Source organism: Pan troglodytes, chromosome 8, assembly GCF_028858775.2.
Source record: "Pan troglodytes isolate AG18354 chromosome 8, NHGRI_mPanTro3-v2.0_pri, whole genome shotgun sequence".
NCBI lineage: Eukaryota > Metazoa > Chordata > Mammalia > Primates > Hominidae > Pan > Pan troglodytes.
In genome coordinates this window covers 18,463,957-18,689,585 of record NC_072406.2, presented here as the reverse complement: position 1 = coordinate 18,689,585, position 225,629 = coordinate 18,463,957, and the positions used below count along the sequence as shown (strand labels likewise).

Genomic DNA, 225,629 nt, shown 5'->3' with positions numbered 1-225,629 from the left:
CAGTAACTCAGACATTTGAATCCTGCCCCACCACTAATCAGCTTTTTGCCTTGGCCAATCCCAACCTGAGTCAGTACCCTTATTCGTACAATGGATTTAGTAATACCTGCTTTATGCAGTAATTACAAAGGTTAAAATAATCCATACATGTTAAATAACTGGCCAGTGCTTGGCCAAAATAGAATCCCCAAATAGTTTGAATCTGTGTCACGAGACTCCGACAGCACAGGGCACTGATGCACAGAAAGGGTGTCATTGTGTCAGTGAAGAGGTGTGATTGATGGGCGGGGTCTGGTGTTTATTTGCAGCACCAGAGAGGGGGCCTCTCACCGGGGAAGGAAATGCCAGAAATAAAGGGGCAATGAGGGGGCGTGAGGGTGAGGACATGACCCGCGTCACCAGGGCAGTCGTGGGCTGAAGCCTTTCTGTATGTCCTCCTGCCCCCCGGTCACCTGCAGCGAGTGAGACCTTCCAGGGCCACATGACATGAACCGTGGGAACAGCACCTCCACTAGGCTGTGCCTGACTTTCGAAGGGGTTTTCAGGAGAGCTTTGGACAAAGCGTGGAGGCACGAATTCTCAAAAAATCTAAATGAGGGCCCCAGAGCCACTGGCCTCCCCACTTTCTGCAGCAGGACCTGGGTGGACCCTGGTGCCCACAGACCCCCCCAGACAGGACACGAGGTGCCCCGCGAGGTGGAAATACATCTTCTTCCTGCCTCACAGTGCAGCAGAGAAGCACTGACTTTCTAGCTGCTTTAGCCACACACAATGGCACCTCTGTTCCTGTCCAGTGAGCTTGCTGCCTCCAGGGACACTGCCCGGGCCCATCGTGGCCATGCCGGGAACATGCAGTCCTTTGATAATCGCCCTTTATCCCGGCCTCTAAATCAAAGCGGCAGACATGCTGACAACAACTCCAGCAAACGCAACCGATGCTTTCAGGTCTGACCCTGAAATGGAGACCCACCTCCGTGGGGAGAAGCACACGCTTCTCTGGGCTGTAGGCTCGACGGAAACAGGAACTGCGGGCCCTGCACACAGCTGCGCTCGCCGGGGCAGCTCAGACTCACATTCCCCAGGGGGATCCGAGTTATCCAGAACGGCGTTCCTGACCCCCAGAGGGGTGAGTCACCCCGGCCCGCCTTTCCACGTGCTGTGTGCAGCCTGTGGACAACTTCAGATGCCTTGTTGTTTTTTTATCGAGGTGAAATTCAAGTACCGTAAAATGAACCATTTAAAGTGAAAAATTCGGGCCGGGTGCAGTGGCTCACACCTGTAATCCCAGCACTTTGGGAGACCGAGGTGGGAGGATCGTTTGAGCCCAGGAGTTCGAGACCAGCCTGGACAACATAGTGAGACCCTGTCCCCGAAAACAGAAAAACAAAATTAGCCGGGCATGGTAGTGTGCACCTGTGTTCCCAGCTACTCCGGAGGCTGAGGTGGGAGGATGGCTTAAGCCTGGGGGGGGTTGAGGCTGCAATGAGCTATGATTGTCCCACTGCACTCCCAGCCTGGGTGACAGAGAGAGACCCTGTCTCAAAAAAAAAACTAAAATAAATAAATAAATAAAAGGAATAATTCAGTGGCATTTAAAACATTCACTGCTCTGCAGGCACCACCGCTATCTAGCTCCAAAGTGTTCTCCTCACTCCAAATACAACCCTGCATCCATGTGCAGTCACTCTTCATTCTCCCCTCCCAGCCTGTGACGGCAACGTGCCAGGGACTGTGCTCAGGGCAGAAGCAGAGTGGTCAACGCAGCAGTTGCAGTCCCTGCCAACATGGGGTCCAGTCTAACGTGACATCCAGATACAAAACAACTGGAAATGGCACGTGTTACAGGAGCCTATGACAGAAGTGCTAAGCAGGGGCCGGGCGCCATGGCTCATGCCTGTAATCCCAACACTTTAGGAGGCCGAGGAGGGTCAGGGGTTCAAGACCAGCCTGGCCAACATGGTGAAACTCAGTCTGTACTAAAAATACAAAAATTAGCCAGGCGTGGTGGTGCACGCCTTTAATCCCAGCTACTCAGGAGGCTGAGGCAGGAGAATCACTTGAACCCAGGAGGCGGAGGTTGCAGTGAGCCGAGATTGTGCCACTGCACTCCAGCTTGGGTGACAAAGCGAGACTCCGTCTAAAACAAAAAACAAAAAACAAAAAACAGTGCTGAGCGGGTCCAAGCTCAGAGTTCCCATACGATGCCCTGCTGAGGTGGGCTTGACAGTCATCCCCATTCTCCAGACGAACAAACTGGAATCTTGAGAGGTTAAATGCCCTGCTCAAGGTTAGACCACCAATAAATGGCAAAGTTGGGATTCAAACAAAGGTCCCTGTGACATCCACCAAGTTGCTTTCTGTCTGTATGGATTTAATTATCCTGTACATTTCATATGAATGGAATCACACAATATGTGACCTTTTGTGTCTGGCTTCCGTTACTTATTTTAATATTGCAAAGGTTCATCCATGATGTAGCATACTTCAGTGCTCGATTCCCTTTTTTTCTTTTTTTATCAGAGTCTCGCTCTGTCACCCAGGCTAGAGTGCAGTGGCGCGATCTTGGCTCACTGCAAGTTCCGCCTCCCGGGTTCACGCCATTCTTCTGCCTCAGCCTCCCGAGTAGCTGGGACTACAGGCGCCCGCCACCATGCCCGGCTAATTTTTTGTATTTTTAACAGAGACGGGGTTTCACTGTGTTAGCCAGGATGGCCTCGATCTCTGACCCCGTGATCCGGCCGCCTCGGCCTCCCAAAGTGCTGGGATTACAGGTGTGAGCCACCGTGCCCGGCCTCGATTCCCTTTTATAACTGAATCCTATTTCATTGTATGGATGGACACACTTTGTTTCTTCGCTCATCTGCGGATGCACATTTGGCTTGTTTTCCTTTTGGTTTCTGTTGACAGTGTTGCTATGAACACTGGTGCACAGTATCTGTTTGAGTCCCTGCTTTTAATTCTTTAGGAGTGGGATGCTGGATCATAGGATGAGTTTGTTTGTTTGTTTGTTTGTTTGTTTTGAGACAGGGTCTTGCTCTGTCCCCCAAGCTGGAGTGCAGCGGTGTGATCACGGTTCACTGCAGCCTTGACCTCCCGAGCTCTGGGGATCCTCTCACCTCAGCCCCACAAGTAGTTGGGACTGCAGGCATATGCCACCATGCCTGGCTAATTTTTTGTATTTTTTGTAGAGACAGGGTTTCATCATGTTGCCCAGGCTGGTCTCAAACTCCTGGGCTCTAGCCATCTGCCACTCCATCCTCTCAGTGCTGGGACTACAGGTGTGAGCCACTGCAGCCAGCCTGAGCATCTTTTCATGTGCTTGTTGGCCATTGGTATATCTTTTTTGAGAAATGTCCACTCAAGTTCTTTGCGCAGTTTTTAGTTGGATTGTTCGTTTTTTTGTTGTTGAGTTGTAAGAGCTTTTTTTTTTTTGAGACGGAGTCACTCTGTGGACCAGGCTGGAGTGTAGTGGCGCGATCTCAGCTCACTGCAACCTCCACCTCCTGGGGTCAAGTGATTCTCCTGCCTCAGCCTCCCGAGTAGCTGGGACTACAGGTGCCTACCACCACATCTGGCTAATTTTTTTGTATTTTTTTTTTTTCACCATGTCAGCCAGGTTGGTCTTGAACTCCTGACCTCAAGCGATCTGCCCGCCTTGGTCTCCCAAAGTGCTGGGATTACAGTGTGAGCCACTGCGCCTGGCCTGTAGGAGCTCTTTATACATGAATGAGCTCATAGGCTTCAGCTGTTTTTACCACATTCTGATTTTTCAAATGCTTCCCTCCTCCACTAGACAGGGAGTTCCTTAAGAGCAGGGCCTGGGCCTTTGTTAAACAAACAAACAAACAAACAACAACAACAACAACAAAAAACAGACCAGGCTCAGTGGCTCACGCCTGTAATCCCAGCATTTTGGGAAGCCAAGGTGGATCACCTGAGGTCAGGAGTTGGAGACCAGCCTGGCCAACATGGTGAAACCCTGTCTCTACTAAAAATACAAAAATTTAGCTGGGCATGGTGGTGCATGCCTGTAAATCCAGCTACTTGGGAGGCTGAGGCAGGAGAATCACTTGAACCTGGGAGGCAGAGGTTGCAGTGAGCCGAGATCGCGCTACTGCACTCCAGGCTGGGTGACAGAGTGAGACTCTGTCTCAAAAAAAAAAAAAAAAAAAAAATTAAGTGGAAGAAGCCAGATGCCAAAAGCGACATATTATAAAAAGATAAGGAATTCTCTGGGGTGGTAGAAATGCTCTGTATCTTGTTTAGGCTGCAGGATACAAGGGTGTATACAATAATGATCAAAACTCTCACTCCTGTAATCCCAGCACGTTGGGAGGCTGAGGCGGGCAGATTGCCTGAGGACAGGAGTTCGAGACCAGCCTGGCTAACACGTTGAAACCCCATCTCTACTAAAAATACAAAAAATAGCCAGATGTAGTGGCGCATGCCTGTAATCCCAGCTACTCAGGAGGCTGAGGCAAGAGAATCGCTTGAACCTGGGAGGCAGAGGTTGCAGTAGGCCAAGATCACACTACTGCACTCCAGCCTGGGTGACAGAGCAAGACTCTGTCTCAAAAAAAAAAAAAAAAAAAAAAAAAAAAATATCAAAACTCATCAAAATGAATATTCGAGATTTATGCATTTTATTGAATATAAATAATCCCTAAATAAATAAAGTCTTGTTATTCAAAAAAAAAACCAAACAAAACAAAAAAACAAGCCAGGCACGGTGGCTCACGCCTGTAATCCCAGCACTTTTGGAGGCCGAGCTGGGTGGATCACGAGATCAGGAGTTCAAGACCAGTCTGGCCAAGATGGCGAAACCCCATCTCTACTAAAAATACAAAAAGAAAAAAAAATTAGCCGGGCATGGTGGTGGGTGCCTGTAATCCCAGCTACTTGGGAGGCTAAGGCAGAGAATTACTTGAACCTGGGAGGTGGAGGTTGCAGTGAGCCAAGACTGCACCACTGCACTCCAGCCTGGGTGACAGAGCAAGACTCCATCTCAAAAACAAACAAACAACAATAACGAAAACCTCTAGAGGCTGGGTGTGGTGGCTCATGCCTGTAATCCCAGCACTTTGAGAGGCTGAGGCATGAGGATTGCTTGAGCCCAGGAGTTCCAGACCAGACTAGACCAGACCAACCCTGTCTCTGCAAAATATTTTAAAAATTACCTGGGCATAGGGGTGTGTGCCTGTAATCCCAGCTACTCCAGAGGCTGAGGTGGGAGGATTGGGTAAGCCCAGGAGTTTGAGACCACCTTGGGCAACATGGTGAGACTCCGTTTCCACACAAAATTTAAAAATTAGCCGGGCATGGTGGTGCACACTTGTGGTGCCAGATACTCAGGGGGCTGAGGCAGGAGGATAATTTGAGCCCAGGAGGTCGAGTGAGCCTGGGAGGCTGCAGTGAGCCATGTTCCTGCTACTGTGCTCCAGCCTGGGCAACAGAGCGAGACTCTGTCTTAAAAAAAAAAGAAAAAGCAAAAAGACCGCTAGTCCCAGGGCCTTGCCCAGGGAGTAGCTTAAGTAATGTGTGCAAAGTAATTCATGTCATGAATAAATACTAGTTGTTAGGTGATCTTGTGACGCAAAATGGGATTCGCCCGCAGCGTTCATTGCATTCTCTCCTACCTGCACCAACTCTTAGCACTCTGGGCCCTGGGGCTCGGCGCAGGGAATAGGCAGACTGGACAGGCAATGGCATGGAGAGCAGGGTGGCTTAAGCTGACTGTGTGGTTCGGGTGGGGCTGCCCAAGGGTGATCATTGGCCAGGCTTGGGTCATCAAATGCTCCCTGATGGGTTTAATGATATGACCCAAACAAGGTCAGCCAAAGCCCTCTCCAGGCCACACAGCAGAAGCTCTTTCTAGGCCGGATGTGGTGGCTAATGCCTGTAATCCCAGGACTTTGGGAGGCCAAGGTGGGCGGAGTTGGAGACCAGCCTGGCCAACATGGCGAAACCTCATCTCTACTAAAAATGGAAAAATCAGCCGGGTGTGGTGGCGTGCCTCTGTAATCCCAGCTATAGGAGTCTGAGGCAGGAGAATCGCTTGGACTCAGGAGGCAGAGGCTGCAGTGAGTCGAGATCATGCCACTGCATTCCAGCCTGGGAATCAGAGTGAGACTCCTCAAAACAAACAAGCAAACAAACAAACAAAACTCTTTCTAGTGGGGTGGCTGGCGTAGTCCTGAGCTGGGGTGACCGTGAAGCCTGCATCTTAAGAGAGCAGAGGGACATCTGCAGATGACAGAGCCCCAGCGGCGTCATCTCAGCCTTTGCATTTACGTAGCCATGTTTGAAGCGTACATGTAGACTTTGCAGTTCTGGGATCCCCAACATTCTCCTCCTTGTTTAAGATGCATTGAGTTGATTGGTTGATTGAGTTAGATTTACTTTTTTACTTTTTTTGGAGACAGGGTCTTGCTCTGTTGCCCAGGATGGAGTGCAGTGGCATGATCCTGGCTCGCTGCAGCCTCGACCTCCTGGGCTTAAGCAATCCTCCTGCCTCAGCCTCCCTAGTACCTGGGACCACAGGCACATGCCACCACGCCCAGCTAATTTTTGTATTTTCTGTAGAAACGGGGTTTCACCATCCAGCCTAGGCTGGTCTCAAACTCCTGAGCTCAAGCAATCCTCCAGCCTCGGCCTCCCAAAGTGCTGGGATTACAGGCATGAGTCACCGTGTGCGGCAGGTTTGAGTTAGATTTCCGTTATTTTCAACAAAAAGATTAAAGAGCCCATATTTGGATGTCACACACAGCTCTGTTTGAATCCCAGCCCTGCCATGTATTGGTGGTGTTACCTTGGGCAAGGCACTTCACCTGTCAAGGATCCAGTTTGTTCATTGGAAGAACAAGGATGATCGCGAAGCCCATCCTATCAGAGCACCGTGTAAGAGTGCATGAGTGTATGGGAACCCTGAGTGTGGACCCACCCAGCACTTCCATCATAGGCTCCTGTCACACATGTGCCATTTCCAGTTGCTTATGCCATGTCTGGCTGTCATGTTAGACTGTGGACCCTTGAAGGCAGGGCCTGCAACCGCCGTGTTCACCACTCTGCTTGTGTCCTGAGCACAGTCCCTGGCACATTGTAGTCACACAGTGTTAGTTGAATGACTTTTCCATTCACTGACTGAATGACCGTAGCAAATTGCTTACTCCCACTGAAGTCAAAGTCTCTGATGTCCCCACCTGCCCATAAGGAAGGTCACACTGAGCAGCTGGTGGAATCCCAGTGCATGGAAATGCAGTTGGTTTGTTTCCTCCTTTCCTTTTGTCCCATGAAAACTTACCAGCTACCTGTCCTGGAATATCCATCTTTCTCCCAAATCCCTACTGAAAAAAGTGGTCAGTCTCCTGTTAATTTTGCATTGATTCCTAAATTCTTTCCCTTTCCTGGGAATCTCCTGGGGTCACCCTCGCTGGCCACCTGAACGTGGTCCCTGCTTTCATGAGAGTCCTTCAAGTGTTGCTGGCCTAATTCCCCACACAAGCTTGCTAAGTGCTGGGACCTGGCTTGGCTATAAATATCCTCAGATGTAAGTGACCTCAGAGCTCGGACCCCAGCCCCTCCCTCTGCAGATAACAAAACGTATTTCTCAGAGCCTCCCTTGGAGGCTGCTCCTGGGGAAAAAGCAGGTCCCCTCTGCCCTCCCGATTACATGGAAAATGCAGTCCCAGCTGACGCCTGAAATTCTTTCCTTAGGGTTTAATCTCTTTGATTTAACAAAGTGATCCCTATCAAAATGTCAATGCCCAAGGAAAGGTTTCCGCTCTCTAGCCTGTCCCTCACATTCTAAAGTGAAAGGAGGATCCAGACAGACACACATTAGCGGCTAGGGGTGGCTCCTTTTCAGATTCCTTTCCTCTTTCTTTCTTTTTTTTTTTTTTTTTGAGACGGAGTCTTGCTCTGTCGCCCAGGCTGGAGTGCAGTGGCGTGATCTCGGCTCACTGCAACCTCCGCCTGCCGGGTTCACGCCATTCTCCTGCCTTAGCCTCCCGAGCAGCTGGGACTACAGGCGCCCGCCACCACGCCCAGCTACTTTTTTGTATTTTTAGTAGAGACGGGTTTCACCATGTTAGCCAGGATGGTCTCAATCTCCTGACCTCGTGATCCACCCGCCTCGGCCACCCAAAGTGCTGGGATTACAGGCGTGAGCGACTGCGCCCGGCCCCTTTTCTCTTTCATCTGATGCCATCAGCACAAAAACGTGGCAACAAAGTACTGGGGAAATTGCTCTGTCTCCGTGCACCCCCGCAAGTCTTGTGTGCATCCCAGGAGCTCGCAGTCCCTGCCCTGCCTGCCTGCCCCTGCTCCCTGCAGCCTCCATCCTGGCTCCCTCCGCCTCTGCGCACCCTCCTCCGAGCACCTCCCTGCCAGCACCTCATGGACTCACAGCACCTTTGGCCAGGACTCCAGTTTGCCGGGTGTGGTCAGGGGCCTGTCCTGGTCCGACTGGTTCTCTGGGAACTGGCTTGGGTGGCAGCGCCTTGTTCTACAGGGTGGCAGGGGTGGGGGAGCGGGAATCTTAAATCCCCACCTGGCGCAGCGTGGGGCTTTGTGACCTGACACTGGTGGGATGGGGCAGGGGGTGCCATGAGAAGGAGCTGGCATCAGGAACTATTCTCTGAGGCTGTGGGTTTTTAATTTGCTTTTGATGTCTGTAATGTTACCTTTTACTGACCTCAAGGCCTGCTTGTACTGGCAGGTCAGCACGGTTTTGAACTGCTGAAATGGGTCAAAAAATGCATCTGGGGGATCATCAAGCTCTTTCTGAGTGGTTCCACTCTCGCTCCTTTCAACTTAAACAGCCATGACCTAGTATGGGCTCAGCTCATCCACCAATACTTAGGACACCCAGTCTGGGCCCATGAGGAATACAGTTTAGAAAGTGTGATGCCAGCCAGGTGCGGTGGCTCATGCCTGTAATCCCAGCACTTTGGGAGGCCAAGGTGGGCGGATCACCTGAGGTTGGGAGTTCGAGACCAGCCTAACCAATATGGAGAAACCCCGTCTCTACTAAAAATAAAAAATTAACCGGGCATGGTGGCACATGCCTGTAATCCCAGCTACTAGGGAGGCTGAGGCAGGAGAATAGCCTGAACCTAGGAGGCGGAGGTTTTGGTGAGCCGAGATCGTGCCATTGCACTCTAGCCTGAAACAAGAGTGAAACTCTGTCTCAAAAAAAAAAAGAAAAGAAAGAAAGAAAGTGTGATGCTGACTGGGGTAGTGGCTCACGCCTGTAATCCCAGCACTTTGGGAGGCTGAGGCAGGCCGATCACTTGAGTCCAGGAGTTCATGACCAGCCTGGCCAACATGGTGAAACCCTGTCTCTACTAAAAAATACAAAGATTACAAGGCCAGATTTGGTGGCTCACGCCTGTAATCCTAGCACTTTGGGAGGCCAAGGCGGGTGGATCACGAGGTCAGGAGATCAAGACCAACCTGGCCAATATAGTGAAACCCCCGTCTCTACTAAAAATACAAAAAATTAGCCAGGCGTGGTGGCAGGCACCTGTAATCCCAGCTACTTGGGAGGCTGAGGCAGGAGAATCACTTGAACTTGGGAGGTGGAGGTTGCAGAGAGCCAAGATCACGCCATTGCACTCCAGCCCAGGTGAGTGTGAGACTCCGTCTCAAAAAAAAAAAAATTACAAGCAAATACAAAAATTTGCTGGGCGTGGTGGCATGTGCCTGTTATTCCCAGCTACTCCAGAGGCTGAGGCACAAGAATTGCTTGAATCTGGGAGGTGGAGGCTGCAGTGAGCCAAAATTGCACCACTGTACTCCATCTTGGGAAACAGAGTGAGACTCTGTCTCAAAAAAAAAAAAAAAAAAAAAAAAATCTTGGCTTCACAGAGCTCCGAACCCATCGGAGAAACAAGATGTCCACACTGCCGTGCAACAGGTGGACCACTAGCATCATCAAAGTCACCGTCCCCCACGGACGGGTGCAGGACTGGGCTGGGGTCAAAAGGGCTTCCTAGGTACACAGGAAGCAGCGATGAGAGGGGGTGCTGTCTGGCAGCCCACAGCATCTGGCAGCCCATTGATTTGTCTGCTCTGGAATCCTCTCCTGCTCTTGTTAGGTCTGGCCATGGTCTCTCCTGCTTCCAAACAGATGGCTGACAGGGGTGGCATGGTGTAGGCCGGAGCCGGGCCCATCAGAGGCCTTCCCAAATCCAGTGTCCAGCCCAGGGACAGAGGCAGGAGTGAAGCCTAGTTTCTCTGGTGGTGGGGCCCTGAGGCCGCTGCGCGCTGCTTCACCAGTGGTTTAGCTACAGAAGCCAGCAGCTTCCCCGCCCCAGCATGGGATGGTCGTGGGCTTAGCAGGCAGGAGGTTATTAGGGAGTGTCTTGGGGTCCACAACCGTGGAAGGGAAGGTGAGGAGGCAGGAGTGGGTCGGGGAGAAGCTGTGCTGCCAAGGAGGCCAAGGCCAGCCCAAGGACGCTTTGCAGAGCTAGAGGAGTCCTTCAGCACAGTAGCGGGAGAGCCCTGGGGCTTATACTCCTGGGATGTACTTAGTACTCCACAGTGATGGCTGTGGCCCGGGAAGAGCTCGGCCTTGCACCAGCGCCTCTCTGCAGCTGAGGGCCTGCCAGCTGCACTTCCAGCATCGGGGTGAGAGGTTGCTTCTGAGTGGCATATACTAACACCCAGCACTTTTTCAACTGAATTTTATTCCCAAGAGTCCTGACCTTTTGAAGGCAAAATTGCTCTTTCTGGTTCAAAGCAGTCATGGTGCTTCATGCTGACTGTCACAGAAAAGCACCAGGTGACCACAAGAAAAGAAGTGAGCTGACTTTGGGCACACTACGTATAAGAAGCAGAGTGCAGTGGCATGATCTTGGCTCACTGCAACCTGTCCCTTCCGTGCTCACGCAATCCTCCAGCCTCGGCCTCCCAAGTAGCTAAGGCTGCAGGCTCGGGCCACCACACCCAGCTAATTTTTGTATTTTTGTTTGTAGAGGCGGGGTTTCACCACGTTGCCCAGGCTGGACTTGAACTCGAGCTTGAATGATCCACCTGCCTTTGCCTCCCAAAGTGCTAAGATTACCACACCTGGCCTGGAAATTCTTAATTATGCCACATTTCCAAACAACATGCCTTCTCATGCCAGCAGTCTGGAAACTGTGAAAGGTGGTAGGGATGGTGGGGCTGTGGGGGTAAATGTCCCAAAGAAAGGGGCAGAAAGAAGGCAAGTAAAGTAGGGAAGGGAGACGGGCACAGTGGCTCATGCCTGTAATCCCAGCACTTTGGGAGGACAAGGCTGGTGGATTACCTGAGGTCAGGAGTTCCAGATCAGCCTGGCCAACACTGTGAAACCCTGTCTCTACTAAAAATACAAAAATTAGCTGTGTGTGGTGGCGTGCACCTGTAGTCCCAGCTACTTGGGAGGCTGAGGCAGGAGAATCGCTTGAACCTGGGAGGCAGAGGTTGCAGTGAGCCAAGATTGTGCCATTGCACTCCAGCCTGGGCAACAGAGCAAGATTCTGTCTTAAAAAATAAATACATAAAAAATGAAATAGGAAAGGGGGAGAACAAGAGAAAGTGTGGGAAAGAGATGAGGAGAGGAAACAGGATTTGTCTTAATAATTCCAGGACAAACTGACTGGCCCACTGACCTATCTTTTAATCTCCCAGCCATCTGCTCCTATCAGTTACTGCTGCCTAAATGCTTATGTGAAAAACAAAGTTTTGCTTAAAATAATAAAAGAATGCTATCCAGAAAAGCTATAGGCATCAAGCATACAGAGTCAGTGCATATATTTAACTTGTATTTTGGCTGTTTTCTTTTTTTGTCGCCCAGGCTGGAGTGCAGTGGCGCGATCTCGGCTCACTGCAACTTCTACCTCCTGCATCCAAGTGATTCTCCTACCTCAGTCTCCTGAGTGACTGGGACTACAGGCGCGCACCACTACGCCTGGCTGATTTTTGTATTTTTAGTAGAGACAGGGTTTCACCATGCTGGACAGGTTGGTCTTGAACTCCTGACTTCAGGTGATCCACCCGCCTTGGCTTCCCAAAGTGCTGGACTTACAGGCATGAACCACCACGCCTGGCCATTGGCTGTTTTCTTGCTGTGCCAACAAATAAGATAACAAGTAAAGCACACAAGCTAGTCGGGCCAACCTATCAGTTTGGTCTCCTGCAAAACAAAGATAAAGCCCACTGACAGCTTTTCTGTGTGAATAGTGGCTCGGAAGTCATAGGACTGAATGTTGAAGAAATTCTCTGGGTTTAACTTTCAACCTTCAAAACATAAAGCAAGGCTTCACGAAAACACAATGTTGACAGGATCCCACTGGAAGAGAAATTTAATTTAATTAACCAAGAGATGACAGTTTAGGAGACAAGTTATGTAAACTTCTTTAGCTATAGGTTTCCTAGTGGAGAGATTAAATGGGATCTCAAAAGTGCTTTCTGGTCTCTTTCTAGAGTCTAGTGGTTCTAAATTGTTTGACGATTTGGAGTTGCAGAGGTGAACTAGGAACAGCAACTCAACAAGCCAGCACTGCAACTGTGACGGGAAGACTGTCCGTCTCATGACAGCACAGAAACACGAGGGTGGGCTCATCTGCGTTGGAAGAACGGCGAGTAGAAGGGCCACAGCGTAGGTCCACAGGTTAACGCAACACGCTTTGAAGCACGTCTTTGAAACTAACACAGGCCCGAGTCAGTCCCTGTCTGGAAGGTGCTTTCATTTTCATGGAAGAGAGGAGGTCTCTTGCTTTTAGATACGCTTGCTTGAGAAGCCAGGTGTGCCCCTCTGACCATAGCAAGACAGAGCAGCCAGGGAGGCCTTTTCACTCCCAGGATCGCAGACGTGCTCAGAGCTCCTGCAGCCAGGGAGGTCCGCACAGTGCCTTTCACCGTCCTTCATCTCAGTTTCTATGGGCCAGGTTCGTTCTCTGTGCTGGAGTCCTTGGATCCAGCGACTTTCTTATTTAATTGTTTTTTTTAACTTTTTTTTTTGTTTGAGACAAAGTTTCACTCTTGTTGCCCAGACTAGAGTGTAGTGGCACGATCTTGGCTCACTGCAACCTCCACCTCCCGGGTTCAAGTGATTCTCCTGCCTCCCAAGTAGTTGAGACTAAAGGCATGCACCACCATGCCTGGCTAATTTTTGTATTTTTAGTAGAGACAGGGTTTCACCATGTTGGCCAGGCTGGTCTCGAACTCCTGGCCTCAGGTGATGTGCCCGCCTCAGCCTCCCAAAGTGCTGGGATTTTAGGCATGAGCCACCATGCCCAGCCTTTTTAAAACTTATTATTTTTTACTTTTTTAAATCTTCCTGTCTGCTACTGAAGGATCCAGGGACTTTCTTATTTAATAATTTTTTTAAAAATATTCCTGTCTGCTATTGAAGGATCCAGGGACTTTCTAACTCTACCTCCCCACTGGCAATGCCTGCCCTTGGGGGTGGGGAGTGAGGGTTGCAGGAGAGCTCCTGGACCCCAGCTGCTCTTTGTACACACCTTCAGCTAGCACCCCGTGTCTACCCTAGCTCAAGCCTGTCCAGCAGAGACAGCCGCTCCCTCAGGCCCCCTGTTTTTTCTGGGGTCCTGCAGCTCCAACGAGTTTGCTTCTTACGCCTCTCCTCTATGCTGGCCTTCAGATGCTAACGTTCTCTGGTCTGTCATAGTTGACCGTCTACCTTCTGTCTTTCAGGATTCTATCAGCTTCTTTCAACTGCAGAATCTCCTTGTCTCTTTGAATTCATTGGTTAATTAAAAAAAAATTCCTTTAATGCCATTTTAGCAGACTTTTGGGAGAGAATCAAGATAAAGCCACGTGTTCAATCTGCAAAATGTCATCTCAAGATCAGTTTTGTATGTTGTTACTGTTTTCTCACTGCTTCCTCACCCCCACTACACATTCAATGTCTTCACAATTAAACTTGACTCATGTACTTAAACATAAGTGTATTTTGAAAATGTATGTAACTGCCGGGCGCAGTGGCTCATGCCTGTAATCCCAGCACTTTGTGAGGCTGAGGCGGGCATACCACTTGAGGTCAGGAGTTCGAGACCAGCCTGACCAACATGGATAAACCCCGTCTCTACTAAAAATACAATTAGCCGGGCGTGGTGGCAGACACCTGTAATCCCAGCTACTTGGGAGGCTGAGGCAGGAGAATCGCTTGAACCCAGGAGGTGGAGGTTGCCGTGACCCAAGATTGCACCATTGCACTCCAGCCTGGGCAACAAGAGCAAAACTCTGTATCAAAACAAAAACAAAAACAAAACAAAACATAAAATGTATGCATCTTAAAATTTTACAATAACATTATTGTAAATACATCTCATTCAGCTTCTTACTTGTCTCATTCAGTAACTATTTTCCAGCTTTCTCCTACACTTCTGCTATGTCGTGCTTTAGTCCTGATTGCTACAGGATTGTACATCGTATTTCACTTATCCATCCTTTTAGGAGGGACAAGTAGCTTACCTTTAACTCTGCTACGATATATTACAATAGAGTAAACATTTTAGCGTGTCTTCTTATGTGTCAGAAAATTTATTATTATTATTATTATTTTTGAGATGGAGGCTGGCTCTGTCGCTCAGGCTGGAGTACAGCGGCACAACCTGGGTTCACTGCAACCTCCGCCTTCCAGGTTCAAGCCATTTTTCCACCTTAGCCTCCCAAGTAGCTGGGATTAGAGGCACTCGTCACCATGCCCAGCTAATTTTTGTATTTTTGGTAGAGACAGGGTTTTGACATGTTGGCCAGGCTGGTCTCAAACCCCTGACCTCAGGTGATCCGCAAGCCTCGGCTCCCAAAGTGCTAGGATTACAGGTTTAAGCCGCCCCGCCCAGCCTATTTCTTTTTTATTTTTGAGACAAGTTCTTGCTGTGTCGCTCAGGTTGGAGTGCAGTGGTACAATCACAGCTCACTAAAGCTTTGACCTCCGGGGCTCCAGTGATCTTCCTACTTCAGCCTCCTCGATAGCTGGGACTACAGGCATGTGCCACCATGCCTGGCTAAGTTTTGTATTTTTTGTAGAGATGGGGTTTTGCCATGTTGCTCAGGCTGGTCTCGAACCATCTACCTGCCTCAGCCTCCCAAAGTGCTGGGATTATAGGCATGAACCACCACACCCAGCTAGAAAATTTATATTAGATATATACCCAAGAATAGGTTGTGGGGGCATAGGATTTACACATATTAAATTTAAACTACCAGATTTATTTCCAAAACGGCCATGGCAATGAACATTTCTGAACCCTTAACATGTTAATTGGCGCTGGGACTCTCCCAGAGGAGAACGGAATATGCAAATTTATATGACCGTGGAACTCTTTCCTTGGAAAGCATCCTGAGGCTCTACTTCCTCACAGAATGCTGGGAGATACTGCTGTTGATTAAGCAGGAATGGAGCACTGTTTGGGAGATGGGGAAAGATTAGTTTCTATTGAGCCATCTTTTTTTTTTTTTGGAGACGGCATCTCACTGGCTAGAGTGCAGTGGCGCCATCTCGGCTCACTGCAACCTCCGCCTCCCAGGTTCAGTTCAAGCGATTCTCCTGCCTCAACCTCCTGAGTAGCTGGGATTATAGGCATGCACCATCACACCTGGCTAATTTTTGTATTTTTAGTAGAGATGGAGTTTCACCATGTTGGCCAGGCTGGTCTCGAACTCCTGACCTTGTGATCCACCCGCCTTGGCCTCCCAAAGTGCTGGGCTTACAGGCATGAGCCACTGCGCCTGGCCTGGAAAGATTAGTTTCTATTGAGCCATCTTTTCTTTTTTTTTTCATTCATTCTTTTTTTTTTTTTTTTTTTTTTTTTGAGATGGCGTCTTGCTCTGTCACCCAGCCTGGGGTGCAGTGGCACGATCTTGGCTCACTGCAACCTCTACCTCCTGGGTTCAAGCGATTCTCCTGCCTCGGCCTCCCGAGTAGCTGGGACTGCAGGCACACGCCACCACGCCCAACTAATTTTTGTAGTTTTAGTAGAGGTGGGGTTTCACCATGTTGGCCAGGATGGTCTCGATCTCTTGACCTTGTGATCCACCCAGCTCGGCCTCCCAAAGTGCTGGAGTTACAGGCGTGAGCCACCGTGCCTGCTCGGAGCCATCTTGTTTTCAACCTAACAGGGTCGTGCTATATAACCCTCACTGCAGAGCGAGTCCTTATTTGCTGCCTAATGCAAAAACTTGCTTTTCTGTTATCTGGGAAAAGACAAAATGTCCTTTCTAATACTTTGTTGTTAATTTCTAATATGAGTCGAGACTCACCCTGGGATTTTTTTTCCACAGCTATAAGCAGGTAAGATTCAGTGATCAAAACTGTGACTATTCCAGTAAAACAGGTGCATTTGTTCACCAACTACTGATAAGAACAACAAGACTAGCATTCAGTTTAGACAAGCAGATAACACTATATTGTTACAAAGAAGAGGACTGATTTTAACTTTTTTTTTTTTTTTAAGCCAGGGCCTTACTCTGTCACCCAGGCTGGGGTGCAGTGATCTTGGCTCACTGCAACCTCCACCTCCAAGGCTCATGCCATCCTCAAGTGATCTTCCCAACTCAGCCACCACACCCGGCTAATTTTTGTATTTTTTGTAGAGACGAGGTTTCATCATGTTGCCCAGGCTGGTCTTGAACTCCTGGGCTCGGTGATCCACCCACCTTGGCCTCCCAGAGTGCCAGGATTATAGGCATGCGCTACTGCACTTGACCCGATTTTAAGATTTTTTTTTTTTGAGACTGAGTCTCACTCTGTTGCCCAGGCTGGAGTGCAGTGGTGCAATCTTGGCTCACTGCAACCTCCGCCTCCCGGGTTCAAGTGATTCTCCTGCCTCAGCCTCCCGAGTAGCTGCGATTATAGGCATGCGCCACCATGCCCGGCTAATTTTTTGTCTCGAACTCCTGACCTCAAGTGATCCGCCCACCTTGGCCTCCCAAAGTGCTGGAATTACAGGCGTGAGCCACTGCACCTGGCCTGATTTTAATATTTTTACATAGAAAATAATAATTAGCTATCGAAGGTAAAATGGCTTTGAAAATTTATCAATCCAAAGTAGGATATGTGGAAGATAACCTGTCCTAACCATGAAACAGAACCTCTGTGAAGACAGGGCCCAATTCTCCTAGTTCAGAAAGGCCTAGCCCAGCACCTGGCACAGAGGAGACACGGTAACAAAGTGTTGAACAAATACATTTAAAAATTGCATATTTTCAGTTTAAAGCCCTTATAGTGGAAGATTTTCAATTAAAAATTGTCTTCTCATATTCTGCTTATGTAAGATTAAATTTTTTTTTTTTTTTTTTTTTGAGACAGAGTTTCACTCTTTTGCCCAGGCTGGAGTGCAGGGGCACTATCTCGGCTCACTGCAACCTCCACCTTCTGGTTTCAAGCGATTCTCCTGGCTCAGCCTCCCGAGTAGCTGGGATTACAGGTGCCTGCCACCCCGCCCAGCTAATTTTTTTTGTATTTTTGGTAGAGACGGGGTTTCACCATGTTGGCCAGGCTGGTACTGAACTCCTGACCTCATGATCCGCCTGCCTTGGCCTCCCAAAGTGCTGGGATTACAGGCATGAGCCAACGCGCCCAGCTGGATTAAAATTTTTTTTTTTTTTTTTTTTTGAGACAGAGTCTCGTCCTGTTGCCCAGGCTGGAGTGCAGTGGCAGGATCTGTACTCACTGCAACCTCCACCTCCTGGACTCAAGCAATTCTCAATTCTCCTGCCTCAGCGTCCCGAGTAACTGGGATTACAGGCACTCACCACAAAGCCCGGCTAATGTTTGTATTTTTGGTAGAGACGGGGTTTCACCATGTTGGCCAGGCTGATTTCGAACTCCTGACCTCAAGTGACCCACCCACCTCGGCCTTCTAAAGTGCTGGGATTGCAGGCGTGAGCCACCATGTCTGGCCTGGATTTAATTTTTTTAAAGGTATGTAGATATCCTAAATACATCTCTGGGAAAATGTCCCCTAAACCACCCAAGAGTCAGGGTACATAGAGTCAGGATAGAAAGCTTCATGTCTAGGATTAAGGACATGGAACTGACACCTGTATTAGGGTATCTGTCCATCCTTTCCACAGGCATGGATTTCTGGCAGCCATATTTCTGTCACATAATACTATTAATACCGGACTGATTAATTGAATCAAGTTGGATGCAGGCCCCAAGTTGGGCCAATCAGATTATCTCCTCTGGAAATTTGATACTGAATGATGAAAACCAAGCTAGTCTAGCTCAGTGGTTCTCCACCAAAGGCAATTTTTGCCCACTGGGGACACTGGCAATGTCTGGAGACATGATGATTTTCACAACTTGGAGGTGAAGTAGAGTGGGTGCTACTGGCATCCAGTGGGTAGAGGCCAGGGATGCTGCTACACATCCTACAATGCACACGACAGCCCCATGACAAAGAATGACCTGGCCTAAAATGTCAATTGTGTGAGGCTGAGAGACTTGGCTCTAGGTTTGAGCTCTAGGTTTGAGCAAGGGAAGCCAACAAAGTCAACCATAGAGAGAGAAAAAAATCAAGAAGTTGCACAGAGGGGCTGAGCTTAGACACAGCGAGTTTTCTAGTGCCTGATTCCAGTTCCTTCCAGAGACCGGATTACATTTTTGCCCCTTTATTCTTCTAATAAATTGTCCTTTATACCTAAGATAGCTGGATGTGGTTTTAGTTAACTTGTAATCAAAATCACTTTATTTATCTATTTATTTGTTTGTTTGTTTATTTAGAGACGGAGTCTTGTTCTGTCGCCCAGGCTGGAGTGCAGTGGCATGATCTCAGCTCACTGCAACCTCCACCTCCTGGGTTCAAGTGATTCTCCTGCCTCAGCCTTCCGAGTAGCTAGGACTACAGGCTCCCGCCACCATGCAGGCCTAATTTTTGTATTTTTAGTAGAGACGGGGTTTCACCATGTTAGCCAGGTTGGTCTTGAATTCCTGACCTCAGGTGATCCGCCCACCTTGGCCTCCCAGAATGCTGGGATTACAGGCGTGAACCACGGCGCCTGGCCCAAAATCACTTTAATTAACACAAGAAGTATTCAAGTGAATGACCAAAGTGACCTAAGAAACACTAAGGCCTGGGCAGCTTAGAGATCACTCTAGTCTTTAAGATGATAGAAAGAAATTAAATGAAATAGTCAGTGGTCATTGCTTATCCATGATAGTCGTGCTAGAATGAGTTGAAGCTTTTTGAAGAGCAAATGCATGTAAGACATGCCTGCACCATGCTTACCAGCCTTTTGGGAATCAGGACACCTGGCTGACTTGCTCTGCCACTATGCACAAGCCCCACTCAATGCCACCAACTCCGAGTCCTTCTATACAAAGCGCCTCACAGAGCTGCTACTAATTACACACTTCCAAGTGATTTCTATTGGAATTGTATTTTCTATTTCCATGTGTATATCAGGTTAGGTGCTGATTTCATTCCCCTACGTACAGAAATTCAATAAACGTTGTGTTCTATGGCAAATAATATAGTTTGGGTATTTGTCCCCTCCAAATCTCATGTGGAAATTTGGTCCCCAGTGTTGGAAGTGGGGCCTGGTGGGAGGTGTTTTTGGATTGTGGGAACAGATCCATCATGCATGTCTCAGGGCCGTCCTCACGATCGTGAATGAGTTCTTGTTACTAGTTCCTGCAAGAACTGGTTGTTGAAAAGAGACTGGCACCTTTGTCTTTCCCTTCCTTCCTCTCTCACTATGTGATCTCTGTTATTAGTTCCTGCAAGAACTGGTTGTTGAAAAGAGACTGGCACCTTTGTCTTTCCCTTCCTTCCTCTCTCACTATGTGATCTCTGCACATGGCACCCCTTTGCCTTCTCCCAGGAGTGGAAGCTTCCTGAGGCTTCACCAGAAGCAAATGCTGGTGCCATGTTTCTTGTACAGCCTGTAGAACCATGAGCCAAATAAACCTCTTTTCTTTATAAATTACCCAGCTTCAGGTGTTCCTTCGTAACAACATAAGTGGACTAGAACTGCAAGCCACTGGAAATGGTCTTTAAAAAAAAAAAATTCAAGTGTAAAAAAATGTATCAGGCAGCCTCCTGAACCAGAATAGGTTCAGAGCAACTCCTGGAAATGGTCTTTGATACTCAATTTTTTCCCACAAGTTATTTTTTCCTTTATCTAAATTGAAGAAATATTGTGAATGAATTCATTTGTCTACATGTATGTTTTCTTAATCATTTCGGAGTCATTGACCCTTTTGGGACAATGGAGCCTGTCTCTGAAAATAATGCCCATCCAGTACAATTATACTCGTTAGGAACCCCTGCATTAAATACTTTTTTTTTTCTTTTTCTTTTTCTTTTCTTTTTTTTTTTTTTTTTGAGACAGAGTCTTGCTCTGTCACCCAGGCTGGAGTGCAGTGGCACGATCTTGGTTCACTGCAACCTCCGCCTCCTGGGTTCAAGCGATTCTCGTGCCTCAGCCTCTCAAGTAGCTGAGACTACAGGGGTACACCACTGCACCTGGGTAATTTTTTGTATTTTTAGTAGAGATGGGGTTTCACCCTATTGGCCAGGCCGGTCTCAAATTCCTGACCTCAGGTGATCTGCCTGCCTTGGCCTCTGAAAGTGCTGGGATTGCAGGTGTGAGCCACTGTTTCCGGCCCACTAAATACTTATTAACTGCCTACTCTGAGCTAGATGGTGATGAAAAAAAAAAAAGATGAATAATGTAGAGTTCTACCCCAGAGCAGCAAACACCCAGTTACAAGCCAGGGTGATACATGGTAAGAGAATACTATGGGAACCCGGCATAAAGGAATTTCATCCAGATTAGGGGATCCGGGAAAGATCCCTGGGGGCTGTGACATGTATACTGAGACTTCAAGCAAGTAGGAGAAAGCAAGGCCCACCCGAAGGATGGGGGCAGGGGTGGGTACATTCCAGACAGAGGGGAAAAACATGCAGAAGGGAAAGAGCATGGCAGGTGCATGGAACACAGAAATGTTTGGTGTAGCCCAGCCAGTCATTTGTCTGTTAGTTCCCAGCTCCATTCTTGGTTTCGTCTGTATATCTGGGACTGAGAGCCTGCAAAACACATTTCCCAGATCCCCTTTGCTAACTGGCTTCTGGCTAGGTGCTGCCAATGGAAGGTACTGGTGGAAGACTGGAGCCAGGAGGAAGAGAGACACTAAGTCCCCTGCTTTGGTGGCACTGCCACCAGTGGTAGTAGCCACCCCAATGAGTGGGGACCCCGGGGCCCAGCAATAGCTGTGGCAGGAGTCACTTCAGTAGCTTCAGAGACAGAAGGACTCTGGCAGTGGCAGTAATGGTGGTGGATGACTTCAGGTTCCATTGGCCTCAGCAGCACAAATCATTGGGAAACACAAGCACAGGGCAACAGCAGTTTCCCTCTTGCTTCAGCCTAGAGTTTCAGGTAGTTCTACATCTGTGGGCAATGTTATTTTTTGCCACTCCAGCTCTTTCAACAGTTTTGAAATCAATTCCCTACATTATCTCTGTGTAAAATACTTAAAGTAGTTCATGTCTTTCTGACTGGATGCTGACTAATACAGCAACTGAATCAGAAACTATGATGAGTAGTTCCAGCTACTTGGGAGGCTGAGGTGGGAGGATCACTTAAGCCCAGGAGTTCAAGGCCAGCCTGGAAAACATAGTGAAACCCCATCTCAAAAAAAAGAAAAAGAAAAAAATGAACATGGTGAGGGGTGGAAGAAGGTTGCAGTGAGAGATTTGGTGGAATAGGTAATTCACTCAAGTTCATGTTAGGAAACGACCAGGTGTATGGACTTTATCCTAACAGCAGTGGAGACCTGTGAAAGATCTTAAAGACATGGTCAACTTGGTCACTTTTGATTTTTATAAAGATCACTTGGGCTATAATACAGAGAACAGGTTTGAGCCACCTGAACTGAACACCAAATGTCCCAATAGGAAGCTGGGGCCAGGATCTAGGAGAGAACTTGGTGGTCTGCACTCGGGTTGTGGCAGTGAGGTTGAAGAGAAGGGACTGGAAGGATTTTTATGAGGTGGAATGGCCAAAATTTAATGGGGTACTGTGGCAGATTAAAGATGGCTACCACTGGACATGGTGGCTCACGCCTGTAATCTCACCACTTTGGGAGGCTGCGCCTGGCAGATCACTTGAGGTTAGGAGTTTGAGACCAGCCTGGCCAACATGGTGAAACCCCGTCTCTACTAAAAATACAAACATTAGCTGGGTGTGGTGGTGTGTGCCTGTAATCCCAGCTACTCAGGAGGCTGAGGCACGAGAATTGCTTGAACTTGGGAGAAGGAGGTTGTAGTGAGCCGAGATTGTGCCACTGTACTCCAGCCTGGGCAACAGAGCAAGACTCCATCTCAAAAAAAAAAAAGATGGCTACCAATTTATTAATACTCTTCCAACGGAGAGACAGGCTCTACAGTTCTTCCATTTGAATTTTGGTGTGCTCTGTGATTGCACTGACAAACAGAACAAGACAGAAGTGACTCTGGGCCAGTTTCTGGGCCCAGGCCTTAAGAGACAAGCAACTTCCACTTCTTGTTTCTTTCAACACAACCACTCTGAGAAGTGCAAGCCAAACAGAGAGGCCACGCATAGCTGCTCTGGTTGACAGCCCCAGCTGAGCTCCCAGCCGATGGCCAGCCTCAGCTGTCAGCCACGTGGTTGTGCCATCTTGGATGTCCAGTCCAGTAAAACCTTCAGATGACTGCAGCCCAGCCACTAACTGAGGCCGTCTGAAAGCCCAGGCAATTACCACCTGGGTGACCCATTCGATCCGTATGAGATAATAATATGTTTTTTTTTTTAAGCTGCTATTTTTTTTTTTTTAACTTAAGCCACTAAATTTTGGGGGTGGTTTGTATACCAGAATAGAAAACCAGAATAGATGTGAAAGGAGAGAGAGACAGCAGAACCAAGGATGATATCTAGAATTCTGGTTTGAGCAGAAATAAAGACTGGAAGTAGGGCCGGGTGCTGTGCTCCCACCTGTAATCCCAGCACTCTGGGAGGCTGAGGTGGGCGGATCACTTGAGGCCAGGAGTTCAAGACCAGCCTGGACAACATGGTGAAATCCTGTCTCTACTAAAAATATAAAAATTAGCTGGCCATTGTAGCTGGCGCCTGCAATCCCAGCTACTCGGGAGGCTGAGGCAGGAGAATCACTTGAACCCGGGAAGCGGAGGTTGCAGTGAGCCAAGATCCTGCCATTGCACTCCATCCTGGGCGACAAGAGAAAAACTCTGTCTCAAAAATAAATAAATAAATAAAATAAAGACTGGGAGCAGACAAACAGTTTTTAGGGGATGGTTCTGGGTGAATGATCATAAGCTGGGAAATATATATTTTTGGAACTATATTAAAATTCCTTTCTAGAGATCCCACTATGTTCCCTCTGCAGCATTAGCTATCCAGGTTTTACACAGGTTTATGTTTTATAGATACCTATCTCTAAGACTCTTTAAAATATTAGTTTTAATATCTCTTCCTAGAAGAAAAGTTGTATTTCTCCAAAGTATCAAGAGGAACTGGGGCCTGGCGTGGTGGCTCACACCAGTAACCACAGCACTTACGGAGGTTGTGGTGGGCAGATTGCTTGAGCCCAGGAGTTCGAGACTAGTCTGGGCAACAAGGTGACACTCCATCTCTACCAAAAATACAAAAATTAGCTGAGCATGGTGGGCACATGCCTGTACTCCTAGCTACTCAGGAGGCTGCAGAGGGAGGATCACTTCAGCCCGGGAGGCTGAGGCTGCACACAGCTATGGTTGTGCCACTGCACTCTGGCCTGGGCAACAGAGTGAGACCCTGTCTTAAAAAAGAAAAAAGGAAACTAGTACCAATATCATCATATTCAGTCCTTGTTGATCTAGGGCTCAACTTCCAAGTCCCCTATTCATTTGTCAAATATTTACTCATCCTCTACTAGTTGCTCAGCCCTTTACTGGGTGTCCAGGCTTCATATCCCTGCCCCTATGGAGTTTACATCCAATTTGAAAAGCAAAGAACAAGTGAAGAAAATAATTACCCCCTCTAATAAGAGCAGTGAGAAACAAGCAGGGTACTGATAGAGAATGATGGTTGAGGGGAAAGCTGAGACCTAAGGAAGTGGAAAAAGTTAGCTGTATGAAGAAGTGCAGGGGGAAGTGAGGGGTGGTAGCCATGGAACCAAGAGTACAAAGGCCCTCGGGTGGTTGAAAGCTTGATGAGATTCTAGGAACCGAAACACATGCATGTTTGGGGTTTAATGATCAAGGAGCCAAGGAGCACTACAAAATAGAGTTGGAGACACATACAGAGGCTAGATTAAGGTATTAGGTCATATTTAAGGATTTACAATGTATCCCTTTTTTTTTTTTTTTTGAGATGGAGTCTTGCTCTGTCTCCCGGGCTGGAGTGCAGTGGCGCCATCTTGGCTCACTGCAACCTCCGCCTCCCAGGTTCCAGCAATTCTCCTGCCTCAGCCTCCTGAATAGCTGGAATTACAGATGTGCACCACCACACCAGGCTAATTTTTGTATTTTTAGTAGAGACGGGGTTTCACCGTGTTGGTCAGGCTGGTCTCGAACTCCTGACCTCAGGTGATCTGCCTCAGCCTCCCAAAGCGCTGGGATTACAGGCGTTAGCCACCATGCCTGGCTAGGATCTACAATGTATTCTAAGTACAAAAGATATACAGAAGCCTGAACATGATCTGATGCGTGTTTTTAGAAGATAATGGACAGAACAGATAGGAGAAGAGGAAAAAGAGAGGGAAAAAAGCCTGTTGAGAAACTGCCACAGTGATGCAGGAGAGAAAAAGATGGTCTGGGCTGAGGTTCGCTCTCATTTTCTTTCCTTAGATTAAATCTCTCCTTTTCAAAGGGCAGATGGATGCTTAGTAAAAACAGATCAGCAAACAATTATTCCCATGTACCCAAGTATAAATAAGACTCCATGGATTCCTGCTTTGCATAAAGATTTGAAATATTTTATTTATTTATTTTTTGAGATGGAGTCTGGCTCTGTCACTCAGGCTGGAGTGTAGTGGCGCGATCTTGGCTGACTGCAACCTCAGCCTCTCGGGTTCCACTGATTCTCCTGCCTGTCTCCCGAGTAGCTGGGACTACAGGCATGTGCCACCACACCTGGCTGATTTTAAGATTTGAAATATTTTAAAGATTGATGGTGTCCTGGTTTGATCTTGGGTTTTGGCACCAAAAAATAAAATTAAAAATAAAGATTGATGTTTACCACTCATCTTCACCAACCAACCTACTTCCCCTAAATCTAAGGTTTCACTGTAGCAGGAACTACCATCTGTGGCATGAGATCAACTCAACCAATTAGTGGCTTTCAAGCCTCTTCACCTTAAGCAGTATTTGTCATCTACAAGTTCCCTTGCAACTGGAATGGGTGGGGTGGAAGATCCAAGAAAAAGCACAGAATTTTCTTTTTTTGAGACAGGGTTTTTCTCTGTTGCCCAGGCTAGAGTGCAGTGGCATCATCATGGCTGACTGTAGCCTTGACCTTCCTGGGCTCAAGTGATCCTCCCAGCTCAGCCTCCTGAGTAGCCAGGACTGCAGGCTAATGCCACCATGCCCAGCTAATTTTTTTTTTTGAGACTGAGTCTCGCTTTGTCACCCAAGCTGGAGTGCAGTGGCACGATCTTGGCTCACTGCAACCTCTGCCTCCTGGGTTGAAGCAATTCTCTGCCTCAGACTCCTGAGTAGCTGGGATTACAGACGCCTGACACCACGCCCAACTAATTTTTGTAGTTTTAGTAGTGACGGGGTTTCACCATCTTGGGACGGGTTGGTCTTGAACTCCTGACCTCGTGATGCACCCGCCTCGGCCTCCCAAAGTGCTGGGATTACAAGCGTGAGCCACTGCACCCAGTCTGCCCAGTTTTTTTTTTTTTTTTTTTTTTTTGAGACGGAGTCTCACTCTGTTGCCCAGGCGGGAGTGGAGTGGCGCGATCTCGGCTCACTTCAGCCTCCGTCTCCCGGGTTCAAGCAATTCCTCTGCCTCAGCTTCCCGGGTAGCTGGGACTACAGGCACGTGCCACCATGCCCGGCTAATTTTTGTATTTTTAGTAGAGATGGGGTTTCACCATATTGGCCAGGCTGGTCTCAAACTCCAAACTCCTGACCTTGTGATCCGCCTACCTCAGCCTCCCAAAGTGCTGGGATTACAGGCGTGAATCACCGTGCCCGGCCTCCAGCTAATTTTTTTTATAGGGACAGTGTCTCTGTTACCTAGGCTCTACAGCACAGGCTGGTCCCAAGTGATCCTCCCATCTCCCACTCCTGGCCCCAAGTGATCCTCCCATCTCAGCCTCCCAAAGTGTTAGGATTACAGGCGTGAAGCATTGTGCCTGGCTCAGGTACAACATTTTAGATGCACTCAGTCCGTTAAGGCTTAGTCCAGGTTTGATTGTTATTCTCCTTCTGTTGGGCCATAGGGCCTGTACTGTGAACTAAAATGAACTTCAGTGTTAAGTAAGGAAGGGATCCTTATTAGCCTTAAATTCAATTCCCTTATCTCAGTGTCTTCAAGTTTCTCACAACTCTGAGTATTGATAAAATAGTCTTCACCTAAAACATGGTTAACATAATTCAGTTGACATGCTTAAATTTCTCTTCGAGAGTCAGAGGCTGATGGCAATTGTGAAAAAAGCTCTTTATTGTTATTGCTAATAAAAAAAAAAGGGTCAGTAGTCAGGTGTAGTGGCCTGTACCTCTTGTCCCTGCTACTCGGGAGACTGAGGTGGGAGGATGGCTTGAGCCCAGGAGATCAAGGCTGCAGTGAGGCATGACTACACCGCTGCACTCCAGCCTGGACGACAGGGTGAGATTGTCTCAGAAAAATAAAGAAAAAGGGGTATTTCATATTGGTTCAAAAATATAGGTAGTATGACCCCCTGATGACTTGAAGACAGAGCAACAGAAGGACCTTCTTTAGTCATCATTAGCTTAGCCAAAAGAAAAGTCAGTTACACTCACTGTTGCATAATCAGTTGTATGGTCAACTGTGCACTAATTCATTTGGTCACAAATATATACAATCAAATTAAGGTTGAATGTAAATTTAAACTTTACTTTTGCTTTCTTCTCCCCTCCCCCCCAGAAAGATCCATGGTCCAATATAACATATCTTCTTCAAATATTTATGGGGTAAGAAACATTTAAAAAAGTTGTTACATTCTTTCCTCTATCTTAATGATTTAAATATGAGCAAGTTCGGTCTATCAAGGCAGGCTCTGAATAGCTACTATCGAGAAGTATTTGAGGAGTTCTTGAATGCCAAATCTTCGTTGTCTGCTGACTCTGCAGATTTATCACGTGCTGAAAGCACAGGTTTTCCAACTGTCAACGTCTTTACGAAATTCACCTGCTTAGGCTTTCGTGGGGTCGGCCTCTTGGAGCTGAGAACACAGCTTCTGCTTACACCTGTGTCCTCAATGAAGCTAGAGATTCCTAAGAGAATTCTAGAAAAAGAGGAGGGGGGTAGAAGGCAAGCAAGGAACAGTTTCTAAGCTTAGGGCCTAAACCTTTGCATACAAGGATCAGCTACCACGTTTACAGCGGCTTTAAGTTACAGCCCTCGGTAGGTGCAGATCGGCTTCCCAATGAAACCTGGCTTTCACTTTCATCTCTGTTAAGGGTTACCTTTTCAAAAGAAGCCGCTTTTCCTCCTACCAATTTCCTAAAGCGCCCACCGGCAACGCACCAAACAAGGAGGGCACAGAGCGGGAAAAAGGACACGTGTGATTTCCGAACTCTTCCCGGCGGGCTCCGGGCCCCGGCAAGCCCAGCCCCGCGGGAGGAACCAAGGCCGCCACCCCCGAGAGGCAGCCCGGCCCGCGCTCCTCGCCCACGTGGCCGCCGCACGCGCCCGCTCAAAGTCCAAGGGCGGCGATCCGGCTCTGGGACCTTGGACCGAGCGAGCTCCCGCCCCGACGGCGGGAGTCAGAACTGTGGTGGCCAGCAGTCCCCGCCCGCGGCTCCGTGCACCTCCACCCCGGCCCGCGCGCCGCCTCCCGAACCACCGTGGCAGAGGCCGCAAGGGGAACCGGAAGCCAAAATGGCGACGCCCCGCCCTTTTCCTCTCGCGAGAGGCGGGGAAGAAAAAAAGTTGTGCGAGCGACGGGAACGTAACCAATTAGAGTGCCGGGAGCGCCTGATTGGCGGCCCTCCCGGCGCCTGCAGGCCCCGCCCCGGCTGCGGAGGCTCCGTCACAGCCCTCCCCTCCTCGCCCCCTCCCCTCCTCTCCCCGCCCAGTTCTTCTCTTCCCGTCTGAGGTGGCGGCCGGTCTCGCCTTGTCGCCAGCTCCATTTTCCTCTCTTTCTCTTCCCCTTTCCTTCGCGCCCAAGAGCGCCTCCCAGCCTCGTAGGGTGGTCACGGAGCCCCTGCGCCTTTTCCTTGCTCGGGTCCTGCGTCCGCGCCTGCCCCGCCATGAATGAGGAGTACGACGTGATCGTGCTGGGCACCGGCCTGACGGTGGGCGCCAGGGCTGAGGGGCCGGGGCTGAGCAGCCGGGGCGGGCGCACCCCCGGCTCCTGCACGGCCCGCGGGTCGCAGCTCCTCGGGGGTCTCGTTCTGCCGTCAGCCGTAGTTTTCGGGACGGGAGTCGTGGCTAGGGGCGCGGGCGGGTTCAGGGGCGCCCCGCGTCCCGGGGCGAGCGGGCGGCTCCCAGCGTGAGGGGCAGGCGGGGAAATGGAGATGCGGGCCGTGAGGCTCGGGGCGGGGTAACGGCCGAGCCCGGCCTCTGCGCTTGCCCCCAGCGGAAGCGGAGGGGAGGGAGAAGGCCGTCCGGGCCGAGGCTCCCGCTCCCCGGTTTGGGCCGGTGACCTCTCCCGGTTGCAAACCAGCACCCGAGGCGGAGGGGACGGTTCAGGCCTCGCGGTTGCATTTCCTATTCCGCCTCGGCCGCTGCCCCGGGTCAGTCTGGCTGCCAAAGCCGAGTACGGGGTTTCCTGACAAGTCTTGATAATCACTGCTTCGGAACTGCTAGGGCTTGATTAACTTATATTTTTGGCGAAAACGCGGAAATTAGTCTTTTAATCCTTTCTCCCCCCCTGCTAGTAAGAAGTATTATTGAATCCTTTTAGCCACCCTCCCTTCTCACTTACTGAGCATCTGTAGAATTGGAATTGAGTTTTCTCAAAACTTGTCAGTCAAATGCTTTCGCACCTGACCTTCGCCGCCTTTTCCTTTTGTTTGGTGGGTTCTCTGCCTCCTTTGTCTCTTCTGGACTGTTTTCCCATAAGAATTGGGTTGGTGATGGATTGCTAAAAGACAAGTTCTCTGTACTCCGAAGCTTTCTTCAGGGAGTTGGAAGATAATAACAACATGAAGAATGCATTGTAATATATGAATGCAAGGTGTACTTAATATCATGGTATATTAATTTTCCTGGTTATCTGTTTCTAAGGGAACTTTAGGTAATCTGTAGATAATGCAGGCAGGTTCTGTAGTTTGTACTTTTTCTGTTCTTTTTTTTTTTTTTTTAAAGAAATGACTGTTCATCTTGCAAAAGAATTCATTTTGGAGAAAACCATTTTAACTATCAATTTTTGGGGAAATTTGAAATTCTAACTTTGGGCTGCTTGATCATAATTAAGATGAATACTGATGTAAATCTTGTGTATCCTATGTACTCTGACTTCAAATTCCTGAGTCATTTAATGTAGACTTCCACTTCAAATTTTTTGAAATTTATTATAATCTCTCAGGATCAAACCAATTTTTTTTTTTTTTTTTTTTTTTTTACCAGGTAACATCCCAAAATAACACTTTTAGATGTCTCTAGGCAAGAGAAAACCTTCGAACTTTTATTTGGCTAATTTTTTAGGAAAGGTTTGTGAAGAATTAGAATGATGTTTTTCTGGTCTGTCATTTTTCTGTTTATAGTTATATGCAATTATTAGAGAATATTCATTCTGAATACTTCGTTATGTTTGACCAATCCAGGAATAATCCTGTGTCTGTCTTTGAAAAGCTGGAAGACTGTTGGATGCCTAAATGAATAGGTCCTACCCACTGCAGGTTTTGTGCTTTTTTTTTTTTAAGTGCCTAATTGGGATTCCAAGCTGAGCTTAGTAGTTTGTGGTGGATTTTGCCTGTTGGAATGGGTAGTGTTGCTGCCAGCGTGTTTTAAGAGCCGGTTAGTTCCACCCTTTTTCTGTGGTTGTTGCTGGTCTTTCAGATTTGCTCACAATTGAGGTCAGTTAAGCATGCACGAGTGAGTGCAAATCCACCATCATGCAGGCTTCCACAAGCCTCGTTCATATCACTTTGTATCAAAGATGGTGAAAGTGTTTTTATATAACAAGTTAAGATAATGAGCTTTGTTTACATTTTCATTCGGATTGTGAACTCTTTGATGAATGGTAGATGCATACTTAACTAGAAATCAGACCTGTTTCTGCTGTCATTTTGTAGCTGTGATAACTTTAATCTCTGTGAGCCTTCCTAAGTTTTCTGAGATGTTCTTTGATAATTATATCAATTCAGGACAATCACATTATTACCATCATTGATAGGAGTAGTGATGACAGGATGATTTTGATAATGAGAAATCATATATCCTTATTTTTAGTGTTACCAGGAATTAGATGATTAAAAATTAGAAGAAGAGAAAACCAAAGTTAGCACTCAGAATTAACTTTTGAATGTCTGGAGTTAATTAATTTTCTTAAAATTTACTGTATATTTAGTGCCTGAGACTTAAGAACCTAAAAAAAGGCAAGTACTTTCAGTGTTAGGAACTTGTTACTTTTAAAGAAGTGTAAGGAAGTGCTGGAGTTGCTGTGTTGCTTAGTGCTGCCATTGTTTGTATGAGTTGTTAAGTCTAAGCTCATAATCACAAATATTGATAGTTATATTAATCAAGAAGATACAAGACGATTTGGTATAAAGGAGTAAAATCTTCATTCTGTGTGTAAAAGAAATGGAATATTCCACACAATTGAATTTTCTGAGGAACTAAAGGTTATCTCTAAAGAGCACAGCTTTTGGATAATGCCTTTCTAAATGCTGTCACAACTTCTTTAACATACTAAGAAACATAATTTACTTGATAACCAAGTTTTCACATAGTGAAGATTAATTATTGTGTTATGCTGTAACATGGTGAAGCCATGAAGACCCCGCCAGCTTTGTAGGAACTTTTGCCCCCTTTACACTCAGGCTGCTATGCTTTTTGAGCTCTTCAGTTTACTCTTCATATTTTTTCCCTCTATCTTACTTTACTGTTAGGCTGGCAGCATTTACTTTTCTCTGCTTTCAGCATGTGTAGGCAGCCTCTCACCACATAATTTGCACATAGTTCACTATGGACTTGGAAATAAATTCACGAGTCTTGTTAGACATAGTAGATTAAAAAAATAAGAGTAACTAGTTCCACAGCTGTTTGTGCTTCCCAGAGGTTTTTTTCTTCCCATTTTTTGTTCTACACAGTAAGGATTTATGAATAGAAATATATACTTTAGTGATGTATACCAGATGATTCGCAGCATCATATGTTTAAAAACTTGCTTTACGTCCCAGATACTTTTCCTCATTTCTCTTTGTTAGAATTTTGTTATTTCAGATTCAGAGAAGGTTTTATACTTGATTTTAAAATTCTGAACTAAAATTCAGATTGCCTCTTGGATTTGCTTAATCTTTGATTTGCTCTTTGAGAGTTCTTGCTTATAGCTGTGTTAGAGGTCTGTAGACAAAGGACTTTCTATTCACTACAGTAGTGAGCATAGGATCAATATTTGCAAATGCTGTTACACTTGGGAGCTGTGTTGTAGGCAGTTTAAACCAGCTTTAAGCATCCTGGCCAAAAGAAAATACAAGTGAAATTAGACATATTTTAGCATGTAGAGATGACAATAGTGTGACATTGGGTTTTAAAGACCACTGGTAGATGTTCACATGCATGATACACTGCAATTACCTCTGTCTTCCCTCCCATGGTACCTGATTGGAGACTCTTACTGGAGTAATAGTTTCAGTTTCAGTTATTTAAACCCAGTGACTATTGTGATCAGTTATGGGCAGTAAAAAGGTAAACACAGAACCTGTCTATAAGTAGCTTGTTCTTGTGTTGGAGAGTAACTAATAAGAATTAGTATGAGAAAGCATTAAGTCCCCTAAGAGGTGCACTTATATGAGTTCAGTCAGGGAATCAGGAAAACCTTCGTAAAGAAGGAGATATTTAGCTGGCTTTAAAAAAATATTGGCAAGGTTTGAATGGAGGAATGATTTTTTAGGCAGAGAGCAGTCAGTGTAAGTCAAAGCTAAGTCAAGGATGTATGTAGGGAATGGGGAGTGGTTTGTTTTGCTTGAAACATAAGCTTTGGAGAGAGATTCTAGGCTGAGAAATGTGAAAATTATCTTCAAGGCAGTGAGAGAGGACTTTGAGCAGGAGAGTGATATAATTAGCCACATTTCAAGAGAAGGTATCTTTTGACAGGTTTTTTTTTTTTTTTTTTTTTTTTGAGATGGAGTCTCGCTCTGTTGCCCAGGCTGGAGTGCAGTGATGTGATCTAGGCTCACCGCAACCTCTGCTTCCCAGGTTCAAGCAGTTCTCCTGTCTCAGCCTCCCGGGTAGCTGGGATTACAGGTGCCTGCCACCATGCCCAGCTAATATTTGTATTTTTAGTAGAGATGGGGTTTCACCATATTGATCAGGCTGGTCTCGAACTCCTAACCTCAGGTGATCCACCCGCCTAGGCCTCCCAAAGTGCTGGGATTATAGGCATGAGCCACCGCGCCTGGCTGACAGTTTTTAATGAGATGCATTAGAGGGGCAGAGTCATTTAAAGAAACATTCTTCATAAAACAGCCATTTTTATTATGTTGCTGTAAGATACTTGCCATTGAAATGAACTGATTTAAAATTTTTCTGGTTAATTTCTCATGTTTCTAGGTAAGTAGTTTTGAAAAGGCACTTTAATATTAGTTATTAGATACTTTGTACTCCTGATCACATTTGTGTGTGTGTGTGTGTGTGTGTGTGTATTTGTAGTTTTTTTTTTTTTTTTAAATAACAACAATACTTTTTATTTCTGAGACAGAGCTCTCTGTTACCCAGGCTGGAGTGCGGTGGTTCAATCTCAGCTCACTACAACCTCTGCCTCCCCGGTTCAAGTAATTCTCCTGCCTCAGGCTCCCAAGTGGTTGGAATTACAGGTGCTCACCACCACGCCCAGCTAATTTTTTTGTATGTTTAGTAGCGATGGGGTTTCACCATGTTGGCCAGGCTGGTTTTGAACTCCTGACCTCAGGTGATCTGCCTGCTTCAGCCTCCCAAAGTGCTGGGATTACAGGCGAGAGCCACCGCACCCAGCCCATAACAGAACTTTAAAATGCAGTAGGATTTGATAGGGTGTAGAGGATTTTTTGTTTGTTTGTTTTTGAGACAGGGTCTCAGTCTCTCACCCAGGCTGGAGTGCAGTTGTGTGATCACAGCTCACTGTAGCCTCAACCTTCCAGGCTCAAATGATCCTCCCACTTCAGCTTCCCAAGTTAGCTGGAACTACAGGAGGCATGTAGTTTGGGTATTTTTTGTAGAAATGGGGTTTTGCCATGTTGTCCAGGCTGGTCTCAAACTCCTGGGCTCAAGCAGTTCTTCTGCCTCGTCCTCCCAAAGTGTTAGGATTACAGGCGTGAGCCACCTTGCCCAGCCAGGGTATAGAGTTTAGTTTGTCACTAGGAAGGTATATCAAAATATTAATAAATTTTGGCTCTATTCCCTTCCAAATCTAAATTGCTCTGTAATTGGGGTTGGGGAGTGGGCATTAATTTTTCAGCATACTATTGTTACTGGCCGTGGAAACACCATGTAGGTGTAACAATTCATATATAGAAATTTCATTCAGCCTCTTCAGGTGCTTTGTCTAATATATTTGGGTGTTGTCCAAATGAGTTATTCTGTTTTTGATGATTGCAACTCTGGTGGTATGTGTAGGGTGCTGAAGGAAGAGAACGTCAGTATCGCTGATGGTTCTGTCCCCCAGCCCCACATCCACATATCTACACATACTAGCACTTTGGTGCAATTAAATATTAAAAACCATTTTGGTTGGTTACCTGTTTTTATGTAGGAGAACGTCAAGTGCCAGGTGGGTTGCAGATGCTAGTGTCATACAGAACTTGGATTCTGAAGATGGTTTTATAGTCTTAGTGATTTTGGATGTGAATATGTATTCTTATCCTGCTTAGGTCATTTGTAGGTGAGTTTGAAGTTACAGTGGGTACTCTTACCTGTTACATTTACAACTCATGTTGGTGAATATTCATTCACATACAAGTTTCCTGGTTAAAGTTACTTATTTACATGATAGATGGACCAGCTTTTCTAGTGTGAAAAAGAGAAGCTTAGTTTTTATGGCTTTACTGTGCTTTGCTTGTGAATATTGTGTATTCATCAGATAGGTTGTAGTAGAATTTAATTTTGAGCTGGTAATTTTGGAAAAATATTAAAATTTTAGGATCATTAATATATACTGTGCCCAGATATGACTGATAAATTGTATCAATGAATTAATGACTTCACCCATGTTTTAAAACAAAGTTTATTATGTTTGTCCTATTATATATTCTTTTAGCAGTGTGGAAGCAGTCTTTTATAATAGTTGGGTATAGAGGAACGAGTGGGCCTGCAGATTTTTTATTAACTTTAGTTAGCTCTTGTCATATTTGCTCCAAGTGGTGCCTTTGAAGGTAGTTGCTGTCAGCTCTTTGGACTCGGCCACATCTTTAAATTACTGGGCCCTTTATTTTAGGCCTCAGTGCTTGCTTTATGGCCATAGTCCAGTGGGTCATGCTTAGTGTGAAAGGTTATATATAGAAGCTGTGCAACACTCCAATTTGCTTGCTGAGATTTTGCTTTCAAAAGTTGAACCCTGCAGTCTACTTTTGTCAGCTGGGAATGTAACTGTTCTTCCTCTGCTGTGTCATAACTTATTTTTAAGATAGTAAATATTTGATTTTCATATGTGGAACTATATGTTGGTGCTGCTTTAGGTTGTTTTCTTCCCCCACCCCCCAAAAGTAAATTTAGTCAGTATTAGGGTTGATTTTTGTAGTTGTTAAAATACCTTCATTTCCTTTTATGAAGACATAATGAAGAAAGTGAAAAGGCAGGCCACAGAATGGAAGAAGATAATTGCAGTACATGTAACTAATAAAGGATTTATATATAGTATATAAAGTACTTTTATAAAGCAGCGAGAAAAAGCCCATTTTAAAAATGGGGAAAAATTTTGAATAGGCACTTATCATAAGTGCCTTATCACTTAGCTTGATCATCAGTAAACGGTTTTTTTTTTTTTTTTTTTTTTAATTTTCTTTTGTAGAGATGGGGGTCTCACTGTGTTACCTGGGCTGGTGTTGAACTCTTGGGTTTAAGCGATTCTCCCACCTTGGCCTCCCAAAGGGCTGAGATTATAGGCATGAGCCACCATGCCCGGTCCCTAATCATTAATCAACTATTTAAAAAGTGTTCAACCTTATTTGTCCTCAGGAAATGCAAATTAAATCACTTCTTAACTAGAATGGCTAAAATTAAAAAGGCAACAGTGTAAGTGGTCAAGGATTTGAAACAGTGGGGACTCACTGCGGACAAAAGTGTAAATTGGTACAACCGTTTTTGGAAAGCTGTTTGGTAATATCTGTTGAAGTTGAATGTATTTATACTCTTCTTGATATATAACAGAAATGCACACTTAGAAGACACATGTGAGAATGTTGATAGAGCATTATTTGTAATAGTGAAAAACTGGAAACTATCCAAATATCCACCAGGAGTAAAATGGAGAAGTAAATTGTGGTATGGTCTTTCAGTGGAATCATCTACAGCTGTGTTACCCAAAGTGTGCTGCATAGATCAGCTGCATCTGCAACACCTGAGAATTTACCAGAAATGTGGAAGTTTAGGCCCCAACTCGGATATTACACAGAATCAGAATCTACAGTTTAACGGGATCTCCAGGTTATTCTTATATATAATAAAATTTGCAAACACAGCTTTAGTAATTCTTGAAATTGGTCCTGGACCAGCATCATCAGTATCACCTCATCAGCATCAGTGGTGGCTGACACCTGTAATCTCAGCACTTTGGGAGGACAAGGCAGGAGGATTGCTTGAGCAAACCTTGCTTTGCAAGGCCAAGGCTGGGCAACATAGTGATATCCTGTTGCTACAAAAAATTAAAAAGTTTGGCAGGCGTGGTGGCACATGTCTGTAGTTCCAGCTTCTCAGGAGGCTGAGGTTAGAGGATCTCTTGAACCTGGAGGTTGAGGCTGCAGTGAGCCATGATCACACCACTGCACTCCAGGCTGGGCAACGGAGTGAGACCCTGTCTGCTCCCTGCCAACCTTTTTTTTTTTTTTTTAAAGAGCAAATTCTCAGATCCAACCTCAGACCTACTAACTCAGAAGCTCTGTAGATGGGGCCTAGCAGTCTGTGTTTTCAAGCCCTCCAGGTGATGTGGATACAACCTGAAGTTTGGAAATCTGGGTAGAATTTACATTTCTAACAAGTTGGCAGGTGATGCCAAGTCAGGAACCACACTGAGATGCCCTGCTTGCAGGGTTAGCCATACACTCTGAAAAGCTCCCGATAGTAGCCGGGCGCCATGGCTCACCCCTGTAATCACAGCACTTTGGGAGGCTGATGCGGGTGGATCATGAGGTCAGGAGTTTGAGACCAGCCTGTCCAAGATGGTGAAACCCCATCTGTACTAAAAATACAAAAATTAGCTGGGCGTGGTGGCGCACACCTGCAGTCCCAGCTACTTGGGAGGCCGAGGCAGGAGAATCGCTTGAACCCAGGAGGCAGAGGTTGTGGTGAGCTGAGATCGTGCCATTGCACTCCAGCCTGGGCAACAAGAGAGAAACTCTGTCTTTAAAAAAAAAAAAAAAAAGCTCCAGATAGTAAATATTTTAGGTTATGTAGATGCAGATAGTAAATATTTTAGGTTATGTAGACGTTCTGGTCTCTGTCACAGCTGCCCAACTCTGCTGTGGTACTAGGAAAACAGCCATAAACAGTATGTACATGAACAGATATGGGTATTTACCAATAAAACTTCACAGAAATAGCCTTCAGGCTGGATTTATCTCATCTCTGGGGACCTTTGCTCTATAGCAATGAGAATAAATAGACCATGCACAAAACATGAAAGAATCTTAAAACATGTTGCATAATGTCAGACGCAGAAAGTTAATACACATGATTAGATTTTTAGAGTTCAGAAGCGGGCAGAACAAATCTTTGCTATTAGAAATTATGAGAGTGCTGGGGGATGGTGGTGGTTATGATTGGAATACGGCATGAGGGCCTTCTGGAGTGCTCAGAATGTTTTGTTTCTTGAGCTTAAGAAAGAATGATTCAGGCTGGGCGTAGTGGTTCATGCCTGTAATCCCAGCACTTTGGGAGGTCAAGGTGGGCAGATCACTTGAGGCCAGGAGTTCAAGACCAACCTGGCCAACATGGTGAAACCCCATCTCTACTAAAAATACAAAAATTAGCCAGGCGTGATGGTGCATGCCTGTAATCCCAGCTACTTAGGAGGCTGAGGCAGGAGAATAGCTTGAACCTGGGAGGTGAAGGTTGCATTGAGCCAAGATCGCGCCACTGCACTCCAGTCTGGGCAACAGGGTGAGACTCCTATCTCAATAAAAAAAAAAAAAAAAAAAGAAGAAAGAATGATTCACACTCCTATAGTGAAATTTGAACCTCATGGTAAGTAATTTAAGACATTTAAAAAATACTAGATGAATAGATACATTATGGAAGAAAACTTGAAATTTGTGTGAATTTTAAAAATACGGGTTTCAAAGTCAAATAGACTTGTAGAGAATAAGATTGTTCTTTGACATCTAGGGTCCTTTGGATAAATTTGAGAAATATTAAAGATTTATAAAGATACATGGAATTTCCTTTGTCTCTTTAAGAAATAAAGCACTGATCACTCAAACCCTTTTTGAGTGATTATATGCCCCATCTCTGTGTTTCTTCACATTAATTGTATTAATTTTTTCCCTCTTCTTAATTTGGTTTGTCTTAGTGTATTCATGCTTGCTTTATCTTTTTCCTGAGAGTGGTCATTTATACTTTTCGGTTGATGGTGAATTTATTGGTGGTTGTCCTATATGCTTTGCTTAGGGCTCTAGTTTTCAAACTTTTTAGTCTCAGGATCTGTTCACGTGCTAAAAAATTCAGGACCTTGAGCTTTTGTTTATAAAGGTTGTAGCTATTGATATTTATCATATTAGAAATGGAGGAATAAATAAATCACTGACAAAGAATAAACCGATTACATGTTAACATGTATAACAATTTTAACTGTATATGTACTTTTTTTTTGTTATTGAGATAGGATCTCACTTTGTCACCCAGGCTGAAGTGCAGTGGCCTTATCACGGCTCACTGCACCTTTGCCCTCATGGGTTCAAGTAATTCTCCCACTTCTCAGCCTCTTGAGTAGCAGGGACTACAGGTGCTCACCACCACACCCAGCTAATTTTTGTATTTTTTGCAGAGATAGGGTTTTGCCCTGTTGCCCAGACTGGTCTCCATCCAACTCCTGGGCTTAAGCCATCTGCCTGAGTATATTTTCTAAAACAAAATTGTGAGAAGACTATCAATATTTCACGTTTTCTGCAAATCCTTTAATGTCTGGCTTAATAAAACTGAATTCACATACATGCTTCTGTGTTCAGTTCTGTTGCGATATATTGTCTAGGCTGAAGTATATGAAAACAGGTCTCACACAGACATGTAATTGGAAAAGGGAGGAGTAATTTAAATATAGCCTTTCAGGTTATTGTAGATATTCTTTGGTTTACACAAAAGCACAAGTGGTAGTTTTTAAGAGATTGCAGTATGAAATCTGAAGCCACATTAATGAATGTTTTATATTCTGATATATTAACATCCACTGATCTAGCTTGCACTTTGAATTCCTCTTTTTTCCTCCTGTGTGATTTTGTAATTTCATTCGCCCGTTATTTGGAAAACAAGGTTTACTCTGAGTAAAGCGGGTCTTAATGTTGACACGTTTCATTTTACATTATCAAAACATCATATTTGTTAGTATTGTCACTGATAATGTTAGAAAAGTTCTTCATGTATTGGGGAACCTGACGTGTGCCCATGGTGGTAGTTGTAAGTTTTCCATAATTCTTTTTTTTTTTTTTTGAGATGGAGTCTTGCTCTGACACCAGGCTGGAGTGCAGTGGCGCGATCTCGGCTCACTGCAGCCTCCAACTCCCTGGTTCAAGCGATTCTCCTGCCTCAGCCTCCCGAGTAGCTGGGATTACAGGCATGCGCCACCATGCCCAGCTAAGTTTTGTATTTTTAGTAGAGATGGGGTTTCACCATGTTGGCCAGGATGGTCTCAATCTCCTGACCTTGTGATCCACCTGCCTCGGCCTCTCAAAGTGCTTGGATTACAGGTGTGAGCAGCTGTGCCTGGCCAAGTTTTCGGTAATTCTAATTTTCATTTAAAATTTGACTTATTGGCAGCACGTGTCAGTTATTTTCCTTTAGGTTTTCTTTGGGAAAATGTCAAATACCTAAATCTGAATAATCATAGTTTGTTGGTCAGTTCTTTCAAATAAAAATGATTATTCATAAAAAAAAGCGGCTAGTTCAGCTTACAGATCAGTGGCACAGGTTTTCCCTGAGCTGAAGTGCTGTCTGTATTCTTCCCATTTTTTCACACACAATGTTTAAAAGATGACTATTGAAGGGTATATGTTTATTAAATAACTTTATTAAAGTTAATTTTTTTTGCTACTCAGTCTTGCTCTGTCACCCAGGCTGGAGTGCAGTGGCGTGGTCTCAGCTCACAGCAGCCTCTGCCTCCTGGGTTCAAGCAGTTCTGCCTCAGCCTCCTGAGTTGCTGGAATTACAGGCATGCACCACCATGCCCTGCTAATTTTTGTGTATTTAGTAGAGACAGGGTTTCACCGTATTGCCCAGGCTGGTCTGAAATTCCTGGGTTCAAGCATTACACCCACCTCGGCCTCCCGAAGTGCTGGGATTGCAGGTGTGAGCCACCATGCCTGGCCAATAAAGTTACTTTTTAATGCTTTTATCAAGGACATCCTTTTTTTTGTTCTTGAGATGGAGTTTAGCTCTTGTTGCCCAGGCTGGAGTGCAGTGGTGTGATCTTGGTTCACCACAACCTCTGCCTCCCAGGTTCAAGCAATTCACCTGCCTTGGCCTCTTGAATAGCTAGGATTACAGGCATGTGCCACCATGCCCGGCTAATTTTGTATTTTTACTAGAGATGTGGTTTCTCCATGTTGGTGAGGCTGGTCTTGCTCTCCTGACCTCAGGTGATCCACCTCCCCTGGCTTCCCAAAGTGCTGGGATTACAGGCGTGAGCCACTGTGCCCACCCTATCAAGGACATCCTTAAATGAATGCCTGGCGATGAAGACTGTAATGATGACTAGTATAGTTTAGAGCCCTGTCTTAATTTGTTTTATCCACCATTGATTTTACATCATCAGTGGAAGTGTCAACACTGAAAAGGTGACTAGGCTGGGCACGATGGCTTATGCCTGTAATCCCAGCACTTTGGGAGGCTGAGGCGGGAGGATCACCTGAGGTCAGGAGTTCAAGACCAGCCTGGCCAACATGGTGAAACCCTGTCTCTGCTAAAAATACAAAAAATTAGCCGGGTGTGGTGGCGGGCACCTGTAATCCCACTTACTCAAGAGGCTGAGGCAGGAGAACTGCTTGAATCCTTGGAGGTGGAGGTTGCAGTGAGCTGAGATTGCGCCATTGCACTCCTGCCTGGGCAAGAAGAGTGAAACTCTATCTCAAAAAATAAATAAAAAAAAAAAATTAAAAGGTGACTAATGTCTTAGTGTTATTATGAAACAGTTTTAATCTTGGGATGCACAGGAGCCCACAGACCACACCTGGACCCCTGGTTTCTTAAGGGCTTTCTTCATAAATTATGTCATATTGCATGAATATAAGTGTAATTACTAAGAGAATGTGTAATGGCAGGCTTGAAAAAAATGATCTGTTTTAAATATGCTGTAGAACTTTCTTTTCAAGGTACTATGCTTTTTCTATAGGAATGTATCCTGTCAGGTATAATGTCAGTGAATGGCAAGAAAGTTCTTCATATGGATCGAAACCCTTACTATGGAGGAGAGAGTGCATCTATAACACCATTGGAAGATGTAAGTGTTAGTCAAATTTCATACGCCTTTCACACTTTGTGAGTATTTCACTTGTGAATCTCTACCTTATTCCTTAGAGATGGTCTTAATTTTGTTTTGTTAAATGGAATATCTGGAGCACTGTTTTTCAGGAGCTTCTGGTTTGAAGCTCATAGAAATTTACATTTTGACTTTTGTTGCTATGTGGAGCAGTTATCTCTTAGCATTAACAGAGTATAGTCTAGGAAGGGAGGGTAGAGAATCGTCTGATGTGCCAGCGCAAGTCCAGTGCTTTCCTCATGGCTTTATTTATTTTCTCAGTCCCTCAAAGATTTTTTTTTTAATCTCCATTTAACATAGTCTCTGTGGGGTTAAAATCTGAGATGGGTTGTAAACCCAAGTTACATGACTACAAAGCTTAGTTCCTTTTGCTATACTGCCTTGTTTCCTACTTTTTTTGAACGTGGACACATAGCATTTCCACAGTGTGTTTTAATATATTGATTGTTTTTCTGCATGAGGTTTGTTGAACACCTACGTATATGGATATGACGTGTACTGTGTTTTATGGGAGATAGATATCATCAATGACTTTAATCAGTGACTTATTAGACAATACTTACCAAAAAGGATTTTTTTCTATATTCAGTAATACTGAAAAGTTTAAAGAACAATACGATGTATAAAAAAATCTTCCATCAGAGTTCAGCAGTTAAAGTTTGCTGTATTTTTTTCATGTCTCTTTTTTTGTTACTGGTTTTGATCCATTGAAAGTGATAAGACATCATGAGGCTTGAGCAAAATATTTCAGCATTCATCTGCTAAGAATAACATTCTCCTGCGTAAGCATAATACCATTATATCATATCCAGAACCATATTCAAATTTCCTAGTGGTCCCAGTAATCTCTTATGTAGCTGTTTGTATTTGGTATAATTTTCTCTTTATTCTCTTATTTATTTATTTTTCTGGAGACAGAATCTTGCTCTGCCGCCCAGGCTGGAGTGCAGTGGCACAGTCTCGGCTCCCTATGGCTTCCACCTTCTGGGTTCAGGTGATTCTTCTGCCTCAGCCTCCCAAGTAGCTGGGATTAAAAGCGTGCACCACCATGCCTGGCTAATTTTTGTATTTTTAGTAGAGACGGGGTTCCACCATGATGGCCAGGCTGGTCTGGAACCCCTGACCTCATGTGATCTGTCTGCCTTGGCCTCCCAAACTGCTGGGATTACAAGGATGAGCCACCACGCCCGAGCGCTTTGTTCTTTGTTGTTGTTGTTTGTTTTTAAGAGACAGGGTCTTGCCCTGTTGCCCAGGCTGAAGTGCAGCAGTGCGATCGTAGCTTGCTGTAGCCTTGAACTCCTGGGCTCAAACGATCCTCCTGTATCAGCCTCCTAAGTAGCGGGGCTAAAGATGCATACCACCTGCCTGGCTTATTTTATTTTTTGTAGAGATGGGGTCTCTCTGTGTTGCCCAGGCTGGTCTCAAACTCCTGGCCTCAAGTGATCCTCCTACCTTGGTTTCCCAAAGTGTTGGGATTATAGGTGAGAGCCACCATGCCTGGGCACCTCTTTATTTTCTTAATCTACAAATCTCCTCACAATTTTTTTCTTCTCTTAATTTTGTTTTATTTTATTTTTATTTTTATTTTTTTGAGACAGTCTTGCTCTGTTGTCCAAGCTGGAGTGTAGTGGTGCAGTCTCGGCTCACTGCAACCTCCATCTCTTGGGTTCAAGTGATTTTCATGCCTCAGCCTTCTGAGTAGCTGGGATTACAGGTGTGGACCACCATGCCTGGCTAATTTTTTGTATTTTTAGTAGAGATGGGGATTTCTTCTTGTTGGCCATGCTGGTCTCGAACTCCTCAAATGATCTGCCTGCCTTGGCCTTCCAAAGTGCTGCGGTTACAGGTGTGAGCCTCTGTGCCTGGCCTAGTATATTTCTTAGCTGATCTTCAATACAATGAGTAAGATTTCTTTTCTTTTTTTTCTCCCCAGATGTATTGAGGGAGTCATGAATTTTTTCTTTTTTTTTTTTTGAGATGGAGTCTTTCTCTGTCACCCAGGCTGCAGTGCAGTGGCACGATCTTAGCTCAGTGCAACCTCCACCTCCTAGGCTCAAACGATTCTCGTGCCTCAGCCTCCCGAGTAGCTGGAATTACAGGCGTACATCATCACGTCTGGCTAATTTTTTGTATTTCTGGTAGAGGTGGGGTTTCACCATGTTGATCAGGCTGGTCTCGATCTCCTGGTCTCAGGTGATCTGCCTGCCTTGGTTGGCCTCACAAAGTGCTGGAATTACAGGCATGAGCCACCGCACCCAGCCAGAATTTTTATTGAATAAATACTTACTAATTTTGCTTATTCTTTTCCACCTTAGCAGCAGGATTCATGAGCTCAAGTGACTGTTCTCTAACTTTATAAGCTTTTTGAAATCTGAGCTTCATTTCAGTTCATGTGAATTATAAATTAATTTGAGTATTCTTACCACAAAACATCATAAAAGAACAAAAGGACAATTTTGGAGGTGATGGATATGATTGGTACCTTATGGTGATGTTATGGGTGTACCTTGTGTCTAGACTCACCAAAATGTATGCAGGAAGTAGGCAGTTCTTTATCAGTTATACCTCAGTAAAGCTCAAAAATTGTAAATGAACTAGAACTAATTTTAATTATCTTTTCTGATTAGGAAGAATCTAAGGTTTATTTTGAATTCCTTGCATAATACAAAAGCAAAATTAAGCCTTTGATAGCTTTTTATTTGGGAGAGAATGAATTTAGATGATTGCTATTTGTCAGTGACACCCTAGTTCTGCATATACAGTCCGTATAGAGAACTATACAGTGTCATTGACAAATAATCTTGTTTTATTTATTTATTTCTTGAGATGGAGTCTTGCTTTGTCACTCAGGCTGGAGTACAGTGGTGCCATCCCAGCTCACTGCAACCTCCACCTCCCAGATTCATGTGATTCTCCTGCCTCAGCCTCTCGAGTAGCTGGACTTACAGGCACACACCACACCCCGCTAATTTTTTTTTTTTTTTGAGATGGAGTCTCACTCTGTCACTAGGCTGGAGTGCAGTCACGCTATCTTGGCTCACTGCAACCTCTGCCTCGCATGTTGAAACGATTCTCCTGCCTCAGCCTCCCGAGTAGCTGGGATTACAGGCGTCTGCCACCATACCTGGCTAATTTTTGTATTTTCAGTAGAGATGGGGTTTCACCATCTTGGCCTGGCTTTTCTTGTACTCCTGACCTCCTGATCCACCTGCCTCGGCCTCCCAAAGTGTTTGGGATTACAGGCATGAGCCACCATGCTTGGCCAATTTTTGTATTTTTAGTAGAGACGGGGTTTCACTATGTTGGTCAGGCTGGTCTCAAACTCCTGACCTCAAGGGATCCACCCGCCTCATGGATTACAAAGTGCTGGGATTACAGGCATGAGCCATTGCGTCTGGCCTTGTTTTATATTCTTTCTTTTCTGCTAGTGAAAAACCTTACTTCTGCCATATTTGTTAATTTTAACATTTATGAGTTTAGTAATTAATTTACATATATATTGGACCTTGCTAAAAATTTTATCTGATAAAAGATGAAATGCCCTTATACTTTACTAGCATGGTGGTGTTTAGTTATACTAAAAGCACTTAATAAAAAATATGTACATATTGTAATAAAAAATTAAATTTTGTTAACATTATGGCTATGTTTTTCCTTGCTTTTAGTTATACAAAAGATTTAAAATACCAGGATCACCACCCGAGTCAATGGGGAGAGGAAGAGACTGGAATGTTGACTTGATTCCCAAGTTCCTTATGGCTAATGGTAAAGAATTTCTAACTTAAATTTATGACAGTATTTGATTGCAATTTTAATATCAAAACTAACTTTTGACAGAGTACTATTCTGGGTATGAGGAACTGGATTTTGTTGAATGAAACAGCATGGTGAGTAACATGGTCCATTAGATGTCTGGAGTCAATAAGTTAGGAAAGGAAGGAAGGGGTTGTGACTTACTAGTAATTGGTTCTGGAGAAACAAATGATGCTGTGGCATAATACATAACAAGATTGTAAGCCTTTGGCACAGACTTACCTGTTGATGCTATGACAGTCTTAAATAACTGGGCCTTTTGAAACAGCATTATTTTAATGTTTTTCTAGTTTGTGGGGTTTTAAAATTTTCACATTTTTTTAATTTTAGAGGATCTAAGTTTTCTTTTTCTTTTTTTTTTTGAGACGGAGTCTCGCTCTGTCACCCAGGCTGGAGTGCAGTGGCATGATCTTGGCTCACTACAACCTCCGCCTTCTGGTTCAAGCAATTCTCCTGCCTCAGCCTCCCAAGTAGCTGGGATTACAGGTGCGTGCCACCACGCCCAGCTAATTTTTGTATTTTTAGTAGAGACGGGGTTTTACCATGTTGGCCAGGCTGGTCTTGAACTCCTGACATCAAGTGATCTGCTCGCCTCAGCCTCCCAAGTACTGTGATTACAGGCTAAGTATTTTTTTAAATTGCTGTAATATTAGTACTTTTTTCTGAGATGACATTGAAGAACTAAATTTTTGGTTATAGGTCTGTTTGTGCACATGAAATAAAGCATCTGCTATCCTTTTTCCTTGTTTGAGTTTATATTCTATTGTTTGTTTTTATTAATTTTTTTTAGAGACAGGGGTTTCACTCTGTCACCCAGGCTGGAGTGTAGTAATGCAATCATAGCTTACTGCAGCCTTGACTTCTAGGTTCAAGTGATCCTCTCACTTCAGTGTCCCACCACACCTGGGTGTTCCACCACACCTGGCTAATTTTTTTGTGTTATGGTAGAGATGAGGTCTCACTGTGTTGTGTGGGTTGGTCTTGGACTCTTGGGCTCAAACAATCCTCCCTCCTTGGCCTCCCAAAGTGCTGGGATTACAGGTGTGAGCCACCTGTGCCTGGCCAATAATACTATAATTCCAAACCTCATATCTCTAATAAATTTTTCATTGCTTTTGCAAAAGCAAGTTGATAGAATTATTAACCTTTAAGTTGTAACATTAAAAAAACCTATGTATTCAACCTTGAGTAGGAAAAAAAGATAAAAAATAACAAAAACGTGTAATATGCAGTGCAATAAGTTTGCATTCTGGTTGTCCTATTTAAAATACAGCTTTGGAGGTTATTTTGGGCCAGGCGCGGTGCCTCGTGCCTATAATCCCAGCACTTGGGAGGCCAAGGTGGGTGGATTGTTTGAGCTTAGGAGTTTGAGACCAGCCTGGGCAACACGGCAAAACCCTGTCTCTACAAAACAATACAAAAAAAAATTAGCCAGGCACAGTGGTGCCAGGTACTCAGGAGCGTCAGGCTGGAAGCTTGCATGAGCCCAGGAGGCTGAGGTTGCAGTGAGCTCGTGATTGTGCCACTGCACTGTAGCCTGGGCAACAGAGGGAGACTGTGTCTCAAAAAAAAATTATTTTGTTGGAGTTATTGAACATCGTTAGAAAAAATTTTAGAAGCTGTTAGTATTAGTAAATGTTCTTTATAATTTATAGACTTAAGTTATAGTTTGAATTATGTGACTTTTCTAGGTCAGCTGGTTAAGATGCTGCTTTATACAGAGGTAACTCGCTATCTGGATTTTAAAGTGACTGAAGGGAGCTTTGTCTATAAGGGTGGAAAAATCTACAAGGTTCCTTCCACTGAAGCAGAAGCCCTGGCATCTAGTAAGTAGTTTTATTTTCTCTAGTAACTAGTTTTATTTTCTCAGAATAATGAGATTTTATACTGGAAAAGAGTCTTAGAGAGGACCCAGTCAACAAATATTTATTGAATGTCTATCATGTGCCAGACACTGTTCTAGGCAGTTGGGAACACATCAGTGAACAAAATGTTCAAAAATTCCTACCCGTTTGAAGCTTAGAGTTTAAATGATCATCTATAGATCATGTACCTTGTGGCTGGTGGATCTGAGCTTATCTAGGGTTAATAGTGTTCTTTTCACAGTAATTCATAATAGCTATGCTTTCTGTTGAGTATTTCCTGTGTCTAAAGGCTCTGTACTGAACACTCCATATTGTTTTCTTATTTGACTTCTGAAACATCTCTATGACATAGGGTCTCCATTTTATAGGTGATGAAACTCAGGCCTAAAATTGCATACGTAATAAGTAGCTGGGATAAGTAGCTGGGTTGGAGGTGAAATGCTGGTGGTGTGGCTCCAGAGCCCCGGTGCTTAATCATGTTACTAAGCTTACCCTACGCTGTATTACCCAACGTGCCAACAGGAGAAGTACTCATTCTGATGATGCTCATCTTCTAATTGGTCTTGTTAGTAATTCCCAATATCTTTGATTTTAGGAACTCCTGGTGAGTTTTATATATATATATACACATATGTGTATATATATATATACATATATATACACATGTGTATATATATACATATGTATATATATATATACACATGTGTATATATATATACACATGTGTATATATATATACATATATATACACATGTGTATATATATGTACATATATATACACATGTGTATATATATGTATATATATACACATGTGTATATATGTACATATATACACATGTGTATATATGTATATATATATACACATGTGTATATATATATACACATGTGTATATATATATATACATATGTATATATATACACATGTGTATATATATATACATATGTATATATATATACACATGTGTATATATATATACATATATATACACATATGTATATATATATACATATATACACACATATGTATATATACATATATACACACATATGTATATATACATATATACACACATATGTATATATATACATATATACACACATATGTATATATATATACATATATACACACATATGTATATATATATACATATATACACACATATGTATATATATATACATATATACACATATGTATATATATATACATATATATACACATATGTATATATATATACATATATATACACATATGTATATATATATATACATATATATACACATATGTATATATATATATACATATATATACACATATGTATATATATATACATATATATACACATATGTATATATATATACATATATATACACATATGTATATATATATACATATATATACACATATGTATATATATATACATATATATACACATATGTATATATATATACATATATATACACATATGTATATATATATACATATATATACACATATGTATATATATATACATATATTTTTTTTCTTTTAAAGACAGAGTCTCGCTCTGTCACCCAGGCTGGAGTGTGATGGCGCGATCTCAGAGGCTAACTGCAACCTCTACCTCCCAGGTTCAAGCGATTCTCCTGCCTCAGCCTCCTGAGTAGCTGGGACTATAGGCGTGTACCAACACGCCCGGCTAATTTTTGTATTTTTAGTAGAGATGGTGTTTCACCATGTTGGCCAGGCTGGTCTTGAACTCCTGACCTCAGGTGTTTCACCTGCCTTGGCCTCCCAAAGTGCTGAGATTGCAGGCATGAGCCACCGCGCCCAGCCTTGGAGTGATCTTATTCTCTGCCCAACATTATTTCCTCTGTTGCCTCACCAAAGAGTTTTGGTTAACATTTCCTATTTCAGCGTCTCTCTTAAATAGCAAACACTCCAGAAAAGACCTTTTTGTTCTTCAAGATGTTTTAGTCCTTGTATGGAGCAGTTTGGAGAAGGATAAATTTGTATAACTAAGGGTAGGTGAGGGCTCTAGGAGCTTAGAAGAGGGAAAGTGCTCATAAGTTCTCTCATAATTATTTTGGCATCAGCGCTGAAAAGTTTTCTCATCTATAAACCTAATTTGAATTATTTTGGCAGTTTCCTCTATTACTTCTGATTAGGGGAGAAAATATTGGGTATAAAATATTAAAGACATAGCCAGAAAGTAAAAAATACTGCAAAGAATCAGGGCTAGGTTAGGATTGATAATTGGGGAAGGGAAGGAACAGTTTCTCATTCAGTTGGGGGTAGTTAGTAGTGTAATCATGGGTTCGAAATGATTTTAAATCTTATAAATGACTATGAAAATTTAATCCAAATAAAGTATCTTCATAGAAGTAGGAGTTTGAGTTTGAATAGAATCCTTTTTAACAGTGGTGTGGTGTGGTGGCTCACGCTTGTGATCCCATTGCTTTGGGAGGCCGTGGTAGGAGGATTGATTTAGGCCAGGAGTTGAAGACCAGCCTGGGCAACATAGCAGGACCCTGTCTCTTCAAAAAATAAGAAAATTAGCCAGATGTGGTGGTACATTACTGTAGTCCCAGGTATTGTGGAGGCTGAGGCAGGAGGATCGCTTGAGTCCAGGAAATCAAAGCTGCAGTGAGCTGTGATTATGTCACTGCGCTCCAACCTGGGTGACAGAGGGGGACCCTGTCTCAAAATTTTTTTTAAATAAAAATAAGAAATAGAATTTTTTTTTTTTTTTTTTTTTTTGGACAAAGGTCGTGGGTTCTTTCTTTTACATTTTCTTTCTTGGAGCTCTTACTTATATTAAAGCTTCAGTTACCTCCTTCATCTAATAGAAATTATCGTTTGGCAGTTTTATTTTCTCTGATTTTTTCAGATATATAAAACATTTACAGAGCTTGAAAGTTAAAAGGTATATTTCGAGTCTTGGTCGCATTCTTACTTTTCTACTTCCATTCTTTCTGACCTGTTAGGTAATCATTTTCTGGCTTATCCTTCTTCTGTTTTTTTTTTTTTGAATAAGCGCATATGCTTCTGTATATATTTTTAAGGCTAGGTTTATTGAGGTATAATTTATGTACAGTAGAAATCACTTGTTTTAGTAAACACTTTTATGCATTTTGACCAAATCACTACCTTATCAGCATCTCCTTATATTAATGGAAAGGATTTTGAAATCTTGAGTTGCAGGCAAGAAAATTCTAGGCAGAATGAAGGAATGGGGTAAGGAAAGGTGGAGAGGTGGCAAAGTTCAAGAGATGGGTGGATAAGAACAAGTTGTTTTATAATTTTAATAAGAACTCAGTTTTTTGAGCACTTACATGCTAGGCATATATGTATTAAGTACTTCATGTGTATTATCTAACTTTACGTAGTTCTTCACTGCAATCGTGTGAGATGCAGGTGCTATTACTATTTTTTATTTTACAGATGGGAAAGCTGAGGTATAAAAGGAAAGCACAAAGTAGTATAGCTAGTAACTGGTTTGGAGCCAGGTCTGTCTGACTTTAGAATCCCACACTCTTAACCACAAGAAATACTATATTCTTATGGTATATAAAGCTATTAATATATTGCTTTTTAGATATTTTAACAATGATTACATACCTTCTAATTCTTTTTTTTCCAAAGTACATACTTGAGTCTCCTTAGTTGTTTCTCATATAATATGCTATCTAGATCTCTTGGCCACTCCTTGGAAATTCTCTAATTAGTCAAGATCCTATATATAATATGGCAGCCAGACCAGAGACAGTATCCCAGATGTTTTCTGCTCATTCAGTGTAAACAGGACTGTTTTTTTCTTTGTCCCCCAGGCTAGAGTGCGGTGGCACAATTTTGGCTCACTGCAACCTCTGTCTCCTGAGTTGAAGCAATTCTCCTGCCTCAGCCTCCTGAATAGCTGGGATTACAGGCGCACGCCACCACACCCGGCTTATTTTTTTTTTTTCTTTTTTTTTGAGACGGAGTTTCGCTCTTGTTGCCCAGGCTGGAGTGCAATGGTGCGCTCACTGCAACCTCCGCCTCCTGGGTTCAAGCAATTCTTCTGTCTCAGCCTCCCGAGTAGTTGGGATTACAGGCATGCACCACCACGCCTGGCTAATTTTGTATTTTTAGTAGAGACGGGGTTTCTCCATGTTGGTCAGGCTGGTCTCAAACTCCCGACGTCAGATGATCCGTCCGCCTTGGCCTCCCAAAGACCTGGGATTACAGGCGTGAACCACTGTGCCTGGCCATAATTTTTGTATGTTTTAGTAGAGACCGGGTTTCGCCATGTTGGCCAGGCTGGTCTTAAACTCCTAGCCTCAAGTGATCTGCCCACCTTGGCCTCCCAAAGTGCTGGGGTTACAGGTGTGAGCCACTGTGCCCGGCCCCAGAACATTTATTATTTTATGTATTTGTTTTTTTGAAACAGGGTCTCACTCTTGCTCTGGCTGGAGTGCAGTGGCATGATCACGGCTCAATGTAGCCTTGACCTCCTGGGCTCAAGCAATCCTCCTGCCTTAGCCTCCTGAGTAGCTGGGACTATAGGGATACACATGCCTATAATGGTGCAATTTAAAAAATTTTTTGTAGAAGTGAGGTCTTGCTATGCTGCCCAGATTGGTCTTGAACTCCCGGACTCAAGCAGTTACCTCTCCTCAGCCTCCCAAAAGAGGCATATCCCACCATGCATGCCTGTAGTGGTATAATTTTTTAAATTTTTTGTATAAATGGGGTCTTGCTATAATTGTCTAGGCTGGTCTTGAATTCCTGGGCTCAAGCAGTCATCTCTCCTCAGTGTGCCAAAGTCTTAGCACTACAGGCGTGAGCCACTGCACCCAGCCAAGAACATTTATAATTCATGGGAGGAGGTCAAAATACCAACATTAAAAAGAGTTTGGAAGAAGTGAGTTTTAACCCTCTTAGATCACTTTCAGAGATTAAGACTTCAAGACTTTTGACACTTCTGAAACTACTAATAGCCTGTTGTTGAATGGAGGCCATAGGGATAACATAAATAGCTAAGTAGTTGATTAACATTTATTTTGTATGTGATTTTTTTTTTTTTTTTTTGAGACTGAGCTTTGCTCTTGTTGCCCAGGCTGGAGTTCAGTGGTGTAATCTTGGCTCACTGCAACTTCCACCTCCCAAGTTCAAGCGATTCTCCTGCCTCAGCCTCCCCAAGTATCTGGGATTACAGGCATGCACCACCACACCTGGCTAATTTTTTGTATTTTTAATAGAGATAGGGTTTTACCGTGTTGGTCAGGCTGGTCTTGAACTTCTGATTTCAGGTGATCCACCTGCCTTGTCCTCCCCAATGTGCTGGGATTACAGGTGTGAGCCACTGCACCTGGCCTTGTGATAATGTATTATATACTGTGTTCTTACAATCAAGTAAGCTATAGAAAAGACAGTGCCCTTAAGAAAATGATAAGGAAGAGAAAGTACATTTACAGTACCATACTGGACTTATTGATACCAAAAGTTTAGGTTGTATGTGTATGAGATGAATTGTCTGTCTGAAATGGCGGGCAACTGCAGCCGCAGACCTGAAGTCAGTTGGTACGTTTCAAGGAATTCAGCTTTTTCTTGTAATGTCATGACTTTGCTTCTTGGGAGCACTTCCAGCATCAGTGGCATTCCCTGTGGGTCCTACATTTTACTCAGTGTTTATGGTGTTGCACTAAACACGATGAAAAATATGTGAGAACAAGGAGAGATCACTTTTTACTGTGACAGATAATTTACTGGACAGGTGAACTGCTCATACAGAGATGATTATTGTCACATAGAGTTTTAAGATATTCAAACACTTGAGCTCACCACATTAGCAACAAAAGGTGGCTCCAGAGTTATTACAGTAGTACAGTATGTACTGCAGTTAACCTTACGCAGTTAAGACTTAATACTACATCTTTCTTTGTTTACAGTGGCACCGTGTATGGTCTGTGTTTGTGTGCCTAAGTTTTGTGATTAAATTTTAACTTTGAAATAGAATTGCATGTATTTATGATAGTAAATAATATCTACATATATTTTAGCATTCATGACATACATAACTTTCTTCTAATTTTTTTGGTATTTCTAGGCTATGCAGTTCATCTGCAAGTTTTTTCAAATTGTCACAAATCTGCCGGGCATGTTGCTGTGCACCTGTAATCCTAGCCACTTGGTAGGCCAAGGCAGGAGGATTGCTTGAACCCAGGCATTTGAGGCTGTACTGTGCTATGTTCACACCTGGGAATAGTCACTGCACCTCTAGCCTGGACGATATATACTTATATAGCAAGACCCTGTCTCTTAAAAAAAAAATCATTTGGCCGGGTACTGTGGCTCATGGCTGTAATCCTAGCACTTTGGGAGGTTGAGGTGGGTGGATCACTTGAGCCCGAGAGTTCGAGATCAGCCTGGGCAACATAGTAAGACCCCTGTATCTGCAAGAAATAGAAGAAAAATTAGCTGAATACCCTGCAGTCCCAGCTACTCAGGAGGCTGATGCAGGAAGATTGCTTGAGCCCAGGAAGTTGGTGGCCGCAGTGAGCCGTGGCTGCGCCACTGCACTCTAGTCTGGGTGACAGAGATCTCATCTCAAAAAGGAAAAGAAAAATCAAGTAAAATAAAACGTAGAACTGAAAGAAAAAACAAACCTGGCTGGGCATAGTGGCTCATGCCTGTCATCCCAGCACTTTGGGAGGCTGAGGCAGGCGGATCACTTGAGGTCAGGAGTTTGACACCAGCCTGTCCAACATGGTGAAACCCCATCTCTACTAAAAATACAAAAAAAAATTAGCCAGGTCTGATGGTGCATGCCTTTAATCCTAGCTACTCGGGATGCTTAGGTGGGAGTATTGCTTGAACCTCAGGGGCAGAGGTTGCAGTGAGCCGAAATCGCGCCACTGCACACTCTAGCCTGGGCGACAGAGTGAGACTCCTTTTAAAAAAAAAACAACATGCAAACCTCCAAAAATTTTTTCAGTACATTTATTGACAAGAAAAAATCTACATCAAGCTTGTCCAGTCTGTGGTCTTTGGGCTGCATGTGGTCCAGGGTAGCTTTGAATGCAGCCCAACAGAAATTTGTTAACTTTCTTAAAACATGAGATTTTTTTTCACAATTTTTTTAAAGCTCATTAGCTATCGTTAGTGTATTTTATGTGTGGCCCAAGGCAATTCTTTTTCTTCCAACATGGCCCAGGGAAGCCAAAAAATTGGACACCTCTGATCTACATAAAAAGTGGCAGTTCAGATGTGTTATTCAAGGGACAACTGTAAATACAGAAAGGCATATCCCATGGTGATCCATTGCTGTGGGGGAAAGAGGAAGGAGGGAGTGTGAGAAGGACGCTTTAAATAAGGTGATCTGGGAAGGCATCAGCATAGATAAATAGTAGTTGTAAAAAATTACCCAGTAGGGACTAGGTGCAGTGGCTCACACCTGTGATTCCACACTTTAGGAGCCTGGGAGTTTGAGACCAGCCTGGGCAGCATGGCGAGACCTTGTTTCTATGGGGAAAAAAAAAAAACACAGTAGGAAACACATTATTGATTTGAACTTTTTCAATTAGGAGTTTTTCAGAATGAGCACTGGGTGTTTGAAGTATTTGTAATACAATTATATCTGGTTCTCATGCCGTTAACAGCTAGTCATTGAGATCACTATTTGGCGCCATGCATAGCAACATGGAATTAAGGGATGGAAAAACAGCCAGGACGTCTCTACTGTGCTGTGTAAAACAGGAGTGGCACTGATTTCTATCCCTCTCTGGGTAAGGATCAGGTAATGGAGGAAAATAAAGGAGAGGAAAGAGAAGGAAACATGATAGATTTTTATTTTGATTAAAACAAAAGTTGGTAACAGCAACTCAGGTTTCTATTAAATAAACAAAAGTTGGGAGATACTCCAAAATAACTGTTAGTAATAGCTTTAGGTTCTGACAGGCTGTGCCGACCGGAATATGATACCTAAGTTTTAAGTGCATTGAAATAGTGATTCATGTTTCCTTTTGCCTGTCTTAACAACTACACTTGTGTCTTAAGTATAGTGCTGATGTGGTAATAGGATATTTCTATTCAGCCTTATGCCTTTACTGTGTGTACATTCTGTCCATTTAAAAGGCTGAATTGTAAATCTTAATTTTAAAAAATTAAATGTAGTCAGTTGTCATTAATAGCCTCATGTTTCTTTTTTTTTTTGAGACGGAGTCTCACTCTTGTTGCCCAGGCTGGAGTACAATGGTGCAATCTCGGCTCAGTGCAATCTCTGACTCCTGGGTTTATCAAGCGATTCTCCTGCTCCAGCCTTCCAAGTAGTTGGGATTACAGGCGTGCGCCACCACACCCAGCTAATTTTGTATTTTTAATAGAGATGGGGTTTCACCATGTTGGTCAGGCTGGTCTTGAACTCCTGACCTCAAGCGATCCACCCTCCTCAGCCTTCCAAAGTGCTGGGATTATAGGCGTGAGCCACTACGACCTGACCAGCCTCATGGTTTTAATTTTCAGTTTTGTTGGCTGGAAAATGATCTTGGATGTAATATTAAATCTATCAAAACATTAAGCTGTCAATAGAAACATGTGAGAGTTTGTTTTTAAAACTGTAGTTGTATTTTAAAAATAGCTGTACAGCTTAGGAATGGGGGGAGAAGGGAGATAAAATCAGAAAATTTTCTTTTTTATTGGCTATTTGTCTATCATCTATGATTAGTTGAAATACAGCCTAGTAATAAAAGCTGAGGATTTATAAAGTGGTAATTTGTAGCTTCTTCATCTGTTTTTTAGTGTAAAATGCAGCGAATTGGTGGCTTATGTAGGATTTCAGTAAAGTAAGTGACTAGCAGCAGTAGCAGCAGCATCTAAATTTTATCGAGGTCAATTTGTTCTTGTTATCTTAAGCTGTTATCATTAAGTGCCCGGTTGTATCTTAGCATACAGAGGCGGAAAAGGAAGAGCATTCAGAATTTAGGCAATTGGCTGAGTGTAGATCAGAGTTGTCAAAGGAAGACTCTTCAGATGGATGGCTTCATGGATACTTGTTCAGAGTCACATTTACCTTGTACCTAGTAAGAAACATAATTTGACATTTTTCATTCAGTTAAGTAGTAGTTTTAATTACTTGTAATTGTATGGTAAAATTGAAGACTTTATAAGTAACCTGTTATAATCGTGTCAGTTTAAAGTGTTGTGAAACTGGAAGCCATGCTGTCCAAACTCCCATATCTTAAATTGCATCCTGCATTTTAGGCGCGGTGGCTCATGCCTGTAATCTCAGCACTTTGGGAGGCCGTGGTGGGCGGATCACCTGAGGTCAGGAGTTTGAGACCAGCCTAACATGGTGAAACCTTGTTTCTACCAAAAGTAGAAAAATTAGCTGGGCGTAATGGCGGTTGCCTATAATCCCAGCTACTCGGGAGGCTGAGACAGGAGAATCGCTTGAACACGGGAGGCAGAGGTTGCAGTGAGCTGAGATTGCGTCATTGCACTCCAGTCTAGGCGACAGAGCAAGACTCTGTCTCAAAAAAAAAAAAAAAAAAATTGCATCCTGCATTCTGCAGTTGATAACAAGGCATGTTTAAACTTTGCTCTCATACTTCGTTCTCCTCAATGTCTGATTGTGAGTGTGCTTTTTGAAAAATTCTTTTTTATTTAGGCCTAATGGGATTGTTTGAAAAACGTCGCTTCAGGAAATTCCTAGTGTATGTTGCCAACTTCGATGAAAAAGATCCGAGAACTTTTGAAGGCATTGATCCTAAGAAGACCACAATGCGAGATGTGTATAAGAAATTTGATTTGGGTCAAGACGTTATAGATTTTACTGGTCATGCTCTTGCACTTTACAGAACTGATGAGTAAGTATTTCGGTTTTTAGATTTGTATTTTTCTTGAAATTCTCACTAAATTTCCCAAGTCTTCCAAGTGGAAATTCTAACAAAACAAATACTTAGCCATATTGCACTATGAATGAAGAGGTTCTAGTTGAAATTAGTGTTGGGACCTTTTAAGTGATTTAAATATAAAGGTAGTGGGCCAGGCGTGGTGGCTCACGCCTGTGATCCCAGCACTTTGGGAGGCCAAGTTGGGTGGATCATTTGAGGTCAGGAGTTCAAGACCAGCCTGGCCAACATGGTGAAACCCACTCTCTACTAAAAATGCAAAAATTAGTTGGGCGGTAGTGGTGCGCCCCTGTAATTCCAGCCACTTGGGAGGCTGAGGCAGAAGAATCACTTGAGCCTGGGAGGTGGAAGTTGTGGGGAGCCGAGATTGCACCACTGCACTCCAGTCTGGGCGACAGAGTGAGACCCTGTCTCAAAAAACAAAAAAACAAAAAAGAAGATAGCGGATTGAAATCGCTTCAAAAAAAATTATAAATTGAACACCATGAATGAAAACTAAAGTCCTTTCCTAATACTCATTTCCTTTCTTCCAGCTACTTAGATCAACCGTGTTATGAAACCATTAATAGAATTAAACTTTACAGTGAATCTTTGGCAAGATATGGCAAAAGCCCATACCTTTATCCACTCTATGGCCTTGGAGAACTGCCCCAAGGATTTGCAAGGTAAGAGCCTGTGTTTAAAACCTCAGTGATCCAAAACCTCATCTTCAACATAATGTGTATATGAGATATAGTTTAAATAATGAGATGAGATCAGTCTATGAGTAATAAGATGCTTTTTGTTTTTATTGAAATAAAATTAACATATAATGATATGCACGGATATCTTCAGTTAAAAAAAAAAATCCAGTTTTGTACAACTGTAGCTGATGTGCTCTTGTAAGTGCCAACTCCTGGCTGGAGGCCAGCCAATACAAAACCAGCGCACTTAACAAAAATACAACCAAGGACCTTCACAGAATCTACTTCACACCCCTGTTACCTCCACCAGAGTAAGTGCTGGTATCCACGCCTGAGAGACCTGGAGACAGATCACATCACAGGACTCTTTGCAGACACTCTCCAGTACCAGTTTAGAGCCTGATTATCTCCACTGGGCGGCTAGATCGAGAAGAGAAATAACAATCACTGCAGTTTGGCTCTCAGGAAGCCCCATCCCTAGGGGAAAGGGGAGAGCACCACATCAAGGGAGCATCCCTGTGGGACAAAAGAATCTGAACAGCAGCCCTTGAGTTCCAGATCTTCCCTCTGACATAGTCTATCCAGATGAGAAGGAACTGGAAAAACAACTGGGGTAATATGACAAAACAGGGTTCTTTGACACTCTGAAAAGGTCACACTAGCTTACCAGCAATGGATCTAAACCAAGACAAAAATCTCTGAATTGCCAGAAAAAGAATTCACAAGGTCATTATTAAGCCAATCAAGGAGGCACGAGAGAAAGGTGAAGTCCAACTTAGCAAAATAAAAAAAGTGATACAGGATATGAATGGAAAAATTTCCAGGAAAATAGCGTAAATAAATAATCACAACTTCTGAAAATCAAGGGACACACTTAGAGACATGCAAAATGCACTGGAAAGTCTCAGCAATAGAATTGAATAAGTAGAAGAAAGAAATTTCAGAGTTCGAAGACAAGGCTTTTGAATTAGCCCAATCTGACAAAGACAAAAAAGAATAAAAAAAAATGAACGCAGCCTCCAATAAGTTCGTTAAACAACCAAGCCTAAGAATAATTGGTGTTCCCAAGGAAGAAGAGGAATCTAAAGGTTTGGAAAACAAATTTGAGGGATTAATTGAGGAAAACTTCCCCGGCCTTGCTAGAGATCTAGACATCCAAATACAAGAAGCTTAAAGAACACCTGGGAAATTCGTCACCAAAAGATCATCACCTAGGCACATAGTCATCAGGTTAACTAAAGTCAAGATGAAGGAAAGAATCTTAAGAGCTGTGAGTCAAAAGCCTCAGGTAACCTGTAAAGGAAAACCTATCAGATTAACAGATTTCTCAGCAGAAACTCTAAAAGCTAGAAGGGATTGGGATCCTGTCTTTAGCCTCCTTAAGTTATCAGCCAGTAATTTTGTATCCAGTGAAACAAAGCTTCATAAATGAAGGAAAGTAGTCTTTTTCACACAAACAAGTGCTGAGAGAATTTGCCACTACCAAGCCAGCACTATAAGAACTGCTAAAAGGAGCTCCAAATCTTGAAACAAATTCTCAAAATACCAAAATTGTATCTCCTTAAAGCATAAATCACACAGGACCTATAAAACAATAACACAATGAAGAAAAAAAACAAGGTGTTCAGGCAAACAAATGGCACGATGAATAGAATAGTACCTCAAATCTCAATACTAATGTTGAATGTAAATGGCCTACATGCTCCACTTTAAAGATACAGAATAGCAGAATGGATAAGAACTCATCAACCAAGTATCTGCTGTCTTCAAGAGATTCACCAGACACAAAAGGACTCAAACTTAAGGTAAAGGGGTGGAAAAATATATTTCATGTAAATGGACACCAGAAGCGAGCAGAAGTAGCTATTCTTGTATTTTTTATTTTATAACTATATATATTTAAAAAAAATCAGTTTGATAAATTTATAGACCTATCCCTGTCCTGGGTTTAACTAAAACCTGAGTGAAGGTATAGAACATTTTCCTCACCCCATAAAGTTCCCTTGTGTCACCTCATAATGAATACTGCCCCCCATCCCCAGCAACCACCTCTGTGATTTCTGTCACTATAGATTACTTTTGCTTGTTCTCAAAGTTCATGTAAAAGGAATAATACAATATGTTCTCATTTGTGTCTTTTTCATTTTTTGAGATTCATCCATATTGATGCATGTGTCAGTAATTCTTTTTTTTTGGAGATGGAGTTCCACTCTTGTTGCCCAGGCTGGAGTGCTGTGGTGCAGTCTCAGCTCACTGCAACCTCCACCCCCTGGGTTCCAGTGATTCTCCTGCCTCAGCCTCCCAAGGAGCTGGGATTACATGAATGCACCACCACATCCGGCTAATTTTTTATAGTTAGTAGTGATGGGGTTTCACCATGTTGGTCAGTCTGGTCTTGAACTCCTGACCTCAAGTGATCCACCCACCTTGGCCTCCCAATGTGCTGGGATTACAGGTGTGAGCCATTGTGCCTGGCCAATTCTTTTTTTTTAATTGTTGAGTAGAATTCCTTTGTATGAATTATATGAGCATATAATTCTCCTTTTGGTGGACATCTAGTTAGTTTTCAGTTTTTGGCTATTATGAATGAAGGCACTGAAATTTTTATGTAAAACACTTTCTGTGGGGATATAGGTTTCATTTCCTTTTGGGTAAATACTGGGAGTGAAATTGCTGACTGATGTGGCAGATAGAAGTCTGAATTCATAAGAAACTGTAAAACAGTGTTCTGGAGTGGTTGTGTCATTGTGTATACACTCAGCAGTGTGTGAGAGTTCTAGTTGCTCCACATCCTTGTCAACATTTAGTATTGTAAGTTTTTAATTTTAATTGCCCAAGTGGGTGTGAAACGCTATCTCATTATGGTTTTAATTTGTATTTCTTGACTCATGTTGCTCACCTTTTCATGAGCTTATTGACCATTTGTATAATTTTGTGCTGTGATTGTTCAAGTCTTTTGCACATTTCTAAAGATTGGATTGTCTTTCTGTTTTTGACTTGTAGGAGATCTTGGTGTATGATGGTGGCAAGTCTTTTGTCATATATGTATTAAGAATATTTTCTCCCAGTTTATGGCTGGTCTTTTGATAAGCATAAGTGTTAACTTTTTTCTTGAGATAGAGTCTTGCTCTGTTGCCCAGGCTAGAGTGCACTGGCGTGATCTTGGCTCACTGCAACCTCTGCCTCCCAGGTTCAAGCAATTCTCATGCCTCAGCCTCCTGAGTAGCTGGGACTACATGCATGTGCCACCACGCCTGGCTAATTTTTGTATTTTGGGTAGACGGGGTTTTGCTGTTATTGAACAGTCTGGTCTCTAACTCCTGACCTCAAGTGATCCACCTGCCTTGGCTTCCCAAAGTGCTGGGATTACAGGCATGAGCCACAGTGCCTGACCTAGAAGTGTTACATTTTGATGAAGTCCAGTATATCAAAGAAAAAATTTTTTTAATGTTTATAGCCTTTTGGGTCCTATTTTAGAAGTCTTTTTTTTTTTTTTGGAGACAGAGTCTGGGTGTTTTGCCCAGGCCGGATTGCAGTGGCACTGTCTCGGCTCACTGCAAGCTCCGCCTCCTGGGTTCACGCCATTCTCCTGCCTCAGCCTCCTGAGTAGCTGGGACTACAGGCGCCTGCCACCGCGCCCGGCTAATTTTTTGTATTTTTAGTAGAGACGGGGTTTCACTGTGTTAGCCAGGATGGTGTCGATCTGCTGACTTCGTGATCTGCCTGCCTTGGCCTCCCAAAGTGCTGGGATTACAAGCGTGAGCCACCGCGCCTGGCCCTATTTTAGAAGTCTTTTACTTGCCCCCAAGGGCACAGAAATACTCTCCTATTGTCTTTTTTTTTTTTTTTTTAGAAGTTTTATAATTTTATCTGTGCATTTAAATCTGATTCATCTTGAGACAGTGTTGGTGTGTGGGATGAGGTAAGACTTGAGGTTCTTTTTTTTTTTACATACGAATATTTAGTTGTTTTAGCTGCATTTGTTGGAAAGACTTCCTTTTCTAGGTAGTCGTGGTGCCTTTGTGGGAAATCAGTTGGCTACATATGAGTTTGTTTTGGGACTCAGTTTTGTTTCAGTGATTTGTATTTCCTATGCCAGTAGTACACTGTCTGGATAATTATAGTTTTATATTAAGTCTTGAAGTAGGTGATAACACTTTCGCCAACTTTTTCTTCAGAATTTGTTTTGGGTGTTCGCATTTCCATATACGTTTTTAAAATCAGATTGTCAATTTCTAGAAAACATGCTTGTTGGGATTTTGATATTGAGTTAAATTTGTAGATGAGTTTGGAGAAAATGATCATCTTAATTATGCTGAGTCTGCCAGTCCATAAATATGATTGTTCTCCATGTGGTTTTCTTCTCAGCAGTGTTTTACAGCTTTCATTGTAGAGATCTATCACATTTTTGTTCAATCTCTTTGTACTGATGCCGCTGTTAATGTATTTTGTATTGATGCTGCTGTTAATGAAATTGTCTTAATTTTATGTTGAAATTGTTTGCTGCTGGTATACAGAAATATAATTGTATGTTGACGTTGTATCCTATGATCTTGTACTTAAGTTTTACTAGTTCACTTACTAGTTTTTCTAGTTTTATATATTTCTTAGAATTATCCTTCTACACAGTCATGTCATCTGTGAATAAAGAGATCCTTCTTTTATAACTTTTATGTGTTTTTCCCCCACTTACCTTTATTGCACTTGTTAGGACTTCCTGATAATGTCGCAGGGATGAGAATGGACGTCCTTGCTTTGTTCCCAGTTTTACGGGGAATCTAGTAAATATTTTACTATTAAATATGTTTTCTATAGTTCTTTTTTTTTTTGTAGATGGTTTTGTCACATTAAGTTCACTTATATTTATAGTTTGGTCTTTGTTTGTTTGTTTGTTTGTTTTTTGGAGACACGATCTTACTCTGTCACCCATGCTAGAGTGCAGTGGCATGATCTTGGCTCATTGCAACCTCTGCCTCCTGGGCTAAAGGGATCTTCCCATCTCAGCCTCTTGAGTAGTAGGGACTACAGGCATGCACCACCCCACCTGGCTAACTTTTGTATTTTTGTAGAGATGGAGTCTCACCATGTTGCCCAGGCTGGTGTTGAACTTCTGGGCTTAGGTGAGCATGGTGGCTCATGCCTGTAATTGCAGCACTTTGGGAGGGTGAGGTGGGTGGATCGCTTGAAGCCCAGGAGTTGGAGACCAGACTAGGCAACCTGGCGAAACCCTGTCTCTAGAAAAACACAAAAAATTAGCTGGGTGTGGTGATGCATGCCTGTAGTCCCAGCTATTCGGGAGGCTGAGTGGGAGGATCCCTTGAGCCTGGGCGGTTGAGACTGCAGTGAGCCGTGATCATACCACTGCATTTCAGTGTGGGTGACAGAGCAGGACCCTGTCTCTTACAAAAAAAAAAAAAGCATCAAACTTTTTTTTTTCCCCTCTCTGTGCTTCATATCAGAGAATGCCTGTTCATGTGGCTTCAAGTTTACTGACCTTTTCTGCTATTTTCAATAGGCTGTTAATCTCATTCAGTGAATTTTAATTTTTTTATACTGTCTAGATCTAGAGTTCCCATTTTCTATAGTTTTCTTTTTTCTCATTTTTTTTTTCGAGACGGAGTCACCCAGGCTGAAGTGCAGTGGCGCGATCTCAGCTCACTGCAACCTCCGCCTCCCGGGTTCAAGCGATTCTCCTGCCTCAGCCTCCCAAGTAGCTGGGATTACAGGCACATGCCACCACACCCGGGTAATTTTTGTATTTTTAGTAGAGATGGGGTTTCACCATGTTGGCCAGGATGGTCTCATCTCCTGACCTTGTGACCCGCCCGCCTCAGCCTCCCAAACTGCTGCTTTACAGGCATGAGTCACCGTTCCCGGCCTATAGTTTTCATTTTTGTGATATTCTCTATTTACTTGACTGTTTTGAGTACATTTATAACAACATATTTATCCTTGAATATGTATCTTTGAACAAGGATATTTGTTCTGGAACATATTCTTGAACATATAATATCCTTGAACATATTTATAATAGCTGCTTTTAAACTGCGTATTTTAACATTTGGGCATCTGTTTCTATTGTTTGTTTTTCTGTTTTCTTTAGATCACAGTTTTCTGTTTCTTCCCATGTCTAGTAATGTCGGATTGTATACTGGACACATGAATTGATAGTTTGTTGAGATGCCGGATTCTTCCTCTGAAAAGTTGGTTTTGGTTTGAGTAGGCAGTTACATTTTTTATTGACTGTTCATCTTGCATTTGTGGAGACTGGATTTTACACCTTGTTAAAGTGGGTCCTTTTAGTTTTTCCTTTTGTTGTTTGCTGATTTTTTTTAAATCACAATTTATTGATTTCTTACAATCAAATACTGCCAACTAGCATTACTTCCACTCATGCATCATTAAAAGCAAAGGATATTTCCTCCTTGGTATTTTTAAATGGTACATTATACAATAAACAAAGTTAGAATTTAAAATGCACCCTTATTAATTATGTAAACTGGTAATTTGTTTAAAAAAGCATAACTAATAATTTGGTTCCTTTCTTCATAAAAATATTTCTCCTGATAGTCTTGAGGTGATCATTAGTAGTGCAAAGTGTGGCATACACGTATAGTTTCATCTAGAAAGGTGTGTGTCTTACACAACTTATTTAAACAAAATGCGCATTAACAAAATGCATATAGTCAATGCATGAAAGAAAGCATGTTTCAATTACAAGGCAGCCCCTCAGGCCACCATATTATTTAAGTTTTGCATGATCATTTATGGCATTATAGATTAATTATGCATAACGTACTTTTATACTTTTTTTAAAATTATACTTTAAGTTCTGGGGTACATGTGCAGAACGTGCAGGTTTGTTACATAGGTATACATGTGCCATGGTGTTTTGCTGTGCTCATCAACCCATCATCTACATTAGGTACTTCTAGTGCTATCCCTCCCTAGCCCCCATCCCCTGACAGGCCCCAGTGTGTGATGCTCCCCTCCCTGTGTCCATGTGTTGTCATTGTTCAGCTCCCACTTATGAGTGAGAACATGCAGTATTTGGTTTTCTGTTCCTGTGTTAGTTAACTGAGAATGATGGTTTCCAGCTTCATCCATGTCCCTGCAAAGGACATGAACTCATCCTTTTTTATGGCTGCATAGTATTCCATGGTGTATATGTGCCACATTTTCTTTATCCTGTCTATCATTGATGGATATTTGGGTTGGTTCCAAGTCTTTGCTATTGTGAACAGTGCTGCAGTAAACATATGTGTGCATGTGTCCTTATAGTAGCATGATTTATAATCCTTTGGGTATATACCCAGTAATGGGATTGCTGGGTCAAATGGTATTTCTGGTTCTAGATCCTTGAGGAATCGCCACACTGTCTTCCACAGTGGTTGAACTAATTTACACTCCCACCAACAGCGTAAAAGTATTCCTATTTCTCCACATCCTCTCCAGCATCTGCTGTTTCCTGGCTTTTTAACGATCACCATTCCAGCTGGCGTGAGACGGTTTCTCACGTGGTTTTGTGGTTTTGATTTGTATTTCTCTAATGACCAGTGATGATGAGCTTTTTTTCATGTTTCTTGGCTGCATAAATGTTTTCTTTTGAGAAATGACTGTGTTGAGATGGAGTCTCACTCTGTCACCCAGGCTGGAGTTGCTATGGCATGATCTTGGCTCACTGCAACCTCCGCCTCCTGGGTTCAAGCGATTCTCTCACTTCAGCCTCCTGAGTAGCTGGGATTTCAGGCACCTGCCATCATGCCCGGCTAATTTTTGTATTTTTTGTAGAGATAGTGTTTCACCATGTTGGCCAGGCTGGTCTTGAACTCCTGACCTCAGGTGATCCACCCGCCTCGGCCTTTCAAAGTGCTGGGATTACAGGCATGAGCCACCCTGCCTGGCATAACTTTTATGCATTTTAACCCTGAAGACAAGAAAAGTAATTGTTGCTTGAAAAAATTATTCTATGTAGCCATTTGGTTTGTATCTGGAGAAACTGAACCTCCATGAATTTAGTGTGTACTAAGTTGGAATCATTAGCTCGAGTCAGTGAATCAGATACATTTCACAGTGACTGTTTGCCAAGTCCTGGCAATGCCTCTTCTCCCACAGTCCGCCAGATGAAGCATTTCCGGGATTACCCTTCTATGTGGTTTTCCCTTTTAATTTTTTTGCTGGATTAACTGTTTTCGCATTATTTCCTCTTCTCCCCTCTTCTATGGCCTTCCATTTTAATTATTCATAAATCCTTTCAGAATATCCTCAGCTCCATAAGGGGAAGTTCTGGAGATGGAAAATCCAAGGGAGGAAGATTGGGGATTGGAATGTCCTTGGCTTTCCTGGTATTTGCTGCAAACTTCTGCCAGGTTAAAGAGGCTGTAGCAGTTTCTGAATGTGGCGGCAAGCTCCATAACTCTGACTTTTCTACAAAATCAGCATCTACATCCAGCTCCTTTTCTATTGGACCATTTAGAAGTCTGCCCTTTTCAGCCTTGAGTTGTTTATTTTCTTTCCTTAATCTTTCATTCTCAGCCACAAGGAATTCTACATGCCTCTTCAAATCTGCTTCTCTATAATTGTTTTATCTTTCGGGCCTTTGCTTCTAATACATGGCTCTGCTGGCTCACTCTTGCTAAAGTAAAAATAGTAGCGTGTCTGGATCCCTGTCAAAGATCCCTTGAATCTCAGGCAGGCATTTCTCTGTGAAAGGGCTGTACTTCTGAGAAAGGGGGCTCTGGCTCTCTGCATCCTCAGCAGAGGGTTTGTGAGATGGGCAGCTACATCCTATGTTCTGCTGGGCTTTCAGTCTTTCTTCACGCTGGGCCCTTTTCCACCTGTCTTGGATGAGGAGGCGCTGTTTCCTATTCCTTTGCAATTCCAGTGAAAAATGAGCCTGCTCAGACTGTCAGCTTCACGGCTTCTGAAGGATATGCCGCAGCCTTTTTGTGACAAGAAATAGCTTCTTTGTAGTTGCTGATAAATGGTCTGTTCATCTGCTCTGTTGATGAGCCAGGTTGAGGGATCCATTATTTTCATAGACCCCAGGGTAAGTGGCAGCCTTAGGAAGGGGAGCAGTGGTGCAGGGAAACATGGAGGGGACTGCAGGGAAGCGCGATGCAGCCGCAGAGACTGTGGCCCCTCTCTGCGTTCAAGAGCCAGCAGTGGGGCGCAGAGGGAGCAACAACCTCACCACTTCCTCCTCCAGCACTGCTCCAAGGGCCTGCCACCTGCGCTGCTGCTGCTGCCACGCACGGTGCCATGACGTCACACGCGCAAGTGGCCTTTGCTTATTCTTAAACGTTACTCCTCTGGAGTAAGCAAGCTCCTTTGAACATGGCAATTTTAAACTTCAAACACATTTTTTCTTCTGCCCTTCCTCTATAATCTCTGCTAACCTCTTTGAAGCTTTCAGCTGTTTATTTCTGGTGGATTCCTTGGCTTCTCCCTCCTGTGTGAGCACTTCTGGAGGTAGTTAAGGATTTGAAGATATTTTATCATAGATTTGTTGGCTCCTTCTTTTGAGGCTCCCTCTTTTGTGAAATTTCCCCCTACAATTTTCATCTCCTCTGGCCGCCCCAAATTCTGTCACATCTCAAATCAATAGGACTGCAGGCATTGTGCTTCTGTTGTAGCTGTACCATGTTGCAAGGACTAGGGAAGTTGCTGCCCGAGGGGAAAACCATATAAACTACATAAAGCTCTCACCCACTTGGTTCCTTTCAAGAGTTTCTTCAGTCTCTGGTTTTTGCTGCTTTAAGTCATTCTCCAGTGCTGCCTTTTTCCCCCCACTTTATTACTATCTTTTTTTTTTTTTTTTTTTTTTTGAGTCTCGCTCTGTCGCCCAGGCTGGAGTGCAGTGGCGCGATCTCGGCTCACTGCAGCCTCGACCTCTCAGGCTCAAGTGATGCTGCCACTTCAGCATTCCGGGTAGCTGGGACTACAGATGAGTGCCACCGTGCCTGGTTAATTTTTCTATTTGTTGTAGAAACAGGGTTTCAGCATGTTGCCAAGGCTGGTCTTAAACTCCTGCGTTCAAGCCATCTGTTGGCCTCGGCTTCCCAAAGTGGTGGCATTAGGCGTGAACCACTGCCTTCAGTTCCTTCTGATAGTGTTTTAAGTCCATAGTTTTATTTATATGCCAGAGGATTAGACTAATATAGCTATTACTGGTCAGCCCTTCCCTTGGCCTTGCCCTTGCCCTTCCCCTTCCCCTGGGTGTGAATCCAGAGAAATGGCAGATTTGCCTCTGATGTGGATAGTCCCGCGACTGCACAAGGCCATTTTAGAACACACACACAAGGAAAAACAGGAGAATAGACAGTGTGGGGTTTTGGGAAAGAGCCAATTTTAGTTGAAGAAGCAGAGTAAAACCCAGACATCGCATGGCTTTAGGCTTTAGCCTCACCACACTCGCGAGCCTCCTGTCCAGGAGGGCCATTATTGTCTCAGGTCTGCTCAGTGTGGACCCCGAAGAGCCATCCATCAGGGTGAGCGGAGGGATAAGCTATGGATGCAGAGCCGCTGCGGCCGAGAGGAACTGTTCCGGTGATTGGTTAGCAAGCGGGAGAGTGGAAAGGGGAGAAGAAAACCGCGTATGGGGGTTGAACGCCTCCAGCCAAAGAAAATGAGGTGTAGAGGTCTCTTACTACTAGGGAATGTATCCGAGTCACACAGCACCAAATGTGTTGCTGGTGGAAGGTAGCCGAGTCACAGGCACCAAAATATGTTACCGTGCTGAGATGAATCCGTACGGGTCTGCAGCAACCTCAGTTCTTTACTCCTCAGAAGAAAGAATGACCAAAGGGCATAAGGTAGAAGGAGAGACTGAGGCAAGTTTTAGAGCAGGAGTGGACGTTTATTGAAAAGCTTTAGGGCAGGAATGAAAGGAAGGAAAGAAAGTACACTTGGAGGAGGGCCGAGTGGGCAGCTCGAAAGACAAGTGCCTGGTTAGTGATTTTTTTTGACTTCGTATTTATAACTGATTATGTTTGTGTTTTTGACTCTGTTTTCATGCTTTAATCACTTCTAAGCTGACATCTTTCTAGAAGGAAATTGAACAATGTATATTGTCTATAACTCATTAAGATCTAAGAAAGGGGACTTTAGGAGTTGAAACGACTATATATTATTAATTGGGATTTTAAAAATTTTCCAGGCTAAGTGCTATTTATGGAGGTACCTATATGCTGAATAAACCCATTGAAGAAATCATTGTACAGAATGGAAAAGTAATTGGTGTAAAATCTGAAGGAGAAGTAAGTAGCTTTTAAAATGAAAAAAATTACTATGTTCTTGTGAAGAAAGTTGTGTATTCTAAATATTGATTTTGGTGTGGACACTGATGCATATGATTTCTGTATGGGAAGTTAGTGTTTATTGTGACTAAGGACTAATTACAGTTGCTGTGCTTTGTTTTAAAAGCATCTTTTTTGTTGTCAGTTGATTATTTTAATATTGAAATATGCATTATGGGTGAGCTCTAAATAGTAAGTATTCTGTATTTATAGAGTTTGGGTTGTGCCTGTCTCCCAAATTTTCATTGAAATTGAACTGTACTTGCAGGCCACCTACACGGGTGGGGTTTTGAGCAGCATTTCTCAAATGTGAATTATATATAAAGCATCATTAATCTGGTTCTAGTGCATGTTCTAATCAGTAGGTCTGAGAAGGCTCTGCATTTTCTTGAAACCTCTTAGGTGATGTGGATGCTACTGAAAAAAAAATCACAAGGAAAAAAAGATCGTTTCCCTTTATCACCATATGAATTAATTCTTCTGCCATTTGACACTGTTACTGTCTGCAACGGTTCTTGCAGTAGAGGATGCACTTCAAAGTGCACTGCTTTACTGTCTCACTGGCATTCTAAAAGTCTAAGCTTTATCTTTTTAACATTAAGCTGTGTGGGAATGTAGCAACCTCCTGGGTGGTGGGGTGGGGGGCATCTTCAGTTATTTAGGTCTCACTGGAAATGAAAGTTTGAGATCAGAGTTTGGTAGCTGGTGTAAGGGGACAATGAGTAAGGGAGAGAAAATACAGGACTGACTTGGGGCAAAAAAAGCCTGATAATAATTTGTGAAGCACATTTTCAAACTCATTTATTCCTTACAAGGATCCTAAGAGGCGGGTATTATGTCCAGGTTATACCTGGAGGCTTAAATGAAGAAACATCTACAAGGGCACACAATTTAATGAATGGCTGAGGTAGAATTGGAATCACGGTGTTCCGCACCCACAGCCCTCAGTCATTATACACCTGAGGATGTAAATTCCTGTGCTGGGTGATGTTAGATTTGTATGTTTTATCTACTAAAATGTTATTTAATTATTTATTTGAGACATCAAATCGTTTTGCTCTGTCGCCGAGGCTGGAGTGCAGTGGCGTGATCTCAGCTCACTTCACCCTCCACCTTCCAGGTTCAAGTGATTCTCCTACCTCAGCCTCCCGAGTAGCTGGAATTACAGATGCATGCCACCATGCCTGGCTAATTTATGTATTTTTAGTAGAGATGGGGTTTCACCATGTTGGCCAGGCTGGTCTCGAACTCCCGGCCCCAAGTGATCCGCCCGCCTCAGCCTCCCAAAGTGTTGGGATTACAGGCATGAGCCACTGTGCCTGGCCTTCTAGACTGTTACTTAATTGGGTCTTTTGAACATATATTTTAGGCAACTTCTTTATAACCCCGTTTCATCTTGACTGTCGTAGTGTGATTGGCTTATCTGCTTTAAATGAAGTTACAAAGCACAAAAGAAGTCATATTTTGTTTGACATGTACATTACTAGGTTTTGTTAATGCTAACTTAATTCTCAGGTATATCAGCACAAATAGCACTGTTTACCATCCAGGTCCAACAAACTTCACTCAGTCACCTTTGTGGGGTTGGGGTCATCAGTATCACTGTCTTCCATCTCCACATCGTGTTCCACTGGAAGATCTTCATCAGGGACAGTAACACTGCTTGTACTTTCAGCATAATAGTTGTTTAGGAGATAGAGATAAATGGTGTTTTTTTTTTTTTTCTTCTCAGTCGCCAGGCTGGAGTGCAGTGGCGCGATCTTGGTTACTGCAACTTCTGCCTTCCGGGTTCAAGCGATTCTCCTGCCTCAGCCCCCCAAGTAGCTGGGACTACAGGCACGTGCCACCATGCCCAGCTAATTTTTGTATTTTTAGTAGAGACGGGGTTTCACCATGTTGGCCAGGCTGGTCTCGGTTTCTTGACCTCGTGATCTGCCTGCCTCGGCCTCCCAAAGTGCTGGGATTACAGGTGTGAGCCACTGCGCTCGGCCAGGGATAAATGTTTTAATCTGTCTTCTGAAAGTTATTTTTATTCTGTATTTTTCTTTTGTTTCATTCTTTGTGTTTCTGAAACTTCAGGGCTTTGATATGAAAGGGAAGGAGGCTATAATACATTTATCTTGCAATTCAAGTTTTTCTTAGGAAGCATAGCCTTAAGATGATAAGGATTTTAGTCTATGTAGAGTACATTTACTGAGCATTTATTTTTTGTCAGGACATCCACCTATAATGACAGACTTTTTTACACCATTTCATTTAGTTCACTAATGTCCAACCTTTTGGCTTCCCTGCGCCACATTGGAAGAGGAAGAATTGTCTTGGGTCACACATAAAATATGCTAACAGTAATGATAGCTGGAAAAAGGGTCTGTGCATAATTTCGTGATGTCTGCCACCACAAATAAGCAAAAATGTCCTTGCATTCAAGGGGCTGGACATGGCTGAATTTTAGTCCTAACAACAATCCTTTGAGGTTAGGTAGAGCCAGGATTTGAACCCTGATCTGCCCAATTCTAAAACTTCTGAATACTGTGCAACACAGTTTTCCTAGTATTTGAACAGGATTTACAGTTCATATATCTGTTCAAGGAGAAAATAGTAGGGATAATTGGCAAAGCTAGTTTCAGTAGTTACCGACAGTTCAATAATTACGTTGACTTTTATATTCATTAGATTATGAAGATAACAGATTATATTCAAGGGAAAATTACATTAATATACTGTTTAAAACATTATAGACACTGAATATTAGTCTTTTTCCCTCCAATTTTTTTTTTTTGTGATAAAGTACCCATAAAATTTACCATCTTTTTTTTTTTTTTGAGACAGTCTCACTTTGTTGCCCAGGCTGGAGTGCAGTGGCGTGATCTTGGCTCACTGCAACCTCTGCCTCCTAGGTTCAAGCAATTCTCCTGCCTCAGCCTCCCGAGTAGCTGGGATTACAGGTGCCCACCACCACACCCAGCTAATTTTTGTATTTTTAGTAGAGATGGGGTTTCACCAGGTTGGCCAGGCTGGTCTCAAACTCCTGACCTCAGGTGATCCGCCTGCCTCGGCCTCCCAAAGTGCTGGGATTACAGGCGTCAGCCACTGCGCCCGGCCAGAATTTACCATCTTAACCATTGTTAAGTGTACAGTTCAGTGGTATTAAATATATTCACATCGTTATACAACCACCACAACCACCATTCATCTCCATAACACTTTTCCTCTTCTTTTTTTTTGAGATGGAGTCTCACTCTGTCGCCCAAGCTGGAGTGCAGTGGCATGATCTTGGCTCACTGCAATCTCTGCCTCCCGTATTCAAGTGATTGTCCTGCCTCAGCCTCCCCAAGTAGCTGGGATTATAGATGCATACCACCACGCCCGGCTAGTTTTTGTATTTTTAGTAGAGACGGGGTTTCCCCATGTTGGCCAGGCTGGTCTTGAACTCCTAACCTCAAATGATCCACCCACCTTGGCCTCCCAAAGTGCTGGGATTTTATAGGTGTGAGCCACTGTGCCCGCGCTCACTTTTCCTCTTCTAAAGGAAACTACCAATTAAGTAATAACTCCTCGTTCTCTGCTTCTAGCCACTGGCAAGCACCATTCTACTTTCTTTCTCTATGATTTTAACTACTATATTTTATATAAACGGAATAATATCGTATTTGCCTTCTTGTGACTAGTTTATTTCACTTAGCATGATGTCTCCATGGTTCATCTGTGTTGTAGCATGTGTCAGAATTTCCTTTTTAAGGCTGAATAATATTCCAATGTATGGATAGATAGACCATAGTTTGCTTATCCATTCATCAATACCTGGATTGCTTCCATGTTTTTGTGAATGTATTGTGAATAATGCTACTCTGAAAATGGGTGTACAAATGTCTCATCAAGACCATGCATTTAGTTCTTTTGGGTGTGTACCCAGAAGTGGAATTGCTAGATCATATGGTAATTCTGTTTTTAATATTTGAGAAACTGCCATACCATTTTCCATAGTGGCTGGACCATTTTACATTCCTGTCAGTAGTGCACAAGAAGTTCCAGTTTCTCCATATCCTTGACACTTAATTTTGTTTTGATAGTAGCAATCTTAATGGTTGTGAGGTAGTAGCTCACTGAAGTTATGATTAGTGATGTTGAACATCTTTGCATGTGCTTATTGGCCACTTACATATCTTCTTTGGAAAAATGTCTATTCAAGTCCTTTGATTTTTTTTTTTTTTTCTTTTGAGACGGAGTTTTGCTCATTGCCCAGGCTGGAGTGCAATGGCGTGATCTCGGCTTACCATAACCTCCATCTCCCAGATTCAAGCGATTCTCCTGCCTCAGCCTCCCGAGTAGCTGGGACTACAGGCATGTGCCACCGTGCCCAGCTAATTTTGTATTTTTAGTAGAGACGGGGTTTCTCCATGTTGGTCAGGCTGGTCTCCAACTCCTGACCTCTGGTGATCTGCCTGTCTCGGCCTCCCAAAGTGCTGGGATTACAGATGTGAGCCACCGCGCCCAGCCCTTTGATCATTTTTGAATCAGGGTTTTTTGTTGTTGTTGTTTTAGGAGTTCTTGATGTATTGTGGCTATTAATCCCTTATTTGCAGATATTTTCTCTCATTCTGTGAGTTGCCTCAACTCTTGATTAGTGTCTTCTGATGCAAAAATTTCTTTATTGTTTTTTTAAAAGAGACAGTGTCTTGCTGTGTGTTGCCCAAGCTGGACTCAAAGTCTTGGGCTCAAGCAATTCTCCTGACTCAGCCTCCCAAGTAGCTGGGGTTACAGGCACATGCCACCATGCCTGGCTATGCACAGGATTTTTAAAATTTTCGTGAAATCCTGTTTTCATGAATTCTTTCCTTTGTTGCCTGTCTTTGGTTTTAGATACAAGGAATTACTGCCAACTCCAATGTCATGAAGCTTTTGCACTGTTTTCTCCTAAGAGTTTTATAGTTTTAGATACTACATTTAGGTCTTTGTTCCATTTTTAGTTTTTGTGGATGGTGTCAGGTAGGGTCCAACTTCATTCTTTTGCATGTGGATAGTTTTCCCAGGACGGTTTGTTGAAATGACTTTTTTTCCCCTCATTGAATGGTCTTTGCAACTTTGTCAAAAATCACTGTACTGTGGATGCGAGGGTTTATTTCTGGCTCTCTCCTCGTTTCATTGGTCCATACGTTTGTCATTATGCCAGTACCACACTGAATTGATCACTGTAGCTTTTTAGTGAGTGAGTCCTCCAGCTTTGCTGTTCTTCTTTAAGATTGTTTTGGTTGTTCCAGAATTCAATCCCTTGGGAACCAATATGAACTTTAGGATGGTTTTTGATATCTTAACAATACTAAGTCTTCCAAACTATGAACATGGGATGTGTTTCCCTATATCCTTGTCCGCTTCAGTGTCTTCTTAAATGCTTTGTTATAGATTGCTCGCTGTAAGCAGCTCATCTGTGACCCCAGCTACATAAAAGATCGGGTAGAAAAAGTGGGCCAGGTGATCAGAGTTATTTGCATCCTCAGCCACCCCATCAAGAACACCAATGATGCCAACTCCTGCCAGATCATTATTCCACAGAACCAAGTCAATCGAAAGTCAGGTGAGGTTTGAAGACCAGCAGATGTTGGTAGAATTTTGTAAGATATAATTTGCTTCGTGTTTTATCCCAAATTCCTAATTTTGTATGCTGTATTAGTGAACAGACCTTGGTTTACATATGGGGGAAAAAAATCTTTGTACCTCCTCCTGCTCCGTCAGCATTGTGTTGACGCGGACAGATTCGACTCAGAGCCAGCCTTGGACTTGTGTCCATCACCTGTAGAATGAACAGACTGGGCTTGGTGAACCCTGCGTCTCCCAGCTCTAACTAACAGTAGGTTCCTGTGGAGGTTTATGCTTAATAGTTAACTGACCCGAGTATATTCTTGAGCTAATGACATAGCTGCTTCTGTGTCCTTATTTGTAATCCTAGTACCTACATTTGATTCTAGCAGTGTCCACCTTTCATTTCTGTGATCAGGACATGGCTCTAAAATTGCAAGTCCTAACTTATTTGTCTTAGCCAGTTGTTTGTAACCCTTCGATATTCCCATTTTCCTTTCAACTAGAATCCCCAAATCTTTTTATTTATCTAAAATTCGCTTAAAAAGGGTAATCAGGCTTTATGGGACAGGTAAGAGCTATCTGTATAATGATTTTTTTTCCCCCATATAAGAAATGAAATTATGGGAGGCCAAGGCAGGAGGCTTGCTTGAGGCCAGGGGTTCAAGACCAGCCTGGGTAACATAGTGAGAGCTCGTCTCTACAAAAACAAAAACCAAACAAACAAAAAATGGCTAGGCGTGGTGGCACACACCTGTAGTCCTAGCTACTTGGGAGGCTGCGGTGGGAGAGGATCACTTGAGCTCAGGAGTTTGAGGTTACTGTAAGCTGTGATTGCATCCCTGCCTCCAACCTGGGTGACAGAGCCAGACTGTTAAAACACACAAAAAAACCAATCACAAAAGACGATCTGTAGAACAAAGGGACTGGACTTAATCTTCCACAAGGTTCCCAAGCAGGTCCTGAGTCCTTGCAAGTCTGAAAAGAATAAAGGAGGTCCCAGAGTTTTTTTTTTTTTTTTTGGCCTTTAAATGCTCTCCTATCCAAATGATTTTCTATCCTGGAAATGACACAGTTAACTGGATGAGCGGTATACAGACCAAGTCTAATCGAGAATTCTATCGTTATGCCAACTCAAAAGTGGTTTATGTGGATCCTGCAGTTTTACATTACTTTAATAAGTAAATGAGGACGTCAGTACTAAGTACATCCTTTCTTAGCCACTAAGAACCTTTCTAAATGCAAGGTCCAGAATGGAAGAATCTCCCAGAATAGTTAATATGGTTTGGCAGGTTTTTTAGTTAGGTATGACAGAGCTGTTAAGAGATCTCATTCCGAAGTTCAGCAGTTCGCTACCACTTCAATTCTTAATCTCTAGTAGGTTAAAAGAAATTCCTGTTGTTAAATATCTGTGTACTTTACATCCAACTCTGTCACCATTTAGAACTTAAGTGTAGAAGAACTTGCCTATTGAGAGTAATTTTAACTCACACCTCATGACATATGGGTGATACCTGAGTATGTTGGGTCCCAGATGGAGACACTTGAGGCAGTGAGCTGGTATCATTTGTTTCTAGATATCTACGTCTGCATGATCTCCTTTGCGCACAATGTAGCAGCACAAGGGAAGTACATTGCCATAGTTAGTACAACTGTGGAAACCAAGGAGCCCGAGAAGGAAATCAGACCAGCTTTGGAGCTCTTGGAACCAATTGAACAGAAGTGAGTTGTGTTCTTTTATATCTGCCGAGATGCAAACTGAGGCCTTTGATTGTGGCTCCATGGTGGGACGAATGTGAGGGCAAGGCAGGTAGCTGCTGGCTGCTCTGTGGGATTCATCTGTACCTCTCAGTTGACCTCAGGCAGAGCCATGGTCAGGTGTGGGACGAGCTCACCTGACTGAATTCTCTCTCCCTCCAGATTTGTTAGCATCAGTGACCTCCTGGTACCGAAAGACTTGGGAACAGAAAGCCAGGTGAGTATGGAAGTGTGAAAGGATATGGGCAGGTTTCACTGGAAGACATCCCTCCATGGTCTTAAGTCTTCGTAATTTTTGTTTTCAGATCTTTATTTCCCGCACATATGATGCCACCACTCATTTTGAGACAACGTGTGATGACATTAAAAACATCTATAAGAGGATGACAGGATCAGAGTTTGACTTTGAGGAAATGAAGCGCAAGAAGAATGACATCTACGGGGAAGACTAACAGCAGTACATGTTATTACCTGATTAGGACACATTTAAAATTTGGCAAATAATGCATATAATGAAATCAATATTGTAAGGCCTGCTTTTGTAATGAAAATGGAGAGAATGAAGAGCGCTGTGCCAGTAAATACTCCCCTTCACCTTTCTAATTATTAACTTGTTTTCATGGAGTGGCTATTCAGCATTGGCAGTTACCACATTCTGTTCAATTTAACCAAACTGGCTTTTTTTTTTTTCTAGTGAGGTTAAACAAACATTGGGATACCGACACAGACAACTTGAGACCGTTTTTTTAATCTTTTAATCAGTGTAGCTATGTGCTTCTGCTGCTCAAGAGCTGGATCCATACAGGTTGTGTGCCATCTGTCCTCTTGAGGTTCAGGAGATTCTAAATTGCATATTCCACGGTTTGGGACAGCATCCGGAAGTTTTCCCTATGACTTTATATTTTGTATTATGTCAAATGTTATGGCAGGGCCCAAATAGCATAGCCACAAGTTTGGTTTATGTGGGCATAAAATTCTAACCAAACCCCAGACATAGGGAGTCATTTGGAGAAAGCCTGTATGTGGTGTTTTAACCTAATAAAGTTGATGAGAGAGAAGGGGAGAGGAAGCGAACATAAAGCGGGTCAAGTGTAGTGCATCTTTTGTATCTCAGGTGTGGCTTCTTCAGTGGACCAAGCTGCAATGCAGTATTGACTTGACAGAGCCTCTACTTCTGTCTCAAAATGGCTCCAAATGATTTCTGTACTGCAAAATAAAGCCAAATTCTGGAAACTACTGCCCAGTGTTGGTTTGTGTGTCCTGATTGCAAGGGTCACAGCTGCCGTGCTTCCTTTGGTAGCACTGGAGTCAATGCCAGTCAGAATGCTCAGCAGCGGAAAGCGTGGGTGTCTTCTGATCTGGAAGGATCACAGCAGGTCCTGCCGTCTGGCTTCCCTGTGAGTAGACCTCGAGTTTTATTCTTGACACAGTACCATTACTAGACCTATCATCTTTGTGCAGAAAAAATAGTGTGTAATGATTTTGCTTGTAGCAGCAATTGTAAGGGAGTAAGTGAACTGTCAGGTAGAATAGATGCTTTAGTAAATAGTTTTTGTGTAGTTGAAATGATAAAGTGTTTACATATAAGGCCCTTTCCCCTGACAGTGATGAGCCTCACGGCAGATGCTGTTGTTTACCACAGATAAACACTGACTCTTCAGAGTGTGAAGGAGACAGACTAAGGTAGATGATGTGTTAAAGGAACTAGGGTGGTGATTTAGATTGTCATTCATATTGCCAAAATGATGGAGATTCTCGACTTCAGTTGATGTTTTGGGCTGGATCATTCTCTGTTGAAGGAAGGGGCCTGCCTGTGCATTGTAGGGTTGATTGTAGCAGCATCCCTGGCCTCCACACTCTAGATGGCAACAGCACCATCTTGGAATGACAACCAAAAATGTCTCCAGATGTTGAGAGCCACTGCTTTACCTGTATGATACAATTATCTGAAGTCCCAGCAAGCCTTTTTCTCTTCCCATGCAGGCCCAAGCTGGGTTAGTAATAAGTGAAAAAAGAAAAACCACGCATCTTCACATTCTTCATTCAACGTATTTACTGAATACCTTGTGTGCCAGGCCAGTGGAGACAAAGATGATAATGGTAGTTACTGGGATAACTCAGTTTGGTGAACACATGATATGGTTTGGTTATTAGTAGAGTTACAGAAAAGGTAGCATGGAAACTGAGATGGCCTCGTGGGTGTTGGAAGGCTTTTCAGCAAGGGGAGGTGAATGTTATTAGGTCCAACCTGAAAGGTGCATATTTCAGGCAGATAGGTGTTTGGCAGCTTATAACTGCTCACTTTCCTTTTCCTTAGTAATTTGAAAGTAATTCACTGTACTGAATAGTTAATGGTTCCCTTAATAGACTCTTGTCCTTGGAAAAATAAAATGAAATGATTGGGGTTCTATTAGTAACTGAAAAATTGTCAACAATTAAAACTCTAAAACCTACTCATGAGAAAATAAAGCTCTTTTGTTTAGGAATAATAAAAGCCAACTTAATGACTTCTGAAAGAAGTGTCCCTGTAAAGGCCAGGTGAAACTGCCATTCTTTAACCTGTTACTCGGTGTACTTGACTGCGGAAAGAACCCAGAAACAGAACAGGCCAGGCCCAAAGGATAGAAGTGTAGGTTTCCTCTGGAAGCTTACTGTTCTGCTAAATGACCTAAAAATTGCTAGAACACTCCAGATAAGTCAATTTCTGCTATAAAAATCATTGCAGAGATGATTTTTAGTTGTCTTTATTTAAAAAATGAAACACATTAGTTACAAAAACCGTTGCTCCAAATAGATACCATGTATCTTACAAATGTTTTTTGCTTGGTTTTGAGTGTTTACTGTAGAAATTTTCAATATCATAAATAAATGATTATTTCTTTCTCAGAAAGCTGATTTTTGTAGTGTAGTATTTACAAATACCGTAAGTGAAAAATGATAGTTTATAAATTTGTACCATTTAGGAAAAAATGTTTTATGTAGTGTTGTTTGTGTAACAGCAAATAAAACCATTTAAGATTATAGTTTTTACAAGGGTGGTAAAACCTTTAAAACAGCATAATGTGCACTGTATGCCTTTCTGACATTAGCATGCAAAAACAAAGCTATTTGTTAAAATAGACTTATTTTTGCTCCAACATGTAAAATTATTTTTAATAAGCTCAATAGCTTAGAAGGCATCTTATTTAAAATGAAAATAATTTAAAACAATATGTAGCACTGCAACCCAAAGCTAACAGACAACTACAATGCCACTGTGACATATTTCAGCAAAATATAAAAAATGAAAACTTTCCAAGTTGTAGAACATTGATTTTTCAGACTGTTCACATGTGTATTCACATGTTCACAAGTTTTCCAAAGGGAAAATACTAATTTTTTATTGGCATCATCCATATCCAGGCAGGCTGTAGTTGAGTCACCTGAAGAAACACAAAATTGATAAAGAACTTCTTAAAATAATATGAACAAGAAATATTTTATAAGCGGGATGCTCTAATGGGGAAAACGCCTATGCATTCTAAGGTTACATTATGTTCTGTACTGACAATCCAAGTTAACAGCAAGTGAAAATGCACATTAGATAAAATAGGTAATTTTAGTAGATGGTTACTTCATTTAGTGATAATTTAGGAATTCCTATTTATGCCAAATAGCAATTCCACCCCTAAACAAACACTTTAAATTTATAGCATGAAGTATGTAAACAACAGTTTCCCAACTGTTTCCTTAGACACAAATGTCAATATTTGCCATCAACAACTCCAACTCACATGGGAAAGTTACATAAAAAGTGTTCTTACCAATAGCTACTCCTAAATGGAGCTGCTATTTTTTCTATGTTTTCTATAAAGTTATTTACATCTGTAACAAGGATTCCACTATTTTCAAAGACTTCTCTGGGGATAGTAGGCTTGTCTGTTAAAAAAAAAAAAAAAAAAAAACTTTTGGTTAATATAATTAATGTACTTTTATATAACAGGACCTGGTTTTTTATTTTAAAAAATCTGTGGAACTTCCTCGTGTGGGGGGTAGGGGGAGAAAAGGTGTTGGGTTCCAAGTTAAGAAAAGATTTGAAGCTTTGGAAATAGATGCCTCCATTGGGGGTGGTGGGGAAAGTACTGAAAAAAAATCCCTGAAAAATGGTAACTATGGTTCTTTACGTAAATTTTTCTTAACACTTTTTTTTTTTAAAAAGATAGATAGATAGGGTCTTGTTCTGCCACCCAGACTACAGTGCAGTGGTGTGATGACAGCTCACTGCAGCCTCGAGCAATCCTTCTGCCTTAACCCCCTAAGTAGCTAGGACTATAGGCACACATCACCACACCTGCCAACTTTTGTAGAGATGAGGTCTCGCTAAGTTGCCCAGGCTGGCCTCAAATTCCTGGGCTCAGTGATCCACCTGCTTCAGCCTCCCAAAGTGCTGGCATTACAGGCGTGAGCCACTGTCCCTGGCTGCCCCACAAATTTTTTAAAAGCAACCTCTGCCTCTGGGGTTCAAGCCATTCTCCTGCCTCAGCCTCCCAAGTAGCTGGGACTACTGGCATGAACCACCACACCTGGCTAATTTTTGTATTTTTAGTAGCAATGGGGTTTCACCATGTTGGCTAGGCTGGTCCCTAACTCCTGACCTCAAGTGATCCGCCCGCCTCGGCCTCCCTAAGTGCTGGGATTATAGGTGTGAGCCACTGCACCCAGCCCCAGTATTGATTTAAAAAATAATACGGTATAACTACTTATACTGTATTGAGTATTATAAGTAATCTAGAACTGACTTACATACATAGGAGGATTGTGTAGTTACCTGCAAATACATTTTATATAAGGGCTTCAGCTTCAGCAGATTTGGGTGATTCTGGTATCCATGGGATGCCAAGCCATTCAGATACCTGATACTCTTCATCAGGTATCTAACTTTGACATTCCTAGAGCTGACCAATTTTGGCATTAACTGAGTAAAATGCGCCTGTGAATTACCTGTTAGGAGGACAGCAAACCTGGCATCAATATGCTGAATTTGCAGGTTTAGCAAACATTTCAGAATTTCTGCTTTTGTTGATGATCGAGAGTCACACTGGTGATAATGAAGCAATTCAATGATATTTGCACTCTGAAATGACTTCAACATTATGTTCTTCTTATGTGCAGTTGAATCCACTCTGTGAAAGATACACAGGCATATTAAAATATTTTTCAGTTTTATTCTTAGGACTTTTTCTTGCCTTCAGTTTAACCATTCAAACTCATGAGTTCCTCTGCCTTTCTTCTTGACGTTCTTTTTCATGACACACTTTGGTTATCTCAAAACATCACAATTGTACCTAATCCTTTTGTAAATGTGGATTTTAAACATGGGCCTCATTCTAAGAGGGACATCATGCATCTACCTACGACCAATCAAGCCATGTGGCTTGGCAAGCCTTTCATGAATTTCGAGTGGGCCTTATTGCATTGTATATTTGTAGAGCAATGCACATCTATACTTCTCATACCTTGTGGGCAGATAATCGCCAACTTCATTAAAATTAGGTAGCAGCCAGAATTTTCTTGGTTTCTTGCTTCCCTGAAAATTCTATCACTACTAGGAAAATGTGTTAACTCAGTATGTTTAAATTTTTAGCATTTCTGTCTCTGCTCGACTCCACCTCTCTAGTTTTCATCACTTACTTTCTCATGCTTGTTGGAGAAAACCCAAATCACACCCATTCCCATAACCCTAGTGATAATCACTCTTAACATCATGAATTAATTTCCTTTCACTTTTTCCTGTATAAATTTTTTATGACATCATACTGAACAGTTACATGATACCAACTTTTATGCCATCCCTCTATGAATAGAAACTTTTTACATGCTTCTATTGTGTAAGTTTTGGGTGGGCATTATTTTGTATAAACTTTAAAATATTTAACTGTAGTCTGCATATCTCCCTCCTAGAGATGGAACTGAGGTTGGTTTCGCAATGACTGATAACCACCTAGAATTTTGGGTAAATTCCACAAAAGGTCAAAGGATATGAAGAGTTTTCTAATGAGTTCTCAATAATACATAACGCCTGTTATATAATGCCAGAGTGGTATAATTTGAAGAGCATACTGCAGCGCCAACAGCAGTGAGTACGGGCATGTACCACATAATGATGTTTCAGTCAATGACGGACCACACATACAATGGTGGTCCCATAAAGTTATAATACTGTAATTTACTGAACCTTTTTTGTGTTTAGACACACAGATACCACCATTGCATTAAATCTGCCTACAGTATTCAGTACAGTCACATGTACAGGTTTGCAATCTAGGAATAGGCTCTACCATGTCATTTTGTGTAAGTACACTCTATGTCTGCACATAGACAAAATCGTCTTATGACGTTTTTCAGGCTGTATCCCCATCAAGTGACATGACTTTCTCTACCCAAAGCCCTAGAAGTGCTAGATTGATTTATGCTTATTTTGTAGGTGTGCTGTGGTACGTCAGAACCTTAAATGTGCTTCTCTACTTACCGAACTTGACGTTTTTCCCCTAAAGTGCTGGTTACTGAAGTCCACTGTGAATGGTCATACCCTTGACCTGCTGAAGCCTTTGCACCCTCCTTTCCTGCCAAGGAAACCTCTGTGCTCCTTCTCTCCTTTGCTAGCTCCACTTCAAGAGAAAAGCTTTCTGAGATTCTGTTCCTCAAAGGTCACATACAGCTAACAGTCGTTTCGTCTTTCTGGGATTGAAACCCAGCTTCAAAACTTACTACTTGTTTGACCTTGGTCATGTTTGTTATCTACTCTGCTTCAGTTCTGCATTATAAAAGTGAGGATTTGCTATCTAGCTCCTGGGGATGAAGTCTGAATGAAATAATGGATGCACCTAACGGTGCCGGGAAATCCTTATTTCACAAGGGCTTGTCAGGTCTGCTTTTCCAACTGGTCCTGCTTGTGAGAATGTGGAGGAATCTCTCACCCCCAGCTCTCTTCAGCCAAGGAATCAAACATGTATTTTTTTCTTTTATAAATTACAGCTTTAGATTTAGTGAAGTTTGCATATTTATAAGCCTCTTCTTTTAGGGTACAATTGAATTAAGGATAGATTATGGTCTTAATTTTTCCATTCTCCTTAAAGTGGTGGCAACTTATAAGTATCCAAAAAAGCATTAATGGTACAAGTTCCATATATTTTTTACAGTTTGTAGTAGTGGGGCTTAAATAGAATATGGACATTTCATGACTGCTAAGTCTGACTCCCTTACTTCTGTTAGTCTAGATAAGTACATGCCTCGTACTGTTGGCTACGGTCACAGCACAGAGCTTCCTTCATTGAATACAGAGCCAGCAGCCCTCACGCTCTTTACTGATGAAGGCCACTCCACTGCAGCACTACGCTAGAGCCCATGGAACATGAGGCGTTTCTCTGCTTCCCCAGCGGGGCAGGAGGAACCATACACACAGCAAGTCCTTACCTTTCATCTTCTTTTAGCTTTTTATTTTCCCTGTAGTGAAGCAACCACTTCCATCTTCCATTTCCATTTAGTTTTTCCAGGATTTTGATAATTTCCTTCAGTTGAGCTACAAAACAATAAATGTAGCAAGAGAAGATGACAAGTTTAAGGTACTTTTGGCTCATGCCAAGCCCAGTGATAATTATTTGTAAAACAAGAAAAAAACAGACTAAGACCCATGGTTGAGTACACACCATCACTGTCACTTATGTGGTTGGGCAGCATCCTGCTCTCACAAGCCCCTCAGCCTGGTCCCACCTGCTCACACTATGGTGGGAGATAACTCTGTAGACACGAACACAGTGGAGTGGTCACCAGCAACTAGAGTTCTGTGTACAAATTGTGTGCCAGAAGAGAAGCAGGAGGCCCCGTTGCAGTAGAGAAATGGGAGGCAAAAGTTTCTAAATACAGAATCCTTTTTTTTTTGAGACAGGGTTTCGGCTGTCACCCAGGCTGGAGTGTGGTGGCATGATCTCAGCTCACTATAGCCTCAACCTCCTGGGCTCAAGTAATCCTCCATCCTTAGTCTCCTTAGCTGGGACTACAGGCACACACTACCACAGCTGGCTAGTATTTTTATTTTTTGTAGAGAGGGGATCTCACTATGTTGCCCAGGCTGGTCTTGAACTCCTGATCTCAAGGGATCCTCCTGCCTTGGCCTCCCAAAGTGTTGGGATTACAGACGTGTGCCTACAAATATTTAAAATCCCAGGTTCTGTGTAGAAGTCACACTGGTTAAGGTACATGCTGCTTTTGATCTAGAAGTGGTATCACTTCCAATGTGATCAGAGCCGAGGCAGGTTTTATACATAAAAGTGCCCTGAGAGAAGTAAAGTATGAGTTTTCAAGTAGATGATTAAATAAGCTGACTTAGTAGCCATTTTTTAGATTTTTGTGACATTAAGATGGTAGGGGTGATGACATCAGAAATGGAGAAGGTTGACTTTAAGCAAAAAATTTAATATGGAGCTGCTCTGACTTGGCAAGTGAAGAGACTAAATATAATAAAATCCTGAATTTGTGTTACTAGGAGCTTAGCTGCACTACTGAGAGGGAGGGAACTCAGAAGCAAGTGTGGTGGTAACAATCAGTTAAAAGAGGTGAAAAGCACTGCTATAAGAATTACTGTATGAAAAGAGCACAGCAGACAGCAGAAATTATGCCTCAGTAGGGGGCAATTGATATTCTTTAGAGTTGATCATTTCTTTTGGATGAAACAGTATTTAGGTCACTGGGTGAGAAGTTGATCTGACTTCAAAGAAACAGGAAAAGAAAATAAAGACCAACCTAATGTTACAGCTTCTAGTATCTTGTCATCTGATATCACAAAGCCTCCTGCACGAAACAGTTCTTGGTAGGTGTGATCAAGAACATCTCCAGGGCTGTCTACTCCAGCAAAGATGACACTGGGGAAATGCTTCAGCTTCAGCAAACAAGGAATCTGCATGACACAAAAAGGACCCCGGTGAAGAGAGGCTCACTGGGCACATTTTCTTAGACACTCCCTTGCTTTTCTATCCAGGAGAGTCAAGGTTCAGGAACAGCTGAAAATATTTCAACCTGGATTACCGACTGGTCATTCTGCTCTGCATGAGGCGTATTCACTGAGCTCATCATCACCAGGGGCTGCAAACTAATCAAAATTAGTTCATTAAAAAAAGGTCTCAAACTCCCAAAGGTTGGAAATAATACGTCATGAGGGAAGAGTACACATCTGAGGTTGTGGGCACTGAAAAGTGAGGTCACCTCACTTCACCGTCATTCGTCTCCAGCTCCCCTCGGTGCCAGCACCGATGACTGCCTGCTGATAACGGCAGGTTTATGCACCCAGCCTTTGTCCGTAGTTGGGTCTTCTTGAGACAAGCAATTACTTTGATTCAACTAGCTGGTAAATATAATGGTTCAGAAAATTTCCAAAAGGTCTTTTAAGGCAAGATTTCTTATTGTTAGACATCAAGTGATGCAGATTTATATCTCAGATGAAAAAATTTAGCAATCTCTCACCTAAGTCTCCCTTAGTTAATATGATTTTTTTAACTATCTGCCCTGCAAATAACTTGGTAGTATTGCAGTATTCTATAATACACCATCTTCCCACTTAAAGGCCCAACAGTAATGTCTGTTAGCTTCTCTTCTACATAAAAAAAGAGGGACGAGTCTGATCATTACAGAACAACTTATGTGCCTGGAATACGTTTCTTTGTAAGGTATTTCCAACCGACCTGATGCAAATGTGATGATATATCTTCATTTCTGATGATGATGATTAGTGTATCATTCTCTCTGTGGAAAGCCTGACAGAAGTGCTGAGGTTCAATTTCTGTATGGCCTCCTTTCCTCAGAAGGTTCTGAAAGATTTACAAATAGCCATTATTAAAAAAAGGGTACTTCCACAGAACTACCTGTATAGTTTATTAAAATAATGAAAAGCAGTGTAGTCTAATAAGGCAACCATAAATGACAATTTGTCATAAGCACCTTTTATATATAAAATAAATGACTCCAGGTATTGTTAACAACTGGACTTAGAAGTTGATTTCAAAGGTAAATAAAGTATCAAAGGCTGATTTTCTTTTAGAACATCAGAATAATCTACATAAATGAGTTTCATCTGCTTCAAGGCATGAGCTACCTTGAGAATACCAGATATATACTTTAAAAATGCTACCTCTAGTTAAAGCATTTCTAGAGCTTTAAAAAACAATACCCATGTATTTCTTTACCACTAAAGGGGACTGATTTTGGAGTCAACAGTCCCTTGGGTCTACGACTCAGAATAAGACAGGTGATGCAGTTGAAACAGCATGCGATTGTACGGTGCCACTGCAGTGCAGCCCAGTACAATCAACACACAGAATGGCTCCCTAATCATCCTGACTGGGAGGGTAAGTTTGTGTAATTGAATAAATTCTATAATCCTACCCTCCCTATGACTTTGATATTTCTTTGCTTTTTTTTTTGAGACATGGTCTCACTCTGTCACCCAGGCTGCAGTAAAGTGAAACGAACATAGCTCACTGCAGCTTTGACCTCCTGGGCTCAAGCAATCCTCCTACCTCAGCCTCCCAGGTAGCTAGGGCTGCAGGTGCACATAACTGGGCCTAGCTTTTTTTTTCTTTTTGGTAGAAATGGAGGTCTATGTTGCTCAGGCTGGCCTCAAGCAGTGTTGCCCAAGCTAGTCTCAAGCAGTTCTCTTACCTCAGCCTCCCAAAGTACTAGGATTCCAGGCATGAACCGCAGCACCTGGCCTTGACATTGACTATCTGGCTGAAGGATTCTGGGTTTCTGTTATGCCCAGAAGACTGCCTGACCATCACTTATTTCCTTCATAAAAGTGAAGTGTTACTTTGATCTGTTTCCCTTGGATCTTTCTTTTCGAGATGCTGTCTTACTCTGTCACCCAGGCTGGAGTGCAGTGGTGAAATCTCGGCTCACTGCAACCCCTGCCTCCTGGGTTCAAGTGATTCACCTCCCTGAGCCTCCCTAGTAGCTGGGATTACAGGTGCCCGCCACCACGCCTGGCTTATTTTTGTCATTTTTAGTAGAGATGGGGTTTCACCATGTTGGCCAGGCTGGTCTCAAACTCCTGACTTCAAGCAATCCGCCTGCCTTGGCCTCCCAAAGTGCTGGGATTACAGGCCAGAGCCACTGTGCGGCTCCCTTGGATCTTTAAACAACTCAAATTCTGACTATTTCAATTCATTCAAAGTATATGGTATGATTTTCAAAAAAATTCTTATGAGATTTAATGAAGAGCTTACTGAAATATCTAAGCATAAATCTCTAGTCTTCATTTATTTGACTAACAAATTATTTGAATGAATACATTTTCATCAAATCCTGTGGTGGTCTGACCTATTCTGTCACACCCTCAGATTTCTCTTTTTTTTTTTTTTTTGATACAAGAGTCTTGCTCTGTTGCCCAGGCTGGAGTGCAGTGGCATGATCTCGGCTCACTGTAAGCTCCACCTCCTGGGTTCACGCCATTCTCCTGCCTCAGCCTCCTGAGTAGCTGGGACTACAGGTACCTGCCACCACACCTGGCTAATTTTTTTGTATTTTTAGTAGAGATGGGGTTTCACGGTGTTAGCCAGGAAGGTCTCAATCTCCTGACCTTGTGATCCGCCCACCTCGGCCTCCCAAAGTGCTGGGATTACAGGCGTGAGCCACCGCGCCCGGCCGTGTCCACTTTCTCAGTTGACAAGTAGTTTTACCTTTGCACATCTGTTATTTTCTGTTGTAAACAGTGACACCACGTGATAAAATATTATGAAACAATACATTCACTATAGAAACAAGCAAGATATCTAGAAGTACTCCTGCTATGGAGTTCGAGACCAGCCTGGCCAACATGGTGAAACCCCGTCTCTACTAAAAATACAAAAATTAGCTGGGCATGGTGACATGCACCTGTAATCCCAGCTATTCAAGAAGCTGAGGCAGGAGAATCACTTGAAACCAGAAGACGGAGGCTGCAGTGAGCTGAGATGGCGCCACTGCACTCCAGCCTGGGCGACGAGCAAAACTTCATCTCAATAAAAAAAAAAGTACTTCTGCTATGAATAAAACTTAGCACTGCCATGCTCTCTTCTTCATGAAAATCATCATCACTTCATCTGGAAAGGAAGTGAGAACTAAGATTACTGCTCTGTTGTGGAGTCTCGCTCTGTCGGGCAGGCTGGGAGCACAGTGGCTTACTACAACCTCCACATCCTGGGTTCAAGTGATTCTCCTGCCTTAGCCTCCCGAGTACCACAAGCGTGCACCGCCACACCCGGCTAATTTTTTTATTTTTAGTAGAGACGGGGTTTCACTATATTGGCTAGGCTGGTCTCCAACTCCTGACCTCAGGTGATCCACCTGCCTTGGCCTCCCAAAGTGCTGGGATTACAGGCATGAGCACTGCACCCGCTGTTGCTTTTTGAGAAGATGGAAGCTGAAAGAAACCAAGTATTTTGCTCACTGTGCCAAAACGTGTGCATGACCATGATGCTGACTTGGTTGATTCTAGAGTCACTCTATCTCATGTCAGGGTAGAGGATGTATAATCAATCAAATAAAATTAACCTGAATTCAAGGTAAAAGAAAAAAACTAAACTGATTTCCAGATTGCTTTTGGAGGCTGAGGGCCTTCACAAAGACTGAAGAGAGTGAAGACCATTCAATAACTTTTCAACTACAGTGCTGCTTACCGAAATGGCAAGGAACTTGGAGCAAAGACAATAGAGGGAATATAAAACCAAATCCGGCAACCATTCATTAAGAATCTCGGCAAACAGGCTGGGCGGCTCATGCCTGTAATCCCAGCACTTTGGGAGGCCGAGGTGGGCGGATCACAAGGTCAGGAGATTGAGACCATCCTAACACGGTGAAACTCCATCTCTACTAAAAAACACAAAAAAATTAGCTGGGCATGGTGGCGGGCGCCTGTAGTGTAGTCCCAGCTACTCTGGAGGCAGAGGCAGGAGAATGGTGTGAATGCGGGAGGCGGAGCTTGCAGTGAGCCGAGATTGCGCCACTGCACTCCAGTCTGGGTGACACAGTGAGACTCTGTCTCAAAAAAAAAACAAACAAAAAAAAACAAACAAAAAAAACAAACCTTGGCAAACCAAAGGATCCTCAGCCAGGGAAAAAGAATACAATTAGGCTAAAGAGCAGCTTCTACAAGTTTGAAGAAAACATTTACAGTCATAGTTGACTCAAAATAGGAGCCACCTTGCAAAACAGAGCTGTGACTCTAGCAACAATGGAGTTTCACGTTAAGGCAGTGACTGTCATTTTTCCAATCTCTCCTCCATCTGCTAAGATATCGCTCTAAAATGCAAATATGATGCTACTTGCTTCTTAAAAGATCTTTTACAACAAATCATAACCAGTTTTTAAAGAATTTAAAAAATCCTTCCCTACTCCACCTGCTTCACTTGAAAAAAAAATCTTTAAAAACATCTTTTAGAAAACTTTATCTCTGGCGGTCTAGTGGTTAGGGGGAAAAAACCTAACAGAACCTTTCCAGTGGCTCCCAGCGACCTCAGGATGAAGTCTAAATAGCTCAGTGTGACTTAAGGCCCTGCCACTGCCATATGAGGCGTGAGGCTGTTCTCTCCCACAGCCCAGCCTGAGCCTCTGGCTGACATGGCTCAGTCACTCTGACCAGCCCTCTGGCACAAGGAGGCTGTTCCCTGTGGTGTGTTTGCCAGCTACACACCTCCATATGAGAAGAGCAGGGCAGACCAAGAAATCTTTATGCAGCTCTGTGGTTTCTGCAGTGGCCTCTTTACTCCAGATCAGAAGTGGTCTTGTGACCCTGCACCCAGGGGACACTGTGACAATAAGGGACACGTGTCCTTCATTACTAAGTAACTCGTTACTCAGTAATCCAGCCCCCATGGACTCGCCACGTGGCATTCTGGAGTTTGCGCAGGAATCAGCAGAAGTGATGTAAGTGAAGTCTGAGACAGACCCAGCGGGCATGTGGAGCCGACACACGGCACGTCCAGTTCTGCACGCGGCCTGCAGGCCCCTTGTGTGTGGAGCCGATACACGGCGCGCATCCAGTTCTGCACGTGGCCTACAGGCCCCTATGCTCTGCTTTCTGTGCTGCAGCACTTCCTGAGCAAAGACCTCCCCGGCCAGGCCAATCACCCTCAATGCGTCCTCGTGGCACCTGCGTCACATTTACCATCACTTTCATTTCACATTTATTTGTGTGACTCTTTTGATCAGTGTTTTCCTTGTCCCATTAGACTATAAGAATCATGACAAAAAAGCAACATCCCCCCCACCTGCACATGTTGGGGCTCTGAGGTAGATACTAAACAGGACTGCTGACATCTGAATGGAGCTTTCTGCTGCAAGGGGAGGGGGAGGGCAGTTGGCCCGCTCAGGTCAGGGAGTTTCGGGAGGTCAGGGTTAGTGCCTCAGTGAGGGGTCTCATTATACCTGGGGTTGGGAGGAGGATGGGGGAGGGGGACTTGGGAGGGACAATAAGTCAAAACACTGAGGATAAACAGAGTCAACCTCAGAGAAGGGAGCTCCACACATGGAGAAGAAGGCTAGCACAAACCTGGCAGTACTGGACTAGAATTGGGGATGAGTGTGAACTCCTCTGTTTTTGCTTTTTATACATAAATAGAGATGTAGATATACGTATGTACATATGTATATTTCTTGGCTTTATGTGCTGAGAGGACCTAGAAGCAAAGACACCAAGTGACACTGAGTTCATTCACCCAGTGCCTAGATGGTGATTCTAAATGCCATTCTTCACTAAAGTCACAGCTCCTTGGAGAAATGCTTGACTTCAAGACTAGGGCAAGGAAAATACAAGATAAGCCTGGAACATTATGTTACACCCCAAAGTAAAGAAGTGCCCAAAGAATTATGGCGAATTGTCAAAAGGACACAGAAGACAACTTAAAGGGACTCCCACTGGCTGGGTCTGGGACAATCTAAGTATTAAAATAATGAAGAAACAGATGATAACCCTTTAAGTAAAACAAAATGTGCCATGGTCCATAGTGATACAGATAAGCAAATGAATAGATGAATGGAAAATAAGGGAAAGCTCTATTCTACAGCAGAATGCCAACTAATAAATGCAGAAGGAATCTGATGGAATTTCAGTATCACTATTTGGCAATCATCATAGTAATAACTGATTCAGATAAGAATCACCAATCAATGTTAAATCTAGTGGATAAAAGTCTGATAAGGAATAGGATTTTACACAATCTCAAGTTATCTCCCAACTTATTACTAAGTTCAACATAACTTTACACTGGAGAAACCTGGCAGAAATCATCTTAACCAAGTGAAAAGGTTAATATACCAGTAAGGGGATAAATCAACATCGGGTGCCTCCTGATACAATGAATGCACTCAGAAGAGCACTACATGATATCTGAGTATTCTCACCATTTTAAAACGCCTAAGTCATGGAGAAACAACACATGAACACAAACGGAAGGAAATTCCACCAAATAACTGGCCTACAGTCTTCAAAACTGTTAAGGTCATAAAAGACAAGGAATAACAGAGGAACTATTGCAGACTGAAGACATGACAATTCTAGATACCTATGATCCTAGACCTAGATGAGGTTAGTGGAGATGGTCACATTAATTAATATTATATGAACTTCCTGATGCACAGGGTTGTTGTGTGGTTAAAAAGATGAGTATCCTTGAACTCAGGTAATATACATTTAAGTATCAAGAGGTAATGGGACACTGTGTGTGCAACACATTTGCAAATGGTTCAGAAATGTTAATATTGGGGTATCTGGGTAAAGGGTACTATTTCTGCAACCTTTATGTAAATTTAAAATTAAAAACAATTAAATTTTTAAAAATGCTGTCTATGCCCGAAATAGAAGAGAAATAAATTCTGGGAGGATAAAACAATGAAGTTAATGGTGAATCAAGACAGGTTCAATCAAGACAGGCTCCGCCCATGCCAGAATTTCACCATGGTTCCATTACTTAAATTTAAGGACTATATACTCCATGTACTCACCGTAACATCAGTTATCCTAACATTCAAATTCAAATTAAAAATATATCCAAAACCAAAAGAGGTCCTACTTGACCACCCACACTAACGGACAATCTACAACCACTTTTCAAAAAATCTGTATTTTAACATCGGAATGTGTTTGTATTTACACTTGAAGTATGGGCATGTCTACACTGGTAACTTTTTGTGAAAAAAAATTAGTCACTGCCCTAATTCTGGAACATAATACTAATTTTCAAATACAGTACAAATGGCAGATCCTGCAGGAAAACATTTAGTATGCAGATAAAGACTAAGCTGTGAAATTTAAATACTATGTCATACCATGATTTCTTTTTGATGGCTAATATGCTAAATTTATTATTTCTAAAACTAAAATCAGCAATTAAAATAATACGTAAGACGTGGCTGGCACTTTACCTTTGTTCTTAGAAAGAATGATTTGTCTTCTGTTTCGACAAGGTAGAACAGGAAGGTACTTTTACAAGCCTCTTTCACAACACTTCCTAGTTTGACGTGCAAATTGGTGCACACGTCTATGATTATGTCTTCATAGGAGGCTGACCGTCCTGGGAAAGGCAGATACATCTCTTGAGCAGTGGCTTCTCCAGAAACATCATTTAGCTCTTTGTCTTGGAAAATGAATTGGTTGCTATTCTTCATCACCTTGTTGAATTCAGCATACTCATTGAGAATAAGTGAAATATCATTCCGAGATTCCTTCACAGTACTGTTGTATTTCAGTTTGTTGAGGTGGAATGAAACAGTGTGATTTCTTTGAGAATTTCTAAGATCTCTATTATGACTACACCTCTCTCTCCAAGAGGAAGAGCTGTCCAGACTGCTGGCTGTGTAGCCTCTCCTGGGCTGCCCCTGTGGTCTGGGATCTGACTCCACAACTGTTACCAGAAGGGGGCTTCTGCTCCTAGGTGCAGGATGCAGAAATGGGGCTTCAGAGATTTTTGTCGAAGGGAAAGCACCAATGGAGATCTGGGTTGGTGACTCCTTTGGAAAGACATTGGCAGAGGAGGCAGAATGCTGAGAATCCCCATTCTTTATGGTCTGTTTTAGTTTATGTGCAAAACGCAGATACTCCAGGTCTAAAGTGTTCTGGGTGAGGTCGTCTGCCACCTGCCAAGTGCTTGTCCAGGAGCTGGGCAGGCCACAGTTTGCAGTGACACTCGGGTGCCTCCTCAGGCTGTGTGAAGTTCTCATGGTGTCTTTGAGTTCTTTTGTTATAGAGAAGTTGGCGTAAGTCCTGAGGATCCCGTGGAGATCTCGGATTTGGACGTAAGGCGGCACACACTTCTCTTCTTTCTTTACCGCAGCAGTCCAGTGCCCGGGAGGGAGGCTCGTCTCCATGCCTGGAACCCAGCTAGAGCAGCCCCAGTCCTCTTGGTTGTTGTTGTGGAAGTTCGACGACGACTCATAGCCATCTGTGGGAACATCTTTTTTCCTGGTGTAACTACCTCTTAAAGTATAAGAATCCTCCAAATCGAATTTGGGATTTCTACAATCACCAAGCAGGTCTAGATCAGAATCTCCAGAGAGTTCATAGTGCATGTCGGAATTCACACTGACCTCTCCATCTCTGCCTAGGGTTTCAGAACCAGCCTCAGCCCTGAGCCCCTCCCCACTGTTCTCAATTTCTACGTGCTCTGTGGCTATTCCACAAACAGAAGTATCAAAGGATTCTGAAACAAAGGAGGCCAAAGGCTCTTTACTGAGGTTTTCCTTGGTGTCTGCTGTATTTTGGTAGGGACCAGCACAAAGGGAGGAAACCCCGACATTCAACAGCTCCTTTGTTTCACATGTTGACACATCTTGCAGCGTGTGGATGGCTTTACGTTCACCTTTTAGAGAAGATGTGGTGTTGGACTGAGGGCCAGCAGTGCCTGGACCTGTGGTTTCTTTATGTAACTCAGCTTCAGGCTCACCATTCTTAAGCAAACTGGCCCTTCTGCCTGCTGGTATTTCCTGTGCTTGAAACGCTGGCTCTGCACTTATTCGTCTTACATAATGGGTTAATGTAGCATTGTCTGAGGAAGAACAAAGCGTGGGGACCACTGAGCACATGCATCCCTGTGTAGAATAAGCTCCATCAACCGAGGCAGCTGTCAAGGACTTCACCTGCAGATAAATGCCTTCATCTGTTTTCAAATCACCGGGAAAGAGATGGTTCTGACTGCTTTTAGGGCTAGTCTGCTGTTTTACTGACACATTCACTATACCACTTGGTGCAGTTGTGGAAACCAATGTGTCAGACAAAGACTTATTTTCAATAACATTTCTAGGACCAAATGGAGGTTCACTGGACTCCAAGACAAGATGTTTTAAGTCCAAATTTCTGTTCTCTATACTAACTGGCTGCAATGGATTTCCTGATTTTACCAGTTTTTCAGGAGAAGGACTGAAGTCACCTGTGCATTTGGCAGCTGAGCCAGGCTGGTTTAACTCCCTACCATAGCACTGCACCTTTCCTGAGAAAGATAAACCCTCATCATGCTCACTTGAGACAATTTCCTCAGTTACTTTACCAGGAAGGGTTGGTCTACCTGTTCTTCCTGGATGATGAGTTAATATTAGAGGCATTTCGGCAGAGACCTGCATTTGTTGTACCTGGGTAAAGTTATCTTGCCCCACTGGATGGGTAGGACCAACAAAAACATTTTCTTTTTCTGTTATGCCTAAGTCTTCTGACTCACATTGGGAGATTTGGTTGCTCTTCTCACACTGTGTACCATGAAGTTTTAAAATGCATGGAGTCACAGCCTGATATGGTCGTGTCTCTTTAACTGGTACTGGAGGTTCAGGACTAGAAGCTGGTGATACTTCCTCAATTACAGAATCAAAGGGAAAATCAGAGGTCACATTAATTTCCTCTGCAATCTCAAGGGTGCAATTTTCTTTAGAAAGTATTAAAGTAACTGGTTGTAAATTATCCCCCTTTCTCTCCTTATTTTCTACTGGTTCTTCTGACACTGAGGGATATACTGACACATTGTCAGCAGAATTCACTTCTCTGCTTTCTGTGAGAGCCACCTCTTCCGGTTCACCTATTTCCTCAGCTACATCCTGAAGTTCTAAATTTGAGAATGGGGCCTCCTCAAATTGCTCTATTTCACCAGCTGGCATTTCTTCTCTGGGACTTGTAGGTGGTGATATTGTTAGAGCTAAGTCAATGTCAGAATCTTCCTCTGATAACTCTAGGCTGACCTCTCTACTCACAGACAGGCTTGTTTGTTTGATAAATACTGAATCAAACGCTTCCAAATTCATATTTTCAGTGTTTGGACCATTCTTGTGATTCTTCCTTAGTTCTAAAGAGTCACCTGATGTGTGGCATCCTGATGAAATGCAGTTAAGTGAACACTGCTTTCCCAAGGTGGTAGAGGCTGATGATGAGTCCACTTCAACCTGTGTCAGTTCTAGAAGTCCTTCTGAAGATAGGCTGAGGAGACTCTGAGTCTGTGAAAGGAAATCCTGAGTGCATCTCACTTCTTCACTGGGTAATAGATAACTAGAACTTTTAACTAATGATAATGCCTCCATTACCATTGTTTTATCAGATGGTAGAGAGACTGGAAGAGGCATCTCTTTCTGTAATGAACACATTTCTTTATCAAGTGTCTCTCTACCTACTGAGGAGGCACAAAGGTACTTAGTGCCTTTCTGTCCTGCAACTACTAGAGAGGGAATGTCCCTCAGGCCTTGTGTTTGTGCATTTTCCGAGGTGGATACAGGATGTCTAAGGCTTGCAGCAGGTGATACTTGCTTAATCAACTCCTTATTAAAGGTTGTAGGTTCATCAGCTGTATTTACACCTTCTGTCTGTATTGGTACATGTGCATTTTTTTCAAAGGTGAGAGTAACTGGTTCCGGGTTAATCACTGCACACCCCATATTATCATCCTTTCTTTCCAAGGAAGGGTGACATTCATTGTTTATGCGGCTGCCATGTTGGATAAGGTCCTGTAAAGTACCTGTTTTTGTTTGCATTGCTGCATCAAGAACATCCACTTTGTTTTCAAGGGTACCGTACACAGAGCTCTGACATATCACTGGCTGACTGCCAGGCCCATCGTAAGTCCTGGTGAATGTGGCTTGAGTAACAGTGCCACTGTAAGAAGCCACTCTTGTGCTATCCAGTGGCTGAACAATTTCTTCTTCACTAGGAACAGAAGGTCCATTAGTTTGTGTACTTCCAATACCCGAAAGCACAAGATTAGAAGTCTCCAATGATTCTTGTTTAGCTTCTTCCCCAATTACCTGAAATGGCCAAAGTAAAAAAAAAAAAATCAGTCATATAAAATGTTTTTTATACGATTATATGTACATGTGAAGAACAGAAAAGATAAAAATTAATTTTAGTTTGTGAATGTTCTTTTGAATTTTCTAGCTAAAAGAATATCACAGGGTACAAATCAAGCAAATCCCTCTTTTAAAGGCAGACTTAAAATACCCCCCAGTGGGATTTGTTTTCTTTAAAACCACACACACACAAGAGAGCTCCAAGCTTTTTGGAAGAAAAATAACTAGACCACTGACAATTTAAAAGACTTTAAATGCAGCCTGTTTGCTACTTAGCACCGCTTAATCCAGAAGTGTAGCACTAGAGAAAAAGCATTCAATTTTGTTTTTAATAAATGAGATTAATTTTTTTTTTTTTTCAAGACAGGGTCTTGCTTTCTCGAACAGGCTGCAGTGCAGTGGAGTGATCTTGGCTCACTGCAACCTCTGCCTCCCGGGTTTAAGTGACTGTCTGCCTCAGCCTCCCTAGTAGCTGGGATTACAGGTACATGCCACCATGCCCGGCTAATTTTTGTATTTTTAGTAGAGATAAGGTTTAGCCACGTTGGCCAGGCTGGTCTCGAACTCCTGACCTCAAGCGATCCACCCACCTCAGCCTCCCAAAGTGCTGGGATTACAGGTGTGAGCCACTGTGCCCAGCCTAAAAGATAATTTTTAAAAAGCAAATAACATTTTTAACATCCGTTTTCAATTAGACCATAAGTACACCATCATCTGAAACTTTCCCATGAGGCAACAGAGTAAATTAATTACTACCCCCTGTACTCAGAATACATTGATTCTAGTCAACAAAGGCCCCTCATCCCTTAGCTATCTTCTTTGCATGAAACTGGAGATTCTTTCTCATTTGAATACCTCCTATTGTACATGGCAATTGAAAACTTTATCAATGCAGTTTGCAATCATAAACTGAACTAAAGGCACTGATTTAAACAGTAGCAAGCAGGATTTAGGTTAAACATTAGCAGAGCTATCATCTCAGGACAGTTCTCATAACCTCATAAACAGGGTGGTATTTGTTTTTTGTTTTATTTAAAGCCTCAAGCATGGCCTTGTCGAGCATATAATAAAATGAACTGATTATACAACTGATCACACCTCTGCAATGCTGGGAACACCATGCTCACAAACTGCGTGCCATGTCTTGAAGCATACATGTTGGAAATCAGGAACTGTGTTCCAAATCTCTTGTTAAAAACATTTCTGTCTTAGGTAGGGCACAGCTTCTCACGCCTGTAATCTCAGAACTTTGGGAGGCTGTGGTGGGCGGATCACTATAGGCCAGAAGTTCGAGACCAGCCTGGCCAACATGGCAAAACCTAGTCTCTACTAAAAATACAAAAATTACCCAGGAGTGGTGGCATGCACCTGTAATCCCAGCTACTCGGGAGGCTGAGGCAGAGTCAATTGAACCTGGGAGGCGGAGGCTGCAGTCTCAAAAAAACCAAACCAAACAAACTCATTTCTGGCTGGAGCAGTGGCTCACGAGACTCTGTCTCAAACAAAACAAAACAAACAAACAAACAAACAAACCATTTCTGGCTGGGGGCAGTGGCTCACGCCTGTAATCCCCAGCACTTTGGGAGGCTGAGGCAGGTGGATTGCCTAAGGTTAGGAGTTATAGACCAGCCTGGCCAACATGGTGAAACCCTGTCTCTACTAAAAATAAAAAAATCAGCCAGGTATGGTGGCAGGCGCCTATAATCCCAGCTACTAGGGAGGCTGAGGCAGGAGAATCAGTTGAACCAGGGAGGTGAAGCTTGCAGTGAGCCGAGATCGTGCCATTGTACTCCAGCCTGGGGGACAAGAGTGAGACTTCTCAAAACAAAACAAAACAAAAAAACAGAGTCAACAGTGTGGGGCTGAGACAACAGAGTTTTAAGAGAACAAAGTATTAGAAAAGTCTTGAGAGTCAGTGTCCTTCTGAGAAGTTTAATGGCCCTCCCAATCATGTGGCTGGTAACGTTTAGCCTCAGTCCTAAATCTCACCATGACTGTAGTCTTAGTGAAATGCAAATAGTGACAATCTTGATATATTTCTATTTCGATATATTTTTACTACAGGTAAAGTGTAATGCTTCTAAAATAAAGTCTGACAATTCAGAAAGAGTGCTCAACTCAACACATGACTAGCAGCAACATGCTTTTGGTTTCTAGTGCCTATCATGCTAGAATCCTCTTCTTCACATTCCAGTGTGCCAACTGGTGGAGGGAGTGCGATAGCACACATGTGTGCCTTTCAAGTACAGGCACAGCATTCAACAAGATGACAAAAAAACAAAAGCCTACGTAAGTACATACTAAGGAGACTGTTAGGAATCACTGATTTGAACAGTCAGGCTTGCCAAAATCATTGCTAAAATTAGTACTGATGATAGTTAATTACATATTACCATGACAAATGGTATTTTATAAGAAACTAGCATGTATATATGTATGAATCTAAATCTCCCTGACTAGACTATATTTTCTTATTCTAAGGTGGTGATTCTTAACTGGATTTTATGTAATTCTTTGAGAATAGGATGGAACTGCTGAACCCCATCTTTAGGGAAAAAAAAAAGTACATACATAGTTAACATTTAGGTTTTCTAGACTGGAATCTTGGCTTGACAATTTTCTATGTGACTTTAGGCAATTTCTTTACTTCTCTATGCTTTAGTCTTGTCATCTATGTAATGGGGAGATTAATAGTCTTTAACTTATTTGAGAATGAACTGAGTTAATATGAGTGAAGGACTTAGAACTCTTACTTTCTGGCACACAGTGACCCAGAAATCTTTAATTCTCATGATGACGACAATCACTTGAAGATATTCACGGGTTCTATGAGGCTCACCCAAGGACCTCCAAGTCCCCGGTGACCCCGGGTATAGGAACACTGTCTACTCTTTCTTAAGACAGGAGTCATAGATGCTGCCCAAACCCAAGCAATATTATTCTAGAATAAATTTGGGCGTAAAACTTTAAAAGGTAGGTAATTTTGTCAATTCATTTGCTTAGAATTTTGTTAACAACTTTTAGATTTGCTCCAGGTAAAATTTGGATTATCTGGCCTGGTTGAATGTCAGTTGAGAACAATGAACAAAACAAAGTATATTTTCCATATTTACAAATAGTTATTTGCAATGGGTCTTCTTTCACACGTCTGGCATTTTACTATTCCAGCATCTGTCTTCAAAAATAATTTTAATACAATTAATTTTAGTTTAAGGTTTATCAAAGTATGTCTAAGATTTATTATTGCTATATTTGATCCTTAAACAATATTCTACATAAGACTTGATAGGTATTAAGTCACCTCTTTTAAAAATTAAGCAAAGAAGCAATTTGCCCCAAATTATGCTGGGCTCCCAGATCATGTGGACCCTGTGACATTTTTCTACTCCGGTTTTTTTCAATCGGGATGGCAGGTAAGCTCTACCTGCAGACAATTCAAGGACACTTCATGAAAACTAGGTTTTTGGTGTAATAGTTCTTTACATACCTTGAGAATTCACTGTCCTACAATTTAAAAATGCCTTGTTTTGAATGTGATTTTACATATAAACATTTTTTTCTTCAAAAATAATGCCAACATTTAACAGTATTCAGCTTTACATACCTCATTATTGTAAGAACAGATGAAATTCTGGTCTTCTTGGGTGTCTGGATCACACTCTCTTGCAAAAGCTTTTTTCTGTTCATTTTGTACACAGAGTTCCAAGCCTTGGGTAAGTGGTGTTTTAATGAAAGGAAGCAAGCAGTTAGGATCACGGAAGGATACTTCAGCAGCATGACCCCTGGAAATTTCGTTAGTCTCCAACAGAGGGTCTGCAGAACATTTTTCCAAACCAAGGGACTCCTCAATTTCACGGAGCTCACAAGATTCTAACGTGCTATTTATAGACACATATTTTGCTGGGTTGCTGTGTTCTACAACCTTTCGGGAAGATCGTATGACTTTGTTCTGATTGCTGTAAAACAGAGCTACCCACATATGAAGTAAAAGCTTCACTTCTTCCACATTATCAGGCAAATCAGTATTCCAGGGCCTAAGAGTTTACAGAAAGAACACATGAAAATAATTGAAAATGGTTATTTTAGTTGATTACCTTATCATAAGCAAGTGCCTCCAATATTAACCATAGTTTTTGTTTTTATTTTTAAAATTTACAGATATGAAACATGAATGAGTAAATATGTAGTTGACTTAACAAATAATTATCCATCTAACCCACTCATTTTACAGAGATGGGAACTGAGAATCAGAACATGTAATTGCCTTCTTTCAAATCACAAAACCTGTATGGCAGAACTGTGATCTGAACATGGGTAGCACGTGTCTTTTACACCATACAAATTCACTCTGGACACAGAATACTTATTACAGAAATGGTTTCACCAATACCCAAATCCTCATCACCATGCTTTTGCTAAGTCTGGCTGATTCATTTATTTTCCATTTTTGTGTCTCTCTTCTAATAACTGAGAAAGTCTGAAGATAAAATATCTCTCTGGGCAATTCAACAGTACTATACTATTTTCAGACTACAGTTCTGCAAAATATCCTGAAACAGTAAGGGGAAATAGAAAACATTTCTGGCCACCTGGCAGGCAAAAGGATGGCAGATCGCTGGAGTACGATAAGTCAGGGGGGCTGCAGAGTTGGGCAACAGCTAAACAGGAAGTTCTAAGGAAATGACCCTTATGAGTATATATGAACAGGTGTATGGAAGAAAGCCTGACAGCTGTAGAGTCCATATAGTCAGATGTGAAACAGTTCATTAATAGGGAGCTGAATGTCAATTCATGTAGATAATGAATGCTTGCTAACAGTGATGGTTACCATTTATTACTACTACTGGCCAGTCACTGTGCATCTCAATATATGTAACCTCAGGACACAGCTACATAATTAAATGTTGGCCACAGACTGTCATCCACCATTGATATCACCTGAAAATTTGTTAGAAATGCAGAATGTCAGGCCTCTCCCAAGGAGAATGCATCAAAATCTGCAGTTCAGTGAAATCTCTACATGAGCAGCACACACAATTAAGAAGCACTGTCCAGAAGCAAGAAACTTGCCCAGGATCACAGGAAGTAAGAAAGGGAAAGAACCCGGGTTCAAATCTAGATTAGTCTACACTCCAAAGCCTGTGCTGTTCACCACTCTGTTATTACTGACTTGATTCCTTCTTAAGGGAGATCTATAGAACAATCTTATGTGAAACTGCTTACTCCTATCAATCTGACCAATTTACCAAGCTACAGTGATTTTTAAAATGTTTCTTCTGGAATTCAGTCTGTAAAGCATTATTTCTAAATCTCACACTATTTTACATTAAGATCTCATCTAAAAATTGAAATTCAAAAGCCACAAGGGCTTACGAGGGAGCACTGCAAAATGGAAAGCTATTCATTAGGCTAAAATTATCTTTAAAAACTTCTCCACATGAGCACAGGGGGAAAACCAGCCTGTTACTCTTAATTGCCAGGAAACATGTTTGCTTGATGTTATTATCAAGTTACTGGTTTTAAACACAACACTTCTTTCTCCTTCTCCAGAGTTTGGCATAAGTTTCCCCATCTCACTACATTCATCTCAACAGAAAAGTTTCATCCATTTTCACTAAGTTTCACTCATACTCACCCATGTAATGCTCTTACTACAGTTTTCTCCAGTGGGTTGTTGGTATATTTGCTGTCTAAACTGAATGCATATTCTGTTTCACATTTGAAAGTGATCTTAACGGAGTCATCACAGCTAAACACTATACGAGAGCAGGAAGATTTTTTCACACGGGCAGACGTTGGTCGATCCTTGGGCTTTACCACGGGGTCGTCAGGAGGCTTTTGCTGAAGCAAAAGGCCGGGCTGATGCCAAAATGGCATGACTTTCCCCACTGGGGTTGCTGCTTCAGGGCTTTTTGTCCCATTCCTGGGAAACAGAGGGCTTAGTATCTCTCTCTCCTGTAGATGTTTCTTTGAATGTTCTCTAAGGAGCAGGGCATATGAATGTTCCACAGAAACAGAAGAGCTTTGGCTTGCATCTGAAGATTCTAGCATTTCCTCAGTAAGTGCTGACTGGGCTTTAGCAGGGGCCTGACTACAAGGAACCAAGCTTTCTTCATCTTGGCTAACAGTTAAGTCTGATCCAGAATTACTCTTCCTATCAGAAGATGGGTTAGGTAGTAATTCACCTTTTTGACTTTTAACTCCTCTATGATATTCATGGTCAGATGTACCTCGCAAAGAATTTTCTTTAGAGAGCAAAACATCATTTTGTGGCAATTCAGAGGAACAGTGAAGATTTCTAGCCTCAGATACTGGTGTGGAAGAAGTAGCAGAGCTTAATGCTAGATCGGCTAACATATTTAGGGCCTGGGAGTCATAGTTGACGATGGAGTTTTCAGGAAGATCATTGTGAGCCGCTGTGGTATTTTCTGGTTGAACACTATTTATGCTAATCCCATCTTCTTGACCATCTCTTGAAATTTCTGATTGAAGCTTTGAAGCAGTTTCTCCTTTGACTTCAGTATAAAAGAAAAAAAGAGAGATGTTTGCTTGTCATAGAATTAACTCTCTGCCATATTACTATGATGGTTAATTCAACATGTCTGAGAAAAACTTATGTAACATATATTGCATATTAAAATTTTCTATTAGATTAAGGTCTCTTCCAACCCTCAGATAAAACTTATGTTACTCATATTGCATATTAAAATTTTCTATTGGATTAAGGTCTCTTTCAACCCTCAGATTATAATGTGTTAAACCAGAGGGACAAGTCTTAAGGAATGTGTACATTAATTTAGAAAGAAATTATCCTTCAAAAACGTATGAACTGATCTACACAGAAGACATACAGCTCAGCTCAAAAAATGTACAAACAAAAAAAACCAAAAAAGATGAGAGTCCTGCCCTTGGGAGCTTATAATCTAATAAGGACAGGAATGTAGAAGTTTCAAGTGTGTATGAGTTTGCTAACATACTTTCTCAGGAACCATTTCCCTGAACAAGCGATTTATTAGAGAAACTACCTAAGTTCAAATGATTTTAACTATATTGATCTTTAATTACATGATGTGATAGAAATAAAAAATTAGAAAAGTCCTAAGAGTATTCAGAATCATCAATTAATTCCATTACCTTTTAAAATTTTACTTTCATTACCAAAAACATTGACCTTTTACATTATCCAAGAAAGAGCAAATCTACTGACAATGTTCCCTTTTACAGATAATCAAATCTATCCATATGCCCTTAATCAGAACATTTACATTTGCCAGTGGTTTCCCTTGGTATTTTCAACGTATTCATTATTCCTTCCTAAATGCTGTTATTATGAAGGATAAACGTCACAACTCTGCTAGGCAATGATTCCCTGCTGCAGGTAGACAGATGACCAGAAAAGTCAACTATGTTCCTCTTTATCATAGTAGCAGGTCCAAAATGAATTAACAACCTGCCAGCCAAGGCCAATGAGTAACATATTTAAAGAGAAGACAGCTCCAGCCTATGATGTCATCAATTAGAACGACAAGGGCATGCACATACATGGGGAAAGGGTTATACTGATCAACGACTGCCCAGTTTTTATTTAAAACAGCAAACTCAAAGGGGACAGGTGGATGAAAAGGACCCAAAGCAGGTAATTGTCTTGTTAGTCCCACAGGTATACTGGAAACATAAAATTAATTTTGTGATCTGATGCTAATTTCATTCTATCTTTGTTAATATTATGGCCTCCATCTACTTATCCCTTACACAAAATATTACTTACCAGTAAGGCCTAATATAAAAGATACTGTATTAAAATAAAGAAAAATGGTAGTTTAATATATTATAGTCTCACATAAATCACCCAGTTATTAACATGTTACAGGTTCCCAATTAAAAAACCACCACCCATAATTTCTATTTAAGACATACATAAGACAATGCCAAAGGAACTACATTAAAAAAAAGTTCAGTGAATAAAAAGGACAGAAAATCATGTTTCATTAACAAAAGGACTGTTTGACTTCAAAATTATCATTTGATTCTAATTTAAATCAGTAATTTGCAAACTGAGGTCAATGTGGCTATGTTTCATCTGCCTTCTTAAACGTTGATATTTTAAGTATAAGAAGTAAAATGATTAACATAGGTGCTTAAGAAAAAAATTCAGAGATTTAAATGTAGTCATTTAAAAATGTTAACTTGGAATGTGGCTGCACAATACATACAGACATTTGCAATACAAATCAGCCTGTATTTGAACACACATTTTGAAACTTTAAATTTTCTGGGCTCACTTTTCTGCCAGTATGCAATTATATACCTCCTCGCATTAATCAATTTGTCAATAAACATCTGAAGCCAATTCAGTACAATGAATGCAAATGACACTGCTAGGAACACAAGATGTTATCTATTCTCATGTTTACAAATTGGAAAGATTGGACCAAGACATGTCAGATGAATTGAAAACAGTATGAATTAAATTACAGAATGTTCTCAAATATCCCAAAGAAGTGAGAGATTAGTTACAGTCACAACATGAGAAAATGCCTCCCTGTGGGGATAAATCTAGCTGCAAGCCCCTGACGGGCAGAGGTTGCATGGGGGAGGCACAGATGGCCCACAGGGGAAGGAGCACGGTGGCAACAGCAGAGGCGCAATGCAGAGAGGTGAGGTGCAGCCACACCATAAACTCCCAAGAGAGACAAGCAGAAGAGCTCAAATTTGGTATGGAAGCCAAAACTGCAGCATATGGGTTTTTGAATGACATGATGAGCTTTTAAAAAATCTTCAGTCATAAAACAATCTGAAAAAACTTAAAGAATCTCAGGGTATGCTTAAGTTGAAAAAAAACACAAAAAAACAAACAAAAAAAACAAACCTGGCTGGGCCTGGTGGCTCACACCTGTAATCCCAGCACTTTGGGAGGCCGAGGCAGGCAGAGCATGAGGTCAAGAGATCAAGAAGTTGAGACTATCCTGGCCAAAATGGTTAAACCCCATCTCTAACAGTAACACTAAAAATACAAAAATTAGCCAGGCGTGGTGGCATGCACCTGTAGTCCCAGCTACTCAGGAGACTGAGGCAGGAAAACTGCTTGAACCTGAGGGGCAGAGGTTGCAGTGAGCTGAGATCGTGCTACTGCACTCCAGCCTGGTGACAGAGCGAGATTCTATCTCAAAACATAACAAAACAAAACAACAATCCAATTTCTTTCTCTGAATTCTCACTCTCTGTGAGATACTAACATCTAGTAATAGATGAGGGAGAAAGTAGAATCAGGAAAACCAGACAGAAAACTCATAGAAAGATAGGAGGGAATGAAGTCTCTCTGTTAAACAAAACAAAAAAAATACACACACACCACAAAAAAATCAATACCAAAGGGAAAAAAAATTAAGGAAAGTAGATCCAGGAGGAAAGCTGGTATTTGTCTCACTAAGGTGACAACAAAACTTTCTAGTACAGAGGTTATATCTAGCAGTTGAAAATACAAAACTGGAGCAGTTCATGTGACTAAACTTGATTCTTTACTTAAGCAAAGTTAAATCAGTAAAACTACTTTTAAAATTAATGCCTTTTAAAACCAAATACAGGATTCTCAGCCAGGCATGGTAGCTCATGCCTGTAATCCTAACACTTTGGGAGGCTGAGGCAGGCAGGATCACTTGAGCTCAGGAGTTCAAGACCAGCCTAGGCAACATGGTGAAACCCCGTCTCTCTCTCTTTTTTTTTTCTGAGACGGAGTCTCGCTCTGTCGCCCAGACTGGAGTGCAGTGGCGCGATCTCGGCTCACCACAACCTCTGCCCCCCAGGTTCAAGCGATTCTCCTGCCTCAGCCTCCCGAGTAGCTGGGATTACAGGCATGTGCCACCACGCCTGGCTAATTTTGTATTTTTAGTAGAGACAGGGTTTCTCCATGTTGGTCAGGCTGGTCTGGAACTCCTGACCTCAAGATCCACCCACCTCGGCCTCACAAAGTGCTGGGATTACAGGCGTGAGACACCGCGCCTGGCCAAAACCTGGTCTCTGTAAAAAAATACAAAAAAATTAGCTGAGCATGGTGGTACGTGCTTGTAGTCCCAGCTATTTGAGGGGGCTGAGGTGGGAGGATCCCTTGAGCCCAGGAGGTCAAGGTTGCAGTGATTGTAAAGTGAGACCCTGTCTCTAAATAAATAAAACTAAATACAGGATTCTGGATTACTGACAGTTTTGGACAGTCTGTTTATAATTCCCTTTAGATAAACTTATAATCTTCTATTTTTATAATTGATAATGGTCTAGAAAAATAATGCCAGATACTACTTGCTTCTGCATTTAGTCATAAATAAGGCCATTTATACTTTAATGCTCGTAGACAATTCATGTTCAGGCTTTTTGCAAAGTAAAAAGTAGGCTCTATGTTTTTGAAGGTTTGAGCTTTTGTACCTTCCTAATTTATTTACATTAGGAAACCAGTTTACTTAGTTTTTTTAATGTCTGAACTGAAAAACACAGAAAAAATTATTGGGACATTGCAACTGCTCTTACACTATTTCAATAAATTATCTTGCACTCTCTGTTAGATCTGTATTGGGGTGTTTAAATTTATAGGAAGAGTATTTCTTACCAGGTTGTAGCTGCTTTCTGTTTCTGGGGTTCTCATTGCCTTTTACTATATTTACTCTCTGTTTTTGTGGACATTTCTTCACAGGTGGCTTAGCCCTTGGAACAGTTTTCACTGGAGATTTCTCTTGTTTCCTTGCCCTTTTAGCATTTGTTGGCACTGGAACATCTTTAGAAATAGGAGCTTCTTGGTTTTTCCTATCCAATTTGGTTTTCTGTACAAACTGTGCAGTCAGCACTTCCGCACCTTATGTAGAAAAGACATCATTTTTGTAAGGGGTAGGGGCCCAGATACTTAGCATAGCTTTTCCATTTTTTGTTTTGTTTTGTTTTTATTTTGGGGACAGTAACTTTAGTAATGGGGAATAAACTATGAAGTTTCAGGTATTCAATTAAAAGATTTTAACAAATCAAAAGTTAAACATTCTCACATAAATATAATATGAACTTGCTAAGTGTCTGCCTATATCCCTATCAGATGAAGAAGAAAAAGATCAGAGTAATAACTTTGTAACAACTTAAAAAAAAAGAAAAACAAACAAACAAACAAAACTTTGGGCTGGGAGTGGTGGCTCACACTTGTAATCCCAGTATGTTGGGGGGCCATGACGGACGGACTGCTTGAGCCCAGGAGTAGGAGACCAACCTGGGCAACATGGCAAGACACTGTACAAAAAAATAAACAAATTAGCAAGGAGTGGTGGCATGTGCCCATAGTCCCAGCTATTCGAGAGACTGGGGTGGGAGGATAACTGGAGCCCACACCACTGTACTCCAGGCTGGGCAAGAGTGAGACCCTGTCTCAAAAAAAAAAAAAAATCTTCATAACCTTTCCTGACTAATGTGACAGGTAAGACTGAATATGCTAGATCACAGCCCCAGGATATAGATATTTCTGTTTAAACAAACAGCAGCACAGCTTCCATAAGGTGAAGTGGTTAAAACTATAACCACACTGCAGAGAAGAGTTGTATAGAGAGCAATGTATTTGGAGAGCCATATTATATATTTTACGTTACTACTTGTAAACATCTAAATTTTAATACCATCTGAAAAACAATCTTTTAAAAGATGGGAAGCCTGAGGAAAGTGTGCACCTGGTTTTATTTCTAACAAATCTGCTATCTTACACAATGGTGTCTCTTAGAAGCGCTCTGCTTTGCTTCTCACATGGCATAAAAATAGCTAAAGGTGGAGCTAAAGGATGGGAAGAAAAAGGAAATACTAAACACCTGCTTATAATGCACAACAGAAAGTGTTTCAATCTTTTAAGAGTTAAAATTAAGCCTCAAAGATATCATATGAAATAATCACACATTTAATGTTGGCAAATATTTTTAAATTACATTATACAGAAGATGTTACTTCTCACTAAGGACACTAAAAATGATATTAAACAGTTTAAGAAACTGATCAATGTTAGTGAAATGTAGGAGAAAAAAGGAGACCCATTTCATTTCATTCTTTTGGGGGTTAGGGAAAGGAATAGTTTTAAAAATGTTCAAGTCTGATTATTTTCCTCCCTACCAAATTATTATATTAATAAGTACTAAAGCAGCGTATTTTTTTTTAACAATAAGACTTCTTATTACACTCTAATTACATTTTCTAAAATCTTCAGCATAGGGAAGAGCAAAATAAAAATAAATCAGGAAAACAGTTAAGACTAAATTAAAAAGAAAAAGATTAGACAACCAAGACCCAGGGGGAAACTTTCTAATATTTGTACAAACAGAAAGGGAAGATATTCCCAAGTACTCCCAGGTGTTGGGAGAAAAAAGAAAAATGAAACAAAGTGATCCTGCATAGATTGCTTTGTTTACATGTAACATTCAATACCATGCTTCTCAAACTGAATGCAATTAATCCACTGGTGGGTTGTAAAATAAATTCAATGTGTCACAACTAGAATTCTTTCTTTTTTTTTGAGATGCAGTCTTGCTCTGTCACCCAGACTGGAGTGCAGTGCAGCTCACTGCAACCTCTCCCTCCCAGGTTCAAGAGATTCTCGTGTCTCAGCCTCCCACGTTGCTGGGATTACAGGCAAGTGCTCCCATACCTGGCTATTTTTTGTGTTTTTAGTAGAGACGGGGTTTCACCATGTTGGCCAGACAGGTCTCGAACTCCTGGCCTCAAGTGATCCATCCACCCGCCTCAGCCTCCCAAAGTGTTAGGATTATAGGCATGAGCCACCACACCCAGCCCAGAACTCTTAAATGAAACAGAATAGAAGGTATCAGACTGTATTACACATAATTTTTTTTTGAAATTTTTGTTCCAGTCATGTATGAATTTGTAGGTACCGGAATATAATATCAAACATATTTCTTACAGTGGATATAATTAAAAACATCTGAGAAACAGTGACAATTTATGTTGAGTTATAGATAACTGATTCAATACCTTAAATTGATTCATGCAGAACAGTATGGTTGGCCTGGAATCTGTTTTACAGATAGTTGTATAGTCTGGTGCACTGCTTTATACTACCATACTTTCCACTTACCCTCCTAAATACGCACATCTCCACCCCGTTCCTCAAGCCACAATAAGCCAGAAACCACTATTTGTGAAGCCACAGGATAAAACCAAGGTTGGGTACAGTGGCTGACGCCTGTAATCCCAACACTTTGGGAGGCTGAGGCAGGAGCATCAGTTCAAAGTCTAGCCTGGGAAACATAGCAAGACCTCATCTCTACAAAAAAATTTTAAAAATTAGTGGGGCACCCCTGTAGTTCCAGCTACTCCAGAGGCTGAGGCAGGAAGATCACTTGAGCCCAGGAGTTTGAGACTGCAGTGAGCTATGATCATGTCACTCAACTCCAGCCTGGCTGACAGAGAGATCCTGTTTCTAAACAAAAACAGAAAACTCCAAACAAAAAAAACTCCATAGGGTAAACTCTGAATTATTTAGAATCCTGGGATTACCATACCCTAGACGTTTCTTCTTTAGGCACCAACATTTCCAAATTCAAAATATTACAGATTGGCTTGGCAAACTTTTCTGTGAGGGGCCACAGAGTACATACTTTCAGCTTTGAAGGTCATGTGGCTTCTGTCACAGCTGCTCAGCTCTGCCAACACGGCATGAGAGCAGCCAGAGACGACACAGGCACAACCGAGTGGCCCCTTGGCCATAATGTGCTGCCTTCTTCTCCAAAGGAGTCACCCATATACTTCCCTACTCTTTTAGAGAAAATAGAGTAAAACACAATTTGAGATGACTCTAAACCAAAGTCATATGATTTGCTGTCCTATGTTCACTGAAATACATTTGCCAATACATTAAGTGGCTAGGCCAAAGTCATATGGTTTGCTGTGCTATGTTCACTGAAATACATCTGCCAATACACTAAGTAGCTCAAGACTCTAATTCTCACTCAATTTTTCAGGGAGCATCAAAACCACATGAAGAATCCAGGTGCTCACGTAAAAACTCTGTGATACACATAAAGGATTAGAAACTCTGCCCCAGACTATTTTACTTTTGGAGGTCCCAGGCATTTCCCTCCTCTCTATAGGTGTTGAGGCTGTCAGCTATCACGGTTTGCTGGTACTGATGTGCCTGATTTTAGAAGAACCTTTTCTACCTCCATTTGTGAAGAGGATGGCACAGAAACTAGATGGTTGTCTTTCTTAGAATGGAACATACACGTGTGGGTGGTTTTACATGTGGAACATAACATGTTGGTGGTGGGTAGGCTTTTGAGGTATCTTGGTCTTTCCTATTTCTTGGTTTTCAGTTGCTATCTCAATCAGAGCTTGTCAGGCATTAGGAGGCACACAAATTGCCTGGAGAGAAATGATGGTGATTCTAACAATCTTCTAACTGATGCTGCAAAGCTGCAGTCCACAGGGACCAAGACAGCAGAGGGATCGAATACAACAACTATTATTATTATTGAGATGGAGATTTGCTCGTCACCCAGGCGGGAGCGCAATGGCGTGATCTCGGCTCACTGCAACCTCAGTCTCTTGGGTTCAAATGATTCTTGTGCCTCAGCCTCCCGAGTAGCTAGGACTACAGGCACGCACCGCCACACCCAACTAATTTTGTATTTTTAGTAGAGACAGGGTGTCACCGTATTGGTCAGACTGGTCTCAAACTCCTGACCTTAGGTGATCCACCCACTTGGCTTCCCAAAGTGCTGGGATTACAGGCATGAGCCACCAACGCCTGGCCACAACTATTATTATAATAACCCACATAAATAAATCGTGCTTACCTCTTTTTCTTTTCTGAGGAAACTGTCCTTTAACTAACTTTAGAGTTGTTGGAGAGTCCGAGCTGTTGTCTGCTCTGGAAGCAGTTCTTTTGGGAAAGGGGCGGCACAAGTTCACCTTTTTACTCTGCACCGTGTGGGGCATGCTGGCCTTCCTCTTAGGCTGCACTCTCAGATTTGACGCTGGACTCAATGGAAAAACTCTCTTCTTTGCTTTCAACATTTCTTCAGAATCCTTTTTCGTTTCAGTTTCTTTTCTCACTTCTGCCTCTGAGACAAGAAATTCAGGATCTGGAGTCATAACTAAGGAAAATCCAGCATCACAAATTCCATCTGAAACACAAGGAGACTGAGGATGCTCTGCTAGCAAGTCCAAAGCACTAGACACTTCCAAAATGTAAGCACTAGGGTCTGAAAAATAAGAGTTCAACTGAGTTAAAGACTCTGAAGGGCACTTTTCAGCTGGAGGAATCAAGTCAAAACCACTGGGCAGTTTCCCCAAGAATGTAGGGTCTTTCATTCTATCCTGCGGAGCAACACTCAATGAAGGGCTTCTGTCCGCCTTGTACAATTCTTGGAAATGACGCTTTACTAATGTGTTTGGATGGATTCTTTCTTCAGGAAGTGATTTCTTTGTTTCTAGCAGGGCACAATTAAGGGTAGGTAAAATAGGTATCACCTTCATTGAGATGTCATCTTCAACTTTCAAATCTTTCACCCCTAGAATATATACACACGTATTAAACATCTGAAGTTTATTTTTTAAAAACAAAACATTCTGGAAAAAAAAGCTTTAGATTTCAAAATTACGTGATGGTTAAATATGTTATAGTATTTCAAATGACAACCTAAATGGCAATTAATAGAAGACTTAGAGGTACATTTAACAAATGTATCTCCATATATTTGAAATTACACACACACACACACACACACACACACACTGAACTGAAAAAGAATCATCTGACATGCAATCACTAGGTTAGAACAAGTAAACTAAACCCTGCCTCCAGCTCCATCTCACCTAACAAGGAGCTCATGAGCTCAATGGTTCATCATAGCAGTACCACTGGTCTTTAGAGCTGGCAGATTTGCTTTCGTACTTTTTCTTATTTTGTTTTAAAATTTATCTTACTGTAGCTGTACCTTACTGAACTCACTTCAAATTCTTTTCAGAAGTTAGTGCAAGTCAACTGAACTGAAAAAAGTAGAAGCCCTAAATAATGCTGGAATCTCACTGGAATGATTATTGCTAACTTTATCACCTTTTCTAGCAAATGAAATAAAAACTTCTAAAACTGACTAGTCTATGTTTCACCTCCTCTCCTGGGCCCATGCTTTGACTGAAGTGCTAATTTTTCCTTTTTTTTGAAAATGAATAAAGGAAACAGTAAAAGGGGAAAAAAAAAAGAGAAAAGGTCTGGTCCCTATGAACTGGGTAATAAAATCCTATAAAATTTCAGAGTTGTCAGTAATATAAAGCCACAAGAAACAACAGCCTTCAGGGCCTAGTAAGTGAAAACAAAAATTGTACCATTCTTTTTAAAGAAAAGTAACTTCAGAATGAAACACAAAGTTAGTTCTAGTTAAATACATTAGCACTAAAGCAGTTATTAGAAAAAGGAAATGAAGGACAAATAACAGTAAAAAGGAAAATGTGGCCAGATATCAAAATAAAAATTTTTGTATTTTTTGTAGACATGGGATTTGTCATGTTGCTCAGGCTGGTCTTGAACGAGTGGGCTCAAGTGATCTACCTGCCTCAGCCTCCTGGAGTGCTGGGATTACAGGCGTGAGCCACCACTCCGGGCACAACGTTTTTATAAACCAAATTGTTTTAAAGTTATTGCTCTGGTCTTTTTGTTGTTTTGTTTTGTTTTGTTTTAACTCAGAGTCTTGCTCTGTCACCCAGGCTGGAGTGCAGTGGTGTGATCTCATCTCACTGCAACCTCCGCCTCCTGGGTTCAAGCAATTCTGTGTCTCAGTCTCCCGAGTAGCTGGAATTATATGCATGTGCCACCACACCTAACTAATTTTTGTATTTTTAGTAGAGATGGGGTTTCACCATGTTGGCCAGGCTAGTCTCCAATTCCTGGCCTCAAGTGATCCGCCCGCCTTGGCCTCCCAAAGTGCTGGGATTACAGGCGTGAGCCAGTATGCCCGGCCACTCTTTTTCTTCTTCACCTGATACAAATATAGGCAAAAAGTTAGCAAGTTCATATCATATTTATGTGAGAATTTTAAACTTGCGCTTTGTTAAAATCTTTTAATGAAATACCTGAAACTTTATAGTTTACAACTAAAAAAAAAAAAAAAAAAAATGAAATTAGAAATCTTACAGGAGCCAGATCTGGAGTTAGCTGTTAGACCATGAACAAGTTCAACTCTGAGTTTCTTCATCTTTGAAATCGTTATAAGAGTACTTATTTTATGGATTGCTAAGTCTATTACTTCCACCACAAAACCTGACATGATAAATGCTTGAAAAATGCAAACGGTCGCTGCCAATTATGTTATTATCATGGGTAATGTTTTGCTTGTTCCAAAGATGTGATGCCTAGGAAAGCACAGCGTTCTGCTTTAAGTAACTGAATTGTTTTTTGTTTTTTTTTTTTAATTTTTTTGAGACAGAATCTCCCTCTGTCACCAGGCTCACTGCAATCTCTGCCTCCCGGGTTCCAATGATTCCCCTGCCTCAGCCTCCTGAGTAGCTGGAACTAGAGGCACATACCACCAAGCCCAGCTAATTTTTTGTATTTTAGTAGAGACGGGGTTTCACCATGTTGGCCAGGATGGTCTTGATCTCCTGACCTCGTGATCCACCCGCCTCAGCCTCCCAAAGTGCTGGGATTACAGGCATGAGCCACCATGCCTAGCCAGTAACTGAATTTTTTAAAAAAACTTTAAAAACATGTTTATATTGGTTATAGCTTTATAAATACTATATAGAGTTTTATGTTTAAACACACACATTGTGATTATAAAACAAAGTGACTTTTTTTTTTTTTTTTTTGAGACAGGGTCTCACTCTGTTGCCCAGGCTGGAGGGCAGTGACACAATCTTGGCTCGCTGCAACCTCCACGTCTTGGGCTCAAGCGATCCTCCCACCTGAGCCTCCCAAGGAGAGTACAAGCCACCACGCCTAATTTTTCTCTATTTTTTGTACAAACAGGGTCTCAACATGTTGCCTAGGCTGGTCTCAGAACTCCTGAACTCAAGAAATCTACCTGCCTCGGCCTCCCAGAGTGCTGGGATTACAGGTGTGAGCTGCCGTGACTGGTCAACTCTCATTTATTTATTTGTTTAGCAAATATTTATTATTTTATAGGTGCCTGGCATTGCTAGGCACTAGGGATACAGTAGAATACAAGAAGGGTAGGCATTAAATAATTATACAAATAAATATTTAAACTATATGAATGATAAATAAGCATAGGAGTCTAAGGTGAGCAAAGAGTGGTGACGGGAACAAAGAAAGTAATAGTGAAGCCGAGTTTGACAGATAGGAGGAAGAATAAGCTAGATTAGTGTTTCTCAATCTTTTTAGTCACCCTCCTTCCCAGCCCTTTTAGAGCCATTTTTCCCCCATATTGACCTCCAAAATTTTAATACCACATATACACTGCATATCTGTTTATGCACTGTATGAGTCATTTTTTTTGCCCCCAGGAGCCAAATTTTGGTCCTCTGGGTGGATCAACATCACAATAAAAATGTATGGGCTTGATATGAAAAGGACTAACAGATAAGGTCCAGATAAGGAGAACAGCACCTATGAAGACTCTGAGACATATTTACAGGAGAGACGATGGCAAAATTTAATAATAAATGAATTCAGTTTTAGACATGCTGAATTTAAGGCACCTTTGAGATATCTCAGTGGCAATGTCAGTAGACAAGTGGAGATATGGGACTGAGGCTCAGAGGGAAGCATAAACCTACAAGGGAGGTCAAGAAGGGTGAACCAGTGATGTTAAGAAAAGAGGTATTTAAGAGGAAAAAACAGTCAACAGTGTCACGTGCTGCTGAGAGGTCAAGTCAGATGAGGACTTAATATATCCAACAGACAGAGTGAGCTGGAAACCATTGTATCCTCACCTGTTGACAGGGGTGAATGAAATAAATGTAACCCATGCAGACCCATCTGCTTGCTTCCAAAATCTATGCAGAATGAGAATCAGAATAAGAAAAGTTAGGTTGTTGATCTTATAAAGCAAAAGTAAACATAATGAAAAATATTTTTTCCCAAAACAGTTCTCCATACCTGGTTCTGATAGTAAGGCTGATGATGTAAGTAAAATGAAAAACCCTCGATCTTCTAAGCATTTGATGATTGCCTTAAATAAAAAGGAAAAATTCAACTGAAGGAATATTCTGCAATCCCTCTCTTCTCCCTCTACCCATACTCATTAGTGAATATTGACCTCAAGAAAAGAAAAAATTCTGCAAATGTTATGGGAATCAGGGTAATTCTGTCCCCAGTATCAGAAACTTCAAGTTCCTTAGCTGAAATAATCTTGGCCCTGTCGGGTCTATATAAAATAACCAGAACATGAAAGGTTAGTTTTAGAACAGTGCTCAAGAACATGGCAGATCAATCAGAAAAGACTTATTTTTTTCACTGAGACAGCTGACATTTCATACCACTGCCTAAACAGCCAATATGTTACCATGTAGTCATTATAAACTCAAGATGAATCAAACCTATAAGTAGCATCTTAAGCTCATATTTACATGAAAATTATCCCAAAACGCTGAATCTAAAAAGACTGCAAGATACCATCCAATAGAATACTTCTTTCTATGCATCTTAAGAAATGGAAAATAACAGAAAATAATCAAGTTCCAGGGCAACAAGAAATACAGATGAAAATAAATTCTTCCTCTCTTTTGTTCCCCTCTATTAGAGTCTTCAGTGGACTCTTGAGCTCAAGAAAAAAGTCTTGAAATTTTAATGCTTTCAGTAACTGGGGCAGTTTTGTCCCCAGGCAGCAGAAGTTGTCTAAAAGCTGTCGTTCTAAATCATGAATTTAATAGTTTTTCTTTTCCACTGCTTACCATTTCAAAAATCTATATACACATAAAAGATAAAATCCAATATTAGTACAATAATTTTTCAGTTAAACCACCTAAATAAAATATACCATTTTACAGAACATTTTATTTCAAAACTGAGAGGTTATAAGGCTCTCAAATATAAATCAATGTATTATTTAATCACAATGAATATACAAAATAAGACTTTTCTAATTATTACATTACAATTAAGGTATGACACTAATGTCTCACTCTCAAAAAGAATCACTACTTTGAGTTTCAACAAGATTCTATGAGAGCCCCTATGTGTTGTATGTCACATGATGACTTACATATTTGTCTCCTCCATAGTCTCCTAAGCTCCTTGACTTACAGGAGCTATGATTTAAGAGCCTATTTCTTTAAGAGACAGGGTATCACTCTGTTACCCAGCCTGCAGTGCAGTGGCACAGTAACAGCTCACTGCATCCTTGAACTCCCAGGCTCAAGCTATCCTCCCACCTCAGCCTTCGGAGTAGCCAGGACTACAGGTGCAGGCCGTTATGCCTGGCTAGTTTAAAAAAAAAGTTTTTTAATTTTGGTAGAGATAAGATCTTGCTATGTTGCCCAGGCTGGTCTCAAACTCCTGGCCTCAAGCGATCCTCCCACCTTGGCCTCCCAAAGTAATGGGATTACAGATGTGTTCCACCATGCCAGACTTTAGGGACTACACTACTTTGTATCCTTGCTTCTTGCCCCTCCTGCCCAGTATGTGAATCAACCTTTTTTTTTTTTTTTTTTTTTTTTTTGAGATGGAGTCTTGCTCTATCGCCCAGGCTGGAGTGCAGCTGCGCGATCTAGGCTCACTGCAAGCTCCACCTCCTGGGTTCATGCCATTCTCCTGCCTCAGCCTCCCAAGTAGCTGGGACTACAGGTGCCCATCACCACACCCAGATAATTTTTTTGTATTTTTTAGTAGAGACAGGGTTTCACCATGTTAGTCAGGATGGTCTTGGATCTCCTGACCTCGTGATCCGCCCGCCTTGGTCTCCCAAAGTGCTGGGATTACAGGCGTGAACCACCACGCCTGGCCGTGAATCATCCCTTTGTCCAGTGTATCTATGCTGTAGATGCTACCCACCCTCTGGGGCAATAGTAGTACTTCATAATGCCTGCACCACCTACCTCATTCATCACAAGGAGTACTCAAGTATAGCATAATAAATAAAATATTTTGACATGGACAGTCCACACTCACATAACTTTTCTTACAGTATATTGTTGTAACTATTCCATTTTATTATTGTTGTTAATCTCTTACTGTGCCTAATTTATAAATTAAACTTTATCATAAGTATGCATGTATAGAAAAAAACACAGTATACATAGGGTTCAGTACTATCCACAGTTTCAGGCATCCACTGGGGGTCTTGGAACATATACCCCACAGATACTGTATTACATTAATAATATATAAATAAATATTAAACATGAAACTCCTTTCAGCAAATTAAAATGATTCCATCTAGGCACAACTAATACATATCAATTTAAGAAAAACATAATAATTATATTTTAAATTAGTGATGCTTACCAATTGCTTGTTTTTAATACATTCTGTTAATTTATCTATATTTTCCCCTTGTCTGTTTGACAGTTCTACCTCATACAAATTGAAGCACAAATCTTGAAAACAGACTGTAGAGAAAACCAGAAAAACATTTCTTATTTTTAATATGCTATTATGTACTTATAGTCAATTTGTTCATTTTATATGTTGCAAAAATGAAAGAATAGAAATACTACTCAAAAACCTTTATCATTTACTGTTCTTCGTTATAAAACTCCCTCATAAAACATCACCAAAATAGTTATTTTAAAACAATGCTCTTATTTATACTGACACTGCTATAGGATTAACAAGACAAATACAAATACATACTACATGAATAAACATCAGTGCTCCATGAATCAATCTAAATGACCAAGAAATTTCCTTCTCATGGTTTTTCTTTGAGTTTAAAAGTACATCTATAAATAAAACCAACAAAAACTCTGTCCTCGAGAGGAATAGTTACAAGTTTCCAAATGCTTTTAATATCTGTTTGCTTAATTGCATCAGTATTTCTATATTAAAGCTAGCCTTCGTCATCTTAGATGAAACTACCTTTCAGTTTCTAGTTGGCCTCCAAGGAACTGAAAATAGTAACTCTACAGCTTTCTTACAAAAGACTCTTTTAAGAGTCACTTATGATGAAACAGAAGTGTGCATGTGTGAGTGTTTGGAAGAGAGCAGAAAATAACCAGAACAAAGCCCAGGACAAGTAGCGTGTTATTACATTTCAACAGACCTTTCTCCTCCAAGTAATTCTGTTTTCTGAAGGCAGCCTCTGGTAGTCTTTTTTTCAAGGAAGACACTTGCATCACATATTTAAAATCTAGTTCCTGCGGTCTGAAAAACAACACAACAGTATCAAGCAGAATAATAAACAGTGGATCTAAATTTTCTTAAGTTTCGGTTTTCTAATATAAATGTCAACAAAAATATAACCACAAAAAAGACCTTAAGTTGATAAGCTCCAGGTTAAATAAAATGTGTATTTTTAAGTAGTACAGATTTTCAAATATATGACCCATAAACCATGGTCTGCAAATATGTTCACATCTTCTGAATACGTGTATTTTCAGTACAGACAAAATATCTAGATGTGTCAAAAAATTATGTATACAGGAATAAGGAATTTTAAAAAATTATGCTATTTATGAGTTATTTGCCAGGCACGGTGGCTCACGCCTGTAATCCCAGCAACTTTGGGAGGCTGAGGCGGGCGGATCACGAGGTGAGGAGATGGAGACCATCCTGGCTAACTCGGTGAAACCCCGTCTCTACTAAAAATACAAAAAATTAGCCGGATGTGGTGGCGGGCGCCTGTAGTCCCACCCAGCTACTCGGGAGGCTGAGGCAGGAGAATGGCGTGAACCCAGGAGGTGGAGCTTGCAGTGAGCTGAGATTGTGCCACTGCACTCCAGCCTGGGCGACAAAGCGAGACTCCGTCTCAAAAAAAAAAAAAAAAAAAAGTTATTTCCTGACTACTTTTTCCTTTTTTTGTGTGTGAGATGGAGTCTGGCTCTGTCACCCAGGCTGGAGTGCAGTGGTGCGATCTCGGCTCACTGAAACCTCTGACTCCCGGGTTCAAGTGATTACCCTGCCTCAGCCTCCTGAATAGCTGGGATTACAAGCATGCCACACCACGCCCAGCTAATTTTTGTATTTTCAGTGGAGACAGCGTTTCACCGCATTGGCCAGGCTGGTTTCCAACTCCTGACCTCAGGCAATCTGCTCACCTCAGCCTCCCAAAGTGCTGGGACTACAGGTGTAAGCCACTGTGCCCGGCACTCTGTTTCCTTTTTAAAAACTCATTTTAAAATGCTTTTACACTTATACAAAAGTTGCAAACATAGGACAAACAATTCTTTAATACCCTTCATCCAGATTTCCCAAATATTAACAGTATACCATGTTTGCTTTGTCATTCTCTCTCTCTATACACACGCATTATTTTTTTCTGAACCTTTTGGGAGTAAGATGCAAACCTGATGCCCTTTTATGTCACATACCTCTCTGTGTGATTCCTTTAAACAGGAAATTTTTTCTTTTCTTTTTTTGAGATAAGGTTTCACTCTGTCGCCCAGGCTGGAGTGTAGTGGCGCGATCTCAGCTCAATGCAACCTCCACCTCCCAGGTTCAAGTGATTCTCCTGCCTCAGCCTCCCCAGTAGCTAGGATCACAGGCACGTGCCACCACGCCCAGCTAATTTTTTGTATTTTTATTAGGGAGAGGGTTTCGCCATGTTGCCCAGGTTGGTCTCAAACTCCTGGACTCAAGCAATCCTCCTGCCTTGGCCTCCCAAAGTGCTAGGATTACAGACAGGAGCCACTGTGCCTGGCCCCTAGCAAATTTTCTTATACAACCCCAAAGCAATAAGCAAAATCAACACATTCACAATGATAACGATACTATGACTTAACCTACATCTTATTCAAATGCTGCCAACCGTCTCACTAAGTTCCTTCACAGAAAAAGAAAACAATTTCCAATCCAAGATGCCACAATGCATTCAGTAATCACGTCTCTTTAGTCTCCTTTAATCTGGAACAGTTTTTCAGTCTTTCTTTACTTCAGTGACTAGGGTATTTTGAAAAATATAGACGATTTTGCAGAATGCTCCTGAATCAGGATAGGTCTATCATTAACTTAACTGCTGAGTTAAGATGGTATCTGCCAGTTTACTCCACTGGTAAGTCTGCATTGTTTCCTTTGTGATTAATAAGCAAGTAGTGGGGAAATATTGTAAGATATGCAAATATTATTAAACTTTCACCTGTTTTTAGCACACACTGGTTGATTATTATGGTGTTGTCAAATGCTGATCTTCTAATTTATCAATCTTTCCACATTTATTAGTTGCACTCTATAATGAGGAAGAACTTTCCCTTCTCTCCTATTTGCTTATTCACATAATTTTTATGTTGTGGGTTATTAACTCCTACCTCTTCTTAAAAAAGGCCGATAGGAAAAAAAAAATGAATCCTTACAACACATCAGTTTTCACCTTATATTTCAATTAAACTATGACTATTTCTTAATGGTTTTGGGTACAAACTAAGAACAGGATGAACAAAAAAGATTTCCTAAGATGTTCTTCACAGTTCCCCAGGAGAAAATATTAATCATGATAATTGCTTTTAATGTAAATACATGTAACAGCTATTCTAATATTTTTCTAAGAAAATCATGTTAAAATTTGAAAATCAGATACTGCAAATGTTAATAAAAATAATACGATTAAGTGGCCATAATCTGCTATATTTGCTATCAGGCAAATCTGATTTATTTCTTGGGGAAGGTCAAATTTCTAGTATCTAATAGTTTAATTTATCCCAAGAGGTCATTTTCCCATTAATAAATTAGAATTTAGGTTTCCTATGTCATACCCTGTGTGCTATACATTTACCCAAATATACCCTCATCTAAAATCAAGAACAGTTGCTGTATTTTACACCGATGCCACCCTTGAAATGAGGTGAGGAAAAAAACCCCAAAACTTGTAATATAAGCATTAGTAAAGGACATAACATTTAATACTTACAGCTGTGTTGGAATCATTGCACCGTAAGTGGACCAAAGAGCTATATCACATAGCATACGGTCTTGAACAATTAATTTCCCTTTCCATGGAGACATGAGAACTGAAGAAATGAAGGTAAAAAAGAAACTGATTATTTATGATGAAACATTTACTCAAGAAAAAAAAAAACCTAAAAGAATCAATGAACTATTTCTTACCATTTTCACTGCGTTCAAGTCTAGCAGAAAAAGAAAGAAAAAGAACATGTTTACAAGAGTAAAAGGAACAAATTCAGTAAAACAAAGCATGCACATAATTACTTACATGCTTTTATGAGCTGGTGGTGCCATAGTTTTAGGTTCCCTGTATCGAAAAGCTACAATTACATAAGGACAGATCTGTCTGGGTCGTTCAATAACGGTGTTGCCTGAAAGTTCGTAAAAGTAATACTGAAAGAAGAAAAATAAGTATTATCAGGGTAGCACTATGGAACTGCATATGTACCAAGTTTTTCTCAACCCCACCGAGCCCTGAAATTTAACACATTAGACTCAGAAATATATCTTGGGTGTTACTCATTCACAGGTGACTATACCTGACTCAGTTCAAAGGCACGAAAATGACTCGTCTTGTTAGAAACCTTGTTAGTATTTTCAGACACGTGGCAATCATAGCCAGAAGATGGCTTAGTATAGTTAGTTGTATAATTCTCAGACACAAACTTGACTTTTCCCTAGAATGAAAATATTAAAACTAATCAGATGCCTTTGATTAGCAATAACCTTTACTCTAGGATTCATTTAGAAGTAGTCTAACAAGGATGCAGATATGTGTCCCCTAACAGTAACTGTATTAAGAACTATACTTCTTAGAAAAACAATTATCTTAAGGCCAAAAATAGTTTTGATTATCCATGAACCCTTAAAAATGGACTCAAAAATTTTGGACATTTGGGCGTCTGAGACAAATATCCATAGTTTTTATCACAATATCAAAGAAATATACGAATCACCCTAAATTTAAGAGAGCCATTTCCTTAAAAGAAAAACTACAGCCCACCATCTTTTATGTTATGGTCACTGAATGGCTCTTTGGTGACTGTAATGTAAAAGAGGACAAAATCTAAAATTTCAAAAGATGAGTTTCCAATCTGAACTATGATCAGTTGTAAATTATAAACTGAGATACTTCTATTATGACAGGGGCCAGCAAGTTAACAAGGAGCAAATATGTAGCAAAGTTCTTAGCAGGCAGCTGGTCCTGGTTGCTGAACAGTCAGCAGTATTTTCCATTACAGAGTTCTCTCCATCACGGGTTACATGTCTCTCCAAAAAAAAAAGAAAAAAGCAAGCAGCTGGGCACAGTGGCTCACAACTGTAACCCAGCACTTTGGGAGGCCGAGGCGGGCAGATCATGAGGTCAAGAGATCAAGACCATCCTGGCCAACATGGTGAAACCCTGCCTTTACTAAAAATACAAAAAAATTAGCTGGGTGTGGTAGCGCGCGCCTGTAGTCCCAGCCACTTGGGAGGCTGAGGTAGGAAAATTGCTTGAACCCAGGAGGTGGAGGTTGCAGTGAGCTGAGATTGTGTCACTACACTCCAGCCTGGCAACAGAGCAAGACTCTGTCTCAAAAAACAAACAAACAAAAAAATAAAAAGCAAGTAAGTTTACCATTATGATGAAATATGCAATGATTTTAAAAGCTGTTTTGAATAATACAATGACATAAGACAATGTTCACAAGATGTTATTAACTTAAAAAAGAATTAGTATATAAGTATATACAAACTCTTTTCATGGGTTAAGAACTCAATATATAGGAAAAAAATAAAAATATACAATATATACCCCCAACAAATATATCAAAATGGGATATGGGACTATAGGCAATTTTAATTTTTATAAGAAGAATATAGTTACTTTTTAAAAAAGAAGATGTTTTGTTGTTGTTTAAGTCCTGCGTCTTCATTTACAGACCCACCAAAGGCCAAACCACCATGCCAAAAAATGTAAATAGTACTTATCGGTAACCAATCATCTCTACCATCTCCCCATCAAACATTTTATGGTTCTGGGTGTGGCTCGATTTTGTGAAATAAAATGAAGATTGAGAGCACAGAGGCCAAAACAGCAATCTCCAGCTAGTGGCAAGAAACCAAGGCTGAGGCATAATCTAAGTAAAAAATGAAATGCTTATTATCTGCATTAGTAGGCATACTTTCTGCAGCACTCATCGCAGAGCGAGAAAAGAAAGATTAAGGGAGGAAAACTAGTGATTGTACCTCAAAGCAATGTTACTCCCCCACCACTTTTTTTTTTTTTTTTTTTTTTTGAGACAGAGTTTTTTGTTCTTGTTACCCAGGCTGGAGTGCAGTGGCGCAATCTTGGCTCACTGCAACCTCCGCCTTCCAGGTTCAAGTGATTCTCCTGCCTCAGCCTCCCAAGTAGCTGGGATTACAGGCACGCGCCACCACGTCAGGCTAATTTTTTTATACTTTTAGTATAAAAAGTGGAGACGGGGTTTCGCCATGTTGGCTAGGCTGGTCTCAAACTCCTGACCTCAGGTGATCCACCCGCCTCGGCCTCCCAAAGTGCTGGGACTACAGGCATGAGCCACAGAGCCTGGCCTCTCCCTCCGCTTTTTTGAGAACAAACTTTACAATATTAAGAATTCACACGCTCTTGTTTTTTTTTTTTTAATTAAAGGTCATTTAGTGCTAGGCTGATAACCAAAGAATTTAAGATAGTAACAAAGCTAAAACAAAAACAATAAAACGAGACTACAGAAATGTCCTCAAGAAGCCCAATCACATCTAAAATCAGTTTCCCTTCTGTATGGGTGAAAATTCTAATTGCATGATTCACTTAACAGTACCATTTAGGACATTTAAGGATTTGTGGCATCATCAGTTCTAGGTAGCACATGAAGCTGTGAAGCTGGATGTCTTATGGAGAAAGAAAATAAAGATTCTATTGACCATTTAAATTAGACAATGAATGTTGTTTTCTAAATTCATCTTTTATAAGTGTAATCACATCACCTTATAAGCAGCTACTTGTTTTCTGTTATTTCATATTTAAAAAGTAGCTCTGACGGGTGAGAGGAAGATTTTTCCCTGCATACCCTTTTATTATTTTTGAAGTTAAAAAAAAAGTTTACAATCTAGTAAATGAATCAAAGTTTTCTTTTTAAAGAAAAGGAAAAATAGTTTTGCTTTTCCTGAATTTGGATAGCTAACTTTGGTGAGAACTATGTTCAACTAAGATCTACAGAGAATATCAAAGGCAGATAACCTTAAACTTTAAAAGGAAATCACATAACAGCACATTTAAGCTTTACCTTAATTATATTAAAAATTACAACATAACCAGATTTCCCATGATACCATGGTCTTGGATGAAGATAGTCGGAGTATTTGGAAATGTATACACCTGTAAAAGTATAAAATATAGATTAAGCAGCAGATTGCCCATCAGACAGGAGAAAGTAGAAGCAAGAAGACCAATTAGAAAGAAAGCTACTGTGATAGTTGAGACAGGAGAGGAGGATTCCAACAAGGCAGCAGCAGTGAAAAACGAGGAAGAAAGGACAGGCTTCAGGGCTATTCCTCAACTGAGGCACCTCTTTCGAAACATAAGAGACAATGGGTGAGAAAACTGATACAGTGGAAGAGAGCGCTAATTCTGTGGTCAGAAGCTTGGGTTCCAGGTAAGAATAAGTCACTCAGGTAGGGAGGGTGGGCCTGGGTCACAGACACAAAGACCACAGGGTGCTCATGAAGATATAAAAGATCAATAAGCTTTAAAAACTATTATTAATTGAAAGTATTATTATACACAAAATTATCCAGTTCTAGTCAAGCCAAAAATTACAAAAGACAACAAGTAGTAGTGTTAATTTTATTATCAACCCCAGTGTATGTGTTTTTGAAGAATGTGTATTTGTCAGGAAAAATCCAGTTTCTACTTCCACCACTCTACTGAAGCCAGCCTCTCAAACATCAGCAATGAAATCATAAGATTGTAGGAAAACGTCTTTTTTTTTTTTTGAGATGTAAGCTGCAGTGGTTATTTGTAATTTACTTTCAGATTCTCCAGGAAAAAAATTAAACAAATGAAGCAAATAATGCAATGTGTATGTTTATATTTATATATTTATATTTATATACATTTATATTTAGAGACAGAGTCTCACTCTGTTGATCTTGGCTCACTCCAACCTCTGCCTCCCAAGTTCAAGCAACTCTCGAGTCTTGGCCACCTGAGTAGCTGGGATTACAGGTGCATGCCACCATGCCTGGCTAATTTTTGTATTTTTAGTAGAGACGGGGTTTGGCCATGTTGGTCAGGCTGGTCTGGAACTCCTGGCCTCAAGGGATCCACCTGTCGTGGCCTCCAAAAGAGCTACGATTACAGGCATGAGCCACCATACCCAGCCAATAATGTATAATATTATCTGCTAAACTTTGGTGGTAAGTATATTATGGTATGCTCTTTACTTTTTCTATGTTTGAATTTTTCATAATGAAATGAGTGTGGGGTGAAAAAATAGGAGAGAAGAAAAAAAGCTGTATGCAGTGTTATCAGCGTTATGAATTTATCACTTTTAATGTCCCTTAGAAGATGAGTTGAATGTAAACTTTAAATTTTTTTGTTTTATAGTTATCATATGACCCAGTGGTTCCACTCATTATATATCGAAGATATATATAATTATGTCCACCCAAAAACTTGTACATGCATGTTCATAGGACCATTATTCACAATAGCCCAAAAGTAGAAATAACCCGTATGTCCATGAATTGATGAATGGATAAAGAAAATATGGTATGGCCACATAACAGAATACACCATTGTATAATATAACATTTTGGTCAACAACACACTGCATAAAGTTTGGACAGTGATCCCATAAGTTTGTAATACCATATTTTTACTGTACTTTTTCTGTTTTGATACACAAACACACACCACTATTTTATAACTGCCTGAAGTATTCCGTACTGTAACATGCTGTACAGGTTTGTAGCCTAGGGGCAATAGGCTACACCATACAGCCTAGGTGTGTGGTAGGCTATGCCCTCTAGGTGTCTCTAAGTACACTCTGTGATGTTCACATGAGTAAAAAATTGCGGCCAGGCAGGGTAGCTCACACCTGTAATCCCAGCACTTTGGGAGGCCAAGGAGGGCTGACCACGAGGTCAGGAGATCGAGACCATCCTGGCCAACCAACATGGTGAAACCCAGTCGCTACTAAAAATACAAAAATTAGTTATGCATGGTGATGTGTGCCTGTAATCTCAGCTACTCAGGAGGCTGAGGCAGGAGAATCACTTGAACCAGGGAGTCGAAGGTTGCAGAGAGCTGAGATTGCGCCATTGCACTCCAGCCTGGTGACAGAGCGAAACTCCGTACCCCCCTACCAAAAAAAAAAAAAAAAAAAAACTGCCTACCAATGCAATTCTCGGAATGTATCCCCATTGTTAAGTGCTGCAGGACTGTATTATTCAATCATAAAAAGGAATGAAGTACTACTGGTTCATGCTACAATATGCCTTAAAAACACGCTAAAAGAAGTTACTCAAAAAATACCATATATGATATGATTCCACTTATATGAAATGTCCAGAATAGGCAAATCTACAAAGGCAGAAAATAGACTGGTGGTTGCCTAGAGCGGAGATGGTAGAGAATGGGGAGTCACTGCTAATGGCCATGGGATTTCTTTTTTGGGTGATAAAAATGGTCTAAAATTGACTGTTATGATGGTTACCCAACTATGGGACTACACTAAACAATGGGTGAATTCTATAATTGTGAATTATATCTCAATAAAGCAGTTTTTTTTTTTAAAAAAAGGTCAGCAGGAATCTAGCCATGAAGCCCGATAATCTTTCTCAGTTCTGATCTCCACATTCTACACAGCACCTGGCACTGCTAAATACCCCTCTTCGTGAGATCTTTCTGCTTTCCGTGAAACTCTATTTCCTAAGTCTCCAGGCAACAGACTGCTCTTGACAATTCCTCGTTCTATCCTCGCTGTACCTCCCCACACCCTGGTCCCATTAATGACCCAAAAGTTCTGTTTTTGCCATCTTCTCTTTCCATGCCATCCCACTAACAATGTCTTAGCTTCAATTCACACTCCACTCCCACAACCCCAGCCCCAAATCTAGTTCTGATCCCTTTCCCAACTATTTTTATGACCTATAGGCTATCTTTCAGAAACACTTATGAAAATCTCACTTTTTCTCAAATTCAACTCATAAAAGTAGTACTGTCCATTTACTGAGAACTTACTAGGTGCAAACTCCTGGGCTAAACACTTTCCAGTCTCACTGAATCCTCTCAACAACTCTATAAAGTAGTTTAATCTGTTTTACACATGAAGAAACTGAATCTTCAAAAAAGTTAGTGCTAATTCATGTTCTTGACAATCAGATAACATTTTTATTTTTAACTCATCAGCTTCTCTACCAATCTGCTTCTCTTCTTATGTACCTCTTTTCTATTAATAATTATCACTGTAGTGTAAGTTTAAAAGCTTATATTTGATTATTTCCTCTCTTACCCCTCACATTCCATAGTTGCCAAGTTTGGTCAGCTCTATTTTCTATTCTTATTGCCCCTGTGACAATTTAGAAGAGATTCTCAAGACAATACCAATCTCTTGACACTGAAAAATACTGTAAAGTTTTAGACTCAAATCTCATTCATATGTTTAAAGTTAGAAATCTAAACATTATGAACTGTTTGACATTTAGTGAAACTGGCTTTTAATATATATATCTTATAAAACTAATGAAACCTCACTTCATCTTGTAAAAGAAGATTTTTTTTTTAAGATTCTTTTTGCTTTACAGACTTACCTTTGGCTGGATCACCCAGAGTGGTAACAGCACTGCTGCCAACACGGAGTCCACGCTGACATACCAATTTTGCCTTTAAACAAAAGATTACTTTGCTTCAGTCTTTGAAGCAATGAAATAATGCTATAATCTGTAAGGTTTTTTTTTTAATTTTATTTTTTATTATACAATAGAGACAGGGTCTCACTATATTGCCCAGGCTGATCTCAAATTCCTGGGCTCAAGCAATCCTCCCACCTCAGCCTCCCAAAATGCTGAGATTACAGGCATGAGGCACAACTGCATCTGGCCTAATCCATAAGCTTTAAAATAAATAGTCTGCTCACTGTAGGTATTCGGGGCACAAAGAAAACTTATGCAAAGCAATCTGTATTTTGATTAATGGCCCAAACTTTTCATAGAATTTTACCATTTCAATCAACAAAAATGTCAGGAAAACCAAACTAAGCAGGGTCACAGATAAGTCCACTAGAAGATTTATTTTCCAACTACAGCTTTAGAAGCATGAAATTTCAAAATGTCTTGTTGCCAAATGTCATTTTTAGTAAGAACCCAGAGCATGTTATTTGAATTCACACGATTAAGTTAAAAAGGGATAAACTCTTCTGGTATTACTATATAGTCCTTATTATATGTTAGTGCTAATTATCTGCTAAACAAATCTGCCCCCCTTCTTTATAAACCATTAACCTAATCGAAGCACTAACTTTGAATTATTTTAGATCTCTGGTATTGTTTAAAATGTATCTCGGAAGCCATACATATCTTTGGAGACCTACCCTGTACACGGTCCTTTCCTTCTCCCATAATTTAGGTACAGGCAACAATGCAGATTTCAGTCTTCAAATATTGAATGAAGCAATTTCAGTTAACCAGGATGCCAAAGTTTATTAAGTTACATGATTTATCTCCCAAATCAAATAATTTAAACCAGAAAAATTTCCACAGGAAACAAAGTTTCTATTAAACGATAATCCAGAATGGAAAAATATCCATTCACTCTAGTAAAGGCCATTATTGACACTAAAGAAAACTGTTTTAATCCAAATTGCACCCTAAGCTTACAAATGTATTTAAGATAAAACTAAAGAGAAACCATGAAAAGTTGTAGAAATCAAATCAAATCTCCTTCATGACTGGCTTTTGTTGCTGTCATTTACATGCCACCAAACTAAGTAACAAAAAACAATGATGAATTGGTAATCTTACAACTCTTACAGAACTGAAGTACCACAATACTTAAGACTAATGATACCATTAATTTTCTACAACCTAATTCCCTTACCTGCTTTTCAGTATCAAACAGAAGAAACCCGTAAGTGTCTTGAAGTTCTTCCTGAGTATAGCTACTTGCTTTTTTTTGTTGGTAAAAAGTTTTGTACTGTATAAAGAGAGAACAGAATAACCAAACGCTATAAACATACTATTTTGTCTTGCAAATTTTTAAAAATGCATCATTTAAATTCTTCCTGCCATTAAGACTAAACATAAATGCATTATTTTTCTATTCCCTAGAATAATTACCTTCCAAGTGACTATTTCCAAGGATCTGCTGCGTCTGAAAAATTATAGCTAAGAAGTGCTAGGCTTATATACCAAAAATGATGGGTTTACCTCTTTTAAAACTAAAACAAAACCATCATAGTGTGTACCAAGCACCTCACCTCATTTAAGAAAATGTCATTTTTCACCAAAGTCACTTGACTGTACTGAAAACCATGCTCAGATGAAGAGTCCAAGTAAGAAGTATGGAGGAGTGAAACTGCCCTCTGGAAGAGAGAGTCTGAACTCAAGGACACTGTCTCAAAAACTGTAAAACACAAACAAAAATAACGCAGCTATTTAAGACACCAAAGGATGGGGTTAAGGGAGACACACTGAATATCACTCAAAACATCACCTATTCCTTTCCTATATAACTAAGAAATATTTGTACTGTCTTAACAAAATTTAAAAGACCTCTGATGTAAAGAAAATAACCTAAATAAATTACAACTGAAGCTGAATTACTTTTAGTACAGGAGCTAAAATATGTCCTGCCAGACCCGGTATGCCTTTTGGTTGAAAGCTGTGTACTATAACTGTAGTTGGTCAAAAGTGGATACAACTGTAGTGTCAAGGTGGTGGTCAGGAGCTGCTTAGACTTTTAGAGCAATTTCTCATTCTTTAGTTTTTTTCATCCTTTGTTTCTATTCTTTTTTTTTTTAAATATATACGCCACACTTGATAAACTTACTCTTTACATATTTTCATTAAATCCCTAAGTCAGCTAGGTTCCTTTTAAGGGACCTACTATTGCCCACTCACCAGACACAATAGAAATCACTGTATCTCTGGGATTTCCTCACTCGTCAAGAAGAGTCTATTGAGTTTTACTTCCTGTGAGTTGTATTATAAAATCACTTTCTTTCATTTTATACAACAGAGCTGTACTTACAATTTTTTGAAGGTGCTTTTTTCAAACCATACCCATGTGAGATAGCTTTGAGAGACTGTGATATGCCCTTCCCATGAGAGGCATGTTTCCTAACTGAGAATTACCGACTGGATCCAGTAATTATGTTGACTGACTCTTTGTGCCTTTTGATTTTACAAGTCTCTACTTTAGCAAGAACTGAGCCTAATGACCTACGGACACTCTTGCATCTAACCATTTTAACTGTTCACTCTCCTATTTGTACTCTTTCTGTTCTCTTTATTAAGGTTGGGGGGTTTTACAAACCTAGTATTTATAAACAATAAGGAGAAGAGAATGATTTATATAGCACTGGAAGTACTGGTCATATAGTATAAATGTTATGAAGTACAGTAATATGGCTTCCTACTTTTACCAAAACTGCCAAATGTATTAAAGTTCAAAAATTAAGGAGAAAAAAGAATCTCAATTAAAACTAACTTGTAAGTAACCAATATACAAGAACTAGACTATCTCAGAAATGAAAGCAAACATTTTAGTAAGCTAAATTTAGACTAAATTGTCCTAATACTTTAATTATCAAAGCATTTAAAAAATCTTCTAATAAACTTCCAAGTATCAAAATGAAAGACTGTAAATAGAAAAGAATGAAATGTTTACGAATATTCTGAAGTTGATATACATGATTTATATATTCATTCTAAGTTTTACTTTTACTTTTGCTCAGTTTCACTTTCTCCTTCAATATACCAGTGCTTTAAAAAATAGGGATATTCTGAATAGATGCAAATAGCAAAACACCAGTTATAAGAGTTAAAATTAAAGCTTTATTAGCTGCATTACTCAAAACAAACTGGCAAACCTGAGCATTTTCAAATTCATTTTACAAATAATCTGTACTGCTAGCCTAAACACAAATCAAGATTTCTTTAGAAACAATAATTTTGGAAACTTTATATTTGATATTTATAAAAAAGCAAGAAAGTTTCAAAATTGAATTATCTATAGACCAATATTTGAGAAACACATTGTTTACACTGAAAGAAATGTTTTAAAAAGTAACTCTGGAAATGAAGACGGTGATTATCAACTTCTCTAAATTCTGTAAGTCATTAATAGGTAGGCACAGATTTAAGTTACATACGTCCTCATTTTTGAGCATCATAATGCACAATAACGAACTGAAAACTGGAGAGATGGTGCAATTAAAAACATTAATACAGGGTTTCCCAAATACATGGTCAGAGAACACTTCATTAACACCAGTGTGGGGAATACTGTTCCCTATATAGCTATAAATAAAGCCAATGATTTAAAACGGAGGAGGAGGAACAAGTACCAAATTATTTTTTGCTTATATATTTTTATTTCCAGAACTATTTATTTATGGTTAAAAATGCTTCCACTTTAGGCGAGTATTCTTCAATATATAGCAGTATATGCATAAAAGCAGTGATTTTATGGTTAGCAGAGGTATGTTAAAAACAAAGTTGTTGGAAAATCATAGCTAATCTTAAATCTTTCATGGGTTCATAATGACATCAATTACACTCTCAAGAAAGTACAAGTTTCCTGTTCAGTAAATGAGGAGACAGATGAAAATTTCATCTAGAAATTTATTTGACGCTCTCCCTTCTTTACAAAATACACTTTCATTTGAGAGTCCAATCAGTGCACCAAACAATACAAACACTTTATGAATGAATGGTCTCATAATTGCGGAGCAATGCTCAAGCTTTATTTAAACATTCAAGATTACCAGACTATGAAAATGAAGAGGGGGCTATACCACAAAGAAACCTAAAAATCTAAGAAGGTAACTTGAAAAGTGCTTGCCTATAAAGCATTAAGTATATCCCTTAGGGCTTAAGTGACGACTAAAGAGCATGTGAGAAAGGTTAAATTCAATCACAACAGAGGAACAAACGTGTTTTATGTTGCAATTTGAAAAGTTAATCACCTATTACTTTTGGACTAATGATTATTTTAAAAAATATAGGTACTGGAAATCATAATTTTTTAAAGTCTTTTTGTTTTACATGATCTAAATTAAAACTAAAAACATTTTAATCATTCTATTCTGGATTCATTAGTTATGACTTATAGCACTTAGTTTAATACCCACTCTTTTCTGATAGGGACCCTGTCTCGATCTTCTCTAAGAGAGAATGTAGCTGGGAGGGTGGTCTTAATTCATTTTCACCAAGTATACCCTCAGAATTCTTGACATAGTCCTGTTCTCTGTTAATGTCATAAATGCTAAAATGAAGAAAGAAAAAAAATCATAAAGTGAACAATTCTATTTATAGCATATTTACTATAGAAACAAATGTTCACTGAGTAATTTGTATTAGGAATAATTATGTAATATTTATTTACCTCCTTTGACAAGTATTCTCAGCTAAGGACTTAATTTATTCTATAAGCTATAACACATAATCTGAAATGTTTTTCCTCCAAAAGCCTTTAACTTCTAAAGAAAATTTTGTACACAGAAATATATTATGCTTAATCGCTTTTGCCTTACTGAAAAAAAATCTTTCAAAATGAAGAGATCACAGAACCACATCTTTATTCCACTAGTTGAAAATAACGGAATCAAGCAGAACACAATTTACAAAAATCTCTCTCCTCCCCCATATTAGTAGTATATATATTCATTAAACAAAACTATTAGTGGTGACCATTATGCATCCAATATCATGCTATATCTTGGATTTATCAAGACAAATGGCAAACAGTCTCTATTACAGAGAAACAGGCTCTACATTAAAAGAGTTCAGATTAGGCTGGGCGAGGTGGCTCATGCCTGTAATCCCAGCACTCCGGGAAGCTAAGGCAGGCAGATTGTTTGAACTCAGGAGCTTGAGACCAGCCAGGGCAACAAAGTGAGACCCCACCTCTATAAAAAATACAAAAATTAGCCAGGCATGGTGGAGTGCACCTGTAGTCCCAGCTACTTTGGAGGCTGAGGTGGGACGATGGCTTGAGTCTGGGGGGAAGAAGTTGCAGTGAGCTGAGATTGCACCCCTACACTCCAGCCTGGGTAACAGAGCCAGACCATGTCAGAAAGAGAGAAAGAGAGGAAAGGAAAGAAAGGAAGGAAAGGAAGGAAGGAAGGAAGGAAGGGAGGGAGGGAGGGAGGGATGGAGGGAGAGAGGAAGGAAGAGATAGAGAAAGAGAGAGAGAAAAAGGAGAGAAAGAAAGAAAGAGAAAGAAAGGAAAGAAAGAAAGAGAAAGCAAGCAAGTTAGCTCAGAATAGACAAGGAAGAAAAATCTGCAAAGAAATTAGTACTATAAATGTGTAGGAGTATCTAAAACATGATATAGTGGATGTACAGTGATATAACCAATTTTATGGAGATGGAGCTATGTCAAGAAAGATTTCATGGAGGCACAGATACTTGAAATCTGGAAGATATTCCAATGAGGAAGCCAAAAAAGGAAACTAGTGTACATTTTCTAGATAGCAGAAATAGTATGAGCAAATGAACAGCGGTTTAAACATGATACATTAAAGGAACTGCAAATAGTTTAATATGACTGATTAAGGGAAGAAGGGAGAGAAGAATAAGAACAAAGAAAAAGATTACAAAGGTGGTCAAGTTTTCAGTTTTTATCATGACTCTGTGGAATAAGGATTGTAATATGCTTCACAAAAACAGCATGTATACTTTTACAGCACATTTTCCCCCCAAAAAGAATTGGAGGTAGAATTGTGTGGATACAATCAAGATTTTTTAGGAAAAGTAGCTATGCTGATAATAATTCATGAAGGAGGTTGTTTATGTAGGGGAAAATTAGGAATAGGGAGACCAGGATTCTGGTCTACCTATTGAACGCACTAGGTTCTACCACTAATGTGTTTTGAGACAGTGGTTAAAGACACAGTGGATTGACTTCCCAACAATCACTTCCCTTTTACTTCCCTTCCATAAAACCACAATTTTGTTCAGGTATCAGGTTATCCCATGGTTCAGAAGAAGTGTGTGTGTGTGTGTGTGTGTGTGTGTGTGTGTTTGTGCGCGCGCGCGTGTGTGTGAAAATGAGTGAGAGTGAGTATGTGTGTGTGTGGGGTTGCGGGGGGAGACAGAAAGAGAGAGAGAGAAACAGAATGAGAATCTTAATTACTCTGAGATCATTATGGTAATTCCACTCCCTTTGAATAGTGTTTGTTTTAGGAATAAACATGTGACTCAGTTCTGGCCAGTGAGATATAAATGGAAGTCTACAGAGAGAGTTCTGGGAAACCTTTCTTAGAAAAGGACTCCATCTTCTAGCCTAGGATCTTGTCTGAAGATGTGTTGCCTGGATCTCCTTGCAACCAAGATGGCAGCCAACATAGAACGGAACAGAACAGGAAGGAACTAGATCCCTGAACTGATGAAATAAACTAACCTGGGGGCTGCCTCATCTTTGGGCTTTATACATGAAATAATAAATGTTCCTTATTGTTTAAACTTTTATTGGGAGCTGAAGACACACTAACCGATGGATTTTGTTAAATTTATACTCTCTAAGGCCTCCTTTAGTTATAATCGCCTTTCTAAAGCTCCTTTCAGTTGTGACTCTACAAGGAACTTTACTGAAGGCTTGCTGTGCATGAGGCATGGTGCACTGGCATCAGATAACTTAGCAAATTCCTTTTTTCTTTGCTGCCATGGATAGAGACGTTATCCTAGTATTTGTTAGCAAGGAAGCTATTGTTATTAATGATAACAATGGCTAACATTAGTTGGGTGCTTACTTTTTTTTTTTGAGACGGAGTCTTGCTCCGTGGCCCAGGCTGGAGTGTAAGTGGCTTGATTCTGGTTCACTGCAACCTCCACCTCCCGGGTTCAAGCAACTCTCTTGCCTCGGCCTCCTGTGTAGCTGGGATTACAAGTGCCCAGCAACATGCCCGGCTAATTTTTGTATTTTTAGTAGAGATGGGATTTCACCATGTTAGCCAGGTTGGTCTCAAACTCCTGGCCTCAAGTGATCTGCATATCTCGGCCTCCCAAAGTGCTGGAATTACAGGCATGAGCCACCGTGCTAGGCCTAGGTTTCACTACTTAACTGTATGTATTAATCATTGCTGAGCCATACTGTGTAGTCAAGTTCTTTTCTTACACCGTGTTTTGCTTTTCTGAATTTAAAATAGCTTAATTTTCAGTTACCAATCATTATTTCAGCTTGAAATTCTAGAGAACTAACAATATCCTCTGGATAAAGATAGATCTAAGATTTTGTCTGTTTTGAGCAGCTTCTTTTCTTTTTTTTGGAAGGACCTTTCTGGAGCACTATGTCTTCCAGCTTCAATCTGGGCTTGTGCCCTCTGATATTACTGCCTGGCTTTCTGACTTTGCTGGGGGATGTTAAGACACAAAATTGATCTACAGATTCAACACAATCTCAGTTTGCAGAAACTGATGATCTGATTCTAAAATTTATATAAGAAAGATATAAGCCAAAACAATTTTGAAAAAGAACAAAGCTGAAGGACCCACTACCTGATTTTAAGAATTACTACAAAGCTAAAGTAGTCAAGACAAGGTGGTAATGATACAAAGAAAATGCATATAGATCAATGGAACAGAATAGAGTCCAGATAACAGATTTTCAATATTGCCAGTTTAATTCCATTGAGAAAGAATATCTTTGCAATAAATGCTGCTACAGAACAACTAAAATGGAGGAAAAAAACATGAACCTCAAACCTCTACCTTAAACCATAAAATTTAACTCAAAATGAATCACAGACCTAAACATAAAAACTATAACTATTTGGCTAAAATTATAAAATTTAAAAAATCATAAGAAAAAATGTACTTGACTATGGGGTACATAAAGTTTTCATAGGGCACAAAATTAGTGACCTAGAAAAATGTATACATCAGACTTCCTAAAAATCAAAACCATCTGATCTTCCAGGGTATCATTATTAAGAAATGGGAAATATTTGCAAAGCACCTGTACCTAAAATATATAAAAAACTCATAGACACATTTCACAAAATAAAGCATATAATAAAAAGAAACATGGGAAATGGGTCAATATTATTAGTTATCAGGGAAGTGCTAATTAAAACCACAATAAAATACTACTGCTCCAGTAGAATGGCTAAAAAGACTGAAAATACCAAGCATTGGCAAGGATGAGGAGCCGCTGGAACACTCCTAGTAGAAATATAAAGCCAACTGAAAAATTATATAGCCAATTTAAAAAATAACATCAGTTTCTTATAAACACATACTTACCATATGACCCAAAATTCTATTCCTAGATATTTACCCAAGAGAATAAAACATATCCACAAAAACACTTGCACATGAATGTTCAGAGCAGCTTTTTCACAGTAGCCTAAAACTGGAAGCAACTCCAATATTCATCAATAGGTGAATGGATAAACTTGTATATTCACACATAATAATAATCAGCAATTAAAAAAAGTAAAACTGATATATGCATGCATCTCAAAACATTAAACTGGGCAAAAGTCATCAGACACAAGAGTACATACTGTAAAATTCTATACATATACAGTTCAAGAAGCAGCAAAATTAATCTATAGTGATAAAAAGCATTTCATTAGTTGCCTACAGCAGGGGGCAGGAATAGGAAAATTGACTACAAGTGGGGTATGCACAAGGGAACTTTCTGGGGTGATGGACACACACTGTATTTTTATTGGTGTAGTCATCACATGGTATATACATTTACCAAAATTCACTGAACTATATACTTAAATTATGTTCATTTTATTGTATGAAAATTAGACCTCAATGAAGTTGAGCTGAAAGCCCCAAAACAAAACCTAATGGTTATGAATTTGGCCACAAAGGAAATTCCAAGAGTACTAAAAAACAACTGATCTCTGACCAAAATCAAGTAAAATGACAATGTAACCATAAAAAGTTAATCTCAAAAGCCTCATGTTTGGAAATTTAAATTTTAAAAATCCTACATATAAATGGTTCATAAGTTAAAGAGTAACATGATCTAAGCTTAAGATATTATCTAAAATAGCTATAAGAAACTGTTCATTTCAAATGTATACATTACAAAAGAAAAACATTTAAAAAATCAATAAGCTACGGTCAATTCAAGAACTCAGAAAATGGAACAACACAGTAAACCCAAAGCAAATAAGAGGAGGAAATAAAAAGAGAAGATCAGATATTAATTAAACCGAAGAAAAAATAGCTGAAAAAAGATTAGCTTTTTGACAAAAAATATTGATGTATCTTTAGTCAAATTAATCAAGGACAGAACAAGGCAGTGAAAACCAACATTACAAATAAAAAGGAGTGTGATTTATAGGTACTATAAATTATAAGGGTAATAGAAACAATTTTTATAGAAAAAATTGAAATCATAGAGAAAATAGGGGAATTTTCTAGAAATAATTTATCAAAACCTACTTAAGAAAACAGAATATACCTACAACTATTAAATAAGTGGTAGAGTTAGTTGTTATAAGTATATAAGTCTCAAGCCCAGAAGTTTTCCCACATAAACATTATTCTCAAAAATAAAAACTTTCTCTTTTTTTTTTTTGAGATGGAGTCTCACTCTGTCACCCAGGCTGGAGTGCAGTGGTGTGATCTCGGCTCACGGCAACTTTCGCCTCCCAGGTTCAAGTGATTCTCCTGCCTCAGCCTCCCGAGTAACTGGGATTACAGGCGCCCACTACCAGGCCCAGCTAATTTTTGTATTTTTAGTAGAGATGGGGTTTCACCATCTTGGCCAGGCTGGTCTCAAACTCCTGACCTCAGGTAGATCCACCCACCTGGGACCCCCAAAGTGCTGGGATTACAGGTGTGAGCCACCACGCCTGGCCAAGAATGAAAACTTTCTCAAATTATAAGTCTAGCACAACCTTGAATGAAAACCCAGAAAGGAACAACTATAAAAGAAAATTTTAAGGTAATATCACCAATGACAACACATGCAAAAAAATCTTAAATAAAAACATCAGAGGCCGGGCGCGGTGGCTCACGCCTGTAATCCCGCACTTTGGGAGGCAGAGGCGGGCGGATCACGAGGTCAGGAGATCGGGACCATCGTGGCTAACACAGTGAAACCCCGTCTCTACTAAAAATACAAAAAATTAGCCGGGCGTGGTGGCGGGCGCCTGTAGTCCCAGATACTCGGGAGGCTGAGGCAGGAGAATGGCATGAACCCAGGAGGCGGAGCTTGCAGTGAGCCGAGATTGTGCCACTGCACTCCAGCCTGGGCGACAGAGTGAGACTCTGTCTCAAAAAAAAAAAAAAAAAAAAAAATCAGAAAAACCTAAACTAGCAATATATATAAAATATAAAACAACATGATTGAGGTAAAGCTTATGCCAGGAATTCAAGGAAGGAAGGTGTAACATTAGACAATTTATTCATAAAATTAATCATACTGAGAGATTTAAAAAAACCTATGCCTTATTAGATATAAAATTCAACAGCCGCTTGTGATTAAAAAGAGAATTCACAGTAAATAGATTACCTGATAAACAGATATCTAGAAAGCAGCCTATATATATAATGGTGAGACATTAAAGTACTCCCTTTAAAATCAGGAAGACAATGATCCCTAATATTATCTTCCAGTTAATTATTGAGAATTTAGCAGTTCATTCCTTTGCTGAAGTTTCCTTTTTCATTTACTGATTAGCTGGTATCTGTCTTCTAGATGTTTCCTCAAGAAAGGCTCATATAAAAAGATGTAAAACCCTGAATGTTTAAAACTACCAGCCAGTACATAGTCTTTATACCCAAAGGACACCTTGGCAGCACAAAAAAATATTTGGCTCACATGTTCTTTGAGTAGCTGACATGTAGTTCCTCTACTATTTTCTGGTATTGAATGTTTCTGTTATTCTGCACCAACCTGATTTTCTTTATATGATCTTTTGCCAGTTCAAATTTTTTACCAGAATATGTCTCAATGTTGCGCCAGTTTTCCCTGGAGCATGTTGTGTCTTTTCAATAGATTTAAGTCCTTTCTTTAAGGAAAAAGAAACATCTTAAATTATACTTTAAATTATGTATTCTACGGAATTGGTTTTCTTTTTTGGGGCTCCAGTTTTGCCCGTTTTGGATCTCTTTTGGCTGTCTTATCTATCCTTACTTACCAAAAAAAAAAAAAAAAAAGAAAGAAAAAAAAATGACCATTTTAGTAATGAGATCAAAGCTATAATAAAAACTCTTCCATTAAAGAAAAGCCCAAGACCTTATAGCTTCACTGCTGGATTCTACCAAACATTTAAAGAGGAACTAATATAAATTTCTATTTGAATTCTTCAAAAAATTGAAGAGGAGGAAATATTTCCAAACTCATTCTACAAGGTCAACATTACTCTGATACTAACACCAGAGGAGACAATGAAAAGAGAAAACTACAGGCCAATATCACAGATAAACATAGATGCAAAAATTTTCAATATACTAGTAAATCAAATTTAAAAACACAGTAAAAAGATATTTGCCATGATCAAGTGGGATTCATCCCAGGGATGCAAGGATGGTCCAACATGTGCAAATCAATAAATGTGATATATTAACAGAACTAAGAACAAAAACCATGATTACTTCAACAGATGCTGAAAACGCATTTAATAAGATTTAACATCTGTTTATGATTTAAAAAAACCCTCATCAAACTGGGTATGGAAGGAACGTATCTCAAGTAATAAAGGCCATATATGACAAACCAACAGCAAACATCATCCTGAACAAGGAACAATTGAAAGCCCTTCCTCTAAGATATGGAACAAGACAAGGATGCCTACTTTCACCACTTTTATTCAATATAGTACTGGAAGTACTGGGCAGAGCAATTAGGCAAGAGAAAGAAATAGAGGGCATCCAAATCAGAAAAGAAGAAGTCAAATAAGCCTGTTCACAGATAACGTGATCTTATACTTAGAAAAACCTGGACTCCACCAAAAAAATTGTTAGAACTGATAAACAAATTCAGTAAAGTTGCAGGATACAAAATCAACATAAAAAATCGGTAGCGTTGGTATACACCAACAGCAAACAATCTGAAAAAGAAATCAAGAAAGCAATCCCATTTACAATAGCTACAAAGAATATAACATACCTAGGAATCAATTTAGCCAAAGAAGTGAAAGATCTATACAAGAAAAACTATAAAACAATGATGAAAGAAATTGAAGTGGACATTAAAAAATAGAAAGATACTCTATGCTCAGGGACTGGAAGAATTCATATTGTTGAATACTACCCAAAGCCAATTTACAGATTCAATGCAATCAATCCCTATCAAAATTCCAATGACATTCTTCTTCACAGAAATAGAAAACAAATCCTAAAATGTATATGGAACCACAAAAGATCCTGAATAGCCAAACCAATACTGAGCAAAAACAACAAAGCTGGAGGCATCACACTACCTGACTTCAAAATTTACTACAAAGCTACAGCACTGGCATAAAAACAAAACACAGACCAATGGAACAGAACAGGGAACCCAGGTGTAAATCCATATAGAGCCAACTCATCATCGACAAAGGAGCTAAAACATACAATGGGAAAAGGACAGTCTCTTTGATAAACGGTGGTGGGAAAACTGGATAACTACATGCAGAAGAACAAAACAATCTTACCATATACAAAATTCAAATCAAAATGGATTTAAGACTTACATCTAAGCATCTAAGACCCAAAACTATGAAACTACCAGAAGAAAACACTGGGAAAACACTCCAGGATACTAGTCTGGCCAAACTTTTTTTGTTTAAGGCCTCAAAGGCACAGGCAACCAAAGCAAAAACAGACAAATGGGATTACATCAAGCTAAAAAAAAGCTTCTGCACAGCAAAGGAAACAATGAAGTAAAGAGACAACCCACAGAATGGGAGAAAATATTTGCAAACTACTCACCCGCCAAAAGATTAACAACCAGAATATATAAGGAGCTCAAACAACTCAACAGCAAGGAAGCAAGCAAGCAAACACACACACACACACACACACACACACACAGACACACCCCCACAAATAATCCAATTAAAAAACAGGCAAAAGATCTGAATAAACACTTTTCAAAAGAAGACATAAAAATGGCCAAGAGGTGTATGAAAAAATCCTCAACATCATGAATTATCAGAGAAAAGCAAATCAAAACTACGAGACATCATCTCGCCCCAGTTAAAATGGCTTTTACTAAAAGGACAAGCAATAATGAATGCCGGCAAAGATATGGAGAAGGGGGAACCCTTATACACTGCTGGTAGAAATTTAAGTTAGTACAGCCACCATGGAAAAGAGTACAGAGCTTTCTCAAAAAAATAAAAACATAACTACCATATGATCCAGCAATTCCACTACTGGGTATATATCCAAAAGAAAGAAAATCAACATATCAAAAAGACATCTGCACTCCCGTATTTACTGCAACACTATTCACAACAGCCAAAATATAAAATCAACCTCAGTGTCCATCAACAGATGAATAAAGAAAATGTAGTATACACAATGCAATATTATTCAGCCATAAAAAAGAATAAAATCCTGCTATTTTCAGCAACACTGATGCAACTGTAGGTCATTATGCTAAGTGAAATAAGCCAAGCACACAGAGACAAATATCACACACTCTCACTCATATGTGGAAGCTACAAAAGTGGATTTCATGAAAATAGAGAGTAGATTTGGTGGTTATCAGAGGCTGGAAAGGGTAGGAGGAAGGAAGGAATAAAGAGAAGTTGATTAATGGGTATAAATATATGGTTTGATAGAAGACCTAGTGTTAGATCAGTAGGTTGACTGTAGTTTACAATCTATTATATATTTCAAAATGAATAGAATTTGAGTGGTTCTAGCACAAAGAAAAGAGAAATATTTAAGGTAACAGATGACCCAACTACACTGACTTGATCTTTACAAATTATATGACTGTATTATCACATGTATCCTAAAACTGTGTACATCTATTACGCATCAATAAAAATAAATGTGTACCTGTTTTACTCATTTTTCTCCTGTCTATCTTCTGTTTTCCTTCTTTGCATTATCAAAATTGTGGTAAAATATACTTACCATAAAATTTCATTTCTACTTTTATGATCTTTGCCATGGTGTCTAGTCTCCCTTGTGTACTTCTGAAATGGCTTGATCATTTTTCTCTATTTCTTTTTTTCTGCTGGTTCCCATTTCACATCCTACTGTTGTCTGGCTGTCTCTTCCTTGAGTTCTTGTATTTCTTCTTTCCAGTATTTCTCCATAACTTCTATGCTTCATTAATTTTATTTTCTAATACAATGTTGAGATATAATTCATACGGCATACAATTCACCCACATAAAGTGTACAATTCAATTGCTTTTAGTATATCCACAGAATTGTGCAACCTTCACCACAATCAATTTTAGAGTATTTTCATTATCCCCAAAGAAACCTTCTACCCCTTAGCTATCCTCCTCACCCCTCACTGGTTCCTAGGCCTAGGAAACCATAATTTACTTTCGGTCTCTACAGATTTGCCTATTCCAGACCATTTCCTATAAACAGAGTCATACAGCACGCAGTCCTTCATGATTGGCTTCTTTCACTTAGCCTGTTTTTGAAGTTCATCCATGTTAAAGCATATATCAATATTTCATACCTTTTTATGCCAAATAATATTCCACTTTGTGGATATACTACATTTTGTTTATCCATCAACTGATGCACATTTGGGTTGTTTCTACATTTTGGCTATTATGAATAATGATGCTATGAGCATTCATGTATAAGTTTTTATGTGAACATGTTTTCATTTCTCTTACGTATATAATTTAGAGTAGAACGGCTTGCTCTTCCAGTAAATCTGTGTCTGCTCATCTGAGAAACTGCCAGGCTGATTTCAAAGTGGCTGCATCATTTTATATTCCCACCAGCAGTATACAGAAGGTTCCAATTTTTCCACAGCATTACCAACACTTGTTATTATCTGTCTTTTTGATTACAGCTATCTTAATGGGTATGATGTGGTATATAAATTTATTTTAAAATTTGTATTAAAACCTTAGGTCACATTTTCCATCTACTTCAAAAGGTCAGCAAACTTTTTCATAAAGGGTCAGAAAATAAATACTTTAGGATTATGAACCACACGGTCTCTGTCACAACTACTCCTCTCTACCGGTAGAGCATAAAAACAGCCATAGAAAATGCATAAATGGGAATGACCATGTTCCCATATAACTTTATTTACAAAAATAGGCAAGACCACAGGCAGTAGCTTGACCACTTGTGATTTATTTTCTGGTAATATTGTTTTGAAAAATATCGTCTGTAGAAAATTGTGGTTTTTCTCTCTCTTTTTTTATTTTTAATCATATAACTGTTCGGTTAACTAATGTTTATTAACAGACCATCCTAAAGTTCACTGGCTTACAAACACAATCTTTTTTTATCATTCACATCTCTACAGTGTTCACTGAATTCAGCTTAACTCAGCTGGGGTGGCCCTCACTCTCCTATCTCTCATCTTCCCTCAACCAATGAGCTAGCAGAGACATGTTTTTCTCATGGAAATGGCACAGATAGAAAGAGAACAAATAAAAACACCCAACGCCTCTTAAGGCTTAGGCTTGAAACTGATATGGTATCACTTTTACCTTAGCAAGTCACATAGCCAAACACAAAGTCAAGCAGTAGGGAAATATCTCTGTCACTTTAATGAAAGGAACTGCATAGGGTCATGGAGTGAATATAAGGAAAAGTAAAGCACTAGGGTCAATAATGCAATTGGTAGTGGTGATCGTTGCACAACCTTGGGAATAAATTAAAAGCCAGTCAACTGTACACTTTAAAATGGTGAATTTTATGGCATGTGAATTATATCTTCAATAATAAAAATAATATAAAAGAACAAAAAACCAACATAAAACATAAAAAATACCATCTACCAGACAGTCACTGTATGGATGCTGTACATACTATTTTTGTTATACATGTCTGAATGAGATGAATTATCCTGGACTGTTATCAGAAGATACAGGGTGTAGGGAGGGGTAGGGCACTTGTCATGTTTCTTTAGGGTTCCCTCTGTTCCTAAATCAGAGGATTGCTGTTTTATAATATGGTGCCTTGTTCCTTATCTAATCTCCAAATGTAATCTGGTTCAGGAGGGCCTTTATTGCCAGCTCTGCTTGCCTCTTAGAGACACAACCCTTGCTTTCCAAGGTTATGCACTCATTTCTAGGAGTACTTTATTAGCACTAAGATCTCTGCCTCCCCAATGTCCCACCCAGACACTTTCTCATTCTGCTTTCTCCTTCCTTGATACCATATGGCTCCTCAGTCTTAGCCAGGTATACGAGACTTCTCTCTTTGGATAGGGCTGATTCTGGATATGAATAAGTTGCTGGAGATACCTGAAATATGCTTCCTCTGCGCAACTTTATCTTTGTCACAGAACTGTTGGAACTTCCCACTGGGGATACCTAACAGCACTTGCATACAATTTGAAGTTAAGAAGGTTTCCTTTTTCCCTGAATTTGTTAAAATGCAGTTTGAGAGCTAGCACCTCGTTCTCTGCCCCCATTCTTCTTTTCAGAAGTAGGAAGAAAATCAATCTGGTCTTGTTCCTTTTGGAACTATACATTCGGTACAATGAAGTTTTGTTTATTTTTTGTTTGTTTCTGTTTTATTGATCAGGGCACTTAATAGGCCCTTTCAACCTAGAAACTCACCTTCTTCAGTTCTGGGACACAGATAGTTTCCTTCCACTGTATTAGATGAAGAACCTCCTTGGTTGGCCCTCTAATTTTCTTATCATTTCACTCTTATTTTCTAATTCTTGTGCTCTTCTGGTTTTTTGGGGAGAATTCTTCAGCTTTATTATCTAAACCTTGTATTAAATTTTTAAGAAATTTCTTCTGTCGCAGCAGTTTTTTTATATAAACTTTTTCATCTTTCACAGATGTAATATCTTCTCTTTAAAGATACTAGTTTTATTTGTTGAAGTTTCTTCTGTTCCCTGAAGTAAATCTATTTATACTCAGCTCCTTTTATTTCCTACTTGGTCTCTTTTTCATTAGAGACTTTCATCCTATGGCAGGCGACCCTTGGCTGTACATTTATACTCAAATGTGAGGCATTTAAAAGCTGACTAGGGCCAGGCACCAGTGGCTCACACCTGTAATCCCAGTACTTTGGGAGGCCAAGGCAGGAAGATCACAAGCCCAGGAGTTGAAGACCAGCCTGGCAACATAGTGAGACCCCATCTCTACAAAAAATAAAAATATCAGCTGGACGTGGGGGCATACGCCTGTATTCCCGGCTACACAGGAGGCTGAGGTGGGAGGATGGCTTGAGCCCAGGAGTTCCACGCTGTAGTGAGTTATGATGGCGCTACTGCACTTCAATCTGGGTGACAGAGTGAGACCCTGTCTCAAAAAATGAAATAAAAGTTGACTAGAAGCTGTGGTACGTGAACAATGCTTCCTGACCAGCGGCTGTACTCTCCAGGTGATCTGATGGATCCAACTGTTCAATCGGGTGAATTTCCATAGTTCATATCTGTTAAATACTTTGCCATGGGCTGGTAAGTTTCCCCAGCTAAGAATCCGTTATTTTGTTGAGGGGCACGTAAGCCTGATAGTTTGGAAGCCAATCAAAAAAAGACAACCGCTCTAGGTTCAGCATGTTGACGTGACTTTCACTCAATCCTCATTTTCGTTTAGGTGCTTCACCCCCACCTTAGCCATCTGGAGCCTCCTAGTTAATGTCTCCTGGGTATAAACCTTCAGTCTTCTGTCAAGGTAGAGGAGAGAGTAGTTGTCTGGGTGTGCGGGAGTGGAGAAGGGGTTCCAGGGTATCAAAATGATAAAGACCATCAACCAACCCTTCTATTCCCACCCCATCCTGTAATTCTTGACTTCAGAAGTACTGTACTTGATACCCCCAATTCCTAAAACTTTTCCAGATTCTGTGGAAAGAATCTGCTTGCTCCTTGTTGGGTTACCTCTCTTCAGCTTTCAGCATTCTCTAATTCATGAAATCATTTATTACTTGCCCATCTTCTTTCTAGTTTCCCAAATACTGATTTCAGCTACATCTTCCTCTCACCTCCTCTTGATCTTTGTGGATTTATATCCTTATTCTTTTACTATAATCTTAAGAGAGACTTCCAAAGAGTGTATACAATTGAACATGTTAGACTAAAAGTGTCTACTTAACCTGTCTTAATTTCTACAATTAAAAAATGATGCAGCTACCTCCTACAATGGTAGCTACTACTGCCATTATTTTATATTTTGTGTAATTATGAAGACCTCATTTTACTAATGCACCCACCACAGCCCTAATTACACACCAAATCAATACATACTAATTTAAATAATTAGCTATTAGTGTATATGTATGTACTCAATAGTCATTTACTCAAATGCATAAAAAGCACAATCTAAAGATCTTCAATGATATTCTCTCAAAGCATCCTGTCCTTTTCTTGCATGATTTATAATTACATATGTGTAGTTTCTTCATTAATGTCATTTTCCTTAATGAGCCAAGCAATATCATGGCAGGAACCATATCTGTTTTGTTTACTACTGACTACTCAGCATCCAGTCCAATTCCTAGCACATAGTGTTTAGTAAATATGAATTTGGTAACTGAAGAATAAATAATACTTGGCTATTTAATCTGTTCTGAAACTCAGAAAAAGAAATGAAACTTCTCAATTGTTTTTACAAAGCAATCAGATGCGAATACCAAAACTAGACAAAACACATTAAAAAACAACAACTATAGACTGATCTCTTATGAATATTGATATAAAAATCCTAAATATATGCATTGGCAAAGTAAATCCATCAGGACATTAAAATAATAACAGATCAATTAGGGCTCATTCCAAGATGCAAAAATGGTTCAATAAATAGTAAATCCATAAATTTAACCATACTAATAGGTCAAAATAAAAAACCACAAAGGGGCAGCTGGGGTCTAGGATGGGGGTAGGAGAGCCACATGTCAGACTGTCAAAAGGAAGTTACTATATAACGTTCACCAGATGCTTTGTAACATGCAAATTTTTGTTGCTGCACAGTATTTCTTCATTTATGCATGCTATTTTTTACCATACTTAATCCAAAAACAAATTAAGATGCCCCCAAAGGAAACTATTTAGTAACAGTGAAAAATGTCCTACCATAAATTATTAAGGAGAAAGAAAGTTCCAAAAGAAGTATATGTGTAATATACCATATCTTAAAGAATATAAACCACAATTTAAACAATGGTCATCTTCTGCACACTTATCAATATCTGGTATTTTTTCTTGTTTATCTGATTGTCCTCCAACCACTAGATTAGTTTCATGAATACAGGGCTTTGTCCTTTTCAATGTTGTATGCCAGTGCTCAGAACAGTGCCTGTTATACAGTAGGGTTTCAATAAATATTTACTTAACAAATTAATCAATTAGTTTTCCGGATCACTTTATTTCTAATTAAAGCCCCTCAGTACCCTCTCACTGCCCTCAGAACACAAAACACACCCTCCTGGCCATGGACAAGTAAAATTTGGTCCCTGCCAATTTCCTACACCTCATCTTGCTCTACTTTTCCCTGACTTACTACTGAGTGGCAGCTACATGGATTTTTCTTTTTATAGCTTTTTCCTCTTTTAAGGCCTTCGTGCATGCTGTTATTTCTGACCAGAATTCTTTTTTTTTTCTCCCCATTCCTCCCATGGTTGAGCTCTTTCTGTTCCTTTAGTGACATCTATTTAAGTCATCCACTCAGATAAACCTCTGATTACCCCGCTGCAAGTGTTTTCTTTACAGCATTAGAACATGGAATTATTATAAATTTACTTTTTGGTGGGTTGGGAGAGGTCTATTTTCCCCAGCAGAATGTAAGGTTTATAGAGGCAGGCAGTGTCTGTTCACCAAAGTCCCCAGTGTCCAACAGAGCTCCTAGCACCACAGTAGATAATCAAATATTCTATGAAGTTATCTTTGGATGGGACAAGTACAGGTAGTTTTTGCTTTACTTTTTACAGCTTTATATATTATCTGGAATTTTAAATAAACATAATCTGGGTGAAATAAAGCTATTTCCACTTTGGAAAAAAGATCTCCTATAGTCCTAAGTAGCAGCCAGTTATAGTTGTGGTTTTGTGGGGGTTCCCCCCTCCTCCAGGAATGAGGTTGCCCAGGTTGGTCTTGAACTCCTGAAGTTACAGGTTTTTTTTTAATGGAAGAAAATGTAGAGAAAACAAATAGCATTTCCCATAAGTCAAAACAGAGACCCAGAAAACAAAGCGACCCTATTAAAATCCAGAAAATACAATTTGAGAAATACACAATTTTCACAGAAACTTAAACATTCATTAAAAATTTTTTTGCCACGTACAAGTTTAAACCAAGATAATCACGCCACGCACAAAGGGAGTAAAAACTAAGGTAATAACCTGCAAATACTTGAAGCGGAAAGTCAATGTGCAATCCCTGTTCTACATTTCAAAAGATGACCTTAGCTATTGTAGGTTTACATAGGCACACACACAACTAGCACCGTCTCTCTGGTGGTTCTGCAAGGGCTCCACCACTACCACACACAATCCACTCACAATCAGGAGTGAAGTTAAGCCTTCGGGTACCATACAAAAGTGTCTTTCATCACCAGGGCTCTGCTGCGGGGCCTCACTGACCCTGCCAAAGCTTCTCTCCCCACACCCTCACCAAAAGGTAAAACGTTACTAGACAGAATAGGCCCATTTTCTCGGGTCTCCTTCGCACTCAGCGCTGTATTAACAGTCACCTCCGTGGGTGAGCCCACCCCAGGCACAGCGGGGGTCAGAGCTTCCCACAACAGCATGTGGGAGACCTGGGCCCCTCCCCGACTCACCTCATGGTGTGTCGGGGAGGGGGGCTGTGTCTCTGCTCCGCCGGCAGCCCCTCCGGCCCCCTCCCGCCAGCCAAGGCCAGTGCGCCAGGGCGGGGAACTCCGCGCAGGGCGTGCAGAACGTGTAGGGCACGGGGCCGGCGGCGCCTTTTGAAAGTCAACAAGGGCGACGCCGGCTCCGCGAGCGGAGCCCAGGGGCATGGCCCTGACTCGGCGCCCACGGACCCCACAGAACGAGGGGATCCCTGCAAACCCCACTGAGCCCGTACAGCCAACAGGGCTGGGAGATCCCCGCACACTCCGTAGACCCAACGGAGCTTGTAGCGGGTGGGGACTCCACACACCAGGGAACCCTACAGAACCCGCAGGACCCCAGGACCCTGCAGACCTGGGCGGGCTCAGTCGTCAGAATGGAGCACAGGACAGCAAGCCAACTGCCCCCGAGTTCTTGGACGTCACACAGTAACCCCACTAGAGGATGGTTTTAGTATTATTTTACAAAGCTCACTCCAAGCTCCAATTTCTTTAAGTGTCCTGCCCGCAAGCCCCTAGTAAGGATATCTATCAATCTCAGGTCTAATCTAAAATACACGTTCTTTTCACTACAGTGATCTCAAGTTATTATAACTCTTCATCCCACGTCATTTATGCAGCCTCACCGGCTACAGTTTGATGCAGCTTTTTAAATTTACTATGTAGATAATAAAAAATGTATTTATACATGTCACAAAATTAAAAAGTCATAATGAATATGGCTTTTTTTTTTTTTGAGACAGAGTGCAGTGGCACAATCTGGGCTCACTGTAACCTCTGCCTCCTGGTTTCAAGCGATTCCCCTGCCTCAGCCTTCTGAGTAGCTGGAATTACAGGCATGGGCCACCACGCCTAGCTAACTTTTGTATTTTTAGTAAAGGCGTTTCACCATGTTAACCTGGCTGGTCTCAAACTCCTGACCTCAACTGATCAGCCCGCCTCTGTCTCCCTAAGTGCTCAGATTACAGGCGTGAGCCACCATGCCAGGCCTGAATATGGTTTTTTAATACTTCACATATCTTCAGGAAAATTGATACCAATGCCTGGGGTAGGGATGAGGTCCTTTCCCAATAAGTCATGCAGCCCTAATAAAATTCACGAAAAATTTAATCAAATGGAGGTGCAGGGGGAAGATGAAGTGTTTGGCCTGATCTAAGGACATCTTTACTCATTATGTTTTAACTAAGCAATCTAAGATACCCACATGCATTGCCCAGAAGAAAGCCTAATTAGTAGATCTTATTCATCATTACCATTAGTGTGTTGTATAGCATATAGGATAATTTGAACTTATAAAGCAAGTTAAATTCATAAACAATTATGTTGATTAACAAAGAGCTATTCAAAATAAAAAATTCACTAAGGTATTTAGTATATCCAGTAGGAGAGAAATTACCTTTTTTAAAAACTTTTTTTTTGGAATTACACCCCTTGAGTAAAGTGTATTACACCTATGTACTATGACTTTTTCATTTAGCTGTGGCTTGCTTATTTTTGGATTTAATATTCAATTTTTGAAGATTGTTTTAGCATTCTCAAAATCCAGTCTACCACAAAAAGTATTTTTGGTAATCAGGCTGATGCTTATAAACACCACAATTTTTTTCCTCCTCCATTATGTAAAAACAACAACAAATTGTTTAGAGACCATACTTTTTATATTCAAGATCATATAATTTTCTTTTTTTTTTTTTTTTGAGACGGAGTCTCACTCTGTCGTCAGGCTGGAGTGCAGTGGCATGATCTCGGCTCGCTGCAATCTCTGCCTCCCAGGTTCAAGCGATTCCCCCGCCTCAGCCTCCCAAGAAGCTGGGACTACAGGCATGCACCATCATGCCCAGCTAATTTTTTGTATTTTAGTAGTGACAGGGTTTCACCATGTTGGCCAGGATGGTCTCGATCTCCTGACCTTGTGATCCACCCACCTCGGCCTCCCAAAGTGCTGGGATTACAGGTGTAAGCCACCGCGCCCAGCCTCAAGATCATATAATTTTCATTAGAATTATTTCAAAGCTTATATGGTGACTTTTTAAAACATCTCTATACAGTAATGACCATTGTTCTGGCTCCTCATCAACTGGGTTTATGAGTTTGTGCTTTGGCATTAAACCATCTTTTGCCTGTATAAAATGGTTGTATCATATTCATTAATATACTTATTGCAAGGATACACACTGTTAAGTAGTTTTGTCCCTCTTACAAAAAAATCCTGAGAATAAATTCCTCTCAGAAACAATTATATTTCAAGACCCACTTTTGGGTACTCTTGATTATTACATATGGCAAAAGAGAACGTGACATCTGATTTATGCCAGAATAAAGATAACTATGTATGGCCACCACCTCTACATGTAGCCCACACAAAATGTCCTGGGCACAGATAAATAGGGGATATGCACAAGGGTAAAGTAGGTACCCCAACTGGACAAACCTCAGGCATTGGGATCTTGGATATTCTTTCTCCTAATGAGGGAGCAGGTGTACATGAAAGGTTCTAAACAGGGTCTATTTCACCATGCCAAGGAGGGTAGTGAATCTTTATACAAAATATTAGCAAGGGATTTAGTTCTCCAATTAAATGTAATTCAAATCTTACTAGGAGAAAACAAAGTACACTCCAGATACATTTCTTATGATAAAAACAGTAATTTTAAAAAGCAAATTAAAAAAGCCAACTAAGCCAAGCAATAAAAGCAAAAGCTGGTTATTTGTAGAGTAATAATAAAATAGGTAATCTTTTAGCAAATATAAATAAGTAAAAAGGAAAAAATTAAATATTGAAAGCAAAGACGATACAACCACAAATACAAGGAAGATATTTCTAAAATTATAAATCACCATGTATAATTTATATCAATAAATCTGAAAACTATAAAAATATAATTTACCAACATTGGTCTAAATGGAAGAAACATTTAAATAAACCAATAATGATGAAGAAAATGAAAAGAGTAGTCAAAAACTCTACCCCCTCTTCCAAAAGACTAGTTCCAGAGATTTCCTGTTCTACTTTTAACTTATCAAAAATTATCAAAAATCCACAAGTTTGGCAATGTATGTCTGTTGGGGAAGCTGTGGGAAACAAAGTGAAAGAAGAGTAAAAGACCAGAAGAGAATATTTACTATGTAGATAATTTAAAAAATTATTTATACATTAAGATAAATAACACGAATGGAAATCACATTTAATAAATTATGAATAAACACATTTAAAAACATCTCCAACTTACAGATTTAAGAAGACAATCCCAAGCAAGATACATACATGCTTGTTTGTTTGTTTTTTTGAGATGGAGTCTTGCTCTGTCACCCAGGCTGGAGTGCAGTGGCATGATCTCTGCTCACTGCAACCTCCGCCTCCCGAGTTCAAGCAATTCTTCTGCCTCAGCCTCCCGAGTAGCTGGGACTACAGGCGCACACCCCCATGCCGGGATAATTTTTGTATTTTTAGTAGAGACAGAGTTTCACCATATTGGTCAGGCTGGTCTTGAACTCCTGACCTCGTGATCCGCCCACCTCGGCCTCCCAAAGTGCTGGGATTACAGGTGTGAGCCACCGCACCCGGCCAATACATACAAGTTAACAGCAAAACAGCAAAAAGCTAAAGATCAAAACAAACAACAAAAGAACCCACAAAAAACAGTCAGAACAAAATGAATTGATAGACTGATAGGTGACTTTTCAATAGCAATAATGGAAGCCAAAAGACAGAGGAATAAGAGCTTCAGCATGTTAAAAGAAAACAATTGCCAACTTTTGTATTCAGCAAAAACATCGTTCAAGAATGGCTGCAAAATAAAGACATTTTCAGGTGAACAAAAACTGAGTGTTCATCATCAATAGATCTTCAATAAAAGCCATTCCAAAGACTGTACTTTTTAAAGGAGACAGGGTCTTGCTCTGTCACTCAGGAAGGAGTGCAGTGGCATGATGATGGCTCACTGCAATATCAACCTTCTGGGCTCAAGCAATCCTCCCACCTCAGCATCCCAAGTAGCTGGGAACACAGGTGTGTGCTGCCACGCTCCACTAATTTTTTTTTTTTTTTGTAAAGATGGGGTCTCACTATGTCGCCCAGGCTGGTCTCAAACCTGGCTGAAGCAATCCTCCCAGCTCAACTTCCCAAAGTGCTAGGATCACACGCATGAGCCCACGCACCCAACCAATTTTCTGAAATTATATAATGAAATGTGTCATCATGTGAAAGAGCTGCATAATTCAGTGAACCAATATTTTCCAAATGACACGTGTGTAGGTAAAAGAGCCCTTGAAAGTGCATGGTAGGCCAATGTTAATGTCAGAGCATGAGAAGTTCATTCATATGATTTGCAATTCTACACTGCAGCTAACATTTAACAAATTGTTAGGGGCTGGATGTTATAGTCCCAGTGCTTTGAGAGGCAAGGCAAGGGGACTGCTAGAGGCCAGCAGTTCGAGATTAGCTTGGGCAACATAGCAAGACTGCCTCTACAAAATAAAATAAAATAAAATAAAATTAAAAATTAGCTGGGCCTGGTGGTGTGTGCCTGTAGCCCTAGTTACTCAGGAGGCTGAGGCAGGATTGTTTGAACCCAGGAGCTTGGAGGCTGTAGTGAGCTATGATCACATCACTGCACTCTAGCCTGGGCGACAGAGCAAGACACTGTCCTAAAAAACAAAACAGAAACAAAAACACAAAACTGTTAGGTTTTGATGAGTATCAAAAAAGAACATAATCATCTGAAAAGATTATTAAAATATTCATCTCTTTTCTAACTACTCAGCTGAATGAGGCTGGATTTTCTTCATGCACTTCAACCAAAATAATACATGGCAACACAATGAATACAAAAGCAGATGAGACTCTAGTCATTGAAGGAGACATTCAGAGTATTTGCAAAAATGTACAAAAATCCCATTCTTGTCACTAATTTTGGGGGGATAAAATATGTTAAGATGTAATGGGTTATTATATTTAAAGGTACCAATAAACATACATTTCAAATTTATCAGTTTTAATATCTAATACGGTAATTATCAATTGATATAACCCAATAAACAAAAGATCTTTGGGATCTTCAGCGGTCTTTTGAGACGGAGTCTCACTCTGTCACCCAGGCTGCCATAGAGTGACACAACGTTGGCTCACTGCAACCTGTCTCCCAGGTTCAAGTGATTCTCTTGTCTCGGCCTCCCGAGTAGCTGGGACTACCTGCACCTGCCACCACACCCGGCTAATTTTTGTATTTTTAGTAGAGATGGTGTTTCGCCATGTTGGCCAGGCTGGTCCCTAACTCCTGACCTCAAGTGATCCACCTGCCTTGGCCTCCCAAAGTGCTGGGATTACAGGCGTGAGCCACCGTGCCTGGATGCCTCAATGGTTCTTAAAAAGTGTAGAGGGGTCCTGGGAATAAAGTTTCTAAATTGCTAAACTATAGGCACGTGCTTTAACATGAGTGAATCTCAGAAACAATGTTTAACAAAAGTAACTCATAGAATATAGAATATGACTTTATTTAAATAAAGTTCAAAAACAGGTAAGAGTAAACAATGCTAGTTAAGGATATCTATATAGGTGATAAAACTGTTTAAAAAGGCAAGGGAATAATTAACATAAAATTAATAATGGCCATGGTAATGGGGGGCAGGGAACGCATTCCTCCTGGGGTAGAAACACACAAAAGGTTTCCAAACTAACTAAAGTTTCTAAAGCTTTTATTAATTTTTGTTATGAAATATACCATTAACATGTACTGACAAAAAGCATATTTATTACACAGATACGCTTTGTCAGTACATATTAATGACATATTTCACAATAAAAAATTTTTAAAGAAAAGGGAGATGTACATATTCTCTTAGAATGAAAAACTCAAATAAATGTCTCTTCTCAGATTATATATTCAACACCATCACAAACAATATCCCAAGATTTTCTATAGGACTTAAAAAGATAGTTTTAATTTCTTCTGGAAGAAAAAAATGCAAAAGAAAAACCTAAAGCTCTTTTTCAAAAGAAAGTACCAAAATATATTATAAAACTATGATAATTAAAATGCTATGGTAATAGTTACATGGGCGAAAGAAAAGAGAGCTCAGACCCAATAAAAACATCAGCAAATGATATGACCTGCCTAAAAAGATTTAACTTTTGTATTCACTAAGGAAGATAAAAATTAAAACAGAGTGTTACTTTCAATTACTAGGTGGCTAAGATATTTTAAAAATACCATTATCATCCAGTGCTGGCTAGCATGGAGATAAAAACACATCTTTTGAGCGAGTGAACATAAAAAGGTACAATCATTTCAGGGCAATTTAGGAACATTATTATCCAGCACCCTCATAAGGAGGCAATTCTACAGAAATACTATCATGACCACCTGAAGCACTGTTTATAACAGCAAGAGATAATCACTGCAGTATTGTCAGTTATAGGGATATCTTGAAAATAACTTGAATGTCTACCAACAGAAGAATGAAATTCACTTGATAAATACATGCCATATTGATCTATTTTTACTGAATAGATAGTATACTGTATTTAACAAACACCATGTCTCAGTCAAGTTCTTAGGCACTTCACCGATTTTAACCCATTTTAACAACTATGTTTGGACCACAGGAGATGCTTATAATCTCCCTTTAAAGAAAATTAGTTACATTTGGGCAAATGTTCTGTATACACAAAATTTCAAATATACCGTCTTGGTCTTCCTTAACATAATTGTGGACGTTTTGTCACCCTTTTTCTGGCCTGGCTTAGTTATTTATTGATGTACAGTACAGGACATACTGCATACAGTCAGCCATTCCTATAAGGCAGTTTTTCGACAGAAGGGTATTCTTGCACCGTTAGGGGACACTGCTTTGCTATAAACCTCCTAGGCAGGATTACCGCCAGGCTCACCCCTAGTTTTATTCAGGGAACACTGTAGACTCTAGGATCGCGAATGCTATTCCAATAATACCATACACTTGTATGCCACATATTTAAGTTTTGGATACACTTTCATAAACTTTTCTATTCTAATTTTACCTTACAGGGAGAATAAGGAGGAGTAAGCGTGGTTTGTTTAAAGTTACAGATTTCAAATAGACAAGAAGCGACTAAGAGAAACTTGAGAATTCCCAAAGTAATCTTCCTCAAAATTTCAGTCATCAACCCAGTTCTCCCACGAAACGCTGCTTGGCGCCGCCTTCAGAGAAACTTCTGTGTTGCTCGCACCAAGTTATCCTAACGCGGCTTGCGTTTGCTGCTAAAATGACCCTCCCTTCGGAGAGACCTGTTTTACCCTAAAAAGAAAAGGTGGCGCATTGCCATGAAGTCTCGAGTAGCAGCAGGCTTCACACAGAACCCGCAGGAAATGATTTCCCAGCCGGTGCAAACCCGAAGACGGAAACTTCAGCCAAGAACTTATCATCATATCCCTGAGGACGCAGCTGTCCCCTGACAGGCGACGCAAACGAAACGCCTCAAAAAGGGGCAAGATGACACGGTTAGGATCTCCCTGCCGGCGACACGGAGCGCGGCCACAGGTTGTAGCGCAGGACAGAAGGTTGAGTCATCTAGAAGGCGCCGACCCCTCCCACCCCCTCACCCGGAGCGCGGCAAAAGGCAAGGAGAACGCGTCGACCCTCGCGCCAAGCCCCGGCAGCTGCCCGAGCGCTCAGCCTCGGGGACCCGCCGTCCTCCTCCTCACAGGGTTCCCGGGCGCCCAGGCCGAGGAGGGACTTACCCGTCCTTGGCGTGGCCGCCGCCCCCGAGGACCTGAGATCCCGGCTCGGCCTCCTTCCCATGCTTCTCCCGGCCGTGCTGTGCGTCCTCCCGGGCCCTCGCGACACCGGCGCACGTGGGAAGCACCAGTCGCCGGCTCCGCGCTCCCGCGGGGAGCCCCCTCAGGGGCACGCCGTCCGCCCCAGCCCCGGGGTCCTCGCCGCGGGCGCTGACAGGGACGCCGCGGCCGCCCGCGCTCTGTCTCCCGTCAGGGTCACAGGCAAGAGGCAACCCCGGGACGCCCGGCAGCCTGCGAGAACATGTCGACTTTCTCTCTGACCGGCGCTAGCAACCGGAAGCAAAACCTCGCGGCCAAAGGAAAAGAAAAGGGGGGGGGGGGCAAAAAAAGAAAGTGAAAACTGAAGTGAGGCGTCCCCCTCAGAGATGGGAACCAATCGCCGGGAAGAAACCAAGGCGCAGGCGCGGACCGAGATCAGCGTCCACGCGGCGCTCGCGTCTCCCCTCTGCGCAGGCGTAAGGCCACAGCTCGCTCCTGATTGGGCGGCCGATCCCAACGAGCGCGTGGTGTCTCGCGTTGCCGACCCTTAACAGGATGCGGAAGATGCCTTTGGGAAGAGGCGGGAGACGCTCTCTCGGCTGACCTAGCGTGCTGTGGCTGTGGCTCACGTGGTCGCCTTCGGGCGCCTTCTCCCTTCTCAGCGTTTCATTCCCCAGGTGCTGCTGCAAGAACAGTTTATTTGTCTGGCCCAAATGCGATATTTTCGAAATTTTGCCCTTGTTTTAATCCATATAGTAGGTGTGGCTGTTACCCCCTAGGAAAGCATCTCTAGAAATTTATAACACATGCACAGAGAGCTAAGGTGACCATCAATAAATTCAGGTTTATCCTTGCCCATGATAAATAGTCATGCAAACATCATTTAACTGTAGGGACACCTTATGAGAGAGATGCCTCATTAGGCAATTTGGTCCTTGAGTGAACATCACAGAAACCTAGAAGCATAACCTACTACATACTTACACCATAAGCCATAGCCCATTACTCCTGGCTACAAACCCATGCTATATGTTATTGTACTGAATACTGTAGACAATTATAACACAATGGTAAGTATTTGTATAAGCATATCTAGACATAGAAAAGGTACAATAAAAATACAGTATGAAAAATAATGGTACACCTGTGTAAGGCATTCTCACGAATGGACCTTGCAGTACTGGGAGTTGCTCTGGGTGAGTCTGTGAGTGAGCAATGAGAATGCGAAGGTCTGGGACATTACTGTACACTCTTATAGACTTTATAAACACTGTACACCTAAGCTACACTGAATTTATTTTTTAAAATTTTTTCATAATTAACCTTAGCTTACTGTAACTTTTTAACTTTTTAAAACTTTTAAAAAACTTTTTAAGACTCTTTTGTAATAACACTTAGCTTAAAACAAACACATTGTACACAAATATTTTCTTTATATCCTTAATCTGTAAGTTTTTTTCTATTTAAAAAATTTTTTAATTTACTTTTTAAACCTTTTTGTTAAAAACTAAGACACAAACACACATTAACCTGGGTCTACACAGGGTCAGGATCATCAACATCATTGTCTTCACCTCCATTTTGTCCCATTGGGGGGCTGGGATTACAGTGGAGCCACTGCGCCTGGCCATGTGTGCTGTACTTTTATATGACTGGCAGTGCAGTAGATTCATTTACACCAGCATCACCACAAACACATGAGTAATGTGTTGCTGTACGAAATTAAGATGGCTACGACATCACTAGGCAATAGAACTCTTCAGCTCTGTTATAATCGTATAAGATCACTGTTGGATATGTGGTCTGTTGTTAACTGAAACATTAAGTGACATATGACTGTACCAATGAGAGAGATTAAGTGCTAATGAACATGTATCATGAGTCAAGCACTGTGCTGGTAATACCAAGAGATTCAGTCATTGTGTTTACTGTTTACTGTAACCAGGTGCTGTAATAGACACTGGTTTTACAATCATGAACAAGCTAGATAAGGACCCTGCCTATAATGGAATTTATTCCAGAGGTGAGTGACAAACACAGGTAAATCACCACAACAAGAAAATAGAATCTCAGATAACAATACATGCTGTGAAAACTCACTGGAAATGCTAGTGGATGGGACTGGGAGCTGGAGGCCAAGGGCAGAAGTAGTGGAGCTACAAGATCTTACTGAAATGGGCACATTTGAGGTCAAACCCTAAAGATCAAAACTGTTAGAACCAAAGCTTGGAATACATGGAGGAAGAGCTTTCCAGGCAGAAGGGAAAGCAAGTGCAAAGGACTTGAGAAGTGAAATGAAACCTATTCAAGAACAGAAGAAGGCTGACTGTGGAAGTAGAGAGTGAAATATAACAACATTTTAATAGTGCAGAAAACCGGAATGTACAACTCCATGATTTATCACAAGGTTTCATGATTTATTCATGAAACCAACACCCCCATCAAGAAATAGAACATTGCCAGTACCCCATCCCTCTTCCCTAGCCTAAGCACTATTCTGACTTCCATGGTACTCTCTTCTTTGCTTTTAAAAGTAAGTTTGCCAACTAAATATGCACCCTGAAACTTTATCATTTAGTTTGCTTGTGGTTTGAACTGTATATAAAGTGAATAATTTTGTGCCTGCTTGTGAGACTCACTGTGTTTTTGGGTGTACTTGTTCTTTCGTTTTCATTGCTGTATATGTAGGCGTGAATGTAACACATTTGCTTTACCCATTGTATTATTGATGGACATTTGGACTGTGTCCAGTTCTTGGCTATTATAAATAATACTTTTGTGATCATTCTCATTTACATCTCTTGGTGTACATGGGCACTCATTTCTGTTGGATGAAAACCTAGGATTGGGATTTTGGAATGCTAGACATGATAATTTAGATTTTTGTTTCTGCAAATATTTATGCCCTTATTCCCCACGGTTGGCCAAGTTTACTTCTCTACTTCATTGACGTTGGGCTTGGTCTAAGAGAGGTCTTTTGGCTGATAGAATATCAGCAGACATGACACAGCAGGATTCTTCAGTGTGCTCGTGCCGTTTGAGTTGGCTCCTGTGCTCAGGTGATTCATATGTGGAGAAAATATCTCGCGTAGCTGTTGTCTCTTCAGCCTGAGTCTCCAGAACAAACCTATGTGGAACAGATGTGACACCAACCCACAGTCCAACACACTTTGGATTAACAGAGCCTTAGACATCCTGAAGATCAAGGAGTCTGAAAGTTAATGCTGTTATCAAAAGCTAACCGAGTTTGGGGTGATTTATTATAGGGCATTATTATGGTAATAACAAGGGCATATGTTCAACTTTAGCAGATCATTTCAAACTTTTTGCAAGCTGGTTTTACTAAGTTATACAGTTCCACAAAGATAATTCTAGTTCGTCTACATCCCTGCCAATACTTTTGAATTGTAGCCACTCTGAAGGGTGTGTCATGGTTTGAATTTGCGTAGTATACAATGTTGTTCTTTTTCAAGTATGTTTGGCTATTCTAAGTCTTTTTTTTTTTTTTTTTGAGACGGAATGTCACTCTTGTTGCCCAGCCTAGAGTGCAGTGGTGCAATCTTGGCTCACTACAACCTCCAGCCCCCACCCCCAGCCCCTGTTCAAGCAATTCTCCTGCCTCAACCTCCCTAGTAACTGGGATAACAGGTGCCTGCCACCACGCCTGGCTAATTTTTTATATTTTTAGTAGAGATGGGGTTTCGCCATTTTGGCCAGGCTGGTCTCAAACTCCTGACCTCAGGTGATCCACCCGCCTCGGCCTCCCAAACTGCTGCGATTACAGGCATAAGTCACTGCACCCGGCCCATCTATTCTAAGTCTTTTAAGTTTCTGTATACATTTTAGAACCAGCTTATTTTCTACCTCAAAAACAATCTGTTGGGATTTTGGTTGGGATTGTGCTGAATGTACATATCAATCTGGGAGAGAATTAACATCTTACTAATTGTCAAATTCTACTTATTCGGGTCTTTAAAAATTTACTTCAGCAATATTTATAGTTTTCAGTGTACAGCTCTTGCACATATTTTGTCATATTTATCTCTTTGTTTTTGATGTTATTCTTAATAGTACTAAAAATTTTTGCAATAATTTGTTGCTAGTATATAGAAATAAAATTGATTTTTCCATATTAACTTTATATCTTGTAGCTTGCTGAAATCACTTATTATATCCAGTAGCTATTTGTTTGCACATGTGTGCATTCTTTATGCTTTTTAAGGACATTTTCTGCAAATAAAAATAGTTTTACTTCATTGTTTCTAATTCGTATTTCTTTTCTCCTTATTGCATCAAGGCCATTCCATTAATGTAATGTTCAATATAAGGAGTGAAATAAAATATCCCTGACTTAAAAAAAAAATCCTTGTCTTGTCTCTCATCTTAGTGCAAAAGCATTTAGTTTGTAACCATTAAGCATAATGTTAGCTTTGGTGTTTTGTACCCTTTTTTAGATTTATGAATTTCCCTTCTGTTCCTACTTTTTGAAAGTTTTTCTCATAAACGGGTGTTGAATTTGGTCAAATACTTTTCTGCATCTATTGAGATGATTATATAGTTTTTCTTTTCTGATCTACTAATATGGTGAATTACATCAATTGATTTTTCAAATGTTAAATCAACAGTGAATTCCTGAGATAAACCCAATTTATTCTGGATTCATTATCCTTTTCATATATTATACTGGATATGAATTGCTGATATTTTGTTAAGGATTCTGGCATTTGTATTCCTACAAGATATTGGTCTATGTTTTTGTTTTATTTTTCTTGTGAGGTCTTTAGTTTGGGTATGAAGGTAACTCTGGCCTCATCCAATGAGTTGGGAAGTTTTCTTTCTTAATTTTCAAAATACTTTGATTTAAATTGGCAGTATTTCTTCATAAATGTTTAATATAATTAATCAGTGAAACAATCAGGGCCTGTATTTTTTATAGCAAGGTTTTTAAGTGCAGGATGTTATATCTTTAGTAGATATAGACCTATAAAGACCTAATATCTATTTCAGAGAAAGAGAGTTCTACCAATGCTACTGTCGTACCAGAGTGATGGTGGGCATATTTAAAGTCGTGTCATCACGAGAAGCACGATCAGAAGCTTAACACTATGTGTGTGGGGAAATATTACACAGAGTTGCGTCAATTTATTATCTAAACTCTAGTTGCCAATCAAGAATTATGAGGCATGCAAAGAAATGGGAAAGTATAACCCGTACAATGAGAAAAAAACAAGCAGCAGAAACTGCCCAGAAGAGTGACCAGATGTCAGATCTAACAGAAAGGATTTCAAAGTAACCATTGTCCATGACTGTATTCCCATTCAGAGAATGGAAATCCATGTGCTGAATACACAGACTCCCTCTTCTGGGCTTTCCATATCTGCAGAATGAGAAAGTCGGAGAGGAAAACTCCAATTCCTGACAATCGTACTCTTATTCTCCATTTTATACAATTTTAATAACTAACATGGAAATAAAAGTTCAAGAGAACGACAAGACTGCTTGACACAAAATAATATGGAGCTATCCTCTGTCCTGTCCTCTACCTGATTCCTCCTTGGAGACAAGCACTTCCAATTCTTTTAGCTGTTTCTTCTGCTATTTACTCACTTATTTTTTCCTGCCACTCTTGACTTCTCAATTTCATTCTTCTTATTACTATATTAAATAGAGATGGGGGCCTCACTATGTTGCCCAAGCTGGTCTCGAGCTACTGGGCTCAAGCAATCCTCCTGCCTTAGCCTCCCAAAGTGTTGGGATTACAGGCATGAGCTACTGTCTCCAGTTGACTTCTCAGTTTTAGATAAAATCTTCCTAAAATGGCTAATGAGGACTGAGCTATTTCAGGCAACACCCCGCAAGTGTACATTTGCTTTCCTCCATGCTTTCTATATAGTCATGTCATCATTTTTTATTGTGTGTTTACAGCTAAGCCATAAAAAACATTTGTACAAATTTTGTTTTACTTGATATTAGCAACTGCATCATTTTTAATCTCTGTATCTATCAAAAATATAACCCCAAGTTCTTTAACCACACACACACACACACAGACACACACACACGTTATATTAGGAGTATGAGGGAGAGAAAATGTGTGTGTATAAAAATGGGGGAAGAGTAAAAGGGGTTAAATCATCTGTAATAATAAGTAGGAAACCAAGAATGTCTCTGTTTTAAGAGTATCCCCAATTTATAAAACTTAGCAATACTGCAGGACTTCCTCCAAAAAATGCCGTAAGAAAAATACAAACAAAGTGCTGTGTTTAGAAATTTTTTAAAAAAAGAAGCGCTATGGAAGTGGAGAGAAGTGCAGGATGAAATCTGCGGCCCTCAGGCTGTTCTCAGCCAGGGCCTGAGCGTGGTGGAGGAGGAGTTTGGGTCATTCCTGCCCAGAGCAGGGCTTCTCTCACGGAGAACCTTCATGCTGAGGTGCACATCTCCCAGCTGAGACTTTCCTAGAGCTCCATGGTGGTCTGAGACTCTCCCTACCCAATTCTTCCTCCTCGTTTCCATGCACAAGTGTCGGGTCTGCACCACAATCTGAGACTCTCCCCGCCTACTCTTGCTCCTTCCCGGTTTATTCTTTACAGGCATTTCCCCCAATAAATCGCCTGTATGTCTGCTTTTCAGAGACCAGGAACTGACACAAGTAAATACTAAGAGTGGTCCAAGAAAACAGAAGGCCAGCTGGGGTTTTGGAATTGGGTGACTCACGGTCCTGATGGCAAAAAGGGGCTCATTCCAAGAGGAATGTGAGGTAAAGGACAGACCTTGGTAACAAGTGGTGGCCTGAATGGTGACGATTTCACCAGAGTTAACCCAGGAGAAGTGACGATTATGCAGGTGTGAGCTCAAAATAAGAGAGGTGGTCACAGAGCTGAGGTACTAGAGGCAGGCGGTCTCCAGGGGCAGGCAGGATCTAGGGTAATAGAGGCAGGCGGGGTCTGATAGAAGCTGTCAGAAGTCATTACTCTAATGACTGGCAGAGGTGGAGAGACAGCCCACGGGGCCTGGCCCTTAGAGAGGGCAGATAGGACATAGTATTCCAAAATAAATAGGCAGCTAGGGAGGGTTCTACATAATATCTGCAACTAGGAGAAGGCCAGGAAGGAGGAGAGGGAAGCTGGAGGTGGAGATGGAGCAGAAGTAGCCCCAATTCCTATCGCTTCCACGGGGAGACATCCATTCCCAAACTCCCAAGTTCTGCCAGGGTGGAGATCCTGGTCTGTCTCCAAAAAAGGTGTCTCACATGTGCCAGAAAAAACAAAAAGAAAAAATTAAATAAACAACCCTAAAATGTGTCCTCTTCCCAGGAGACTCAGCACCTGCCCTTCGAATCCCAAGCTAAAGCTGCTGCCAGGGCACTTAGACTCTTGTGTCAAGGCAGCAGCAGGTGTGAACAGCTGTGACTTTCTTGACAGTAGTGATTGCTGCCAATGCGTAGGAGGAGGTAGAGCTGTCTTTGAACATGGGAAGGAACACTTGTACAATCCAGGGATGCACTTGGGGGCCTCTTGGTACTCCCTTGTCCCATTGTAACTGTTGATGGACACAGGCAGCAATTCCAGCCTTAGAAATGTATGATGATTATGATTTCAGGCCCCTCGAGCGTCAAGGTTTGAGTCATGTTACCAGGTGAGCCATGAAGACTTATTGAGGTGATAGCTGAGAAGGATAGGAAAATTTAACATATGGTAGAAGAAGAAGAGGATGAATGCCCATTGAAGCCCTGAGACTAACTGCAGAGAGAGATCCTATTTGTACCACTGACCTTCTGTTTCTAAGTTCCCCATTGAGAGGCTCTTGGGAATCATAGGGAAACTACTCCCCTAAATATGTACGGAGAAATAGATTTATCTGGTGGAAGGAGGTAGACTGTGGTAGTGATGGAAGTGATCTTTCTAAAGAGAAGCTGCTCTGGGAGCAGAGTTGACTCACAGATTCCAACTTCCACCCCACTGGAGCCACCATGCCTCTCACACTTCCTCCAGGATATTCCCAGACAGTGGCTGAGCACAGCGGGGATACGAGTGCTGGTCCAAGCCTGCCTGGACCCTCCAATGGGCAACCTTTGCTCAGGCACTCTCCATCAGCCTGGCAAAGCTACACTCAGACCTGAGCTGTGATCTGAGACTCCTTATATCCAGACCTTCCTTATTGCTCTTCCTTCACAGATACCAGGCTTTTATCTCCATCTGTGCGTTCTCCCACAATACCCCTGTACCTCCCCGTTTACTCTTCATGGAATTTTCCCTAATAAATCTATTGCACGTCTAGCCCATCTTGGTGTCTGTTTCTTGGAGTACTGAAACTGACACACTGCCCAGTAAGCCTTTGGGGAACACTCCTAACCCTGGCTTATTTCATTGTTTGCTTCCCAGCGAACATAGCAGCACTCTTGTAATCTTACTAAAAATGCAAATGCTGGGCCCCACACCTGAAGTTCCTTTGTTTTTTTTGAGACAGAGTCTCACTCCATTGCCCAGGCTGGAGTGCAATGGCATGATCTTGGCTCACTGCAACCTCTGCCTCCCAGGTTCAAGCAATTCTCCTGCCTCAGCCTCCCAAGTAGCTGGGACTACAGGCACCCGTCATCATGCCTGGATAATTTTAGTATTTTTAGTAGATACAGGGTTTCACCATGTTGGCCAGGCTGGTCTTCAACTCCTGACCTTAACTGATTTGCCTGCCTCGGCCTCCCAAAGTGCTGGGATTTCAGGTGTGAGCCACTGCGCCTGGCCTTGAAGTTCTTTTTAACTAGGTAAGGGTGGGGGCCCAGGAACTGGTTTTTCTTACTGGTGTCTCAGGTACCTATGTTGCAGTTAAAATTAGATGATAGATACTATTTAATTTTCAACATTAATTACTCTAACACTATCAAACTAATATAAGAGTACTGAAATTAATCTTTATATTTAAAAGAAAACAAAAGAAGAAATTCCAGCCAAAAGGCACATGCTTACCCAAAGGGATCTATGGATTCAATGCAATCTGCGCCAAAATACTGATGACATTCTTCATAGAAATGGAATTAAAAACCCTAAAATTTATATGGAACCACAAAAGTTCACAAATAGCCAATACAATCTTGATCAAAAAGAACAAAGCTAAGGCCAGGCTGATGCCTGTAATCCCAGCACTTTGACAGGCCAAGGCAGGTGAATTGCTTGAGTCCAGGAGTTTGAGACCTGCCTGGGTGACATGGTGAAACCCCATCTCTACAAAAAATACAAAAATTAAGCCGGCATGGTGGTGCTTGCCTGTAGTCCCAGCTACTCAGGAGGCTGAGGTGGGAGGATTGCTTGAGCATGGGAGGATATCTTGAGATGGTGAGGTGGAGGTTGCAGTGAGCCAAGATTGCATCGCTGTACTCCAGCCTGGGTGACAGAGCAAGACCATGTCTCAAAAAAACAAAACAAAACAGGCTAGGTGCAGTGGCTCACGCCTGTAATCCAAGCACTTTGGGAGGCTGAGGCAGACAGATCACGAAGTTAGGAGATGAAGACCATCCTGGCCAACATGGTGAAACCCCGTCTCTACTAAAAATACAAAAATTAGCTAGGCGTGATGGTGTGCACCTGTAGTCCTAACTACTCAGGAGGTTGAGGCAGGAGAATCGCTTGAACCCGGGAGGCAGAGGTTGCAGTGAGCTGAGATCGTGCCACTGCACTCCAGCCTGGTCAAAAAAAAAAAAAAAAAAAAAGAAATGATAAATGTTTGAGGTGATAAATATGTTAATTACCCTAATTTTGTTATTAGTCATTGTATGCATGTATCAAACAATCATACCATACACCATAAATATAGATAATTATTGTGTCAATTTAAAATAAAACCTAAAAAGGTCATGTGCTGTAATATTACAAGAAAGAGCAAAACTTTTAAGAGCTAAGGATGAACTGAAAACATTGATAGAATGTATAAAGAGTGGAATTAATGCCATAAAGCAGGGTTGTCACACTGTGCCCCTTGGCCAAATCTGGTTTGCTGCCTGTTTTTATGAGTTTGTTTGTTTGTTTGTTTTTTTGAGACAGAGTCTTGCTCTGTTGCCCAGGCTGGAGTGCAGTGGCGCGATCTCGGCTCACTGCAAGCTCTGGCTCCTGGGTTCATGCCATTCTCCTGCCTCAGCCTCCCGAGTTTTTATGAGGTTTTATTGGAACTCAGTCATACACATGGATCATGTATTACGTATGGCTCAGTAAACATAAGGAGGCTCTGTAGCCAGACCACTTGGATTCCAGTTCCAATTATGCCACTCACTGGTTGGGTGCTCTTGGGCAGGTAATTTAGCCTCTCTGTGCTTAAGTATTGTTATCTGCAAAATGGAGATAGTAACAGGACCTACCTCATAGGGTTAATATGAGGATCAAATGTGATCATGTATATACCATAATTTCTTAGCACATGGCCTGAGAGGTGTTAAAAGAGTTAAAAAAGTGTTATTTTAATGGATCGGTTTGATCATCCCTAGATCAACTCATCAAATTTATTATCACAAAAAGAAGGAAAGCCAGACATCATAGGCTTCCAGATTTAATGCAATAGGAAGTTTACAATCTATGAAGTCTTCTTACCAAAAAACCTGGATCTAATTAAGCATCTACACTATAGATCCACCTTCCAGTGTACAGAAAATATGGGGAACAAAGAACATGTTACATGACACCACAAGGATGCAATCAGCAAAATCTAGAATTTCTTTAAAAAATACATCACAAGTTTGGCACAGTGGTGCGTGCCTGTAGTCTGTTACTCAGGAGGCTGAGACAGGAGGTGATACGGTTTGGATTTGTGTCCCCACCCAAATTTCATGTCGAATTGTAATCCCCAATGTTGGAGGAGGAGGGGCCTGGTAGGAGGTGATTGGATCATGGGGGCAGATTTCCCTCTTGCTGTTCTCATGATAGTGAGTTCTCACGAGATCTGATTGTTCAAACGTGTGTAGCACCTCCCCTTCTTTCTCTTCCCCGCTTCCCCTTTACCTTCTGCCGTGATTATAAGTTTCCTAAGGCCTCCCACCCATGATTCCTGTACAGCCTGCAGAACTGTGAGCCAATTAAACCTTTTTTGGTTATATATTACCCAGTCTCAGGTATTTCTTTTCTTTTTTTTTTTTGAGACGGAGTCTCGCTCTGTCACCCATGCTGGAGTGCAGTGGCGCGATCTCGGCTCACTGCAAGCTCCGCCTTCCGGGTTCATGCCATTCTCCTGCCTCAGCCTCCTGAGTAGCTGGGACTACAGGCGCCCGCCACCACGCCTGGCTAATTTTTTTTTTTTTTTGTATTTTTAGTAGAGACGGGGTTTCACCGTGTTAGCCAGGATGGTCTTGATCACCTGACGTCGTGATCCACCTGCCTCGGCCTCCTAAAGTGCTGGGATTACAGGCATGAGCCACCGTGCCCGGTCCAGTCTCAGGTATTTCTTTATAGCAGTGAGAGAACAGACCTAATACAACAGGATTGCTTGAGCCCAGGAGTTCAAGGCTGTAGTGTGGGAGGATAGTGCTTATGAATAGCCACTAAACTCCAGTCTGGGCAACATCGGGAGACCCTTTCTGTAAAAAAACAAAAACAAAAACAAAAAAAGAGTGGAGACTGTCAGATTCCAAGTTAGGTGAGGTAGAAGGGATGTGCTGTAAATATAAAAAAACACAGGATGGAAGCAAAAGAATGAAAAAATCCATACTTGCAAACACTAATTGTAAGAAAGCTGAAGTGGCCATATTTACATCGGACAATGTAGACATTCTAGCAAAAATATTACTAAAAATTTTACTAAATATTACTAAAAATTTACTAAATTACTAAAATTTACTAAATTACTAAGAATTTACTAAATTACTAAAAATTTGCTTAAAAATTTACTGCAATATTACTAAAAAAAGATAAAGAGGGACATTTAGTAATGATCAAAGGATCAATTTATCAAGAAGATATGGTATTAATAGTGTATGAATTTAGTAAAAAAGCTTCAATAAACATAAGGAAAAATGTGACAGAACTGAAAAAGAAAAACACAAATTCAGATTCACAGTTGGAAACTGGCCTCAGTCTCTCAGGAAATTATAGAAGAATATAGAAAATCAGAAGGGTAGAGAAGACTTGAGTAACGTTGTCAAACAATTTGCCCTGACTAAAATTTATAGACAGTTCACCTGACTGCCAAATATATGTTCTATTAGTGTGTATAGGGAACATTCAGTAAGACAGACCATATGCTGCACTATAATATAAATCTTAATAAATTTAAAAGGATTGAAATACTATAGAGTATATTATGTATAGATTCTGTATTAAATTAGAACTCAATGACAAGATGATATCTGGAAAATTTCCAAATATTTGGAAATTAGAACACACATGTCTATATAAGCCACAGATCCAAGAAGAGATCATAAGAAATGTTAGAAAATGTTTTATACTGAATGAAAATGAAATCATAACATTGAACTTGTGGGATGCAGCTAAAGCAGTGATTAGAGGGAAATTTATGCCTTTGTCCACTTTATCAATGCCCAACCTCACTGGCATGACTAACTAGCAGGAAAGCTGATGTTCTTCACCCTGGAGCCAAACACACACCTAAGACTTTGAGAAGCTGAAAATAGGGAGCCAGTGACAGCCAATGGCTGCTTATATTAGAAAACGAAAAAACGTTTGAAATGAGGTATATGTTGCCTTGAAAATCCAAGGAAGCCTGTTTGGTGCCATGTTTCTTTCTTAGTGGCTGGAGGGGTCAGATGCAGCCCCTTCCCTTTACTTTGGGAGGTGTATCTTGACATGCCCCAGATCAATAGAAATTTGAATTTCTGTCCCACCCTCTGGCATGCATGCGTCTTACTGAAATGCTGACAGTAGACACTAATTCCTGCTCATCAGATCCAATCAGCTTGGTATCATCAAAACACTCGATGAGAGTCATAGCCTGGTGAATGGAGAGGCAGCCAAGATTTCTGCAGATCAGATTATGACATAAAATCAGAAGGTTGATAAAGTTCTGAGGTGAGAGAGTGATGGTGAATTGCTGCCCCAGCCAGCTGGAAGCAAACTGTTCCTCATGGTCTTCACTAACCACGTGTAACCACGCAGCCAGAGAAAGCATTCATCAGACCAATAGCTGAATACCAGCAATGAAACCGTTTCTGAAACAGCAGCTTCACCTCTGATGAAGTTTATAATAATCCACTGTCATTCTCCCAGAAACTGCCTGTCTTCTGCACAGGCAAAATTATGTAATTTGAATGGAAATGGGGTGGGTGGGAGCAGGGGGAGTCACCATCCTGCATCTTTCATGCTTTTTTTTTTGTTTTTTTTGTTTTTTTTTGTTTTGTTTTTTTATTTTTGAGACAGAGTCTCACTCTGTCGCCAGGCTGGAGTGCAGTGGCGTGATCTCGGTTCACTGCAACCTCTACCTCCTGGGTTCAAGCGATTGTCCTGCCTCAGCCTCCTGAGTAGCTGGGACTACAGGCTTGCGGCACCACACCCAGCTAATTTTTGTAGTTTTAGTAGAGACGGGGTTTTACCATGTTGGCAAGGATGGTCTTGATCTCTTGACCTCGTGATCCGTCTGCCTCAGCCTCCCAAAGTGCTGGGATTACAGGCACGGTGGTTCATGTTCTTGATGGTAGCACTAAACTCTGCAATTCCTCAAGCAATGTGAAATGCCTTTTTCCTATGTTGGTAGATAGAGGCAGTTTCAGTGCCTTCTGCTTGGCTCAGAGAATCCATGTAGGGACTCTGCCAGTTTCTAGTAGATATATTCAAATGATGCATTCTGGAACTGAAGAAATAACTACAGGATTCAAGAACCCACTGGCTTATCTGAGACGAACCTATGCCCAAACTCGACTGATCATTTTTTCTATCAACTCCTATTCTGTCTGATAGACATAGTGGTATTTTAGCTCTCCAGGAATTAGTGTCAGTTCAGAGCCATTGACCCACAATTGCTGAGTAGTCTTGTTATTTCCCTTTCTTCAGTGCATAGTCAATATACAACCTAGTAAATATCCATGAGATTATTTGGGAAGGTCAGGAGGACGAGTTACAGTACAAACTCTGTGGCTCAGAGTTCAGGTGTACCTGGACCCACTTTCATTCAAGGAGCTCTGGGTCTGTGAACTGGCTCAACTCTAGGAATTGGTTGGGAGGCTGAAACTCCCTATTAAAATGATTTTTCTTTACTGCTCTTCGCCAGACCTAGAGCTTTCCTGCTTGTAAAAATCAAGTAAGGCTTCAGTAGGCTGCCATGTGTTTCAGCTCTAGGGACGCTGTCATTGACTAATCATTGCCCAAGATCTCTGAGGACAGACCATCCAGATGACTGTGCCAGTTCTGCTGCCCATGATGGCAGCTGGTCCCACATTGGCTTTGGCAATTAAGTGCCACCACTCAGTCATCAGATTCTATCATTCCCAGTGAATTCAGCGAGTAAAGCTTAATGACAGCATCTTCCCCACCATCATTACCGACCTAGACTCCCCAAGGATTAAGAAGCCCCCACCCCTGACCCCCACCATCCTGACAAATGGACTTCTCAGTCTTGTGAGGGGGATTTCTTCAGATTCTGAGAGCCAGAGTTAGGTGATGGGTGGACAGGTTTTACATGAAAAATCTACTCCAGCATTCTAAGCCTTTAGGAGACATTTTTCCAAAGTGTACTGAGAAAGTTCTGGCATTTCACCTGTAGAAACATGCCTAGCCATTTGAACAAGCAAACTGACTTTAGAATTGCGATATGGTAAACCTGATTAAAAATTTTGGCCTGATCCAACATTATTTTCCTTCCACTCTAATCCAGTATCCCTTTGATCCATTCCTATATAAGTTCTACAGATTTCTGCCAATGTCACTTGCCAAAAATCTTGCAACTTTTATGGTGTGTGTTGTACCTTATTAGGCCTCAAACCCCTCTGAACCTTACCTTTCAGGGCCGGGCAGGCCGAGTCTGGGTTACAGGTCTAGAAGCAGTGACAGGTGAGGTGGGGGGTAGATCCTGAGGAGGATCCACAGCTCTTTGCAAATCAGCTTCCACTGGTGAGGCCATCATAGATTCATCAGGCAAGATTAACCCTCTGAGTAAGCACAGGTGGATTCCTTCTACTGGCCAAAGAAGGCTCAGCAGAATTCAGGGGTTTAAGGTCTTCAGCTTCATGAAAATCTGCCCATTTGCTCCCATTCCATTCTTCAGCATCCCACTCCTTTCCAATTAGTTCTCTACCTTTACCATGAGAGGCTCTGTAGAGTTGAGAATAGAATCTGCATTGTTTCAGTCACCTGCAAGCTTATACTTTGAATTTAGCTTTCAGAAATCTTGGCTGTGTGGCTACGAGAGATAAGGGTTTCTTGCAGGGTGGCCATATAAGATTTCTGGTCCCTGGCCTGGTCTTTGAGCTGGAGAAAACCCTAAACTGATGACTTTGTTTTCCTTAAATCCAATCAGATCAGGATTTCTTGTGCCAGCCAAGATGGTGTCAGCCCATTACAGTCTCTGTCTGCCACTGCTACAAGTAAAAACCAGACAAGCTACCAAAAACAACTTCCTAAGGGCTTTTTTTTTTTTTTTTTAATTTTTTTTAGAGACGGGGGTCTCACTTTGTTGTCCAGGCTGGTCTCAAACTCCTGGGTTTAAGCGATTTTCACAAGTAGCTGGGATTACAGGTGTGTGCCACTGCACCCAGCAACTTCCTAAGGACTCTGAAAAGTTAACAATGGCAGGAAGATTGGAGAGAGGAACCAAAACTTGAAGAACCCTATATATTTTTCAATACTCTTATATTTAGGAAAAGAATCAGTCAATATAAATTGTAAATGAAATGCTTCTTCACAGCCTTTGGAGGATGGGTTATACCAGTGATTGCCAAACTTGCAGCAATGGTTAAAAAAAAAAAAATTATAGGGCTGCCTCCCCTGTCTCTCCCTGGAGCCCAGAATCTCCAGGAGAAACCCAGAAATATACGTGTTTAACAAAACCTTGATTTCTCGAGTTAGTAAGTTTAGGAAAAATGGCTTATCCAAGCAAATAGAATTGGATTTCCTACAAATTTAGTCCTCACCCAAGCTATTTATTTTGGAGGCAAAAGAAGAGTATCTTATGACCTAGAAGACTCTAAAAATGTGGTATGAAGACTGTCTTTATTAGAAAAACCAGGGGTTAACACATCTTATTTAACAATGTGTGGGGGGTCCCTAACTACACCACTTTCCAAATAGCGGTCTATCAGATTTTAAAATGCTAATACAAAAGTTATGCTCTTATAAAATGACATTTACTTCCAACATGGTGAAACCCCATCTTTACTAAAAATATTTTAAAAACCAGCTGGGTGTGGTGGTGGGCGCCTGTAATCCCAGCTACTCTGGAGGCTGAGGCCAGAGAATTGCTTGAACCCAGTAGACGGAGGTTGCAGTGAGACAACACGGTGCCACTGCGCTCTAGCCTCGGGGACGGAGTGAGACTCCATCTCAAAAAACAACGACAACAAAAAACCACATGTGGTAGTTAGTTTAAAAATCACAGACCTGAGGCTAGGTAATCAGCAAATATTTGCTAAATGAGTAATAGAAACTTTATCAATATCATAGAGGTTCTTACAATAGATTCAAAAGGTAATTGGAACCAACATGCAATAAAAAGAGATTAACACAAAAATAGATAAGTGGATTACTATTTAATGGATATTTTTGGAAAAACTCTATTTCAGTTTAGAAAAGAATGAACTGAGCTCCTATATTTTCATTCTATACATTGCAGTGAATTCCAGATGGGACTCAAAGACTTAGCAACAACAACAGAACAGAAGAGAATAATATATATTTTCTGGCTCTTGCTGGGGAAATACATTCTAAATGTTGAAGAAAAAGGAAATACTTTCAGGGAATGCATTTCTGAATATATATGTAAACTTTGCAAAGCTTTTTCTGTAATGAAATCTTTTAACATTTTGGTCAAGCAATAGAATGGAGGAAAAACAAATAATAAGCAAATACTTGCTTATTAATATGTTTAGGAAACACTTGGATAACACACATACACATATGAATATATACACACACATATATATATATATGTTCTACATGATCATACTAAAATTTAGATGACACTTCGTCCAGAAAGAAATATTGAAGAAAATGCAATCGTACAAACACGACATTGCCACAGGGGAAAACATAACATCCATGGTAAATATAATGATACAAAAATCTGTTACATTTAGTAAAAAGTGCAGAAAACCGGCAAGAAAAATGCAGGAGCCTGATTTTGGTAGAAAGTGGCAAAAAGGCTCTAAATGCCCCATGCAAATGGCTTGAAATTCCATTCCCAGGCCTGGGTCTCCACATTTCCAGGGGCTCTGCTTTCCAAAAGATATGGTTCAATGTCCCCTAGGTATAGTGCCTTCGGTCTGGACTGAAGATGGAGACCTGGGTCATCCCAGAAGCTTTGTAGTGTGAGAGATCAAACTGGCTGCTCTGCCAGGCCTCACCTATTTCCAGACTGGATGATTCCTGATACTTTTACTTTTGAGCCCAAACTAACTTCTGCTTGGAGGTTCAGTACAGGTCAGGTGAGTGACGAATCTCCTGACAGGGCTACAGTGAACTTTCACAAGGTTAAACCTTCTAAACTTGGGAAGCTGCTTTGCAAAAACAAATACATAAAATAAAAATCCCTTACTCAATTGTTGACTGGGTATTATTCGGGAAACAGGAAACAGGTTTTTCATTTCTGCTAGGTTGTGCCCCAGCTTCCATTTGCTAAGTGGCTTAGGGGAACATTGGATTAAAAACCACCCTAAAGAAAAGGCATTAAGAAATTGATTTGAACGATTTGAAATTATTATCTTGAAAGATCAAAGAAACAGTGATTATGAACACCGGCTCTGGTGGGAAGCGGTTCTTGAAAGTTAAAGCATGGGGGAACTCGAGTACTCTGGAGCATCATCAGCATCTGTACAATGCAAGTGAACTCTGGAAGCTAGACGCATGCTTTGCACGTGGACACAGACACATGCGTGCACAGGACACGTTTGCAATACATACATGTTTACACATGGACACGTTTTGCACACGCTTGCACAGGACACGCTTGCACAGGACACATGCACAGGATGCATGTTTTGTACAGGACACATGTTTTGCACATGGAAACACATCTCCATGCTTTGCAAAGGGACACAGGGAAGCATGCTTACAATGGATACATGTTTACACACGGACGCATATTTTGCACAGGACATATGCACAGGATGCATGTTTTGCACACGGACACACACGTTTACATAGGACAAGTGCACAGGACACGTTTTGCACCGGAGGTATTCTGTGCACGGGACGCACGGTTTGCAGATGCAAGCACACACACTCCTCAGCGCGACGGGCGAAGCGGGGTGGCAGCGACAGCGGAGTCCGGACCCAGGGACAGCGCCTCCGGGAACCTCGCCAAGGCGGCGGGAACTACAACTCCCGGCTCGGTCGCCTCGGGACGACGCGCGCGGCCCAGCGCAGACGGGCCCCGCCCAGCGGCCCCGCGCGGCCCGGCCCAGGTCCCGGCGCCCAGAGTCGCCGCGCGGCCGCCGGTGAGCCGCATGGAGCCCCGGGCGGCGGACGGCTGCTTCCTGGGCGACGTGGGTACGTGCGGGCGCCGCGGAGGCTGGGCGAGGCAGCTGCGCCGGCTTCTGGGGCCGGCCGCGTATCCGATGGCCTGCGCCGGGGAGGTGGTGGCGCGCCCCGCGCTGGCTCCGTGGGCGGGGGCGTTTGGCGGGGTGGGCCGCGGTAAGAGCAGGGTCCCAGTGGTGCCGCGCATCCCAGACGGGCTCTCATGTCTGGTGCCTTGTCCCAGGCCAGCGCACTGCGGGGTTGCAGTCCGTGCGGCTCGCCAGGTGTGGGGTTTCGCAACCGCAAACCCACCGAGCGCCGCGCGCCCTGGGGAAGGTGCGGGACGCGTGCGGGGCCGTTGCCCAGTGGCGAGGGAGAGCCTGGGAAACGCCCACGGTGCTCCCTCTCGGGGAAGCCAGGCGCGAGCCCACGGTAAGAGCTAAACCCACCTCCACTGGCGCGGGTGAGGCCGTGGCGCAGTGTCCGAGCATCCTGCAGAGGCGTCCGCGTGACCCCGACTCCGCTCCAGTGAAGGTGGCCTTGGGGCACCGCGGCACACTCCGAAAAGTGCGATCCCAGTTCGTAGCCTACTTTACCAAAATCCGAGCAGCCCAAGAATGAAATGGATTTGAGGGAAGGACACTCTTTGGGGAAGCAAATTTTTTTGCTGCCTATGAAGCAATAATATGGTCACTGAAATGAACGACGGAAGCACTATGAAAGCCTAAAAAGAAAAAAAAAATCTAAAGCATATTCATCCTGGTAAAAACAGTAGTGCACGTAAGAGGGAAAAGTCTTAAGGGTAAATTTAGCTGAAGAGGAAGTTGCAGTCATAGCAAGGCAAAGATATTTTAATTGACTTTGCAAAATAACCACCTTTGACATGATCAAAGGTATCTAATAAGCATGTGTTTTTACTTGGCATTCCAGTCCAGGAAAGCACAAGACTTTGACCCTGACACTGTGATCTGCATTTGATTAGCTTAATTGAGTAAGCAGTGAATAGCTAACGGCGGAAGCTTATTTAAACACATATTTTAATATTTCTGTTCACGGCATCACTTCTGAGCATGTCTTCTGCATCGTTTGTTATGGAATGCATCTGTAGAAGAAAGGCACATTTTAAACTAATGAATCCGCAACTTTTGAGGTTCACTGGTATTTTTGACATTGTCATTTTTTATTTAATATATTTCTCCCCAAATAAGTTCTGCTGATGTTTTTTATTCCCAGTGTAATGAATAAGCTGAATGTGTTGGATCCAAAACAATACTGCCATTCCAGCAGCACCAGAGGCGAACCGTAGGAGCTTTAGACAGTTTTAACATTCTGACCTCAAATTCTGGATGTGTGGTGTACCCCGACCAAAACATTTAGGTTTTGGGCTGTTGCGCAGTCTCTCATGCCTGTAATGCCAGCACTTTGGGAGGCCGAGGCAGGTGGATCACTTGAAGTCAGGAGTTCGAGACCAGCCTGGCCAACATGGCCAAACCCCGTCTCTACTAAAAATACAAAAATTAGCCGAGCACTGTGGCGGGTGCCTGTAGTTCCAGCTACTTGGGAGACTGAGGCAGGAGAATCACTCGAACCTGGAAGGCAGAGGTTGCAGTAAGCCGAGATTGGGCCATTGCACTCCAGCCTGGGCGACAAGAGCAAAACTCTGTCTCAAAATAAATAAATAAAAATACAAAAATTAGCTAAGCATAGTGGCGGGCGCCTGTAATCTCAGCTACTCGGGAGGCTGAGGCAGGAGAATCACTTGAACCTGGGAGGCAGAGGTTGTAGTGAGCCGAGATCATGCCATTGCACTCCAGCCTGGGCGACAGAGTGAGACTCCGTCTCAAAAATAAATAAAATAAATAAATACAGAAATAAAGAAATTCTGCATTCCCTATGGACGTCCTTCTGCAGGAGATGAACCTCTAACCTACTGGCTGCTTCCCCACTCCCCCGTACGTTCCCCCCAGGGTCCTCCAGTAGAATTGTTTTTGTTTAAATCAGATTTCAGGGTTGACATTATTGTGACTATGTGAATATTGCAGCTGAGCCACTTGCTATGTGGGGACTATGTTTCTCTTTTTGTGTAACGTCTTGCTTTTCTTGGACATGGCGGGTGTTCTTTTTGTTTACCTGTGGGTTCGGTGTTCTCCATGCCTAATCCCTAATTTATCCCCAGACAGTCTTCTTAGGCCCCTCAGGTAAGCAATGAGTCCTGTGTTCTCTCTCTCCTGGTTCGGTGTTTGGAGACGTGTCCCCTGCAGCCTTGGGTCTTCCAGCTCTGCCTGCTGCTGCTCTGGGAAGCCGGGGTGGGGGTGGGGCAGGGGGTGTCTTCCTGTTGTTTATGGGGATTTGCGCATCCCTTTGCGTTCAGTGCCCTCCCAGGGGTAGTTCAGATTCCCTACTCTTTGCTGGTCCCAACCCCGGGTGCCAAGCCCGCCTTCTGTATCCTGGTTAGCCACTGCACCAGCCTGCTCTCCAGCTCCCCCGATGGTCTGGAAATCACTCCCCAGCCTGTTTGTTTTCTACTTGTTTATATGGATTTATGTCTCCCCATCCAGGTACTCTCAGTTGAGTGAGATCTTTGCGGAGGGGCAGAGAAGATCCTCCGTGTTTAATCAGAAACACAGCTCTATCGCTCTTGATTTCAGTGTCAGGGCGGGGAGAGGGAGAGTCCACTAGGGTAGCAGTCCAGGGCATTTCTAAAGGGTAGAGAGTTACTTGGAGTGGGCGGCTATTTTATCCTAAAACAGGAATTCAAAGAGGGCCTGTTGACACACCAGAAAAGCCTATTTAGGGCCAATGGAAGTATCAGAGGAAATTAGCAAGTTACAAAGGCTTAGGAAGCATGTTTATGGGCAAAACAGTACCTCTATCCTCCTCCTCGACACGGCAGCCCTGGGAGACATTGCCTGCTGTCCTAAGGAAACTGAGGCTTAGGTGATTTAGGGTGAAAAGCGTCCCTCAGGTCCCTTAACTGAGACAGGGAGGATGCAGGATCAGAGCTCAGGGGTCCTGAGTCAGGGCCTGAGCTCCCACAGTGCCTCGAGGGTGGGATTGGGGGACCCTCCCCATGCTCCCTGGGCCATAGCCTTTGGGGTGGACCAGGGGCAGGGGAGGAGTCGGGGTAGCAGATAATTGGGTGAGTGATGAGGGAGTCAGGGGAGGAGACATTGAAGGATAATGCAGTGAATCCAGTGTGGTTTTAGCGTCCTGCAGGTGGAAGGAAATGCCTGTTATTCACCAAGCTCTCCTGACACCTTCGGTCCTTTCTCCCAGTTCCTTTACTCCTTAGCCCACCTATTTTCACCTCTTTTCTCCTTGTCTTCTGCTTTCATTTATTCTTTCCCTTTCTTTTCTCCACTCTTACTGAGTTTTGACCATTTTGTCCCTCTAAGAAGGCAAATACTGGCATTTTTGCTTCATTGAACACATCTTAAAATCAGTCTGCTGTTTGACCTCAAGTTTACCGACAAACTATATTTTGGGGATTCATAATGAAAACATTTAAAAATATATGGTTGAAAAATATCACTGCAGCAACAAAACACTGAGCCCAGACTTGTAAGTGGGAGTTTCTACATAGAAAAATAAAGATCAATATTTTTTTTCCTGGGGTTTCAAGGACACTAAAACTGAAATTTGAGCTGCGCTATTAAAATTTGGTGATAGTGGTTAAGTGCCATGTGTTAGGCACCCTCTTTGTGCTGGGGTTGTCACGTAGACTGTCTTTAGTTGTCACCATGAGATCCTTCATTTATCTTTTCCTCTGTGGTCTCTTTGTCTTTGTGGATTTAGCCCCCACTTTTATTCCCTTACCATCACTTGTGTGTGGTTTGGACAGCAGGCAGAGATGAATGGATGCTACATTTGGCTTTTTCTGGGAGTGTTAATCATCCAGGATCTCATCTCTTCTCTTCTCTTCTCTTCTCTTCTCTTCTCTTCTCTTCTCTTCTCTTCTCCTCTCCTCTCCTCTCCTCTCCTCTCCTCTCCTCTCCTCTCCCCTCCCCTCCCCTCCCCTCCCCTCCCCTCCCCTTCTCGACAGAGTCTCAGTCTGTCGCCCAGGCTGGAGTGCAGTGGCACGATCTCAGCTCACTGCAGTCTCCACTGCTTGGTTCAAGCGATTCTCCTGTCTCAGCCTCCTGAGTAGCTGGGATTATTACTGGGATTACAGGTGCATGCCACCACACCCAGCTAATTTTTGTATTTTTAGTAGAGATGGGGTTTCGCCATGTTGGCCAGGCTGATCTCGAACTCCTGACCTCAGGTGATCCGCCTGCCTCAGCCTCCCGAAGTGCCGGGATTACAGGCATGAGCCACTGCGCCCAGCCCAGCGTCCAGCATTTCTAAGGCCTTTTCAGTTCTGACAGTCAGCGCGTGTTCATGAATCCTTAGCTTTCTGGGACCCTGGGGGGCTATGTCACTCAGGACTCTTGACTTTTCCCTGAGAGCTGAGGATGAGCCCATTGAGAGCAGCATCAGAAAACCCTCCCTGGGGGCTTCTGGTGCCTGCCTTGGTTCTTCCAGGGTGGGTTCCCCAAGTGTGTGCTCGCCCGCCCCAGCCCGGCTTTATGGGTGGGTCAGGGTGGAGGGCCCACCCTCACCATTTCAAGAATGCTTACTGGGGTTTTGCAGGGAGGGCTTCTTACAGAGGCTGCTGGTTGTTTTTGACGCAGAAATGACATTTCTGCAGCCAGGACCCCAGACTCCCCTTGGTGATTTACTCGGAACAAAATTTCTGACTCCAGCAACATTTAGGAGTGCATTCTGGGCTGGGCCCGGGGCTCATGCCTGTAATCCCAGCACTTAGGGAGGCCAAGGCGGGAGGATCACTTGAACCCAGGAGTTTGAGACCAGCCTGGGCAACATGGTGAAACCCTGTCTCTACAGAAAATACAAAAATTATCCAGTGTGGTGGTGGTGCATGGGCCTGTAGTCCCAGCTACTTGGGAGGCTGAGGTGGGAGGATCACTTGAACCTAGGAGGTTGAGGCTGCAGTGAGCCCTGATCACACCACTGCACTTCAGCTTGGGTGACAGCGAGACCCTGTTTCAAAAATAAGTAAATAAACAATAAGAAAACAAAATAGGAAAAAAGGTGCACCTTGGGTATTTGACCTGGATTCAAAGCCAGCATGCTACTGGATCAGCTTTGTCTGGAAGGTGTCCCTGGTGGCATTTGAGAATGCTCTTTGTTGGAGTGGGCCCTGACCCTGGAGAGGCCCCAGGCTCGGCGGGGCGGGGTTGGGGGCAAGTGGCTGGGCTGCTTTTATGGTTGCAGTCCCTGTGTGGGTCAAGTGAGGCCCGCCAGTGTGGGTGCAGGCAGGGCAGTGTGGAGGATGGGCTCTGGAGGTGCCCAGCTCTGCAGTGTGCAGGGGCCAGCAGGCCAGCTGCCTCCTAGACACAGGCTCTCTAGGGGGTGGCCGGGCCTGGGCACAGAGCTGCCACTTGGGCCCAACGAGTGGGGCTCTGGCTCTGGGATGACTGAGGAGATACTGGCAAACCAGCTGCCTAGCGGGAAAATAAAGAAAAAGAAACAAAAATAAAAGTCTGCTTTGCTGCTTTCCCTGGTCTAAATACTCACATCCTGGCTGCTTTCAAGCTGCTGGTGGTCTCCGGCCAGCAGAACCTGGCTGTGCAGCAGCCAGCTAGCGAGATGGCCCGGCACACTGCTGGGTGGCTTGCATGGCAGGGAGCGATGGAGGGGCTCTGGTCTCAGAGGGCCCGGGAACTGAGCAGAAAAATTGGGCAGAGACTCAATCAGTCACCCGACTTAGGTAAGGATCGAGTTACTGGAGCTGGAATGCAAGATTGGGGGGCTTGCTATGGAACAAAGATGAGATGGTAGAACCCGCACCTGCCCTCCCCACAGGACTGGTAGGGTCGTAATGACAGCAATGATCCTGGAGCCATGGCAGTGCCTGTTACTCACAGCATTTACAGGTGGCCAGGCACGATTTTCTTCAGTCTTCACAGCACCCATTTGAGGAGAGAGGAGGCCAAGGTTTGGAGAGGGTAAGCTGTGAGACGAGCTTTGAACTCACGAGCAGGGTGGTTCCTGCAGCTTGCCCCTGTAGAGTCTGCTCCCTGAGGGTAGGCTGACCCTGAGCCACTTGACCTGTTCAGCCAGGGCTTCCTAATCTCAAAGGACAGGTCAGTCCTGGGGCAGGGCACAGCCTCAGATGGGAGGGTGTCGGGGCCCCAGCAAAGGGGCAAGAGAGGGGAAGAGGAGCTGGGGTCCAGAAAGGTCCACACCTGGCACACGGTCCTAGTCAGTAAGGTCGTATCGTGGGTGGAAGAGTGGAGAGAATGTTCTGAAGCATGTGTCATTCCTTCTCAAGGTGACGTCTGCCGTAGTCTGCAGTAGATACATAGATGACATCTGTGAAACTCTAGTTTTCAGGGCAAAGGCTTTTGCTTGGCTATTCATGAGCTCAGGCCTGCAGGCGGCAGGTAAACAGGAGGAGCCATAGTGTGTAACACCGTGACCCTGACCTGAAGCAGAGGAGGAAGTGGGTAGAATCCAGCCATCAGGACTGGGTCATGAGTCACCAGGGCTGCAGCCTTGGCTCTTGTTGCAACACAAGTTCTTCATTTAATGGATGCACGAGCCCCCGCTTGGCCAGAGTGTGCGAGCATCATGTTAGGTCTCAGGCCACTGTCCTGGGCTGGAAAGTGGAGCAGGGGACAGAACCTAGCGGCAGGGGTCCAAGTTCAGTCTGGCAGGGGAAGATGCGTCTGGGGAGTGCTTATTCATTCAGATACCTGCACGAGCAGCCTGTGTGGGGAGGCTGGCTAGCTGTGGTACTATTCCCAAGGTGACAGGGGACGACCTTAGGGAAGGCCCAGGGAAGGGAGAATGCTGATCAGCTGGTGGTGCGGCAATAGTGTGGAGATGGCGTGGGGGGGTGGGCTGCATGCTCGGGAGGCTTCCTGAAGGAGCAGGGGTCCCCTCAGTCGAGGAATTTCAGCCGGAAGCGAGGTGGGGAATGGGGCTGAGAAGGGCTTTCCAGGCAGGGGAAGGAACAGCATACACAAAGCATGGGACTTGCAGCCACTGGACTCTGTGTGAGTCGGTAGAGTTTGGTGTCACTGGACATGGCTGTGTGCATGACGGGGAGCCTGGGGACAGGGCCTGTGACTGCATGGTCGTGGGCCTTGTACCTTGCCTGGGTTCCACCCTGGAGGAGGGAGCCCTTGTGAGCAGGCCCTGTCAGACTGGCTTGTCAATCATCTGCGTTAGGGAGGGGGCAACCTATTATGTGGCAGCGGTGGGTGGGATTTAGGGGCAGAACGTGAGTCCCAGAGGGAACTCGCCAGCACGGCATGGAGTCTCGGGTTTCCAAGGCGGTGCTCCGCCAAGGTAGAAGGTGCAGGGATTGGGGAGGGGGGCATCTTGCCACCACAGGGAGCCTGGCACAGGGGCTGGAAGCAGCCTGCAATCCATCCTGGCCAGTCCATTCACTAACAGACAGCATTTCCTGTGCTCACTCCTCATCCATTTAAGGTCCGTGACCATAAGCTGTCCTTCCTGATTCTTTTCACCTGGGACACTGACCCTGCCATTGCAGGGCTGAGTCACATTGCTCTGTGGTGGTGGGTGCTGGGGGCTGATCTTTATGAAGAGAGTGGGTATCTTCGCCCCCTGGAAGGGCCATCGGTGGTTTGGGGGTGTCAGGAAAGGTGACGAGGTGCACCCCAGGCACCTGCTGTCCTCTGGCCTTCTATCCCTCCCTTCCCCACTGTAAATCTTCTGTGAGGACAGCCTGCGGGTGACAGTCCCCCCATGCTCTAGGTCCTCCAGCTTCTGGTTACTTAAAATTTTTTTTTTTTCTATTTTTAATTGTAGTAGAGAGCACAGAACACAAAAGTTACCACCTTAGCCATTTCAAGTGTCCACTTCAGTAGGGTTGAGTACATTTACATTTTTGTGTAACAGATCTCTAGAACTTTTTCATCCTGTAAAACTGAAATTCTGTCCCCATGAAACACTAACTCCCCATTTCTCCTCCCCCCAGCCCCTGGCAACTACCTTTCTACTTTCCATCTCCATGAATTTGACTACTCGAGGGACCTCACATAAGTGGAATCATACAGCATTTGGCTTTTCAGAAATGGCTTATTTGGTTTTGTTTTGTTTTTTTTCAGACAAAGTCACCCAGGTCATAGTGCAATGGCATGATTTCGGCTCACTGCAACCTCCACCTCCTGGGTTCAAGTGATTCTCCTGCCTCAGCCTCCATAGTAGCTGGGATTACAGGCATGGGCCACCATGCCCGGCTAATATTTGTAATTTTAGTAGAGATGGGGTTTCACCATATTGCCTGCCTCGGCCTCCCAAAGTGCTGGGATTAGAGTTTTGAGCCACTGCACCTGGCCAGAAATAGCGTATTTATTTATTTATTTTTGAGACAGAGTCTCTCTCTGTCACCCAGGCTGGATTGCAGTGGTGCGATCTCAGTTCACTGCAACCTCTGTCTCCTGGGTTCATGCGATTCTTGTGCCTCAGCCTCTGAGTAGCTGGCACTACTGAAGCACCATGGATTACAGCCACCATGCCTGGCTAATTTTTATATTCTTCGTAGAGACAGGGTTTCCCCATGTTGGCCATGCTGGTCTCGAACTCCTAACCTCAAGTGATCTGCCCGCCTCGGCCTCCCAAAGTGCTGGGATTACAGGTGTGAGCCAGCGTGCCTGGCCTAGAAATGGCTTGTTTGACTCAGCGTAATGTCCTCAAGGTTCATCCATGTTGTGGCATGGGACAGGATTTCCTTCATTCCCAACGCTGAATAATATTCCACTGGACACTTGGATTGTTGAGAATAAGGCTGCTATGAATGTGGGTGTACAAATGAATCTCTCCTCAAGACCCTGCTTTCAGTTCTTCTGGAGATATGCCCAGCAGTGGAGTTGCTGGATCATATGATATCCTATGTTTCATTTTTTAGGAACTGCCATACAGTCTTCCACAGTGGCTGGACCATTTTATATTCCCATCATCAGTGCACAAGAGTACCACTTTCTCCACATTCTCGCCAACACGTATTTGGTTTTTTTTTGATAATCCTAACAGGTGTGAGGTAGTATCTTATTGTGGTTTTGATTTGCATTTCTTTAATGATTAGTGACATTGAATACCTTTTTTTTTTTATGTTTGTGGCCGTGTGCAGCCTGTTTAGAGAAATGTCTGCTCAACTCGTTTGCCCATTTTTAAACCTGGTTATTTGTTTTTTTTGTTTTTGAGTTGCAGGAGTTCTTTATATATTCTGGACTAACCCCTTTTCAGATATATGACTTGCAAATATTTTCTCCCATTCTGTGGGTTGCCATTTCACTCTGATTGTGCCCTTTGATGCACGGAAGTTTCTTTTTTCTTTTTTTCTTATCACGTCTGCTGCTAATTTTTGCCCTGAATTGCTGCGGTAAGACTGCAGCAGCTGATGTGATTCACTAGAAATAAGTTGCATTTCCTTTGTAGACTGGTGATACAGAGAAATAAAATTAGATTTTCTTTTAAAAATTTTATGTCTAGTTGTAACTGAACCCAGATTTGGCTGCTTACTGCTCAAAAGCCAAACAAGAGAGACAAGAGTTGGTGGCAGGTTTATTTGGAGAGCCAGCAAACCAGGAAGATGGTAGATAAGTGTCTAAAGTGCCGTCTAAGTCAGTACAGGTTTCGGGTTCTTAATTATGTTAAGGGCAGTGGGAAAAAGAGGCTGTTGGGATCAAGAGGTAACCAAGGACCAGTGACATCTGGGCACGAGCGAAGGTCCTAGGAGGTTGGGAACATCTTTGTCCTTGATCAGGTCGCAGTGCTCCTATAAATCTTTAACAAAACACAGCTAGTTGTTTACATGCTTTCCTTTTAATCCCAGAGTTAATTTCAAAGCTACACGTTTGCTCTTTTTGCATATTATCTCAATGCTCTAAAATTACCCTAGCCTCTGTGTAAGAATGGATATAGGCCCCTCAAACAAAAATGTTAGTTCTTTTGCTGTTTCACTGCTACAGACTTTTTTTTTTTTTCTTGAGACGGAGTCTTGCTCGGTTGCCCAGGCTGGAATGCAATGGTGCGATCTCGGCTCACTGCAACCTCCGCCTCCTGGGTTCAAGCGATTCTGCTGCCTCCGCCTCCCGAGTAGCTGGGATTACAGGCACGTGCCACCACGCCCGGCTAATTTTTTGTATTTTTAGTAGAGATGGGGTTTCACCATGTTGGCCAGGCTGGTCTCAAACTCCTGACCTCGTGATCCACCCGCCTTGGCCTCCCAAAGTGCTGGGATTACAGGCATAAACCACCTTGCCCAGTCAGACTTTATAATTGGTTTTAGTAACTCCTTCCATTCATTTACTCATCCACTCACTCACTGAGCAACCACGTGGATACCAGCATCTTCGTGGACAGTGCCAGTTTCTGGGGTACAGAGGTGAATAAGCGGTGCCTGAGATAGACCCGGCTGCAGCTCTGCAGCCTCTGTGACCTTCCCTGGCCATCCCTGGGCACCGGGGCTCTTAATTCTGAGTCCCCGTCACCAGACATGATCGCAGTTGTCATGTTGTGAATTATCTGCACATTTATTCCCTGGTCCCTGACTGTGAGCTGCCTATTGCTGCATCTTAGTCATCTTTGCGTGTGGCAGCGGAAGACGCTAAATCCACCTGGACGTCTTGTGAATGGAGGCACGTCGGGAACGCGCCTTCCCGGCTCAGGTGGCCTCCTGAGATGCACTTTCTTTTTTTGCTGCAAGACCTAGGCCTTACCCTGCCTTCCTCTTCTTTTTCAAGTGGCAGCCTCTCCTTCTACCCTTAGGATTTTGCTCCCTGCGGATTGATTTTAAAGTGACACTAAGCCACTTCTCACTAACCTCAGGAGGGCAGTGGGTTACTGTTCATTACTACTGGTGGGGCTGAGGGCCACCTGGAGACGGTGAGTAGAAAGTTCCACAAGCTTGACTTTTACATTTTGTGGGGATCGAATCTTCCTTTGTGGTTCAGTTCTCCCTAGTCCCCACTTCCACTGACATAGGGTCACCCGGGCTCTTTGGCTGTGGACAAGACAGATAGCTACAATTGGAGGCAAAAATACTACAAACAGACAGTGTTTATTGAGCACTGATTCGGTGCCAGGCCCCACCCTTTAAGTGCATCTACCTATTTCAATTCACTGAATGTTCATAGTCCACCTATGAAGAGAAACTATTGTTATCACAACTTACAGGTAAAGAAACTGACACTCAGGGAAGTTGTGTTTTGGGTAAGCTGATAAAAGGCTGAGCTGAGTTTCCACCAAGCAGTTCTGAGCAGTTGTGGCTCCAGGGAACTCTTAACCCTGTACTCAGTGCCCAAGGCAGAGGTGGGGGAAGGTGGCAATGTGGGGATCTCTAAAAGCAGAGTCATCAACACTAACTGTTGAGGCTACCCACCTGCAGAGGAAATTCGATGCAGGCACTTTTTTTTTTTTTTTAAGACAGAGTTTCACTCTTGTTGCCCAGGCTATGGTGCAGTGGCGTGATCTGGGCTCACTGCAACCTCCGCCTCCCGGGTTCAAGTGATTCTCCTGCCTCAGCCTCCCAAGTGGCGGGGATTACAGGCATGCACCACCACACCCAGGTAATTTAAAAAAATATTTTTAGTAGAGACGGGGTTTCACCATGTTGGCCAGGCTGGTTTCGAACTCCTGACCTCAAGTGATCCGCCCGCCTCAGCCTCTCAAAGTGGTGAGATTACAGGCATGAGCCACCACACCTAGCCCAGATGCACTGTGTAAAAGTAAGATCTGGGGAAGATCCAGGTGATAGGAAGGTTTTTCAGGGACATGTCAGAATAGTAAGAGGAAACTGCTGATTGAGAAGAGGTGTGATGTGATCTTGTCTGCTCGAAGATGGAGAGTTGACAATAAGGATATGTCATCAGCTTTCATCCAGCACTGTTGTCATTTGTGACATTTTAAAGTGTCTGGAAGACTCCTCCGTGTCTGAGATGGGTGCTGAGAAAACAGGTGCGTGGTTTCTGCATCTGGGGAGTTTATGGTCTGTACCAGTTAGCGAGCTTTTGTCTGCACCTGGTTTAGACAATAAAGAAACGTGACTAAGCCCGGCCATTGGCTTGGCTCCAGGCACCTGATGGTCCTTGACTCGTCCTCCAGGTTCCAGTCCTTTCCCGGCTTTGCCATTCCTGTAGGTCCTGTCTTCAGGCAGGTAGCCAGATGGCTCAGCAGGTCCAAGTTCACATCCAGGCAGTATCCAGGCAAGGAAGGGAGACAGCCTTCCCCTGGAGCTCCTTCTTGGGAGTGAGCAGAGTGTGGAAGCTTGGAGGCCTCTTCGCAGACTCTCCCTCACCTCTGCTTAGGTAGAGTTATGTTGGATGCTGTATGGGAAATAAGATCCCTATGATTGACCGAGACAAAAAAAAAAAAAAAAAGAAAACCCAGTTAACATCATCCTTAAAGGTGAATGACTAAATGCTCTCCCCCGAGACTAGAAACAAGACAAGGATGTTGGCTGTCACCCCTTTTGTTCCACATTGCACTGCAAGTCCTAGCCAGAGCGATTCAAGGAAAAGAAATAAAAGGGCTGGGCGTGGTGGCTCACACCTGTAATCCCAGCACTTTGAGAGGCTGAGGCGGGTGGATCACCTGAGGTCAGGAGTTCGAGACCATCCTGGCCAGTACCTGGCCAGTATGGTGAAACCCCATCTCTACTGAAAATAGAAAAATTAGTTGGGTGTGATGGTGTGTGCCTGTAATCCCAGCTACTTGGGAGGCTGAGGCAGGAGAATCGCTTGAACCCGGGAGGCGGAGGTTGCAGTGAGCTGAGATCACACCATTGCACTCCAGCCTGGGTGACAGAGCGAGACTCCGTCTCATAAATAAATAAATAAATAAATGGCATCCACATTAGAAAGGAAGAAGTTAAACCATCTTTGTTTGCAGATGACATGACCTTGTATATAGACAAGCCTGAGGAAGCCACTAAAGTGGAATAATTAAAACATGGATTCTCAAGGCACTTGAGTGCAGGAGACACTGTAAATGCAGGGGTCTGAGCGTGTGTGCGTGAGCATTGTGGGAAGTGTTTCCCAGAGAAGTTGTTTTAGCTGGGCCCACCTGGAGGATGTAAACGTTTCACCAGGAAATTGCAGAGTGGACAATTGGCAGGGGGGCAAAGGTGGGCGTGTCAGCAGAGAAGGATGTGCAACTGCAGGGGAGTGGTGAGCACCTGTGCCTGCAGAATATGCAGGGGCAGGGGTGGGAGGTGGACTGTGGAGGTGAGCGGGGTCCACAGGACGGAGCCCCTTGTAGGCCTTGCCCAGGAGCTTGGACTCCAGCTGTCAGGCAGTGGGGGTGGCTCAGGGATCTTTGTAGAAGTGGTGGGACAATTGCATGATCACGGATGGTGCCTTGGTGGCATCAGGGACCCTGGAGTCTTACGTGTGCTCATTTGTCCTGGACGGAAGTGGCAGGGTCTTAGCCTGAGGTCCCCTTCCTTTCCAGGTTTCTGGGTGGAGCGGACCCCTGTGCATGAGGCAGCCCAGCGGGGTGAGAGCCTGCAGCTGCAACAGCTGATCGAGAGCGGCGCCTGCGTGAACCAGGTCACCGTGGACTCCATCACGCCCCTGCACGCGGCCAGTCTGCAGGGCCAGGCACGGTGCGTGCAGCTGCTGCTGGCGGCTGGGGCCCAGGTGAGTGGCCCTTCAGGGCAGACCCCCAGACTGGCTGCAGCTGCCAGAATGGAGGAGGTTGACTCAGGAGAACTTGGGAAAGAGGGGAGGATGGGGGCTGCACCGTGTCCACTGCACACAGGTACCAGGAAGCCCATGGCTGAGAAATGCTCGTGGACCTGGCTGTTAGGAGGTCACGGTGGTGGAAGAAAGGGCAGGCTGAGCAAATTGATGGTGGGAGTGCCAGCCCTCTGGTGGGCAGGAGCCAGCAGGCTGGCCGCAGCCTAGACACAGGCTCTCTCAGGGGCAGCCAGGCCTGGGTGCAGAGCTGCTGCTTGGGCCCAAAGAGCAGGGTTCCGGCTTTAGGATAACTCAGTGGGATGCTGGCCAGCCAGCTCTCTGAAAAAAGGAACAAAAACAAAACTGTGTTGCTGCTTTCCCTGGTGTAAATGTTCCCACCCTGGCTAGTATTAAGCCACCGGGGGTTTCTGGTCAGCAGAATTCCTGGCACATTGGCAGCCAGCTCTCCCGAGCTGGCAAACACTGGCCCTGAACACCCCTGGCCAATGTATAAGGGACACAGGGACCGGACCTGGTCTCAGAGTTCAAGGGGTGAGGAAGAAGGGAAGACGGTGTACTGTTTACTCTTCCCAAAAGCTTGGAATGGAACCCATTTCAGTGTGTACCCGAATAGAATTTGAATTTGGACAAATGCTAAATAAAATTTGCCAATTTGGGGAGTTGCCTTTTTCCTGGCCTCTGACTTTCTCACTAGGGGAGGCGTGGTAAGCTGTCTCAGGCATTCCTTCCATTGAGGTTAGAGTTTTGTGTGTGTGTGTGTGTGTGTGCGTGTGTGTGGTTTTTTTTTTTTTTTTGAGACAAGGTCTTTCTCTGTCGCCTAGGCTGGAATGCAGTGGCATGATCATAGCTCACTGCAACCTCATCCTCCTTGACTCAAGTGATCCTTCCACTTCAGCCTCCTGGGTAGCTGGGACTATAGGTGCATGCCACCAAACCCAGCTAATTTTTGTATTTTTTGTAGAGACAGGGTTTCGCCATGTTGCCCAGGCTGGTCTCGAACTCCTGAGCTCAAGTGACCCTCCCTCCTCGCCTTCCAAAGTGCTGGGGTTACAGGTGTGAGCCACTGTGCCCAGCTGAGGTTAGAGTTTTTAAAACTCATTTTTAAAGCCTGCCTTTCCCAGCTTGCAGCCTAGGGTTCCCCTGTCCTGCTCTGTGCTTACTAGGTGTTTGGGGTGGGGGTGGCGAGGGGGCTGCTGAGCTTATCCTGCCCTGAGAGAAAAGAATCCTGAACGAGATGACTTCTCTACTCAGGAGGCCGTCGGTGCTCCCCAGCCACATGCTATCTCTTTCAGTGTCCTTGCCTAGCACATAATAGCAAAGCAAACCAGTGATTCTAAGAAGCATCTTAGCAAAGATGAACCTGCAGCAGGATGGGAAAGCGGGTTGCGTGGCATTTCTCTGCCCTTTGACACTTGTTTCTTCCTCCCATGAGGTGGATGCTCGCAACATCGACGGCAGCACCCCACTCTGCGATGCCTGCGCCTCGGGCAGCATCGAGTGTGTGAAGCTCTTGCTGTCCTACGGGGCCAAGGTCAACCCTCCCCTGTACACAGCATCCCCCCTGCACGAGGCCTGCATGAGCGGTGAGTTGGCAGACGGCTGGGCTGGCCCAGCTGGGCTCTGGAAGTTTCCTCCTTTCTGGGATTAAAGGGACTTAGGGAAGGAAGCAGAGTAGACAGAATTGGGAGCCCTTGGCTGGTGAAGGAGAGTTCTGAGTCTGTTTCTGGCTCTTGGTGGCTCAGCTGCAGAGATTCTAAGCTTTCCCTTCTTGAGGTCTTCGTCCAGGGCTGGGGTGGGTGACTCTAGGGGTAGGATTCTGTGTCCAAGCCAGGGTTCCTCGGGCCTCTCCACGTTAGCAGCAGGGCCTGGGGGACTCTGCAGAGGCTCACCTGGGCTTTGCTATAGTTTGCTCTGCAGGCCCCTGATTGAGATGGGAGACGACAGAGAAACGTGTCCCAACAGCCTGGGCCAGGAGGCTGTGAGTGGTGCTCTCAAAACAGTGCTGGTCCTGCAGGCTCAGGGAGCAGGTGGGACTTCACCTGCCCCCCAAGAACAGGCAGACTGCAGATGCTGGGAAGATAAAAGGGCACCCCGAGCATGGGGAACATTCCTTGTCCTATCTTACTGCATCAGAAGCTCCCAATGGAGCAGAGAGGACTGGAATTTAGGGTGAGACCAGCTGGTGGGAAGATGTTTAAATGACAGACTAAGGAGTTTAGATTCTACTCTTTCGAGCAGAGGTTGCAAACTGTGGCTTATATCTTGACCGGCCAGCATGGCCTTTGTCTTCGGATGCACATCTGGGGTGCAGGGTATGGGGTATGTGCCCTTCCACGGTGCTGGCAGGGCCATGGCTGCATGTGATTCACCCCCGATTCCTGCTCGTAGGTCTTTCCATGTCTGCAGGCCATGGGACAGCTCCAGGGAGCTCTTGAAGGTTTCTGAGCAGATGTCGAGGGTCAGGAAAACAGAATTTGGGGAAGGTTCATTTAGTGGCCCTCCATGTGCAGATAGACGGAGGTGCAGTGGTGGCTGGGGTCTCCTGGAAGCAGAGGGATGAGTTGGGGACCATCGCTGGGATCAAGGTGCCCAGTGCTCAGAGTAGGCTGGTGGAGTGGGATGGGTTCATTTAGGAGGGTTGGGGAAGGAATCCATAGGATTTCATATGAAGGGGAGGCTCAAGAGGTCAGAAATGAGTCAGGTTTGAGTCAGGAGCAAGGACCCCAGGAAAGGGAGAGGGCTCTAGAGTGGGAGACACCAGCCGGTGGCCAGCACATGGCTCTGGGGCTGGGGCTGGGTGTGAGGCTGGTGCGGAAAATTAGGGAGCTGCCAACAGTGAAGAGGTAATTGAGTGAACGGAAAGGTTGGAGCCTAGACGGAATGTGCAGGGGCGGGAGGATGGGGGGCCTGGAACCGCGCTCCAAATCCGCATTACAGACCCAGGAAGAGGAGCCACTTAAGAGGCAGGAGAGGCCGGGCGCTGTGGCTCATGCCCTTGGTAATCCCAGCACTTTGGGAGGCTGAGGTGGGCGGATCACCTGAGGTCAGGAGTTTGAGACCAGCCTGGCCAACATGGTGAAACCCTGTCTCTACTAAAAATACAAAAAAATTAGTCGGGCGTGGTGGTGCACGCCTGTAATTCCAGCTATTTGGGAGGCTGAGGTGGGAGAATCGCTTTAACCCGGGAGATGGCGGTTGTAGTGAGCTGAGATCGCACCACTGCATTCCATCCTGGGCAACAGAATGAGACTTTGTCTAAAAAAAAAAAGAGGCAGGAGAGGCGGCTGCCGTGGTGCACAGGAGGATGACCTGCGTAAGAAAGTCTGGGGGGTTTCCTGGGAGGCTGGGCTTAGTGCTGACAGCCGCAGGTAGACACAGGGCAGGGGGGCAGCGGGGGAGTTTTCCCTGACCCATTCTAGGTGGTGCCCCATGTCTTCTGTTCTCACAGCAAGAAGCCGGCCAGGCCCGTTTCTCCCACTGCCTTGAGCCCTCCCGTCCTCAGCGGGGCGCAGAGCCCCACTGGCTTCCTGTCCTGGCTTCCCGAGGGCCGTGCAGGTCATGAACTCCTCCCTAGGTTGGGACGCAGGCCTGCCTGGCTTCCCTGCCCTGCACCAGGGATGGAGGCTGCTGCAGCTGCCGCGTCTGTGTGCTTGTTGTCTCCGGTGTCCGTATTCAAGGACATTCCCCCCCTTTTCCATTTATCTTAAGGGAGTTCCGAATGTGTGAGGCTTCTTATTGACGTCGGGGCCAATCTGGAAGCGCACGATTGCCATTTTGGGACCCCTCTGCACGTTGCCTGTGCCCGGGAGCATCTGGACTGTGTCAAAGTGCTGCTCAATGCAGGTGAGTGGGTGTTTGCTTGCGTGGGTGTTTACCTGAGTGGGTGTTTACCTGAGTGGGTGTTTGCCCGCGTGGGTGTTTACCCCAGTGGGTGTTTGCCTGAGTGGGTGTTTGCCCGCGTGGGTGTTTACCTGTGTGGGTGTTTACCCCCGTGGGCGTTTGCCTGCGTGGGTGTTTACCCGAGGGGGTGTTTGCCTGAGTGGGTGTTTGCCTGCGTGGGTGTTTGCCTGAGTGGGTGTTTACCTGAGTGGGTGTTTGCCCGCGTGGGTGTTTAACTGAGTGGGTGTTTGCCTGCGTGGGTGTTTGCCTGAGTGGGTGTTTGCCTGAGTGGGTGTTTGCCTGCATGGGTGTTTACCTGAGTGGGTGTTTGCCTGCGTGGGTATTTACCTGAGTGGGTGTTTACCCCCGTGGGTGTTTACCCGCGTGGTTGTTTACCTGAGTGGGTGTTTACCTGTGTGGGTGTTTACCTGAGTGGGTGTTTGCCTGCGTGGGTGTTTACCTGAGTGGGTGTTTGCCTGCATGGGTGTTTGCCTGCGTGGGTGTTTACCTGAGTGGGTGTTTGCCTGAGTGGGTGTTTACCTGAGTGGGTGTTTACCTGCAGAGTGGGTATTTATGGATTTATCTGAGAAGTTTGCCTGAATGGGTATATACTTGCAAGGCTGTTCACCTGAGCAGGTGTTTACTTGCACGGGCATTTACCTGAACAGGTATTTACTGTGCCTAGCAGAGAGCTGGGTAGAGGAGTCAGAGGGACCAGGGTTGGAGGCTGGCTCTCTTATTTGCCAGCTGAGACCTCGGGCCTCAGTTTACATATCTGTAACACTGGAAGAATCTATGCTGCAGGTTGCTGGGAGAACTGAGGATGTTTCCCCGGTGCCTGGTGTGTCCTAGTAGGTACTCAACAGATGCCAATGATTATTTCTAGAGATCACAGGCCACTGTCCCCACAGCTGCCTGGTGAGGTTGCTCCCTGAATCCAAGAGAGAAGGGGATGTAATGGGAAGTGGAGTTGGCAGCGTTTAGGAGAATATGGAGCATCTGGAATCCAGGCCATTGTCGGGTGTTCGAAAAGACTCAGGATTGAGATTCCCAAACAGGGAAAAAAATCAAAACCAAAAAGACCAACCAATCAAGGATTAGGCTCAGGACCTGTCTATACCAAAAGTTTTAGCCAAAGTGACTGTTAGCACAGGGTTTTTATCAACCCAACTTAAATGTTTTGTTGAGGGAAAATTTTAGTTTCATCATCTTATCCAAATTCTGGGTGTAGTGTAGGATAAAAACAAAACTGTTTAGGATGGCTGGGCACTGTGGCTCACAGCCATAGTCTCAGCACTTTGGGAGGCTGAGGCGGGAGGATTGCTTGAGCCCGGGAGTTTGAGCCAGCCTGGGAAACATAGCAAGTCCCCTTCTCTTAACAACAAGAACAAACCTGTTCGGGAACAGGAAGATCATGAATTCCCCCTGATGACAGCCATTTGAGCTTAGTTATATGTAGTTTTTTATTGGAGAATCTTACTCACTTTCATGTGCCACTTTTCAGTCTTTTTAGTGAAAAAGATTCATTTTGTGTAGGAATAGTTGTTGGGGTACTTTTAATTTTTTTATACACTGTCTTAAAAGTATCTCCATTGGAAGCAGGTGTAAGCGTTTCCAGCCGAGCCGTTCCTCTGGCCGCTGGATCCGTTTCTATGAACACAGCGCAGTGCATTCATATCAAGCCTTTATGAGCTCAGTACACACGAGTTCCATTTTTACTTTCGTTCTGTTTGGTGTGGTTGTAGGGAAAGGGATCAACTTAGTGTTTAAAGCAAACACCCTTTCTGTATCAGTTAGGACTTCATGTCAGTTGGACGCCTTTGCGAGTAACAGGAAGCCACTTCCACTGGTAAACAATGGCGGGCATTTCTAGTTCAGGTGACTTCAGGGCTGAGACGCAGAGGAGGTTTAGGGGCGGCTGGACCGGAGGTTCCGTGGTGTCACCCAGGCCTCAGTTTCTTTGAACGTTGCGATTCTGCTTTCCTCAGTGTTGGCTTCATCCTAAGCCTCCGGCTTCCCTGAGCAAGGTCACGGGGCTGCAGTGGCTTCAGGCCTACACGCCAGACGTTTCCTGTTTTAAGCCTTCTGGAGGCTCTTTCAGCGGAGTGGAAAATCCCTTTTCACACACCCCTCCCCAGTCCCTTTGCCCAAACTTTGCCAAATTCTGATGGGCTGAAGCCTGGGTCGTTAGAACCAATTACTGTGGTCAGGGGAGAGGGATTGGACTAGGCGGGACCCACATTGGAGCTGAAGTCAGGTCTGCTCCCGCCCCCACCACATTACCAGGTGGCAGCACAGTCGGGGGTGGGGGCTAGAAAGGAAGGGGCAGCTGTGAGGCCCACGGTCGCCCTAAAGCGGGGTTCCCACAGCTCTCCCCGGGAGTTTGCATGCCCCTGGGGAGTTAGAGGTGAACGTGGCTTTCTTGGGGAAGCCTCCCCACAGTGACTGTTGGTGTTGGCTCGATGCTTGGGTAGCATCCAGCCATCAGCTCCACGCGGGATTCCTGATTCCCATCCTACTCTCGGGTGGTCTCCTCTAGTACCCCTTGTGAGAGCAGATGGATCATCATCTTCTTCTTAGAAACCATTTTTTCATTGTGGAAAATTTCAAACATACACAGAAGAGAGAAACAACAGCATCCCCTACGTCCTCACAAACAGGTTTTTAAAAAGTAGTGATTCTGAACTTTTGGGGTCAGGTCACAGATCCCTCGGGAAACCAAAGGAAAGCCAGGGACCGTGTCTCTAGAAAAACAGAAGAGTGGAAAGTCCCTTTTCCTGCACCCCTCCCCAGTCCCTTTGCCCAGACTTTGCCAAATTCTGATCGGCTCAAGCCTGGATCATTTGAACCAGTTACTGTGGAGAGGGGAGAGGGATTGAACCAGTCGGGGCCCACATGAGTGCAGGTGCTTTCGTGTGCGGTTTGAGAGCTGAGCTGTGAGGCAGAGCCACGTTGCACCCCACGGGGGACGTGGAGACCGTTGTTCTTGTTCTTTGTAGGCAGTGAGGCGAGTCCAGGAACCAGATTGTATTTGCAAAGGAGGAGGGCTGGGGAGGGTGAAAGTCCGGTTATGATGGTGAAGTAATTTTTAATCTGATCACTGACAGTGAATGTTGAACTCTGCCAGGAGTGTTCAGAAGCGGCTCCCTGAGGACGGTCCTGCTTCCACCTTTGTTCTTAGCACTGGCCCTGGCACAATTAAAAAATTTTTTTAAAAATTGTTGTTTAATTAAAAAAAATTTTTTTAATTATAATTTTTTAAATTTAATTTTTTTTTCAATTTCTCTTGTGGTAACAAGCACCTATTGAACTATTTGTGTTTATGTTCCAGGATTGTGCCAGTCTTGGCGTGCTAAGGTCTTAGGCGGTCCCGTCACATCACTGGCCACGGGTTCTCTGAATCCACTTTAATCCTATTTTGTGTTGAAAGCAGGATTTTGGTAATGAGCCTGTGTTGACCCCTTTTCTCTGAAGCATGAAGTTCAGAGCTTTTAATTCCCTGGTTGTTTCCTGGCTCCCTGTCTTTGTCTCTCCCTGTCTCTGTGTCTCTGTCTCTGCCTCAGTCTTTCTCTTGCCTCTCAGTTCAAGGTATGTTACCATTCTTGCTTCACACAAAGTTACTTTCTTTCCCTCTCCTACCCTCTTTCTCTCTTCCTTCTTTCCACTGTATCTGTTCCCTTCTTTCTTTCTTTTTTTTCTGAGATGGAGTCTCGTTCTGTCACCGAGGCTGGAGTGCAGTGGTGTGATCTCTGCTCACTGCAGCCTCCATCTCCCTGGTTCAAGCCATTCTCATGCCTCAGCCTCCTGAGTAGCTGAGATTATAGATGTGCACCACCACGCCCAGGTAATTTTTGGATTTTTAGTAGAGACGAGGTTTCACCATATTGGCTAGGCTGGTCTTGAACTCCTGACCTCAGGTGATCTGCCCGACTCAGGCTCCCAAAGTGCTGGGATTACAGTCATGAACCACCATGTCTGGCCCTGTTTTCCTCCAACGAGTACCTGTATATGTTCTCTTTCTCACTATGGGCCTCACTCTGTCATCCAGGCTGGAGTGCAGTGGTACAATCATGGCTTGCTGCAGCCTCAACCTCCCGGGCTCAAGTGATTCTCCTACCTCAGCCTCCAGAGTAGGTGGGACCACAGATGTGTGCCATCACGCCCCCCGGATAATTTTTAAATTTTTGTAGAGCTAGGGTCTCACTATGTTGCGCAGGCTGGTCTCGATTTCTTGGGCCCAAGAGATCCGCTTGCCTCGACTTCCCAAAGTGCTGAGATTACAGGCGTGAGCCCTGCACCTGGCCCAAGCATATATTTTTAATGGACATAGCTGATCGAGTTTCATCTCTGACTCTCTTCTTGGCTCACTCAGTGCTATACTTTCAGGATCCATCCATGTAGCTGCCTGCACCCCTGGCCTGGTGTTTCCTTTCAATCCCTTATTCACAATTTCATTTCCTTCCTTATTCACCTTCCTTCCCTTCCACCCAATCAAGTGATGCCAAACACACATTTTGAAAAGATGTACATTGGGAAGGCTGCCTCCCTGCAAGAGCCCCTGGCCAAGGCCTTGTCTGTGGAGCGCGGCAGGGAGCGTGATTTTGAGCTCTTTCCAGCCATGGTTTTCTCCCTGATCGTGAGAGAGTAGCTGTGCCTCCCTTGGGCCTCTTTCTCTGTTTTTCTTCTTTTGTTAAAATAGAGACCATCTCTTTCTCTCCCAATTGGCAAGAATATTGCCACAATTAATGACATGAGAGAAAGCTACTTGAACTTTAGATTCTGTGGATGGTACAATTTGTTTTTCATTACAAGCGTATGTTTACTGTTAAAATTTACTTCGTGTTATGATTGCAACATTATACTGGAGGAAAACCCCTTATGTGAAAGAGAGGTTGAATTGTGGGGAAATATTTCTTTAATCTATTGCTTTTAAATATTATTTTTTTGTAGTACATTTCTGCCAAATTCAGGACCTAGATAATTTAGCATTTTTCCTAGTTGAGAGATCCTTTTCCTGTCCTGACTTCTGAGTTTTGGCTGCGGGAAGTGGAAAGAACTTTCTTGAATTATGTCATCACTTTGGAGGGCTGGGGCGTTCTTAGGATCCCTCCACGAATGCTGTTATGAGCATGGTTCTTATGTGCTTTTAGGGGATTAAAATATTTTAAAGCAGAAAGCAGGATTTTTCAGATGCTTTTTGAGCTAGAGGAACTAGAAAATGTAATAGCGTTCCACCTCTCAGCTCCTCTTTTGACCCTCTGAAACTGTCGGGAAGTGATGACACGTTAGTGGTCTGATTGTTTTAATCCCACTTTTGATAATACTTTATGTTTGTGGTTTGAATCTATCATTTGGCAGATTATTTCACTGATGCTGGGCGATTTGCTTGGCTTCTTTAAAATACTTCTCTTTTATTTGTTTTCTCTTATAACCTCCTTTGTTACTTGAGGAACAGACTTCGAATAAAATGGCATTTTCTTTCAAAAGAATTCTGAAGCCCTGGGGGATTCCATTGTATGGGATTAGTGATGGCTGTCCCCTAAGAATGATGTGTTACAAAAATCATATTTTTATCAAAATCTTTTTTTAGTGTGTTGAAAAATGCCATATTTGACCAGGTGTGGTGGCTCATGCCTGTAGCCAGGAGTTCGAGACCAACCTGGCCAACACGGCGAAACCCCGTCTCTACAAAAAATAGAAAAATTAGCCGGGCATGGTGGCACACCTGTAATCCCAGCAACTCGGGAGGCTGAGGCAGGAGAATCGCTTGAACCCTGGAGGCGGAGGTTGCAGTGAGCCGAGATCATGTCACTGCACTCCAGCCTGGGCAACAGAGTGAGACTCTGTCTCAGAAAAAAAACCCAAAACCAGCCATATTTAGCTACTAATTCCTTGCATCTTTCTGAATGTCTGCTCTTTTTAAAAAAAAAAATTTTTTTTTACCTTTACTTTTAATCAGCTTGATGAATGTCTGCTCTTATTGTGAGAAAGTTGAGGAGTGCAGAGCTTACTCTCTTCTCTGAATTGCCTACTGTTTTGGGTACATTATCTGTTTTCCTTTTGTAAAAGAATATGCATTGTTAAGGAACATTTATTCTTTCATTCAACCAGTATTTCTGGAGCCTCCGTCCTTTGCCCACAAGAGGAAGAAGCAGTGTGTGTCTGTGCTGGAGGCCAGGCGGGAGTGCTTGAGTGGCTCTGGTTTGAGCTTCCAGAAATCTCAGGACCCCTGAAGGCAGATTGATAGGGCATTAGAACGGTTGTTTAACTCAGGACATTTTTCGTTTTATTTTTCTTCTTTTCGGTTCTATTTCTAGTTATTTCTTTATTATTGCTGCCTACCTTTATCTCTCATGAGTGGGGACAGTAAGTAGTTCCTGCTTTTGGATGTTGAAAAACATTTTTGAAAGCTACGGTAGAGTCTGTCCTGATTTTGTCTTCTGGGTGGGGATTGCTTCCGCCACCGTGCTGTGTGATGAAACGGACCTGATTGTCCCCCTGACTTCAAGTTCTCTTCTTGGTGAAATCTCTTCTGCACTCTTGACCTCCAGGGGCCAACGTGAATGCGGCAAAGCTTCATGAGACGGCCCTTCACCACGCGGCCAAGGTCAAGAATGTTGACCTCATCGAGATGCTTATCGAGTTTGGCGGCAACATCTACGCCCGGGACAACCGCGGGAAGAAGCCGTCTGACTACACGTGGAGCAGCAGCGCTCCCGCCAAGTGCTTCGAGTACTACGAAAGTGAGGCACCCCACCGAGCGCACCCCATCCCCTCCAGCCTTCAGCCTGGACCCCTGACGTGCCGGCTCCCTGCGGGCTTCTGCGGAGAACTAGGCTGTTAGTCCTGGCTCCTGCCCTCTGCGCTAGGACAGACCCTTAAGCACTTTGCGGGGGCTGTTTGTGCTGTTGCCCCAGCTCTCCCTGGGTTCCCTGTGGCCCGTGGCCTGGAGCAGCAGAAGCTGTGGCCGACACCTGCCCGGGCACCAGACCTGTGCCTCCTGTGCTGGACATTTGACAGATGAGCCTCCTAGCTGCAGATTAGTTGTTTGATGACAAGTTCGGGTGCTGAAATATAATGCCGTGTCTCAAAAAACCAAAACCATGGTTTTGAAAAGGCGCGGTGGCTCACACCTGTAATCACAGCACTTTGGGAGGCTGAGGCGGGCAGATCAGGAGTTCGAAACCAGCCTGGCCAACTTGATGAAACCCCATCTCTACTAAAAATATAAAAATTAGGCGGGCATGGTGGTGGGCGCCTGTAATCCCAGCTACTCGGGAGGTTGAGGCAGGAGAATTGCTTGAATGCAGGAGGCGGAGGTTGCAGTGAGCTGAGATTGTGCCGCTGCACTCCAGCCTGGGTGATAGAGTAAGAGATTCTTGCCTCTGTCGCTTTTTTTCTGTCTCAAAAAACAAAAAACAAAAAACCTCAAAACCAAACAAACTCCCAAAGCCCACAAAAGGCAATCCCAGTGGACATCATGCCCCGAACTTCATTTCCTGGGCTCCCTTCCTCGGGTTCCTGGCTGTCCTTCCAGAGAAGGCCTACAGGACACATCCCAGTTCCAGGGGAAAGGGAGGCGTTTCCGATTCCCTCTGAGTTTGTGTTCAGTTGCAGGTGTTGTGCTTCTTCCTGAAATTAACCTCACATCCTTCCTTGCTCCCTTTTTCAGAGACACCTCTGACTCTGTCACAGCTCTGCAGGGTGAGCTTGAGGAAGGCCACTGGCGTCCGAGGGCTGGAGAAGATTGCCAAGTTAAACATCCCGCCCCGGCTCATTGATTACCTCTCCTACAACTGAATTGCAGGTGGGGTCTGGACCATGACTGCCCCCGTTGTGCCCAGCATTGCCCGGGTGAGGGCTCTGCCTGTTCCTCTGAAGCAGCGTGATTGCTGTAGATAGAACAACGCTCCTTCGAGTCCCTTCCTGCGATCCTGTTTAGGCTTCTCTCCTGGATCCTGGATAATGTTTCCAGGGTGTTAGGAAGGCCTGCGTCTCAGGTCACAATTGTGGGTGTGGCCCTGCACTGTTCTACAGAACCTACCCTCTCAATGGGCATGGGCCCAACCATCCAGTTTTCCTCTTTTACGGACCATCCTCAAAGGCACTCTCAGGACAGATGCGTGGGGAGCACAGAGGAGGCTGGCAGAGCTGGGGACTCAGGGCATTGTTGCTGATTCCCACTCGCCGGGGCAGCCTGCCGCAGATGCACAGGCCCCAGGTGCAGGCCACCACCTCCGGGTCGGCACCAGGACTGCCCTCGGTGCTCATAGGGAATGGCTGGGCCCACGGAAGTTCGGCCTGGGATGTGGCCTGGGACTGCTGCTCTGCTGGCTGCTGTGTGGATGCTTTTCCTGGAGCACTTTCCAAGGCATCCCCCAGCCCCAAGCCTGCGCGCATCCGTCACTCAGGGGCTTTCTATGGGTCTTTGTGGGGGAAGGCCCTGGCTTTGTATTCCCCACAAGTAACACTGAGTTTCTTAGGAAATTTGTCTTCAGTATTAGGTCTCCAACTCTTGTAAAAAGTTTATATGTAGGATAAAAACCTTTTAGAGGACACGTAGGTGGTACCACTAAGGTTTTGGTAATGAGCCATTCAAACCGACAGCAGTGTGAAGGTGTGTCAAGGTGTATATTCTCATGGCTCGGCATTCTCAGTGCAAAGGCCTGTTTGGAGACTCTGTGGGAATTGTTTTTCATCTGTTTCTGTGGTTGTCAAATGAATTCTTCACCCACCCTACAGTTTGCTAACTCCTTGAAGCTATCAAATTAGTAAGAGAGGCTGCCCGCACCCAGGGGGCACCATCGCCCACTTATTATTTAGTTTTGCAGATACTCATGGACCATCTATCACATCCAGCATTGTCCCAGTGCTTTGAGTTGGACGGGAATGGGACTCTGCAGCCAAGGCAGAATAAGAAAATCTTGCAATCCCGTCCTGCAGTGATAGAAACAGGTCGTTCTGCATTATAAGCCATAGGTGGAGCATTCGGTAGCGTATTCAGACTGCACGGGCCGGCCTAGGAGTCTTTGTCTTCATAAATTTTAAGAACCCCGCCCACAACAGGGAGTTAAACTGGAGGACTTTGCATGATTAGTTCAGGGATGAGTGGTTTCTGGGGCATCTGAGGTCAGGAGTTCGAAACCAGCCTGGCCAACTTGATGAAACCCCATCTCTACCCGTTCTGGAGAACAGGTCACGCCTGTCCTGGAGACAGTGTGCCCGGAAAAGGGAACGTAGTACTCACTGGATGCACCCAGGCCGGCCCGAGCCTCCCACCGCAGACAGTGTGGAACAGAGTGAGCCTGAGCTGCCCAAGGCGATGCCCTTCGTGCTGTATGACTGGAGGCCTCTCCGCGTGGGTACTTGGGGGTGGGGCCACAAATCTGGCGAAAAACTTCATGCTGGCCGCCGTGAGGTTTTTCTCCAGCGTTCCCGCCATTGTCATGGCGGGTCTTCATCCTAAACTGAGAAGAAAAACATTCCTGTTTGATCACCGCCTTAGTTACCAGTTCTGGATCAGTCAGTGTTTCTGCATGGAATAACAACCATTAAAAAAAGCACTGGGTTCTGCCCTTTCATCTTTGTAAGAGATTCTTGCCTCTAGCAATGACATCCTGTGATGTCTCACAGTAGAGCACTTAGCGCAGAATCAGGTCCCCACGGCTGTTGCTCAATAAAAGTGGCGGAATAAAGTGCATCCCTGTGCTCACACGACTCTTTTCTTATGGGGCAGAAACACCAAGATGGGCGCATCCTGTGTGGATGGAGAGGGGTGGCTCTCGTCTTGCCGTGTCCCAGGTCGTTTGGCAGCGCTGTGCTTGCCAGGGAGCCACACTTTCCCATCTCTTCCCCAGGTCTCCTGATGCCAATTTCAGCACCCCCCTTATGTGGACTTTTCTTGGGGGAGACAGACGCTGTCCACGGGACCAGGTGACTGGGATTTTGGGTCCTACCCTGCCCTTATGCAAGGCTGTGACTGCACACAGGTTTGTCTGCTTCTCTACTCTGAGTTGTTCCGGAAAGCTGCAAAACCGAGATAATGGATCAGACTTGGAGCATTGAAGGGGTCTTGATGACCAATCACTGAGCCAAGCCCGTCACCTCAGGTGGACGAGATTGGGTCCCCAGCGTCAGGTTTTTTTTTTTTTTTTTTTTTTTTTTGAGGTGGAGTCTCGCTCTGTCGCCCAGGCTGTAGTGCAGTGGCGCGATCTCGGCTCACTGCAAGCTCCGTCTCCTGGGTTCACGCCATTCTCCTGCCTCAGCCTCCTGAGTAGCTAGGACTACAGGCACCCGCCACCACACCTGGCTAATTTTGTTTTTTTTGGTATTTTTAGTACAGACGAGGCTTCACCATGTTAGCAAGGATGGTCTCGATCTCCTGACCTCGTGATCCTCCTGCCTCGGCCTCCCAAAGTGCTGGGTTTACAGGTGTGAGCCACTGCGCCTGACCGCCTCAGGTTTTTATGAGGCTGAAATTAAATGATTGAAAGATGCCTTGGCTGGGTGGGGTGGCTTACGTCTATAATCCTAGCACTTTGGGGAGCCAAGGTGGGCAGATCACTTGGGCCAGGAGTTTGAGACTAGCCTGGCCAAGATGTTGAAACCCTGTCTCTACTGAAAATACAAAAATAAGCCAGCTGTGGTGGTGTATGGTTGTAATCCCAGCTACTCAGCAGGCCGAGGCAGGAGAATCACTTGAACTTGGAAACAGAGGTTGCAGTGAGCCAAGATCGTGCCACTGCACTCCAGCCTGGGAGACAGAGTGAGACTCTGTCCCCACAAAAAAGAAAAAAAAAAAGATGCCTTGAAAAGCCTAAAGTGGTCCCCAAATATGAAAGTTACATCGACTGTTGTGTGGTTTTGTTGATGTTTGTAGATCTTGCAGCTGTGTGAACTATTCCCGCTTTAAGATTATACCATCTATTTCAGGAGTCCTGCAGTCATAAGACTTCTCAGTTTACATTTTGAAATGCAGTGTGCAGTGGACAGATTTGGAGCAGACGTTTGCAACATATATAACAAGTAACTGGCAAGCAAAATATATAAAGATCTTATGATAGATCATTAAAATGGGCCAGGTGCTGTGGCTTATGCCTGTCATCCCAGCACTTTGGGAGGCTGAGGCTGGAGGATTGAGCTTAGGAGTTTAAGACAAGCTTGGGCAGCCTAAAGAGACCCCATTTCTACAAAAAAGAAAAGATAAACAACCCAATAGAAAAAAACTGGGCAAAGAATAAGAACAGGGCTTTATAAAAGAAGGATCTTGAAATGTCCACTCCCAGGAAAGGATGCTGAGAAGTGATCAGGGAAATTCAAATTAATATTTAATTCAACAAAGTGATTACCATTGAATGTTGCCATTGAGACAGTCATTGAAAGGTCTGAGTTTCACAGTGTGGATGGGTGGGCCATGTGGGCAAGTGGAAATGCACAGGCTGCTAGTGGGGAATACAGATGATAGGTCTGTTTTGGAGAGCTATTGGCTGATATTAATGCAATGAAAAATGTGCATACCCCTTGTCCCCAGTAATTCTACTTTATATAAATAATACCCTAAAGAAACTCTCAGGCAATATCACAAGGAGACATGTATGACATGTATGAGGTTGTATTGCAGCGATACCTGTAATAGTGAAAACCCCACCAGTTGGGAGTAAGATGTAGAATATCATATACATCTTACATGTCATACCTACACTCGATAAAAGTTAAGATGGATTAGAATTACATGTTTTAACACGAATAGGTCTAAAAAATATAGTGGTCGATCAAACAATTGCCAGACTTTTCTGTGTATGGTATGAATCAATTTGTATAATTTTTTTAAAAAGCCCATCTAAGAATTCATACGTATGCAGTAAATACATAAAATCATGGAAACCACACACTGGCGTCATGGGGATACCTGTGGCTTGGGGATAGGAACACAGGGAACTTCACCTCTGTCGTATTGCATTTCTTAAAAAGTGATATTGGCCAGGAAGGGTGGCTCACGCCTGTAATCCCAGCACTTTGGGAGGCTGAGGCGGGAGGATTGCTTGAGCTCAGAAGTTCGAGACCAGCCTCGGCAACATAGTGAGACCCTATCTCTAAAAAAAAAAAAAAAAAAAAAAAAAATGATACGAAGCACATGATAGAATGCTACTATTTGCTCATGTTGGGGGGCAAATAGAAACATGGGGTTACTCTCCGTGTGTTTTGATGTTTGATTTTTTTCATAATAAAAATTGAATGCATAGAGGAGCAACGAAGGGCAAAAAAAAAAAAAAAAAATTAGAAACTCGGTTGTGCTTAGAAACACCTTTCAGATTGCTGTTGGCCACAACGGCATGGGTTTGGTTATAGGAGCTTGTATTCCACAGTGGGTGTTGACACTTTTTTTGGAACTACTCTCAGATAAACTAGATATGCAAAGCCCTGGGTCCTGAGGTTTGTCTCACAGAGCCGACCCTCATCTCCTCGGCAGGAAAGTGCTGGGTAAAATGCCTCTCACTGATTGGCCTCGCTGCGCTGGTATGGCTCCCTCCCTAGACGATGGTGCGTCTTCTAGGTCTGGCTCTGGACAAAGTCCCTGGCATCAAACCCTGCCCTTTGGAGACATCACAATTGAGGGGCCATTTCACAGTAAGAAAATGCAGCTGCACCCTCTGTCCCCAGCCCGTGGAGGGGGGGTGCTGCCCACCTTCTGCAGGTGGGAGGCGTCGGGAGGGAGACAGCAAGAGACCCCAGTGGGATCCCCAGTGGGATCTCTTGCTCAGCTCTGGGCTCCCCGTGGTCTTCCAGGGAGGGAGTGGAATCTCGTCTACTCCTGGACCATAGCAATGCTCCCTGTGGTATCCGGTCTGTGGACTAGGTGAGTCTGCAGAGAGCTCTGAAGTCATTTGGGATGAAAAGAATGCCTTTCCCTGTCCATTTCATCCCCTGGGCCACTTTGTTAAACTGCTTGTGCTTTCTCTCCAGCGGGCAACGCCTGTTTCTTCTAGGCAGTTGAGTTCCTTTATTCAGAAAAACGAGCGTAAGACTGGCTCTGAGAACAAAGCTGGACAGCTTGCTCATCTTTCGAGCAGCTGTGCCGTGGAGAGATGAAGGTGGGGCGCACAGGGCCCTGGCAGGGGCTGTGCCCCCTGTAATGGCTGAGAAAATATTTCCAGACCCTGGAGTCTTTGCCTTTTCTCTTTTCTCCACATTAGCACCACATGGCAGTGACAGCGAGGCCTCAGTGATTTTGGCTTGAAGGTCTTGTGATCTCTGACAAGTTGAATGAAAAGATGTCTTAAATTGGTCCAATCTAAAGAGTGCCTCCTTTTTCTCCAAACCATGAAAAAAGGCAGAAAAGATGGATGATAGGCCTCTGCCTGTCTCTGTCTCTCTCTCTCTCATGCACGTGTGTACACATTTATTTGTTCAAATACAATTTCACTCTAGCATCTGGCCTCCAGGTGTGCGGTTCTTGGGCACACGGACTTCATGGCTGGGGAGAATCTGCCACTGGACGCTGAGCCAGGATGTGCACTTAGCTTCACCATCTGCACTCTGAGTGATCAACAAAGAAAAGTCCCTCTGTTCTTGGTGTGAATCCAAATCCCAGAGCTTGTTCCGCTGTGCTGGGGACAGAGGGTGAGACCAGAGGAGAAGCAGGGACGTCCTCTTGCTCCTTGGTCCTCTTCCCCATTTTCCCCATTCAAGCCCACCCATCTTCTTCTTTCCTTTTTTACCAGTTGTTCTATTTTAAGTTCTCTGCTGGGCACTAAGGCTATGAAAACACATAAAAGCAAATCTTGGCCCTGAGCATCTCAGAGTCTGTTTCTCAGGGAGCAGGTATAGGAACAGATGTTGCACCTCGTCATGTGGTGAGCTGGGGGATGCTGTGGTCTGAATGTCTGTCTCTCCCCAGATTCCTGTGTTCAAATCCCCACCCCCACAGTGATGGTATTAGGATGTGGAGCCTCTGGGTGCTGATTAGCTTATGAGGGCAGAGCTCTCTTGAAAGGGACTGGTGCCCTTAGAAAAGAGGTGCCAGGCCTGGCGCACTGGCTCACACCTGTAATCCCAGCACTTTGGGAGGCCAAGGTGGGCGGATCACTTGATGTCAGGAGTTTGAGACCAGCCTGACCAATATGGTGAGACCCCGTCTGTAGTAAAAATACACAATTAGCCAAGCATGGTGGCGGGCGCCTGTAATCCCAGCTACTTGGGAGACTGAGGCAGGAAAATCGCTTGAAGCTGGGAGGCAGAGGTTGCAGTAAGCCGAGATCGTGCCACTGCACTCCAGCCTGCACAATAAGAGTGAAACTCTGTGTCAAAAATAAAAATAGGTGCCAGAGAGCTGCCTTGCCCCTTCAGGCAGATGAGGACACAGAAAGAAGGCGCTGTCTATGAAGAAGAGAGCAGCCATCACCAGGCAGTGATCCTGGACTTCCCAGCCTCTAGAACTTTGAGAAATAGATTTCTGTTGTTTAAAAATCACCAGTGTTTAGGTTTTTTCTTTTATTTGAGCCAGGGTCTTGCTCTGTTGCGCAGGCTGGAGTGCAGTGGCATGATCTCAATCTCCTAGGCTGAAGCGATCCTCCCACGTCAGCCTCCTGAGTAGCTGGGACTACAGACGTGTGCCACCACATCTGTCTAATTTTTTAATTTTTGTAGAGACAAGGTCTCATTATGTTGCCCAGGCTGGTCTTAGGCTCAAGGATTCCTCCCTCCTCAGCCTCCTGAAGTGTTGAGATTACAGGCATGAGCCACTGTGCCCAGCCATATAGAATTTGTTTTAGCAGCCTCAGCAGACCAGGACAAGGCATGAGCAAACTTGACTCTTAACTCTGCCAAGGACACTGGAGAAGACAGAAGAGGGATGACTGCTGACCTTCTAAAGTCTTGGATTAATAAAGTCAATTACATAGCATAAAGAACAACTTCATTTTGATTCCCATGGTGCTCTGTGGTTTACAAAGCTTGATAACGACTTCGATTAATGGCAGCACTCTTCCGGGATGAGGATGAAGAAACAGAAGATTTGTTGACGTGACTTTTCTTTTCCTTCGTACTTTTTCTACCAGGCACGAAAAAGAGAGTGAGACTTAATTCCATGGAATTTTACATGTATAACAGGGCTTACTGTAATCCTTCTTATGCTTATGATTTTCAAAGACCTGGGAGAGACTTTGATCATAAAAGGCAAGATTTGGCCATCCGGAGAGTGTGGGATTTTGCCTACGAGCCTCTAGGAATCTGTGGGCGGCAGAACAGAAATAGGTCGTTTATAAAACTTAACTGAGCCATAGGAAAAAAATCCATCACAAGCTGACTTCAAAGAGTCTCATTGTTAGGTTTTTTCCTTCTTCTTTGGTGTCAGAGGGGTCCCTTGCTGCTTCTAAAATAGCATGGAGTATAAACTTGTATTCAAGAAATACAGGTAAGATACGATTTAGGTGCAGTTTTGGTTAAATACAGCATTGATGAGAGCAGTATTACTCAAGAGGCTGGGTGCTACTGCGTTCCCACATCCAGCCCCCAACCTGTGCTTGTCCCACCAACCAGTGGCTCCCACATCCAGCAGGCTGAATCTAAAACTGGCCTGGTCTATAAGGCCCTTCCTCAGATGATCTGACAGCCCATGGATTAATTCTGTGTCACTTTCAAACAGGGCAATAGGGTTGTCAAGACTTGATAAAGCCCAATAATATTTCTAATAACAAGTAAACTGAAAGCCCAGCTGGGCACTGATTCTTATTTTGTGTTGGGCTCCCAGGCCAGCCTACAACGATGTGTTCCTTTGCATTCAACAAACATTCACAGCCAGGCTTCCTAAGCTGGAGTCCCTGGATGTGTGCTTTGCAGATCTTGGCTGTAAAGTATCTCACTGGTCTTTCTCTCTGGCACCTCTTGTTATGCCTCCAGCTGCAGCCAAGCGTCTGGGCCTTGGTCACCGAGTGCTGTGATTGCAGGCACTCTGTGCTGACAAGTGACTTGGTTGCCTCAGACCAGGTGTGACTCATTATTTTCCTCCTGACATTCCAAGCACTGAAGTAAATGATTGATGGAGGGAAAGATCCAAAGTGTCAGAGAAGTCTCTCTCTTGGCCATGAATAACAGGCTACCTTGAATTGGTGTTTCCTTTGCGTATTTTGTTTCTAAGCAAATCGAGTCCTGGGTAGAGTGTTGCCCTTGAGCAGCTTCATGAGGTCAAGGAGGGGCGCTCACTCCACTCTGCACGGAAACACTGAGAGTGGAATGAAAATACAACCGGAGAGAATGTCCTCCCCACCAGAAGGTCGCCTTGAGACAGGCCTCCACGCATCATTGCTGACCTCACACAGTGATACCTCTGCATGCCGGGGAGCAATTCCATCCAAGTAAGTGGTGGGTGGGGACAGTTTCTCTCCCTCTGGGGACATGCCAGACTGAGTCCTTGGCAGTACTCTGTTTTCCCGGGAGGCCCTTTTGCCCAAACTGGGACATCTGGTTCCCTTAGGAAATCAGATTGTTCCCCTGGGCTTGTGGCGTGCTCCCAGGTCGACACTCCTCTGGGAGCGCAGCTGCCTAGGGCAGGATCATTTCACAGGACCTCAGGAAGTTACAGGAGGAGCTTGGACCCAAATCCTCCCCAGTGCAGTCAGGAAACACGGCTGAGAGAGTGTTCCCTGCAAGGCCAGAGATGATGGCTTTAATATTACCTCTCTTTCTCTCTCACCTATCATCATCTATTCCTTCTCTCTATCATCTATCATCCCTCTATCTACCTATCCATCCATCAGTCATCTATCTATTCATTTATCTATCCATCCATTGATTATCTATTATCTATCATCTTTCAATTTTTTTTTAGAGACAGGGCCTCACTATCTTGCCCAGGCTGGAGTGCAGTGGCTATTCACAGGAGTGATCCCGCTACTGATCATCATGGGTGTTTAGACTTGCTCCATTTCCAATCTGGGCTTGTTCACCCCTCCCTAGGCAACCTGGCAGTCCCTTGATCCCGCGAGGTCACCATATGGATGCCAAACTTAGTGTGGACCCCTGATCTGTGTAGTGTACCACAGCTTAGAACTTCTGGACTCAAGCAATCCTCCTGCCTCAGCCTCCTGAGCAGCTGGTATTGCAGGTGTCAGCCACTGGCTATCTATCTGTCAATCATCTATTTATCTGTTTATTTATTGATCTATCATCGATCATCTGTTTATATATCATCAAGCAATCAATCAATATATCTGTCTCTTGAGCCATCATCCATCTATTGATCTATCATTGATCTATTATTTAATGGGCACGTGTTGAATGTCTAATACATGGCTCTGAACTGAGTCTCAGGAAGGTAAGTGCAAAGATCTTGGCTTCCCTTTAAGACCCTCCCATTTAGGAGAGGATAAAAGATGCATCAGCTTTATCAACATCGTCTCAACAGAAGCCAGAATGGAGTGAATGCCACACAACAGGAAAACAGTGCTTGAGAATTCGTTGTTTTTAAAAAATGCATCATGGAGAAAGGGAATTTGAGCTCTGTATCTCCAGTCAAGGAATGATATGAACCAAAACACACATGTTCTGGAAAATTGATCAGATTGTGGCGTGTGGTGTAAACAGGCAGCTGGCAGAGCTGGAGACCAGATATGGAGTTGGGAGAAGTAGTGAGAGAGGAATGTGAAAGCCAGGCCGTGCCTGCCAGTGCAGAGATGGACTGGACCGGATTGGGTACCCAGGTGGATGAAGCCTGGGTGGGCGTTCAATAGCTGGGACACAATCTTTGCTCTTCAAATAGAACACCTATCAAGGGAGATCTCAGCATCAGGTGCCCCAGCCTGAGCAGTGCTTGCTGAAGGTGTGTGGAGCAGCAATGGTTGGTTGTCTCAGAGGACACAGGGGCTGTCATGTCTTTATCCTCCAGGCCTTGGAATGATGCTATTCGCTATGCGACATTTGAATCTCTGGAGCACTGACCTCGAGCCACCATGTGGTCTATTTAAATTGTGTGTTACTTGGCTATGGCTGCCATAACAAAACACCACAGACTGGGGGCCTTAAACAATAGAAATAAATTTCCCCCAAGTTCTAGAGGCTGGAAATCCAAGATCAAACTGTCAGCAGGTTTGGTTTCCCCTGAGGCCTCTCTCTTTGATGTACGAACCACCTTCTTTCTCATGGTGTCTTCACGCGGTCTCTCCTCTGCGTGTGCGCATCCCGGGTGTCTCTTCCTCTTCTTATAAGGAACCAGACCTATTTGGTTTAGGGCCTCATGTAACCTTAATTACACCCTCGAAGGCCCCAACTCCAAATACAGTCACATTGAGGGGTAGGGCTTCCACATATGAATTTGGGTGAGGGACACAAGTTAGTCCACACCATACGGCTACTTGGTATATTTCTTTTATCCTATAAGCTTCTAAAGACCAGGGGCCATGTTGTATTCACCTTCCACGGTGTCTGACACAGAGATAATCCCCATACACTGGTTGAATTAATGGGCTGCAGGATGAAGCCAGAGATACAGGGCTTCCCAGGCTGTGCACTGCAGAGCTCCACCTAGAGGACGCCGTGAATATTGCTGCTTGGGGTTGTGTAGGGCTATGTCCCGCTGGTTGGCGATGATTTGGGATGTGTCTTTTTTCTTAATTTTCTAAACGTTGCCATGTTCTGCTTCCACAGCTGTGTAAACTCTGAGTGCCTCGAGTGTAAACAGTATTATATCCATTAGTCTGTGAGTAACAGAAACGCCATGTTAAACACAAGAAACCTCATGTCAAATACAAGAGGATTTTTTTTTTTTTAACATAGTAAGTCTGGAGATAGGCAGTTACTGCCTGTGGTTTAGAGCAGAGGTTTATAATTTTTTTTTCTGATAGTCAATATTTTTAGCATTGTGGGCCAAGTGATCTCGGTTACAACCACTCCCCTTTGTCATAGACAGGGCAAAATTAGCTCCAGACAAATAAATGAGCATGACTGTGTTCCAAAAAAACTTTATTTACAAAAACAAGTAGTGGGCCAGATGTGACTCATGGGCTGTAGTTTGACAGCCCTCATGTATACCACAGCCAAAGCTTTTGCAGTTTTTTTTATCTTTTGACCATGGGACCCTCATGGTCCCAAGATGGCTGCTACAGCTCTGGTCATCATGTCTATCTTCCAGGCAGGAAGAAAATGGAAAGAGCTTGGCAAAAGGGGTGTCTGCCAGCCAAGCAAGCCTTGTGTATTTTTTGTGATGTGTTTGTTTTACTTTGGGCACAGTGCCATCCCAAGCAATATAAGCTTTCTCTTACTGAGGAAGAACAGAAGAATAGATAGTAAGTAGCACCACTCAGCCCCTAGCACCACCACCTTAAAAAAAAAATCCTCCAACTCCTAGAGTAGTACTGTGCTGAGCACACTGCAGGAAATCCATGAATAACGGCTTCTCGTTTCCTCTCATACTTGTTTCTGGTCACCTCTGGTCTCTTCACTTCATTATTAAATCCTTAGAGAGGACTACAACCTTCGCAGTCTAACTTTGTAAAAAGATGACTCAAATTTTCCGATTCTTGTTAAAAAAAAACCACACACACCTCAACAGCTCCTTTCATGCTATATAGATTTCCAGGCAGGGAACAAAAGACAGAAAGAGACGGGAAGGCAGAAAGGAGACTATTATGCATTGCTGGCTCAGCAGTAATTGTTGGCAGCTTTCAGAGAGTCGGGAGGTGAGGGCTCAGGCGGCTTTGGGGCGTGATTGATGGGTTATGATGGGGACCAGGAGGCATCTGTCGTGTGTGTTTGAGGATTTGGGGAAGCAGATCCTGTGCTGCGTCTCAAGCATGCATTCTGATGCTGCCTCCTCCAGGAGTATTTTAGGAGAAGGCAGGGATTCTCCACAAAACTCAGGCTCTGCTCTGTTTTCCATGGGTCTTTCCAAATCCCAGAGCTCAGACCCTGATGAAACTCTTTCAGTCTTGTGAGGTGTGGGGTGTGGCAGAAAGTCCCTAAGCTCCCAGACCCAGGGAGAGCAGTGTTCTCCGGGACCTACAGCGTAATAGTTTCTCTTTCTGCTCCCTCCCCTGCCATCCCTCCCCGCTTTCCAGAACGAGTCTATGGTGAGGACTGGATAGGACAGGAAGAAAGATGCCTGGAGTTAGCGTAGAATCAAGGAGATCTGACACAGAAAAGAAGGAGACGACCCTGGACCCGTCCAGCCTCTTCCCTTGATTTGGGAGTGGCCCGGAGGATGACCTGGGCCCTGGTTTTCGAATCTCTTTGGCAGTTCTCTCTGACACCCGTCCTGGCCACAGCCCTTCCCTTTCCGACCCTTTCCTCACTGCATTCTCTTTCCAACCTTCCGTGTTTTTTTTTTTTTTTTTTTTGATGCATTGCTGGGAATGCCTGCTACAGACTTAATTAGGCCTCCTCCAAATTCATATTTTGAAGCCCTAACTTCCAATGTGATTATATTTGGAGGTAGGGCCTTTAAGTGGGTGAATAAGGTTAAAGGAAATCATAAAGGTGGGACTGTTCTCTTCAAAAAAACTGGTGTTCTTATAAAAAAAGGAAAAAGACACCAGAGATCTCTGTCTCAGACAGAAAATGTTATGGGAGGACACAGTGAGAAAGTGGCTGTCTGCACGCCAGGACAACAGCCCTCACCACAACCCAGCCACACCAGCACTTTGACCTTGGACTTCCAGCTTCCAGGACCGTGAGAAAATAAATGTCTGCCGTTTAAGCCACCCAGACTGTGGTACTCCGTTATAGCAACCGGTGAGACAGTACCCACCCCACCTGCAGTCCTGGAAAGCACAGGTCAGTGTGTGGGTTCTGGATATTTGTGGCTTTAGCAACTGGAATTTTTATTTATTTGTTTATTTGAAATAGGGTCTGACTGTCACCCAGGCTGGAGTTCAGTGGTGCAATCACAGTTCACAGCAGCCTTGAACTCCTGGGTCCAAGTGATCCTCCTGCCTCAGCTTCATGAATAACTGGGACCACAGGTGTGCACCACCATGCCTGGCTATTTTTAAAAATGTTTTGTAGAGATGGGGTCTCGCCATGTTTCCCAGGCTGGTCTTGATCTCCTGGGCTCAAGAAATCCTTTCACCTTGGCCTCCTAGATTGCTGCGATTATAGGCGTGAGCCGCTACGTTAGACACAACTGGAATTTTTAGATGCCAATGTAGTCTAAACACTTTCTCCAGACATCCACACTAATGTGGTGAGGTATATTGCTGGCTTAAAACAACAACAGGCCGGGCGCGGTGGCTCACGCCTGTAATCCCAGCACTTTGGGAGGCCGAGGCGAGTGGATCATGAGGTCAGGAGATCGAGACCATCCTGGCTAACACGGTGAAACCCCGTCTCTACTAAAAATACAAAAAAATTAGCCCAGTGTGGTGGCGGGCGCCTGTAATCCCAGCTACTTGGGAGGCTGAGGCAGGAGAATGGCGTGAGCCCTGGAGGCGGAGCTTGCAGTGAGCCGAGATCACGCCACTGCACTCCAGCCTGGGCGACAGAGCAAGACTCTGTCTCAAAAAAAATAAAAACAAACAAACAAACAAAAAACAGTAACAACACACCACCACAATGCCAACGTGTTCCCTGCCTATCCTCCTTCTCACTGTGAAACATATTTCGGACTGTGGAGAAAGCTTTCTAGTTAAGCAGGAAATTCCTTTCCATCTTTCAGGGCTCAGCTCATTTCTGACCCTTGTGAATGTTTCTTAATTTCCTCTCAGACTGAAGAATCCTTCTCTTTCTGGGTTTCCAGGTACCTTGCTTGTAACTCTACCCAAAGCACTTTGCTTTTAATTCTATAACAGTTCCTATCTTTCTTGATTCGAATACTTTATTCACGTGCTTGTAAAGTTTCCCAGACTGCAAGGACCTTGAGGCTAGAGGCCAGGTCCTGTCTGCCCTCACCCCAGCAGCTCCATGCCCAGCACATAGCCTGGCTCAGAGAATGAGCTCCAAACATGTTTGCAGGATGAGGGCCAAGGTGAACAGTGGCCTTCAGGGGCCCTGGCTGCTGGTGCCATGTGGGAGGGACATCTGTTGGTCCCCATCGGTCATTCCGGTTGCACCTGGCTGCTGCGCTCATTCGGCACAGAAGGCTGAACCGGGCACCTCAGTCATTTTTATTTTTTAACCATCATTTCCCAGGGTGACCCTGAGCCGGGCCGCAGCAGTGGAGGGAGCCCTGTTGTGGGAGCAGGTCTGGGATGACTGTGTGCTGAGGGCAGTTGTGAGGTCAGTGGGTAAAGGGAGGAAGTTGCCCTTTGGCAGTGTTTAAAATCTGGAATCTAAGTTTTATTCATGGTGTGGTGTAGATGAGTGAATATGCAACTATCTGAGTGTGTTCCCCACATAACGGAGTCATCCCTTCCAGCAGATTTCCAGAACCTCTCGGAATAAACCTTCTGGCCCATGTGTGGATCAACAACAGCTGCTCTCTCACAGCTGCCACAATTGTAGCTGTCCTTTAGGGCTTCTAAACTTCCAACCAGGGTGCCCTGGCAGAAAGCACTTCATGACGAGTCCAGAGTGAGCCCAGCATTGGGAAGGCTGCAGCACCTGTCTCCAAGCCAGAGCGGTGGCAAACCCAGAGACCAAGAGGGGCAGCCTTGCCATCAATGATGTCGCCTTTGGATCCCTGGGCATCTCCAAGGGGCTTCACCTGCTGCCCATGCAGGGCTCCCCGCTGGATGCGGCCTGGCTCAGTGTCCACCTGGGAAATGAGAGCAAAAGCACATTATTATGATGGCTCCACTCTTTTCATGGGAAAAAGTATATATTTAGGATTAGCCAGCTGGATGCAGTTTATTTTTTAATTAATTGCTTTTAATTTTTGAGACGGGGTCTCACACTGTCACCCAGGCTGGAGTGCAGTGGTATGATCATGGCTCACTGTAGCCTCAACCTCCTGGGCTCAAGTGATTCTCCTGCCTCAGCCTCCTGAGTAGCTGGGACCACAAGCGTGAGCTACCATGCTGCGCTAATTTTTAAAAATTTTTAAAAATTTTGTAGAGATGAGGTCTCACTATGTTGCCCAGGCTGGTCTTGAACTCCTGGGTCCAAGTGACCCTCCCACCTTGGCCTCCCAAAGTGCTGGGCTTACAGGTGTGAGCCACCATGCCCAGCTCTGGACATAGTTTAGATGACCCGGTTTTGTGGGCAGCATCCAAACCATCTTAGCCAGGTGCCAATTGAACCTCGGGCCTGAGCAGGGTATGGGCCTTGGGCACACCGATGTCGGAGGGCTTCTTTCCAGCCTGTTTGCCCAGCGCCTGCCAGCTTTGACATCCATAAGAAGCACGTGTGTGGTTGTCGTCTGTTAGGCTGGTGCAAAAGTACTTGCGTTTTTTGCCATCTAAAGTAATGGCAAAAACCATGATTACTTTTGCACCAATCTAATAACGTCTTTATGGCGGACTCGAGTTGGGGACGCTCCTTCGGGTGCTCTTCCGAGGATAGCTGGGCTGTCTCTGGAGCTGCAGAGTCTTGGGCCGCCGGAGGGTGGCTGACGGCGGATCTACTTTTTGTGGCTGTGGACACCTTTCAGCACCGCCTCCTTGGTCCTCAAAGCCCCTACTTTGGCTTGGGCTTTGGGAGGGGCAGGCGCTTCCTTCATTACCTTGGGCGCCATCTTGAGAAAAGGGTCCTGGCAGCTCCGTTTCCGGTGCCTCCCGCGGGTGGCGAGCCTTCGAGATGGCCGCATCGGGCAAGTGCTGCTGTCTTCTCTGCTTTACAGATGTGGGGAGGTCTGGGAGGTTAAACCGTTTCCTCCAGATCACATTCCGGGGAAGAGGAACCCAGCTGTGCCTGACTGCTCCTTTCTTCTCACTGCTTCTGCGGAGGTGGAGACACCCGCGTGGCCCGTGTTGTCTTCCTCTGCCGACTCCAGCCCGAGCATCCCCCTTCCTGTCACGCGCTCTTTGGTGGCTTCACTGTCCTGGACACCCCCTCAGATCTGTGCTGTCTCAGAGAAAGCAAGCGAGAATGGGCCCGCGGTGCTCCTCGTCTTTGGAAATGGATTTTGCCTTTGTAAGTGAGAGCTTTCAGAGGCACAGAGTCCTGGGGCTGCATAGGAACAGGGGGCCTGGTCGGGGCTCTTTTCCTTTCCGGGACCTCTTTCTCTATAAAGAAAATAAAAATGCGATTTGATGACTGTTGGTACAAATATGAATGTAATCTAGGCTGGATTCATAACTGTATATTATTATTATATTAAAATTTGATTTGAAAAGAAGTGGGGGCTGGGCGTGGTGGCTCAGGCCTGTAATCCCAACACTTTGGGAGGCTGAGGTGGGTGGATCACGAGGTCAAGAGATCGAGACCATCCCGGCTAACATGGTGAAACCTCGTCTCTACTAAAAAATACAAAAAAAGTAGCTGGGCGTGGTGGCGGGCGCCTGTGGTCCCAGCTACTCGGGAGGCTGAGGCAGGAGAATCGCTTGAACCCAGGAGGCAGAGGTTGTAGTGAGCTGAGATCAAGCCAGTGCACTCCAGCCTGGGCGATAGAGTGAGACTCTGTCTCAGAATAAATAAATACATTAATTAATTAATAGAAGTGGAAGTAAGAACATTTTCTTGGGTCCCTAAAATATTGTGGGCTCCAGACACTGGAGGATAAGTCACCCCGAGTGTCCTACCCTTTATAATGAGTGGGAATTTAGCCATGGGGCTGGGCCGAAAGGGGCTGCTTTGGGGAAGTGATCCTTCTGGGATCCTGTAACTGCTGAAGATCAGAACAAAAGGGGAGATTCTTGAGGTTAGCTTTTTAACTTTTTTGAGACAGGGTCTCACTCTGTCACCCAGGCTGGAGTGCAGTGGCGTGATCTTGGCTCACTGCAGCCTTGATTTCTCATGCTTAAGCAATTTTCATGCCTCAGCCTCCAGAGTAGCTGGGCTGGGACTACAGGTACACACCACCATGCACGGCTGATTTTTTAATTTTTTGCAGAGACAGGGTCTCCCTATGTTGCCCAGGCTGAGGTGAGCTTTTTAGTGTCACCATTAAGCTGCTTGAAGCTCGGGGTCCTCTGCATGTTCTTAGTTTTCATGAATGAGCTGCAGGTTCACCCCTAAATATTTGCCAGCCACTGCTCAGGCACAGGTTTGTGGTCTGAGTCGTTGGTGCGCAGACGTCCTGAACCCCATTGGCCCTGACCTGCGGGTGACAGGTGCAGCAGGCTCAAAAGCTGCCCAGGTCCATTTGCACCCTCCTGGTGTTTAGCGTTTGGCCACACGGGGGCACGAGCGGGACAGCCTAGATCGGCCTGCGTCCCATCTGGGCCGTGGGAGGAGCCGCGGGAGAAGCCTTGGGCCTCGCCAAGCTGACTGTGGCCTGGGCCCAGGAGGGTGTCATCTAGAAGGCCCCTGCTCCCTGCCACCATCAGTAATCCCCAGCCCTGGAGGCATTGAAGGCAACTCAGTCCCAGGGAGCCACGGGCTGGGTGGAGCTGGGCCACCCTGATTACAGGTCGTTCAGAGCTGGTGGCCTGGGGGTGTCACACCCCGGGCCTCGGACTTCTTACCTGAAACACACAGGGTGCCTGCGAAAGGTCTCAAAGGTCACTTTATGCTCTCAATTCTTCTAAAATTAAAATTAATTTAAAAAGACTTTTTCAGCTTTATTGAGGTATAATTAACAAATAAAAACTGTATATATTTAAGGTGTACATGATGCTTTGATATATGTATAGACCGAAATGATTATCAGTCAAACTAATGAACAAACCCATCAGCTCACATAGCGACAGTATTTCTGTGTGTGTGGTGAGAACACTTAAGATTAAATCTTTTAGCAAATTCCCAGGATACAGTATTATTAACTGTACTCACGATGCCATACATTAGATCTCAAATAACTTACTCATCCTGCATAGCTAAAATGTTATACCCTTTGACTGACTCAGATCTTAATTCTGCAGAAAATGCACCAGGGCCGAAGTGTAAGCAGACAAGGAGGGTCTCCAGGGACCACCATAGGATTTTTTTTTTTTGAGACAGGGTCTAGCTCTGTTGCCCAGGCTGGAGTGCAGTAGTGTGATCACAGCTCACTGCAGCCTTGACCTCCTGGGTTCAAGTGATCCTCCCATCTCAGCCTCCTGAGTACAGCTGGGATCACAGGTGTGCGCCACCATATCCAGGGACCGGAGGAATTTAATCCAGTTGAGCCATCAGCCTGGGTTACAGCCTCCTGCCCTGCAGCCTACTCTTCCCAACCCTGGGTGGAATGAGGCCACCCTGTTGGTCAGAACCAGCTCCTGAAAGACCCTGGCAACTTAGACGTGAATCCCAGTGAACTTTCCTCATGACAATGCTAAGTCTCTACCCTGGAAAAGCTGCAGCTTCAGGACCATAACATGCAACCCATGTGCTGGCATGATGACAGGGTCCTGTGCCACAGAGACCCCTGCTCTACATGTGACGATGCACCCTCTGCCCTCTCCATTGCCCCATAATACCCTCCTGTCACTTTCCCTTGGAGAGACACTGCTTTGAGAATATGCCCAGTGCCCTCCTTATTGGAGCCAAGTAATAAACTCATGGATCAAAACTTGCATTCTCACAGAGAGTCGTTGTTGCTTGACAGGGGAATGAACCCTGCTATTTTTCAGGTAGCAGAAGCTCATGTTTCATGGCACGGCCAGTTTCTGATACCTGCTTGGCCATTACCTTGGCTGGGTGACCTGAGGCAAGTCACCTTTCCTCTCAGATTCTCTCTTTGTGTGTTCTTGGCCCTGTCATTTCATTTTTTATTTTTGTTTTTGAGACAGTCTCATTTTGTCACCTAGGCTGGAATGCAGTGGCATGATCTCAGCTCACTGCAACCTTCGCCTCTTGGGTTCAAGCAATTCTCGTGCCTCAGCCTCCCAAGTAGCTGGCACTACAGGTACACACCACCATGCCTGGCTAATTTTTGTATATTTTGGAGAGACGGGGTTTCGCCATGTTGTCCAGGCTGGTCTTGAACTCCTGAGCTCAAGTAATCCTCCTGCCTCAGCCTCCCAAAGTGCTGGGGTTACAGGCGTGAGCCACCGCACCCAGCCAGCCCTGTCCTTTCAATGGACCCTAGCTTGTCTGGGAGCATTCTTTGTGGGGTGAGAGGGGAGTCCATGTAAACTTTGTTTTCTACCTCCATCCCCCACACTGGCTGAGGAAGGTCTGGCTGGGGGCTGTCTCAGAGGAAGGGGGCTGCCTACAGGGGGCCAGGTGATTCCATCACCTGGAACCTCGAACCTTCCACTGTCCTGCTGCTGAGGCTTGGAGGGACAGCTGAGTCTGGGGAGAAAAAAAGCCAGAACTGTGCCTGAAGTAGAAAGTCCACTAATTTGTCCAACAACCATAACCCTGCACCCCCGGCTCCCACGCGGCTTTGTCCAGACCCGGCAATGAACCGCTTCACCAGGTGTCCATAGCCCTGCAATCCTGGCTCCCACGTGGCTTTGTCCAGACTCGGCAATGAACCGCTTCCCCAGGTGTCCATAGCCCTGCAATCCCGGCTCCCATGCGGCTTCGTCCAGACCCGGCAATGAACCGCTTCACCAGGTGTCCATAGCCCTGCACCCCTGGCTCCCACGTGGCTTTGTCCAGACCCAGCAATGAACCGCTTCACCAGGTGTCCATAGCCCTGCAATCCCGGCTCCCACGCGGCTTTGTCCAGACCCGGCAATGAACCGCTTCACCAGGTGTCTATAGCCCTGCAATCCCGGCTCCCACGTGGCTTCGTCCAGACCCGGCAATGAACCGCTTCACCAGGTGTCTATAGCCCTGCAATCCTGGCTCCCACGCGGCTTCGTCCAGACTCGGCAATGAACCGCTTCCCCAGGTGTCTATAGCCCTGCAATCCCGGCTCCCACGTGGCTTCGTCCAGACTCGGCAATGAACCGCTTCCCCAGGTGCTTGTTATTTAAAGTGTCTCCACCATCCTGTGACTTCTCTTAAGTTTAACCATCTTGGTGTCTTGCCACCCGGCCCCGAACAGGGGTGCGGAGGAGTTAGCTGGGTGCTGACGGAGAACGCAGAGTTCTGGGTCCTGCTCCGGGTTCGTTTTGTAGAAATGTATCGAGGGAATGAATCATTTTCATCAATGGGTGTTTTCCCTCCTATCTTTTCATTTCTTTTTGTTTTAGGACATCTTAGTATCTTGGAATTCTGGGGAGGAGAATGTAAACATTTTTCAGAACCAGCATTTTCCCGTCTTCTGTTTGGTCTGGGGCAGTGTCTTGGCCTCTCCTGGGATGTGGTGGTTGTGGAAGGCTGGTGGGGGTGCACCTTCCACAGCACCCCGAGACCCTGGGTAGCTCCCCCTTGCCTGCTCTTGCTTTCAGCCCTAAGGGCCAGCTGGTGGGGCCGCCACTCAGCTCAGGGCTGGTGCAGGGCGCTCAGGGCATGTCTTTGTCCTGATGGGCTCTGGAGGCCGCAACCTCAATTCTGCCTTTTGGTTTTCCCAAGTGAAGGAGAAACACCCAGCCCGGGGTGGGCGGGATGACGCCCGGCTCCGAGTGGAGGCTGGAACACAAAGTGAGTTTCTCCGGAGTGTGGGTTCCTCCTCTGCCATCTGGCAGCCTCCCCATTTCTTCCTCCTCCCCCTGTCCCACGCACTCATCAACCACCTAAGCCTAAACCACTTTCCCAGCAGCTCCCTCCTCCTTCCTCTGTGGATCCTGGGACTCTGTGGCCCATGAGATACCTCCAGCTTCCCTGACCTGGAGGCCAAGGTCACCTGCCCAGTAGCCTTAACTTTGGCAGGGCAGGTGTCCCGAGACCTCCCTCCCTGGGACCCCAGCCACCTCCCCCACAGCCTGCCCATTCTCCATCCCCCCTCCCTGTAAGCCAGGCTCCAAAGCCAGTCATAACAAGGCACAAGAAAGGAAAGCGGAGAAAAGGAAAAACATGTATCTTGGCCTCAACACAAACCTAGAGACGATTCACTTCCAAACCACTGAAAACAAGGACGTGCCAGGGCTCTGATGCAAGGGTCTGATGTGGTGCGCTCACTCCTGGCCTTGCAGAAAGGGGTCTCTGTTGGGGGGTGGGGGTGAGAATGGGGAGCGACAAGGGAGGAGACAGTCCCCCCACTCCGAAGCAGGGCTGAAAGTTGAGCCCCCACAGGGCTTCCCACATGGAGCAGGCAAAGGGGAGGAAGTGGCTGTCTGGAGGGCAGACTGTCAGGCAGCCTTTGCCAGTCCTGGCCCCTCTTCCCCCTCCTCAGCCCTCCATGCAACCCCAGCCTCTCCCAGAGGGCCTGACTGTGGTTTTTCCTGTTAACTCCGCCTGTTCTTCTGTGGCCTTTGAAGCTCAGCTCTTTCCTTCCATGCTGTAACCTCAAATCCCGGCCCCTCCGCTTCCTTTGGTGGGGGATTGTCCTTTCTTTCCAGGTCCCTGCATCCTTGTCCAGGAGCCGCCATCAGTGTGGAGCTGGGGCTTGGAGATCTTGTTCCCCGCTGCCTCTAGGGCTCAGGGGCATGGCTGCCGACCACACAGGGGCAGGTGGGTATGTGTGCTCCCTGCAGGAGGACAGGTCTGGCATGGGTCAGATGCCTGCTACTGTGATCTGTGGGACTTGGAGGGGTGTCCCTGACACTGAGCAGCTCCTTTCTTCTCACACAGTTCTGGAAAAGCCCATGAGGCTGGGGCAATTGCTGCTTGGAGATTGTCTCTTACGAGGGAAGAGGTGGAAGGATTCATGCATTCCTTCACTCACTCACTCATTTACTCCTTGATCATTTCAGCACTGAGTGGGCACCTGCACTGTTCCGGTCTCTTTCCGTAGATTGAGAGATGGGCTCTTCCAGATTGACAGATGGACTTGACATAGTCTCAGGCTCTGTGCATGGGGCTCCTGGGGCAGCTCAGAGCTGCAGTGCAATCAGGTTATACCCCATAAGGATAAGCTGCCTGGGACCTTGACCCCTGGCCAGCAGAACAGCTGCTGCAGCTGTCACTGATTACCGAGCCTGCGTGGGCCTCGGGGTCGAGTGTCATTTGTCACTCCGGAGAGGACATACTGATGCCTCTCACAGCTTGTGGAGGAAGCGTGCAGGCCCGTGGGGTTTCATAGGCTAGCGAGGGCCCTGCAGGCATGACCCGGGCCAGAAGCGGCTTTCTCAGTCTGTCCGTGAGGCCCTGGTCCAGGGAGCCTTCCAGGGCCCGGGCACGTGGCCACCCACTTTCTCAGCCTCCTTCCTGAACAAGACACACTTTTTAAGGCTCAGTCTGGAGCTGACCTTCTCCCTGTGATACTTGGTGATGAGAAGTCTTTCCACCTCCCGAGCCTTGCCCTTTTTGGGGGCATGAGATCCTGGGATGTTATTAACCCTCTGAGGCTCAGTTCCTCATCAGCAGCTTGGGAATCATTGTAGTTCCTACCTCCAAAATTCTTAAAAGGCCTGTTGTTATTATTCAACTTTCCAGACAGTTTAAAAGAAAAGTGCTGGAGAAACAGATCATCATAACAGCACATTTTATTGTAGTCTTCTGACGAGCCATGTAGTGAGGTACACCCACTACTCTCTAGGTGTAGAGAGTAGAGAAATCCGCTCAATCCTGAGTTTGATAATGAGGAAGCAGGCCCAGAGAAATTAAGAAATGCATATAAGGGCACACACTGTTAAACAGTAGAGCTGGGATTGCCACCTAGATGTTGGATGATGGAACATACGCTTAACCACTACCCTGTCCCACCTCCCAGCGAGGGGAAGAGAAATAGCCACAGAGCCTCTGCCTTCTTTTAAAGCACATGGCTTCACCTTCAGAGTGGAATGCTGAGCCCTGCCTGGGCTTGCCCTGCAGCGTTTGGGCGAGGAGCTGAGGTCCTTGCACAGAGTGGTGTGGTTGGTTCATGGTTGCGTGTGCACTGCCCAGATGCAGAGTGTGGACTTTGCTCAGAAGCACAGCATCTGTGAAGCTTTCGGAAATTATCCCTCTGGCTCCAGCCCTTTCTAGAGATCTCCACGCACATCTCTGCATGAAGGTTTCAGAGTCACTGGATTTCCCAGGGCCTTCTCTTTGCTAGGAATGTCTGAGACGTGCTCTGCAAGATGAGTTGGCAGCATCTCTGTGCCTCTGGTTTTGCCAGGCTCCACCAACAACCTGCTAAGAACTCTTCATCCTCAAGGTAAAACCCAAACTCCTTAGCACAGTATTCAAGGGCCTGCCTACCTGCCCGCCTGCATCCCTGCCCACTTGCCCACCTGCCTACCTGCTTACTTGCTCACCTGCTTACCCGCTTGCCTGCCATACTTACCTGTCCAGCTCATCTTCCCTGGCCCTCCTGCTGCTGTTCTGCATGGGAACTGCCACTCTCCCATCTTCTCCAGCCAGCCCTCCTCTCTACTGCCGCATCCGCGACCCTTCACTGTCCTCATGACTGATGCATCCACCCTGGTCCACCTGCCCCAGATGCTCCTTAGGGCAGCAGCCCCACTGAAGCATCTTCACATTCCCATAGAAAATTGTGGGATGCCAGACAGGGACAAGCACCTCCAAGATGAGGAGATCAGAACTAGAAATGAAAAGGGATTTGTCGTTCATCACCAAGAAAACCAACATGAGAGGCGGGATTGGAACCCTGTCCCATGGCATCTGGGGTCGATTTGTTTAGGGGGCCACAGGGCTTTTCCACTCATGTCCACCTTAGTGCACTGAGGGGAACCCCAGTGAAGGCCAGTGAGGGAAACCACACATCATTGAGGGCCGACGGAGGCCCCCAAAGCCCAGATTGCTGTGCTCCCCAGTAGGTAAGCATCCCCTGTGAAGAAAGCCTACCTTCTCTCTCCCTCCCCAGATCCCCATATCCAGACAGAGTGAGGAAATGCATAAAAACAAAACACAAAACACACTCCTTCCCCAGGTCCCCATATCCAGACAGAGTGAGGAAATGCATAAAAACAAAACACAAAACACACTCCTTCCCCAGGTCCCCAGACACCCTTAACACAGCTATCTGCAGGATTGAATGATTGCTGGGACCACACAATTTACACTTGGCTCTCGTGGTCCGGAGGGGAGGACTGCGCCAGCATCAGAAGACCAGAGAGCAAGTAAATGGAAATTTGGCGAGATCCTGTGGCTGCTGTTGGTGGCTGCAGCCAGACAGGAAAACTGAGATGGTGTGAGCAGAAAGGGCTGGAAGGAGTTGGCTTTTTCCAAGAAATTACAGCGGAATCTTCTTCCAAGAGGCTGGGGGCCTCTGCAGACGTGATCTCATTACTTACCCCCCA

The 225,629-nt window shown here is 43.2% G+C and overlaps 3 protein-coding genes and 2 pseudogenes across 35 annotated transcripts; 3 read left to right on the top strand and 2 right to left on the bottom strand.

Annotated features, from left to right (window-relative positions):
* Positions 1–27,763: 27,763 nt before the first annotated feature.
* On the top strand, positions 27,764–77,281 carry GDI2 (GDP dissociation inhibitor 2). 3 transcript variants are annotated; one of them, XM_507638.8, is made up of 11 exons: positions 27,764–28,442; positions 41,042–41,149; positions 44,854–44,953; positions 46,693–46,827; positions 56,490–56,688; positions 57,267–57,398; positions 68,575–68,674; positions 74,114–74,285; positions 75,865–76,009; positions 76,208–76,262; positions 76,351–77,281. In XM_507638.8, exons 1-11 carry the CDS (start codon positions 28,398–28,400, stop codon positions 76,495–76,497), a joined length of 1,338 nt encoding a protein of 445 aa, XP_507638.3. In that variant the 5' UTR covers positions 27,764–28,397; the 3' UTR covers positions 76,498–77,281. The 3 variants fall into 3 exon arrangements, with proteins under 3 accessions (XP_507638.3, XP_009456167.1, XP_063637399.1); XM_009457892.4 differs by lacking the exon at positions 27,764–28,442 and adding an exon at positions 36,645–37,686; XM_063781329.1 differs by lacking the exon at positions 27,764–28,442 and adding an exon at positions 39,269–39,432.
* LOC134807127 (nuclear receptor-binding factor 2-like) lies at positions 65,554–66,595 on the bottom strand (annotated as a pseudogene).
* A 1,492-nt stretch (positions 77,282–78,773) lies between the features above and the next one.
* TASOR2 (transcription activation suppressor family member 2) lies at positions 78,774–157,710 on the bottom strand. Of its 28 annotated transcripts, none has more exons than XM_063781306.1 (25): positions 157,203–157,520; positions 132,737–132,870; positions 129,860–130,005; positions 129,481–129,576; positions 128,196–128,268; positions 124,667–124,758; positions 121,919–122,056; positions 121,648–121,772; positions 121,542–121,561; positions 121,345–121,444; positions 118,546–118,646; positions 117,789–117,892; positions 115,443–115,515; positions 115,277–115,339; positions 111,181–111,897; positions 106,959–107,201; positions 101,997–102,876; positions 99,966–100,395; positions 92,471–96,319; positions 85,759–85,884; positions 84,824–84,977; positions 83,498–83,603; positions 81,026–81,207; positions 79,849–79,963; positions 78,774–79,467 (listed from the first exon to the last, which is right to left on the bottom strand). In XM_063781306.1, the coding sequence occupies exons 8-25, from the start codon at positions 121,671–121,673 to the stop codon at positions 79,464–79,466; spliced, it is 7,293 nt and encodes a 2,430-aa protein (XP_063637376.1). In that variant the 5' UTR covers positions 121,674–121,772; positions 121,919–122,056; positions 124,667–124,758; positions 128,196–128,268; positions 129,481–129,576; positions 129,860–130,005; positions 132,737–132,870; positions 157,203–157,520; the 3' UTR covers positions 78,774–79,463. The 28 variants fall into 28 exon arrangements, with proteins under 28 accessions (XP_063637376.1, XP_016818058.1, XP_063637390.1 ...); XM_016962569.4 differs by lacking the exon at positions 157,203–157,520 and adding an exon at positions 149,455–149,851; XM_063781320.1 differs by lacking the exon at positions 129,860–130,005 and having other exon boundaries at positions 157,203–157,710.
* Positions 157,711–175,405: 17,695 nt separating this feature from the next.
* On the top strand, positions 175,406–203,146 carry ASB13 (ankyrin repeat and SOCS box containing 13). 4 transcript variants are annotated; one of them, XM_016962566.4, is made up of 7 exons: positions 175,428–175,864; positions 189,320–189,507; positions 191,000–191,150; positions 193,276–193,410; positions 199,998–200,189; positions 201,119–201,253; positions 202,642–203,146. In XM_016962566.4, the coding sequence occupies exons 1-6, from the start codon at positions 175,438–175,440 to the stop codon at positions 201,244–201,246; spliced, it is 1,221 nt and encodes a 406-aa protein (XP_016818055.2). In that variant the 5' UTR covers positions 175,428–175,437; the 3' UTR covers positions 201,247–201,253; positions 202,642–203,146. The 4 variants fall into 4 exon arrangements, with proteins under 4 accessions (XP_063637374.1, XP_016818055.2, XP_001145055.5 ...); XM_063781304.1 differs by having other exon boundaries at positions 175,406–175,864; positions 199,998–200,285; positions 201,119–203,146; XM_001145055.7 differs by having other exon boundaries at positions 175,468–175,864; positions 201,119–203,146.
* On the top strand, positions 201,268–202,185 carry LOC107966714 (uncharacterized; annotated as a pseudogene).
* Positions 203,147–225,629: the final 22,483 nt, after the last annotated feature.

Excerpts from the sequence above, each read along its gene's own strand:
- GDI2 (XM_507638.8), top strand. The coding sequence starts at position 28,398 with ATGAATGAGGAGTACGACGTGATCGTGCTGGGCACCGGCCTGACG. Across the intron at positions 44,954-46,692 it reads CAAGTTCCTTATGGCTAATG|GTCAGCTGGTTAAGATGCTG; the intron begins GTAAAGAATTTC and ends TGACTTTTCTAG. Across the intron at positions 68,675-74,113 it reads GTGTAAAATCTGAAGGAGAA|ATTGCTCGCTGTAAGCAGCT; the intron begins GTAAGTAGCTTT and ends GCTTTGTTATAG.
- TASOR2 (XM_016962569.4), bottom strand. Across the intron at positions 118,647-121,344 it reads GCAATGATTCCAACACAGCT|ACCGCAGGAACTAGATTTTA; the intron begins GTAAGTATTAAA and ends GTTGTTTTTCAG. Across the intron at positions 79,964-81,025 it reads GTTTGCTGTCCTCCTAACAG|ACAAGCCTACTATCCCCAGA; the intron begins GTAATTCACAGG and ends TTTTTTTAACAG.
- ASB13 (XM_016962566.4), top strand. The coding sequence starts at position 175,438 with ATGTTTACACACGGACGCATATTTTGCACAGGACATATGCACAGGATG. Across the intron at positions 175,865-189,319 it reads CTGCTTCCTGGGCGACGTGG|GTTTCTGGGTGGAGCGGACC; the intron begins GTACGTGCGGGC and ends CTTCCTTTCCAG. Across the intron at positions 189,508-190,999 it reads TGCTGGCGGCTGGGGCCCAG|GTGGATGCTCGCAACATCGA; the intron begins GTGAGTGGCCCT and ends TCCTCCCATGAG.